Raw genomic sequence first — 288,358 nt, 5'->3', positions numbered from 1 at the left:
TGAGATTTGGGAAGAATTTGTCACAGTGGATAGTCTAACCTGAGTAATATGGAGGATATGAGAACAACTCCAAACTTCTTGTCTATGCTTTCCTCGCTTAGCTACCACTCAATGTGCTCAATGTTGCTTAATATTATCACTAATTACGTGCCAATTAATTTAAATAAAGATGAATTTGATCTGGATGTTGCTAGGAAATCTACTTATCAATTGTTTTCAGCATTCTTACAAGAAGAAATGTGAGTCTAAATTAAAAGTGTACAATGCTTTCCGTAGAGCTACAATATTCTTCCATTGTCTCATAAAACACTAACTTCTTGCTCATTTTTAATAATTTCTTCTCCCACATACTCCATATTCTCTGCTAATATATTTCTACTGGACAATTTCTTATCATAGAAAAGAACAATTTGGGCTTCAAAGGAGTCTGATTTAATGAAAAGCTGTGTTGGTAGTTAAAACCCATTTTATGAAATCATATCATAAAATACGTATTCCAATTAGAATTAATCCTCATCTAAATTCATCTGATGAAATGAATATATTTTCTACTTTCTATTACAAAACAAAATTACTTGCTAGCTGCTGGGCTGATTAGTTTTTACCAATATAAAATTTCTCCTTCTTTAAGTGTACAGAAAAAAATTTATCACAAGGGCTAGCAAAACTAGTACAATTTGTTTTGAAGTATTGTACTTTATTTTTACTAATTATATCCAGAACCCAAACATCAGAATAGCAAGGAGTTTCTGTTATTCTGAAGTAGCATATTTGTCTTACTGATTTTCATGGGTGAATGAAATGTTTCTCTTAATTCATCATAAAAGGAAGTGAACATTTTATATTACATTTCTCATTTTACAGATCAGAAAACAGATTCAGAGGGGGAAGGTAACTTTCCCAAAGATCGACAGCTAGTAAGGGGAGGAGCTATAATTTGACTCACGTGAGACTGGCTCTGATGGCCTCAGCTCTTATTGATTATGTCCATTAGCCAGGATTTCTCAGACATGAAAAATTACAGACTATTGAGGATGTTATCTGTGGATCACCACGGATGTATGGACCCTAGATTGGAAAACACTGCCATTAACTACTAAATGTAACTTCTTATCTTGGACTAGTAAAACCATAAACACAAACATGTTGAAACTGTAAGGCAGTTGCATGATTATAAAGGAATCCATCAGGTTGTCAAAAACATGTTTATACATACATGCATCTCTATCCAAGTATCCATCCATCTATTCATATGGTTATTGAAGAATCTGAATTGGTGGGTTACAAAAAGAGTTTAAGTTTTCTCCAATCTCTGATTTTCCAATACCCTTTGGTCAGTCTTCAGACTCAGGTATGGAAATCCCTATCATGCCAAACTTGAAAAGGAATAAAAGAGAAAGATAGCTTTAAGAATATCAATTTCCATATACTCAATTTCATGTATTTTTTTTCCTAAGACAGATTCATTAGAGAGTGAATCTGTGGAATAAAATTAAGATAGTTTTCCTTCTTCCACATTCCTCTTCCTTTCTCTTTTATCCTGCTTCACAAAACATCTCAAACACCTCAAAACATCTCCAGACATAAACCAAAGTTAATATGAAATATCAATCTAAGAAAAGAAATCACTTTTAATAGATAGCAAAGGAAATAAACTATCTTAGGAGTTGTGTTTTCCCTATCTGATACATATTTCTGTTAAAGGTGAAAGAAAAGCATTTAAAACAGATTGGCACTGATAATTAATATTTAAAGACCTCACTTCTCCATCTTCCTACAACTGTCAAAGAATGTGTTAATTTTGAGAGAATTCCAGCAGAGGAAAGCCAACAGCGTATTATTAAAATTTTGACTACTGAAAACAGCTTTTTCTGTGTGTTTAAATGTAAGCAGTTCTCTTCAGCTATTCTCAACACTCATCCTTGGGACGTGACATTAGCTGAAAAGGAAAGCTTTGAAGAGTTGAAGCAGTGTAGGTTAATGAAGTAGATTTTTAAAGTATAATTTGAACATTTTTTGAGATGACCAAAAACTATCCGTGGAAAAAGCCCATGGATGAAATTTTTATAAATTATTTCTGATTTTCTATGCATTATGCAACAAGGTAGTTAAAATCTATTTTGTCAAGTCATATCAGAAATACTTCTTCTAATTCACATGGTGAAAACTAAAGACTATATTGTGTAAGTCTTAGCTATTCAGTGAAACTAGGTATGAGTGAAAGAGTAATAGTTACAGACAATTGTCGTTTGATAAACCTTGGTAAAACCATTTCAGAATACTTTCTAGATATGGAAAAAATAAATGACTTTGACCGCTACGTAATAGATTCTTTTGGGAATCAGTGGTTTTCAAATTCTTTGCTTTTGACAAAATTGAAGGAGGATCTAATTTAGCTATCCATTAATATGATATTAACAATCATTAATATAAATAACTATGTTATTTTTTGCTTATAACCCGGGACTCAAATAATTAAGTGATACTTATATTAAAAATACTGTGATTAATATCAGCATATTTATGAAAGTATTTTTTTCACTTGTATAACTATAACAATAAAAAATAGAAAGAAATTAATACTGACTTTGTTGCATTCTCACATTAAGTAATATGCATCGCTGCATAGGTGAACTGATTCTTTTGGATATTTTGATCCCATTAAAAAGTTATTTCTAAAAAATATTATTTATATATTTCTAATACAATTTTACTTTTAAAGTTATTTTTATTAACATTTATAAAATATTTAAATTGTTTAGATAAATTGTGTTATCTTATTGAAATAACTAGGGAGGGGCACGGTGGCTCACACCTGTAAACTCAACACTTTGGGAGGCTAAGGTGGGTGGATCACCTGAGGTCAGGAGTTCAAGACCAGTCTGACCAACATGGCGAAATCCCGTCTCTATTAAAAACACAAACATTAGTCAGGCACGGCGATGCGCACCTGTAGCCCCAGCTGCTCAGGAGGCTGAGACAGGAGAATCGCTTGAACCCGGGAGGTGGAAGTTGTAGCGAGCCGAGATGGCGCCATTGCACTCCAACCTGAATGACGGAGAGAGACTCCATCTCAGAAAGGAAAGAGGGAAGGAAGGAAGGAAGAGAGGGAGGGAGGGAGGGAGAAAAACTAGGTTCAGAAAAAAAATATTAAGCCTATAATTTGGGGAAATGTTTAATGAATCCAATTTATTTTCATAATTTCTCTAATACTCTTACTTCTGCACAGATAGGCACAATCTCCACATTCACTGCGTGTGATACATTAAACTGTGCAATAAGATACCAGTGTTGGCTTCTATTTTCTGGGAATGTTACTTCTTGATGCCCTCTCCTGGATTTGGTAAGCATGACGTCCCCACTCTTAAAGCAAAGAGGGGGAAAGCCACATTGCTTTTCCATGGCCTAGTAATTCACAATTTGGAATTTCTCTCTTTATTACCTGGAGTTCTGCTTAAGTGGATTTGAGGGTGAGATGGAGACTAGGTTAATAATGGGGAATGGCTGAGATGTATGTGAACCCTGTAATCAGCTTCAAGGGGATCATATCCTCTCAGGCATTCTTTATAATGTAGGGAATTGATGTCTCTTTTTTTTAAGTCTTGAATTTTTAGTTGTTGAATTTAAAACTATTAACAAGAAAATTACTACCTCAGCACACACATACAGAATGAAGCACAGATTTTAAAATTTATATATCAAGCTATTGTAAAGCCATAGAAAACATCCTCAGATTCCGGAGACTGCAGACTCCAACTTAAGGTTCTATGAGAACAAACCTTTCCAGCTTTTAGACAGGTGCCCTCTAAATCCAAGCTAGCCTGTCAACTGGAGATTGCATCAGTATCACAAAATAAGTCTATGGTGCTCTTTATAAAACACATTTCACTGACATCCATTTAGGCTGAGGCAGGAGAATGGCGTAAACCCGGGAGGCGGAGCTTGCAGTGAGCTGAGATCCGGCCACTGCACTCTAGCCTGGGCGGCAGAGCGAGACTCCGTCTCAAAAAAAAAAAATAAATAAATAAAAAAAATAAAAATAAAAATCTTATAAAGATATACCTATTTCTTATCTGTCATTTTATTTCAAAATTTCAGGAAGAATAATGAAATAAAATTAAGATTATTACAATCAGAATTGTAGACTAAAATTAAAACATCTTTTAGGATTGATTCTTCAAAACTTTATGGCAAAAAATTCTAAAACTAAGAGAAAAAACACAAAAAGGGAAATATAATAATTGTCCCAATGTAATTATATTTTATTATTCAACAATCTAAATGAAAAAATTATTGCAAAAGTATCCAGATATTTTCCAAAAATGATTATCTAACATTACTTTTTTGTTTGTTTTTGATCATTGTCTAATTTATTACCAGCTTAATTAAATCATTGAGGCTGGAAATAATGACTCCAAGTATATGAACACAATGAATTTTAGAGATACATCCCAATCTCCCACAGTATAAATAAAATAGCATGTCTAGACATATATGTGTGTATACATATATATTCAGAGTATCAGTATATTCAGCCCAAGAAATATCAATAAGAACAAAATCATAGAGAACAGTTTGGTAATATATAAAGAAACCTGGAGACTTTCCGACAGAACACTCACAAATCTTGCAGTTTTATCATATGCAACATTATCCTCTCAGGGAACTATTGTTTAGACTTGATTCTATCCTCATATGTGGAAAGAGAAGAGATTTTAATTTTTATGTGTGACATTTTGTCTATATCTAACAATGAGTAAATATAGTAACCACTCAAGGCAACACATACAAGGTTGAGCATTCCTAATCTGAAAATCTGAAATCCAAAATACTCCAAAATACAAAACATTTAGAGTGCAGACATGACACCACAAGCAGAAAATTTTCTACTTGATCAAACCATGTGATGGACTGTAGTCAAAACTTAAGTGTAAACACACAACTTCTTTATTAATCCTAATGGAAAACTCCTTCTATCCCCCTTCAGCTGCCATGTATCTTTTACACACACCAAATCTTCTCCATGCCAAACACGTTTACAAAAGACAATAAAATGACATGTGTGCAGGACCGACATGGCACTCACAGGCTTCCCATCATGCCCCACATGGGGCTAAGAGCTACGTGCATTACTCGTTGTGGTTTTTGTTTGTTTCTTGCTTATTCTTTGCTCTGTGATGTAAAGATATTGTTGATAATGTCAAAAAAGCCTACAGATACCCTGCCAGTAATGATAAGAAAAAGAAGATGTATTTATCATTACCTATAGCACAGAAAGTAAAGCTGCTGGAGAAACTGGATGGTGCTGTTAAGTGTGAAATGTCTTACAGAAGAGTATGGTGTTGGACCCCCACATATGACCTGAAGAACCAGAAGGATAAACTGTTGAAGTTCTATCCTGAAAGTGATGAACAAAAGCCAATGAAAAATAGAAAAACATTGCATAAATTTAAAAATTAAGATCTTGATCACGTACTGAAAAAAATATATCTATCAACATCACAGTGAAAACATGCCACTTAATAGTATGCTGATCATAAAACAAGCAAAGATCTATCACAATGAACTGAAAGTTGAAGGGACTGGTAACTGTTCAATAGGATGGTTGCAGAATTTTTCAAAAATACATGGCATTAAATTTTTACAGATTTGTAGTGATAAATCATCTGCTGATCACAAAACACCAGAGAAGTTCATTCATCATTCTGCTGATGAAAATCTGATCAGGAACAAGTCTATAGTACTGACGAAATATAACTGCTTTGGCATTATTGTCTCAGAAGGACACAGACTACAGCTGATGAGACAGCCTCTACAGGAATTAAGGATGCCAAACACAGAATAACTGCGCTGGGATACGCTCATGCAGCAGGCACACATCAGTGTAAACTTGTGATCACCCAAAGCTTGCATTCTTGCTGTTTTCAAAGAGTGAATTCTTACCAGTCCATTATTATGCTGGCAAAAAGAGATGGATCACCAGGGACATGTTTTCTCATTAGTTTCACATATATTTTATACCAACAGCTCATACTCACTATCAGGAAGCTAGACTAGATAATGGCTGCAAAATTTTGTTATTTCTTGGCAATTGTTCTGATCATCCTCTAGCTAAAATTCTCATCAAAAATAATGTTTGTGCCACATACTTTCTCACAAATTTAATGTCATTAATTCAGTCATATAACCAGGACATTTTTAGGTCACTGAAAGTAAATACAAAAACACTATTTTTTTTTTTTTTTTTTTTTTGAGACAGTCTTGCTCTGTCACCCAGGCTGGAGTGCAGTGGCACTAACTCTGTTCACTGCAACCTCCGCCTCCCAGGTTCAAACGATTCTCCTGCCTCAGCCTCCTGAGTGTCTGGGATTACAGGCACCCACCACCACACCTGGTTACTTTTTAAAATATTTTTAGTACAGACGAGGTTTCGCCATGTTGGCATGGCGGGCTTTGAACTCCTGACCTCAAGTGATCCTACTGTCTCGGCCTCCCAAAATGCTGGAAATACAGGCGTGAACTGCCAAGCCCGACGAAAACCACTTTATTCAATAGCATGCTAGCAGCCATTAACAGAGACATGGGTATGGAAGGTTTTCATAAGGAGTTTAGCATGAAGAATACTATGCTGTATATATTGTTTCCACTGCTTGGAACACAGAGATTAAAGACACAATTGTGTGTGCCCGGCACTACCTCTGGCCTCTGACTATATTCAGTGATGATGATGAGCAAGGTGGTGACTTTGAAAGATCTGATATGTCAAATGAGAAAAAAGTCTGACCTCATTTCATATGCCAAAGAGATACCTTCAGCGTCATCAGTAAGTTGGAAGAAGTGGATATCAAAAAAGATTTTAACATCAATAATAAGACTCCAGCTGTTCATTCACAACCCAGCTATTCATCCATCAACCAATGATGAAATAGCTGAAATTGTTCCAAATCAAGGTGATCATAATAATATCAATGGTGAAAATGACCTTGTTAACACTGCAGAAGTGCCTAGAGACAATATGGTGAATACGTATGATGGGCTTATTGAAGGACTAAAACAGTGTGCATTCATAAGAGAACCAGAAATAATGTCAAGTTATAAAACCAAAAGAGACTTCTAAGACCAAAAATATTGTTAATAAGGCAGATAAATCTGGAGGAAACATTTTTAAAAGCCATCCAGCAGAATGCCACCTCAACCCTAGAGGACCCACTTCCTGATCCCACAACTGCTTCTGATGTTTATTCTCATCTATAAACAACAAAAAAAAATGTACAGTAAACTTTTAATCAAAACATGGCATTGTAGGTAGAAACTAAAAGGTTACCTTTGTTTGTTGTTACTGTTGTCTAACAGCTGATGTAGGTATCCTGGCAATGCTACTGTGCTACTAACTTATCCTGAGCACATTATTTTTTCACTGTATGAGTGGTATGCCATTATTATTATTTTTGCTGCTAAGTACTTATGTGTGAATAAGTGCAAGAAAATGATTGCTTATGGGTAGCATATAAATTCAGAGTCAGGAGTGATGGTGATGCCAAATAACCACAGATTGTTCACATGGGTGGCTGCGATAGTACCACCTTTGCTATCTGATGTACACAAACCTAGCTGCATGCACAAAATTATTTAAAACGTTGTTTAAAATTACCTTCAGACTATGTGATTAAGGCGTATATGACATAAATAAATTTTGTATTTAGACTTGGTCCCATCCCCAATATATCTCATTATGTATCTATAAATACTCCAAAATCTGCAAAACTGCACAATCCAAAACACTTATTTTCCCAAGCATTTCAGATGAGCGATATTCAACCTGTATTTGTTAACATATTAGTATTGCCCAAGGGCACAATGCATTATTTTCCACGTGTCATTTTCTCATTGATAATAAAATCTGATTCATTCAGTGGTGACTTCAACCTTTGGGAACTTGAACACCTGTAAGAAATCTGAGAACTTTATAAGAAGTGAAGAAAGTTCTGGCCCGACAAAATAATAAGTATTTCAAGATTTGAGCATCTCCTTTACTGGCTGGTCCTTTGATTCAACATTCAATATAATAAATACAGATTTTCGGCATCATACTTATTTTGCTAACTATGTCAAGTTAAAAGTAGAAGAATTGAAAGCTTCACTTGGGAATTCATATATTCATTCCATAAAATTTAAAAACTTCCCATGTGCTCAGCAATGAGCTGGCAAACTAAAATATTACATAACAACTAAATAACAGTAAGGGGGGGGGAAATAGAAAAACAATAATATTAATGCTAAGCCAAAAATCGATGGTCATGAAAAGGACTCTACATTGTTAACAGCGAAACTATGCTTGATATTTTTTGTTTATAAAAGCAAGTAGGTAACTGTTTATTTAAGTAAAATATTTATTTTATTCTCATTTTATTTTTGTTAATTGTAATGTTAATTTAAATATAGACCTCAGGTCTATAGCTGACTTTAAAATACATGTTGTTAAAAAATGTCATGTTTGATACTTAAAGAAACAACTTGCCACCTATGAAACTCACTTACTGAAAGCAATGCATTTCACAATAGCAGCTGTATGACAGTAACAACAAGCAGGACCTCATTGTTTCTTTAGAAACTTTAAGGATTTATTATCATAAAAAAAAAAATCCATAAAGACTAGTATAGCATTTTAATGAGCCCAAAATTAATTATGATAACATTATGTCTCAGAAAATGAACATTATGTAATAAGGTACAGTTAGACTCCCTGGGGAAACCATGGTAGTTATTTTCAATTGGCTATTTCTATTAGATACAGGAATAGCACTGAGAGGCTTTGAAAATTTAATAGTCTCTGTCCTCTCTAGAGGACTAAATCAGTAGATTGAAATGAAATGTTATGCTGGATTTCAAAATAGAATATTCTGAACTGTATACACAAATTAATATTAGTGGCCATTCAGAAAAGCAATCAAACATTGCACATGTTAAACCAGCCATGTAGAATGGTATGGGTTCATCAGTTCAAGGTCTTCATTAAATACTGCCAAGGGCAAATAAACATTTGAATCCAAACTGAAAATATAACCCTCAGGTCTATAGCTAAGTGTATTTTCCAGTCTGAGTTGCATATGCATTATCACATTTTGTAATCATGTAAAATGTGCAGGTTCCAAAAATAGACAGAAATGGTCACCTCTCAGTCAAGTTATTAACAACCCAGTGGAATTCAATTCGGCTAAAAAACAAAATTGGTAGCCTTGTGTCTGACCTCCTACAGATGTTCTTTTTTGTTTTTTGTTTGTTTGTTTGTTTGTTTTGAGACGGAGTTTCGCTCTATCGCCCAGGCTGGAGTGCACAAGCTCTGCCTCCCGGGTTCACGCCATTCTCCTGCCTCAGCCTCCCAAGTAGCTGGGACTACAGGCGCCCGCCACCTTGCCCGGCTAGTTTTTTTTTTGTACTTTTTAGTAGAGACGGGGTTTCACCATATTAGCCAGCATGGTCTCGATCTCCTGACCTCGTGATCCGCCCGTCTCGGCCTCCCAAAGTGCTGGGATTACAGGCTTGAGCCACCGCGCCCGGCCCAGATGTTCTTTTTTTCCCTGCACAACATATCCCATATTTTACCTATCAACATAACTCAATGATTATCATTACCAAACACATCTATACATGATCATTTATATATTTTGAAACATGAAGTTGACAAATTGTTTCTAAGCAAATGTTTCACATTTTACTTGCCACTTACTGATTTCTGGGCCTTCCCCGGGAAGAGCAGTTTGGAATCAGCAATCCTACATTGTCATCATTATGTGTCCATAAAAGGATTCTGGTAGGTGTTCTTAGCCCCCATTTTACTATAATGAGAATTATAAGTCCAATTTAAATTAAAATAAAAATCTTACTGGATGTTTGATTCACCCATTTGTAAAGCAATTGAATAAATGAAAACCCACTATTGGTTCCATATATTCAAAATCCACATGTTTGTAACATGGCCCTTTGTAGTTTTTGATAGCTATCATGATTTCTAGATGAAAAATATTAATGTTAATTTTTGAGGGCACTTCTCAAAATGCATTGGACTCAGCAACTTTATGGATTTATGATTCTTGATATGCATCAATTTTACTTTCCATTCCTTTGGTACTACAAATTTGTAGAGGTATTTTAAATAATGAAAATAGCTTTAGTGTTTAGATAATGAAAATTATCTAAAATTTTAGACTATTTTCTTAAATCCTAAAAAGAAACTACAGAAAAAAAACCTGTTTTCCTGGGCACAATTACTGAAATGTCAAAAAAAAAAAAAAAAAAAGATCTTTAGACATACTACAATTGGGAAAAATAGACCTTTATTTTCTGGTAATACTACATAAAATCACCAGATGGTATCTCCTAGTCCCTGTGGAAGGTTTCTGTTCTCTTGGTAGACAAAACATTTAAAACAACAAAAAAATTATGCTGTACCACAAAGGAGGTGTTTCCAACCACTAACTGCTTTTTTTGTTGTTGTTTTCTATTGTACTTTTTTTCACTTTAGTCTCTTGCTTCCATTTTTTACTAATTAAAAAAAAAAAAAAATTGAAGCCAGGTGTGATGACTCAAGCCTGGAATCCCAGCACTTTGGGAGGCCGAGACGGGCGGATCACAAGGTCAGGAGATAGAGACCATCCTGGCTAACATGGTGAAACCCCGTCTCTACTAAAAATACAAAAAAATTAGCCGGCGTGGTGGTGGGTGCCTGTAGTCCCAGCTACTTGGGAGGCTGAGGCAGGAGCATGACATGAACCCAGGAGAGGGAGTTTGCAGTGAGCGAAGATGGTGCCACTGTACTCCAGCCTGGGTGACAGAGCCAGACTCTGTCTCAAAAGAAAAAAAAATTGATAGCCTATGTAAGATTGTAAGGTTTACAGCTGGGGGGGGGAGCGGGGGGGAAAGCCTAGAAGCAACCATTAAAAAAAATTCTCTTCCCCAGACATAAAGCCCCGGCCTATGTCAAATGTCTGACTGATGCTCATAATACGATAATAGTACTTCTGAATCAAAACTCAACTTTCCTCCAAGAAACACAGCCCAAAAGGCAAAATTAAATATGTAATGTCTAAATGGAGCTCGCTGATCATTCTTGTTTTCCTCCAAGAACCTCAAGCTGTGGTTTATCGTTTTCCTGTGGAATGTGCTGTGAAATATCAAACTAACTTTAACTTATCTGTTACCTTGGGGCTTTCTTTACTATATAGAGCAGCAGCAGGATATAAAAACAAATTCTGGAAAAGTATACTACCTAGAATTGTTTCCCAAGCCCTCTATTGAAGAGAAATATTGTTATGTTCAAATATGTCGGAGAAATAACTGATTAAACAAAGATAAATGTTTTTGTTTATATGTTTGTTTGAAATGTCTCAGATTTTCTTATTATAATGTGTTTTGGTAAATCTGTCAGATAAAAATATGAATAATAGCTTAATTGAATCATTACACAATGTATGCATATATCAAAACATTACATTACATTGTACTCCATAAATATATATAATTATTATTTGTTGATTTCCAAAAAAGGTGCTACAAACAATTATTTTACCTCAGTATGCATATTTTGTTAGTTTCATATCATGATTTGTATTCAAATGAACTGACTTTGGGAAATTTTGATGTCATGGATGCTAATGTTAATCACCAATTTTAAAGAATCATTTATAGGAGACCTGCCTGCCTCTGTAGCCTCCACCTCTGGGGATAGGGCATAGCTAAACAAAAAGCAGCAGAAACCTCTGCAGATGTAAAAGTCCCTGTCTGACAGCTTTGAAGAGAGCAGTGGTTCTCCCAGCACGGAGGCTGAGATCTGAGAATGGACGGACTGTCTGTTCAAGTGGGTCCCTGACCCTTGAGTAGCCTAACTGGGAGACATCCCCCACTAAGTGCAGACCAACACCTCACACCTCACACGCTGGGTACACCCCTGAGACAAAGCTTCCAGAACAAGAATCAGACAGCAACACTCTCTGTTCAGCAATATTCTATTCTGCAGCCTCTGCTGCTGATACCCAGGCAAACAGGGTCTGGAATGGATCTCAAGCAAACTCCAACAGACCTGCAGCTGAGGGTCCTGACTGTTAGAAGGAAAACTAGCAAACAGAAAGGACAACCACACCAAAACCCCATCAGTACGTCACCATCATCAAAGACCAAAGGCAGATAAAACCACAACAATGGGGAAAAAGCAGTGCAGAAAAGCTGGAAATTCAAAAAATCAGAGCACCTCAACTGCTCCAAAGGAACACAGCTCATCACCAGCAATAGAACAAAACTGGACGGAGAATCACTTTGACGAGTTGAGAAAAGAAGTCTTCAGTCGATCAAACTTCTCAGAGCTAAAGGAGGAACTACGTGCCCAGCACAAAGAAACTAAAAGCCTTGAAAAAAGAATGGATGAATGGATAACTAGAATAATCAATGCAGAGAAGACCTTAAAAGAACTGATAGAGATGAAAACCATGACACGAGAACTACGTAACAAACGCACAATGTTGAGTAACCGACTCGATCAACTGGAAGAAAGAGTATCAGTGATTGTAGATCAAATGAATGAAATGAAGTAAGCAGAGAAGTGTAGAGAAAAAAGAGTAAAAAGAAATTAACAAAGCCTCTAAGAAATATGGGATTATGTGAAAATACCAAATCTACGTCTGATTGGTGTGCCTGAAAGTGACGGGGAAAATGGAGCCAAGTTAGAAAACACTCCACAGGACATCATCCAGGAGAACTTGCCCAACCTAGTAAGGCAGGCCAACATTCAAATTCGAGAAATACAGAGAATGCCACAAAGATACTCCTCAAGAAGAGCAACTCCAAGACACATAATTGTCAGATTCACCAAAGTTGAAATGAAGGAAAAAATGTTAAGGGCAGCCAGAGAGAAAGGTCAGGTTACACACAAAGGGAAGCCCACGAGACTAACAGCAAATATCTCAGCAGAAACTCTCCAAGCCAGAAGAGAGTGGGGGTCAATATTCAACATTCTTAAAGAAAAGAATTTTCAACCCAGAATTTCATATCCAGCCAAACTAAGTTTCATAAGTGAAGGAGAAATAAAATCCTTTACAGATAAGCAAATGCTTAGAGATTTTGTCACCACCAGGCCTGTCCTACGAGAAATCTTGAAGGAAGCACTAAACATGGAAAGGAACAATAGGTACCAGTCATTGCAAAAACATCCCAAAATGTAAAGTCCATCGATGCCAGAAAGAAATTGCATCAACTAATGAGCAAAATAACCAGCTAAGATCATAATGACAGGAGCAAGTTCACACATAACAATATTAACTTAAAATGTAATGGACTAAATGGTCCAGTTAAAAGACAAAGACTGGCAAATTGGATAGAGTCAAGACCCATCAGTTTGTTGTATTCAGGAGACCCATCTCACATGCAGAGACACACATAGGCACAATAAAGGGATGGAGGAAGATCTATCAAGCAAATGGAGAACAAAAAAAAGCAGGGGTTGCAATTCTAGTCTCTGATAAAACAGACTTTAAACCATCAAAGATCAAAAGAGACAAAGAAGGCCATTACATAATGGTAAAGGGATCAATTCATCAGCAAGAGCTAACTATCCTAAATATATATTCACTCAATACAGGAGCACCCAGATTTATAAAGCAAGTCCTTAGAGACTTACAAGGAGACTTAGACTCCCATACAATAATAATGGGAGATTTTAACACCCCACTGTCAACATTAGACAGATCAACGACACAGAAAGTTAACAAGGATATCCAGGAATTGAACTCAATTCTGCACCAAGCGGACCTAATAGACATCTACAGAACTCTCCATCCCAAATCAACAGAATATACATTCTTCTCAGCACCACATCGCACTTATTCCAAAATCGACCACATAGTTGGAAGTAAAGCACTCTTCAGCAAATGTACAAGAACAGAAATTATAACAAACTGTCTCTCAGACTACAATGCAATCAAACTAGAAATCAGGACTAAGAAACTCAATAAAAACCACTCAACTACATGGAAACTGAACAACCTGCTCCTGAATGACTACTGGGTACATAACAAAATGAAGGCAGAAATAAAGATGTTCTTTGATACCAATGAGAACAAAGATACAACATACCAGAATCTCTGAGACACATTTAAAGCAGTGTGTAGAGGGAAATTTATAGCACTAAATGCCCACAAGAGAAAGCAGGAAAGATCTAAAATTGACACCCTAACATCAAAATTAAAAGAACTAGAGAAGCAAGAGCAAACACATTCAAAAGCTAGCAGAAGGCAAGAAATAACTAAGATCAGAGCAGAACTGAAGGAGATAGAGACACAAAAATCCCCCCAAAAAATCAATGAATCTAGGAGCTGGTTTTTTGAAAAGATCAACAAAACTGATAGACCACTAGCAAGACTAATAAAGAAGAAAAGAGAGAAGAATCAAATAGATGCAATAAAAAATAATAAAGGGGATATCACCACTGACCCGACAGAAATACAAACTACCATCAGAGAATACTACAAACACCTCTACACAAATAAACTGGAAAACCTAGAAGAAATGAATAATTTCCTGAACACTTACACTCTCCCAAGACTAAACCAGGAAGAAGTTGAATCCCTGAATAGACTAATAGTAGGCTCTGAAATTGAGGCAATAATTAATAGCCTACCAACCAAAAAAAGTCCAGGAACAGATGGATTCATAGTCGAATTCTACCAGAGGTACAAGGAAGAGTTGGCATCATTCCTTCTGAAACTATTCCAATCAATAGAAAAAGAGGGAATCCTCCCTAATTCATTTTATGAGGCCAACATCATCCTGATACCAAAGCCTGACAGAGACACAACCAAAAAAAGAGAAACACACACAAAAAAGACAATTTTAGACCAATATTCCTGATGAACATCGATGCAAAAATTCTCAACAAAATACTGGCAAACCGAATCCAGCAGCACATCAAAAAGCTTATCCACCATGATCAAGTGGGCTTCATCCCTGGGATGCAAGGCTGGTTCAACATATGCAAATCAATAAATGTAATCCAGCATATAAACAGAACCAAAGACAAAAACCACATGATTATCTCAATAGATGCAGAAAAGGACTTTGACAAAATTCAACAGCCCTTCATGTTAAACTCTCAAAAAATTCGGTATTGATGTAACATATCTCAAAATAATAAGAGCTATTTATGACAAATCCACAGCCAATATCATACTGAATGGGCAAAAACTGGAAGCATTCCCTTTGAAAACTGGCACAAGACAGGGATGCCCTCTCTCACCACTCCTATTCAACATAGTGTTGGAAGTTCTGGCTAGGGCAATCAGGCAAGAGAAAGAAATCAAGGATATTCAGTTAGGAAAAGAAGAAGTCAAATTGTCTCTGCTTGCAGATGACATGGTTGTATATGTAGAAAACCCCATCATCTCAGCCCAAAATCTCCTTAAGCTGATAAGCAACTTCAGCAGAGTCTCAGGATACAAAATCAATGTGCAAAAATCACAAGCATTCCTATACACCAATAACAGACAAACAGAGAGCCAAATCATGAATGAACTTCCATTCACAATTGCTTCAAAGAGAATAAAATACCTAGGAATCCAACTTACAAGGGATGTAAAGGACCTCTTCAAGGAGAACTACAAACCACTGCTCAGTGAAATAAAAGAGGACACAAACAAATGGAAGAACATACCATGCTCATGGATAGGAAGAATCAATATTGTGAAAATGGCCATACTGCCCAAGGTAATTTATAGATTCAATGCCATCTCCATTAAGCTATCAATGACTTTCTTCACAGAATTCGAAAAAACTGCTTTAAAGTTCATATGGAACCAAAAAAGACCCCGAATTGCCAAAAGAACAAAGCTGGAGACATCATGCTACCTGACTTCAAACTATACTACAAGGCTACAATAACCAAAGCAGCATGGTACTGGTACCAAAACAGAGATATAGACCAATGGAACAGAACAGAGCCCTCAGAAATAATACCACACATCTACAGTCATCTGATCTTTGACAAACCTGACAAAAACAAGAAATGGGGAAAGGATTCCCTATTTCATATTTGGTGCTGGGAAAATTGGCTAGCCATAAGTAGAAAGCTGAAACTGGATCCTTTCCTTACTCCTTATACGAAAATTAATTCAAGATGGATTAGAGACTTAAATGTTAGACCTAAAACCCTAAAAACCCTAGAAGAAAACCTAGGGAATACCATTCAGGACATAGGCATGGGCAAGGACTTCATGTCAAAAACACCAAAAGCAACGGCAACAAAAGCCAAAATTGACAAACGGGATCTAATTAAACTAAAGAGCTTCTGCGCAGCAAAAAAAAAAACTACCATCAGAGTGAACAGGCAACCTATAGAATGGGAGAAAATTTTTGCAATCTACTCATCTGACAAAGGGCTAATATCCAGAACCTACAAATAACTCAATCAAATTTACAAGAAAAAAAAAAAAACCCATCAAAAAGTGGGCAAAGGATATGAACAGACACTTCTGAAAAGAAGGCATTCATACAGCCAACAGACACATGAAAAAATGCTCATCATCACTGGCCATCAGAGAAATGCAAATCAAAACCCAAATGAGATGCCATCTCACACCAGTTAGAACGGCAATCATTTAAAAATCGGGAAACAACAGGCACTGAAGAGGATGTGGAGAAATAGGAACGCTTTTACACTGTTGGTGGAACTGTAAACTAGTTCGACCATTGTGGAAAACAGTGTGGCGATTCCTCAAGGATCTAGAACTAGAAATACCATATGACCCAGCCATCCCATTACTGGGTATATACCCAAAGGATTATAAGTCATTCTGCTATAAAGACACATGCACACATATGTTTATTGCGGCACTATTCACAATAGCAAAGACTTGGAATCAACCCACACGTCCATCAGTGACAGACTGGATTAAGAAAATGTGGCACGTACACACCATGGAATACTATGCAGCCATAAAAAAGGATGAGTTAGGGTCCTTTGCAGGTACATGGATGCAGCTGGAAACCATCATTCTCAGCAAACTATCACAAGAACAGAAAACCAAACACGGCATGTTCTCACTCATAGGTGGGAATTGAACAATGAGATCGCTTGGACACAGGAAGGGTATCATCACACACCAGGTCTTATTGTGGGGAGGTGGTCAGGAGAGATAGCATTAGGAGATATACCTAAAGTAAATGACGAGTTAATGGGTGCAGCACACAAACATGGCACATGTATACATATGTAACAAACCTGCACTTTGTGCACATGTACCCTAGAACTTAAAGTATAATAAAAATAAATAAATAAATAAAAATTAGGAGAGGTCACATTAACGAAGAAAACAAAATTTCAGTATCCCTTGAAAATTTAAAGATACGGGAACACTGAGCCAACATACTCATGTGCTATTTATAGTTTTGAGCTGGGTACCTGTCATCCTCTGGAGAAGAGCAATGCTATGTATTTACTGAATCTTATTTATTTTTTTCTTTCTGAGCACGGAACTTGATTGCATTTCTCAATAAATGAGGTATGGATGTTTGATTGAGTTGTGTCAATCAAATATAGTTAAAAGTATGTATGTCACTTTGAGGAATGACCACCGAACAAATTGCCTGTAAGATGATCAATAATCATTTTCTTATCCTGTAAGCCAGACTCATACAAAGGATATAGTTGGAAGACTTCAACTATAGATGAATAGATATAATAGATTATGGGGGCAGTACATAGAAGGAGCCTGGACCCTTGAGCTATTTATTTACTTACTTATTTATTTTTGAGACGGAGTCTAGCTGTGTCGCCCAGGCTGGAGTGCAGTGGCACGATCTCAGCTGACTGCAAGCTTCACTTCCTGGGTTCATGCCATTCTCCTGTCTCTGCCTCCCGAGTAGCTGGGACTACAGGCACCCACCACCACACCTGGCTAATTTTTTGTAGTTTTAGTAGAGACGGAGTTTCACCGTGTTAGCCAGAATGGTCTCAATCTGCTGACCTCATGATCTGCCTGCCTCAACCTCCCAAAGTGCTGGGATTGCAGGCATGAGCCACCGCACCTGGCTCCCTTGAACTATTTATTACATGGAGCAGAGTTCCCATGCTAAACTTCATTGTAACATAAAAATAAATAAATGTTTATTCTGTTTTATCATTGGGATTTGGGGATTGTTTGTTACAGCAGTTAATCTGACTAATGTACTGTCTTTAAACCATGGTAGGCAGTCTAATTCACTATGATCTACACCAAGCCTGATTTATCTGGCTAATACCTGTAAGCAGTTGACTCTGACTCCTAAATTCTTCCTATAGAGTAGTCACAGAGTGAATTTTGAGGACCAAATTTACAAGGAATTTGACAAAATGAAGCACTTTAAAAGACAATTTATCAACACCAGGACTACTTGTCAAAAAAATTATTAAGAATTATGTATGTATAGCTTTGAAATGGAAGTTGTAGAAAATACTTTAAACAGTTTTCAAATATTTGAAAGGGTTTATACAATGAGGAATTGAATGTGCTCTGCATAGCCAAGATGGCATAATTAGAACCAACTGAGTAGAAATAAAAACGGAAACACCATCCTTCAGGGGTCTTGTAGAGACTATTCTTATATTGGGTTAACAGGTTGAACAAGAAGACACCTGATTTCCAGAAAAATACCCAGATTTCATTAAGTTGGTGTTATAAGAATTACTCATATTTGAGTGTGTATACTTATTACTGGTTCTGCTTTTCTTGAAATATTATAATTTTTTTTGGTTTGGTTTAGTTTTTGTTGTTATAGTGAGCTTAGAATGATTTGTTTATCCTAAGTGATCTTCAGCTACATTATAGATTCATTTGCTTAATATGAACATAAAATAAAATGGCCTTGGTAAAGTAACTAAAAATAAATGGGTCCTAATCACGCTGGTGTTTTTACTTTCATAGTCTCTAATATTGAAGATGGCTACGTGAGCTTTTATGTTTCTTTGTATGAAGGCTCTTAAATAGGTCCAATGACTATTCCATTTATAGCCATCTTTAAATTTTATACGATTTTTTATAGAATCACAGATAATGTTAATATCATTAAAATACAAAATATATTTAAATAACTTTCCTAAAATAATTTATTTACTTTAAATCACTGAGTATATCCATACATCTGTTCTTCTTTGAGCTTTTTCTCTTTTCTTTTTTGTTTAGAGATGAGGTCTCTCTGTGCAGGCTGGAGTGCAGTGGCTCGATCATAGCACACTGCAGACTCATGGGCTCAGTCACTGAGACTCCTGGACTCAAAGGATCCTCCCACCTGGGCTTCCCAAAGCACTGGGCGTGCTACTGTACCTGGCCTGAACTTTTTCAATCTATATGCCCTAGTTTGAAATAAAAATATAAAAGATACAGTGTAAGTTCCCTGGGTCCCCTTTCCCAATCCTATTCACCTCCTTCTTTTCCCAAAAATAATCAGGAACCTAATTTCAAATTGAGCATCATTCCCATAATACTTCTGAATTATTGCTATATAAGCAAATATCAATAAATTACATATTATTTATTTGACTGCTATGAAAATACATTTAATACATATTTAATGTATGAAATATGTGTTTATTCAATATATACAGATGATAAATATTTATATTAAAATATAAAAATTAAAATAATTATATACATTAGTATATATTTTAATAGCAGGGAAATCAATAATATGTAATTTATTGATATTTGCTTATATAACAATAAGAAAAAGCAAATTATATTATTCTTATATAATTGTATTATGTAACAATAACAAGAAAAGGCAAATTGTGTTCTATGTGGTGTATATACCCAATTGTATTCTATTTCTTGTTCAACATTGTTTTGTTTTTAAAAAGAAGTTCATTTCTGTTATATATTTTACTTATTTTTCCATTTAAGCATTTAAACAATCAACTAACTTGTGAAATAGCTAATCTATTTACATGGTTTCATAGTCAGTAAGCAAAAAATGTTACAGAGTTGAAAGTCCTCCTCCCACCTCTGTACTTTAGATACTCAGTTTCCACCCACCTCAGTCCCCCAAAATACGTGCCCATGGTTACTAGTTTCTTGTATATACTTCCAGAAATGTTTTAAATGCATAAACAAATGGTAGGGTGCTATACACACTGTTTTGTACATTGCTTTTATAACTTTATTATATGTGGATTATCTTTTCTTTTTTTTTTTTTTTTTTTTTTTGAGACGGAGTCTCGCTCTGTAGCCCGGGCTGGAGTGCAGTGGCCGGATCTCAGCTCACTGCAAGCTCCGCCTCCCGGGTTCCCGCCATTCTCCTGCCTCAGCCTCCCGAGTAGCTGGGACTACAGGCGCCGCCACCTCGCCCGGCTAAGTTTTTGTATTTTTAGTAGAGACGGGGTTTCACTGTGTTAGCCAGGATGGTCTCGATCTCCTGACCTCGTGATCCGCCCGTCTCGGCCTCCCAAAGTGCTGGGATTACAGGCTTGAGCCACCGCGCCCGGCGGATTATCTTTTCATATCAGTGCATAAAGAACATTCTTATTTTTTCTAAGTGTAGTATCATGTTTCATCTTATGAATGTACCCTAACATATTCAACAACTGTTCTACTGATAGATATTTACATTGTTTCTGTGTTTTAGCAATTGCAAATAATGCAGCAGTATATAAAAAATATATACATAATTTTATACATATGAATTAGCTATTGTAGTATAATGAATTCTGTGAGCCAAGAATCAGTCTTAGTTTAGGTACATTCTTCTGTATCAATAACTCTTACAGGGCTATTATTACAGGTTGACCAAGTCTGTGTTCTCATCTGAAGGTTTGACTGGGGGAAAATTTGCTTTCATGCTCACTCATGTGGTTGTTGGCAAAATTCACTTCCTTGGAGGTTAATGGACTGAGAGTCTTAGATCCTCCCTGTCTGTTGGGTGGTCTTACTTCTTACTTCTGTGTCAGATGAATCTTTCCATAGGACCGCTCACAACATGCCAGTTTGCTTCTTCCAGAGCAATAATTCTGCCAGAGGGAGGGGAGTGTGATAGACAGTTGGATGATAAACAGATTATAGATAAATTAGATAGATAGATAGATAGATAGTAGGTAGATAGATAGTGCCCAAGTCATACTCTTCGTAACCTAATCTTGGAAGCAACGTCTCATGGGTTTTGCCATATTTCAGTCATTAGAAGTCAGTCAGTAAGTCCAACACCCACTCAAAGGAATGAAAATTATACAAGGGTGTGAAAATCCCCAATGAGGCAGGATCACTGGGGCCCATATTAAGGGCTTCCTACGTGATTATATTTATAGGATAAATTCTTGGAAATAAGACTGCTAGTTCAACAGGTATATACATATGAAATTGTAACTGATATTGCTAAATTGCTCTGCATTCCCAACCGAAATATATGAGAATACCCATTTCCACATATATTAATATTTCTATTGTATTATTGAACTTTAATATTTTTGCCCATTTGAAGGGTGAAAAAACATCTATCTCTTTGTATTTTCATTTGAATTTCTCCTATCATAACCAAGCTTGAGTATTTTTCCATATATTTAAGAACCATTTGTATTTTCTATCAATTTTGCCCAATTTTTTATTGGGTTATTAGATTTTGACATATCAATGTTTAGGAAAACATTATGTCTTAAGATGATAAGCCCTTGGTCAATATTGTGAGCTACAAATATTTTTCTCACTTTCTTTATCATTTGCTTTTTGAGTTTTCTTATGACATTTTTTGTTATGGAGAATTTTTAAATTTTAATTTTAGTCAAACTCATCAATCTTTTCTATTGCAGTTTATTTTGAAATTCTACATATTTTCTTCAAAATTTTTATCTTTATATTTCATCTTTGATTTATTTGAAATTTATCATAATATAGTGTGTGAAGAATGGATCCAACATTGTTATTTTTTAGTTGTCCTGACACCATTTTCTAAATAATCTATATATTTTTTCATTGATTTGAGATGCCATCTAAAAATTACTAAATTCCCTTATGTATTTAATCGATTAAACCTAGCAATATTAACAACAGATATTTTATGTATGTATATTTATGTATGTATCTATGTGCACATGTCTATGTGTATGTATAGATATATAATGCTGCACCATGAAGATAATAAAATTGATTGCATACTATAACATAAATAAAAACTCAGTGAATATCTCCAAGTGGAAATACTGCACTCAACATTGTCTGATTACAATGCAATGAAAATAGTAATTAATAATAACACCAGAAAACCAAAAGCCTCTACCAACCAAATATTAAAGTTTAAAAGCATTTAAAGCTCTTGGACAAAGAAAAATTATAAACCAAATGTGCTGAATATCTGAAAGCCACAATAATAAAAACACTACATTTCAGAACCTATGGCATATACTTAAAACAATTTTCAGAAGAAAATTCATAGCCACAAATACATGTCAGTTAATAAGACTTAGAAAGTTGAATTAACATCTCTTTCCTCTAGTGTATTTGAATTAATATCTTTTTCCTGTATGCTTTTAATGGATTTCTTTTTTTTCCTTTTTTCTTTACAAATGTGGATGTCGCACTAATTGGTGTTTAGATATTTATAACAATAACAACTTCTGGGTGCCTAGATTGATGTACATTACTCGATCTTTTACCTATTAGCCCAAAGATGATTTCTTTATCACTGCAGTACAGTGAATTCGCTAGGACACTGGCATATTTCATTATTGCTTGTAGCTGGTTATTTTTTTCTGGCACAGAGTTTGCCCTTACAGAATGTAGATTTTAAATCTTCATTTCAGGAAAGTTTTCTTGAATTATACCTTTAAATACTTTTTTCTAGCCATTAATTTGGTTTTCTTTTTCAGAGATTCCTATCATGAATCATATCTTGGGCCCTCTATATCTATTATTCTGTTTCTTACTCTTTGTAGGTCTCTTCTTCTATTCTACAGTATTTATTTTTCTCATTTCTATTTTTCATGATTTTGATTTCCCTTTTTTTCCCATTTTTTTCTACATTCTTAAAATGAGTTCGCCCTTTTTCCCCACTTTGTTTTGAGCTCTGCTGTCTCATTTGACTTCTAATGCTTTTTGTCTTTTTAAAATATATGATGAACATAGAAGTTGTGTTTGCTTTGGGGCTTGTGACATAAGTTGAATAACAATTCAAAATAATTTTTTAGTTATTAACTGAAGTCATATATTCTAGATTGGCATAACTTGAAGATAAATATGTACATTTCATCTTATGTATTATAAAATATTTATCTTAGCTTCATTATTTTAATAGACTCATTTGTTTTCTGTGATATTTCAAAGAATACTTATTGAAAAAGCATTCCCATAGCTTCTTGTTACACTTTTTTCTACTTATTTGACTTTTAGTATTAAAATAGAAAACAATTCTAGACAAGGATTTATTTTTATAAAAAGACATTGGCATTTACAATTTAAAATATTTATATAATTGCATTGCGATAGTTTTATTGTTATAATAAATCTCAGAATAATACATTTTCAAATGTTATATGGTTTAGGAAGATCTATTTTGAAACTTGGAAATATAATTAATTGTTACTTGGGCAAGAGAACATTAGAAAACCTCACACTATAAACCCTCTATTTCTTTTTGACACGATTTGTTTATTTTTTAAGTTGACACATACAAATTCTTTATGTTTATCATGTACAACATGTTTTGAAATATATATATATATAGTAGAATGGCTAAATCAGGCAAATTAACATATGGATTATCTTATATTTATCATTGTGTGTGTGTGATGAGAGCACCTAAAATCTCTTCTATTAGCAATTTTTTAGAATACAATACATACATTCATTGGTAGATTTTTAATAATATTTTTTGTATATTCCTTGCAGAGGTCACTTCTTTATTATTTTTTAAATGTATGTTAAAATTTTAGGCCACAATTTTAACCTACATTGTAATTATACATTTTTCTGGCAAGCATTCTTCATTTGTTAAAATGTGTTGCCATTCTTTAGAGTTGCAGGCTATCCAGTTTCCACACACTAAAGATTGCCTCATTGCTGCTGCCACATAGACAAACTGCTTCCTGCAATTATGGCTTGTTTCTGTGATTCATTTTGAGGCTATGCCTCAACTTCTCTTTAGAATTAGATGAGAACTTGAGGGCATTTATTGACATCTATGGTGGGAAAAAAAGGATCTGACCGCCACAAGTTGGGAATAAATCTTACTTACAGGAATTTTTTTTCCCCTCTGAGATCTAGTGCCACTGGATCCACTCTGTTTCTTATTCGATTTATTCCATGAAGCTCCTGTCTGATCTCAATTGCTTTAGGAGGATTTACATAAAATTTTAAATCTGAGAGTTATTTTTATAGTATATATTTGCCAAAAATAGAGTATGCAGGTTTTGGTAGATTGGATTTTTTATCCCATTTATTCACCTGTCCCCACCTCCACCCTCTTGTCATAGGCATTATTGACCTGGGGTTTGCCTTTGTAACTTGGTTTTGACAATGATGTATGGGTAGAAGTGACACTCTTCCAGATCCAGGCCTAGATCTCTACAGTCTCCAAGTTCCCACTTTCATTTTTTAGCCTCTGACGTTACCATGTCCTGGTTAGCTTGCTGGTCCAGGGAGGATAAGAGACACATGAAGGATAACTACCTCAAGTAACAAAAAGACATGAATGGAGAAGTAGAGCTATCACAGTCACACAGCCTGAAGCAGAGTTGCACAGATGAGCCCAGCCCACCTCCAGATGTGGTAGCAATAATAAATGACTGTTGCTTTAAGCTGCTGAGTTTTATGTTTGTTATGCAGCTAATGAATGCATATATTGTTTAAAATTCCTTTTTGTTTTAAATTATTCTTAGAAGTGACAAGAAAGAGATGGGAAAGATATATATGATATACTCAGTCATATTGATATTTAAAGATCAGCATTTTAAAACAACTTCTTCATATTGATTTAGGTATATTTAGTTAGTTCATTTTAAAGACTATGGCAGTTTATTGTACATTACAATTTATCCACTTTCCTCTTCGCTGAATTTTTCCATTGTTAGTATTTTTAAAGGCTTCAGTGACAGTTTAGTTTTTGAATCTTCCCAAATCCTCACATAAAATCAGAAAAAGCATTTAGTTAACACAACCAAATCCATACGAAATTTTTATTAAAATACTAGGTGACAAGATATATTGAAAGACACATAAACACAGATGAGTGGGAGACAAACCAGCAGTAGCCACAAGATCTGTGCATGCCTCTGTGTAAGGGTGGGTGCCAAGAAAGGGGGACAGACAGCAAAGCACTGAGGGCACAGCTGGGTGTGAGAAGAGAAGAGCATTCAAACAGCCAACAAGTGTCCACTGGAAAGCACTGAGAGGCAAGAAAAAGCAGAACTGCAGCTACTACGGGAAACTATAGAAGAGGCAGCTCTGCGAAGTTAGAAAACTCATCTGAATCAAACTGCTTTTTAAAAGTCCAGGAACACGAATTCCACACAAAAATAAACAAGACAAAAATATTAAACCTGAATTCCATAGGTAAAAATAGAATAAGGAATGAAATACTCATGCAATGAAAGGACCCCAGAAAAGACATGCTTTAGATACATACATACACAGATAATATATATCTAAATACATAGACAAATAAATAAATACCAAAACTACACCTACTATTTTCAAATGAACTAAAAGATACCAAAAATGACTTAAGAAATAAATACATGAAAAATGTAACATGAAATTACATTTAGGAAAACTCAGAAATAAGGTGACAACTAAAAAGCTAATCAGATTTTATTTTTTTAATACTCATGAATATTTTGCATCTGTAACTTCAAGCATATGTGCTGGAGTTTTACTGAGGGACATACCTAGAAGTGCAATTAATTAAAGTGTGCACACATCTTAAAGTTGCTAAATATTGCCCAATTGCTATCTAAAACTGTTGTGCTAGTTTACATTCACATTAATATCTTAGGAGAATTAATAGTCTGCATATATTTACTCCACATTTTAATTGTCAGACTGTTTCAATTTTGCCGATTTATTGGATGTGAAATAGTATAGAAATGTTATTTAAATTTTTAACCCTGTGATTATTGAGGTTTAGCATTTTTTATTTTGAAATTTTTTATTTCATTTTTAATTGACAAATAATAGTTGTATATATAAGTAGAGTACAATGAGATATTTTGATACAGGTATGCATTATTATATGGTCAAATCAGGCTAACCAGCATATCCATCATCTCAAATATTTATCATTTGATGTAGTAAGAACATTTTAAAGATTTAACATTTTTAATGTATTTTTAAATCATTTTTGGTGAATTATCTGCTCATATGTTTTATATTTCTTATATATTAGAAAACAGTATCTTGTGCATTTTCTTGTTTTTCAGTTTAAGATTCATCTTTTAATTGATAGTGCCCCTTTCTGAAACAAAACTCGTAATTTAATGTGGTACATTTCCACAAGTTTTCATATATGTTTTGTGGTATTTGTTGCACTTTTTTTCTCTGCCCATTAAGAAAAATAAAGGTCCTATACATGTTTTAACATGTGGTAAAGCTTTGGTTTTTAAATTTGAATATTTAATCCACAAAGAAGAGATTTTATTTATTTTTGTCATGTCAGCATCCACATTGAACCCAGTTTTTCACAGGATTTCAGATGAGCACATGAATCTCTATGGCAGCCCCCAGAATGGAGATACTGAAGTGAAGAGTGTGCTTATTTTTGAATTTGCTAGCTATTGCCAAATTATCCTCCTAAGGAATTTTTCAAATTGACACTATCACCAACAAAGTATGAGTTCTACTTCCTTGTGAGTGTTATGAATCATTAATTTTTGCCAGAATAATGAGTGTTAATTGTTGCGCCAATTGTCACTTTACAAAATCTTTTTTTTTTTTTGGAATTTGTTTCCTTGTGATATCTTACACAATTACTCATTCAGAGTAGATGGTCCACTTTCTCAGTTTTCATGAATATGCGAATCCCTGCTTATTTCTTTCAGAGTAATATCTAAATATCCCCAAAGAATGTGTTAAATACTAACTCCTTCTCCCATGGTTACGTTGTATGTAAGACACTGTTTTAAAGGTGATTGACGAAAAGAAATTTACAATTATTTATTTGATTTTCCTTATCCTCATGCTTAAATATTTATATTAATGCTGTCTTACATCTGTATGAGCACTCAACAATTTTAAAGAGTTCTAACATGTATTTCAACAAGCATTTAAAACTCAGATTAGAGTTTCCCATAACTACATAATAAAGTAATACAATGTTCTTTTTCGTGCTTATGAGTCTCTTTCAGTTTCTTAGTTACCTATTATGTTATGTTTCATCAAAAACGCTTGCATATTTATATCAACATTCCATTTACCCCTTTGATTATTCATGCCTGAGTGGAGTGTCAGCTGCAGAAATAGGAGATTTAATGAGTTTCATGGGGATACCTCATTCCAAGAACAAAAACTGGAAAAGAAATAAAGCACAAATGCCTGCATACTAATATGGTCCCTTGTTAGAACTGATCTCGGGAGCACAGAGGATAGATAGTCCCTACCCAATATACATCTCCTTTAAGTGGGCCTTTACTTCCAATTTTGTGTTCTTTGTATAAGTCAATCTCTCACTGACACCATACTAAGGCTTAATATATAAGCCACAAATGCCCAAAGGAACAGGTTACCATTACTCTGCCCTGAATACTGTATTACTCTGCACCTGCTCAGCTTTTCTTTTAGGCTATTGCTTTGTTCTTCTGATCTTTTATTTCTCAACATCTTTGTTGTTTATAATAGAAACAGGACACCATAAAAATAAACATTTAACTTATTAGCATTCTACACATCCTTCGTTTTTGTTTAAAAGAGAACTACAATTTTTCTTGGTGAAGATAATGCATTATAAAGCACTTTTAAAAACATATTTAACATATACTATGTAGTCCTAGTCTATTATAATGGCAATAAAAGTTAATTTAAAAGAATGAAATTTAAGGTTGATTGAAGCACATGAAAAATGGAGAACTAAGCCAATTATTCATGCTTTTAAGATACAAATTACAATATATGTATAAATAAAAGATTTTGATTTTGTATAATTTAGATACATTATATTGTGTATGGTTTCTCTGTGTTTGTGTGTGTGTGTGTGTGTGTGTGTGTAAGCATGCACATGCAGCAAAATAACATGCAATTATAATCTTTGCATTCTGATGATTATGATAAGTTTGGTATTAAATTTTGCAGAAAAAGTAAACAAAGACTTCCAAAAGGCCCCGAATTTCTTAAGCCAGGTGAGGTTTTTGAAGGCATATTTTCCAATGGTATTTGGGAGAATTTTATTAATTTGTCTGAAACATAGGAGGAAATGTTGTTTGATTCAGTTTTAAACCTCACTTTGAACTATAGTCAGCACGTTCTGATGGGACATACTCTCAATTTCCCAATTTTCTCAGATTTCAAAGAGAGTAAGTTAAAAGGTGCTTATCCCTCCATATGTAACAGTCTGAAGTGTTGTCTAGTGACAATGAGAAGACAGGCAGGAGGGACAAACAGAAATGAACATCAAAGTAACTACTAATTTATGTAAGGCATTTTACAGATTATGTTATTATTGTGGTTGAAGTTATCTGTTGTCATTCCCTCTTTTACTCCACAGAATAAAAAAATTATTCTCTTTGCAAAAAATCATGCAAGAGAAGTAGCAACTTGCTAAATGTGTACGGTTAGTAAGAGTCAGAGTCAAGATTTAAACTTCATAAGTTTTTTGATTACAAAGTCAATATCCTTTCCCATAAACTATGCAACAAAATAAACATGGAATTTTGATTAAGGGTGATAAAATATGCAAATGTAGCCAATAAAACTATCAGTTGGCTCTTAGTGCTATTCTGTTGTTGAGAAGGCATAAATATATTACCAACATCATTTATCTAAAGAATACAAGTGCTTAAAGAATTTTTAAATATTGGGCACTCTAATAGACCCTATAATGTATATAATTTACAAAATTTTTTATGGTTTCATTTAGATATCATTTATTGAGTTATTTTTTGCCAGTCATGAATCTAGTATCACATTCCATCTGTTCAACAAGCAGGTAAGGAAAGTATGAAGTAATTTTTTATAGAATAAAATACTAAGAGGTTCATAGACCAATCAGTATCACAGAGCCCTTCAGGGACTTACCCGAATTCAACCAAAGATCTCCAAACTTCTAATCCCCTATACTCATACTCTTTCCACACCTCCTCAAGCAGACTGTCCAATGCATCGAATATAGAGAACACTCAGGAGCCCAACAATGATTCCAACTTAGATACATAGAACAATTACTATGATCATTCAGGCTTTCAAAATTCCTTTTTTAAACAGAGTAACCCAAGTATTTAGATTTCAAAACATCCAAATAATTATCTCAATCCTTTCTTTCACTTCACCCAAAGAAACTAAATTTTAAAAACTCACCATCAAAATGTTATCAACTAGATAAAGAAATAATAAGAAACCCTTCTTTAAAATTCCTAGAATATGCTGATAGTAAATTCTATGATGTGTCCATTATCATTAAGGAAGGCCATCTACTTTATCAGTTAAGCACCATGGCTCTGTAGTTCAGACTTACAGAATCCAAACCCTAGTTCTAGGACTTCTTTTCTTAGGCAATTATGTAACATTTCTGAATCTTGCTTTCTCCATGTGTGTAGTAGGGATCAGATATTTGGTTTTAAGTTTCACAAAATTCTACTCAAACCAGGTATAACCAAAATGTGTTGGCTCATGTAAGTACAGAGTTCAGAAATTTCAAGAATGCTTTCATCGTTGGCCTTGGCTTCATTTTTTTTAAGGTTTTGTTGCAGTGCTGGTTCACCAAGGGGAAGCCAAACAGCTGCAATAGTTGTGAGCCTCATATCTCACACTATTCCTTTTAGAGTAAAAGAGACATACTCTTCCCTCAACCCTCAAATACAAAGCCCCAGGTTTCATCCAGATTTACCTACCTATAGGCACATGCCTACCTTTAAAAACATGTCTATAGCTTACCCTGTAATCCACGTGCTTTGGGAGGCTAAGGCAAGAGGATTGCTTGAGGCCAAGAGTTAGAGATAAGCCCAGGCATCATAGTCAGACCCTGTCTCTACCAAAAAAAAATTAAATTAAATTAAAAAATAAAATTAGTTGATGTGGTGGTGCATCCCTGTAGTCCTAGCTACTCAGGAGGCTGAGGTGAAAGGATCACTTGAGCCCAGGAGCTCAAGGTTGCAGTAAGCTATGACCACATCACTGCACTCTAGCACGGGCAACAGAAAGAGACTCTGTCTCAATTTGAAAAAAAAAAAAAAAAGGTTCTATGGCAGAAAGAAAATAAGAACGGGAAGGAGTATTCTTATCTTGGTTTAGACCAAAGTGGTCTGGAGTAGGTTCAGTCTTAAACCACATAGTGACTTCTCAGTGGAGGAAGAGACAGAAATCATGGCTGGGGATGCCAAAATCAACATCCTCTGTAGGCCGCCTTGTAAGAGTGGCTGTAGAATTGAAAGAGGTAAATGTGTAATGCACCCAGCAGAGATTCTGACACAATAAAAGATGCATAAAAGTTAGATAATATTTTTCTTCTACTATTTTTGCTTTATTTTCATTTTATTTGATGATTTTATTAGTAGAAAATCTAAAATATAGAAGGCAAGATTATATGCTGTAACTTAGAAAAAAATTCTAGGATATTTGTTCTACATAACTGAATTAGAGCATTGTCATTTTGTGTCCTGAGTTTGCCTTGTACAGACAGCCAAATCATGTATCTTGGTTCAAACAATTCTTTGCTATTATCCTCCTTCGCTTTTCCCATGCAAAAATTTATAAACTAACTATTCAGCAACAGTTGATCTGGCAATGTAAACTACAGTCAAGCAATTTCACAAGCTACTTCAACAAATGAACTGAATAAACACTTCTACTTCGCAAGCTGCATGTGTTCCTGATACACTTTCCATGCAACAATTTTTGGCTCTATACTTAAAGGGATTAAAAGAAAGTGGGTATTTATTTTAAAAAAACACATTTCAGAAAATTGAAGGGATGAAATCTTCCTTTTTTGTAGTTACTCAGCTATCTATTAAGGTACTGAGCCACTGTACAGTTTTATTTTCTACTCTTCTGACACTCATGCACTGGCAAGACGAAATGCTCACATATTCTAATGAACGCATCATGTCTCTTTTTTCCTTGTCTTGTCATTTCCATTTCCCCTTATCTCTTTTTTTAAGAGGTTCTGTATTACTTCAACCAACTCAGCTTTCCATAATGATAATATTAGATAATATTTATTGAGTGTCTGTTATTTGTCAGAAACTTTTAAGCCTTTTATATGTATTAACTCTTTTAACCCTGAAAATGATGACATTACTTATAAGAAGGATTTTCACACTCCCACATGTAGCAGCACACCTTATTGGAACCCCTGAGTATGCCTACATTTTATAGCAATAAACGTTTAAAGAAGTTATTTTTATAGTTGGAATAAATCACTACAAGAATCAATATTTATATTATCCCCTAACACACACACACACACACACACACACACATACACACACACCCCTACTATGCTCTATGTCTAGAGCTCTTCAACTAGCATGAATTTCCACACACAGGAGCCTTATTGTTCCTGAATTTATAGCTTCAGATTGATTTACATACAAAGACTGCCTACCTGTCTCTGAATCACAATTTCAAGTTCCTGAAAAATAGAATCTAATGTACCAGCTGAAGTTAAATGTCTATGAATGATTCATCCAGCTATATCTAAGAGAAAGAATCTCATAGTTCAAAAAAGGATAAAATATATCATAGATGTATCACTTTTGCTATTAGTAATAAGAGCCCTTATAAAAGGAAGCAATACTGTATCAGAGCTTAGTGGGACTGGAGGGAAATGGAACATACAGAGATCGGCAGAGGTTGGACAAGGGAAGAAAAGACACTTTACAAACACAGTTCCCTATCTTTATGTCTAAGGACCTGAGCAAGTGCTTTAATAATGAACCTGGGAAATCAGTGAATTATTTATAGTTGGTTAGTTAATTATACTTAACTGCATAGCAAACTTTTTTTTCTGTAGTGCCAGTTGAATCGTTCTCATTCAATTTCTCATAATTTTAATCAAAGAACCCTTTCTAATGTTATTTTAGACTCCTATGAGGATAGGGAGTTTCATGGAAATTGTGATTAAGATTCTTATACTTTGAGAGGGCAGAACACACAAGTAGCAACCCTTATAGACTACTGCAGTAACAAGACATTGCCCTATGAAAGTAGTCTTCCATTATATTTATTCCTTTTATTAATGTCCTTTATATAAGCAAACAAGTGAGAAGAGAATGAAAACAAATAACAGCACTACTACCAACGAAAAAACTAAGAACTCTTACACAGAAGTGCAATAATCAGTTCCCAGGACACGGTATCTATAAAAATTTCTTCACATCTTTTCATAGAAAGCAACACATTATAAGTGAATTTTCTCATCAAAAGACATTCATGAGCTTTTTCTCCTAACATGTTTGATTCCTCTCTTCATTGTACTGAAGAGCACCATAGTTTCTGTTGTTAACTTGAGGAAACACAAATTTTCTTTCAATAGGCTAACTAGTTAATATCTGTAATGTCCAATGCATATATTAACATGTAGAAAAAGGAAAGAAAAGGACTTAATATTACCAACTCAAATTCAATCGCAAATCAAGAATCTGAATCATATTTTATACCCAAGTTCTTTTTAAGAGGCAAGTTGCAAAAAGATAGTACTTAGTATTGTCCTTGTTTTAATTTTAACAATTCTAGATTCTCTGCAATGATATCTCCTTACATCATTACACTTTTTATTTGCATTTCCCTGATGACTAATGATGCTGAGTATGTTTTCATGTTTTAATTTTTGGACACCTGAACCTCCTCTTTTTTTGTAATGTTTTTGTCTTTTTCCCATTTATAAAATTGAGATCTTTTTCCTATTGGTTGATTTTCTTAATCCTAATCGTGTTGACTGATTATTTATTGAATAGGATATATATTCTGTAAGTGAGTTATCTGACGTATGTATGTGAGGCAATTACCTTATTTTAGTCAATGGCTTATCTTTTCACTCTCATAATAATGTCCTTGGTGGAACATATGTCTTAATATCATAAAAAACAGTTTATCAATGTTTTCTCTTATGGTTTGTTTTTTGTGAACTGTTTCAAAAATGTTTGTACTCATCAGGCACATGAAAACTTTTTCCTGTTTTCATTGTGGGAGCTTTATTATCTTGTCATTTACATTTATATCTTTGATACATCTCAAATTATTTTTTATGTGTAAAGGTTAATGTTACTTCTGAATATCTGGTTGACCTAGTACCATTGATTGAAAAGACAATCATTGTCACAACAAATTTCAGTGATGTTCTGTTGCAAAACAGATGAACATATATGTGTGGGCCCATCTCTGGACTGTCTATTGTATTTCATTAATCTATACATCTATTCTTGCACCAGTACCACACATTCACAATTATTGTAGCTTTATGATGTGTCTTGATATTTGGTAGTATTAGTAATCCAGATTTACTCTTCTTTAAAATGTATTTGACTCACATAAATCCTGTGCATTTCCTTATAAATTTTAGAATTTTAATTTTAATTTTAAAAGTACTAGGATTTTGATTTGGATTGTGTTTTATCCACAGATCAATTTGGGTTAGGTTTTAAATCTTTAAATGGTGTTTTAATTTTCTATGGCTACAGAACAAATTACCACACATTTAGGAAACCAAAACAACACACTCACTTATTATCTCACAGTTTCCATAGTCAGAAATCCGGGCACAATTTATCTGGATTCTCTGTCCAAGGCTCACAAACTTTCAATCAAATTGTTGTCAGGGTCTGGGGTCTCAGTTGAAGCTCGTGGTCCTGTTGTCAGTATTTGCTTCTGGAACATGTAGAACTCATAGCAACTTGCTTCTCCAAGATCAGAAGAGTCTCTGACTTTCTTCTCTGTCATCAAGACCCTCTTTAAAAGATTCACCTGATGAGTCAGGTTCGCCTCAATCACCCTTTTGCTTAACTCAGCTTCAACTAGTTTGATATTAGTTAATTATATCTGCAAATTCCCTTCACCTTTGTCACTCAACAATCCATAATTATGTCTGTGATATCCCATCACCTTTTCCATATTCTATCAGTAAGAAGCAGGTTGAAGGACCTGCCCACAATCAAGAGTAGATTATGCAAGGTTGTAAATCATTAGGGCTCTTGCTTCTGGAACATGTAGATCTCATGGCAACTTGCTTCTCCAAGATCAGAAGAGTCTCTGACTTTCTTCTCTGTCATCAAGACCCTCTTTAAAAGATTCACCTGATGAGTCAGGTTCGCCTCAAACAATCACCCTTTTGCTTAACTCAGCTTCAACTAATTTGATATTAGTTAATTATACCTGCAAATTCCCTTCACCTTTGTCACTCAACAATCCATAATTATGTCTGTGATATCCCATCACCTTTTCCATATTCTATCAGTAAGAAGCAGGTTGAAGGACCTGCCCACAGTCAAGAGTAGATTATGCAAGGTTGTAAATCATTAGCGCTCATTCAAAAATTCTGCCTACTAGGCTGGGCACAGTGGCTCACACCTGTAATCCCAATGTTTTGGGAGGTCGAAGCGGGTGGATTGCTTGAGCTCAGGAGCAGGTGGATTGCTGGAGTTCACCAGCCTTGGCAAAATGGTGAAAGCCCATTTCTTAAAAAAAAAAAAAAAAAAAAAGAAAGAAAGGAAGAAAAGAAAAAAGAAAAGAAAAGAAAATTAACTGAGCATGGATGGTAGTGCACACCCGTAGTCCCAGCAACTCAGAGGGTTGACATGGGAGGATTGCTTAAGCCCAGGAGGTTGAGGCTGCAGTGAGCCATGATTGCACCACTACACTCCAGCCTAGGCAACAGAGCAAGACTCTGTCTCAAATAATAAATTAATAAATAAAGTTCTGCCTACTACAAGTAGTAAGCCTTCCAATTCAGGAACATGGTGTTCTCTCTGTTCATTTCTGTTATTTTAAACTTCTCTCAACCATATTTTGTAATTTGTATTGTTGAAGTCTAGCACATCAATTGGAAGAATTATGGTTAGGAGTTTGATATTTTTGTGCTGTTATAAATATTTTAGAGTTATCCTGTGTTTAGCATAGAGAGATACAATTTAGTTCTGTATATTAAATATGAGCTAGCCGTCTTGCTAGATTAATTTCTAATAATTTATTTGTAAATATTAATAGATTTTTATGTAACCACAATCATGTCTTCTGTTTCACCTCCCTACTATCAATTTTTTTGCTTTTTTCGGGATTTTTGCAATGTTGAATTGGAGTGGTTATAGTGGTATCTTTGTCTTGTTCCAACCTACGGGGAAAGTGTTGAATATTTTACTATTAAGTATGATGTTAACCATGAGGGGATTTTTTTTGTAAATATCTTTTACCCAATAACAAAGACTTCCTTTCATTGCTAATTTGTAGAAAATTTTTAATCCTTAATGAATGTTGAACATTGTCAAATAATTTGTATGCGTCTATGGAGATTATCATATTATTTTTATTCTTTATTATCTTAATGTGGTTAACTATATTGATAAATGTTCTAATATCAAACCGATGTTCCTTTCCTGAAAGAAAACATTCTTTGTCATGATAACACATTGTATATTTTACATATTACTTTGTTTGAATTGTTAAAATTGTTAGGGGATTTGCTTTCATGTCATGACAGATGACATGAAATTACAGACTGACTGTCATTTTTCTTTCTTATATTGTCTTTGTCAGCTTTTGGTATCAGATTTATTCTGGTCTCATAAAATGCACTGGTAAATATTTCCTCTTCTAATATGCCCTGGAAGTATACTTGATTTTTTTATTGATATTGTTTCTTCTTCATATGTTTAGAAGAATTTCTAAATGAAGGCTAGAGAGGTTTTTTCTTAAGATTTTTATTTATTTATTTATTTATTTTTAAAACAGCTTTTTTGAAGTATAATTAATACACAAGAAATTGCACATATTTAATATATGCAAATTGATGAGTTTGGACATATGCATATACCCATGAAACCATCCCATACTCAAGGTAATAGAATATCCATCTCTTCCAAAAGTTTTCTTGTGTTCCTTTGTGTATGTGTGTGTGTGCGTGTATGTATGTGTGTGTTTTCTCTTTTGTGGTAAGAACATTTAACTTGAGTTCTACCGTCTTAATATTGAAGATTTAAAATTATACATTCAATTTCTTCAATAGATATAGGACTGCTTAGACACTTTGTTTTTTATTATGTCAGTTTAGGTAAATTGTATTTCTTAAGAAATTTTTCCTGTTATTTATCGTTTTCCCTCAGTATTAGTTCTAGTCTCTAATCTCCTTCCCAGTAGTCTGATCTAATCTGATTAATAATTACCTGGAAAGAGATTAGTAACCTAGAGAGGAAGTAATCAACTTTCTCCAGACTCTCAGTATTCCTACACACTTCCCAACTACCAATGAGAAAGTAAGTTAATTATTAACATAAATTATTTTGAAGGTGTTGGATAAATTAACTATAAATGGTTGATATATTTGACAATTTTTCATTTCTTTCACATAAGCAATCAACCATAACCAACAGTCACATAATTAAAGACTTTTTGTTTGTACTTTGTGTTTTTAACTAACTTCTAAAAGATTTTGTTTCTGTAAGTTTTGCTAGTAAAATCTCAGTAAACTGAAGTTAGAGAGTTAGTAGAATGTTTGAAAGAATTAAAGATGCTTTTTCTCATGTTACTCCCTCCACTGAAATACCGTGACCAATTGGTCATCTCAATGTTGTTTCAATAAGTCATCATTGTGGCATGACTTGGATATATTTCAGAATAAAAATAAAATGAGTTTTTCCTTATAATTTCAAATATCCTAACACAACGTAAAACATTAAAATCCAAGTAGCCATCTGGATTTTGGTAGCTTGTACTCAAAATTTTCTTTCTTTTGATTATTTAATCCTTTATACAAATATATTTAAAGAAATTCTGAAAACACTTTAATATATGAGTGCTAAGATGTTAACAAATATATCTGAATTTTAGGAGAATATGCAATTTGTTACAGCATAGTTAAATAATGATAAGATTAGACTAAATAAGTTCCAAGATTCATACAGTTATGAATTTCTATGAGTACATAATTTACAGCTTTAGGATAGTATTTATGAAAATAAAAAACTATACCAATTGTAGAATGGGAAAATTTGAAAATGTAAAATTATATGTGATATTCAAACAACATATGAAATTATAAATTATTACTGACATAATGAAAAACGTTAATGAGGAGGACTAGGATTATTTTAAAAACTGTTTTTCAGTGGAACCAACAACATGATATAAAATTTTAATCATATGATCAGTGTGGAGGAGTAAGTGTATAGATATCTATTAATTTGTTAGGACTAAGGACATATGTAGAGTCATAGATGTATGTTAGGTACTTTGAACAAAGCAATGCTTAAAAAATAATGATGACCATTTTAACAGTAATCGTAAAACTATCAGTTCTTCAACAGTACATTCGATGATGTGTTAACCATGAAAATGCACCATTCTGGCTTCCTGTTGTTCTCAGCCAATTTCCGAGCATGGCAAGCTCATTTCAGCAAGATGATGGTTTTGGCTCTAGGACTCACCATTAACCTAATAAAAATTTTGTTAGAACTGTGCTGCAGTTTGAGGCTCTTTCAACACAATCCTTCGTTTCCTCTCTTTTGTAGGTGTCAGACCTGAATTTTGTGGACTGAAGACTCTCCTCACCTTCTTCCACTCCTTTGTCCAATAAATCTCTTTCAGGACTAATATCATATTGATTATCTACTTCTTAGGAGATGCTACAATGGGCCAGGCACTTTCAATAACCAGTCAATATAAGCCACACAAGAGCTGTATAGCACAAGTTAGGAGATTAGGGCATGATGAGGTTAAGCGAGTAATTGAAGGTCATTTCATCAGGAAGTGCCAAACTGATATTCAACCAAGGTTGGTCTGATACTAAGTCTGTGTTCTTGAGTATCACACTGTACTATTTTCTAGTGAGTTTAGTATATTTTTCTAATTTTGTGCCAAAATATGTTGAAGTAACCATTTTCATTACTAATAATTATGATGTTTTTTAAAACCGTATTATTCATCTCAACTCCCCTCACATGTTACTTTCTTAATTGGTTGCATGGTAGAATAGGTCAACAACATACAAATTAAAGGAAACAGTTTGCAATTATATAGTTTCTACACTGAACCCACAAACCATTCCATTACAAAACCATTGTTCTCAAGGTCTTCTGCAGATCCTGTTAAATATTTACATAAGCTCTATCACCCTAGGTGTTTTAAAAATCAAGTAAAAATATTCTTGGTTTGCATGATTTTTTCCTTCTTTTGTTTCAGTGTTAGAAGGATCAAAGTTCACTGGGTCAGAGGGGAAGACAATTAAGTCTGTGGTTTAATATTTTGATATTTGACATCCTAATGTTTCTGTAACACATTTTTTTAAATTACTAAAAATCTTGGTTAGCTCTTTCTGAATGACCCACCCACTCAACAGAAACCTGCTGGCATCTTTAATTGAAAAATTATTAAGAATAAGAATTTCACTTGACAAGACATGATCAAATTAGTAAAACTTCTTTAACATACTAGGTCCTTCATCTGCCTCTTTATTATATTCATTTACCTTAACATTTTCAGTTATTTGTCATTGCTGCAGTTGTTCTAGTACCAGATTTTAACTAACCAACAGTTTATTTCCTGTGGGCTTACTCAGATTTCATTCCTATCTTTTCTTTTTTCTCATTTTTTATCTTTTATATGCAAATACAGAGATAGATAGTATCAAATGAAACTACAATCTCTGGAAAGTATTTGTGTGGTGTGTGTGAGCAAGTGAGACAGAGACAGGTTAAATATTTGGAAATTTGGGCTTTTAATACTTCATTATGTACTAGATATCTTCTACATATTAACCAACATTTACAATTGTACTAAAATTTTTACTTACTTGAAACTGCCTCACAAATACTATATTCTCTAATCAACCAAAGAAATATTTTTTTAAGTATAAAAAATTGTTTTTTAACTTTATATCATTCTGTAAAGTGATGGACAAAACAGGCAAATAAAAGTAGTCTGCCTGATTTTGTTAGTTGGTCTACCGATGTTTTGCTTTTTAGCTTTGTTTTGGGTACTGTTGGAGGTTGCAGGAAGTTACTGGAGGGGTTAGTGAGGGAGTAAATGGAAAGAATGCATGCTCAGACAAGGACAGTCTTCCACAAGTATAGGTTGAATGTACTCAGCTATGTGTGACATCTTGATAAGCATCGCCAAAGTTTCACATACCAGATATAAAATATTTGCACTGCAGCTCAGCAGAAGGTTGCACCTCGTGAGCATTTTGATGCATTCCCCCTCTCTTTGCCTTGCTAGGTTCCTGTTGATCCTCAAGTTAGCACGATAGGTGGTTTTTCTTCTTACCCACAAATATCCCTTGAATGGCCTCTTTCTAGATATCAGTCACTGTTTACCCATAATTTAAAACTTGTAAACCATTAGTTTTCTTATATCAAAAGGAACTCTGGGAAGGTAGATTAGTTCAGTCATAATGAAAAACAGTATGAAGGTTCCTAAAGCGATTAAAAATAAAACCGTTGGCAGGGCTTGCTGGCTCATGTCTGCAATTTCAACACTTTGAGACGCCAAGACTAGATAGCTTGGGCTCAGGAGTTCAAGAACAGCCTGGGCAACACAGCAAGGCCTTGTCTCTACTAAAACTGAAAAAAAGAAATTATGTAGGCATAGTGGCATATGCCTGTAGTCCCAGCTACTCAGGAAGCTGAGGTGGGAGAATTGCGTGAGCCTGGGAGATCGAGGCTGTAGTAAGCCGTAATCATGTTACTACACTCTAGCCTGTGTGACAGAGATCCTGTCTCAAAAAACAAACAAACACAAAAACCCTGTCATAAGACCCAGCGATCTCTCTTCTTTATATATACTCAAAAGAGATGAAATTACCACTTTATATGTGTATTTACAGTTCATTGCAGCATTATTCATAATAGCCAACAATCTAAATGTTCATGGGTGGAGGAACAGATAAAGAAAATGTGATATATATATATATATAAAAAATATATCTATAATGAAATATTATTCATCCTAAAGAGATCCTGCCATTTGCTACAAACATGGATGGACCTGGAGCACATTATGTAAGTGAAATAAACCAGACACAGAAAGAAAAATACTGTATGATTAAACTTATATGTGAGATAGATATAGATAGACAGATAGATATTTTAAAATGTCAAATACACAGAGATAGAGAATGAAATAGTGGTTACTAGGAGCAGGTATGTGGGAAAAGGAAATAAGGAAATGCAGGTCAAAGAACACAAAGAAGCAGATATGTAGGTTGAACAAGTTTACAGATCAAATGTACATGAGGATAAAGTTAATAAAATTGTATAGTATTAATAATTTTTGTTAAATAAGTCAATTTTAGCTGCCCCTGTACTTATGTGAGATGAGAGATATTAATATATATAGTATACACTAGTAACTATTTTACTACCTATATATATTGTATAACATCATGTTGTCAATTCTAAATATACACAATAAAATTTATTTTAAAAAATAAATAGGTATTTTGCTTATTTTCACATTATATTCAGGTACAAAAATAACACTATCAGTATTAAAGGCATACCAATTAATATGAAAATATAATAATAATTCTCTCTTGGATAAGTGAAATTATCATGAATAACATACACATCATTTGTAATTTCCATTTCAAAAAATCATAAAACCAAGGCTTCAAGTGAGAAATATCAGCAAACAATCTATCTTTAGTGTTCAAATTTCTCGTATTTTAAAGCATGAAACTTTACTGCATATTATTCTTTTAAATTCACACTGTTTTTAATTTCATGCAGTGCTTTAAGTATCAAGTGTCCTGAAGCTCTGGTATTTTCCTGTTAAATGAAGTATTTCAAACTAAGAGCTGATTCCTTGAAATGTATGTAGTTAAACAGGTAACCTACAGAATGGGAGAAAATATTTGTAAACTATGCATGCGACAAAAATTGAATATCCAGAATCTATAAGGAACTTAAATTAACAAGCAAAAGACAATCCCATTAAAAAGTGAACAAAGGACCCAAAGATACTTCTCAAAAGAAAACAGACAAGCACCCAACAAACATATTTTTAAAATGGTCAACATCACTAATCATCAGAGAAAAGCAAATGAAATTCACAATGAGATACCATCTCACACCAGTCAGAATGGCTATTATTTTAAAAAGAACAGATGCTGGCAAGGTTGTGGAGAAAATGAAACACTTATATACTGTTGGTGGGAATGTAAATTACATCAGCCACTATGGAAAGAAGTTAGAGATTTCTCAAAGAACTAAGAGTTGAACTACCATTCAACCCAGTAATCCCATTACTGGGTTTATACCCAAAGGAAAATATTAATAAATCATTCTACCAAAAAGACACTCACTTGTATGTTCATCGCAGCACTATTCACAATAGCAAAGACATAGAATTAACTTATGTGCCCATAAACATGGACTTGGATAAAGAAAATGTGGTACATATACACCAAGGAATACTATGCAGCCATATAAAGAACAATATTGTGTCCTTTGCAGCAACACGAACACAGCCGCAGGTCATCACTCGAAGCAAATTAACATAGGAACAGACAACCAAATGCCACATATTGTCACTTATAAGTGGGATCTAAATGTTGGGTACACATAGACATAAAGATGGGAACAACAGACCCAGGGGACTACTGTAGTGGGGAAAGCAGGAGAGGGGTTAAGGGCTGAAAAACTACCTGTCAGGTACTATGCTCACTACCTGGGTGACAAGATCATTTGTACCGGAAACCTCAGCATGATGCAATACAGCTATGTGACAAACCTGCACATGTAGCCCCTGAATCTAAAATAAAAGTTGAAATTATAAACAAAATAAAAATAAAAATAAATTGCTTTAAGCAAGTTAATTAGCAATTGCTTTTTCTTCTTTATTGAACAGATGTTTATGTATTTTGCTTATTTTAAAATTCAGTGTTTGTTTCATTATTGATCAATAAAAGCTTGTTATTCATTAGATAAGTTCTTTTAAAAAATAGCTATTGCACTTTATAAATGAATTGTCTAACTAAATCAAGAAAATAAAATTTAATTTTGCTGACTTAATAGAGAGTATTTTAGCGCTATGCAATACAATACTGAAAAACTAGATTAGTCACCCGGACTTTTACAAGTTATACTAAGTAAAATTTTCCTGTGGGAAATATTATCACATAGAACACATACTAACATATTTGAAATTACTTTTAGGTCTGTAAAATCTAATTTGTAAGAATGTTTACTTCATTAGTTGGAGACACTTTGCCTTGAGCTGCTATTTTCTCCTTTTTATCCCTACAACTTCAGAGAGTTAGATACTGAAAAATAAAGTAAATGAAATGAAATAACTGTTTTGAAAAAGAAAGTGTATTTATTGGGGAATAAAGCATTGCAATGGAATACACATTATAAACTATGTGTGTATTCAGGGAGGTAGAGAAAGACCAAAGTTTTTAAAGGAAAAAAGGAAGAGGGTTACGTAATTGTTTTAAAATCATTATCCTTGGCTACAAAAATCAATAACAAAGGTGATGTCAGTCAGAGGTTGGACAGGCAGTTGCTGGGCTGATGTCCTTGCAGAAGTGTTTTTTGTGTAAGATGGCAACAGCCTTTGTGCAAGGTTATGAATTTTGCAGTCTTTTGTGATAGGTTCTGTTATCCAGCATGCAAACACGAGAACCCTTTCTCCACCGTCTTCCTTGAAAATAACTATTTAAAAAAATACCTGATGAGTATTTTTTCAGGTTAGCTGTTTTCTGGTCATTCTTTCCTATGCTCATTTAAAATTATGGAACCACATTTGGTGAAAATCACTGCTTTCAACCACTTGCCCTGCCTCTACGTTTTTCTTCAAATCTATTCTAATTGACTCCTTTTCTAAAGTCTTATTTGATCATCCTGGTTGAAAGATTTCTCTCTTCTAAACTCACATAGCATTCTGATACATGGAATATATTTTTCATTGTCTGTTATTTTGATCTGTATCAAATTGCCATTTGAATAGCCAAAAATGTTGGTAATTTCATATTATTTAAATTAATATATGCTAGGCCGGGCGTGGTGGCTCACACCTGTAATCCCAGCACTTTCGGAGGCCAAGGCAGGTGGATCACGAGGTCAGGAGATCGAGACCAACCTGGCTAACGCAGTGAAACCCTGTCCCGGGAGGCGGAGCTTGCAGTGAGCTGAGATCGTGCCAGGGCACTCCAGTGTGGGCAACAGGGCCAAACTCATCTCAAAAAAAAAAAATTAATAGATGCTAGTTTGTGTATGTTTTTAAATGTGTGATTCGTTCTATTCCCTCATGTATGCCTTGTATACTAGATTTTATTATGTATAATTAAACATATATCACTTTCTCATCTAGCATGTCAATTCCTGATGTAAAGGAATGCCACATTTTTGTTTTTAAAGAGGAAGAGGACAAAAACAATTTTGTTGAAAGAATAGATGAGCATATATGACCATCGCAGTAAAGAAAGAGTCAATTCAGTTATTACATTAACAAACAAAATTAAGGTAGTTCAACCATTTTCTATTTGTAACACCTCCTAGCCAGAGCTTTTGTTATAAAACATAGAAAAGAGAGAAGCAATATAAAATATTGCTATTTGATGTGTATTTTTTAATCCAGAAGCATAGTTATTCATTCATTTATTCATTCATTCATCCAACAGTATGTAGTTATCACCTATTATGTTTTAAAAATTATATGGGTGTGGGAGAGACAAAACTCATAATGTCAAATGTGTATTAAATATGAGATTTAATATACCAAGCACTATTCTAAATGCTTTTCACATTTTAACTCATTTTATCCTCATAAGATCCTACCAAATGTTACCCACAGTTAACAAGTGGTGAAAATGGAACACAGAGAATCTAAGTAAGTTGCTTAAGGATACATACCTCAAAAATAGTAGAGATGGGCTTTAAGCAATGCAATCTAATTCCAAAGTCCATTCCCATAACCTGTAACTACTAGCTAGTACTCCTTCTGAAGAAAAGATCTACTTACATGATCCACTAGACTGAAAACAGAAATTATTCTTTCCTTTTTTTTTTTTTTTTGGCGGTGGGGAGACAGGATCTGGCTCTGTTACCAAGGGAGGGGTGCTGTGTTCTGTGTTGCCATCATAGCTCACTGCAGCCTCTAACTCCAGCTCAAGCAATACTTCCACCTCAGCCTCCCTAGTAACTGGGACTGGAACTATAGGTGCGTGCAGACACATCCGGCTATTTTTTTTTTTTTTTTTTTGGAGAGATGGGGTCTACCTATGTTGATCAGGCTAGTCTTGAACACCTGGCCTCAAATTATACCTCACCCCTCCACCGCCTCAGCCTCACAATCACACCTTGAACTACAGGCATAAGCCACAGTGCCCAGCCAGAATTTGTTTCTATTGTTTTCATTCCTCCATTCTGAGAACCTAGACCAATGCCAGATACATTGTACACAGAATAGTTGTTGCTGAATAAATGAATTAATGTTCACCAAGAACTCCAGAACTAACAAGGTAAGTTAAAACCTGTAATAAAGATTTTTTTTTAAAGCATTATGAAAGATCTCAGGGTGTAAGATTTAATTTAATAGAATTAGGTGGAGTTTCATGAGGGAATACACTGAACAGTTTTTGAAAGACATTAGCTACAAGAGTATCTCCGGTGTAGAAAACAGCATTGCAAAAGCTCTGAGTCTTACAATGAGTTAGGTTCTGCTGCTGGGTGTTAGAATAGAAAAGGGATAAGAAATCTGTTTAAGTTTCCCTGGGGTGAGAACACAAAGGGTGATGTATCTTAGTCTCAGGAGAATGTGTTTAATCCTAGGGGCAATGGAACAGCTACAGGCTTTCTTTCTTCCCTTCTCTCTCAGTTTGAATGTACATTTTTAAAGTTCTTCAATTCATGAGAGGTTTTTTTTCTGCCTTATAGCCTGTCCCCACTATATTTCAGCTAGATTTAGCAAAAGATCAGTCATTGAAAGAATACGTTTCAGATATTAAAACAATATAACAAATTATTAAACAAAACCTCCACAAAATCAAGGAGAGTGACTAGTAATTTAACTGTTTGTTAGAACACAAAAACACTTTCAGAGGAAGATAACAAAATGCACAGTTTCTGCAACTTTGCTGCACAATTTCTAACATGCAATAAAAGGTGCTAGACTTCAAAGAAGCAACAAAATATGACCCATTGTCGATAAATTTTAAAATGCAATAGAAAATCACCAGAAATGGCCAATACATTGAAAATAGACTAAGTTTTTAAAGACACTATAATAAATATATTTCAATGAACTTAAAAGCAGACTGGAGGCAACAGATGGGGCAGTGAACTTGAACACAGATCAACTGAAATTATGCAATCTAAAGAAAGAGAAAAAGGTTGTAAGAAAAAAAAACTGAGCATAGCCTTATAAACTAAGTGGTCTGACATACATGTGAATGGAGTTCTACAAAGAGAGAAGAATAGGGCAGAGATAAATATTGGATAAATTTTTCAAAATTTTCACAAGTTTGGTGAAAAACAAGAAACTTAGCTAACTCTACACAAGATAAATACAAAAACAGTACATCTAGGAACATCATAATCAAATTGCCAATGAATATCAAAGATGAAGAGAGTATCTCAAATAGCAAGAGGGAAAATATATATATTACATTCAAGGGAACAGCAGTATGAATTGTATGGACTTGTTTCTCATCAGAACAAAAAAATGAAGAAAATGGAATTACATCTTTAATGTGCTAAAAGAAATCAAAATTCTATGTCTACCAAAAATATTCTTCAATGATAATGATAAAGTCATTTTTTCAGATAAGCCAAAACTGAGATAATTCATCCCAGAGATCCACACTATAAGAAATGCTTGAGACTTTAGATTATAAAATGTGATTGGACAGACTGTTATAATTCCTTGATGTATTTCTCCCATTTCACATCATAGTGACTTATACAAGGTAGGTACTCAAAAATTTTTTTCAAAAATCCATATTGTAATTAACAGTTTTGCACCAGTTTATCTGAACTATCAATACTTAATTTTCCAACTTTACTTTTGCAATTTTTGTTTTCTTAATCCAGTTCTATTTTTTCTGAAGTTTGAAGATTTTTATTTAATTGTACTCTCCAAAAATTTTACTAAAACTGGGTCAATATTTACTGAAGGAATGAGACTTGTGATATGTAAACAGGAATTCTGAATAACTAACAATTTTCTTGAAAGATTTGCAGTTTCATTTTATTACTGCCTTAAGTGCTTAAATAATTGCCTTTTGTTTAGCGACATTACACATTATCATGGTATAACACACTTAATATCCCTACCTTTATGTTCTAGACACAATACAATTTAAAGAGTATTAATGTGCATTTTTCTGGGATAAGCTTTAACCTATGGCCTGCAAGAAATAATTATGGGAAATATACTGCCACTATGTGTTTTTTTGTCAGGACAAAAAATTATTGCAGCCCTAAACATTCTATTATTTCACTATTTTAATTTCCAGAACTAGAATACAAACTCTTCATAGATAGAATGGAATTTAGATCTTCTTGGAATCCTTTGGTACAATGCTTTCTACCTTGTAGCTGCTCAGCTACTGGTGAATTAAAGAAAGAAATAACGAATTTTATAAATAACAGAATCACTAGTCTAGTGCACAGTCTTTTAAATTTGTTATTTGAAAGTAGATCCTAAAGAAATTGGATTGTTTGCCACACAATCTAATTATTTATGTTGTAGACCTCATAGTCTAACACCACCGGATTGTCTGTATTTATTGACTTCCTACTGCTCATTCTTTCTTTCCGCTGCTCCCAGTATTCCATGAAACTCCATTCATCAACATCACAGTGATTTCCATCTTACTGAATGAAGTGGTTTTTTAATAAATTTCTCATCATATTCCAACTCATAATACCAGTACCGAATCTGATGCTGAAATCCTTCTTTCTTGAGCTCTCTATGATATCACATTTGCCTAATTTTTATCCACATTCACCAATTATAGGTGTTAAATTTTATTTTATGCCTTTTTGGTTATTTGTTGAATTTGTTATATTATTCTTAATGCATTGATGATATAATCACTTTTTAAAAGATCAGTATATCCTTGAATTACTGTAAATAATATTGAATAACTCTATGTGATTATGGAAGGTTGTTTATTGATTTTTTAATCACTTTCATAGGCTCTTTTATGCTACATATTCATAAGCAGATTTGCATCAATGAGAAAGGGCATCTTTGTTTGAACTCAGAAGCATTTTAACACAAATATGATAGAAAACATTTTTCCATTTTTCTATTCTGTGGTAGTTTATACAACAGTTGATGTATCTACGATACAGTTTGTGAACTCTGCATCCCTCACCCCCATTTTCCTTGATGCTTTTTATGAGAGAGCAATGAGAAGATAAGTAACTAAGCCATTGCTATGTTTTGGGTCTTTTATTTTTGGAAACTGAGATTGTAAAATATTTATAGTGATTTAAATCTGCTATGGCAGAAAGGATATTTTCTCTCTGCTAAAGTCTCTCCTCATTGAAATATATTAATATACTTTCTATAGCATCTCCTCTCTACTAAAATTAATGTTAAATTAAACTTTTTTGTCAACTAATCTACTTTTAAGTTAATTAATGTTCAAGCATCCTATGTCTATTCATTGTGTAATTAAAATTTTAAAATTTAAATTGATTTATGTCTAGGGAATCACTAACAGTGATAACTGGATTACAAGACATTTTGTAGAATAATGAAAAAATAAAATGAATCCAAAGAAAAATTCAGCAAGCCATCTATTTTAATATCTTTAATATTTAGGAAAGTAAATCACTAAATTAGTCTCTCCCTTTTTTTAAACCAAAGACTCATTACTTATAAGCCTCCTGAACTACTCTGTGACTTATTTTACAAGTTTAATTCAATTAATTTGTATGGTATGATCAAATCAAAATTTGACTCTGATACTCCTTTAGCTTTCAAATATAAAATAAAAGCCTTCCAATTACAAAGAAAATGAGGAATAATACTAATATTTATTAGTGCAAGTTAAAAATATCTCAATAAAAAGTATTATCCAGTTCCCAATTTTCATGTTTTTAGTAATAGGCTTTAAATGATGATGAATACAGGAGACCCACTCTTTTTCAATCTGTGGCTTTCTACATGTGAGCTTCTTATTCATCATGGTTTTGTAGCATCTCCTCTAAGCCAGGTGCTGTAATCCCAACACTTTGGGAGGCCAAGGCAGGAGGATTGCTTGAGGCCAGGGGTTCAATTCCAGCCTGGACAACAAGCAAGACCCTACCTGTAAAAAATAATAATAATAACAAAAATTAGTCCTGTGTGGTGGTGCACACCTATTGTACCCACTACTTGGGAGGCTGAGGTGGGAAGATTGCTTGAGCCTAGATGTTTGAGGTTACAGCAAGCTATGACCATGCCACTACACCCCTGCTTGGGCAACAGAGTGACACCCTGTCTCTCTCTCTCTCTCTCTATATATATATATATAATGTATATACACACATATATACACACATACATATACACACAGACACACACACACATATATATACTGCATGCATATTTCAAACTATCATATATCATATATCATTGCTTTTAAAAGTTGCTACTTTCTGCTTCGTTAAGTTCCAACCCTATATTTTGGTTACGAGTTTGAACACACCGTATTTCACAGCTGTATTCTAACCTCTCATTGTTACTTGATTAATAGTTTACAGGTACTGTGTGGAATCTGCTTCTAAGAGTAAGCTAATTATTTCTGTCAAAATAACTACCCCAGAGATTATTGAATTAATAATTTCTATGATGCCTATATTAATGCATTTTTATGTAGTTCACCTGCAGCCACATAAACCCAGTCATCCATTTTCTTATTAATGACTTGACTGTGTATCTAAAAAGTTTGATCCTTTTCTCCTTTCAGGTCTTTGTTTAAATGTTACCTTTTTGGCAAGACCTTCCCTGGCCATCTTGTTTAACAGTATACCTCCAATATAACCTACCCACTAGCATGATTTGTTTTGGCCCATAGCACTTATCACCATCTCATGTTTTATATTTTATTTGTTTGTCTTCTGCATCAACCCACTTGGATGTAAGTTTCATATAAGTGATATTACATAACTTTGTTCATGCTCTAACCACTGATACTAGAATAATTTTTGGAATATAATAGGTTCTCAGAAAATATTTGTTGAATAATTTTTTTAAAAAAATCCTAAAATGATGTGGACATTATAGAAGAAAGTATATAGAAATTTTCAGGTAAACTTCAAGAGCACTTACACGATTTGCCAACAAAAGTAAGTTTATGAGAGTTTCCGGACTTCCTCATAATATGTATACAGCTGTGTAGGGCATACTATTTAGCAGAATCTTGAAATAGAAAATGCGAATGAAGTTCTTAGTACGCAGGATTCATGTTCACAGGGCAGATATTAAATTACCAGTGAAATGATGAGGTGAACATGTGCTGTAACGAGTGAAAATATGCTAGAAGCTAGAAAACAAAATCGGATGTGCTAGTAATAGGTTGTTTCTGTTTTCCCTGAGCTCTGGTGTCTCATTCAGTCATCCTCATTGTAACCTGCTTCTCACTGCCAAGAATACTCTGCAGGAGAAATATAAAGCAGTCTGACTCTATTGGTTTCCCCCCATATCTCTTGGCATGTATAATACTCTGGGAAATAAAGACCCTAAATATAGTTGGTTGCTCTACTATTTAAAGTGCTCCTCAGTGTCTAATGAAGCAAAGTGCTCTATAACTGAGTAGGTAGGGGCGTCATTGCCAGAGCAGCTGGAGTCATAGCTCATTTTGGCACTAGTGACTGATGCGGGGTGAAGAAAGTAGCAATATGCCAGGTGGAGATAAGTCACTTAGCTGGCTGATTACATCAAATTGCTTCCAATATAATCAGCCGGGACACATTTACAAAATTGGCATTTCAAATCATTATACGGAAGTTGAATTAATCATGTAGGTATATGGCTTCATATTAGGTGTTCAGTATGTGTTCATAATAGGCACTTAATACAAATGTTAATTATAATGTATGGAGGAGGAAAATAGAACAAATGAAATCATAGCTGATTTTTTGTAAAGTTAGGCTTACCTTTACATTATGACTAGAATATTGTCCTAATCAAAAACTCTGTTAGCTTTAATAAATGTTTTTGATTAGCCTAAAATCTGACTGTTCCAGGTTGCCATCTATTATTTCTGAGAAAACTCAGAAATAATAGATGGCAACCTGGAACAGTCAGCACCTGATTTTCTTTGTGTCAATCTCCATTTAGAGTCAATCAGAATTAGATTACAACTCATTTTTAAATTTACCTAGTTCTCCGTTGCTCTGTGTCTGCCAGCTCCTGGATCCAAATTCAACTGTGCTGTGTCCTGCATACATTCCTCTTGATTAAGAACCTCTATTGGTTGGTTGTGGCAAGGTTTTACACAGTGCCTTGATCCCACAGAGTTCATTTAAACTGTCTTGCCATTTTCACATTTCATTACATAGAGAAAATGGAATATGGGAAAGATTGCAGTATAGTATAAATCATTTTTTCTAACCTTTGAAATGATGACATGACAAATGGCAATAAAAAAATGTGTTTTAAATCCAAGTAGAGTGACATTGACATTGACATTAACCTAAATGTTAATTTACAGTTTAAGCAGTTCTAAGAACTGAATGATTCCTTTTCTTAGGAACTTTAAGACAGGCAACATCAATATTAGAGAGTCTCTGTACAACATTGTCCCTTTAGCTAACAATGTTGTGCACTTAAAAATTCGTTAAGATGCTAAATTTTATGTTAATTGTTCTTACCACAATAAAAAAAACAAAAATCATTTAATTTCAGTCACTGTCATTAGATTTGTAATATCATTATATTTTTATAGACTTTTCTAAGATAAATATAGTATCAATTTTAAAAAAAGAATAGACGGGAAATTTTTTTCCGTTTCAAAACAGTTCAGGTAGAGAAATTTCTAAAATATCACCCCTGGCACACATGTGTGCATACACACACACACACACACAAATGGGAAAAAAATCACATCAAACTGTTAACTCTTGTTATTTTAGGAAAGATTATGACTTTTAAAATTTCACTTATTAAACCAGAAATACTACTTTTTGAAATTTAAAATATTTAACAATATAATTTTAATCACAAAAAAGAATAAACTCTCTCTTTAAAGAAGTCAGTATGCCCCTAGTTTTTATTGAGCGCATTAAGGACACTATAAGTTATTTGTCTTAAACAAGGAAATGTACTTATTCTACTATATTTATTTCTTGAGTGATTTTGTAGCGGAGCATTGACTTCTTTTTCTATCTCATATCCTACCAGCCATCTTATTTGGGAAGAATTCCCCTGATTTAAGTAATGAGAAAATTCTACCTCTTACTACAGAAATGGAAGCATCTAGATATCTCCTCTCCAGGACTCCCTTACTGCCAGGTCATGATGCTTGACCAGTGAAGTGCTTCAGCTTCAACTTTGAATTTTGAGATGGTGATGCAAAGATTCAGGTCCAACCAACTCTAGCATAGCAATATTGAGAGAGTCTTGCAGAGGTGTCGATAATGGTATCCTGAGCACAACCTTGGTTGTGTTCATTGATGCCTAACCCTTCGGTGCATGCTTATGTTCTCAGACTGAATCTTTAGCTTTCCTGGAATTTTTGAACTAATCATGATTCATCCAGAAAACAATTTCTGCTTAACTTCTCCAGAGTTGGCATTGCTGCTTACTACAGAAGCTCTGTTGAAGAAATGGGTATTTGGGAATAGACTGTAGGCAGTAGATACTTAGAGAAATGAGGATTCTTGCCTAAAGAGAACTGAAGGGAAATAAAAATCCCCTGTAACTATCAACAGTTGGAAATCCAGCACCTAAGGTATGCAAGGCATAGGGAATTCAAGACTGTAAGACAGGTGGCTATTTATAGTTGTAACAGAAAGCTTAGAGAGAAAGAGAATGAAACCCACGCTGTCCTACTGCCTAGTCCCATATGGCTAAATATGCCAGGGATATTGAAGACTTAGTGCTTAAGAATAATAACATGTAAGTCTGTCATTAATAATTTTATATTGCTTATGTATTGAAATTATATTTTGGTTACATTTCATTAAATAAAATATAAAATATAATTTTATTTGTTTACTTTTACTTTGCGGCTACTAGAAAATTTAAAATTGCATGCAAGGCACATATTTGCAACTCATATTGTTTCTATTAACAGCACTTCCCTAAACCATTAATGTGAGGGCCAGTCTGAAACTCTGCTACTTTCTATTACTGTACTTTAAAAATTAAAACTTAAAAAAAAATTCCCTTACAGCATTGATAATGATCTAGCCAAATACCAAAATTTGATTGCCAAATTATAATATCGTTGAAATCATGGTCTTGCTAATTCTCTTACATGAAATATATGGCAATGACCGAGAAAGAGTGAGGACACGAAAGAGACGCGTCAAGGAGAGAGGTTCTGCAAGACTTGAAATACGTTTATTCCTCAATCCCACTAACCTATTGCCAGACAAAGAAACCCCTTCCCATTCGCTTAAAATTCTGCAACTCCCTTACATGAGTGTTATCTGGGAAATTAAGCCAGTATCTTTCATATGCAATGACGGCACATTTTTCATTGTTTCTATTCTTCTAGCTGAAGCCATTATCAACATGGTTTCAAAATTGCAGACTCACAGGCTCAAAGAATTTCAGAACTTTTGTTCTTATGTCTGCAAATGTGTGGAAATATTAATGAAAATAAATTCTGAAAATATTTAACAAAGGAGGAAGTAACATTATTTAAAATAGGGCTGAAGGTATCAATATAAACACACCTCCCAGAGATTCATGATTCAGTGTGTTACCTCAAATATTGGGTCTAATTATTTGTTCCCCTAGAATGACGTTACCAGTTACCCACATTACTGTGCCTTGGTGAAGGCTGTTAATGGAAACACAATGTGAGCTGCAAATATGTGCCTTGCATGCAATTTTAAATTTTCTAGTAGCTACAAAGTAAAAGTAAACAAATAAAATTACCTTTCATATTTTATTTGATGAAATGTACTAAACATTATAATTTCAAAATATAAGCAATATAAAATTATTAATGACAGATTTTACATCCTATTACAGGATGTAATAAGAGAAAGGGATTTGCTCACACCTTTAAAGGAACTGGTACATTGAGCCAATGTTAATTCTCATTTCCCACACTGCCATTGCAATCACCAGTAAGAATGGGAGTGTGTTGCAGTTAGAAAGTTGGTGGAGTTTTGACCCAAGTCTGCCACTTGGTTAAGTCAATTAAAGCCTAGTTGATAGGGATTATATTTCACAAGTTCCTAAAATGATTCTGCAAGTTGTGTTTCTGTTAAAAGAAACCACAGTCTATTTCTATTGCTTGCAACAGAGGGCATTCGCTGGCTGACGTAAATTTATAAAGCTTAGTAATTTATTCCATTTATTGAAAAGGGTACTGATGTTGATAATATGTCTACTTTTAATTTCAGCTTTTAAACTAACAACTGTATGACTTTTGGCACCTACCTTCTTCACCTGTAAAATTAAAATATTTGGCTATTATTTTAATTGCTTCCAAGCTTAAAATTTTTGATTCTTTACACCATGACAATCTAAATGTAGCAAATGTCTCCAAATTAAATTTGTTTCAACCCAATGGTTTAACAGCTCCCACACCATATAATCGTGTGTCAATAGAATTAGAATTATTGACAAAGCCTTCTCTAAACCTGAGCATATTTTTATATTTTTCTCCTCATACTTGTATTAACCGAAGTTCTAAAACATAAAGCTTCATTTATTGATTAGCCTCCTTTAAAAAGTGTTCCCTCCTCCTTTTTTTTGCATTTGTGACTTTGGCCTTTTGATTGTTAGTTTGCAATTTACAGCAAAGGAGTCAGTTTCTCTGATCACAGTATATTATAGTCTCTGGAGGCAGAGGGAGGAGACAGATGTAAAGATGGATGGTTTTGCAGATGTGTAACTGACAGGTGTGGTGAGAGTTTGTGGGCTTTGTGGGGCAGCATAGTAGAGGCGCCTGGCAAATAACTATAGAAAGAAACAACTTAGAGTTTTCAAATTAATACTAAAGATGGAATCTGGATCACACTAAGCCTAGTAGCTAACAGATAACAGGGCTGTTCTCCAGCTGATGTGTTTAATGCAGATCAAACTGAAGCACAGGGTAATGTGTAGTATGTCAATCTGCTGACATAAGAAGTTTTATTAATCCTCTTTTCCTCTTAGAGTTCTGGAGCCTGAAACCTCAAAGGGCTTAGGTCCAGGTTTTCTCCCCTCACCAGCTCCAATTAGGTGTTCGTATCTCTTGGGAAAGATAGTGATGAAAAAGCAAATAAATGCCTTCAGGTTACTTCAAACATCAAGCTATCTGCAAAACTCTGCCTTACATGTATGCAGCATCTCCTTCTCCTGGTAAGTTTTCATCTTCTGTTAAACTAAAAGAATAAAAGTTTTAAACTGCAGGAAATAAACCAGAGTTCTTCTCAAGCAGCATAGAGTCCTATAAAAATCCACTAGTCACAAAGCAGAAAGTAGATTTTCTTGTAGGCTACTGGCCTCGTTTCCTTTGACACTTTAGTTTAATTTAGGTCCTGGGCATGAGCTTGTTTTCACAAAGGTATTTATAGAGAGAAGAAAAGAGAGCGAAGCTTAAATTTGAATTTCATCAATGCCTTCTGAGATCAGGGCTTTTTCCAAGGAACATGAATGCATTTTCTTCAGACTGGCAGCTTCCTAAATGCAGTCACCTGGGTGAGTAAGTGACAGGCCTGCAGCAAGGAGGTGGGGTTATAATTTTATATTGTCTTCTGCATGGACAAATCACCTAATCACCTAAGCCTCAGCTTTCCAGTCTGTAAAATGTAGCCAAGAATGCAGTTATCATGAAGAATGGATGAAATACATATGTGAAGTGTTTAGTACAGTGCCTGATGAATATCTGCTCAATAAATGTTAGTTATTAACATACCATCATCACTATTTTTTAACAGACAGCCAAAACCAGAACGGTGGTGGAAATAAGAGTGCACAAAAAGATGAGAGACAAAAAGAAGCATATTCATGTCACACAGTAAGCCTCGGAAAACATTTTAATTTATATAAGACCTATGTTCATCTGCGTTATGCATTTTAATTACTTTTATTGATTGTGTATCTTTGAATTGATCTTTTAAAATTGTATCACAAAGCAGCACATTACAATATTTAAGAGTAAGGTTGGTGGAGTGAGAATGCCTGGATATGAAAGTAGTTTCCACCATTTTGAAGCTATATTAGTTCAGACAAGTTCCCCTTCTAAACCTTTGTTTTTATATCTTTAAAGTAGGAGTAATCGATATTAGCCCTTTGTCAGATGAGTAGATTGCAAAAATTTTCTCCCATTCTGTAGGTTACCTGTTCATTCTGATGGTAGTTTCTTTTGCTGTGCAGAAGCTCTTTAGTTTAATTAGATCCCATTTGTCAATTTTGGCTGTTGTTGCCGTTGTTTTGGTGTTTTAGACATGAAGTCCTTACCCATGCCTATGTCCTGAATGGTATTCCTTAGGTTTTCTTCTAGGGTTTTATAGTATTAAAGTCTAACATTTAAAATCCTATTCCATCTTTCCAGATTAATTTTCGTATAAGAGTGAGGAAAAGGATCAGTTTCAAGCTTTCTGCTTAACATGACAAAGTGCCTAATATCCAGGAACCTACAAATAACTCAAACCAAATTTACAGAAAAAAAAACAAACAACACATCAAAAAGTAGGCAAAGAGATATGAACAGATTATTTCTCAAAGAAGACTATTCATACAGCCAGCAGACACATGAAAAATGCTCATCATCACTGGTCACCAGAGATGCAAATCAAAACCACAATGAGATACCTTCTCTCACTTGATTTAGAATAGCGGTCATTGAGTCGGGAGGCGTGGATTAACTTGGAGGATGTGGAGTAGGGCGCTTACATATTGGGTGGGATTGTAAACCAGTTCAACCATTGTGGCGGAAGGCATGGCAGCGATTCCTCAGGATCTAGAACTAAAATACATATAGCCAACCATCACGATACGGATATATAACCAGGGAATTACATAAATGAAATGCTGCTTTCATAAGGCATGCTTATATTTATTTAGTAGCACTATTCACAATAGCAAAGAGATACTTAGAATCAACCCAAATGTCAATATTGTGGGCTGGATTAAGAAAATGTAGCACATATACATGAATACTATACAGCCATAAAAGGATGAGAGTTCACTTATCCTTTGGGGACATGGGTGCAGCCAGAGAGCCATCATTCTCAGCAAACTTTTGCACAGAACAGAAACCAAACTTTGGCATGTTTCTCATCAGGGTGGGAATTGGAACAATGAGAGATCCACTTGGACATGGAAGAAACATCACTGGGGCCTGTGCTTAGAGGGAGAGGGAGGATGGCGATTTAGGAGTTATAACTGAATTATAGGTATTGCATTGATGGGTGCTGACGAGTTGATGAGTGCAGCACACCAACATGGCACATGTATACATATGTAACAAACCTGCACGTTGTGCACTTGTACCCTAGAACTTAAAGTATAATTAAAAAATAAAATAAAATAAAATAAAGTAGGAGTAATCATAGTGCCTCCCTCACTGGTTTGTTGTCAGGATCAAATAAAATAATGCACATAAAGTTCTCAGAACAAAGCAGTCTAACACAAGCTAAGCACTCAGGAAATGTTATTTCAAAATACAGTGTGTCACTTAACAATGGGGATACATCGCATCATTAGGCATTGACTGTGCAAACATCATAGAGTGCAGTAGTTTCACAAACCTATATGATATGGTCTACTACACATTGAGGGTTATGGTATATAGCCTATGACTTCTAGGCTGCGAACCTGTACAGTATATGACTGTACTGAATACTGTAGACAATTGTAACACAATGATACATATTTGTATATTTAAACATAGAAAGGTAATAGGTTGTGGCACAACCTTAGGATGACTACGACGTGGTAGGCGATAGGAATTTGTCCATTCCATTATAATCTTAGGTAAGCACCATCATATATGCACTGTGTCATAGGTTTTACATCTTCCTTAATGACCAATCATGTTCTCTCATTTCCCATCCTGTGAAGCCTGTTTACGGGTTTAGCTCAGTGTGTTAAGAGTCGACCTATCAATTCTTTGAAAAAGGGCAGGCTAAATCAAATTGTGTTGCCAAATCTCAAATTTTCAGGATTCATTTGAGCAATATCATGGTATTAGTCAGGGTTCGATTAGAAAAAAAATTGTTTTTAACTCTCTGATATTTAAAGCAAGAATAAATTTAATACAGTGAACATAGTGATTTAAAAATGCGTAGAAAGGGCTGGAGGAGCAGCGATCATAAAGAACATTCGCTATTACTCAATCACAAAGAACACTCAGTTTCATCACCAGCCATGAGAGGATTAGGAAGTTTCAGGAATCACAGGAAGCCCTCCACCATGGATCTCAGCTCACCATAGCACCTGATGAACAATTTCCAGGGGATCCGCAGGAGCTGCAAAGCATCATATCTGTTGAAGCCCAAGACATCTCCCCATTGAATAAAGAATAATGGTTTCTGCTTTTCATTCACCTTTCAGACTTTGTAACCTCTGCTTGCTGAACTCTAACCAGGAAACCTGCTGGCAAAGGATTCTGGGACATGTATTTTCTAGGCTTCTAGTCACTGTGATTTGAGGACAGCCAGAAAAAGAAATAAGGGTGCATGCTGGCTGCTCCAAAAGAAATAATATGCAGCAGTCACTCCTCTGGCCATTTAGCATCTATATAAACCTTTCTAACTATGTTTAAACTTTTAAACACCAAAAAAAAAAAAAAAAAAAAAAAAATAGCAACGGTCTAAAATCTAACATATTGGAATTATTTCTTATTCAAAAGAAATTTACTCTCTCAATACAAAGAAAAGATCACAAATTCTACGAGTTATTTTACCCAAATTAGTAATATTACATATTCTTCCAGTTTGGTAGCAATCCTTTTTGATAAACTTTAACCTAAACACTAAATTATCAGGTTATCCACCACCAAAATACTTGATATAAAAAATTACATAGGTTAATATACACAAATATATTCATAGCAAATCAAGCAAGAAAGCATGCCTGAGTACTATAGAAATTTCTGTCTCTAGATATAAAGCAACAATTAATATTAACAACTTCCCTTTCTGGTAACTGTTCTATGTCCTCAGTTGGTACCTAAGGTGCTGTGGTTCTTTGCTTGGCGGGGTGCCCTAAACTTTAATGATCTTACCTGTATTCAGTTACTAGAGTTGTCCCTTAATTTCTCCCTCTGTAGATGGAAGCAGTACGAGTTTTCCATACTCCACCCCACTGTGTAGCAGTGACCTTCTTTTCCGTTAATAATCAGGATCATTTACCCCAAACTGTACAGTACACCCCGATTTGCCTGTTAGTTCATTTATACGACATATTAAGATGGCAATTTCAACTTCTATTTGCATAGACATTTGGTTTTATTCCATGGTAGAAGAATTCCTCCCTTAGGAACCGGAGCCCAAAGTTGTTGGGACAGGAATTGGGATATTAAGAGTGAGACCGGCCGGGCGCGGTGGGTCACGCCTGTAATCCCAGCGCTTTGGGAGGCCGAGGTGGGTGGACCACGACGTCAGGAGATTGAGAGCATCCTGGCTAACACGGTGAAACTCCGTCTCTACTTAAAAAAAAAAAAAGCCGGGCAATCCCAGCTACTTGGGAGGCTGAGGCAGGAGAATGGTGTGAACCCAGGAGGCGGAGCTTTCAGTGAGCCGAGATCGCGCCACTGCACTCCAGCCTGGGCGACAGAGCGAGACTCTGTCTCAAAAAAAACCAAAAAAACAAAAAAGAGTAAGACGAACCACGAACCACTCTTATTTCTTCCCTTGGTTCCACACCGATGTGTTCTCCTGTATCTGGAGGTGATAGGGTACCCTGTAAAACCAGTGACTCTCATAGTGTTAGTTTATCTTCTCATTAATCTCACAGCAAATGAGTTCCTTGGTCAGAAACAATAGTTGGGATCCTATGACAGTGATATGGTTTGACTCTGTGTCCCCACCCAAGTCTCATGTTATAATTCCCAATGTTGAGGGAGTGACCTAGCGGGAGGTGATTGGATCATGGGGGCAGATTTCTCCCTTCCTGTTCTCATAATAGTGAGTTCTCACAAGATCTTGTTTTTAAAAGCGTCGAGCATGGGCGGGCGCAGTGGCTCATGCCTGTAATCCCAGCACTTTGGGAGGACAAGGCAGGCAGATTGCTTGAGCCCAGGAGTTTGAAACCAGTCTGGGCAACATGGTGAAACTCCATCTCTACAAAAATTACCCAGATGTAGTGACACCTGCCTATAGTCCCAGTTACTGGGGAGGCGGAGGTGGGAGCACTACTTGAGCCCAGGAGGCAAGGCGGATGTTGCAGTGAGCTGAAATCGCGCCACTACACTTCAACCCGAGCAACAGAGCAAGATCCTGTCTCAAAAAAAAGTGTGTAGCATTTCCCTCTTTGCTCTCTCTCTCCTGCCCCACCATGGTAAGACATGATTGCTTCCCCTTCACCTTCCGCCATAACTGCAAGTTTCCTGAGGCCTCCCAGCCATGCTTCTGTACAGCCTACAGAACTGTGAGTCAAATAAACCTCTTTTTTTCATAAATTACCCAGTCTCAGGTAGTTATTTACAGCAGTATGAGAACGAACTAATACAGACTGGGAGTAAGGCATTCAGTGAATCCAAGCATCATGTTTCTGACAGAATATTATGGGACTGGGAAGGAAAATGCATACCCACAGTGTCTATTTCAGTGATTTCAAATTGTTAACCTTAGTATGATATAAAAATCCAGTGTAATCAGTTTGCCACCAGATGACTGGCTGGTCCTGGGGAATAGTATCATTAGAGACTCAGCTTTCATCTCAAGCTCTTAGCAAACTCATTATTTAGCAACTTTCCTGGCCAGATTAGCCTTGGAGAGGGTTACACTCATATGGTTTAACTCTTGGATAATTTCCACTGGAGCTGCATTGAACACTTTTTCTTGGATGTATTGAGCAAACACTAGGTGGTTGTTGAAAATGACTGACAGTGACCAGGCATGGTGACTCATGCCCATAATTCAATACTTTGGAAGGCTGAGATGGGAGGACTGCTTGAGGACAGGAGTTCAAGACCAGCCTGCACAACATGGCAAGATTCCATCTTTACAGAAAATCTTTAAAAAAAATAAAAAAGCCAGGCATGGTGGCACTTACCCCTGTAGTCCTAGCTACTCAGGAGGCTGAGGTAGCAGGATTGCTTGAGCCCAGGAGTTCGAGGCTGCACTGGGCTACAGTCATACCACTGCACTCCAGCCTGGGAAACAGAGCAAGACCCTGCCTCTGAAAACAAAAAAGCATTAAGACAGACTGACTTCCAACATCCACCAGGTCACCTTGTCTGTGTGATTATCAAGACTCCTCTGCAGTGTATGCCCTGTGCCAAGGCAGTGTATATGTGAGATACAAATATATTTGCACTAAGTAATGACCCAAGAGGTCTTTTGCTGATTTCCCATTTACTTCTTCCTCTGAATACCTTGTCACTGATCCTCAAGTCAGTTTCCTTTCATGTTTATTATTATTCAGGAAATCTATTGAGATCATTCATTGTTGGGCATGTATCCATATGTCTAGTCATCTCCACTACCATTGAAGTGCACTGCTCAAGTTTCTGCCCCTACTGTCTTCTAGGACCCCAGTGAGTGGAGTTATAACTATAAACTATGTTATAGTTGTATAGTTCTTACTTTGAAAATCCATTTTTAATGTGTAAACCAGCCTTACATTTTTTGCTTTCTCATACAGCTGGTTATAGAAAACTTCCCATGAGATCACAGGTACAGGCTTTAGGAATGGTGGGAAGGCATGTTGCCTGCAGACTCTAGAAGGGCTTTTCCTCAATGGCAGGGGCATGTAAGGTGTAGAAACTTAACTTCCACCTTGTAGAGAATGAGTGAATGTGGCATAGACCACTGACAACTTAGAAACTTCACCATGGTGGCAGGCGCTCAAATTTTCATGGGGAATACTTCCCACCATCTGGCACATTATGTGCCACACCAAGGCATCTAGGGTATTTGTTGATTCTTGCCACCAGATCCTAAAAAGATACCATCAGTGTAGTGAACCCAAAATCCTATGGGTTAGAGAGATGACCCAGGTTCCTGTAAAGAGGTAGAAAATTAAAATAATCCTGGTAAGTGAAAGAAAACTGCTACTAGTAATCTCTTCTAATTGGCTTAACTTCAAAGACAGGTTATAGTTTTTCATGTATGTGAACTGGTGCTTTAGAAAACATTTAACATTTGGTGAGAAAGAAAAATATTTTCATATCTAATAAGCAGATTTATGAAACAAAGCAGATGAATAAAATATATAATAGGAGTATTATGCTAAAAGACACATAAAATGACAAGAGGTAAGAAGATGAGATCATAGAATAGAGGAAATAAGATGAGTTCGTAGAAGTAAAAATGAATTTTAGAGAAATATAATGAAAACAAGGCATAAGTATAGCAAAAGAAAAAAAGAAATGATGATTATATAGAATACTATGGCAATCTATTCACAATTTACTTTATTATCACTTATTTTCTTTTTAAATTTAGCAAGTATGAAAGGGAAAATATCCACTGTACTTAAAAGTATTTATTACCGGTACATAATAAAAATAACGTTTTGCTACAGTGCTGATACCAAGAAAATCATAGATCTTATTTGAAATTTAAATGTGGCCAATATTCATCTTTATCTAGATACTTAAAACTCACATATGCCGATTCTTTATTTTTATGTTTTCTTCGTTTCATTGTTCTGAAAAAACTTGAAGTATTCCTGTTGAATAATTCAATATCATTATTTCCTAGTAAAGTTAGTTACCTTCATGCACTGTTATAAGTTAGAAAGATATCACTGGTTCTAAAATACCTTTCTTTGCTTTAGATGAAACCTAATGAATATAAAACATGTATTTTCTTCCAAATTTATTCTAATTTAGCATTATTTAATAATTCCTTTAGCATCTTGAATTTTGCATTTTACTATCTTTATTTTATGATATTACCTTACCTTTATTGCTTCACCTTTATTTTATTATAATGTACATGCAACAGAATTTTAAATTTTAGAATGCCTTTTGGAGACCTTGGTGGGACCTTTCAAAAAAATAGAATACATTTTCAGGTCTTTGGTTTTACTAAGGCTAAGTGCTAGCCATTACACATTCTTAAAATAACAATGCTAAAACTCAAAGAGAAGTATAATTCAAAGTATGTATTGGCCAGGTGTGGTGGCTCATGCCTGTAATCCCAACAGTTTGGGAGGCCAAGACAGGCAGATCAGTTGAGCCGAGGAGTTTGAAACCAGCCTGGGCAACATGGCAAAACCCCATGTCTACAAATAATACAAAAATTAGCTAAGCGTGATGGTGCATGCCTGTGATCCCAGCTAGTCAGGAGGCTGAGGTGGCAGAATCTCTGGAAGTCGAGGCTGCAGAAAAAGAAAGGAAGAAAGAAAGAAAGAGGAGAAAGAGAAAGAAAGAAAGAAAGAAAGAAAGAAAGAAAGAAAGAAAGAGAAAGAAAAGAAAGAAAGAAAGAAAGATCCAGGTTGGAGGTCAAAGAAAAGAAAGGAAAGAAAGAAAGAAAGAGAAAGAAAGAAAGAAAGAAAGAAAGAAAGAAAAGAAAGAAAGAAAGAAAGAAAGAAAGAAAGAAAGAAAGAAAGAAAGAAAAAGAAAGAAAGAAAGAAAGAGAAGGAAGGAAGGAAGGAAAGAAAGAAAGAAAGAAAGAAAGAAAGAAAGAAAGAAAGAAAGAAAGAAAGAAAGAAAGAAAGAAAGAAGAAAGAAAGGGAGAGAGAGAGACGGAGGGAGGGAAGGAGGAAGGAAGGAAGGAAAGAAAAAGTTTGGAGTAGGCATTCACGTTGTACTAGGACTATGTTGGTTACAGTGCAAAGCAACAATGATCATTGCCATGGGGTAATTTATCATTTAAATCATAAACCACTCTAAATTCCTTTTCATTTTATATACTTTTAAATTTAAAATAATTATCTCATATATTATTTTATAGTTTCTTTAATATTATTTTATAGCTTATAATACTTCTAAACATTTGTTAACATAAAATGTTAAATTGCTAGCATTCTTTTCTTAGGGTTTTCTTTTTTTCACATTTCAGCTCTGTTATTTTTTAAATTATAGCTTTTTATGAGATATAATTCACATACCATAAAATTAAACCATTTAAAGTGTACAATTCAGTAGTTTTTAACATGTTTACCACTATCTAATTTTAGAACAACCATTACCATCTAACTTCAGAATATTTTTGTCACACCCAAAAGAAACCCCACAGCATTCACTACCCCTTTCCCCTTTACCTCAGGGTCTAGAAACTACTGTTTATTTTCCTCTCTATCATTTTGTCTATTCTGGACTTGTCCCATAAATAGAATCATTCAATACATGGCGTTTTTGTCTAGTTTCATTCATTACAATGATGTTCGAGGTTCATTTGTGGTGTAATATGTATCACTACTTAGTTATTTTTATGAACAAATAATATTGCGTAGATATATGATGCTTTGTTTATCAATTCCTCAACTGATATTTGGGTTGTTTCCACATCTTGACTGTTATGAATAATACTGCCATAAACACTCATATGCAAGTTTTTGCATGGACGTATGCTTACAATTGTCTTCACTATATACTTAAGAGTGGAATTGCTACATCATATGGTAACTCTGTATTTAACATTTTGGGAAAATGCCCAACTTTACCAAAATGGTTGAACCATTTTATTATTTTTATTATTTATTTATTTATTTATTTATTTATTTTTTTGAGATGGAATTTTGCTCTTGTTGTCCAGGCTGGAGTGCAGTGGCGTGATCTCGGCTCACTGCAACCTCCACCTCCCGGGTTCAAGCGATTCTCCTGCCTCAGCCTCCTGAGTAGCTGGGATTACAGGCACCCACGACCACGCCTAGCAATTTTGTATTTTTAGTGGAGAGGGGATTTCACCACATTGGCCCGGTTGGTGTGAAATTCCTGATCTCAGGTGATCTGCCCCCTTGACCTCCCAAAGTGCTGGGATTACAGGCGTGAGCCACCGTGCCCTGCCGAACCATTTTATAATCCTGTCAGCAACGTATATGGATTCCAATTTCTCCACATCCTAAGCAACACTTCGAATAGATTGAGCATCCCTTATCTGCAATGCTTGGGACCAGAAGTATTTTAGATTTTGAATTTTTTCAGATTTTGAAATATTTGCATATACATCATGATAAAAGTTCAAGAGGAATCCCAAGTCGCATCACAAAAATTAATTTATATGTACACCTTACACACATAGCCTGAAGATAATTTATACAATATTTTAAAATAATTTTATGCATGAAACTAAGTTTGTGTACATTGTAACATCAGAAAGCAAAGGCGTCTATCTTAGTCACCCATGTGGATAAACTGCTTCTGTGGCAGCTCCATCATTTCTGAGTCTGAATTTATATGCTACATATAAGCAATCATTTTCTTACACTTAATCACACGTAAGTACTTCACAGTGAAAAACAAAATGACAGACCATTCACACAGTGAAAAAATAATGTATTCAGGGTAACTAAGCAGCACAGCAGCACCACCAGAACCTGTATCAGCTGTTAAAGAACAAAACAGCAAACAACAGCAGGCTTTCAGACTCCACCTATGGCGCTGTGTTTTGATTATAAGATTATTGTACATCTTATTTTTAGATAAGAACATCAGAAGCAGTTGAGGAACCGGCACATGAGGAGGCATTCTGCTGGATGGCTTTTATAAAATGTTTCCTCCAAAGTCATCTGCCCCATTAACAACAGTTTTTATCTTAGAAGTCTTTGATTTTACAAACTGAAATTATTTTTTGTTCTGTCGTGAATGCACACTGCTTTGGTTCAATAAGCCCATCATACATTTTCACCATGTTGTCTATAGGCACTTTTTTTGCAGTGTTAACATCATCCTCATCATCCCTATTATCACAGTTACCTTGATTCAGAACCATTTTGGCTATTTCACCATTGATCAATATGAACAACTGGAGCCTCATTATCAATGTTAAAAACTCTTCAATATACACCTCTTCCAGCTTACTGGTGGACTCTAAGGGTATACTCTTTGCATACGTAAGGAGGTCAGACATTTTTTCTCACTTGACATGCGGAATCTTTCAAAGTCACCACCATATTTATCATCATCACTGAACATAGTTGTAGACTAGAGACTGTGTCAGGTCTGCACAACTGTGTCCTTAGTCACTGTGTTCCAAGCCTTGGCAACAGCTTATCTGTCATCCTTCATAATAAACGCCTTATGAAAACCTTCCACACCTATACCTTAGTTCACTGTTGATAACAGACTGTTCAAGGAAGTGTTTTTATATTTAATCTTGATTGATCTAAGCATACCCTGGTCACAAGGCTGAATTAGGAAGTCACACTTCAAGGGAAGGACCTGGCACAATCTCATAAATTATTATTTATGAGAATTTCAGCTAGAAAATGAGCGGAAGAGTTGTTAGGAAATAACAAACTCTTGCAGGCATTATCCAGTCCAGCTTCCCCGCAATCAACACAAGCCTCTGGTACAAAATGTTTGTGAAACCAATAAGAAAAGATATTCCTGGTGATCCATGCCTTTTTGTTGGCAGAACAATGGACTGGTAAGATACTAACTCTTTGAAAACAGCACAAAATTTTGCCTATCACAGCAAGTTTACACTGATATGTGCCTGCTGTATGAGCACATCGCAGCGGGGTTATTCTGTCCTTGGAATCTTTAATTCTTGTACGGGGTGCCTCATCCGCTGTAGTCAGTTTCATTCTGGTATAAGGAGGCCAAAGTAGTGATGTTTATTCAGCATTATAGGCTTGTTCCTGAGTCAGATTTTTATCACTGATGACCTTGGCAAACTTGTCAATGAATTTCTCTGCTGCCTTGTGATCAGCAGATGCTTTATCATCAACAATCTTTTAAAAAGTAGTGCTGTGTCTTTTTTTTTTTTTTTTTTTTTTTTTGAGATGGTGTCTAGCTCTGTCACCAGGCTGGAGTGCAATGGCACAATCTCGGCTCACTGCAGCCTCTGCCTCCCAGGTTCAAGCGATTCTCCTGCCTCAGCCTCCCGAGTAGCTGGGACGACAGGCACGTGCCACCATGCCCAGCTAATTTTTGTATTTTTAGTAGTGATGGGGTTTCATCATGTATGCCAGGATTGTCTCGATCTCTTGACCTCGTGATCCACCAACCTCGGCCTCCCAAAGTGCTGGGATTACAGACGTGAGCCACTGTGCCCAGCCAACTATGTTTTTTCTTAAATTTCCACTATCATCCTGCTGAATATTCACAATTCTCTTCCACTTTCAGTTTATCACGGTAGATTTTTGCTTGTTTCATGATCAGTGTACCATTACATATGTGTTCACTACAACACTCGTGGATCGACACTTCCAATATTCAATCAAGGTCTTTATTTTTAGCTTTATGCAGTGTTTTTCTATTTTTCATTAATGTCTGTCCATCACTTGCAGTATGGAACTTCAACAGCTTATTCTTCTCTTTCTTTAGGTCTTACAGTGACATATGTCATTCCAGTACCATACTCATCTGTAAGATGTTTCATACTTACACTGCTGTTCAGTTTCTCAACCAGCTTGATGTTCTGTGCTATAGATAAACATAAATGCCCTCTCTTTCTCTTATCACTGTTATCTAGAGGGGTACCTTCAGGCCTTTTTGATATTTTCAACAACACCTTTACACCACAGAGGAGAGAATACACAAAAACCACTGTGAGTAATGCATATAGATCTTGGGCCCACTTGGGGCATCATGGGGAACCTGTCATTGGTTTGTCCAACCTGTACACATGCCATTTTATTATTTTGTGGACATGCTTGTTGAGGAAAACTGGGCAGGTGTGGAAAAAAATATACCACAGCTGAAGGCAGCTGCAAAGGTCATTTTTCCCTTGAGGATACTGAATAATCTATGTATTGTGCACCTGCATTTTGACTGTAACCAATCACGTGAGGTCAGGCATGAAATTTTTCACTTGTTGCATTATGTTGGTGCTCAAAAAAAATTGGATTTTGGAGAATTGGTGATTTCAGATTACAGATGCTCAAACTGTGTCTATCTTTTTTATTTTAGCCATCCCAGTATATGTGATTTGGTATCTCATTGTGGTTTTGATTCAATTTCCCTGATAACTAATTTGAATCTTTTTTCTTGTGTACATATTTTTATTTGTTTCTATATTGCAGATATGTCTATTTACATCTTTTGTTTGTGTTTTAGTTGGGACTTTTATCTTTTTGTTGTTGACTTATAAGTGTTCTTTACGTATTCTCGATTAAGTTCTTTATCATACCTATAATTTGCAAATATTTTCTCCTATTCTTTGAGTGGTCTTTTTACTTTATCAATGCTGTCTTTTGAAACCAAGTTTTTATTTTGATGAGGACGGATTCATTTACTTCTTTGTGCATTTGGTGTTCTATTTAAAAAAAGCATTACCTAATCCAAAAGTCTTGAATATTTATTCTTATGTTTCCTTCTGGTAATTTTTATAGTTTATGTATTACATTTATGTCTCTGATCCATGTTGAATAATATTTGTATATGATGTATGGTAGGGGTTTAACTTCATTCTTTTGCATGTAGAGATCCATTTGTTCCAGCACCATTTATTGAAAAGACTATTCTAGTTGATGTCTACATTTGTTTGCATATCATCTATGAAGTATGCATATGTTTAACATAATGTATAAAGAAATATGCTGAAAGTACACATATCATTATAAATTCCATTATCTTTTGGCAAACTAAAAAGTTCTAGGCTAAAATTTTAATGAATGTCTTATCGTCAGTGGAATAATATACCACCAAGGTTAGTAAAAAAGTTATTTTCCATCACTATCTATGACTCTTGGCAAGTTAGCTCTATTTAGAAATTCTTCTATTCTGTTTTTCCCTTGTCAACTGGATTGTGGCCTAGATTTACCAATGAGAGGCACTCATGTGAGAAACAGAGAGCTTAAGAGAGGCTAAAAATGTCTTATTGCTCTTGGGGCATCAGTGGGATATATGTGAGCTTCAGCAGATATGAAGTTTTGAAACGGCTTCTGGGAATTCTCCTAAAACTTATCTGCCTTTGGCTTAGAGGCAGCTACAAAGACACACAGTGAATTCCTGTTTACTGAAGTTGCCTGATTCTCAGAAAGCTTGCAGTGGACCTGAGAGTTATGGTGGCTTTTCTCAATCTCTGCTCTTTCAACATACTGAATGGTTTCCCAATCTTCTAGCTCCTTGTGTTAAATATTTTCCTTCTTGGATTACTTAGAGAGTTTCTGTTTTTTCTAATTAAAGCATACATTTTATTTATATATATATATGGGAGGATATGCCACATACATATTTTCAGTATTATAGAATCAAAATTACACATATAAGAGATTCTTTAAACATTAACTATTACAGGAAGTTATCAAAATTTATTTTCTTTTCTCATACTACCATGTCCCTTGCCTTGATATTGCTGTAGCTTCATCTGAGATGTTTACAACAGAGGGTAACTTTTTGACTCCTGCTGTTTCTGGAGGCCACCATCTTAGGGCCTGTGGCATATTAGCTCTACTTTCTACTTCCTGAAAAACCACAGCCCATAACATTTTCTTGCTTTCATCAGATGTCTGTCTCCCCATGTACAATATGTGGGACCTTCTCTGATTTCCTCTGGGAGAACTGGGTCTTTGTAAGAGGATATATAGACAGAAAGGTCTTGGTTCCTATTATGTATCTTGTAGAAAAAGTTCACAGAAGGTTATTTTCTGTTCTTTTTGCTTCATGTCAGTGGTCTAATTCGTTCTCTGTAATACATTCTGGTACTACAACTGAGGTATGTAGGTAAGTAGATTGATAAAGATGATGATATGGGTACAGACAAAGGCTACCAATTCCCAGGAACCAACTTTGTGCCAAATACTATAGGAAGCATTTTCATAATAATAATAGCTGATTATTTTTAGTGCATAGTATATTTAGGGCACTATGCTAAGGGGTTGATAATCATTATCATATTAAATCATTAAGCAATTCTAATAAGGTAAGTAATGTGATCATTTCTATTTTGCTGATAAAAAAACAGACTTTAAAAAAGTTAAAAAATATTCTAGCAGTCAGAGTGACTATGTATTAATAATACACCTAGGTTTCAAACCCAGGTCTGTGTGGCTCTATAATTCATATTTTTTTATACTAATTGATTCTGAGACTTACATTTGTGCAATATATTTAAAGAGTCTATAGTTCCCTTCCATATATATTTTTTTTTGAGACAGAGTCTTGCTCTGTCACCCAGGCTGGAGTGCAGTGGTGCAATCTCGGCTCACCCCAACCTCCACCTCCTGGGTTCAAGTGATTCTCCTGCCTCAGCCTCCCAAGTGGCTAGGACTACAGGTGCACGCAACCATGCCTGGATAATTTTTATATTTTTATCAGAGGTGGGGTTTCACTATGTTGGCCAGGTTAGTCTCAAACTCCTGACCTCAAATTATCCACCCACCTTAGCCTCCCGAAGGGTTGGGATTACAGGCGTGAGTACCACAGTTCCCTTCCATATTATTCCAACCCATCTTCCATTGCCACAGGGTGTTATTTTTTCATAAGCAAATAATACACAGCTACTTTTTTCTCCTAATTCTTCAGTAGTTCTCCATCACCTACACTGTGCAATCTATATACTCTTATGCTTGGCTCAAAAGGCACTTTGCAATTTAACCTTTTAAGCTATTGAGTCTTAGTTTCCTTTACTTCCTCTAAACTTCGTATTATTCTAACATGTTTTTCCCTCAGCCTAAAATGCTTATAGGACAGGAAACCTCCTAATGGTTCTCAAGTCCTGCCTTAAAATATCACATTCTCTGTAAAGGTTTTATTGATTTGATTTCTTCCAGAAGACTTAGACAGAACTTCGCCTCTACTCTCATTGCTTCTTGTGCATTTATTTGTGTTAGCTAAATATCATGATGAATATCAAAGAGTATAGTCCTGTCTTGAACTTTTGGTAAAGTTACTTAATTTCTCGGTTCTTCACTTGTCACTTTGGGGACAATAACAGAACATCTCTCACAGGTTTCTCTTGATGATTAAATAAGAATGCCTATGTAAATGACTCAACAGAATGCCTGGCACACAGGAAATGCTCATCAAAACATTAGTTATTACTTTTGTACTTTTATTACTAATATAAAATTAGCACATTGTAATTTTATTTATTTTGTGTTATAGCATTTCATTTTATATCATTCTACATTTTTTACAGTAAACTATTTAGATACAGCTTGTACTTACGATCAGAGAAAATCCTGTGAATATTTTAGGCATGGCTTATAGACGAAGATCCTGTTTAGATGGTCAACAAACCAAATTTGAAAAAGCTGTTAGACTCAAAAATGAAAGTTATTTGTTATGATGATGTACATTTGAGTTTGTATTTAAATAAGTGTGACTGAGAAGAAGTGAAGTGAAGCAGCTGAGCCTCTCTAGTGATGACAGAGAAGAACTATATTTTCAATAGTTCAGGTGCTTAAAAGGTAAAGGCACTGGCCTCCTTTTGAGAATGGCTTGGTGGAGCCACACATGCTCTTTGCCTGCTCTGTTGGCTACCATGATGTGTCAATGAATATACATCTCTTCACTGACGGGAAGAAAATGATACAATGGGGAGTTACAGACTGTTGAGGTAAATTTCTAATTCTTCCTCCTTCTATTAGATCAGTCCATACTTTGTACCCTGAGTGACAGCCAGCAATAAAGTGACCTCACGTTCTTAACCTGAAAATGAATGTATGCGAATGTGCCTTGTCATTATCACCCCAAAACCTAAAAGGACCTGAGACAATTGTGGAGCCAGGTCTGTGATCTGAGTAACATCATTAGGTTTTCAGAATACACTGTCGTTTAACCTCCAAGTTCTTAGCAGTATTCTTATCCCACGTGTGTAAACCCAAAAGTATCTGAGACAGGTCTCAATCAATTTAAAAAGTTAATTTTGCCAAGGCTAAGGACATACTCATGACATAGCATCAAGAGGTCCTGATGACATGTCCAAAGGTGATTGGGGTATGGTTTGTTTTTAGGGAGACATAATACATCAATCAATATATGTAAGATTTACATTAGTTCAATCTGGAAGGGCAGGACAACTTGAAGTGGGGGGGGTGATGAGGGTGAGGGCTTCCACATCATAGGTAGATTTAAAAATGTTCTGATGGCAATTGGTTGAAAGAGTTGTTATCAACCAGAAGGAATGTCTAAGTTATAATAAGGGGTTGTGGAGACAAAGGTTTTATCATGCAGATGAAGCCTCTAGGCTTCAGAGAGAATAGATTGTAAATGTTTCTAATCAGACTTACGGTCTATGTTGATGTTAATACTGGTTGGATTTTCTTGAATTCCAAAAGGGAGAAGGGCATAATGAGGCATCTCTGACCTCTCCTTCCCATCATGGTCTGATCTAGTTTTTTCAGGTTAATTTTGGAATGCCCTTGGCCAAGAGGTTGGGTCCATTCAGATGTTTGGTGCGGGGGGAACCTTAGAATTTTATTAGTGGTGTGCATGAGATACTGGATGAGAGAAAAAAGGAGAGAAAGAGGAGAAATCAAAAGCAGTTAAATGAAGGAAAAGGGAGGGAGATTTGGAGGTGACACTGCTCCCTTTTACTGACTGCACCATACCCATTTTTTTTTCTGCCAATATCTCTAGATTTTCTGCTAAAAGTCTTTTGTTCTCTTTTTGCATTATGACACCCTGCTGCACTCAGCTTCTATTGGAACACTTTTTTCATACCCAGAGCTGTTGTAGCAGACATAACTAAAGCTTTACTGGATGGACAAGAAGAAACTATATTCTATTAAAGTTAGGAATGCCTGTGTGACCTGCACAGGTCTATTAAATGTGAGGAGCAGGGATGAGAGTCTTTCTGTCTGTTTTGAAAGAAGCATTTCAGAGGGGAGAACAAATGTTCATGCTCTCCTTTCCTGCCAAGGCAAATGGGGAGGCATGATGTTGAAATAGCGACCTTATTGATAAACTAAGGAAATTACTTTCAATTTAGATCCTTGAGTAACCACGATGAGTGGAGCTCCCAGGTTAACCCTTGGTGACATACAAGTGAGAAGTAATCATTATCTTAAATGACTAACATTTTTGTGTTCACTACTGCAAATAACCTCATGTATAATACTGAATATGATGACTATGCTGAATAATACAAATACACTTTTTCTTTAGGCACATTGAACCTGAAATAGATATTAGGCCTCTCATTCCAATGAAAGACCCTATTATATCAACCTCTTTGTGATCAAACAGAGAAGAAGAATTTTCTAGACATGTATTACTCATCAGGCTGACTGCTTTGGCTATGCGGGTCATTGCTACAGTGAGTTTTAGTCTGATCACACATTATTGGTCAGCTTCTCTTTCAGTATACCGACAAAAATTCTTTACCAACAACTATGCATGTGAATTACAAGGAAGAGTTTTTAGGCTCCATATCCTATTTATAAGTAATAATCTGGAACCACAGTCTCCAACCTTTTTGGCACCAGGGACTGGTTTCAGACTGGCGGGGTTGTGGGGGTGGATAAAACTGTTCCACCTTAGATCATCAGGCATTAGTTAGATTCTCTTAAGGAGCACACATCCTATCTCCTTTACATGGCAGTTCACAATAGCATTTGTGCATCTGAGAATCTAGTGCCTGTGCTGATCTGACAGCAGGCAGAGCTTAGGCAATAATGCTAGCTGGCCTGCTGCTCACCTCCTCCTGGACAGTTGGGTTCCTACCAGGCGGTAGACTGATAGTGGTCCACAGCCTGGGGTTGGGGACCCCTGATCTAGGAGATTGTTGGTTTATGGTGGATGGCAACCAACAGTAGAATAGCCTTTATTTCTATTTGTTTCAACTCTTCTCCTGATGAAAAGTAGCTTCTAATGACGCAAAAACTTTATCCTTAGTTCAGCACCTTTCTAATAAATAATTGTATGTCCCCAAAATAATGCTATCAATTGCATTTTGTTTGGTTCATCATATTCCTAATATGACTCAATTATAGCCAAACTACTAATATCTGATACATTCCAGAGTTCCTTTGGCTTGAGATTGATGGAACTAAAGATTAACTGGAACTACTCATAGATTTTTAGGAGGCTAAGCCTGTTTTTCCTTGTATTTCAGGAAATTCAATGGTGTGACGGGGCAGAGCTGTTTCATTATTTTCCAGGGCCGTGTTTATGTTCATCCTGAAAAGGAAATCCTTTAAAACCTTAGCATTCTTTATTTATTTATTTATTTATTTATTTATTTATTTATTTATGCAACAAATCTTATACTATTTAATATCTTTAATAGTTCAGGCAGTTTTCTATGTGCTGAGGGCTCTGCCCTCATGGGGATACCAGGTAATAAACAGGAAACCAAATGAACTGAAAATGTCAGAAAGTGATAAAGGTAACAAGTGAAATATAATAGATAGATGGGCTATACAGTGCTTGGGGGGGTCCCCTTAGATTGAGTGTACAGGGGAGACTTCTTACCTTATTAGTTTGATTTAGAAATATTAGTGGCCTCCTTCAGGTGAGCTCATACCGGTATAGGTGCTGCGCAAAACAAAAACAAAAGTAGCAGAAGACAGAAAATTGCTCTCAAAGATGTCAGTGAATTTGTGAAGAACCAAATAGTTAACCAAATTGACTCCACACAGAGAACCTTATCAGCTGCCTCCAGTTTTCCACGTACCCCCACCTTCCATCTCCGATATTCAAGCCTGGTCCAAATCCAATCAAAATAGTTTGCATCAGAACAAGATGGGTTCAGGAATGTGACTAATCACAAGACCACCTGATTTTCTGCTTTCGGCTCTGAGTGATGCTCTAGTTATGGAGACATATAAAGCCTATTCACTTCAGATCTGAAAATGTCATTATCATTGTATTCACTAAACATCCTCATTTTATCACAGTGCTTTTATTGATAGCTATGAAAAGGAGAATTATTCTTATCAAAACTAAATTTTAAAAAGAGTCAATAACAAGAAGCTCAAGTGCCTTGTAGTACCAAAGACACTGCTCTGTGTTGACAGCAATTGAAACAACTCTTCAGAAAAACTAACAGTGTGCAGTTTAAGTGGTCAACAAGCCTAATATACAGTTGGTTTGAGCTTCTCATTTTTGTCGAGGGCAGCTAGTGAGCCTCAGTGCCCGGAAAGTTAGAAATTCTCCCTCTGTGCTTCTCACACATGCTAATACAGACCATAACACTTCCCAAGCTGGACAATAACTTGGCTGACATCTGTAATCTGAAAGAGGGAAGGAAAAGGTAACCAGGATTTATTCAGTGCTTTTGATGTGCTACTCAGGCAATCTGCTAGATACTTTACATGTATTTCCTCATTCCAGGTGCGCTTCAATTTCCAACAAGGCATCAAATTCTGCCTTTGATATACAACCTTCAGTTATGTTCAAGTAATTCTGCAACATTTACTGGGATATAGCGGTGGCTCCATGGCTGTAGATACAGTTTATCAGTACAGGAGTGGAAAGTGCATACCCACACAAGAGAAGTAAATACATGCTCCTAAAGGGAACTAGAGCAGCACATTTACAGAATTCTGTTCTAGAAACTATATTCAGGAGATGAAGAACCCTACATTTTTATGGTGTTCAAATTGTACATACAAAACCTCTTTATTTAAAACAATAGAGAAGGAAGAATGAGGAAAGAAAGCAAAAAAAAAAAAAAAAGGATTCTATCATCTTGCCACCTATTAAAAAAAAAAAAAACCCTTTTTTTATGTTAAGATTAGCAAAGAAAAGATAATGTCAATACTGGGAGAAGATGGAGGGAAAAGCTAAATACTGGAACATACGTGAAAGTCTCTCTGGCATACGCCCTCAGGCTAGGACATAAATTAAACCATTCCCGAGGGTTGCCTGCAAGAGCAGACAGTCTATTAAGGCAAGGTTTAGAGACTAATTTATTGTCTGTGTTTTTGTTGTCTCTTTTTGTAACTAAAACATATTGGACTTTTTCCCCCCATATTTTCATTTGAACCAAGGTTATAAAGATAATCTGAATTGTATATCAGCCATTTTACATCCTCATGAAATCTTTCAATATGACACAACTGGAAGTGAATGATTGTGTGAGGTATGTTTAGAATAGTAAAGCTGTACCAGGAAACGTGAATTGCATTTTTTTACGTTTATCCATAAATTAATTCCTCAAGTACTCATGTGTATGCAGAAATTGTTGAGTTTTCTTCACTGGTTAATTATTGACCAAAATTCTATTAATATTTACATACATCATTCAGGCATTATTTTCTGATGTGGATTATATCTCAAGAAATAAAATATGAGCCTCTAGGGTAATTGAAAAACCTCTACATTTTACAATTAACAGATAAAGCCTAAAGTGATAGATAATGCCTTTAAAACACCCGGGAAGCCATTATTTCTAAAAATAAATTGTAAACTAAGCATGATTTTATTTTGCAAGGTTTCAAAGCTATAAATCAATTTATGGTTGCCACTATTAATTTAACCTATTGTTCTTTCACATTCCCTATTTCTAAGGAGGTGATAATAATAACCCCTCTGTATCTCATAGGGACTCTTATGAAGATAAATGGGAAAATATATGTGAGCATTCTTTGAGCTACTTTAAGGAGAGTATGTGTGTAAATATATATATATATATATATATATATATATATAAATAGCCATCACTATTTTTGAGGAACTACAGAATGAACATTTAATACAATTTTTATTTTAAATACATATACAACTTCATATTTTCAATTAAAAAAATTAATTTACCACACCTCTGATATAGGTAAATCAGAATAAATACTGTTGGTTTTTTCCTCTTCACTGTCCTCTTCAGTTCATTATTTTTGAACACTCTAGTAAGACCTCATGGGCCAGGATTCACTGGTGTATTTTCTGAGCTGTGGAGCCCAAACCCAGAAACACACCCACACCCTTCTTTCCTGTATTACAATTATAGACAGTTAAGTCAATGACTTAAGTTAACGAATTGTATTCTTAGCATCAATTTCTAAAAGTCATTGTGTTATCATCCTTAATATTAATTGTGCTGTTTTCAATCCACCATTTTGCCCATAAATAGAGAGAAGCAATGAGGCATGTTGTAAGAAATAACAGGTAATTCATTGATCCCTCTATCAGAGTCAGCATTTTTATGCAATAGGGATAGTTGTGGGAATTCTAAAGATGTGGCTGCAAGTGGGTTGAATTTGTTTTTTTCTATGGCTTTAGAAGGCAGTCTCAGCTGGGTTCAGCCCCCAGTTGAATTGTGGTTTCATGGTTTCAAGGTCAATAGTCAGAAAGTGAATACAGATTAATATAGGGAACTGAATTTAATTCTTATTACCCTGGAGAAATAGCACTGGGAATTGATGCTATGCCTGCTTGACTAATAGATCCTTCTTCTGTTCTCCCAAGTCACCTTGTCTACATAAATATTTTCACTTGGACAGATAAATAATCTAGACAATGACATGCATCCTTTTAAAAGACCAAAAATAGGGATTGTATGCTTTTAAACCTAGCAACTAGAATGGTGGTGAAATGAACAAATGCAGTATAAAATATGCTTATATGAATAAATGAATTACTTGGAAAAATATTCATTAACCACTTTAGATATCAATTTCAAAAAATGTCCTTTGGGTATATGCCCAGTAAGGGAATTGCTGGTTCAGATGGTATTTCTGGTTCTGCATCTTTAAGGAATTGCCACATCCTCTCCCACAGTGGTTGAACTAATTTACATTCCCACCAACAGTGTAAAAGCATTCCTATTTCTTCACAACCGCACCAGCATCTTTTGTTTCTTGACTTTTTAATAATCACCATTCTGACTGGCATGAGATGGTATCTCATTGTGGTTTTGATTTGCATTTCTCTGATGATCAGTAATGTTGAGCTTTTTTTCATGTTTGTTGCCTGAATGAATGCCTTCTTTTGAGAAGTGTCTGTTCATGTCCTTTGCCCACTTTTTAAAGGGATTATTTGGGTTTTTTGTTTGTTTGTTTGTTTTATAAATTTGTTTATGTTTCTTTTAGATTCAAAGGAATATAAATCATTCTATTATAAAGATACATACACACATATGTTCATTGCAGCACTATTCACAATAGCAAAGACATGGAATCAACCCAAATGCCCAACAATGATAAACTAGATAAAGAAAATGTGGTACATATACCATGGAATATTATGCAGCCATAGAAAGGAATAAGATCACGTCCTTTTCAGGGATGTAGATGGAGCTAGAAGCCATTAACCTCAGCAAACTAACATGGGAACAGAAAACCAAACATCACGTGTTCTCACTTGTAAGTGAGAGCTGAACAATGAGCACACAGGGAGACAGGGAAGGGAACAACACACACTGGGGCCTGTCGTGGGGTGGAGTTGAGGGAAGGAGTGCATTAGAAAAAACAGCTAATGAATGTTGGGCTTAATACCCAGGTGATAGGTTGATGGGTGCAGCAAACCACCACAGCACACGTTTACTTATGTGACAAACCTGCATGTGCTGTACATGTACCCCAGAACTTAAAATAAAAATATTTTTTTAAGAAAGAAAAATGTCACTGCTCTTATAATCTGAGGTCAGATAAAATTAGAAAACAGAGACTTGGAAAGGAATTTCAGAGAAATGGTGGAATTTGAATTGATTGCTTTGTTGGGGAATAGGGAGCATCTTATTAGGCTATTTTGTTACACACAAATAAAGCAAGTGCTCTGCCTCCTGTTTCTGTTTTTGAAGAAAATTGGGACAATTACTTGGTCCATTTTAATCAGAGCTATAACAGCTCTATTTCTGAAGACTTGTTTTTTTCTTTGTCCAAAATATCTTTCTCTCTCTCCTCTCTCCCTCTCTCTCTCTCTCTCTCTCTCTCTCTCTCTCCCCTCTCTCTCTCTCTCACACACACACACACACACACACACAGAGAGAGAGAGAGAGAGAGAAAATTGGTTCAGCATGGTGATTTGCAGTAGCAAAGTATTTGTTTTTGTAAAGATCATGTATTCTTCTTTGGACAGTTACTCAGAAAATAAAAAGCAGAGCCTTAGACACTGAGGATCAGAATTATTTCAAGTTTTACCAGGCGTAAATGGTGGATGCAGCACTTAAGAGGGCTCTACATGTTACAAACACTAGTCAAGCCCCAAGAAGTGCTCCTTCACATCTCTTGTCAAAACAAAGACAACTGCTGTTAGTAGGTATAGAGGTTTATGAGTGATGCTGCTGTTGAAGTTGAGACAGTTGAGGAGATAAATTGAGTGGTGAAGAGTGGTGAACGGAAAGAGAAAAGATAAATTAACTAACTTGTGGAATTCCTTTTCTTAGGCATACAAGACCTTGCCTAACAAGATACTATTTCCCAGGCGTTCTGAGTGTCCATTTACTTGCCTCCCATTCCAATTTGCAGTCTCAGCAGTACTTTCAAAACGTGCAGTATTTGTGAGAGTCACCATTGAAGGCTGAAAAACATTTTATGATACCATTCATATTTCTCTTAAATTTGAATTTACATTGGTCTGTATTTATACTCTACAATGTGGTAGTTGCTAGCCAATGTGACCATTGAATACTTGAAGTGAGGCTGGCCCAAAATGCTGCAGATACAAAATAAACACTGAATTCTGAAGACTTACTGTAAGAAAAAAAAGAATGACATAGATCTTAATAAGGTTTTATATTGATTTTATATTGAAATGACATTGCTTTTAGATATGTTGACTAAAATATAATGCATCATTAAAATTTTACATCTTATTTTTACTTTTTTCATTTTTTCAAAATTACTTATGTGGCTCACATTATATTTCTACTGGACAGTGCTTGAAGTTTTAAAAATGGTTAATTTTTTCATTGTATTAAATTAGTTAAAAAATTGTCAAGGGGAAGCTCATGAAATAGTGCTAAATGCATCTCTTAAAAACAAATATGTACTTCCAGAATTGTAGACAAAAAGCTAGAATCATTCTTTGTGCTATATATGGGCTTATTTTGACCTCTTACAAAGAAATGTTTACACTTCAGCTATGCCAACAGTGTAAACATTTTTTGGATATATTTCATAAAATAAAAATACCAAATGCCACATTATAACCACTCTTAGACACACTATGAAAATATCAAGCATGTGCTGTTGAAACAATATACACTAGAGGAATTAGAGAAAACAACAGAAGGTTCTCAAATAATGAATGAATAGTGAAACCACCCTAAACTCAAGTGCTGAGAAGAGGGGATACTTAAAGCTCTCATTCTGTTTTGGGAGGAATTTGTGGAATTTCTATATTTCATATGTTATCCAACTATTACACCAAATCATGATCTTGTTAAATGAAGTTCATTAGTCCGTGCCTTGACCCAGAAAACTTAAATTCTAAAGGACCTACCTTAAGCACAGAATTCTTCCTTGACAAATTTCATGATACATCTGAGAATCTTATGCAATATGTATAAGTATGGGATTGTACCTTTGAAATAGTATAAAAATTGTATATTATTGTGGTGAAAATTTGAGGTTTCAATGTTTATTAGTATTTTTAATTTACCTGTAATGTTATACAGCTGGTGCTCAAAATTATTGTATATTTGCTGCATAAACTTTAATTGCAGAATATGTTTATGATGTATCAAAAATCCCCACTGGGCTTGTTATAAATAATTGGATAGGTATTAAACATATTAAAACAATCTTTTAAATGCCAAGAACAACAACAAAAAATAGTGAAGTGTGAAAGAAATCAAATCAACCTTGAGTCTGTACTATCTGCTGTTGCTTAGTATAAATTGTTGTTTGCCATTGATAATGTTGGTAATCAGTTAAAAAGGTAAGTAAATTTAAGATCGGCTACTTCAGTTTTTGACAGGATAGGGTACACTATGTAAAAATTTAGGGAAAATGTTGTTTCTAAACTTAAAAAATGCGTGAGAAAATGTCAACAAAACTGATTTCCTAATAAAATAGGAAGACATTAAATAAATGAAAAATATTTGCATGATGATGAAGAAAAAGATTCACATACAAATAAACAGAAACTAATTTCTATTAAAAAAAAAATGCTTCTAGGCTGGGCACAGTGACTCACACCTGTAATCCCAGCCCTTTTAGAGGCCAAGGCGGTCAGATCACGAGGTCAGGAGATGAAGACCATTCTGGCTAATCCCGCCTCTACTAAAAAACAAAAATTAGCCGGGTGTGGTGGTGGGCACCTGTAGTCCCAGCTACTCAGGAGGCTGAGGCAGGAGAATGTCGTGAACCTGGGAGGCCGAGCTTGCAGTGAGCCGAGATGGCACCACTGCACTCCAGCCTAGGTGACAGCCAAACTCTGTCAAAAACAAAAAACAAAAAACAAAAGCAGCTTTCTATTATAAATTTAAGTTATACTCCTAATGCAGGAAGATTTGAGTCATATAGTTCTATTTAAAATTTTCTTTATACTATTCTAGCATTGAAGAATTAGGAAGAAGTCAAGAAACATGTATCGTTTTAGATGATGCATTATGAGGGTAAAATCTTGATATAAGTAATATAAAATTATATAATTGAATTAAATATTTATGTGATAGTTTCTGTAAAGCATTAATTTTTCAAATGTTACCCTTATTACATTGTTTTAGCATATAATTTTATAGGGTAGTTCCAAATATAAATATTGCTTTATAGCTTTATTAATAATTTCATATACTTTTTCAAAATGAAGTTATTAAAATAAACCCTAAGCATTATGATGATTCAGAAAAGATTGTCTAATTTTGTCTTACTGTCAAAAGAATACAAATTATGTGAAAGCCATGATTATAACAATATATGAGTAACTTTGTTGATATGAATGCAATAAATCTAATATATAAAATAAAAACGACTGATAAATATATATACATATATATGTTTTGCTTATTAACCATACAAATACTTTACTCTTTTTAATGAAGCAGCCAAGAATGTGTTATAATAATTTAAATTTGGTCATTTAAAACATTTTTTGACCTTTAATAATAAAGAATTACTAAAGTTTAATACATATTTTTCAATGTGTTCATTATAAAGGGATGCTTGTTAAAAAAGAACAGTGTACTATTTTCATGTAGTAGTCTGAAATTCAGATTTCTAACTTGTACCTATTTAGTCATATTGTATGTGAATCTACATTTGTGATGTTCCAGGTCCCACAAGTGTCAGTTGTAAACCTGGTAGTGATATTAGATCTGAAGGAAGTGACCATTTCCATTTTTATTAATCATGTTGAAAAAAAGACTGTCAAAGTATAATTTTCTAAAAGAAAAAATGTAACTCAAAAAACACAAAGTGAGCTCACATTAAAAATCTTAAGGAGGAATTAAACCAAAGGATAAATTTGTTCAAAGTGGTATAGAAAAGACCAAAGTATGTATAGTTAAAGAAAGAGAAAAAATGCTGAAATTATGTTGCTAAATTAAATACAAAATGATTTAATGTGCTCCAGGACCAAAACAACTAAGCTTTATGGTTATTTTTTCTATAAGATAGAAATTATTTGCATCTCAACTAGATAAAAATCATTTGCAATTTAACAGCCTTCTGAAGGTTAATATCTTACTGCACAGAGTTTGGTACTTTATCAATAGTAAATAGTAAATCAAATGAAACTGTATAATCTTAGAGAATTAGATAAACCTGGGGCAGATCTGTTAGTGCTTGTTTAGGCCTCAAGAAGAAGATGCAGTCATCCTTTTACATCCTAGATTTTAAATACTTTTCTTAGCAAGGGAAAGGAAATAAAGTCTGGGAAATTCAGTCTTAAGTTGAAGTGAGCAAGGGAATCCTTCCTTAAATGAGACTTGGGGCAACCCCTCCCCTTATATGGGAGCTCTGTTTTCACTCTTTTTCACTCTAATAAATCTTGCAACTGCACTCTTCTGGTTCGTGTTTTGCCATCGCAGACCCACCGCTGACTTCCATCCCTCCGGATCCGGCAGGGTGTCCGCTGTGCTCCTGATCCAGCAAGGCGCCCATTACCATTCCCGACTGGGTTAAAGGCTTGCCATTGTTTCTGCACAGCTAAGTGTTCGGGTTCATCCTAATCGAGCTGAAGGCTAATCACTGGTTCCATGGTTCTCATCTGTGACCCACAGTGTCTAATAGAGCTATAACACTCACCACGTGGCCCAAGATTCCATTCTTTGGAATCTGTGAGGCCAAGAACCCCGGGTCAGAGAACACGAGACTTGCCACCATCTTGGAAGTGGCCCGCCGCCATTTTGGAAGCAGCCCACCACCATCTTGGGAACTCTGGGGGCAAGGACCCCCCGGTAACATTTTGGCGACCACGAAGGGACCTCCAAAGCGGTGAGTAATATTGGACCACTTTCGCTTGCTATTCTGTCCTATCCTTCCTTAGAATTGGAGGAAAATACCGGGCACCTGTCAGCCAGTTAAAAATGATTGTGTGGCCACCAGACTTAAGACTCAGGTGGGAGGCTATCTAGGAAAGGGCATTGGTCTGCCTGGAGCCAGCTTCCACCTTCAATTTTCTTGGGGAAGCCGAGGGACTAGAGGCATAAAGCTGTCATCCCGAACTCCCGGCATTAGCTGAGATCATGGCACAGCCAGACGCCTCTACTCAACAGTCACCCATGCGTGCGTCCCTACCTTTCCTTCTGACCTGTACCTCCTGGGTCCCAACCATGAAAATCTTGAAAGTGTAGCCCCAAAATTCTCCTTGCCTCTGAATCTTCCTCTGATCGCATTTCCTCTAGCAAGTTGTATCTCCAAGGGGATCTAAGGAAGCTCTAGGCTGTGTCCTTAGGCATCTAGATTATAAACCCAGGGAGTCTTATCCCTGGTGTCCCTCCTGATTTAGGTATACAGCTCTCAACATGGGCAGTTATGTAGGACCCATTCCCCACCACGCTTGCCAGGGCCACAAGTTTGTAATGGCTGAGAGAGAGAGACAGAGAGAGAGAGAGAGAGACAAAGAGGGAGTCAAAGAGAAAAAAAAAGAAAAAGATAGAAATAGTAAAAAAGTATGCCCTACTCCTTTAAAAGCCAGGGTAAATTTAAAACCTGTAATTAATTATTGAAGGTTTTCTCCGTGATCCTGTAACACTCCAATACTACCTTGTTGTCAGTGTAAACAAGGGCGTAGCCTGAGAACACTGAGGCCACTGACAACCTGGAGCTTTCCTATCAAAAATCCTTAACCCAGCAGATATCCTAACAAGGGATTTAAATCTTAATTACCATACAAAGGTCCGACCAGACCTAGGAGGAATTCCCTTCAGGACAGGATGATAGATGGTTCCTCCCAGGTGATTGAGAAAAAAACCAGTGGGTATTCAGTAATTGATACAGAGACTCTTGTGGAAGCAGTTAGAAAAATTGTCTAATAATTGGTGTCCTCAAACATGCGAGCTGTTTGCACTCAACCAAGCTTTAAAGTACTTACAGAATCAAAAGACTCGACTTATATTCTTCTGCAGTACCGCCTAGCCACGATTTCTTCTTCAAGGGGGAGAAACCTGGCCTCCTGAGGGAAGTATTATTTATAACACCATCTTACACTAGACCTCTTTTGTAGAAAAGAAGGCAAATGGAGTGAAATGTCATATGTACAAACTTTCTTTTCATTAAGAGACAACTCGCAATTATGTAAAAAGTGTGATTTATGCCCTACAGGAAGCCCTCAGAGTCTACCTCCCTACCCCAGAGCCCCCCTGACTTCTTCCCCAACTAATAAGGACCCCCTTCAACCCATTTGGTCCAAAAGGAGATAGACAAAGGGGTAATCAGTGAACCAAAGAGTGCCAATATTCCCCAATTATGCCCCCTCCAAGCAGTGGGAGGAGGAGAATTTAGTCCAGCCAGAGTGCATGTACTATTTTCTCTCTCAGACTTAAAGCAAATTAAAATAGACCTAGGTAAATTCTCAGATAACCCTGATGGCTATATTGATGTTTTACAAGGGTTAGGACAATCCTTTGAGCTGACATGGAGAGATATAATGTTACTGCTAGATCAGACACTAACCCCAAATCAGAGAAGTGTTGCCCTAACTGCAGCCCAAGAGTTTGCAGATCTCTGTTATCTCAGTCAGGTCAATGATAGGATGACAATAGAGGAAAGAGAATGATTCTCCACAGGCCGGCAGGCAGTTGCCAGTGTAGACCCTCATTGCGACACAGAATCAGAACATGGAGATTGGTGCCGCAGACATTTGCTAACCTGAGTACTAGAAGGACTAAGGAAAACTAGGAAAAAGCCTATGAATTATTCAATGATATCCACTATAACAGAGGGAAAGGAAGAAAATCCTCTTGTCTTTCTGGAGAGACTAAGGGAGGCATTGAGGAAGCATACCTCCCTGTCACCTGATTCTATCGAAGGCCAACTAATCTTAAAGGATAAGTTTATCACTCAGTCAGCTGCAGACATTAGGAAAAAACTTCAAAAGTCTGCCTTAGGCTCAGAGCAAAACTTAGAAACCCTATTGAACTTGGCAACCTCAGTTTTTTATAATAGAGATCAGGAGGAGCAGGCAGAGCAGGACAAATGAGATAAAGTAAAAGGCCACTGCTTTAGTCATGGCCCTCAGGCAAGCGGACTTTGGAGGCTCTGGAAAAGGGAAAAGCTGGGCAAATTGAATGCCTCGTAGGGCTTCCTTCCAGTGTGGTCTACAAGGACACTTTTAAAAAGACTGTCCAAGTAGAAGTAAGCTGCCCCCTCGTCCATGCCCCATATGTCAAGGGAATCACTAGAAAGCCCATTGCCCCAGGGCATGAAAGTCCTCTTAAGTCAGAAGCCACTAACCAGATGATCCAGCAGCAGGACTGAGGGTGCCCAGGGCAAGCGCCAGCCCATGCCATCACTCTCACAGAGCCCTGGGTATGCTTGACCATTGAGGGCCAGGAGGTTAACTGTCTCCTGGACACTGGTGCGGACTTTTCAGTCCTACTCTCCTGTCCCGGACAACTGTGCTCCAGATCTGTCACTATCCAAGGGGTGCTATGACAGCCAGTCACTAGGTACTTCTCCCAGCCATTAAGTTGTGACTGGGGAACTTTACACTTTTCACATGCTTTTCTAATTATGCCTAAAAGCCCCACTCCCTTGTTAGGGAGAGACATTCTAGCAAAAGCAGGGGCCATTATACACCTGAACAGAGGAGAAGTAACACCCATTTGTTGTCCCCTGCTTAAGGAAGGAATTAATCCTGAAGTCTGGGTAACAGAAGGACAATATGGACGATCAAAAAATGCCCATCCTGTTCATGTTAAACTAAAGGATTCCTCCTCCTTTCCCTACCAAAGGCAGTACCCCCTCAGACCTGAGGCCCAATAAGGACTCCAAAGGATTGTTAAGGACCTAAAAGCCCAAGGCCTAGTATAAACCATGTAATAGCCCCTGCAGTACTCCAATTTTAGGAGTACAGAAACCCAACGGACAGTGGAGGTTAGTGCAAGATCTCAGGATTGTCAATGAGGTGGTTGTTCCTCTATACCCAGCAGTACCTAGCCCTTATACTCTGCTTTCCCAAATACCAGAGGAAGCAGAGCGGTTTAAAGTCCTGGACCTTAAGGATGCCTTTTTCTGCATCCCTGTACATCCTGACTCTCAATTCTTGTTTGCTTTTGAAGATCCTTCAAACCCAACATCTCAACTCATCTAGACTGTTTTACCCCAAGGGTGCAGGGATAGCCCCCATCTGTTTGGCCAGGCATTAGCCCAAAACTTGAGCCAATTCTCATACTTGGACACTCTTGTCCTTTGGTACATGGATGATTTACTTTCACCCACCTGTTCAGAAACCTTGTGCCATCAAGCCACCCAAGCGGTTTTAAATTTCCTCGCGACCTGTGATTACAAGATTTCCAAACCAAAGGCTCAGCTCTGCTCACAGCAGGTTAAATACTTAGGGCTAAAATTATCCAAAGGCACCAGGGCCCTCAGTGAGGAACGCATCCAGCCTATACTGGCTTATCCTCATCCCCAAACCCTAAAGCAACAAAGAGGGTTCTTTGGCATAACAGGCTTCTGCCGAATATGGATTCCCAGGTACGGCAAAATAGCCAGACTATTATATACACTCATTAAGAAAACTCAGAAAGCCAATACCCATTTAGTAAGATGGACAGCTGAAGCAGGAGCAGCTTTCCAGGCCCTAAAGAAGGCCCTAAACCAAGTCCCAGTGTTAAGCTTGCCAACGGGGCAAGACTTTTCTTTACATGTCACAGAAAAAACAGGAATAGCTCTAGGAGTCCTTACACAGGTCCAAGGGATGAGCTTGCAACCTGTGGCATACCTGAGTAAGGAAATTGATGTAGTGGCAAAGGGGTGGCCTCATTGTTTATGGCCAGTGGTGGCAGTAGCAGTCTTAGTATCCGAAGCAGTTAAAATAATACAGGGAAGAGATCTTACTGCGTGGATATTTCATGATGTGAATGGCATACTCACTGCTAAGAGAGACTTGTGGCTGTCAGACAACTGTTTGCTTAAATATCAGGTTCTATTACTTGAAGGGCCAGTGCTGCGACTACGCACTTGTGCAATTCTTAACCCAGCCACATTTCTTCCAGACAATGAAGAAAAGACAGAACACAACTGTCGACGAGTAATTGCTCAAACCTACACCGCCCGAGGGGACCTTTTAGAGGTTCCCTTGACTGATATTGACCTCAACTTATACACTGATGGAAGTTGCTTTGGAGAAAAAGGACTTCAAAAAGCGGGGTATGCAGCAGTCAGTGATAATGGAATACTTGAAAGTAATCCCCTCACTCCAGGAACTAGTGCTCAGCTGGCAGAACTAATAGCCCTCACTCAGACGCTAGAATTAGGAGAAGGAAAAATGGTAAATATGTATACAGACTCTAAGTATGCTTATCTAGTCCTCCATGCCCACACAGCAATATGGAGAGAAAGGGAATTCCTAACTTCTGAAGGAATGCCTATGAAACATCAGGAAGACATTAGGAGATTATTATTGGCTGTACAGAAACCTAAAGAAGTGGCAGTCATACGCTGCCGGGGTCATCAGAAAGGAAAGGAAAGGGAAATAGAAGGGAACTGCCAAGTGGATATTGAAGCCAAAAAAGCCACAAGGCAGGACCCTCCATCAGAAATGCTTATAGAAGGACCCCTAATATGGGGTAATCCCCTCTGGGAAACCAGCCCCAATACTCAGCAGGAGAAATAGAATGGGGAACCTCACAAGGACATAGTTTTCTCCCCTCAGGATGGCTAGCCACCAAAGAAGGGAAAATACTTTTGCCTGTAGCTAACCAATGGAAATTACTTAAAACCCCTCACCAAACCTTTCACTTAGGCATTGATAGCACCCATCAGATGGCCAAATCATTATTTACTGGACCAGGCCTTTTCAAAACTATCAAGCAGATAGTCAGGGTCTGTAAGTGTGCCAAAGAAATAATCCCCTGCACTGCAGGCCATACATTTCAATCCCTGTATCTTTAACCTCCTTGTTAAGTTTGTCTCTTCCAGAATCGAAGCTGTAGAACTACAAATAGTTCTTCAAATGGAGCCCCAGATGCAGTCCATAACTAAGATCTACCACGGACCCCTGGACTGGGCTGCTAGCCCATGCTCTGATGTTAATGACATCAAAGGCACGCCTTCCAAGGAAATCTCAACTGCACAACCCCTACTATGCCCCAATTCAGCAGGATGCAGTTAGAGCGGTCGTCAGCCAACCTCCCCAACAGCACTTGGGTTTTCCTGTTGAGATGGGGGACTGAGAGACAGGACTAGCTGGATTTCCTAGGCCAACTAAGAATCCCTAAGCCTAGCTTGGAAGGTGACCGCATCCACCTTTAAACATGGGGCTTGCAACTTAGCCCACACCCAACCAATCAGAGAGCTCACTAAAATGCTAATTAGGCAAAAACAGGAGGTAAAGAAATAGCCAATCATCTATTGCCTGAGAGCACAGCGGGAGGGACAAGGATCAGGATATAAACCCAGGCATTCAAGCCGGCAACGGCAACCCCCTTTGGGTCCCTTCCCCTTATATGGGAGCTCTGTTTTCACTCTATTTCACTCTATTAAATCTTGCAACTGCAAAAGAAAAAAAAAATGAGACATGGATAGTAAGCCAGGGCTCTGAAAATAGACAGACTTGAAAACATTCTATGTAGTAAGAGTAACCTGGCCCCAGCCACATAGAGGCAAGACAGAAACCGGGCCAGGAGGTGCCCTGTGACTGGGACTCTTCAAGCATGGTCTGGGCTAGTACTCTCCCAAAGCAGCTTTATGTCATGATAATTGTAATTTATTCTGTGTTTTGATCACCTGTCTATATCTCCAGTCTTTAGTGGAATACTGCCCAGTCTTGTCTTTAGGTATGTTGTGGGAAATTAAAGCAAGGGTCCGTTCCATGTTTGGGTTAGGTATTCACTTATGGCATGGAGAGAAAGGGGTGAGACAGTGTTTGTCCTCATACTGAGGCCAGTATGATGGTAACAGCAGTCAGTGGCTTAAGGGAGAATGAGGGAAGGAAATCTATATGAAATTATGAATTAACATTGTTGGGTACATTAAAAAGAGTAGCCATATAGGTCCAGCTCGGCCAATGGCAGTGGCAAATGAAGAATAGGTCGTATGAAAAGCTAGTGAGGTGCTTACCAGAAATATTTAGAAGGGGACCCTGGAAAAGACTGGCTTTTCCTTTTGGATATATGAATGAGGGCCCAGAGCACCTATGCTTGTTGAATTGTAGTATAATTGAAGTAGGAGGTGAAGTATAGACACCAGACCAAATTGAGGACTAGCTAAAACAGGTCCTGGACAGAAGCATTTCCCCATAAGACATCCCCACCAGCCTGCCATGTCAGTTTACCACTGCCATGGCAACACCCAAAAGTTACCACCCCTTTCCATGGTAATGACCCCAAAACCTAGAACTTACCACCGTCTTCCTAGAAATTTCTGTATAAACGGCCCTTTAATTTGCATATAATTTAAGGTGGATATAAGTATGAGTGCAGAACTGCCTCTCGACTGCTACTCTGGGTTCCCTGGCTGTGGGGCAGTCCTGCTCTGCTGCTGCAGTACACTGGTGCTTCGGTAAAAGTTCCTGTTTAGTACTACCAGGCTTGCCTTTTAATTCTTCTCTGAGTGAAGCCAAGAACACTCCCCAGTTAAGCCCCACTTTTGCAGTTTGCCTCTCTTGCATCACAATGACTGCAGGTATGAACTCTAGAATCATATGACCTGGGTTCCAATGATAATTCCACCTCTTAATAGCTATGTCAATTTTGATCATATTACCTAGCTTCTTTATTCTTCAGTTTCTCCGTCAGTAAAAGAGGGATAAAGCCATATATACCACACAGGGTTATTATGAAAATTAAATGCGTATCTATCTACCATCTATCTTCAAATAGTGTCTGTTATACCGTCTGCTTTTTGATTATTTTTCTCTTGGCATAGGTGCCATTTCTGACCCCCTATGTTCACTTTTGAATTGTAAGAGTGACAGCCTGCAAACTATATTTCCGTTACTAGTTAAGAGACTGTAAAGTAGGAGGAAGAGAGATACCAGTTTCCTACCTTTGGAGATGGCCTCAGCAGAAATAGCAGCAGTGTCAGATGAGCTCCTCAGCAGCAGTGTGGCTCCCAGGTGCTCACTAAACTGCAATACCAGCAGGAGCAGAGCCACCAGCCAAGAAGTGGAAAGGCGAACTACAGATCAGGAGTCATAACAACTCCATACCCATGAATAACTACCTGTACTCTTTGGTTCACCCAGCCCTTCCAACCACTTTGTAACTAATTCCCTGCATTAAATCCCCCTGCAGTTGAAATATTTTCCTTACTGATGGACACAGCTATCGCTATTACTAACCAATTAGAGTAATCTTGCTATTACTATCCTCTGAAACATTACCCAAGGACCAATATTATCCTCTGAAACATTACCTAAGGACCCAAGTATGAATATAACCTTCGTACTCATTTTTCCACTCAACTATTCTAATACTTTTCCCCACAGACTTTGTCCTTGGCCCAGAAGTATTATATAATGAATGGTCAATAGTTATATGTACTGGTGTTTCATCTAAATACTCCACTGTAGGTTTAGCTCCTTCACTGATCAATAACCTAATGGGAGGAGAGATTTAGTTCATTTGAAGTCAGTCTAAGAAGTTCACTGGAGTTCTATTTTGGAGAATAGATGTAAGGAAGCAAACGTGCCTAGAAACATTGTGTGATTTACCTTTAATACTTTATTTTTTTCCAGCTATGTATTGAATACCCATGACTTATAACAGTTTGAAGGAGAAAATATATATCACACAGGTAACCTTGTTTCACAGCTGAAGCAAAGTTTATTTTCAGTAGCCGTTCTGCCTTGGTAAGTGAAACTTTGATCAATGAATTTAGTGTCCAGAACTATAAATTCACAGAAGAATTTGTGAATATGAGGACTTAAAACTGAAGAATAGTTCAAAAAATGATCCAGAAAAGACAGAACTAATATAAAGGGAAAGTGTGGCTCAGAAATTGACTTAAATTATGTAAGAGATTAGTATGATTCACATTGTTTCCTTAATTTTTCTTTGATTCTTATTCTCTTTCTCTAAGGATTTAGTTCTGTGTTTAAATTGTCATATCCATCTTTCCTCATTGTCCTCTTTTAGACTCTGGAGAAGACTATTGTTAAACTTGTCATCTCAGTATACTGGCTTTTGCTGGCAAGCAAAAGACTTCTCATTAAACAGTTATGCAGATTTGTAGCTGGTTACGAACAATGTTAGCTGAAAAATGTCTTTGAATGACTCTTTCAATTAGCATACTTCATCAAACAGCTTCCTTGGCTAGTTATATTAAATTATTTTTAAAAGCCAAGAAAGCTACTTTTATTAGTTTTTTTTTTGTTGTTGTTGTTGTTGTTTGTTTGTTTTTTGAGACAGAGTCTCCCTCTATTGCCCAGGCTGGAGTGCAGTGGCGCAATCTTGGCTCACTGTAATGTCTGCCTCCTGGGTTCAAGCGATTCTCCTGCCTCAGCCTCCCTAGTAACTGGGACTACAGGCATGCACCACCACATCCAATTAGTTTTTTTTGTATTTTTAGTAGAGACGGGTTTCACCATATTGGCCAGGCTGGTCTAGAACTCCTGACCTCGTGATCCACCCACCTCAACCTCACAAAGTGCTGAGATTACAGGCGTGAGCTACCGTGCCCAGCCTAACTTCTTTTTATTGATAACCTATAGTAAGTAACTGTACAATATGTGACCAAAAATAAATAAGATCAATACACAGGTATGACATGTAGAACCAGCATCACTATTACAGTTGTACCACTTACAGTATATGATTAGTCTTCATGAGATAGTCTACTACTTTCTGAGAGCTGGGAAAAAAATGCAGAGAACTGCTAGAATATAATTTGAAGAGCTGTTGACTGAAAGACAGCAGAACAGAATTAAAATAACACTGGTTTTATAATCATACCACTTAAAATTAATCCCCAACTTTTTCCTCTCTAAAGATTATTTCTCTCTCTCTCTCTATCGCTTTCCTCCTCTCTCACTCTCACCTTCATTCTCCCTCGCACTCTCTCCTTTACTTACATACTCACAAGCCACATATACACCCTTGAATCAGGTGCAGCAAATTATGGACTGTGGGACAAACTTGGCCTACTTTTGAAAATAGTTTTGATGAAACACAGCCATACCCATTTGTTTACATATTGTCTACAGCTCTTTTTTGCTTCAAAAGCAGTTTAGTAGTTGTAACAGTGACCATATATCTGCAAAGCCTAAGATATTTATGGTCTGACCCTTTACAGAAAATATTTGCTGGCCTCTGCTTAAGGTTATAGTAGAAGTTCAAGAAAGATCAGTCCCCTTCCTTTAGTTTGAAAAAATATGACAGAACACTTAGTACTGTGATCTCCAATAAAAGAAAACAGGGCTGCTTGGAAAAACAGCTGATTTTATGACTGGGACAGAAAATACACAAGACGAGCCTGGAACATTTTGTAGAGCCAGAAAGTAAAGAAGTGCTAAAAAACAAAAACAAAAACAAAAAACAGAGAAATGTCAACGAGATAAAGGAGACAAATGAAAGTGCTCCCAATGGCCAAAGCTAGAGCAATTCAAGTACAATAAATAAATAAAAATGGTATTGGATTATAACTTAAAGTTTAAATTAATGTCCATGAGTCTATGCTGATATAAATGACTCACTGAATAAAGAAATAAGAGGGTAACAAACAAATCTGTAGTGCAGAAGATTTCCAAGTAATTTATGTAGATGCTACCCTCAAAGAAGCGTAATGTTACTGTCCGCTCCTCAAGTGTGGGCTGTGCATGCTCACTTTCTTCCAAAGAGTACAGCACTGGAAAGAGGAAAAGGAGTAACTTTACAGTGGAGAAACCTGACAAACACTACCTCAGCCAGGCATCACAGTTAACATCAACAGTGGTAAGTCAGGTTGATAGTGAGAGGTGAAGCTGGCTGGGCTTCTGGGTACAGAGGAGACTTGAAGAACTTTTCTGTCTAGCTAAAGGTTTGTAAATGCACCAATCAGCACTCTGTCAAAACGGACCAATCACCACTCTGTGAAACGGACCAATCAGCACTCTGTAAAATGGACCAATCAGCAAGATGTGGGTGGGGCCAAATAAGGGAATAAAAGCAGATCACCCACGCCAACAGCAGCAATAGCGTGAGGCCCGGTTGCAATCTAGGGATGCCTTGTTCTTTCCCCCTTTGCAGTAAATCTTGCTGCGGCTTACTCTTTGGGTCTACGCTGCCTTTAAGAGTTGTAACACTCACCTGGAAGGTCTGCAGCTTCACTCTTGAAGTCAGTGAGACTGTGAACCCACCAGGAGGAAGAAACTCCAGACACATCTGAACATCAGAAGGAACAAACTCCCATCTTTAAGAACTGCAACACTCACCACGAGGGTCTGTAGCTTCATTCTTGAAGTCAGCGAGCCCAGGACCCCACCAATTCTGGACACAATAGTACGTACCCTTGATATTGTGTGATAAGACTGGTAGCTTGCCTTCATCCACAAAATATGTGATACAGGTCTGATCATGAGAAAACTGTCTAGTTTCAATGTCTCTCAAGTGAGAGACATTCTACAAAGTATTTGACCAGTACTCCTCAAAACTGTCAAGGTCATCAAAAACTAGGAATATTGGAGGAACTGTCATAGCCCAGAGGAGGCTAAGTAGCCATAACTACATAATGTGGCTTCCTGGATGGAATCCTGGACAGAAAAAGATTACAAGTAAAAACTAAAGAAATATGAAGAAATTAGGAATTTTAGTGAGTGATAATGTGCCAATATTGTTGTCATATTTATTGTAACAAAGTTATCATACTAATATAAGATGATAATCGGAGAAACTAGGTACGGGGTATATGTGAACTCTCTGTACTATTTTTGTGATTTTTCTGTAAACTTAAAAGTATCTTAAAGTATAATTTTTTTTTTTTTAATTTGGCAGAAAACACCTGAAAAGTTACTACATTTCATGACAATTTTCTTACACACTCAGATGTAGAAATTATTTCACCATGGATCTAACAAAGAAAATTAAACAAGTTCCAAATATGCTTATTATCTTACGGTAATAGTCTGTGCTTAAGTGTTTTATTTGAAAACTTTTGAAGTTTTTGCATTTACAACTAATGGGCTCCTATCCCAGAAATGCTGGAGAAATACAAAACTCTATTTCAAGTAGAAAAGACAAAAATAGCAAGAAATAACAGTCATGCTCTGAATATAATAAAGTCATTCAGAGGTTCTACATAATTGTAGTATAAAAAAGAAAGAAGGAAATAGTTAAAGGGTAAAATCTACTGGGAACATATTTAATTCGTGTATTGTATTTTGGAAACTACCCAAAAGCAGTAAGAGAGTTAGCACGATGTCTGGGAAATTATAGTGAGCAATACAATGGCATAGTAGTTGATTTGTATATTTAGAGGAAAAAAATCAGCATGAGAAAGAAATTTTTTTTCTACATTTGAAGAAAAAAATACTCTAAACTAAAAATATATTTCCTAGGGAATAGCTATCTCCAGGTAGCAAATGTGCAGCAAGGACAATTCTATGCCAAGAATAAATCTAAAATTGGCATACAGTTCATCCTAGACATGCTAAACTTTGAATTCTTTAAAAAGTTAAGCAAAGAAATCCAAAGCTGTCATCTGAAGCTTTTTAAATCCATGACAACATACTTAGTTTTAAAATGACAGTTCTAAGACAAATTAAGCCATGATGGCAACCTTTCTAAAAGGGAAACTGATATTACAAGAGGGCTGTGTCAGGTCATGTCATAATAGGGTGTCATTGGCACCCTTGGCCTCTGATGCTAAAAGCAAAGTGATAAACCCCCAATTCAATCTTCAAGAAATCTTTTTTAAATACATACAAATAGAAGAAAGCAAGTCAATCATTTAGATCAGTGGTCCCCAGCCTTTTTGGAACCAAGGACTGGTTTTATGGAAGGCAGTTATTCCATGGATTGGATTCTAGTTATGGGAGGATTTCTGGATAAAACTGTTCCACCTCAGACCACTCAGATCATCAGGCATTAGTGAGATTCTCATAAGGAGCATGCAACCTAGGTCCCTCACATGCACAGTTCACAAAGGTTTTGGGCTGCTATGAGAATCTAATGCTGCCACTGATGTGACAGTGGGTGGAGCTCAGGCAGTAATGCCTCTTCCCATCACTTACCTCCTGCTGTGCGTCCTGGTTCCTAACAGGCCACAGATCAGTACCAGTCTGTGGCCTGGGGGTTGGGGACCCCTAATTTAGATGACTGATGATATTTCCACTAAAAGACACGTTTTTATGTCTTAACTTAGAATACAGTTAACCACAGATCAATGTTATCAAAGACTTTCCCCAATATAGTAGAAAAATATTTAAAATCACCTTTCCTTTGCCTTGAAAACAATTTTGAAAAACGGATAGTTCCCAAACAGCTAAAGATAATCAAATGATTTCACCTATCTATTCCATAATGCTGGATCAGAAAATGTCTGTTACATAGAAAATATTTATTAGCTTATTAGTGCTATATATTAATACTTCAATATTGTGCAATTAGGAACTTAATTGTCAAAATAATTTTTAAAATGTGATTACACTGAGTAAATTGAGCGTATAGATTCTCCACGTTTGCTTTAGCCTGATATCAGTTTAATCTTTGAAAAAAGTAAAACAACTAATATTTCTATCAATGAAGAGTAAAATAGTGAAGGAGAAACAAACTTAGACCAATTCCTTTAACTGCTTCATAGTTATTCTGTTTAACTTCTTGGCTAAAAGGGAAGGAATTATTTTTTCTTGTCCCATTAGAGCCTTAGCACAGATCACTTATCAACATTCATTTGCTTAATAAATATTTCTTGATTACAAAATTTACATGAGTCATTATGGAATAGCTGTGGGAATACAACCGTAAGCAAAATCAGAAAGAGTCTCTATCTTTACAGAGCTTATAGTCTTATAGAAGAAAACAATATTAATTAAATAATCACATGAACAAACATGAAATTGCTCTTGGAATAACTGCTAGGAAAAACAGGTGAATGGTGCTTCCTGATTTAGGAGAATTAGAAAAATCTTCTTCTGGGGAGTCATACAAGATATAAATAAAGCATAAGTAGACTGGGCGCGGTGGCTCACGCCTGTAATCCCAGCACTTTGGGAGGCCGAGGCGGTGGATCACAAGGTCAGGATCGCAGACCATGGTGAAACCCCGCCTCATTAAAAATAGAAAAATTAGTCAAGAAAGTGGGGCTGTAGTCCCAGCTACCGGAGGCTGAGCCAGGAGAATGGCTGAACCCGAGCGCTTGCAGAGCCGAGACGCTTCACTGCACTCAGGCTCACGGCATAGAGCAAGACTCCGTCTCAAAAAAAAAAAAATAAAAAAAAAATAAAAAAATAAATAAATAAAGCATAAGTAAAACTAATCAAGGGCAAAGGGAAAATTTTCCAGGTAAAGGGAAAAATATATGCTAATATCTTACGGTGAAAAATAGTTTGGAACATACATGAACTTTAAAAATCATAGTAAGAAAGTTTATCTTTTTCCTTAAGAGGCTACAAAGGCGTTTAAGAGTTTTAGCCAAAAGTGACATGACCATCTTTTGCATTTTAAAAAATGTCTTGTAGTCTACAATGTGGATAAATGATTAAATGGGGCTGGCCTGGATGCAAGTAGATTAGTTAAAGGGTTATTATTGTTTCCTGGAGTCAGATAATAAGTAAACCATGATGTTTTCTACAGAGCCAAAACATGGATGAATGTGAGAGTTACTTAGGAAATAATATGCATTGCACTTGGTAATGGATTGAATATGGGATAGGGGAATAAAAGAGAGAAACAGAAACAGGTGCAAAAATTAGCCTCTAGGTTTCTGACTAATAAAGTCTCAGTATTTTGACTATTCATTGAGATAAGAAGATCATTAAAATGTGAGGAAAATGATGTGGAGTAGAATTTATCCATTTTGAGATATTAATAAAGCACTGAGACATTCAGGGGGAGTTTGTACTTCCAGAATGGCAGAGTAAAAAAGCCCTGAAAATAGGTCATAAAACAATGCTGCTCATAAAAGCAATGAGAAAACTGGCAATAATAGAGAAAATCAACTGTTTAAAAACTGAAAATTAACCAAAGACTTGCAACAATCACAGCTTTTATGAAAGAAAAATGGCTGAATCTCAGTAAGAACAATGAACTTTTTGACATTTTAACTTGCACTACTCCCATTACCCTCTTTCTTATTCCATAGCAGCATTGAAAACCAACAGGCTCATAACTATGTTAGTGATCAACCAGCAGTCTACCAGCCAATGGAGGGTTTGGAGCTTCCTAAAAGTGCCATCCCCAGAGAAATGTTAGTACTTGGCTTTTCTAGCAGGTTCTAGGTAAAGCTCCATTCTTAGAGCTTGCCTTTATTTGACCTAAATCAAGACTTCCTCTATGTAAGTGTTGTCTTCAGGAAAGTTGTAGAAAATAATGACAATTCTTTAACATTGCAGCTGGCTGAGGAAGTGATAGCAGTTGTAGCTAGCAAGAGGCAGGCTAAGAATTTTAGAAGGGAAAAAGGGAGTGAAATCCTCACTGGGGGATTTGAAAAGACCGAACATATTCTTAAAAATCTAGAAGGTCACATTCATATGAAGGGCTGTGCATATACCCAGGAATGACCTGAGAAAACTCTAGTCTGTCACATTTGACTGATGTTGATGCCCTTTCCAAGTGGGAAGTAGAGGCTAAGGCAGAGTTTTAAATATGTGATGGAACACTGAAGGTATACACCACAATACAAACAGTACAGCTTGACAAAGATTCAGAGACTTATTGGTTCCAGTCTCTAAGGAAATCTCTGTGTAATTATTAACTGGTCACTAAGTTAACTGAGAAGAAATTTCACTGGCTGCAACAACAAAGAACACGGATTTTACAAAATTGGTCCAAGAAAGTCATCAAACAAGCAATGCCCTTTGCTTTGCTCAGCATCAATGACAAAAATAATGACAACAAATGGCAACAGTAACAAACCCTGGGTAGTGAGGCGTTATTTGATTTCAGAATTATGACGTTATGTTATTTTACATGTCTAGTGTTTCAAATTAGAAAAATCATAAAACACACACACACAAACAGTAAAGCAAGGCCTGAACACATAAAAAAGCAGTCAGTTAAAAATTGGCCTTAATAAAGTCAGACATTGGACTCACTAGACAATGAATTTAAATCAACTATTATGATTATGTTCAAATAACTAAAAGAAGCCACATAGAATATGAAAGAAGAAATAGAAATTATTTAAAAGGCTGAAACAGAAATTCTGGAGTTGAAAAGTACAATAACGTCAATACTAAACTTTCAATAATGGATAGAACAACTAGTCAGAAGAACAAGAAAATAAAAGACTTGAAAAACACTATAAACAAACTTAATCTAACAGACATCTACAGAACACTGACCTAGTAAAAGCAGAATGCACACTTTTATCAAGTATAAATGGAACATTCTCCAGTATAGACTATCTGTTATGCCATAAAATAACTCTCAGTATATTTAAAAGGATTTAAACCATAAAAAGTTCGCTTTCCAACTATAACGAAATGGAATAACAGAAGGAAAGAAACAGAAGGAAATGTAAAATTCACAAATAAAAGGAACATAAACAGCATGCTCCTAAGTAACCAGTAACTTAAGAAATCCCAAGGAAAATTACTTTGAGATGAATGAGAACAAAAGCACAGCATATCAAAACTTACAGGATGCAGCTAACATAGTGGTTAGAGGTACATTTATATCTACAAGTGGTTGTATTTAAAAAGAAGAAAGGTCTCAGTTAAATAACCCATCTTTTCATTTCAAGAAACCAAAAAAAAAAAAAAAAAAAAAAAGGCAAGTTAAAGCAAGAAGAAGGAGGGAAATAAGAGATACTAGAATAGAAATTAGTGAAAGAGAGAATAGAAAAACAGTCATCAAAATCAGCAAACCCAGCTGGGCGTGGTAGTTCATGCCTGTAATCCCAGCACTTTGGGAGGCTGAGGAGGGTGGATCACGAGGTCAAGAAATAGAGACTATCCTGACCAACATGGTGAAACCCCATCTCTACTAAAAATACAAAAATTAATTGGGCGTGGTGATACGCTCCTGAAGTCCCAGCTACTCAGGAGGCTGAGGCAGGAGAATTGCTTGAACCTGGAAGGCGGAAGTTGCAGTGAGCGGAGGTCACATCACTGCACTCCAGCCTGGGAACACAGCAAGACTCAGTATCAAAAATAATAATAATAATAATAATAATAATAAGCAAACCCAAAAGTTGGTAATTTGAAAAAAATCAAAATTTGTAGAAATTTTAGCTGGATTGTCTGAGGAAAAATGGGAAAATATTCAAATTATTATTTAATAAATCAGGAATAACAACTAACTCACAGAAATAAAAAAGATTAATAAGAAATATTACAAAAAATGGAATGTTAACAAATTAGATAACATAGATGAGAAGGACAAATCCTAGAAATACAAAAAACTATCAATACTAATTCAAGAAAAAATCTGAATAAACCTATAACTAGTAAAAAGTTTTAATTAGCAACTAAAATATTTTCCACAAGGAAATTTCAGGCCCACATGACTTCACTTGGTAACTACAAATGAAAAGATATTGACCTTCAGGAATCGCAACACTTAATATTATCAAATGACAATAGTTTCCAAATTGATCTGTAGATTTAATACAATTACCATCAAAATCTCAGCTGCCTTATTTGCAGAAACTGGGGCTCAGAAAATAATACCGTGAAATGAAGGCCTCAGCAGCGACCTTAGAAGCAGACATTTTTCCTTGACCTTCTCCTGCCCTCATGAGTCTCAGTTCCGTTCTTCCCCAAGACTAGCCATAGAAACTAATTCTCTCTTCCCGCAAACAAGCCATAAAACTTAAAAATATTACTGTAATTTTCCTCTCCCTTTCCGTGCAGAAAGTGGATATGAAGAAATTATCTGTCTTACTCTGATTACACAACATAAGACCCCCATTCTAGGGAAGAATTCCCTATACTCAAAAGAAACGAATACATGCTCAGAGAGGCCAAGACTAATGTAGAGAGACAGGCCTTTCTGGGTTTCCCCACTCAGTCTGTAAAAATTAGATCAAACCCATTTTATCCAATCACATTTCTACATGACTGTCCATATTCTGTTGATTCTAAGCATAAAAATGGACAATTTCCCCTGTATTTTCAGTTCTTTATTCTGAAGGATCCCACATATACATGTTAAATAAATTTGTATGCCTTTTCTGCTATTAATCTGCCTTTCAAGAGTTGATTTTTCAGCAAAACTTAAGAGGTTTGCTGTCCCCTAGAATTCTAACATTCATATTGAAATACAAGGGACCAGAATAGATAAAACAGTCTTGAAAAAGAATAAAGTAGGAAAATGCACACTTTTTGATTTCAAAATTAACTACAAAGCTATAATAATCAAGAGAGTATAGTATTGGCATGAGCATAGAAATATAAATAAATGGAATAGAAGTGAAATTCTAGAAATAACTCTTTTTAAAAAAATTGTACTTTAAGTTCTAGGGTACATGTGCACAACGTGCAGGTTTGTTACATATGTATACATGTGCCATGTTGGTGAGGTGCACCCATTAACTCATCATTTACATTAGGTGTATCTCCTAATGTTATCCCTCCCCACCCGCCACCCCATAACAGTCCCCTGTGTGTGATGTTCCCCTTCCTGTGTCCAAGTGTTCTCATTGTTCAATTCCCACCTATGAGTGAGAACATGCGGTGGTTGTTTTTTTTTTTTTTTGTCCTTGCAATAGTTTGCTGAGAATGATGGCTTCCAGCTTCATCCATGTCCCTACAAAGGACATGAACTCATCCTTTTTTATGGCTGCATAGGATTCCATGGTGTATATGTGCCACATTTTCTTAATCCAGTCTATCACTAATGGACATTTGGATTGGTTCCAAGTCTTTGCTATTGTGAATAGTGCCACAATAAACATATGTGTGCATGTGTCTTTATAGCAGCGTGATTTATAATCCTTTGGATATATCCCCAGTAATGGGATGGCTGGGTCAAATGGTATCTCTAGTTCTAGATCCTTGAGGAATCGCCACACTGTCTTCCACAATGGTTGAACTACTTTACAGTCCCACTAACAGTGTAAAAGTGTGCCTATTTCTCCACATCCTCTCCAGCACCTGTTGTTTCTGACTTTTTAATGATCGCCATTCTAACTGGTGTGAGATGGTATCTCATTGTGGTTTTGATTTGCATTTCTCTGATGGCCGGTGATGATGGGCATTTTTTCATGTGTCTGTTGCCTGCATAAATGTCTTCTTTTGAAAAGTGTCTTTTCATATCCTTTGCCCACTTTTTGATGGGGTTGTTTGTTTTTTTTTCTTGTAAATTTGTTTGAGTTCTTTGTAGATTCTGGATATTAGCCCTTTGTCAGATGAGTAGATTGCAAAGATTTTCTACCATTCTGTAGGTTGCCTGTTCACTCTGATGGTAGTTTCTTTTGCTGTGCAGAAGCTCCTTAGTTTAATTAGATTCCATTTGTCAGTGTTGGCTTTTGTTGCCATTGCTTTTGGTGATTTAGACATGAAGTCCTTGCCCATGCCTATGTCCCGAATGGTATTGCCTAGGTTTTGTTCTAGGGTTTTTATGGTTTTAGGCCTAACATTTAAGTCTTTAATCCATCTTGAATTAATTTTCGTATAAGGTGTAAGGAAGGGATCCAGTTTCAGCTTTCTACATATGGCTAGCCAGTTTTCCCAGCACCATTTATTAAATAGGGAATCTTGTCCCTGTTTGCAGGTGACATGATTGTATATTTAGAAAACCCCATTGTCTCAGCCCCAAATCTCCTTAAGCTGATAAGCAACTTCAGCAAAGTCTCAGGATACAAAATCAATGTGCAAACGTCACAAGCATTCTTATATGCCAATAACAGGGAGCCAAATCATGAGTGCTCTCCCATTCACAGTTGCTTCAAAGAGAATAAAATACCTAGGAATCCAACTTCCAAGAGATGTGAACGACCTCTTCAAGGAGAACTACAAACAACTGCTCAATGAAATAAAAGAGGAAACAAACAAATGGAAGAACACTCCATGTTCATGGATAGGAAGAATCAATATTGTGAAAATAGCCATACTGCCCAAGGTAATTTATAGATTCAATGTCATCCCCATCAAGCTACCAATGACTTCCTTCACAGAATTGGAAAAAAAACTAAAATTCATATGGAACCAAAAAAGAGCCCGCATTGCCAAGTGAATCCTAACCCAAAAGAACAAAGCTGGAGGCATCACTCTACCTGCTTTCAAACTATACTACAAGGCTACAGTAACCAAAACAGCATAGTACTAGTACCAAAACAGAGATATAGACTGATGGAACAGAACAGAGCCCTCAGAAATAATACCACACATCTACAACCATCTGATCTTTGAAATAACTCTTTATACTTATGGTCAACTAATTTTCAACAAGGGTGCCAAGACAGTTCAATGGGAAAGAATAATTTTTCAACAAACAGAATTAGAAAAACTGGATATTCATTCTTTTGCATCTGTAATAGACAATGACAATAACAAGTATTGAATAGCATGTGCAGAAATTGAAATCTTCTTAAATTCCTGGTGAGATTATAAGTGATACAGCAACTTTGAACAAAAGTTTAGCAGTTCTTCAAAATAGTAAACATAGAGTTCACATAAAGAATGAAGATATGCCCCCTACCTCACACCATATACAAATATTATATGTGTATGGACACAGACCTAAATATAAGAGCTTACCCTTTAAATATTTTAGAAGACAATGTAAGGGTAAATCATTGTGACCTTGGATTAGGCTTTTTTAGATGTGAAAACAAAAGAATAAACAACAAAAGAAAAAAGAGATAAATTGAATTGCATCAAAATTTAAAATTTTTGTGTTTCAGTGAACATCACCAAGAAAGTAAAAAGAAAACAGAATAGAAAAAATATTTGCAAATAACATATCTAATCAGGGAATTCCACTATTGTAGAGTTGTTATTACAGAAATAACCCTTTATACTATGGTCAACTAATTTTCCACAAGGGTGCCAAGACAGTTCAATGGGAAAAAAATAATTGTTCAACAAATGGTATTAGAAAAACTGGATATTCATTCTTTTGCATCTGTTGTAGAGATTACAACTCTACAATAAAAGACAAATGTCTACTTTTAAAAAGGTAAAGTATTTGAATAGAAATTTATCTGAAGAAGATACATAAATGACCAAAAAACTGTATAAAAACATACTCAACCTCATTAGTTGTTAGGAAAATGCAAATTAAAACTATAGTGAGATACCACTTTACACCTACTTCTAGGGCTAAAATAAATAGACAATGACAAAAACAAGTATTGGCTGGGAGGCAAGAAACTGGAAGACTGGGCTGGGCATGGTGGCTCACAGCTATAATCCTAGCACTTTGGGAGGCTAAGGCAGGCGGTTCACTAGAGATCAGGAGTTTGAGATCAGCCTGGCCAACATAGTAAAACTCTGCCTCTCCTAAAAATACAAAAAACTTGTTGGGCATGGTGGCACATGCCTGTAGTCCCAACTACCGGGAGACTGAGGCACAAGAATTGCTTGAACCCAGGAGGTGGAGGTTGCAGCGAGCCAAGATTGTGACATTGCACTCCAGCCTGGATTACAGGGTTACAGAGCAACTCTGTCTCAAAAAAAAAAAAAAAAAAAAAAAGAAAGAAAGAAAATAGAAAGAAAACAAACTGGAACACTCATACATTGCTGGTGAGATTGTAAAGTGGTGCAGCTACAGTTGGAAAACAAGTTGTGCCATGCGATTCAGCAATTCCATTCTTAGATATTTGCCCAAGAGAAGGGAACACCTATGTTCATACAAAAACTCATACATGCTCCGAGTGTGGTGGCTCATGCCTGTAATCCCAGCATTTTGGGAGGCCGAGGTGGCAGTATCCCTTGAATCCATTAGTTCAAGACCAGCCTGGGAAACATAGTGAGACCTTTGTCTCTCCAGGCATGGTAGCCTGCACTCATAGTCCCAGCTACTTAGGAGGTTGAGGTAGGAGCATCACTTGAGCTCCAGACATTAAGGGTCTAGTGAGCCACAGTCGTGCCACTGCACGCCAGCCTGAGTGACAGAGTGAGACCCTGTCTCAAAACAAACAAGCAAACAAAATACATGAATATTCATAGCAGCATTACTTATAGTAGCAAAAAAAGTAGAGAAAACCCACATATCCTCCATCAGCTGAAAAATGGATTTTAAAATGTGGTTTTTAAAAATGCAAAGGAGGCAGGGCGTGGTGACTCATGCCTGTAATCCCAGCACTTTTAGAGGCCAAAGCAGGCAGATCACTTGAGGTCAGGATGAGAGTAGCCTGGTCAACATGGTGAAACCCCATCTTTACTAAACATACAAAATGATTAGCTGGGCATGGTGGTGGGCATCTCTAATCCCAGCTACTTGGGAGACTGAGACAGGATAATCACTTGAAACCAGGAGGCGAAGGCTTCAGTGAGCCAAGATCGTGCCATTGCACTCTAGCCCAGGTGACAGAATGAGACTCTGTTTCAAAATAAATAAATAAATAAAATATAATTTAAAAAATAAAAATTAAAAGTCAAAGGAATTTTGTTTGGTCACAAACAGGAATGAAGTACTGGTACATGCTACAACATGGATGAAACTTGAAAATGTCATGGTAAACAAAGTAAGATGTAAAAGATTTCATATTGTATGATTCCATTTATATAAATGCACAGAATAGGTAAATCTAGAGAGAAAATTAATGGTTTCTAGGGGTTAGGGGAAGTAGGAACAGGAAGTGACTGCTAAAGGTCACGGTATCTCTTTTTAGGATGATAAAAATATTACAAAATTAGATACCAGTGACAGTGGTGAAACTTTGTAAATATACTTAAAGCCACTCAGTTGCACACTTTAAATGGATAAATTTTATGGCATGTGCATTATATTTCAATAAAATTATTATTTAAAAGTGTTTAGGCCAGGCACAGTGGCTCACGCTTTTCATTCCAGCACTTTGGGAGGCTGAGGCAGTTGGATCACTTGAGTCCAGGAGTTTGAGACTAGCCTGGGCAATATGGTGAAACCCTGTCTCTGAAAAATACACAAAAATTAGTCAGGGCATGGTGGCAGGAACCTGTAGTCACACCTGAGGTGGTAAGATCACTTGAGCCCGGGAGGTCAAGGATACATTGAGCCATGATTGTGCCACTGCACTGCAGACTGGGCGACAGAGTGAGACTTTGCCTCAAAATTAATTAATTTAATTTAATTAAAAAATTAAAGGATGGAATAATAAATTTGAATGGTTTACAGGAAAGATAACTTTGGGTGCAAGTTAGCAAGCTTTCTCTTAATATGTTGATAGAATGTTTTATTAATGGCATTTCAAAGTAAAATCTCTCTTAAAGAATATGAAAAATAAAGTAGGGGGCCGGGCACGGTGGTTCACGCCTGTAATCCCAGTACTTTGGGAGGCCGAGGCGGGTGGATCACAAAGTCAGGAGATCGAGACCATCCTGGCTAACATAGTGAAACCCCCATCTCTACTAAAAATACAAAAAAATTAGCTGGGCGTGGTGGTGGGTGCCTGTAGTCCCAGCTACTCAGGAGGCTGAGGCAGGAGCATCACTGGAACAGGGGAGTCGGAGGTTGCAGTGAGCCAAGATTGTGCCACTGCACTTCAGCCTGGGGGACAGAGCAAGACTACGTCTCAAAAAAATAAATAAATAAAATAAAATAAAAAATAAAGTAGGGGAGATATGGAGCTCAGGGATTGTATGAAGAAATGGTTGCAGACATCTTAGAGGTATTACATAGATGTTCCTGGTTTACACTGGTTTAAAGCTATCATTTTAGAAAACAAAAATATGTTAAAAGTTACTTTGAAACAAGGCAAGAAATATTAAGATAAAAAGAGCCAGGTAGGATTAAAGCATATGGTCTTTTGCTATTTCTCAAACTTCTTAATGCCTTCTTTTCAAAGGCATTGGAATAACATAGCAAAGCATAAAGACAGTGAAAACTAAAGGGAGCCATTCACGGTAATTGCAATAGCCAAATGTAAAATGCAAATACGTTTTGAGATATTGGTTCTGCTTTGAGAATGCTTGAAGTTTTTTAAGAGAAGATAAAGATTGGCATAGTTCATATAGATAAAGAAAAGAGATTTCAATGAAAAAGAAGCAACATTCCTTTCCATATATGTGGTGCATTTAAACCACTAGGCAATTCTTATAGCCAATTATTTATGTCTGTGAGAAAAAAACTAAAGAAACTAAAAAACTAAAGAAACTATTTTGAGTGTGTTAGTTTTTAAAAGAAAAACATTGTAACATCAAATAAATCCATCTCTAGCCTCATTGTCTTAATTATGGTGTCTTTATCTGCTTTGTCCATATTAGAGTCTTACTCAGAGAAGTAGTCATATCAGTTCAAGTCCTGGTGATAAGGTAAACTGCTGGTATTTAAACAATTGCCAACCTTGAATACTAATATCAGAACTATAAACAAGGAATAGACTGGGATGGTGATAGGTGAGTTAGCCTTTGAACAGTGAATAAAAAGCTGCTATTGTCCCTGATGGGTTCCTTAATGTAGTTTTTTGAAAAAAAAGGTGGAGTTTGGAGTCTGGCTTATTGGAGAAAGCGGTCATGTTCCTTAGCCTCTCTGTGTACTAATTTCCTTACCTGCAAATAGAAAACAATACCTTCATAAAGGCACAGGAAAGATGAAATAATGTTAATATCCTGTGTGTACCTGGCATATATAGTAGGCCCTCAATCAATGTAGCTATCATTACTTCTGTAATTATCAAATCCTATTTTACATTATAATAATGAAAAGCATCAGAAAAAAAGCAACATTGTGGTGACATTATAAAATGTCCAAATATTTATAAATCATTATGATAAGCTTTGACCAACACACTTTGATGTCTTAGCAACTTGACTCATATTCAGATGAGGTTGAAAAAATAATTATCTCTATTTAAATATAGTACAAAGGTACAGTGTTTGTGAAACAGTGTTTCTCTCATTTTCCAGCTGAAAGTAAAAAGGAAAGATTCACTTCAAAAAGATGATATAGCAACTGGTAAAATGAGACAAATGAATGTAAAATATCAAACTCCTCCTGACCCGCTCTCCTTCACGGATGAAAAGTAAAACAGAGGAAAATGGTTATCAAATGACTGTACTTGTCACTCAAATTAAAATACACATGTACTTGAATGCACACAAATATTTCATATTTATGTAGGATATACTCTGTTCTGACCATCCTACAAAGAATAGTTAGCTACAGAGTTGTATCAGTCTCATATATTGCAGCAAATATTTATTAATATAATGTTCATTCTTCCCTGCTACATAATAGGTGTTATGAATTCAGTGTATGTTGCTCACCTATTAGTATATTAAGTGTACCACATAATCTTTGGTATGTTGCAATACTGAATAAAAATTGGTTAAATTAATGAGATACTTAGCTGGACATGCTAAGAATACATCTGCCACCACTGTTTCAGTAGGAAGAAATACAGCTTTCTCTTATTTAATCGGAGGCAAGGACTCTGAGATCATGGTAGCAAAGGGGTAAAAGTTTAAATAGCTGGTGGTACAAAAGGGGTGAGTGTGCGTGTGTGTCTGTGTGTGTGTGTGTGTGGAAGTGGACCAGAGGACCTGGGGGCCTCATGGCAAAGCACCTGGAAGAACCATTCCTTTGGTGATTCTAACCGGGATTGGATGTGCTATTGAGGTGTGGCCGGGAATTATGACAGGAAAGGCTTTTTGGCCAATGAGCCAAAAAGATTTATTCAGGAGGACTAAACTGGTAGATCTTAGTGATAAGGAGTTACATTACAGGTGTATTTAATTTTTGAGCTGGGCTTAGAATGTAACCCTCACTTAATCTGCATTTGATAGCTAAGAGCATAAGACTGATTCCTGTTCAGTAGGGCCTCCAAAGGTAGCGACAGACTGGAAAGATAGGACACAGGCAGCCAAGGTAATCTTTCTATCTTTTCCATGAATAGTGTGCACATGAATCTGCTCAATCAAGATTTAGATTAAAATCCAGTAAGCATTACCTACTGTGTGTCAGTGACATTTATCTCTTTACCTCTTCCCAGGAAACTATTTATTTATATTCATTAAGTTTACAGAGGCTGATTTGTGAAAACAGAATGGAGTAAATTCTGCAGACAGATAAAAACAGTTTATAATTCTCATCCATCATTTGTCCTTTGTTAGGAATTGTATAGTTATCATAAAGTCAGGAGGAATAGCAAACACACTTCACCACACGCTAGACCCTGTTTCAAACCATTTACACAGATTACTTCATTTGATTATCACAACAATCTATTCCATAGGTACAATTATAATCCAATTTTACAGATGTGGCAATGGAGCAAGAGATATTAAGTCATTTGGTCAAGGTCATACAGACAGCTGCTGAGCCATAGTTCTGGGATTCAGAGTCAGCACACTGATTTCAAAGCAGGGATTCTTAACCTCTAAACTATACTGTCACTGAGCACTATGGGTCACATGGGTCACTCACTCACTACCCAGAGTTTTGACTTTGTTTTGCCGTAGCTTAGCACAGTACTCCTCAAATTTTAATACATTTACAAATTACGATGTAAAAGTATAGATCTTCAAAATCAAGTTTTATGGGTAATATAAGGAATTTCAAGGGCAATTTTTGCCTTAGTAGATAACTTTAGAGTTTAACCCTTTAGAAGTAATCTCGCTGTAATTTGCAAAATTCCAGACAGCCTGTAAAGCAAAGGCAATGTTAAGTAGAAGCCAGCCATCCCTAACAGGGTGCTTGGATATGCTAATTAAAGATAACTTAGGAATTCGTTTGGGCTCGGACTTTTTTAGGCAACACTAGTCTGCTTGCTGTATTGCAGTTAATATACAAAATTTGAGATATAAGATAAACACTTAGAAATATACTTGTATTATTTATCCATTTGTCCCTTTCCTCTTTCCCTTAACTTCTTCCCATTTATTCATTTTTCATTCACCACTATGTCAGATTTGTGGACTAAACAAAACAAAACAAAAAACCCAAACATGGCCTTATCCATGTGCAGCTTATTCACTTTAAATGAGTAAGGAGCTTCCACATTTCTCAGCATTCATTTAGCTCATAGAAACATGCCAAGTATTAATCAATGGAACTGAATCTTTTGCTTAAAATTATATAAAAATTTAAGACAAATAGCAGTATGTTTTGATTTTTATATTTTAGAACTCAGATAAAATTCTAGTACAAGTTGAGGATTATGAGAATCTAGTTTGAAATTGATAAACGCACTTGTTGTCATTATGATATTGTCCTTTTATAGCTAGGTGGTAGAAATAATGTGTTTAGCTCTAAAAATTTCTATCTGTTATCAAGCTGAGGGATCAATTGCAGTTGTCTATATTCTATTTTTATACTCTCACATTTTAAATATTCTTAAAAAATATTCATGGATTTTTAACGTCTAAATGTTCCAGTGATTTGATAACCAATTGCTATTGTGTTCAAGTGAAAACTTCTACACCACGAGCAACACCAGAATATTACTAAATGAATTCTTTAGGAAGTGGGGATTTCAGACCAAGAGGATAAAGAAGCTCAACAGATATCTATCTCATTCTGAAAATAACACAATTATAATTCCCTCGATGCAATAAGGTAATGCCCACCTAAGAATATCTCATCTGATGGAGATAATGATGTTACCAAGTTGCAGGAAGATATATTAATATATTTTAATTTATTTTAAATTTTAAAGTGAATTTGAATTTGTAAATCTAGGAAAATAAATGAATGACTCATGGTTTCCATAGAGATAAAAGAAAAATTCCTCAAAATCACCAATAAGCCTATGAACAAACATAATTATATATGCTTGCCATATAAGGTGCTCAGACTTGATATCATACATGATATCAAAAGCTTACTAATTTAATTGGAATGTTTATTTCACTAAAATAGTCAATAAAATATGTAATATGATGGACTTTTTTTTCAGAGCTCTCTTCAGAAGGTGAAGACACAAAGCAAAAGTAGTTTTGTTTATTCCTCTTTAAAGAATGATTTTTTGCTTTAATAAACATGAAAATTTACAGTTCACAGAAGGATGTTTCATTTTTCTTTTTGCTATCATTTCCCTCAGGATTTGTGTAAATTCTTTCCAAATTTAGCAATGGAACGTCTTGGAAAGTAAAAATTTGGAAAGGCAATATGAATATTGATAGAAGAGATGAAAATAAAAGCAAACATAGATATGGAAAATTTGAAGGGAGCATAAGAAAAGAATAAGTAGGTGAGAAGTAAAATCAGACTAGTAGTAAAACGCAGATTTTCTTTAATTTGCATACATATTAATTTTCTGAATTAAGAAAGAAGTAAAAAAATAGTATAGTAATTTCAAGCCTCAAATTTAAAGACAATGTCAACCTGGAGTTGATGGAAGGTTACATAGTGGTACCCTTGACATATAATGATACTATAACTCAGCTCTAAATCACATTGCAAAGATGAAGATTCATAGAGAATCGGAAAGTCAAATTCTTGAAGCTGCACATTTGAAGTCTCAAGTTCTTTCATTACATGGAAGAAACATCTATAGTCATTGAGAGCAGTGAATCCCGAAGGACTAGAGAACTACTAAAAAAGAAAAGTGACCTGTCAGATGATAATTAAAATTACCTGCAGGTTTAGTATTGTTGGTGTACTACAACCCCAAGCATGCCACAGAGACAGCTGATAAAACACCTCTTTCCTTACAAAATCTATTTTTCCATCAGATTACTTGTAATATTTTCCATAGAACTATATTTTCAACTTTATATTGAAAATGAATCAATGGATGACATTGTCTTTATTTTTTTAAATGCCTTGAAACTCAATTTTATGAAATGTATTTCTTCAGTAAACCGAAGAGACAGGGGAACAAAAAAAATTCGGACATGGGATATAAATAATAATAAGGGAAGAAAACCTAACAAGTATGGAGATGAAGGAAAATTGAAAGGCAAAAACATAAATGCTGCAATTTTATCTGCACTTTTTCTCCTGATAGATGTTGAATATAACAATTAACTTGGCACTAACCTCCACCCACACTTCCCATTGACTCAGCGGGAGCTCTTCACAAAGTTACAATTATGAGCTGCACATAACACAAAATTGTTAACCTGCTCATTTTCCATCTCTCTTATTCCCTAAATATTTTATCTCATTTATTAATGCGAAAGTTCCACTGACATCAAATGTAGATACTCTGTTTCAAGAATTATATCACGTGTATACATCCCACATGATAATGGTACATAAATCCCATGTATATGTTTAACATTTGTCTTACACACATCTTTGTCTTACATGTCCAGTAGTCTGAATCAAAATGCCAGTCATTATGTACTAAAACATTATGATGCTAAAAATCTATGGGGCAATGTTATCCACATAAAGGCCTGATGTAAGGGGGAAAAACTTCTTCCCATGTGATAATATTCAGTCATTTCTATAGGCTCCATGATATTTCCATTTTCTTTAGGCTTTGTCTCTCATTGTAAAATTGGGATTAATGATAATTATAACAGAACTGACATAAATGACTCAGTATACACACCACCATTTAAATCTCCACAGCCATTCTCTCTCCTCATCTAGTTCATTGTTCTCAAAACATTTCAACTAAATGAATATATCATCATTATTTCAGAACTCATCTTGAAATAAATAGGAATCCTTAATAATTCCCCCAAAGCTTCCCGGAATGAACCTCTCATCACTGATGTAGTACCAATATTTTGTTTATATCCTATTAAGTCAAAATCTCTCTCACTTTTTTCCTTATTTCATTGTTGTTCTTTATTTACAAGTCTGTTAATACTTAAGCCATCTCGAGAATTATTACCATGTTTTTATACTACCTGGGATCAGATAAGCTACTATAATTAGAGGGTATTCACAAAAGAATACAGTTATTTGGGAGTATATAAAGGGACACTTAAGGAAAGGTATGGGATGTTAAGAAAATGTGGGTCTTCAGAATTTTACACTTAGGCCACTACATACTTTCCTTTGTATACCATTGATTTTTCTACAGTCAGACTTATAAACCTTCAAAAAAGTAGTATGTTTTTTCATTTCTGCCATAGCAAACACTGAAGGAAATGGTATGGAGGGCCATCAAGCCAATGAGTCAAGCTGTAGTTTGGTGTGAAGGCCTGTCTCTATGACCTGAGAATGAATCTCTTCTCTTCATACTAACATAGAATATCATTAGTTCATGTGGATAATTTTGACATTCTGTAATTATACCTCTTTAAAATTCATCATCATTTTTCTATAATAAGTTTTAACACACTGGCAAGAACTTCCTATCACCTTCCTGCTCAAAAAGCTTTAGACTGAATGAATCTTAAACTCCTTAAGGTAACTCTCAGAGCCCCCTATAGTATCTTTCTCTTCCCTTTTCTTTCTGCTTTTCACAGGTTTCCACTTTCCTTCATGTCTCCCATGTTCCAGACAAGTAGACTGTTTCAGTAATAAAACACATACCATCATTTCCTGACTGTACATTTAGACTTTCTGTTTAGTTCAACTGAAATGTTTTTCAATCCTACCTCCACCTAAAAACTCTTCTGTTTTAAAAGATCCAGCATAAATACCACCATGTTTGTGAAACTTTCCATGTTCCATGTAATACTTTGTTCCTATCTCTTATATAGGGTGGCACTTACCATGTCCTACCCTGTTTTGCAGAGAATTGTGATAAATGTAAGTTCCTGTAGGGCACGGGCCACATTTTTTAAAAAATTTTTTCTTGTAAATCTCCATAGAACATAGAAGATAAAACATGTTATACAAAGTGAGCAGTTAATAACTGTAATTGAACTAATTTTCCATTGTAAAATGTATTTTAAATGAAAATTATTTTCTAGACAGTATGGTTCTTTTACTGATTATTTTATTTATGTATTTATTTATTTTTTGAGACAGGATCTTGCTCTGTCGCCCAGACTGGAGTATAGTGGTGTGATCATGGCTCACTGCAGTCTTGACCTCCTGGGGTTCAAGCGATCCTTCTGCCTCATACCCCACCTGTAGGAGCTGGGACTACAGGCTGTACCACCATGCCGAGCTAATTTTTGTATTTTCTGTAAAGTTGGGGTTTCACCATGTTGTCCAGGCTAATCTTGAACTCCTGGGCTCAAATGATCTACCTGCTTTGGTCTCCCAAAGTGCTGGGATTACAGGCGTGAGTCACTGTGCTGGCCTTCTAATTCTTTTATTCACAAATATTTACTGGGCATCAGTTAAATGCCAAGCAATGAATATGCAGTGGCAACCAAAACATTGTCCCTCTACTTGTGAAATTTACAATCTAGTGTAACAGCACAGTGTAATATAAAGGGTACTGGACTGGTTGAAACTTGGGTTCCAGTTTGAGCCCTGTTCCTCACCAGCTAGGAATAGTGGGGCAGTTGATATAATATCTCTGGGTCTCATCTCATTTTCCACTGTTGGTTAAATTTGATACTCGTAATGAGTATCAAATTCCATTATGGCTCAAAAAATGTTTTCATATTTTATCTTGACTCTGGAGAAACATGTTCAGATGGATGCAACTCGTTCAATGATATATATGTCAATATCAGGGCTGTCATTTTTGGTTTTTTGTTTTTTTTTTTTTTTTTTTGAGACGGAGTCTCGCTCTGTAGCCCAGGCTAGAGTGCAGTGGCCGGATCTCAGCTCACTGCAAGCTCCGCCTCCCGGGTTCACGCCATTCTCCGGCCTCAGCCTCCCGAGTAGCTGGGACTACAGGCGCCCGCCACCTCGCCCGGCTAGTTTTTTTTTTTTTTTTTGTATTTCTTAGTAGAGACAGGGTTTCACCGTGTTAGCCAGGATGGTCTCGATCTCCTGACCTCGTGATCCACCCGTCTCGGCCTCCCAAAGTGCTGGGATTACAGGCTTGAGCCACCGCGCCCGGCCTTTTTTTTTTGAGTTACTTTTTCTCTGTGTGCACCAAAGACAGAATCAGCATATGTGGGTGCATAGTAAGTAACATCAAATAGAAATGAAGTAAAAATCAGCTTCAAATATTTTAGTAGGCCTAGAATCATGTACTAAACATTAATCATAAAAAAAAATAGGGCCGGGTGCGGTGGTTCACGCCTGTAATCCCAGCACTTTGGGAGGCCGAGGCAGGTGGATCAAGAGGTCAGGAGATCGACACCATCCAGGCTAACACGGTGAAACCCCGTCTCCACTAAAAATACAGAAAATTAGCTGGGCGTGGTGGTGGGGGCCTGCAATCTCAGCTACTTGGGAGGCTGAGGCAGGAGAATGGCATGAAGCTGGGAGGCAGACGTTGCAGTGAGCCGAGATTGCGCCACTGCACTCCAGCCTGGGCAACACAGCGAGACTCTATCTCAAAAAATAATAAATAAATAAATAAATAAATAAATAAAATAAATTTTTTTTTTGTGTGTGTGTGTGTGTATATATATGATTAGCAGTGTACTGTTTTAGAAAAATGACGGTCACGTTGGAAAATCCTGACCAGGAAGTTACCCAGAGCTATGAGGGTTTCCTCCATCCATGGTTATTCAGTCAGGCAGTCATGATGGGAAAGATCATCTGCTCCAAATCAGTTCAGTGCTCTATGGAGAAATTGAAGCCACTAAGCAATAGCCGAACTATAAAGTGTTATGCTTTACTTTGAGGAATATTAAAAGAAGTAATTCACAAAGCTACTCGTAGAGTTCATATTTTGGCATTTAAGAGGAGTGGCAGTGGAAGAACCTATATGGCCAAGGCAGTATCAATCAACTTAGGTGAAGCAGATCCTTCAAAAACTGATTAAACCTGGACCTCGATCCACTTTTTATTAACTCTATGCAATATATATATATATATACTTAAAAAAAGGAAAACAAAAAATACCTCTATGCAATATTTATTTCAATACTCTGTACTCTACTCAGACCTAGTTTGGTCTCAGTACATGGCTTTGCTTCTTATATCACTAAATCCAGGGGTCTTTGTTCAGGTTGGCTCTTATTCTCTCAGAAGCGCTTGTGACACATTGCCCATTTCTTTTGTATTCCCTTGCTGTATATGCTATTAATCTCTCTTAGTTTTCCTTCTACCTCTTGTTTCTCCCTTCCTGGATCCTTTTCCTTTATATGAACTTTAAATGTAGGCTTTCCTAAGGGTTTAGTGTGAGACACTCCCCATTCAGTAGTCTTTCGTTGTGTGGTTTCCTCACATCTCAAAGGTGTCAAACTTTGGTGTCAAACTTCATAAGTTGAAAACTAACTTTTCTTCCCAATTTTTCCTTCAATATTTCTTACCACCCTTTATCCACTCATTCATGTCAGAAGTCCAGGAGGCACTTTTCAAATATCTTGTCTCCTTTACCACTTGCATACAATCTTACCGAAGGCCATGGGTGTTATCCTTCAAACATTTCTGGGATCCATCCACTTCATTGAGTTTCGATTCCATCTTTGTAGTCCAAACCACTGTACTTTCTTACCTGGATTGCTGAATAGCCTCTTTAATGGTCACTGCTAATTTATACCTACTCCCCGCACCCTGATCACTCTTCACATTGCATTCAGATATTAAAGAAAATACAAATCTCTTTATTTCACTTATTCTGTTATTTAAGACTATTCCCATGACTTCCCATTTCTCTTGGGATGAAATCCAAAATCCCTCATGTGGCTTTCAAGACCTGTTTTTTTACCTTAGCTTGACAGATTCTTTGGTTCTGTTTTCTTAAGCCACATTGACCTTTCTTTCTGCTTTTTGAAAGGGCCAAGTGCTTTCATGCCTAAGGTACCCCATAGGGTACCTGATCTTGGAATGCTCTCTACAACTTTCACCTTTGGTTGGTTAACATCTAATACTCATTCTTCACATTATGCCATAAATGTTACTGCTCCGGAGATATCCTTTCTGAATCCCTAGATTGGTTTATGTACCAGTTAAAGGCTTTCTCATTGCACGATGTACTTTCCTCAATCACATTTATATTATTGAGGAATAATTCCTACAAATACCAATAATTCCAGTCAGGTATTCGTGGTTTTGAAAACTGCTCAATGTTTAGTGCTTAGCACAGTATGTGGCACTAAGCATCAACTAGACATGAAATTATAGAATAAATGGAGAATGTCTCTCTCTCTCTTTCTCCTGAAGCAAATGTCTTTCATAACCATTCCAAAATGTTTTCCTAAGCTTTAAAAAAGCACCAGTAAGATTTTTGGAATCTTTAGAAGATGGTGCAGGAAGTAAGGAGTGTTGGAGGAAAGACAGGAAGGAGCTCATGATGGTGGTCACTGTCCACCGTGATTTCCTAAATATACACCCCCACTCATTCTGCTCCTGGGAGGCCCCCACTTGTTTTCTCCAAAGACAATAAAAGCAAGCATTGTAGCTGCTACTGATTTATGTAAGGCATAATGTTTTCAGTTCGGTTATTGTTCTACATCCATCTTTTTTTTATTTTCTCTTTATTACATGATTATTTGTGATGATGTATGCCAGCAACTTATTTGCAGAATTCACAACTGACTTCAGTGTAGAAGTTCAAGAATGAATATTTATGCGTGCACATACATATACACACACATCCCTAAAGGAGAAAACAAAAAGAAATTAAAATTAAAATACTATCAGTCTTTGGAGACAGAAGTTTATTATGATGGTTCCTATATAACTACAAATTCTACAGTGATTGTAGTTGTAATAAAGATAACGCCAGTAGAGAGCACTATATGCACTAGCTTTTAAAATAGTCTTTGCATTACTAACTACTAATAAAATTTAACGGAAGAATAGTATTTATTGTTTTAAGTTGTACTTAGCTTTTTAATTCAGTTGATGAATCAACATGTCATTTTATTTGAAAATGAAAGTACTTAAACATCTCTTTGTGTTTTCATTGTGTTCCTATACAATTTCACTTAATGGAAATAAAATGTTCAATAAAACGAATATCTAAAAGTGGCTCTATTGTACAGCATAATGACCACAGTTAGTAATCTATGTATTCTTGACATAAGAGAGTGGATGTAAAGTGTTCTCATCGCTATAATAATAATATGGTGAGTTAATACATATGTTAATTAGCTAGACATAAATCATTCCATGATGCATATACTTAAAAGCATCATATTGTATGTGATAAATACATACAATTTTTTAATTATTTATTTATTTTTTAGACGGTCTCACTCTGTCACCAGGCTGGAGTGCAGTGGTGCGATCTCGGCTCGCTGCAACCTCCAACTCTCCTGTTCAAGTGATTCTCCTGCCTTGGCCTCCTGAGTAGCTGAGATTACAGGTGTGCACCACCAGGCCCAGCTAATTTTAAAATTTTTAGTAGAGACAGGGTTTCACCATGTTGGCCAGGATGGTCTGTATCTCCTACCTCATGATCCACCCGCCTCAGCCTCCCAAAATACTGGGATTACAGGCGTGAGCCACTGCAAAAAGTGGTACCTTTAGGCTTTTAATTTTTATCTTCCTTTGACATATATACCATTTGTTTCTTAGTAGAAAATCATTGTCATCATCTTTTGACTTACTGAATAGTCATCTGGATAGTGTACGATACCACATATTTCAAATGGAAAAATAGTCATCAGTCTATGGTGACTAGTTTTTTGCTTTTAATAATTTTAGGTTTTATGAATTCAATTACATATGACATTTTTATAGATAAGTGGTAACAAATGGCATATGATAGAATGCACACAATGAAGCAGGAATAAATGCATCGCAGGTATTATAATCTGGAAGCGCAAAATTGAAAATGGCCACATTAGCACTGGATTATTCAAAACGACATGGACATAACTGAGTGGAATTCATGTTTATAAAGATGCTATAAACAAGACTGATTTTCTTTCATAGCCTGTTTGAGATAGCAAACACCTAGAAACAACCTGAGAGTACACCTATGAGAGACTATTTTGATGAAATTTTATGAAGTAGTTAAGAATTTTGCAGATCTATATGTATTGATATGAAAATATCACTAAAATAAAATAAAGATGCAAAATATAGTGTATAGTAGAATTGTACTTAGAATTTTAAAAAGACATGTGCACATATAACATACATTATATACATTTCATATTATATATATGGTATTAAATATACCAAAAAAAAAATCCTTCTTAACATTGATGACTTGTGATTGAGTGGGTTTCAACAATACCTTTTGAACTGTTTGACACGTGCATTGTCTTACGTTAAAAATTCCAAAACAAAAACTCTTGTTAGAGAAAGAATATATAAGATTTCTAAAAGACTTAATAGTTTGTTTGCTTATCTTACCTTGATAAAGATGGCAGAGATTTGCTTGCTGTCTCCACTTTTTGGGGATTTCTTTGATTTGGAGTCTAGATAAAAATATTTATTCAGGTTGGTTTACCACAATTAATCTATGCAATATTCTGGGTGACAGGAGCCTTGAGATATTAATATAGAGTTAAAACCATCTTCAATTGCTTCGTTTTCCCCCATTCTAGTTAAATCCTTAAGAGACTACAATAAAGTCACAACTGGATTTATTATGTGGGTATATGCTTTAAGCAAGAAGTAAAATTAAGAAACCTTTAAAAGAGGAAACTTCTCAGAGATACTGCATTTCAGGAAGTGCATCTGCCTTGTGTAATGGCATAGACTCAGGAATAGCATAAGGAGATTACAGGGTCAGAAAGGCCCACCTGAGGGGCAAGAGTGTAAGAGTTCCTCCAGGACCAGACAGGCCAGGGAAGCACAGAAGCGGAGAGTAAGGAACTGTTTTAGAGGAGCATCATTTGATCCTCCTAATTAGTTTTGAGAAAAGGGCATTTTATGTTTTAGGCTGGGCCCAGAAAGATGATATTTAAATATAAACTAACTACAATTATAGCAATTTTTGCTTCAAATTAGAGCATTGGAGGATAAAAACTAGAGGGAGTTTGGAATTCTCTACTGAATGTGCTGTCCATGCTAATGGTGGGTTTAGCTCTTAAACTTGCTAATTACTGACATGTATGTTTCCCAGCACACTTAGAGTAACTAGCCCCAATTACTGTACGGTGTAAGAATGTGAAGAATTTGAAGACGGCCTGTTCATCTGTTTCTTCCTCATATCTTTAATTAATTCCATACTACCAAAATTAGAGATAAATTTTGCTGGTGGGAGGAAGAAGTCAAGCTATATTTAAAGGGATAGAAGTCAGATATTGAGGTGCTCCTCAAGAAAAAAAACATTTTAACCAGGTTTTAAATAAAGTTAGAGTCCCAAACAAATAAGTCCTAGCTATCATTAATGTCCTTTCCAAGTATCAGGTGACAGTGTTGTCCCTTCACCATGGTAAGACTCCCCAGCCACATTGAGACTCTATTATGCCCCTCCTCTTTCTTTAGTTTTCTATGAAATTCCTTAGATTCCTTTTATTTTATAAAAATAAAAATAATAAGAAAATAAAACAAATACAGAAATGAAAAAAAAAAAAAGTTCCTGGTCTACTTAGTAATCCTCTGATTCAAAGTTGCAAAGAGTAACTCTGCTCAAAGGTAAAACATTCTCCTATCTACATGCAAGAAAGTAAATATTTCTAAGTTTCTTCTGGAAGTCAACATAAATTGCCTCCAGAAAGTCATCACAACACACACTTGCCTTTTTTATTTCTGTATCACTTTAACACATATAAATTTATAGTATCATTTATTATTGATATATAATTTTGTAATTAATTTTATGCTTTTTTCCCCAATTATTTTGTAAACTCCATAAAAATATGAATGTCTCCTACTTCTAACTCCATCCCTGGTCCTGTGTCCTAGTCAGTACACACACATCAAGTGGAGTGCAGATTTGATATTTTAAAAAATGTTCTATTAAGTACAATGTGACTTTTTCCCTGACCACTCCAAAGTAGCCTCTTTCCCTGTTGTATATTTCATCACAGCATCCTCTTTTATTTTCATCATATACTTTGTGGTATGCTGGTAAATGTTTAACAAGTGGCTTTCCAGAGGGACAAAAAAAAAAAAGTTGGTACAGAGTGTTTACCAATCCCAATGGTTTAAATATTGCCACCATGGTCAATCAAAAGATACCAATGTGACATAACTGAAAGTGATGTTGAGACAAAATGCACATTATTAGGTCTCACATACAGTGTGAATAGGCTTTAACACATCAATGTTCGTGATAATCAATACCTAAGATTATCTGATTGATTGGCTAATTTGTATTTTATCTGTCTCTCTTCATCAAAACCAAGTTCCAGGCACAGAATAGTGCCTAGCATATTACAGGTGCTTAATTTGTTAGACAAAAGCCTAACTTTTTACTCAATGTTAAATACATTTAAAATGTTTAGATGACAATGGTAATAAAGATGTTTTTAAAATTGTTAAAGTTTGTGAGTTCTAATAGTTTAGAAATATCTCCTGAGCAAATGTGAGAAGAGACTGTTTTACTTTTAAAAATTAGTTTGTCTAATATTTCTTGTATTTCTAGACATTCCTGAGAGATGTAAATATGAGTTTGGGATGCATAAAGAAAAAGAAAAAGCTAAGCTTTGAATTTAAATTTCATTATTAAAAGATCAGTCATAACTTCTAAATGTGAAAACAGAGAAGTGTTATTTCTTTTGGAGAAAATAAAAAATAATAATAATTAGAATTTACTTTTTTTTTTTTTTGAGACAGTTTTTGCTTTTTTTGCCGAGACTGGAGTGCAATGGCATGATCTCAGATCACTTCAACACCTGCCTGTTGGGTTCAAGCAATTCTGCCTCAGCCTCCCAAGTAGCTGGGATTACAGGCATGCGCCATCATGCCTGGCTAATTTTGTATTTTTAGTAGAGACGGGGTGTCTCCATGTTGGCCAGGTTCCTCTCGAACTCCTGACCTCAGGTGATCCTGCCACTTTGGCCTCCCAAAGTGCTGGGGCTACAGGCGTGAGCCACCACGCCCGCCCTTAGAATTTACTTTTAATATTTTAATTTCATCCTAAATTTTTTTAACATCCAACTCTGAATTAGTAACTGTTCATTCTGATGTTAGCAATTTTTAATGCAGATGCTATGATGCAAATATTTTTCTTAGCATAGATTGCATTCGTACATTTTATTGTATGATTGGCACAAAGAAATTAATGAAAGGTTCATTGTATTTCTGTTCATTAATTATATTACCTTCCACCACCTAACTCTCAATAGCTCTCTTTAGCCTTTTTTTTTTATTATTATTATATTCCAAAATGAACTGCCGATTTTACCCAAATACACACTATGCCTGCTCCCTCATCCCTGGCTTTTCTCTCCTGCTCCCTATAAGGCCCTTCTCCCTATCCCTGTCTTTTGTAATTCTGACATTATTCTAGATCTAGTTTAGTCATCAATTTATTCATTCTTTGCACAATACTTAGTCAGTAATTGTTCTCTTTCTTGTTTGTTTATTGACTTTCTCTTCCTTATAGAATATAAAACAAGTGAGAACAAGAATTTTTTCTTGTTCACTGTAATACCCCAATGCCTAGTATAGTGCTTGGCATATAATCAGTATATTAAGTCTTTGTTGAATGAGCAGACAAATAAGTAGTTATCAAAACAAATATAAAGATAAAATAAAGATAAAATAAATGTAAGATACTCTATGATGGTTTTCAAAAATAAACATTTAAATTTCAAAGTATTGGTTGGCACTTCGTCTTAATCTAGTGCTATTTTGACAAAGCTGTGTGAATTAAGAAAGATAACATGTTATCTTAAATCAGTCAAAAACAATTTCTAATACCCAGGCTGAAATAACTCTAGTTTGAATGTGCTATTTTCTCATATGAAACTGTGCTCATTATACTTCATTTGTAATCTAACTAAACACATTTCCTTGGTATGCTAATGCTCTATGCAAACCGTCTTTTGATTTTGTCATATAATTTAAAAAAATTCAATTAAGTGAAACCAACCTTAACATAGCTTTGAATGATTTTGCTAAGAACAGATTTTATATATCAAATAGGCAGTTGCTTGAATATTAACCTATATGTATACAGAATGGAACCAGTATCATAGTTCTGTTGTTCTTTGACCTAACTTCCCTTCATCCATTCCTCCCTTTGAGTATGTCTCAAGTCAACACACACACAAAATAAGAGAGAGAAAAGATGTGTGTGTGTATATATAATATATCATATATGTATTAAATATATTTTACATGTATTATATTTATTAATATATTAAGATATATTTATAATATTATATATTTATATCTCTTAAAAGATACATATCTTGTCTTTGGTTCTGTTTGTATGACAGATTACATTTATTGATTTGCGTATGTTAAACCACATGATTATCTCAATAGATGCAGAAAAGGCCTTTGACAAAATTCAACAGCACTTCATGCTAAAAACTCTCAATAAACTAGGTATTGATGGGACATATCTCAAAATAATAAGAGCTATTTATGACAAACCCACAGCCAATATCATACTGAATGGGCAAAAACTGGAAGCATTCCCTTTGAAAACTGGCACAAGACAGGGATGCCCTCTCTCACCATTGCTATTCAACATAGTGTTGGAAGTTCTGGCCAGGGAAATCAGGCAGGAGAAAGAAATAAAGGGTATTTGATTAGGTAAAGAGGAAGTCAAATTGTCCCTGTTTGCAGATGACATGATTGTATATTTAGAAAACCCCACTGTCTCAGCCCAAAATCTCCTGAAGCTGATAAGCAACTTCAGCAAAGTCTCAGGATACAAAATCAATGAGGAAAGCATCACAAGCATTTCTACACACCAATAACAGACAGAGAGCCAAATCATGAGTGAACTCCCATTCACAATTGCTTCAAAGAGAATAAAATACCTAGGAATCCAACTTACAAGGGATGTGAAGGACCTCTTCAAGGAGAACTACAAACCACTGCTCAGCAAAATAAAAGAGGACACAAACAAATGGAAGAACATTCCATGTTCATGGATAGGAAGAATCAATATTGTGGAAATGGCCATACTGCCCAAGGTAATTTATAGATTCAATGCCATCCCCATCAAGCTACCAATGACTTTCTTCACAGAATTGGAAAAAGCTACTTTAAAGTTCATATGGAACCAAAAAAGAGCCTGCATTGGCAAGACAATCCTAAACCAAAAGAACAAAGCTAGAGACATCATGCTACCTGACTTCAAACTATACTACAAGGCTACAGTAACCAGAACAGCATGGTACTGGTACCAAAACAGAGATATAGACCAATAAAACAGAATAGAGGCCTCGGAAATAATACCACACATGTACAACCAACTGATCTTTGACAAATCTGACAAAAACAAGAAATAGGGAAAGGATTCCCTATTTAATAAATGGTGCTGGGAAAACTGGCTAGCCATATGTAGAAAGATGAAACTGGATCCCTTCTTTACACCTTATACAAAAATTAATACAAGATGGATTAAAGACTTAAATGTTAGACCATTAAAACCATAAAAATCCTAGAAGAAAACCTAGGCAATACCATTCAGGCCATAGGCATGGGCAAGGACTTCTTGACTAAAACACCAAAAGCAATGGCAACAAAAGCCAAAATTGACAAATGGGATCTAATTAAACTAAGGAGCTTCTGCACAGCAAAAGAAACTACCATCAGAGTGAAAAGGCAACCTACAGAATGGCAGAAAATCTTTGCAATCTACTCATCTGACAAAGGGCTAATATCCAGAATCTACAAAGAACTTAAACAAATTTACAAGAAAAAATCAAACAACCCCATCAAAAAGTGGGCAATGGATATGAACAGACACTTCTCGAAAGAAGACATTTATGCAGCCAACAGACACAGGAAAAAAATGCTCATTATCACCGGCCATCAGAGAAATGCAAATCAAAACCACAATGAGATACCATCTCACACCAGTTAGAATGGCGATCATTAAAAAGTCGGAAACAACAGGTGCTGGAGAGGATGTGGAGAAATAGGAACACTTTTATACTGTTGGTGGGACTGTAAACTGGTTCAATCATTGTGGCAGACAGTGTGGCAATTCCTCAAGGATCTAGAACTAGAGATACCATTTGACCCAGCCTATGCATTACTGGACATATACCCAAAGGATTATAAATCATACTGCTATAAAGACACATGCACACATATGTTTATTGTGGAAGTATTCATGATAGCAAAGACTTGGAACCAACCCAAATGTCCATCAGTGATAGACTAGATTGAATAAATGTGGCACATATACACCAGGGAATACTATGCAGTCATACAAAAGGACGAGTTCATGTTCTTTATAGGGACATGGATGAAGCTAGAAACCATTATTCTGAGCAAACTATCGCAAGGATGAAAAACCAAACACTGCATGTTCTCACTCAGGTGGAAACTGAACAATCAGAACACTTGGACACAGGGTGGGGAACATCACACACAGGGGACTGTTATGGGGTGGGGGGAGGTGGGAGGGATAGCATTAGGAGAAATACCTAATGTAAATGACAAGTTAATGGGTGAAGCACACCAACATGGCACATGTATACATATGTAACAAACCTGCACGTTGTGCACATGCACCCTAGAACTTAAAGTATAATAATAAAAAAGATATATATCTTAATAGATATATATTTATATATCTCTTAAAAGATTTTATATACATATATATACTTATCTGGAACTCTGAAATAAAAGGCTGAAATAACTAAATCTTCAACAACATAGAATAAAGTGTGATGAGGCCGGGAGTGGTGGCTCAGGCCTGTAATCCCAGCACTTTGGGAGGCTGAGGCATAGGGATCACTTGGGGTCAGGAGTTTGAGACCATCCTGACCAATATGGTGAAACCCCGGCTCCACAAAAATTAGCCAGGCGTGGTGGTGGCCGCCTGTAGGCCCAACTATTCGTGAGGCTGAGTCAGGAGAATTGCTTGAACCCCAGGAGTGGAGATTACAGTGAGCAGAGATCATGCCACAGCCTGTGCGACAGAGTGAGACTCCATCTCAAAAAAAACAAAAAAAACCAAAAAAAACAGAGTGTGTTGTTTCTTAGTGGAAATCACAGGAGATCGTGAAGGTGCAGCCAGGTGCTACTATTCTTAAGCAAGTTTTGTAAACTCTGTGAGCTTCAGTTTACCTATCTCCAAAATGGCATAAACATACCTACTTTTCTGGGCTGGAAAGAAAGGGAAAGAGACACCAACCTAGCACCAAGTCTGGCACATATACGTGCTCACTAAGTATTTATTGAACTAGTTAACGCCATGAAAATATAGTTACTACTGAACTAAATTTCTACGTATCATTTAATGAAAGAGTGTAGTGATTTTGTAGTCAAATAGCTAAGATAAAAGCATAATTAACAAATATTTTAACAATTCTCAGGTTAATACACAAAGCAAAGCAAATGGCATTTGACTAAGTCAAGTATATCCCTGCATGTCTCAAAAAGAAATTCACAAATATTATTGGAGAGATATTATTTCTTGATAAAAACAAATCTAATGGATAATGAATTATTATTAAATTTTCCATACCTGTGCAGACATAAGCTAAAGGGAATGCACTTTCCACTACTAAAAATAACAGATGAATTTATGGTGATTTATGTTTCCTCTTAATTTCTCTTTTAATCTTGATTTAAAAACAGCAACAACAACCCTACAGAGTCAACACAGAGAAAGAATGACAGAGCAAATTTTCAAATAGGAAGCTCAAGGCATAAGTCCAGAAATACGCTATGAAATGTTTGGTCCTGAGGATGCATCAGGAAACAAAAAGACAAAAAAACTCTACCTTCATTGACACCACAATCAGGGATTTGTGTTGGAACAGGTACAATTTATGACTTTTGGGCTGATGAATCAAGCTGCTTAAATACATATTCCCTAATAAAGGATGTTGTAAAATAACTATATTAGAAGTCAAGGGATCTGTATGTTCTTTTATCCTCAGTTACTGAGTGAGGTTTAATAATTTTATGCAAAAGCTTAGAACACACTCTGGTATCATTGAGCTCATCTCAACTTCTTTCTGTTGCTTAATTCAGGAAATGTGAATAATGGTAACAAACCAAAGTTGCTTTTTCAACCTCTGGCCTCCAAGAGCACCTCCTTTCAATAATGCTTAGAGTACTTACCGCACAGAAGTTTATGGTTTGCTCACCGTCTCTCAAGCAAGACTGGGCAGAGAGTGGGCCGACTCAATCTTTGCATGGTTAGCACCTAGCACAGAGCTTACCACATGGCTCCAGGGGATGTATGCTTGTACGAATAAATTTGTATATTCTTTACTGTTTTCAAAGCACAATCACATGTATGAGTCCATTAGTCCCTCACAAATCTCAGTGAGATTGCAAGGTAGAATTTGTTTCCTCATATGACAGAATCTCTTTGAGGTTGAATGATATTTTCACCGTATGACAGAGGAGGAAATAGGATCAGTGAGAAATTGTGTGACTTCTGAAGAGCACATAACTAAGACTCAAATGTCAAGACCAGCATTCTTCCTTAAATACTAAATAAAAATAAGCATATCGAACTACTATTTTAGGTTTGTTTTTAGGGTCTGTTAAGTCTATATATGGCCAATCATCTTTGGCTTTCCCACATTGGTGAAATGTTGCTTTTTAAAACTCAATTGTAGACTATAAAATGAAAAAGACCTTCAGAAATCATATCTGTAATCAGAAGAAAATGGCATCAATTATATGCAAATATTTTGCTATAAAACTGTATCTGCCTTTTAGAGTTTATTGCTAGCCCAAACAATTCAGCTCTGTCACAGGGAACAAGATGGAGGCAGCTTTGTCATTTCCAATCCTGCACCCACAGTCACCCCTATTCAGCTTATAGAAGGTTTCTTTATGTCAGGAAATGAATCCCTACTATGACAAGATAGTGAAAGTAGCCTTTTTATTGGGGCGAAGAGGTCACAGTCAGTATTTGAAGGCTCTTGTAATTTAATCCTGATCAACTGACTCTAAAGTCAAGCTTTTAATAACACCATCTCCCACTAGATTACAGGCTACAGGAAGTCAGAGACTAAATTGAACTCCTAAATCAAGGCGTGGCACAAGGCAATGTAACTCTTCTATCTCAATTCCTGGCATATTTGTTAATCAATCAATAAGTGGCATCTCTGACCCACTGGTTAGAAATCAACATGAAAAGTGCTAGGCACATATTTTTCAAACTAAGTGATAGACAACCAAAATCAGTTTGGACATTAAGAGCAAAGTTTTTGTTGTTGAGTGGCTGGGCGGGAGTGGGACATGTTTACAAGACGTGGTATGTAAAAAATTCGGAGAAAATCTGAACACTCTACTTGTTTCTGAGCTACATTTACTGAATTGGTAATGTATTAACAGTGGCTTGAAAAAGAAAAGAAAACTTAGGGATAGAAACTTACCCACATGCTTTTTATTTTGAAGCACTTTTAAGAGGTTTGCTATTTTTTTTTTCCAGGCAATATACTCAGATCCTAAATGAACATCTACTGATGGAACTCTGGCCTTTAGTCAGTTATCTTTATATGCCGTTATAGGTCAACATTCCGAAAAACTTCAACAGAAATTAACTGCAAATGTAATTACATCCCAAACATTTCTGACACTGAAGCATTTTCTCTCTAAAGGAGATGGGATTATTGGATTGGCAATTTCTCTTAATCTGAGAAAACTCATCTCCCACTCCCTCCCCCATATCCCCTTTCTATCCTCTCTCTTCCCCTGACACACACGCACACGCATGCACACACGTATATTCTGACCATTTTATTAGAGTGGAAAGTTGAAAGAAAGCAGTCCGCCAGCTACACCCACCCAGTGCTCCTGGGGGTGGAATAGCAAAGTTCCAGGGCAGAGCCTTCCCTCCCAGAGCCCGGCGATGCAGTCGCTCTCGGATACCTGCTCAGCTCCGCACCGCAACTGAAAGATCTGCCGCCGCGGAACAGTTGCGTCTCCATCTGGCTACCAACCCACCCAAGCTTTCTTCTCCACCACCACCACCTTCTTTCTTCCCCCTCCTCCCCCTCCTTTCCGTCTTCCCTCTCCACCCCCGCCCCCAATCTCCTCCTTTTTTTCTCACTACGAGCGGTTGCTGATGCTGAAGCCGAGCGTCACTTCGGCTCCCACGGCAGACATGGCGACATTGACAGTGGTCCAGCCGCTCACCCTGGACAGAGGTAAGGGAGCGGCTCGCTAGCCAGGCCACCGCGTCCCCTCTCCCCTCCGCCCTCCCCCGCCTGCCAATTCCCACCGGGACACGGGACGCGCTCGGGCCGGGGGAGAAGGGGAGCGAGGACGAGCCAGGAAGACGTTCGCGCCTAGAGCAGGACACTTTCTTCCCTTCTCTCTCCCCGCTACATCCCCGCTGCCCCTTCCCACTGTACTCGCCCCGCCGAGGGGACGCCTCCTTCTGGCTCTAGGGTCCCCGCTGCCACTCCCAGTCCCTCGCCGGGTCGTCTCCGGGCCTCTGGCTTTGTTGGAGCGGCTGCTTGGGGACGGCTAGGCGCCAGGGGCTCGGGGTTGGAGAGGGGCAGAGAGCAAGCTCGCCCGGCCGGAGCCCAGAGGAGACCGGCGAGGGAGCCGCCTGTCAGCCTGCTCGGCGCGGGGGCCCGGGAGGAAGGAAGTTTGTCCAGGCGCCGGAGGGCGAGGGTCGGTCCAACTGCTGGAGTCCAGGCGGCCGCTCGGGGGGCGGGCTGGGCGCACCCCGGGGCGGCCGGGCGCACAGTGGCGGGGCTGCAGCAGGCAGGGAGCTGCCCTCCGCCGAAAGGGCAAGGCAGAGCGCGGGGAGCCGAGCCCCAGCAGCCGAGCTCAGCTCTCCCCGGCTTCGCGTTCGAAAGCGGCGAGGGTCGCGTCTGCTCCCGCCGCCGGCAGCTCCCAGTCGGTAGCAACTCTTGGCTTCTCCCGCGCCAGCCTCTCTCGTCCTCTCCCAGCTCGGTGCCACCGCGGCGCCCGGGCTGCGGAAGGCGCGGGGACAAAGCGCAGGTCGGGTTAAAATTCAACCTCTGACCTGCGACCCAGTCAGTCCTGCTCTCTGACCCGAATGGGGAAAGTGTTCTCTTCCTCCCCAGGACGCCCCCACCAAGCTCAGGGATGGAGACCTCTGCTGCGATCGGGGCCTCGCTGGTGCACCCGCGCGGGGTTATACCTGTCCCTGAGTGTATGGGTTTCCTTCTTGGCTTCCAACGTCCAGTGATGAAGGCGCTCGAGTCCCACGGCTCTGCAGAGGAGGACACCCGCTAGTCCCTCTCCGCAGCCGCCGGATTTAGGACCCTGGGCGGCCATTTGGAAATGGTGTGCTCAGAAGAAAAATGATTTAGTCCGATGTACCTCTAAAAATTTTCTTTCTAGAGGATTAAACTGAACGGTGGGGCAAGGCAAAAGAGCATCCTGCTGGGAGTACAGTGACAAAACCAGTGAACTCAGTTTGAGGTTTTTAATTTGAAGAGACTGTGGGTGACTTTAACGCAATCTGTTGGCGCCAGAGCAGATGTTATGTGGTGCCCATAGCAACCTTTCTTAGGATAAGAGTTGAAAAATAAAATGTAATTGATTTTATATTAGAAAATGTTGATTTGCAAGCTGGCAAAATTAATAACAGTAGTTAAAGACCTCAGAAATCCATTGTATAATCCATGATTTTACCCACAATATCATCATCTGCACTAAGCAGGATAAATCCATTGCCGGTAAGAACCAAACAGATGGCAAGCTATCAGAAACTATGGGCTTCCCAAGTATTTATGTTTTAATGTGATGTGCTCTTACATTGTCCCATTACAAAATCACAGTCATTAAACATCCCAAACCAAGTGACTACATTAGGAGCAAAAACTCCAAGAAGATTGCATACTTGAGTCATTTTATATACTACCACTACTACTACTAATAAAAATATTTCAATGTTTGGTTTTTACCCTAGCCCTTAGATGCCTCAGTCAGTTGTTGAGAGGAGGTGCTAATCGGACTAAGATTTATTCTTAAAGTTTGTTCTTGTTCACAACCAAACTCTACTTGTCCTTCTGAGTGTGATTACGCCCATGGAGTAGCTCAGGAGGCAAACAGGGTTACCCTGTGGATAGGTCTGAAAAAATTCACCAGCAGCTCATGAAAATCTATAACCAAGAGATGATGGGTTATTGGCATCACCACTGAGCATAAAGTCAATATAAATAAATAATTGTTCTCTGTACCTTATTAAAATATGATTAATTGATTACTTTCATTATTAAACTGATGAAAGAAAAGGTTCTAAAAATTTCCCTGCAAAAAAAGGTGCATTTTAAAAGAGGCAGCCCAGTATTACATATCTGGGTCCCAGTTGTAACTCTGATACTCACTCTGCATACATGAGCCTCTTTGGACATCAGATTCTCTCTGTGCCACATCAGGAGTTTGAATTAGATGATTCTAACACTGTGCAGCTTTAGCAGTCTATAATTCAATTAATTAGAGTTAGGACTCAGTTTTTGGTCACCTACTGGGAGATTTTCCAGATCACCTCTCTCCCAGGCTGTTTTGGTACCCTTTGATATGCTTTAAATTGACTTGCTGCTTTGGCCCCATTAAAGCATTTATCACACTCTGTTGCATTTGTCTCCCTATTGGATGGAACTCCTTGAGGGAAGAGACCATTTCTAAATTCATCTTTGAATTCTCAGTGTCTGCCATAGTCCCTGACTCACAGTACAATAAAAAATTAATGTTTAGTTGGTGTAAGTAAACTCAGGATAGCAGTAACTTAAGCAATGTTAAAATATAGTGATTTGCTAGTAAACTGAGGTGCATTTCATAGATTCACAGTATTTTGGACATGGAAAGGATGATAGTGATAACATAGGCCAGAGATTCTCAACCTAGCCTTCCCCTTATACACTTGATGGATTCCCATCAGCAACAGTAGCACACCAAAACTGTGACATTTAACCAAGAGAAATTGTGGCAGGTGGGCAAAGGAGAAGAAGGGAAGAAGGTGATTGACAAAGCCTCCCAAGGGCATCCCAGCAAATCTGAATATATAATCTATAATTTTAGAGCTGTTAGTTCTTTTTTGGTATCTTCATTTTACAAATGAAAAAGCATGAAAAAGTGAAGATAAGAGATGTTTTCAAGGTTGCTCTATTTAGTGGAAATTTTATGTTAAAATTGAATTACTTTTTGTTTGCTACCCTTTGACATCATACATGGATATAGTCTTCAGGGCAAACGTTTTAAGCAAACAAATCAAAGCTAGGGATCAAAATCAAGATTTACTGCTTTCCAAATTTGAAAGATATATCTGAAAGTAAGAAACTCAGAAGTCTCCACCTAGCTTCTTGGGTCTGCTCTGGGAAGTAAGCTTTTTCAAGGTCCAGGCTGGGCCCCAAAAGGATGAACAAGGTGATTTCAGACTTCCACGGCTCTGTGCCTATCCAAAACTCTTTTTGATCTGCCATTAAGACCTGAGATCAACCCTGTAAAGCCCTCTGGGTGGCTATGGTTATTGTAAGTTCTTGTTGACTTTGGTCCCAGTCCTTGATATCCTTCACTTAATGAGTACCTATCATAAGCCAGAACCTATTATGGAATTGGTACACACTGGTGTGATAAAAAGATATAATTCTACTTTTCACTGTAATTAGAACCTACTAGGAGAGGGAGATTAAAATACACACAGAGGCAAATATTAATTCATTCAACATTCATTTTTCACCTACTAAATGCAAGATGCGTGAGGAATACCAGAAACAAAAGTTCCTGCTTTTGTGGTCCTTACGAGTCTAATGCAAGAGACGGATGATAAGTAAGGGCTTAATTAATTAATTTAACAAATAAGTATTGTGCACCAGACTTACGCCAAACATTGCTTTATACACTGTGCCAGTGCTAATGAACAAAATAAATAAAATCTAATGGCATTTGCATGCTAATGAGAGTCACACAATGAACACATACATATACAACGACAAGTGCCAAGGAGAAGAAATAAAACTGGGTAAATGAGAGTGCTGTAAATGGGGGCTGCTGTTTTAGAAGTAAAGGAACACTCTCCTGAGTCAGTGACATTTGAGAAGAGCCCTGTAGAAAGTGAGGAGACAAAGTTGCAGATACCTGGGGAAATGTCCTCAGCAGGGGGAACTCCTGTGCATACTGGGAACATCCAGGAAGGTCAATGTGAAAAAGTGAGAGAGGGAAGAATATGAAAAATGGGATGCGTGAAGTTGGTAGCCAGGGCTCAGTTGATGTAACTCATAACTAGAATTCCAGATTATTTGAAAATTTGAAGTGCTCTGAAGAAAATAAACATGTGGTTGGAATAGAGAATAATGGAGAAGGGCCTGTTTGGTTAGCATTGGTCGAGGAAGGCTCACTGAGAAAGCAAAATTTAAACTGTGTTTTGGTATATTAGATTAGTAAGATCCTTAAGATTCTGGAGAGAGTGAAGAGTATACATAAAAGCAGATCCACAGTCACAACTTGTCTGTCATTCAGTTTATACATTTATAACCAAGAAAATGATTAAAAACTGAAATTACCAAGAAATAATAACACATTAATTATGCATCCTGGGGTAGAAATTTAATTATATATGCCAAGAAAATCTATAGATCAGCTTTTTGCTTCTTTGTATTGCAAGACTAAAACATCATATATTATAATTAGATTTTCAGAAATATACTGAGCACTGTAATTTACATGTCACTATGCATAAATCTACATGTTGAATCCAAGTGGTCATAATAGGAGATATATTCATTTTCAGTCCAATATTTTATGTTAGACAGTGGTATAGAAAGTAGTACATGCCATTTACCCTTGTAACAAAGAGAAGATACTGTTAAGGAGATTAGGGTGGAATTCTTCTCTTCCAGACTTTAAAATGTTCGTAGCAACTCTTCTCTACATCAGAGGTTAGTTTGCTCAGATTTTAATCTCTAAAACCAGGAATGACCTTCAGCTCAACTCAAGGGAACAAAGCAGAATGCAATCCTTGATACTTAACACGTGGATATTAAAGAACATAGAAATGCTTCAGGAATTAAAGACCGCATGGATTTAGGGACTTTCTAAAGTATGGTAGCTCCAATTCTCCTTCACATTTCATCTCGAGGTCAGAGAAGATAATACAAAATAACTCTTCAAATTTTACTTTTGCTTACTCTGTTCCCCTAATTTTAAGCCAAATGGCTCTTGAATACTCATGGCTTATGAAGGAATAATACAAAACCAACTCTTGGAGAAAAATGAGTAATTAAAACATTTCTAATACTTTCCTTATGACATGATTAGTAGCTTCCAATCTGCATTTAAATACTTACATAAGATACAAGGTTGGTACTACTATCATCTAACTTTTCTGTGAGTTAAATTCATTTCAGACAAGTTGCAAAAATGTAAATGGAAATCTTTATTTCTTGGCTTCTAAAATAAGTCGTAATTTAAAATATTGATTAAACAAATCCTAGTGTGCTTTTCATTTAAAACAAATCAAACTTTTGTCCTTTAAAAAATCTGCTATAAAACCAAGAGCTTTTATTCTGTGGATTTCAACCTTATGGAAAACAAATATAAGAACAAAAATTGAATGCAAATAACTATCCCATGGGTGCCACACTTGTCATAGAATTTGTGATACGTTACAATTTTTCTCTTTTCCCTTTTCGCTTTTCAAGGCGGGCAGAGCTTATTACTTCATGTATCTTCTTCCAATTCAAGCCCTGGGCAGCCTATAGCTTTTCTAATCGGTTTTATTCACCGGTTTTTATAAAATCCGTATTTGGCAGAAAAGTGCTTTTCCTTACATTCCAGAGGGATTTGCCCCTTCTCTTACTCCTAGTTTATTTGTTTGTTTGTTTTTAATTTGACATGGAGAAAGACTAAGGAAGAAGGAAAATAAAAATTAGGTTAGTCTTTATGTCGTCTTCAAGATGTATGCCCTGGTGTTTCGATCAGGGGTGGAAAAGAGGAGAGCTGACTATATTTTATGTATTTTGTCCTAAATCCTTCCCATAGCAGCAGCCACATGTGTTTTCCTGTACGAAAAAGTAAGTGCTTGCTTGCTCTCTCGTGTTTTCTCTGGGCTTCAGCAAATATTTAAAAAAAAATTTTTGAACTGAACTTTTTAATTTCTTTGTAAATCAGTGAGTGTTTCCTTTCACACTATATAGTTACAAAACACCCCTGGAGTTTTGCCTTTTTTTTTTTTTTTGAAACAGAGCCTTGCTCTGTTGCCCAGGCTGGAGTGTGGTGGTGTGATCTCGGCTCACTGCAACCTCTGCCTTTTGGGTTTAAGCGAGTCTCTGACCTCAGCCTCCTGAGTAGCTGAGACCACAGGCACACACCACCAGGCCCAGCTGATGTTTTTGTATTTTTCAACAGAGATGGGTTTTCACCATGTTGGCCAGGCTGGTCTCGAACTCCTGACCTCAGGTGATCCACCTGCCTCAGCCTCCCAAAGTGTTGAAATTACAGGCAAGAGCCACTGCACCCAACCAGTTTTTTATTTGATAATTAAAAGTTACAAAGAGAATGACCCAAATCTCTAAAGCGTTTTGGTTACAAAAATAAAAAGAAATTTGGTGAATCTCTTCTAGTTTGGTGTGTCAGCCACGCGAGCCCTGAGATATATTTGTTGTGCTCCTGTTAGTTATGAAATTAATGCTCTTGCTTATGAGTGTTAGTTTTCAGGGATCACAACTAAGGCCTAGCTATTAAGTAGAGGAAAGAAAACATCTAGGGAGTACCATCAAATAGGAAGGTGTCCTGGGTATTAGAGATGGTGTTATATGCACAATGCCAGTATCTCTTAGAGTTCTTTTCTTAAAGTCGTGACATTTGCCTGTGAGGATATACTTTCCGTCAGGTCAGAGACCATGTTGGGTTTGTTTATGTAGAACCCAGCACATTGTGTGGCACATAGTTGGCACTCTCTTTGTATTTGTTGTTTGAATGAGTGAATGAATGAATAAAATTGGCCTAGCAAGACTTACTGTCATGGATTATTCTTAATGCAACAAAACAAAACAAAACAAAAGCCATCTAACCTAACGTAATGCAAAAGTAGTGGCTACTTTAGGATGTCACTTTGCCTCTCTGTGTGTATGTAGCTGGCTCCTACAAGTGTAGTGCTCTCCAGGGTCAAGAAAGAATGTGAGGTGTTGGTTTTGATAGTCATAGCCCTGATTCGATTGTCTGCATTCACCTTGCTGTTTTAACCTGTGAATTGAATCGTACAAGCTATCGTCAGAATACAACTGAAAAGGTTTTTTAAATGGGTGGAGTTGCTATAGAATTGCCCCCCTCCACACACATACCTATAAGCTATGTTTTTAAATTTTTTAACCATAAATACATGAATGACAGAAGTATGTCCTAATCAACAAATTAAAATGGATTTAACTTGAACTCACTCTGCACTACCAAATGTGCACTTAACCTTAAAAATTATATTAATTTCATCCATACCTTACTTCTGGTTTATTCAGTTGAAATCTTTTTTTTTTTTTTAAAAAAAAGATTGAATTTTGCTAAGTAATGTACTAACTGAATTCAAACACTTGTCCAATAAAAATAAATATGCCCAAAGACCACTTGAAAAAAATCATGAGGGATTGAAACTTATTTTGTAGTTATATTCAAGTATCTACCTGTCTTGGACAGAAAACTAGGGGATCTAATTTCCATTGATGGTAATTTTCCTTAGAAACAATATAACTAGTCCAAGTCTAACTATTTGTGCAACTTTTGTTTACTTCCCCAGTGTGGCGATAGTTATATTTCAATATAACATCTTTCGTTTTCAAATTAACCAAAGGATTACCTTTAATAAAAAACGATAGAATAATGGCAGTCACAACATGGCTATAAGATTTAAACCCATAAAATAGATGTAGAAAAATAGCATGAAATTACAGCTGGGTCTATTTAACAATAATGAAGAAAAAATGGGGAATATAATTGAGGGACTGCTGAAAGTGATTTTTGAGGAAAATTGGAGAAGAGCAGTAATTACTGATGGACCAATAACCTGGCTTCCAAAAAAATGACAAAGGTGTTTTGGGAAACTATAGGGCAATCTATTTGTTGTTGCCTCCTGGCCCATATATGTATTTTAAAATATATATAAAATATGTATATACATATTTTTTAAAAAGAATGAGATATTGGCACTTAGAAAAGAAAGTGGTGATCCCAGAGGCTACATGGAAAATGACTAAGAGTAGACCTTGCCAAAGTTCAGACATATGCCATAGTCTGATTATATATTCATGACCACACAACTCTCAGATGCCTTGTGGAAAATGTGGAAATACATAAAGTGGATGATTGCACTGTTGGATTTCTAATAGAAACACTTCTCCAAGGAAGTTTGGTTCATGGTCTTGTTCAGCACTGTTACCAATATTTTGAATGAGCACCACAGATTATATTTTAATAAACTTTACAGGTGACTAAGCTAGGAGAAATAACAAATAATTTGGCCAACCATACCAATATTCTAAAATTATTCCTAGCTTGAATGGCAGGTTACAATAAAAGAGATAAAATTTAGAGGAAATGAATGTAGCCCTCGTTTATTAGATTGAATCAAATTAGAATGTTGATTGCATATTGATTGTACTGGTGTATGACTAGAATAATCTGGTTTAAGAGTAGTTTATTTGGAAAAGATTGAGGACTTTATTTATTAGGTTGGTGCAAAAGTAATTGAGGTTTTTGCCATTGAAGGTAATATCAAAGACTGCAATTACTTTTGCACCAACATAGTAATGCACCATGAGCAGTTTGATTAAATTATCAAAATATTATAAAAACTCTCTTGAAAATTAAATACAAAACTATTTAATATCAATAATGTAGAAAAACACTAATACAGCATACCCTACCAGGGATTATTTTAAAAATATTAGAATAACTGTATTGGTATATTAATCATGTTAATAATGTTTTAAAACATGATGAAAATTAAACTCAATACAATACAAAAATTAACTCAAGATGGATTAAAGATTTAAATGTAAGACCTAAAATCATAAAAAGAAAACCTAGGCAATACCATTCAGAACATAGGCATGGGGAAAGACTTCATGACTAAAACACCAAAAGCAAATAGCAACAAAAGCCAAAATAGACAAATGAAATCTAATTAAACTAAAGAGCTTCTGCACAGCAAAAGAAACTACCATCAGAGTGAACAGGCAACCTAGAGAATGGGAGAAAATTTTGGCAATCTACTCATCTGACAAAAGACTAATATCCAGAATCTACAAAGAAACAAATTTACAGGAAAAAAACAAACAACCACATCAAAAAATGGGCAAAGGATATGAACAGACATTCCTCAAAAGAAGACATTCATGCAGCCAACAGACACATGAAAAAATGCTCATCATCACTGGCCATCAGAGAAATGCAAATCAAAACCACAATGAGATACCATCTCACTCCAGTTAGAATGGCCATGGTTAAAAAGTCAGGAAACAACAGATGCTGCAGAGGATGTGGAGAAATAGGAACGCTTTTACACTGTTGGTGGGAGTGTAAACTAGCTCAACCATTGTGGAAGACAGTGTGGTGATCACAAGGATCTAGAACTAGAAATGCCATTTGACCCAGCGATTCCATTACTGGGTATATACCCAAAGGATTATAAATCATGCTACTATAAAGACATATGCACATGTATGTTTATTGCGGCTCTATTCACAATAGCAAAGACTTGGAAGCAACCCAAATGTCCATCAATGATAGACTGGATTCAGAAAATGTGGCACAGGCCGGGCGGGGTGGCTCAAGCCTGTAATCCCAGCACTTTGAGAGGCCGAGACGGGTAGATCATGAGGTCAGGAGATCCAGACCATCCTGGCTAACATGGTGAAACCCTGTCTCTACTAAAAAATACAAAAAACTAGCCAGGCGAGGTGGCGGGCGCTTGTAGTCCCAGCTACTCGGGAGGCTGAGGCAGGAGAATGGCGTAAACCGGGGGGGCGGAGCTTGCAGTGAGCCAAGATCGCGCCACAGCGCCACTGCACTCCAGCCTGGGTGACAGAGCGAGACTCCGTCTCAAAAAAATAAATTAATTAATTAAAATTAAAAAAGAAAAAAGAAAAAAGAAAATGTGGCACATATACACTGTGGAATACTACGCAGCCATAAAAAAGGATGGAGTTTATGTCCTTTGCAGGGACGTGGGTGAAGCTGGAAAACGTCATTCTCAGCAAATTTATCACAAGGACAGGAAACCAAACAGCGCACACTCTCACTCATAGATGGGAATTGAACAATGAGAACATATAGACACAGGGTGGGGAACATCGCACACCGGGGCCTGTCGGGGGGTGGGGGCTGGAGGCTCGGGGAGGGATAGCATTAGGAGAAATACCTAATGTAAATGACTAGTTGATGGGTGCAGCAAACCAGCATGGCACATTGTATACCTATGTAACAAACCTGCACATTGTGCACATTTATCCTAGAACTTAAAGTATAATTAAAAAAAAAAAATGATGAAAAACAAGTTAACAGTTAGCAGTGTCTCTCAACTGAGACACCATTGGTAGGTAAGGCGCTAAGTTTATTTGTCATATAAGAGGTTTAGTATCCCTAGTTCCCAGGAGCTAAATGCCAGCTTGAATCACACTGTGTTAACTGAAAATACCCAGTGAATTTCCACATTCCCTTTTTAAAGGCAGTTCTATCTCTTGTAGCTGAGAACCATCAGTGTCCAAAAAAGTAGAATAGTTCAACATTAGAAAACAGTTTACTGTGGCCAGGCGTGTTGGCTCACGCCTGTAATGTCAGCACTTTGGGAGGTCGAGACAGGGGGATTACGAGGTCAGAAGATCGAGACCACGGTGAAACCCCGTCTCTACTAAAAATACAAAAAATTGGCCGTGCGCGGTGGCCGGCGCCTCTAGTCCCAGCTACTCGGGAGGTTGAGGTAGGAGAATGGCGTGAACCCGGGAGGCGGAGCTTGCGTGAGCGGAGATCGCGCCACTGCACTCCCGCCTGGGCAACACAGCGAGACTCTGTCTCAAAAAAAAAAAAAAAAAAAGAAAGAAAAGAAAATCGTTTACCTAACTCTTTACCAGATTAAAGGAGAAAAAAACATATCATTTTAGTATATATTGATAAAGGCATGTGATGAAAACATTAATATCTGATTTAAAAACAACTTTTAGTAATCTCTAAATAGAAGGCTTCCTTAACTTGATAAAAACTAGGCATCAGTTGCCTCCAATGTCAATTTTTTCTTTTTCTTTTTTTTTGAGATGGAGTCTCGCTCTGTCGCCCAGGCTGGAGTGCAGTGGCCGGATCTCAGCTTACTGCAAGCTCCGCCTCCTGGTTTCACCCATTCTACTGCCTCAGCCTCCCGAGTAGCTGGGACTACAGGCGCCGGTCACCACGCCCGGCGAATTTTTTTTGTATTTTTTTAGTAGAGACGGGGTTTCACCATGTTTGCCAGAATGCTCTCGATCTCCTGGCCTTGTGATCCACCCGCCTCGGCCTCCCAAAGTGCTGGGATTCTCAAATATTATATTTAGAGGCGAAAGAGTGAACATTTCTGTTCATATCAGACACAGCACAAAAATGATTTAACCAATGTTATAAAACAATAAATAACAAAATGTTAAATAGAAACTGTCAAAATAATCATTTCCAGATTGACTATCAACTACAAAGCTATTAGATGATATTAGCGAATTTGCTAAGGTTATACAACCTTTCATATGCCCAAATCAATGATCCTATTTCTAAAGAGTGTCCAAAAAAACAATCAATCCCTTATATTCAAATAATAAGTTAAAAAATTGATGGAAAACTAACTTATAATAAAGAAGGAATTTTAAAAATAGGAATGAAAATAGGAGCAAAACAGCTAAAATTATATTTTTGAATGCCTTCTGTATGTCATGTTTACTCTATATTTAAGGAGAGTGATACAGAAATAAACAAGATAGATTCTCTGTTAGTGATGGTGCTTATGTTCTAGTTAAATCAACAGATAAAATATTTAAATAAGTAAACAAATAGTATGATTCCAGAGAGCAAAGTGCAGAGAAGAAAAGTAAACAGTGGAATAGGACTGAAAGCTACACCATGAGATTCTGGAAGGGCTCTCCAAGGAGGTGACGTTACAGGAGAAACAACCATGCAACGAACGATCTGGAAGAAGAACACTTTGAGAAGAGGAAAGAGCTAGTGCAAAGATGATCATCTTGCAGGGTACAAGCAATAGCAAGCAGTAACTAGAAGACAGAAAATAAAGAGGAGAACGGAGCAGATGGATACAGGGTGGTAGTCAGGTGGTAATGCTTATTTTACAAGATTTTCATGAGGATTACATGAGATAATGGAAAGCAAAATACTGTGCAAACTGTAAAGTGACATTTTAATACATTTTCTTCAAGTTTCTATTGCACTCGAAGTCATTTCTCGAGTATTATATTGTTTGGGAAGTCACATCGTTCTGTATTTAAAAACATACACTCCAGAACTCATCCTGCCTGGGTTTGAATTACAGCTTTTCTGCTTAATAGCTCTCCAATGTCCCTCAAAGTTACTTGAATAAGTCTTAGTTTTCTTATCTGTAAAATGGAAAATAGTAATAACAGCACTGACCCCATAGAGTTGTTGGTTTTAAATGAGTTAATATGTATAAAGCACATAGAACAGGTCTGACATATTGTAACTACCCAACAATGATTATTATTTATTTGCTGAGTCCTGGATATCATATACTTCCACCCTCCTGCCAAGAGGCAAGGACAGAGAATGTTTGCTGCCTTCAGGCTATATGAAGAGGCAAGGGCTCAGTTTATTTTGGTATCTCCAGAAGCAGGAAGCACTTGGAGATGCCTGGAGGTCCAAATAAAAATTGTCCTGTATACTCACCTAATTTGTCATCCTGCTCTTTCCCCAAATCACACACTTCTTGATGCTTCAATTAACACTTTTTAAATAATTCTATTAGAACACTTACCACATGAGGTTGAAATTTTCTTCTATATGGCTGTCACCCTAAAAATATGTGTTTTAATATATATCTTTCTGTACTCATTGCCTATCACAGTGATTGAAAGATACGTGCTCAAACATTTGCTGGGTAAATTAGTGGTTTGTCTTCAAATATTGCATAGTTTTAGAGGGTAAAACTAGGTAAATGAGTGAAGGATATAAACTGACATTTTTTATTCAAGAAAAAATTTCCTACATTTATTCTCTTTAAAATTAGACTCAGGCAGTGCCTTCTGGGAATTAATGAGCATCATATTAGTGGAAATGGACAGGCAAAATTGAATGACAACTTGTAAAAGTTGTTACAGATGACCTTTGAGATTCAGTGATAGTTTAGGACACGAATTAGAGTTTATGTAGATGTTCAGCTGTCTTATTTTATTTTTCTAATATAAGCTAATCACATACAGAAATCAAATGTGTACTAAATAATTGAATGGGGTAAATATAACCAAGAGTGACTTTTAACTTTTTTTTAGTTCTGTTTAATTGCAATGCATCACATGATGCTGAGAGAGGCAAAAGTGGCTTTAGGGGTGTGAGCTTTGGATCCAGATGGCTGAGTCCCAGTCCTGTCTATCCCTGCTTCATCCTAGCCATATAACCTTGACCTGTTACTGTCCTTTCTGTACTTTAGTTTTCCTCTGTAAAACTGAAAATAATTATAGTCTCTGCCATATAAGGTTGCTGTAAATATCAAATGAGAAAACACATGCAAGTGCTTAGAACACAACCAGGTCCATAGTAAGTGCTCAATAATTATTTTATTCTCCACCTCTTCTCCCCAGGGGTGGATTTTCCCTAATGCAATAAATGAAAAAATGCATGGGCTTCAGATGTAGACACATAAGGATTTGAATTGTAGTTCTGCCACTTACCCTCTATGAAAGCTTTGAATATTGCTACTCTCTCCACGCTGTACTTCTTTCATCCTTACTATAGGAAACATGACACCAAGTTTGCATGGTGACACATTCCTTTGATTATTCTTTCCTTTGCTTAGTCATTCAGTGTAAAGTAAATGATAGCCTAATGAGTGCCCAGTACCAAGGCAAGGCTAGGGAAAGAGCTAATATTCTAGGGAAGAAGACAGTTATTATGCAGATAATTTAGGATAACATATTTTGAGTAGGATAACAACAGCTCACATACACTGAATATTTACTACATGCCAGACATAGTGCTTAGCACTTTTCATGTTTCATTTTAATTAATCTTCACAACAAACTTATAAGGCAACAAGCCTCACAGCAAACTTTCAATTAATCTTCACAACAAACAAAATGCAAAACAGCATTTGTATTTTGAAGAATTGAGGCATAAAGAGGCTAAATAAAGAGGAATGGAACTCAGCCTGGTTGATTCTTGAGAACTTAAGCTTAACCACTAGACTATACTATCAATAACAAGTGCATAGATCAGTAATAGCATCTGTAGCAAGCTCTGAGGAACATGAACTTGTAAGGAACAATTGAGACACAGGTGCTTGCAAAGACTTCAAAGAACAGACAGGTAGAAGGCACACCAGGAGAGTACGTTGTATGATAAAAAAAGGACGGAACTTTGTCCAATGCTTACAAAAGGAACTTACATACCAATTTGGTAAAGCAATTTAAGTAATATATTTTTAAGGTCCAGCACAATTATTGAAAAATAGCAGATGTTAAATAAATGATTGTGCTTATTAATAGTGGTTATTAATTTCTTAGTACAAAAGGCAAAAATACCCATAGACAGTGTATTAGGCAGGGTTTTTCAGAGACACAGAGCCAGCAAGATATACAGCTATAAAGTTATGAGAAGAGGATTTATTAGAGGAATTGGCTTACACAATTATGGAGGCTGAGAAGACCCACATGCCCCTCAGAACCAGGAAAGCCAGCGGTGTAACTCAGTTTGAGACAGAAAGCCTGAGAACCCCAAGGGTTGCTGGTGTAAATCCCAGAGTCCAGAAACCAGAGAAACTGCAGTTCTGATGTCCAAGGACAAAAGAAGAAAGGTTTTCCAGCTCTAGTAGAAAGTGTGCAAGTTCGCCTTTCTTTTGCCTTTTTGTTTTATCTGGGCTAGGGTGCCCGCCCACATTAGGTGAGGGTGGATCTCCTTTACTCAGTTCAGACTCAAATTCCAATCTCTTCCAGAAACACCCCCACAGACATAACAAGAAATAGTGATTTACTGACTACAATAGTGCCCTCCCTTATGCAAGGGGGTATGTGCCAAGACCCCCAGGGGCTGCCTGAAGCCAAGGTTAGTAGTGAACCCTCTGTATACTATGTTTTTCTTATACAGAAATGGGCAGGTAGTGTATACAGGACAAAGGGATGATTCATATCCCAGACAGAGACAGAAGGCAAGGGGTTTCATCGTGCTACTCAGAGCAAATCACAATTTAAAGTAGATGAATCGCTCATTTCTAGAATTTTCCATTTAATATTTTTGAACAGAGATTGACTTCAGGTAACCTAAACCACAGAAATCGAAACTGGGGATAAAGGTGGATTACTGTACCTGGGTATCTTTTAATTCAGTCAAATTGACACTTAAAATTAACTATCTCAGATTACATTATAAGAAAGTACCAGAAATATTCTGATCCTTCTTCCCAAGCTGTGCTAGTGAACCAACAGATTATGACTGTGACATTCAGGTTACCTTTCAGTGGCCTATAATGCATAGGCAAAATTTCTTTATATGGACCTGCAATTTTGACAGGCTCACAAAAAGGAGTGAAAAGTGGTAATAGTACCCCAAGTCTTCTTTCCTCATAGTCTTTTGCCTCCAAGTGAGAGGAGAGAAAAGCATTTGCGAATGTAGCAGGCCCTGAATTTCAGTCATGAAGACAGAATCGTGACATCTTTTTCCCTTTAATATTAGTTGTGAATGTCCTGAAAGACATAAACAGACTGCTCTTATCCATCATAATTAAAATACATGCCTTGAGGTTTTAATATGGATTTTAGTGGCCCAAATAATGCCATATTTTTCTAGCACTCAATCTGGAAGAGATGTTCTACCTAAGTAAACTTACAGATAACAGATGCTTACTCCTGTAGGCCAAAACTTTTATTTTTAACCATTTTTAACCTAAACATAGGATTTATTTCCTTTTCTGTTTCATTACAGTGTATGTTTTCCAGCAAATGGGCTTTTTTGTAAAGAGTAGAAGATAAAACAAATAAGGCAGTTGAATTTAATGCACATTACTGAAGGAATGCTGAGATACTTATTTCGTGAACTCAAGGGGAAAATTTGCATCCTTCCAGCTTCTCAGACCTATTTTACTTAGCTGGGTTTGACAGACACATGCCTCTGGATGAATGAGATACTCTGTGACCAGGCAGACATTAATTTCTTCTGATGTCACACATTTTTCAAATATTGCCAGTTTGGCATCCACATGGTAACTACCAATAGGAAAATGTTAAGATGGGTGTACGTTATAGGCCGAATGTTTCTGTTCCCCGAAAATGCATATGTTGAAGCCCTAACCTGTAATGTGATGGTATTTGAGGTGGGCTTTTAGGAGGTAATTAGGTTTCCATGAAGTCAAAAGGGTGGGGCCCCCATGATGGGATTGTCAGCCTTCTAAGAAGAGAAAGAGACCAGAGCATGCTCCCTCCCGCCCTCCCCGACGCCTTCGTGCTCACTTGCTCTCCCTCTGGCTCCTGACTTGTGAAGACAGATCCAGAAGGCTGCTGTTTGTAACCAGAAGAAGGCCCTCATCAGGCAGAATCTGCTGGCACTCTGATCTTGGAAGTGCCAGCCTCCAAAACTATGAGAAATAAACATCAGTTGCTTAAGCCACTCAGTGTGTGGCATTTTGTTACAGCAGTCTGCCTTAGTCTATCTGGGCTGCTATAACAAAATACCATAGACCAGGTCACTTATAAACAACAGACGTATATTTCTTATGGTTCTGGAGTCTGGGAATTCCAAAATCAACGTACCAGCATATTTTATGTCTGTTTAGGGGCTGTTTTTCCTGGTTCTTAGAGGACACCTTCTTGCTGTGTCCTCACATGGCAGAAGGGGCAAGGCAGCTCTCTGAGGCGTTATCGCCAGAGCCCTCTTGACCTAATCATATCTCAAAGTCCTTACCTTCTAATACCATCACACTGGTGATTAGGTTTCAGCATAGGAATTTTGGAGGGACACATTCAGACCATACCACAGCTGGAGCTAAGAAAGTGTAGCAATCATTACATGATCTTGGCCTCAGCAATCCTCTGTCCTAAGTAGCTGAACAGATTAGCCACAGGCCAGATAGATGTACATGGATATTAGAACTGGATATTATTATATTATTATATTACATATTACATATGGATATTATTATATATTACAACTTAATATTATCCATATTAAGGTGTTCCTGTTTTTTGCTTAGTTATATTTATTTTTTCTTCTCTGCATTTAGAAATCTCCATCTTTCATGTACTGACAAGTTTTCAAAACTTCTTCTCTTGGATCACTCCCCATTATTTTCAGAGCTTTAAAGAATATAATTTAATTATGTATATTTTTAAAATTTCTCCTAAATATGTTTCAAGATGAGATTTTCTCATCTTTGTAAACTGTAAATTTTCCAAATGTGACGGAGTTCTAATCAATTGTCTTATATTCAAATAATACTTTAACGATCTAATGTTGATGTGAGCCTTTGCCTATTTTGCTCTGTCTTTATTTTATTGTTTATAATGCTGGCCCTGGGGTTTAGAGTATATATCCTTAATTTAACACAGTCTTCCTTAAAATAATATCACTTATAACTGAAAATATACTTCTCAGTGCTCCCTCCCATCTTTGGTGCTATTGTTGTATCTATAATCCCATAATTATTGCTACAAATTTTGCCTTAACCCAGAGGTCACAAACTATAGCCCTGATACCAAATCTATCTTGAGACTTAAAATTGGCTTTTACATATTTAAATAGTTGAAAAACATGAAAGAAAAATATTTTGTGACACGTGGAAATCATATTAAATTCAAATTTCAGCATCCATAAGTGAAGCTGATTGGAGCACAGCCATGCTCATTTACTCACAAATTGTCTACGGGCTGCTTTCCTGCTACAGCTGCAGAGTTGAGTAGTTGGGACAGAGACTGGTCTGTAAACTATTTACTATATGGGCCTAATACTTTTCAACCTCTGTTTATAAAGCACTGAAGAAAAATAAAAGAAGAAGTTGTATTTTATATTGACTTTCGACTTAACCATTTGAGGTGCTCCACTCTCAGCCTTAGGTCTTCAGTGTGCACCTGTGTCACAGGGGGATTCTGTCTCTTTGCTCTCTACCTTTTCCCCGGGGTAGACTGCAGTTGCTTGTGACTTGATACTGAACAAGCTTAGTGGTGGAGATGAAGGTGTTTCTCTGTTGTCCTGGTCCAGCCTCAGTCTTAGGAAGTCCCTGTGTGTCTGGGTCTCAAGCATAGGGCTTTTTCAGGATCCTGCCTTTCCTTGGTCTGCCAGACTAAATTCAGCCTTCTGTCTATGGAGAGTCTTGTGTGGGAGAGTTCCCTGCCCCTTTCCAGTGGTAGGAAATCTATAATAATATACCGATACTATCATAGGATTTCAGGACTAGGACTGTTTCCTGCCCTCTCCTTCCCACCCCATTCCTGGGGTAGAAGGTTTTTTGCTTTTATCCTTCTCCCAGTTGTAATGGGTCTTCACGTCTTGTTTTCCACCCTGATCTGCTCTTTCTAGAAGCACCTAGTAGAAATTTGTGGAAATCTGTGAGTCCTTGCCACTCTCAAAGGTTATATACTCATGCTTGCTCACAGTTGGCCCTTCACAAATTTGTTAAACATTTTAGCTGAATTTCTCTTACTTATTTGAAATAGCACTCAGTGTCTGTTCTTCCCATGCTCTGCCACAGGTCAGGGAGCCTGTGTTCACTTTCCAACTCCTCTTAGAGGGGTTTTCACCCTTTTACTACTACTGTTTTGCAACGTTAACTCATACAATATGAACTATAAGTTATTCTCACCTAGCAGAGTAAGAAACTGTGTTCCCAGATGGGAAGACAGACTTAGAAACCACTTTTGCAGCGTGGTTAATTTTGGGTGCTTATTTGTACATCTCAGCAACAACCAGCATGCATTCCTTGACGATGGAAATACATTCTGAGAGGAGAGAAGCATTAGGTGACTTTATTGTGGGAATGTCGTATGTAGAGTGTACTTGTAAAAACCTAGATAGTATAGCCTACTACACACCTAAGCTGTATGGTATAGCCTATGCTCCTGGGCTACAAACCCATACAGGCTGTGACTGCACTGAATACTGTAGGCAGTTGTAACACAATGATAAGTGTTTGTGTATCTGAATATAGAAAAGGTACAGTGAAAATACAGCATCATAATCTTATGGGATCATTATCATATATGCAGCTCCTCCTTGACTGAAATGTTTTTATGTAGTCCCTGACTGTATTTGGTTATGCAAACTCTTTTTCTGTTGTTGCTCATATTTCAAATTAAAATCCAACTTAGAGATGAATTTAAGTGAGTCTGTGATATGGTAGACTGAGCCAACACAGAAACAGAAGATTACAAATATCAAGACATGCCAGATAAAATTTAACAATTAAAAAACAGTAGCTTAGATTGCAAATGAAGGAGTATAATCTCTAAGTGTCAGAAATTGAAGGGAAAGTGAAAGCTGGAATGGGAGAGGTGGGAGCTGACAGTTTAGTAGAAGTAGAGGGAGGGAGATGAAAAGGGAGCAAGGGGTCCCAGACAGCCCCATGCCTGGGGGCAATACAGAACTGGAGGTGAGACATTAGAGTTGTAATATGCCCATAAGCCAAACTGCATTACCTAGTTTGCGATCTGAATATATGCCACCTGCTTGGTTCAGGAAACCACCTTTCAAGGAATGTACATAGGCCAGGCATGGTGGCTCACACCTGTAATCCCAGTACTTTGGGAGGCCAACATGGGTAGGATTGCTTGAGCTCAGGAGTTTGAGACCAGCCTCATCTCTACAAAAATAAATAAACAAACAAATAAATAAATAAATAAATAAATCAGCCAGGCCTGGTGGTACATGCCTGTAGTCCCAGCTACTATGGAGGCTGAGGTGGGAGGATCACTTGAGTCTGGGAGATCAAGGCCGCTGTGAACTGTGATTGTGCCACTGCACTTTGGCCTGAATGACACAGGGAAATGATGTCTCAGAAAAAGAAGAAAAAGAAAAGAAAAAAATAAAAGAAAAAAATGTACATAAAATGAATTGTAGGCCAAGGCATACTGGAGATGGTAAAATGAAAGATAGCACTCTTAAACATTTATTTACACTGGTTTCTCATAGAAGAAACAGCCCCTGCCAAAAGTGTGCTCACAATTAAACATTAAAAACATGTGAGGAGGAGCCAGAATATGGGATGAATCAGTGCACACAACAAACCAACACGTTAATGAGGCCTGTGTTTCAGGCAGAGGGAACAGAAATCTCAAGGGAAAAGGTTATGTTTGAAGAGTGGAGCGATCTTGATACAAAAGTCAGAAACTATAAAATAAACATATTTATAATTATTAAAAATACGTATTGTAAAAGAATAGAAACTATAAAGAACATAGCACTGAAATAATAATAGGTAAATTTGAAAAAAAGATTATTTTAAAATATAAGAATACTGAAGAAAGATATTTTTAAAAATAAAATGGCATCAAATTTTATATTAAAGTTATAAAACAAACATTTTAAAACTATAATACCATTTTTATGTATTCACAAAAAAAAATAGCACCATTTTCCTTTAAACTGATGCTATAGCCTTTTGTCTGAAATGACTTTTGAACTTAAAAGGAAGCTATTGTGAGTTAGGTATTAAAACAGCCAGTTTATGTTTGCCTTTTATTTCCTGAGCCACTGATCTGGTCATCCTTTGCATTCAAATCTTCAGTGGCTTCTCATTGTCTAATATTCTTAATATGGCTGGCCTGCTGGGTTTTGTGGAACTGGGTCCATGGTTTCTTTGCCAGTTTGCCCTCTCACCACTTTGTAAGTATTTTTCAATTTTTCCCGTTTATAAGCATATCTTTCTCCTCTTGAATTTGCTGTTGCCTTGCCCAGAAATGCTTTTTCCTCAGATAATAACTTACCCTGAGCTTCATTCAATCTCTTGTTGCTCATATTTCACCTCCCCAGAAGTATTATCCGCCATATCTAAATTGTCTTTTCCCTACTCCCATCATTCTTTATTCTCTATCCCAGCTTAATTTGTTTTTATAACATTTTTATTAACTGACCATATGCCAATATTTATTTGTGTATAGCTTTTCTCCTCTACTTATGATGTCCCAAATGCTAGAACACAGTCTGGTACATTGTAGATTTTTATCAAATATATGTTGAATAAATAAGAATAACCTCAGAGTCGTGTTGTGTTGCTCTCTGCGGGAAAGCTCTTCCCTTCCTCTTCTTCTCTTTACCTGGCAAATGCCTACTTGTCTTTTTGGCACTCAGTTTCCAAATCCTCATGAAGTATTTTCCTATTCCTGCAACCTACGTTATTTCCTTCTGCTTTTACTTCCAAAGCACCTGTATACCCATTTGTAAATGCATTCACTTATCACAACAAATTCTTATTGAGGGCCCAGTATATTTCAGCCTCTGTTCTAGGTTTTGGGGCTGCAGCAGTGAATACAACAGACACAATCTCAACTCTCAGGAAGCTTCTGTTCTAGTGAGGTGGGGACAAGTGGCAAACAAGCAGGATAATTGGAGAAGCATGGCCCAGTCAGAGGAAACAGCAAGTGTAAATTCCCTGAGGCAGTAATGATCTAAAGTGTTGGAGGAACAGCAGTGAGCCCAGTAGAGCTGAAGCAGAGGAAACAAGGGAAAGGACAGCAAGAAATGAAGTCAAACACAGAGAGAGAGAGAGAGAACGAGAGAAAGAAAGAAAAAGAGAGAAAGCAGGGGGTGCATGAGGCTCAGGGTTACTATTTTAAAGACTTTGGTTTTTACTCTAAAATACTAAGCCACAGGAGGAATTTTGTGGATTACTGACATGATCCAACTTATGTTTGAATAAACTCACTCAGCTATGTTGATCATAGAAAATAAAGACTAGACAGATTAGTAAGAAAGTTATTGAAAGAATTCAGGTCAGAGGTGGTGGTGGTTGGGATCAGGTTAGCAGCAGAAAAGATAATGACAAGTGGTCAAATTCTGGATACCTTTGGAAGTCTTAGTAAACAGGTTTTCTTCCCCCTCAAGTTTTATTTTAGAATCAGGGAGAACATGTGCAGGTTTGTTAGAAAGGTATATCACATGATGCTGAGATTTGGAATATGAATTAATCCATCACCCAGGCAGTGAGCACAGTACCCAATAGGTAGTCTTTCAATTGTTGCCCCTCTCTCTCCCTCCCCTCTCTTGTATTCCTCATTGTCTGTTGTTCCCGTCTTTGTGTCCATATGTACTCAATGTTTAGCTCTCACTTATAAGTGAGAACATGTGATATTTGGTTTTCTGTTTCTGCATTAGTTTGCTTAGGATAATAGCTTTTAGCTGTATCCATCCAGTTGCTGCAAAGCACATGATTTTGTTCTTTTTTATGGCCGCATAGTGCCCCGTAGTGTCTATGTATACTATATTTTCTTTATCCAATCCACCATGGGTGGGCAACTAGGTTGATTCCATGTATCTGCTATTGTGAATAGTGCTGTGATGAACATAAGAGTTCATGTGTCTTTTTGGTAGAACGAATTATTTTCTCTTGGATATATACCCAGTAATGGGATTTCTGTGTTGAGTAGTAACTCAACTCTTAGTTCTTTGAGAAATCTCCAAACTATCTCCAGAATGGCTGGACTATTTTACATTTCCACCAACAGTGTATAAATGTTCCCTTTTCTCTGTAGCCTTGCCTTGCCAATATTGGTTTTTTGTGGGGTTTTTTTTTGACTTTTTAACAAAAACCATTCTGATTGGTGTGAGATGGTATCTCATTGTGGTTTTGATTTGCATTTCTCTGATGATTAGTGATGATGAGCAGTTTTTCATGTTCATTAGTCGCTTGTGTGTCTTATTTTGAGAAGTGTCTGTTCATGTCCTTTACCCAGCTTTTAATGGGGTTATTCGTTTTTTTGCTTGTTGATTTAAGTTCCTTGTAGATTCTGGATATTAGATCTTTCCCAGATATATAGTTTGTGAATATTTTCTCCCATTCTGTCAGTTGTCTATTTCCTTGATGGTTTCTCTTGCTGTGCAGAAGCTCTTGAGTTTAATTAGGTTCCACTTGTCAATTTTTGTTTTTGTTGCAATGGGCTCAAGTGATCCTCCCACTTTAAGCCTCCTGACTAGCTAGGACCACAATCACTCACCACCACACCCAGTGAATTTTTTAAATATTTATTTTTTGTAGAGTCAGAGTCTCACTATGTTGCCTAGGCTGGTCTTAAGCTTCTGAGCTCAAGAGATCCTCATACCTCAGCCTCCCAATATGCTGAGATTACAGGCATGAGTCACTGCGCCTGACCATTAGAAACTATTAATAGAGGTTGCCCACCGTTCTGTGTGAAAAGTTAATTCACTGCCAAGTGATGGTACATATTTATTTTATATGAGTGTAGGCAGTTTTAGTACAATGGATGCTAAGCTTACCATCTGGGCAGCTACCAATATGAAGAAAGTCATGAAAGATAACATGAAACATGTAGGTTGCAGATTAATAAGCTTCCTTGGAAGGGAGTGATTGATTGAGAATGTTTGAAAATTCTGAGGAAGGAAGTGAACTAATCTGAGTGGTATATTTTTTAACTAATGTGAAAATTGGTTGCAGGATTGAATGTATGGGGAAGATTCATGCTTTATAAACATTACTCTGAGAGATTTGAACAAAAGTTTCATGGTAAAATAAATTAGAAAATAATGGGTTTCCCAAACACTGGGTTAAACATACCTGAAGGTGTTTCTTTACTGTAGGTTACAATATGCTTTGTGAATCTCCAAGTGGTATGTAATATGCAGACTATGAAACTCTGTTCATGGAACCCGATCATTCTTTGGAAGAGTTTGAGGATATTGGATTCTATTATTATAGTAATCTGGATGATCTGACCTTAACTTGAAGAGGAGTAATGGGAATGAAAGGAAGAAAGAGATCTTGATGGCATGCTTTATTGACTAATATGAGGTGAAAATGAGGAAAAGGAAAAAGTCAAAGAGGAAACATGTTGGTCCATGAAGTTGATGAGTTTAGCTCAGCACTTAATGAGCTTTAAGATGAGGGGGAAACAACCAAGGATAAATTGGGACTCTGATATATGAAAAGTATTCTAAGTTAGAGGCAAGTTTCAGAAGCACAGATGCCAAATAATATATAATGATAGAGAATAATCTCAAAGGAGGTAGAGCATGAATTAGCAACATTACAGAAATAATAGCTATAGATTGTTTTCAGAAAAAAAAATGCAGGATAGAACAAAAGACTACTTGAAGAAAAGCTATGGCAACAAATAGTTGAAAGTAAGGATGTTTTGTTTGACTAGCATCATTGTCAGTGTTCAGACTGAGACATGAAAACCTAATAAACTCAGCATATTTATTCGCTATGGCAGTAAAGTGTGATGCTTCCTTCTGAAATCCTGGCATACTCAGGCTACTTGAGCAGTCGGTGATTTTTGACAAGCCAGGAATTCCTCACTGTTTTAGCTTTCTCTTTTCTCAGGCGGGTATTGCCTCATAATTCATTGTGAACACATCAAGATCACAATCCCAGGATCCCATTTCCTCTTCTCCACATTCTCAGACATCTAACTTTTTTCTACACCTTGTAAACCACCCTCCTGGAAGCAGCATTTGTTTCTTAGAACTGTGCTTGTCTGCACTTGCAGGCGTATCATGCAAAGTGTAGGAATTTATAGAATGGCTAAAAGGCTGAAAAGCGTCATCACTAGAAACAAAACCTTAAGAAAAAAAAAAGGAAACTGAGATTACATAAAAGGCAACACAATATGTCCTTTGTTGTATTATATCCTTTGCATAATTAGATCTATTTAATACCTGTATTTATGGTTAGAAGGAAATGCATGTAGCAAAATATGTAGATGCATTTTCAAGGTCAGAATATGGAGTCTGGAAGAGAAATAAGGAACAGACGGTAAGCTCATAGGAAAATTAAGTCAGCCAGCTTTCCCCAGATGGTCACCTTTATACTGTTTTTTGTAGCTTGTGAATTAGGCACCTGTGTTTTCTTCAATTCACTCTCTGCCATGTGAATTCTTGCATTTGACATTTTAATGGCAAATAAAAACAATAAATCCTGAACATTTTTAATAAGAAACATGAGTGTTTTATTCTTATTTTTAATTTGAATGAAATTAATGTTTTAGAATTTCTAAAATGCATATGCAGGTATAGTGGTGAGCTCACATACAGGATTTCTTTTTGCATTTTTCTGGAGACTGGCGTGGGTAACCTTTAAGATCTTTTCCATTTTAACATATGTATAACATATATGTTCTATAAAATGTTTTCTTTTTCTTTTCTTTTTTTTTTTTTTTCAGATAAGTCTCACTCTGTCAGTTAGGCTGGAGTGCAGTGATGCGATCTCGGGTCACTGCAACCTCTGCCTCTGGGATACAAGGGATTCTCCTGCCTCAGCCTCCTGAGTAGCTGTGATTACAGGTGTGAGCCAACACACCCAGATAATTTTTGTATTTTTTGTAGAGACAGGGTTTCACCATGTTGGCCAGGCTGGTCTCAAACACCCTACCTCAGGTGATCCGTCCGCCTCAGCCTCCCAAAGTGTTGGGATTACAGACATGAGCCACCATGCCCAGCCTAGAGTGTACTTTTAAAAGGAGATCTATGATTAATGATAAGAATAGCCACAATGATTTTATATCTAATTCAGTTACAAATGTTTCTTGAATGTGATCATTAAATTAGGTATTATATATCCCCCCCACCAACTCCCATACATGAGAAGAACATAATGCCTTTTATATAACCAATGATTTTCAAGTAAACAATGTGTTTTTCTCAGTTACTGCTTTCAAACTTCTTTGGCATTTGAATTTGCATTCCATTATGGAAATGTCAGATAAAGATAGTAAGGCTGCCCTGAATCGGTGCTTGATAAACCAGCATAATAATTTCCTGTTTCATTTGCATTGTGTATATGCATTAGTAAGTGTTGACACTGAGATGCACATAGAAGAGAAGGAATTCCTAAGACTTATTAATTTTTTTCTTATCTGTTAATAAATGTAACAGAAAAATAAATACGTTTAAAGCATTAATAAAATGTGATGAAGTACTTACACCTGAGTTAAGGTATTCAATGTATGTATTATTAAAGATAAGATAAAAATACTCACTAAATTATGACAGGAATAGTTCATGTTAATACCACTTGAAAAACAGTGCCTTCCAAATAAACTGGTTTATGTATGAGTAATTTGTCTTGCATTTAAAAAAATGTGAATTAAGTACCGGGATCTTACTTATCTTGTTCAAAAGATAAAACAAAGCTAAGCTTACTTAATCTTCTCTCAAATGGAACAAAACCAAGCTATTTACTATAAATTCAAAACTTTGTTGAGCAAGCCATTTCAAATTTATTGCATTTGCCTGTTTATTTTGAGTCAATTAGATCCTAATGACTCACCAACTAGAAAAGGTACAAGGATAATTTTCAGGAAATCTAGTGGTCTGCGATTAAATTTGTTTTCATTTGGCAAGGAAACATTATGTTATTTGATGAAATATTAAGGTGCTATATCTCTTTCCATATAATTAAATGTCTTGTTTATAAATTTTAAAATTAATCCCTTATGCTTAGAGTCTACAACCCAACCTCCAAGCTTGCATTTCCAAGCTAGGCCCAGTGGCGTGTACCTGTAGTCCCAGCTACCAAAAGCCTGAAGTGGAAGGATCTCTTTAGCCTGGGAGCTCATGTCCAGCGTGGGCAACATAGTGAGACCTCATCTTCTCCCTACCAAAAAAAAAAAAAAAAAAATAGACAAACTTCTATCTTGTTGAACCTCCTTAAAATCACATTTGAAATTTTTCTGACACATTTTCATGTATGTAAAGATTGAATTTTGATTATAGAGTCAGTGAACATGTGTACTGAATAGCATTGAGCAAGGCAAACTTTCCCCCAAATATTTCCTCCATCTTCTGGACAGGTGTTTTAACTCAACAAAGGAATAAATAGAATCTGCTTTTAAAAATTAATTTGTACTTAAAAATATTTTCACAGAGAATAATTCCTGCTTTGATGGTTTCATTGGTGAATTCTGCCAAGCATATAAGAAAGAAATACTATCAGTTCAACACAAACTTTTCCAGAAAATACTAGAAAGGGGTCACTTTTCTCATTTAGTTATACAAAATTACCCTAACAAATACCCAAACCAGACAAACACAATATAGGAAAATAAATCTATGATAAATATTTCTCATGGATATGAATGTACAAGTGGCTAACACAATTTTAACATCTCAAATTCAGCAGAAGATACACAAAAAGGATACACATACAAAAGATAATGTATTCTGATCAAGTGGAGTTTATTCCCAGAAGGTAAGTATGGTTTAACATATTTTAAAATCAATCCAAATAATTTACCATAACAAAAATCATATCATCATCTCAATAGGTGTAGAAAAGGCATTTGAATAATTCCATATCTATTCATGATTTTAAAACACCTAGCAAAGTAAAAATGAAAATTCTCTCAACAAAGGGTTTCTGCAAGAAACCTATAGTAGATGTCATACTTAATGGTAAAAGGCTGAATTCTTTACTCTTAAGATTGAGAACAAGGCAAAGATGTATGCCCTCATCACTTCTACTTAGCATTTTATGAGATGTCCTAGTCAGTACAATAAAGTAAACAAAAGAAATACGTAATGTAGATTTGAATGGAAGGAGTAAACTGTCTTTATTCACCGACAATATGATTGTCTATGGAGAAAATCCTGTAGGATCTGCCAATAAAGTTACTAAAATTAATAGGTGACTTCAGTAATGGAAGAAAATATAAGGTTATCTTAAAAATATCAGTTGTATTTCTGTATAATAGCAATAAACAATTAGAGACTAAATTTAAAAGGTAATATTTATAATATCATCAAAACAGGAAAGTACTGAGTCAGATTTAACACAATATGTGCAAAAATTGTTTACTAAAAGTACAAAAAATTGTTGAGAGAAATTAAAGACTTGAACAAATGAAATAATATACCATTGTTCAAGGGATTGGAAAACTGAATATTGTAGAGATGTCAATTTTTCCCAAATTATTATTAAGAGTAATGGCAAAAACTGCTATTACTTTCATAGTAACCTAATACATAGATGTAAGACAGTCTTAATTAAAATGCCAACAGGTGCTTTTTTGTTTTTTATTTTGTTTTTTTTTTTGATAAAAATTGACATTAGGTGTAAAATTTACAAAAATGCAGATGACACAGAATAACAGAATTGAAAAGCAAGAACAAAGTTGGAAGGTGTTATGATAAAAATATTCGTGTTCACTCAAAATTCGTATGTTAAAATAATAACCTCCAAGGCCATAGTATTAGGAGGTGGGGCCTTTGGGGATGTGATTAAGTTATGAGGGTGGGGCCCTCAGGAATGGGATTAATGCCCTTATAAAAAAGGTCCCAGGTAGCTTCATTGCCCCTTCTGCCATGCAAGGACACAGTAAAAGGTGCCATCTGTGAGAAAGTGGACTCTCACCAGACACTGAATCTCCTGGCACCTTAATCTTTGACATCCCAGCCTCCAGAACTGAGAGAAATAATTTTACGATTTACAAATTACCCAGTCTATGGTATTTTTAATAGCAGCCTCAATAGACTAAGACAGAGGAGGTTCATACTACTTCTTCATTTCAAAAATTACTATTGAGATACAGTAATTAAGATATAGTGTGACTTTTGGTATAAGTATTGATATATAGGATCAATAAAATAGAATATAGTCCAGAAACAGGCCCACAAATATGTGCTTAATTGATATTCGACAACTGTACCAGGGAAACTCACTGGGGAAAGGCTAATTTTCTTCAAAAATGGTACTATCGAAATTGGGTAACCAAATGCAAAAAAAAAAAAGGAACCTCAATCCTTTCCACTATAATCAAAAATTAACTCGAAATGGGCCAATGTAAATGTAAGACCTACACCAATATTATTTTAAAATAGAGAGTATAAGAGAGAATCTTGGCCTTGAGTTAGTCCAAAACTCCCTAGGTTAAATATAAAAAGCATGTATCATAATAGAAAAGAATGATAAATTAAAAAGTATTAGTCTTCAAAAGATAACATTAAGAAAGTTAAAAGACAAGGAGAAGATTAGGAGAAAATATTTGCAAAACATTTCTGATAAAGGATTTGTATTCAAAATATATAAATAACTCTTAAAACTCAACAATAAAATAAAATAACCTATTTTTTTAAAAAAAGAATGAAAGATTTGTATAGATACTTCACTAAGGAAGATACACAGGTGGCAAATAAGCATATGAAAAGATAGTCAACATCATTAGTATTTAGAGAAAAAAAGCAAATTGAAACCACAGAGATAATTCTATTAGAATGTTGTTTTTAAAAATATCACCTTTTGTGTATGAGCTTTAAAAAGGTAAACTTTTTTCTCTATCATTATTGTCTCAAGTACAGAAAAGTATAGAAATAGATCTTCTTGCCTCAGTAAGCTCTCTTATTAGTCTAAATACCTTAAGTCACCTCTCTCCAATAATTATTTTTTACTTGATAATAAGCTTTCATAGATGTGTATAGATATTTAACTCTGATAAAACATACTTCCCATATCATTAGATATGTTAAAATATAGCATTTATTTAGGTCATTTTCATGACTCTTTCCCCTGGGTCAAATTTTATTACAACTGTTATTACTTATACATATGAATTTCATAGCCATTTAACATCGATATAGTAGATATGTGAGTATTGATTTAGAAAATGTTGGAATCATCCTTATGGTTGGTACACGTTTGTGTATATAGCAATCTATTTTTAATACTAAATCTAAATCTATATTTCTTAAATCTTAACTAAACTTAAATCTATATTTAAGACTAATTGACAAAAGCAAGTCTGGAAATTTTTAATTAAATATTGAGTAGTACAGTGGGAAAAGATCTGTCCTGGGATTCAGAGTATCTTTGTCCTGGTTTTAACTTCATCACTGATATCTCAGGCTAAGTACTTAGAAATGCTCAACTTTTGGATCATGGGCAATTACTTTATCTTACTTGATTTTGGTTTGCTCACCTATAAATTTATGAGTACTGATTTGATTATCACTGGAGTAGCTTCAATTTGAATTGTCTATTCTATACAGATTGATTAATTTCAGGCACATAGAAGCATTAAAATTTGGCTGTATGTCTAGGACACTTTTAAAGAATTTTTCTTTTACCTTCTTATATTGATTACTAGTTTACCTTGAAACAGGGATCCTCTTTATTTCTTCCTACTCTTTAAGCATTTTCATTTTCCATTCTCCTCTAAAAAGCCAGGTTGGTGTAATACTATATTGAATCCATTCTCCCTAGAACCCACATTGCCCTCTATCACTTTTTTTCATAGCCTTTTTTGTTGTTGTTCTATTAATTTAATAGCACTCTTGATAAACAAACCATCCTTTTAGGCAGAGCATTTATTCTTTAGAGCCAGAAAAGATAAACTCGTCCAAATACTCATTTTATAGATAAAGATGCTGAAGCTGAGATAAATTAAGCAAATTTCAAAAATGTCAGTTACAGTTTTAGGACTAGAAACAAGGACTGTTGACTTACAAGTCCATTGTTCTTTCCATAATGTTATAATGCATTTTCCAAGTAAGTGAATGACAATGAAAGGAGGATTTGAATCAAGATAGTGGGTTAAGCACATATGTCCCTATTGCCTCCCATTCCAAACATCATAGCTGCCAAAAAGATATAAAGCAAATAGTAAATGTTAAAAGGCGCTGGAGATAAAAAGGATTTTACTGAACACAAAACATTTTGAAGAATTTCTGAAAGATAGCACACAATAAAATCAGACTGATGAGTGAAAATAATGGTAATAATCACCCACAGTAAAATTTATTAAGCATTTACTGTGTGCCAGGCACAATGCTAAGTATTTTCATGGGTTCTCTTATTTAATCCTCAATACACACACAGCACACACTCTGAGGTATGTTCTATTATGATCATTGTTTCACTGAAAATAAAACTTAGGTTGGTTGAATTGTCTGAAAAGACACAATTTGCAAATACTGAATTGAGATTGGAGCCAGGAAGTCTGAGCTTTGAGACGCCTTCCTGATTATCTGTCCTGAAAACTTAGCTTCCCCACCTTTCTAGTTCCTAGCTCCTTTCTTTTTTGTTTTGTTTTGTTTTTTCCAATTTTCATTTCAGGTTCAAGGGATGCATACATACGTTTGTTACATGGCTACATTGTGTGTCGTTGGGGTTTCGTTTACAGATAATTTTGTCACCCATGTAATCAGCATAGTACCCTATAGGTGGTTTTCCAATCGTCACCTCCTCCCACCCTGCACCCTCAGGAAGGCCTTGGTGTCTACTGTTCCCTTCTCTGTGTCTGGTTCTTAGAAAAAGGAACCCAAAAGCATGAACCTGAGAAAGCAAGTGCAAGGCAACCCCCTCCAACCCCTCATGAAAGCAAGAAAAACCATAAACTCAAAGACAACAGGTGAAAGAGAGTCCTAGATCAAACACTTGATAACTGAATTGGAATCACTAGGTGGATCCACTCTGTCTTCTCTCACTTCTCTACACTGAGAAACAGCAGCACTTGTTGCTAGTTACAGCCCCAGCTTTTTCTCTGAAGTATGACATGCAAATAGTAGAGTGAGAGCTGAGATAGGAAAAGAGGCATAGCAATATCCTCAGACACTTTTCAAAGGCCCAGAGTGACTGGGCTACCACACCCAGTGACAAACCATCTCTTCATTTTTCCTTGCAGAACACTCCATTCTTTAGCCACCTGCACACCTAGTCCTAGAAACAGGCTCTTATTATTAGAAACTGTGTATACTGACAAGAGTGAAAATACCAATTTTATTATGGAGGTATACAATTTAATCTAAATCTTTAAGTACAAATATTAAATAAAAAATACTAGCTCTTCCGGACTTCCATCTTTATGAAAGAACTTATCTAAAATAAATTATCCCCAAGAATGTAAAATGAATGGAATGATTTGATCATATGCTTTAGAAAATAAATACCAGAGACAACCAAGAAAATAATAAGCTGCTATGAAAAAGAGACAATCATAAAAAGAAAGTTTGAAAATAAAGAAATAGAAAATGAAATACTAGGAAAAAGTTAACACAAAAATACAGCAATATAATATTAAAATATCAGTCAAAATATAATTCAAGCCAAAATTAAATGTGAAAGAGTGATATTTAACTTAGAGAAATGTTACCAAGATGCCATTAGCATCCTAAACCTAGAGCCAACTATGTACCTATCCCCATAGCTTTGAAATACATGTGTATGAGGCAAAACTGTTAGTGGGAAAAATTAGCAATTCAACCAACTTCTCAAAGATTGCCAGCTCAAGGAGATGAAATAAAATAAGGCTATTTGAGACTTCAATAAATCATTTAACAAGCTTTAGCATACATATTATATATGTTTGTGTCTGTATTATCTATTATTTTTAAACATCTGTGGATGATTTACCATATGTAACTCCAAAAATGCTATTAAAATCCAAAATGAGAAATAACACTGGTAATTTTCTCTGACCAATATATAACAACATTAAAATACAAAGTGCAAAAGTATAATCTTCTTAAAACCATATCCTTTGGGAGGCTGAGACAGGAGAGTTGTTTGAACGCAGGAGGCAGAGGTTGCCTGAGCTGAGATTCAGCCACTGCATTCCAGCCTGGGTGACAGAGCCACATTCCATCTCAAAAAAAAAAAAAAAAAAAAAAAATCCTTGGAAATTTTAAAATTATAAATAACATTTACTTTAAAGAAGATATCAAAATTAAATGGTAGAAAGAAATGATCTCCTCTATATGAAAAGAAGCAATATGTCACTAGATTGGAATACTGAAGAAATGTAGGATCATTAAAACACACACACACTCATACACACACACTCTCTCAGCTAGTCAAACTATAAAGAAAAAATACAGATAAAAGCAAGTAATAATAAGTAAATGATCATGAAGTAAAAGATGTTTCAAAAAAACTAATTGCTGAATCTTTGAAAAAAAAAGTGAATAAAAATTTCCACACCTGATCTCATGTACACAAGCTTTGTTTTATGCACAAAATTATTTAAAGTGTTGCATAAAATTACCTTCAGCTACATATATAGGTATATATAAAGTATAAAAAGTTTCATGATTCAAATTGGGTCCCACCCCTAAGACATCTCATTATGTATATGTAAATATTCCAAAATCAAAAATATCCAAAATCTGAAACACTACCTCTAGTCACAAGAATTTTGGATTAGGGATATTCAACCTGTATTCAATTGTGTGTGTATACCACATTTTCATGTATTAGTCAGTCTTGAAAAATAAGGAAATCCTGTCACCTGCAACAACATGATGGATCTGAAAGACATGATGTTAAGGGAAATAAGCCAGACACAGGAAAACAAATACTGCATGATCTCACTTATGTGTAGAATAAAACAAATTCATCTCATAGTAACAGGGACTATCATGATAGTTACTAGGAGGTGGGGGCTAGAGAGATTTTGGTCAAAGGATACAAAATTTCAGATAGAAAAAATAAGTTTAAGAAATTTATCGTTAAACATGGTGACTTTAATTAGTAACATTGTATTGTGTTCTTGAAAATCACTAGGAGAGTAGATTTTAAGTGTTCTCACCACAAAAACATGACTAGTATGTGAGGTGATACATATGTTGATTGGCTTAGTTTGGCCATTCCATAGTACGTGTATGTTTCATAACATCACGTTGTATGCAATGTTTGTGCAATTTTTATTTGTTGATTAAAAATAAGTAAATTTTACAAATATATACTTACCCTTATTTAAGCTAAAATTATTAATTTAGTTATATTATTTTCAGTTATTTTCATAAGTTTTCATTTTAATTTTAAAATAAAAAGCTTAGTGATGGTCTTGTCCACATAGGAAAAAGTGTAAAAGATTATTATAAACATAGAAAAATATCTAAAGTCTAGGACTAGGATTTATACTTACTCTATAAAATCCCAAAACGCTCAAAATCACTAATTGTCAGATAAATACATATTAAAGCCACAGTAAGATATATCATACATCAGTCAGAATGGCTATTATTAAAAAGTCAATAAGCATAGCAGGTGTTGAGGCTGCAGAGAAAACAATTTATACACTGTCGATGAGACTGTAACTTATTACAGCTTCTATGGAAAACAGTATAGCGATTCCTCAAACAACCGAAAATAGAACTACTATTTGGTCCAGCAATCCCACTACTGGTTATCGACAAAAAGGAAAAAAAAAACTTTATAAAAAGAAGATACCTGCAATTGTATGTTGATCACACAATAGCAAAGATCAATCTAAGTGGCAATCAGTGACTAATTGGGTAAATATAATGGGGTGTATATACACCGTGCAATACTATTCAGTCATAAAAAATAATGAAATCATGTCTTTTGCAGCAACATGGATGGAACTGGAGGCCATTAAGTGAAACAACTAAGAAATGAAGTCAATACCACATGTTCTCACTTATAAGTGGGAGTTAAAATAATGTGTACCCATGGACATAGAGTGTGGAATAATAGACATTGGAGACTTGAAAGGATAGGAGGGTGGGTGATGAAAAATTACTTAATGGGTACAACATACATTAATCAGACAATAATAGCTACACTAAAACCCCAGATATCACCACTATTCAATATATCCATGTAATAAAATTGCACTTGTACCCCTTACATTTAATTTTTTATCTCTCAGTTGTTATTTTATTATTATAAAGTACTCCACTCGGTTTTTAATATTTTAATGTTTTGATAATGTTTAAATATTAAAGCAGAACGTTTCCTTGATGCCTAGTCTGTTTGTCATAGATAACTTTTGTTATTTTGAGGTATGTTTCGTCAACATCTAGTCAACAAACATTGAAGAAACAAACGTACCTCAGAATAATAAAAGCTATTTATGACAAACCCACAAATAACATCATACTGAATGGGTAAGAGGTCAAACCATTCTTGAGAACTGGAACAAGATAAAAACACCCACTCTCACTCCTCCTCCTCAACACAGTACTGGAAGTAGCCAGAGCAATCAGGGAAAAGAAAGAAATAAAAGGGATCCCATAGCAAAAGAAGAAGTCAGACTATATATCTTCACTGACAATATGATTCTATACCTAGAAAATCCTAAAGAGTCTGCCAAAAGTCTCCTAGAACTCATAAATGACTTAAGTAAAGTTTCAGGGTACAAAATCAGTGTACAAAAACCAGTAGCCTTTCTATACACCAACAACGTCCAGATCAAGAGTGAAATCAAAAACACAATCTCACTTACTATAGCCACACACACACAAATGAAATACCTAGGAATACAGCTAACCAAGGAAGCAAAAGATCTCAATAAGGAGAACTACAAACCACTGCTGAAAGAAATCAGAGATGACACTAATAAATGGAAAAACATTCCATACTTGTAGATTGGAAGAATCAATATCATAAAAATAGCCATAGTGTCCAAAGCAATTAACACATTCATTTCTATTTGTCTGAAATTACTAATGACATTCTTCACAGAATTAGAAAAAAAAACTATTCTAAACTTCAAATGAAACAAAAAAAGAGCCCAAATAGCCAAAGCAATCCTAAGCAAAAAGAACAAAGCTGGAGGCATCACACTACCTGACTTTGAACTATACCATAAAGCCACATTAACCAAAACATTTTGGTTCTGGTACAAAAAAAAAAAAAAAAGAAAAAAAAAAAAAAAAGAATGACACATAGAACAATGGAGCAGAATAGAAAACTCAGAAGTAAAGCCACACACCTACAATCATCTGATCTTCAAAAAGCCTGACAAAAACAAGCATTGGGAGAAAGACACTCTCTTCAATAAATGTTCTTGGGTATAACTGGGTAGCCATATGCAGAAGATTGAAGCTAGACCCCTGCCTTTCACTATATACAAAAATTAACTATAAATAATCTCTTATACTGCCCTGTAGTAATAATGTTCTCGACAAAATAGATGTACTATTCACCATAACAACTTCTGCAAACATCAAACTTTACTTTGCCCTCTAATTACCCCTTAAAGATGTAGATAGCACCACACTGACCTCATCATACAACTCTCAAAGTAATGAAGAAAATGGATGACAGTATGATATAGCAGTGATAAGATAAAAGAGGAAACATTATTAAGGAGCTTTACAGCAGAATTATATATCAAAGTGTCAGTTTAGATAAAAATATTCATCCATTTGCTAGTATAGGATGTATTTGAGGACAGGAAAAGTTAAATTTGTAGTTTCTTTATAACAAACGCTCCGAAAACACCCAGAAAACTTGATGGGGTGTCTTTTCAGCAATTTCCTGATAGGTTTTCTCTTCCAATTCCCTGAATGCTATAAAAGGGAACTGGGATTTACTGATAATAATTATAGGGAAAAATCTCTCAATTTTTACAATGCGCACAGATGGAACACTGCCAATATAAAAGGTAGTTTGTTTTTTATGTACTAAGCTAGGGAAATGTTACAACTGGTATATTTTTGTGCCTTGCATTTTAACATGCCAGCAATAATTATTTAACTCTTACTGAGAGATCATTAGACAGATAAGAAATTATGGAAGTAAATATACTTCAAATTAAGTTAAACTTGAAGCTCTGTGAAAGGTGTTCTGTTTTTTCACCTAGCTGCATCTGAAATCAATTGAGGTCATAGATGGAATGTAAATAAGGAACAGTGTGGATGGACAGGATGGGAAGCCAGTAGTGCACTGTTGAGTTTTATCATGTTGCTAATCTGTTACATAGCGGTTTTATTTTATTCCTACAGCTGCACTTCTACTGTACTTAATTAGGTAGTGCATAAGTGCTCATCATATTCATTTTCTAAAAAAAGTTGTCTGCATGTAAACTGTTGTAGTTTGGATAAGGTACTTTAAAATATCTTCCCCAGAGAGCTTAAAAAATGACTTCCCTAAAAATTTTCATGAGTGCTAATAAAATGAATTCCAACCTATTTTCAAGTCATACCCTTCTGTTCTTTTCTGCTTCACTTATACAACTATATTTAATCATTATAAAAAGATGGAGTCCAGTTCCTTAAATCCTCATCTTCTTAGAATTCATATTTGTAAGGATTCTGAATGTTGTCAAATAGAGTTTGACATGGCATCATTGTTAACTAGTGAATACAAATACTTATATAAATAGAATATGAAAATTTGATTTAATACAATCAATTCTATTCAACAAACAGTCTTGCCTGACATAACACATACTCTAAAATCAACTACATAATCGGCCATAAAAGAATCTTCAGCAAATTCAAAAAAACCAACATCATATCAACCACACTCTCAGACCACAGAACAATAAAAATAGAAATCAATATTAAGAAAATTGTTCAAAACCATACAATTACATGGAAATTAACCTACTCCTGAATGACTTTTGGACAAACAATGAAATTAAGGCAGAAATCAAGAAATTATTTGAAACTGATGAGAACAAAGATATAACATACCAGAATCTCTAGGACACAGCTAAAGCAGTGTTAAGGGGGAATTTTATACTGCTAAATGCCCACATCAAAAAGTTAGAAAGATCTCAAATTAACAGCCTAACATCACACCTAGAGTAACTAGAGAAACCAGAACAAACCAACCCCAAAGCTAGCAGAAGACAAAGTAACCAAAATCAGAGATGAACTGAAGGAAATTCAGACATGAAAAACCAGACAAAAGATCAACAAATTCAGGAGCTTGTTTTTTGAAAGAATGAGATAGATAGCGTGCTACCTAGACCAATAAATAAAAAAAGAAGATCCAAGTAAGCACAATTAGAAATGACAAAGGGGATGTTACCACCATCTCCACAGGCATACAAAAACCCCTCAGAGAGTACTATGAACACCTCTATGCACAAAAACTAGAAAACCTAGGGGAAATGGATAAGTTCCTAGAAATATACAACCTCCCAAGATTAAGCCTGGAAGAAATTGAATCCTGAACAGGCCAATAGGAAGTTCTGAAATTGAATCAGTAATACACAGCATACCAACCAGAAAAAGCCCAAGATCAGACGGACTCATGACCAAATTTGCCCAGATATATAAAGAACTGGTACCGTTCCTACTGAAACTATTCCAAAAAAATTGAAAAGGAGGGACTCCTCCCTAACTCATTCTATGACGCCAGCATCATCTGATACCAAAACCTGGCAGAAAGATAACAACAAAAAAGAAAACTTCAAGCCAACACCCTTGATACACATAGATGCAAAAATCCTCAACAAAATGTAAACAAACTAAGTCCAGCATCACATCAAAAAGCTAATCCATCACAATCAAAAAGGCTTTATCCCGGGGATGCAACATTGGCTCAAATGTACACAAATCAATAATTGTGATTCACCACATAAACAGAACTAAAAACAAAAACCATATGATAATCTCAATAGATGTAGACAAGGCTTTTTATAAAATTAAACATCACTTCATGTTAGAAAAAAACCTCTAACAAACTGGGCATTGAGGAAACATACTTCAAAATAATAAGAACCATCTATGAAAAACCCACATCCAACATCATACTGAATGGGCAAAAGCTGGAAGCACTCCCCTTGAAAATGAGAAAAAGACAAGGATGCCTTATCACCACTCCTACTCAACATAGTACTGGATTAGCCAGAGAAATGAGGAAAGAGAAAGAAAGAAAAGGCATCCAAATTAGGAAGAGAGGAAGTCAAACTACCCCTGTTTACAGACTATATAGTTCCATACCTAGAAAACGCCATAGTCTGTGTGCAAAAGCTCTTTGATCTGATAAACAACTTCAGCGAAGTTTCAGGATACAAAATCAATGCACAAAAATCAGTGGCATTTCCACACACCAAAAACATTCAAGTTGAGAGCCAAATCAAGAATGCAATCTCATTCACAACTGCCACAAAAAGAATAAAATACCTAGGAATACAGCTAACTAGGGAGGCAAAAAGATCTTAACAATCAGGATAACAAAACACTTCTCAAAGAAATCAGAGATGACACAAACAAATGGAAAAACATTCTCTGCTCATGGATAGGAAAAATTAATATTATTAAAATGGACATACTGCCCAAAGCCATTTACAGATTCAGTACTATTCTTATCAAACTACAATTCTTGAAATAATTACAAAGAAAAACTATTTTAAAATTCACATGGAACCACAAAAGAGCCCAAATAGCCACGGCAATACTAAGCAAAGCAAAAAACAAAAAAGCCACAAAGCTGGAGGCATCACAGTACCTAACTTCAAACTACACTATAAGGCTATAGAAACCAAAACAGCGTGATACTGGTACAAAGACAGACGCAGAGACCAATGGAACAGAACAGAGAGCCCAGAAATAATGTTGCACACCAACAACCATCCGATCTTCAACAAAGTTGACAAAAACAAGCAATGGAGAAAGGGCTTTCTATTCAATAAATGGTGCTGTTATAACTGGCTAGCCATAATGCAGAAGATTGCAACTGGACCCCTTCCTTACACCACATACAAAAATCAACTCAAGATGGACTAAAGACTTAGATACAAAACTTAAAATTAAAAAAAAAAACAACCCTGAAAGATAATCTAGGAAATAAAAATGAAAGCTGAAACAGAAAGGAAGGTAAAAGACATAGATTTAGCAAAGACTTCATAATAAAGATATCAAAAGCAATTGCAACAAAACCAAAACCTAACAAATGGGACCTAATTAACTGAAAAAAACTTCAGCACAGCCAAAGAAACTACCAACACAGTAAACAAACAACTTACAGAATCAGAGAAAATATTTGCAATATTTTGGTTTTGCAAATAATAAATCAGTATTTAATATTTGATTTAATGCAATCAATTCTATTCAATAAACAATTTTATTTATTTATTTATTTATTTTATTTTTTTGAGACAGTCTTACTCGGTTGCCCAGGCTGGAGTGCAGTGGCACGATCTTGGCTCACTGCAACCTCCGCCTCCCAGGTTCAGGCGATTCTTCCTCCTCAGTCTCCCAAGTAGCTGGAATTACAGGCGCCTACCACCACGCCGGCTATTTTTTGTATTTTTAGTAGAGATGGGGTTTTGTCATGTTGGCCAGGCTGGTCTCAAACTCCTGGGCTCAAGTGATCCACCCACCTCAGCCTCTCAAAGTGCTGGGATTACAGGATTACGCATCCAGCCCCAACAAACAATTTTTAGGTGTCTACCATGATCACGATTCTATACTGGACACCAAAATTGGTAGGAAACAGGTGTTCTAGGATTTCGCATAACGAGGGCAGGCAGTAGATTGTTCAACTTCCTTCAGACATGCAAAAACAGATTACATTTTTGGAAACAAGAAAATATGAAATGGCTAATTTAATGGCTGTAAGGATATAAAAAATATGTACAAAATTAAATACGAAAGTGAGGTAAAAATACAGAAAAAAGGAAAGACATCAAATATAATAAAGAGGAAAAAAATGAAAGCTGAAACAGAAAGGAAGGTAAAACTTTTGACTTCATGATGTCTCGGGTAGTGGTAGGCAAATCAAACTTCAGTTTTAGCTGCTTAGGAAAGAAAATAAGAATTTAAAAAAAAATAAAAAAGGAAAGAAGAAAAAGAACAAAATGCTAAATATAGTTCCTAGGAAAACTGGGAATGCATTATTGACTTTAACCACATAACAGCAATTGTTTAACAAAGAAGGCTGTATCTTAAGCTTTGTGTATCTAAAGATATGTTTATTGCGTAGGTAATCAATTTCAAATGAAGTAAGTACCTCCAGAGAATCTCTTAAGAACTATAGTTTTTCATTTTGTATCATATATTGTTCCCTTCATTGCAGTAGGTCTGAGAAACACTTTGAGCAGTCAATACCAGGATTTTGTCATTATATAAATTCATGACTCTAGTATTGTCAGACATTTTTTGTGATCCACTTCAGTGTTGTCCCAAATCCCATGATCATTTAGTTTTTGATAACAAATATAAAGTTGGGTATTTTCAACAAAATCCTGAGTCAGTTTTTAAAATTTAAACATATTTAACTTGAACCAGTTCTTCCTTGGCTTTGCCAATTAGTCTTCATTTGAGGAACATGGCAAGTTGTTGGCAGATTAAAGTAGAGATGAGGCTCAGATGAGTAGGACGCATCGATTGTCATGTCTCATTAGTAACTTCTAAATTGACAGTTTCCTTTCATATCACAGTGACAGAAGTACAAAGCATTATTTACCATTTATTTTGTGTTGGTACACATGCACTGTTGTTGTATTAGATTTTTCAACTGAGCATTATTTGGTAAAATGTTTAGGCACCTCAAAAAGCTAGTAATAAGTCAGTATTTCATGAGTGTTTTCAAAAATACACTCTTAATGGGGACTTCTGCAATACCGTGCAGGAAATACTGACCTATGGCTAGATATAGTTGTTTATAGCTATTCTACCTAAACTTTCGTTCCTCAAGTATACATTTTTAAAAGGAGGACATGTAGGCCAGGTGCGGTGGCTCAAGCCTGTAATCCCAGCACTTTGGGAGGCCGAGAAGGGCAGATCACGAGGTCAGGAGATCGAGACCATCCTGGCTAACATGGTGAAACCCTGTCTCTACTAAAAAATGCCCCCCCAAAAAAAAAACTAGCCGGGCGTGGTGGCGGGCGCCTGTAGTCCCAGCTACTCCGGAGGCTGAGGCAGGAGAATGGCGTGAACCCGGGAGGCGGAGCTTGCAGTGAGCTGAGATCTGACCACTGCACTCCAGCCTGGGTGACAGAGCAAGATCCGTCTCAAAAAAAAAAAAAAAAAAAAAAAAAAGGACATGTAGTACCTTATGAAAGGAAATTTGAGTTGCAAAATTTATTTCCTGAAATTTTACATTTCTTCTTCTAACATTGCCACTAACAGAACAGGAAGTGAGGACTCACAGGAGTGAAGGTTTAGGAAAAGACACAGATCTCATAAATGTGTCATATGGGAGGCACAATATATCAAAATCTCATACTTATATTTTCATTTAGACCTCATAGTAACTGTATAAAGCTGATATTACCACCTTTTATAGTTTCCATGTCTCTCCAACTTTCAGGTCTTTACTTACATTCTCCACCCACTTGGTGCAGTGATGAAACATTTTACATAATCCCTTATTGACCCAAATTTAGGAATCACATACAGAAAGGAAGAGAATAATGGGAGAAAATGCCACCGTCTTATTGTTTTCTTTAAAAATAATTTTGTCTTCAGGATTCTTCTACCTCGTTATTCTGGGTACCTATTAAATTTATTGACACTGTTTGCTTATAGATACGGCAATAGCCACAACTAATTATGAAGCACTGCTAAGACACATGACTCTATTCACTAATACATCATTTTTCTGCCTAACATTCATTCTGTGGACACCGTCGTCATATAGCTGTGCACGACATTACACTACCGATTCTTCTTCCACCCAACTGTGCTTTAAAACAGTCCATGTGTCATCATTCCCACTGCCACCATTCTAGTGTAAGCTTCCACCATCTTTTGCCAAGGCCACTATAATAGCCTATTTTCTAACTAGTTTCCTATGTACACAATTGGTCCATGATAATTAGTATTCCAAACAATGTTCATAGGGATGCTTATAAAATGTGAATCACTCACATCATTCTTCTGCTGAATACTTTCCAATGGCTTTGTCTGGCAATTCTACAGAAATCTAATCCTCTAATAAAGTCTTTGTCCAAAATCTGACTCCCATTTACTTGTCAAACTTTGTCTCCTCTCCCACAGTGTGCTGGCGTTGCTGTTTTCTGGCTTGTGAGAGCTGAATATTCAAGAGTTTTTCAAGCCACTGATATCATATTGGTAACTGGAAACTGTCTGTGGTAGGAATATGTACACCACAGATATCAGTAACTGCTGCAAATCAGGACCCTTTTTTGGTTTTTGTTGATTCATTTTGGAGAGCTAGTGTTATTTATTTACCAGCACATCACTGTTACTATTGCTTGTTGCCTTGATTACAGTGTTCCGCTGACACTGGTTTTGTCTGACCTTCCACAATCAGGCTTACTCCCTCACTTTAGCATCTCTGTCCTTTCTGTTCTCCTGTCTGGATGCTCCTCCCTTGGATCTTTACATGGCTGACATTTCCAGTCTCAATCCAAAGGTCATTTCCCAGAGTGGCTTCCATGACGATCTTAATCAAAAGACTGCTGTAGGTTACTCCAGTGTCTCTATAGCATCAATCTTATCCCTGAAACCTAGTAAAGCACCTTTAAAGTCACCTGCTTCCCTGGCAGCTAGATTGTATTTGGTTGAAAACCAAACAGTGAAGCATATATTTTTTCTCACAGACAAGAATCATGGGGTTGGACAGTTCAGGGCTAGTACAACAGCTCAGTGAGGACATTAGGCCTGTGTCCTTTCCTTCTTCCTACTCCACCATCCTTAGCACTTGGCAGTTATCTTCGTGATCACACAATGGGAGTTTTACCTCCAAGGCACTTCAAGGCATTATAACTATAAAAAGAAAGGGGAAAGAGGAAGGTCGCAAAGACGGAAATGTTGAAGGCTTGTGCCAGCAGTTTGTCCATTTCAAAGGCCTTCCTGGAAGCCATACCCAGTGACTTTACACTTAAAACAACTTGGCAAAATTGCAGTAGAGTCTGGAAAAAGAAGTGCATTCTGTTTGCAGTTTCTGTAGTTAAAGATGGCAAGGGATTCGAGGGTTGTGGATAGCTTTGGGATAGATACTTCATATTGTTAGCTTGAGTGCTCGACACATTTTGTGGAATTAGTGAACAGTAACTTTAAATGACCCAGCTGCATCATTATCCACGTTCCAGCTTTGGATGCTTCATAAGTCAAATTCCACAGTCTAAATGTCAATGGGGTTAATGAAAACTCATCACTAAAGAATGAAAAGATAATTGAACTCCTCTAGATCATTGTAAGCTCATCCCTTTTAAATTCTAATATTTTTAAGTTCCAATATTTTGTTCTTGTTTTTGTTTTGTTTATAATGTTCCAGCTATTTTGAAGGAAGTCTTTTGACAATGTGGAACTTTACTATCAGGCAATTGATGATGATGTGATCATCTTTCAATGATCCACTGTTATCACTATAAACACATTGGTAATACTGTAATGTAATATGAGGCTTTTAGCAGTGTTATAACTGTTTACCCAAGCTCACAATGGTCCGTGTTGCTGTATCTAAAAAATAAACTTGCCATATCTTTATTGTTTTATTTTGAATCCCTTTTCTGTGGTAGGGTAGAGGAATAAACAAGAGCGCAGGCACTGGAGTCAAACACAGCTGGTTTTGGATTCTGGCCTCTCCATTGTTAGCTATATAGCTTTGGGCCAGACGATTCATCTTTCTGAGCCTTAGTTGTTTTTATCTTTCTTTAACTGTGCAGTATAAATAAGAATAATCTCTTTATATAATAGTAAGGATTTTACATGGTGATCTAAGTAAGACAAGTAAGCACTGAATAAATGATGGCCATTAACTCACTTTGTTCTGGACCATGTATTAAACTCAGTGACTGTAGAGTGCAGTTGTGAACCACTTCTTGTGTCAGAATCATCTGAGATGAGTACTAAAAGAACAGATTTTAAGGCCCCATTTCTGCCTCTCTTTTTTTACGTCTCAGTTTTTAATATTCGTTTATATGTAGTTTTGCTTTCTGTGGTTTCACTTTCCAAAATTTCAGTTACCCTCAGTCAATTGCAATCCAAAATTATTAAATTGAAAATTCTAGAAATAAGCAATGCATAAATTTTAAATTGTGCACCATTCTAATCTGGCACCATCACAGTCCATTCTGCCTAAATCTTCCCTTTGTCCAGGATATCTGTACACTACCTACCTGTTAGTCACTTAGAAGCCATCTCAGTTATCAGCTCAACTGTCACAGTATCACAGTGCTTATGTTCAAGCAACTCTTATTTTACTAATCATGGCCACAAAGTGCAAGAACAGTGATGCCGACAATTTGGATATGGCAAAGAGAACCCATAAAGTGCTTCCTTTAAGTACAAAGGTGAAACAGATCGACTTAATAGGGAAAGAAAAAAAAAGTCAGATGCTGAGATCACTAAGATCTGCTGTAATAATGAATCTTCTATCCATGAAATTGTGAAGAAGGAAAAATAAATTAATGCTGGTGAAGCACCTTAAACTGCAAGTTATGGCCACAGTGCATGATAAGTGCTTAATTACAATGGAAAAGTCATTAAATTTGTCAGTAGAAGACATGAACGCAATCGTGTTTTGATAGACGACATTTGAGTTTAGTACTAGCTGTGCTTCTAGGAATCCATTGGGGATCTTGGAATGTACTCCCTGAGAATAAGGGAAAACGCCTCTAAATGGTCCACGGGTAAATTTGTATGTTAACTAAAATTTAAGAACCTCAAGCAAGGACTTGTTGATCATATTAGCTTAGAGAAGGAGAAGTTCCTGGAATGATTTTAAGTGTTTGGATTCCTAAGCCACATCTCAAACGGAGCCCAGATTCTAGAGCCGTATTGCCTAGACTCAAATCCTAGTTCTACTTCTTACGAGTTATTTCCTTGGAGAAGCAATTTTAACTCTATGGATCTGAGTTTCCCCCTTTACAAAACAGGGATAATAACAGTACCTACCTCCAAAGGCTGTTAAGAGAAGTAAAATGTTTAGAACAAGGACATAATCAACACTACATGTGACAGTAATGAGTATTAGAAGTAACATTGTTATTAGGATTCCCAGTGTGTATCTCAGGCCATCAGTGATTCACAACATGACTATAGATTATAATCACTGGTGCCTGAAAATCCTGATTCCCAGGCCATGCCCCAGACTGAGGAAGTCAGAAATACAGGTATATATGAGGAGGTAGTATCCAGACATCTATGTTTTTAGGGCTCCCAGGTAATTCCACTGGACAGTGAAGGCTAGCACGTAAAACTCTCCAGGTGACTCTGATGATCATTGAGTACTACTTGTCAGAGGTATACTGATAGATAGAATAAAGGTGAATCTTTATTGAGGAGAGAAAGATTAAGAACTCAGCCTCTGACCAAGAAAGCCTACAGAGTACAGAGCTATGATAAAACTACTGAATGTCAAAGAAGAAGCTTCTAAAAGTAAAGCCATGATTGAAAAAAAAAATAATAATAGGCACAGGGTTTAGAATCACTCAGATCTAGATTTGAAACCCAGATTTCCTACTTGTTAGTGAATTACTTAAACTCTCAATATTTTCCTTGGCATTATAGGGATTGTTATAAGGATAAAAATGGGTTAAAAATTCAAAGCTCTTAGCATACAATGACCTCCATATCATAGATGTTCAGTAAAAGTTTACTACGGTTATTATTGCTTTTAGGAGTAAGGATTAATGGAATAGGAAGTGTGAGGGAGAGCAAAGGGGCAAGTGTAATATGCAAGTATTTGCCTTATGCATTGAGAGAGTGGTATTCATCAGAGGTGGTAGACAATAGGAGTAGGTTCTAGGAAAATAATCCTTCTTGCTTTCGTTGTGCTTACCTGGCAGCCTCTCCAGTTCTTATGTATTATTCCTCTTGATCTGAGTTATACTAGTAAACCCAAACTTCTCTGTTACTAATCAAATGTGATAGAAGAGTTTCATAAAACAAGCATCAGGAGGTTCTGAACAAGAACCTAAGGGAACTGTTATAAATAAACCACACACACTTTATTCCAATAGATTTAGGAATAAAAGTATGTTGCTGACTTGAAGCCTTCTTTTGCTTCCTTCTGGAACCTGGCCTTGCAGGTTTCTGATATTCTTACAGAACTTAAGGGAATCAGAATGCTGTTTAACACTCCAGCCTCATATCCGTTTATCACTCCCACCTATTTGTTTCCAAAATGGCTAGGCCTGGCTGGAGGAACTTGATCTCTCCCACTTCAGGTTTTCAGACTTCCTTTGGCTTTTACCACCTGCTGTGTATCCCTGACATTATACTGCAAGACTCCTTTGGAGGGGCACCCACTAGATGGCTTACGGGGTACCCCAAGATGGTATAGGCTCCAATGGGCACTGCTTTTCAGCTGTCTCCCTCTGCTCAGACAGAGAGGGCAAGCGGGTCACCAAGTTCATTGCCTGTGCCACCAGGAAAGAGATGCTAGTCTCCCTTCTTTCAGGCACACCCAGTAGCTACAATTGTTTCTGTCAGAGCCTTCCTTACTTAGTTATTGGAAGAGAAGCAAAAGACCCAGTACTGTGTCAAATTAATGATTTAACAATGACCTCTTATGAGGACTGGGAAAGGCCTGTGGTTAATAGAAAAGAGTTGGCTCAGCTTTCATGAGTCTTAATGGAGACATGTCTGGTTTCCTTGATGGCTCTTTTTTGAACAATATTTTTCTCAGCTTTCAATGGTCTTATAAATTATCTGGAAACTGAAAAACAAAAATTAAAAAACCAACAACTTGTTTAGTAGATTCCACTCCTAGAGATTTTGGTTTAATTGGTCTGTGGTAGTAGGTCAGGTAAAAAAAAAAACTTCACAGGTGATTCCAATCAGCAGCCTTTGCTAACGACCGCCTTAACACTAATTGCTGTCACCTGTGGGCTTCTAGGACTAATTCTGACACTCGTCAAAGAATCCCATTCAGTACCATGTTACAGACTGTATTAAAGAATACTAGAGAGTACAACGGTTTCTGGAATTCTGGAATGAAAGAAACCTAAAAAAAATCATTTTGTTCACTTTTCTCTCTCTGGGATCTGTAAACTAACAACTACAGAATCACTTTGAGCATGTACTTAAAAGGCATATTCTGGGGACTTATCCTTACACCTTCTGAATCAACATTTCTCAAATGCGGTGAGGATTAGGCATCTGCATTTCAATGAGCTCTTCTGGGTGATTCTTAAACACATTCGTGTTGAGAACCAATAATCCGTAGCAGAGGTTCTCAACCCTGGCTGCACTTTAGCATCACCTGAAGGGCTTTAAAAAGCCCCATGACCAGCCACCCACTCTGTGCCAATCACATCAGAAACTATCCAGGTGGGACCAACCTAGGTATTTGTGTTTGTTAAAGCCTCTCTGGTTGATTTTAATATGCAGTTAAGGCTGAAAACCACTGTTGTGGAGATTCTGGTTTAATTTGTTTGGCATAGGTTTAAGACATTAGTAACTTCTAAATGCACCCTAGATAATTTCAATGCACAGCCCAGGTTGAGAACTACTAAAAATATTCAGGTTAGTATCATTTTCAATTTTGTTGGACTTCACCCAGTGTAGTCTCTAATACTCTTCAGCCTGCACATTTAGGCTTGCCTTTCTCTTCTAGTCCAGATCCAAGCAAGGCTTGAAGCAAGGCTGATAATAATCTGGAGTTGTAGATTCACGAGAAGTTACAGGTTCATGCAGACACAGACCTCTAACACCTGCCTTCCTGAGCCAGTCTCATCAATTAATCCATCATTCATTCAACAAATGTGCATTAGACACTTGATATTTGTTAGGTACATCCTAAAATGTATGGTACATACTTGATGTTAGGTACATCCTAGGATGATATGTGGTAAGACACAGAGATGTGGAATTCTGTGGATGCAATGAATAAGATATTTTGTTTCTGACATCTGAAGAAGTGTATACATTCACAGAGATAAAGGAGGGAGATGTACCTGCAAACAGAGGGTAGTAATTATTATAACAGATGAGTGAACAAAGAGCTGTAGAAATGCAGACATGATAGCAACTGAAGCTGCTTCAGAGAGTCAGGGAAGACGTTGTTGAGGAGATGGTTTTTAAGCCAAGTCTGCCCTTACGTGGCCTTAAACACTCACCATGATGTGATTTCTGTCTACCTCATCTCTCGCCACTCATCCCTTGCTACTCTCATCCTGTTTTCAGCTTTAGCTATAATAAACACCTTTTATTTCTTTGAATATCCCACACTCTCTTAACAAGCCTTTGATCTGCATTTATTCCCTTTGTCTTGAACATTCTTTCCTCTTTCTCCACTTACACCTCCTACCTAGGACTCTGCTTAGCAGTTATTTCCACAAATAGATCCTCCCTGACTTTTTGATGATGATAAATGTCTTTGTTATACATCCATGGACAAGCCTGTAGTGCTTCATTTATAGAACACACCCACTTTATTGCATGTCTATGACTCCTCCCCTTCAACCCTGTGAGTTCTATGAAAGCAAGAGAAAGGAGCTGTCTCCTTCACTGCTGTCTCCTGTGCACAGCCCAGGGCTAGCACTACTGCATGAATGAATGAATTGAATTTCAGGAACAGGGAATGCTATGTGCAAGGCATAGGCGTGGAATTCTGTGGCACGTCCTAGCAACAGCAAAAAATTGGGATGGCCCCACTGTAGGATGGACAGGAGGAGGTGTTCTGAGATGAGCAAGAAGTCGGCTGTTAATAGCCTTATATGTAACCCTAAGTGTTCTGAACTTTACTCTGTAGGGAGTAGGAAGCCAGGGAAGGTTTTATGTGCAGGAGAATAATAATTAGGTTTACCATTCAGGATAATTACTATGGAAGCAATGTTGCAGATGGACTGAGAAAAGAAGAGTAATTTAAAGGAGATCAGTTAGGAGACATTCCAGTACTGCAAGTGAGAAATGATGAAGACTGCCCTGAGAGTGATGGGGCTCTTTACAAAAGGCAATTCCGAGATAGAATCTATCACACTTGCCGACTATCTGCATGCAAAGGGAGGGTGAAAGACACCATAGTTTTGCTTGAGAAGATGACTTGTTTGGGGGAAGAAATTTTTGGAAATATGAAACAAAAGAAAAGAAGAGCAAGTTTTAGGGGGAAAAAAAATGAGGTCAGAGAGTTCCATGCATCCATGGGCATCTAGGTAGAATTTTTGTTACTGTTGTTTTAGAGATAGGGTCTCACGCTGTCTCCTAGGCTGGAGTCCAGTGGTACAGTCATGGCTTACTGCAGCCTAGGTAATTTTTTGCAGTTAGAAATGCATAAAATCTCATCTTGGTACCTTATTGATTATGGAAGTATCTGGTTTTGTCAAATTGACTATGTAGACTTCCCATTTGTGTACTAAAAGGTAGACTTTAGAAACTGGCAGTGTCACATTGATTCAATGATTTGTGCTACTTTGGCCCACGATTGGCAATCAGAATGACTACTTCAAAGAGAATCTCCATCAAAGTCACTTTTTGTTATTTTATTCAGTTAGATACATACACCTATGCTAACTCCACCCAGATTCTGAGGTGCTAACAATTTTATTGTAGGTGGCTGTGCTATTATATTTCTTTCTCACTAGATTGTGAGCTTTGAGAAGGGGTATTATATTCTTGTTAAGCTGGCACCAAGCATTAATAACAGAAACTCAAATTACTGGATGCATGGGTGAATGGATAAATTTATAAGCTGATGGCAGGGATGTAGGATGCTTTCTGGAGCTAGGCACTTAGGAATCGAAAACCTCATATCCTATAACATAAATGCCTCAGTGGTTTTTCAGTGAGTTATTTACTGCAGCCACAAGGATAGAAGAGCGCACCCGTAAGTATTTTTAAATGACCCTTTATTGAATTATTTTCTCTTGGCAATATGAAACAATCCAGGGAATTTTAAAGTTTATGGCTATGAAAGACTACATGTTTTTTGATACATGAACCTTTGATATTGTTAAATGAAAGAGAAGCATTTAAAATAACTGTTATTGAAAACTCTTGCTTAGTACTGTTCTAAAGGCTGGTAGATGGGCACATGATCAGACTTTTGTTTTAGGAAAATAACTTTGTGGACCATTTGAAGAGGTTGTAGGAGAAGAAATAATTCCAATTGGACAGAGGAGAGATGACGAGGGTCTGGAATAATCCAATGGCAGTGAAATGGGAAAAGTACATTAATTTTATTCACTATGATGTACTATACCCTGAGGATACAATGGTAACCAAACCAGACAAGTTCCCACCCTCAAGAAGTTTATAGACAAACTGCAGAGATGCACAGCAATCCATTCATTATAGTAATACATGTAACGTTGTAGCTATGACAAACTGAAATAAGAAACGAAAAGTTGAACTGAAAGGAAGCATCTCAGAGGTAAAACTGACAGAATTAGTTTTGTTATTGCAGTATCAGAATAAATAATAGACATGTGTCCAGCTCTTCTTTACTGACATAATATTCAAACTCATTTGTATGACACAAATTACATGAAATCCCATCAAAGAAAATGTATGAAGTGACAAATGTGTGCAACAAGTTAAAATGACCTTTAACCAAACGATGAGACCAATAAGCTATGAATATAAATTCTGATTATGCAATTTAATTCCACTTGCTTTTCAATGTCATCATCCAATTGGAATAATAGTACTATGAGCTGATGAGATACAATTTATTCTAGGTTTCTCTATTTTGGTTTTTTTTTTTTCATTCAGATGTTGCAAGAGCAATTGAATTACTGGAAAAACTACAGGAATCTGGAGAAGTACCAGTGCACAAGCTACAATCCCTCAAAAAAGTGCTTCAGAGTGAGTTTTGTACAGCTATTCGAGAGGTATGGCACTAAGATTTTAGTAACTAAATTCAACCATATGTCTTCTTCATAGAAAACATGTCTTTTCTACACAAACAGTTGAAATTGTTAAGATTGGAACTACATTTTAATTTTTTGTTTTTAGCTCCTTGGACAGATGATAAAATATAGTTTAGCCTGCTAAATTAGATCCAGCCAGGATTTATACATTCATACAAAACCAAATGTTGATCTTCTGGTACCAATGAAGGGACTGCCTAGCAGGTGACTGTTGCATGTAGTCTATGCTATTTAGTGGTCACATGAAGCCACCTAGAAATTCAGGTAGAACTAGTTATCATTAATAGGGGCTGAGGTTGTCTAAAAAGAACATACAATTAATTCTTTCCCAGGTAAATCTGAAGTAGTAACCTCCTACTGACTAAGCGTTACTGTCTAAGGCAATGATGGAAAATATACAGTTAGGCTGGTATGTCTTTCTAACAAATCTACATTGTAATCCTTTCTTGACTAATGGTTTCAAGAAGACTAAGGTGAAACAAGTATATTGAAATGACTATTTGAATTTTGTATTGACTTTGAGTGGGATTGACCATTCAACTAATGAATTTAATTGGTTACAAGATAAGTCACTTGAGATCTATAAACTATATTGTTTGACTTGGTAACCCATTACTCCTTCCCCAACAAGAACCAAGTAATAATTCATTAGTTAGAACCCAAAGTCCATAAATCCATTTGCCCTGCCAAAAGTCCTCAGTGTTGAATTACCTACTGTTATTCTCTCCAAAGTCTGTTGAAACCGATGACTACCTAGAGAGTTTATTGTAGCATAGGGCAGGCACCTCTCATGAATGCTTGTGTCACTCCACCTTTCTCTTTACAACTCTTCTTGTGGCTAATGTATATTCTTTTACCTCAACAATACCAGTTTAGTCACTAGGCAGGAAAGATCAAGGTAAAGACATACAAAACTTCTCACTACAGATTTAAACTGGTGCCTATGCAATGCATGTAAAATTTGACCTTTGTTGGAATTTGTTGACTTATGCTGTGCTTGTGCTAAATATTTATCAGGTGAAGTGTTCACTATTTAATTTTTGTTAATATTGAACACAGCTTAAGTACATAACCATAATAACATCTCTAAGTTTTAACCTATGAATTTGATTGAAGGCTGTAAGGAAATTTCTCAGCATACGGATTCTTTGCCATTAGCTTCCCCTCAGTGGGAAAGGTATAAAATATCTCAAAACTGCATGAGTGTCCTCTTGATTACAGGTGTCACTCCTGTGCTCACTCTGTAGACCAAGGCCAAATTTCCTATACTCTGTTTTCTTCCTTCACAGAGTGCCATTCCCCCAAAATTTGATGACCATTTTTTTTTTCATTTTAGAGATTCTACCATCTCTTTTATGTCTTAGCATTCTGCTTTCCATAGAAGTAACCAAAGGATAGGATACATCAAATATATACCTCTGCTCATTGAGTACGTGGGTTATGATGAATTCAGAGTCTCTACCACAATGGAACTCACAGTCTAATGGGAGAAGACTATGATAAATAAATGTACAATGCAATATCAGAGTAACAAGACTGGAGAGAAATAAAGCAGGATTAGAGGGGTCTGGTTGAAGCTCTATTATTTAATGTGGTCAGGAACGAAAGCAAATAAATGAAAAAAAGAAAGCAAAAAAGTAATGGAACAGTCACACAAATATCAGGGCTCATAGTGTTCCAGGCAGAAGAAATCACAAGTGCAAAAACCAAAAGCTAATATGTATGCAGTAGAGTTAGCAAGGTAGGCTTCCTAGAGGTAGCTGGAGAGGAGAACACATAGGTCCGGCAGGCCATATAGTAAGAACATTGTATTTCTTTCTAAGTATGATAGGAAGCCCCTGGAGAGTTCTGACCTGATTTTATTTGCTTTTTGAAAATGTGTGTCTGGATGCTGTGATGAGACTACAAGTGTGAGTACAAAAGTAGAAACAAAGAGAGACTAGTGATTAAGTAGTGAGTAGATTGTGTGAGAGATGAGATGATAGCAAACTTGGACAAAGGTGGCAGCACTGCAAAATGGGAAGTTGTCTGATTCCAGATATATTTTTTTAGAGCAAAGTCAACAGAAATTATTAATGAACTGGATGGCGATATGGAATGTGAAAGAAAGAAAACCCTATTGAATCTTAGGTTTGGGCTTGAACAATTGAATGAATGATGTTATAATAAGGTGGACTAGTTTTGCAGAAGGCTATCCAGGAACTCCATTATGGACTTAGTAAGTTGATGATGCTTTTGAGATATCCAAGTAGAGATGTCTAACAGGCATCTAAATCTGAAGGTTGGGGGAGAAGTTGGGTCTGGAAATATAAATGTGGTATGGATATCTGTTCAAATAAACACACCAGCCTTTTTTTCTTTGTTTCTTTTTTGTAGAGTTTGCTAAGGAAAATGAGATTGAAATTAAAATGGAAAGTAAATATGGAGGCTTTGTTTAGGCATTATAAATCCATCTAACAAACTCTTCCCATGGTAAAGTGTGTGCGTCATTGGTAGTCCATAGAAGTCCATAACTGATCTATACACAGTTTGGCATTTTCACAGGGAAAGCAGATGATGTAATTTATCTACCTTACCTTTTTTAAATTTGAACTAGTAAGATTAATTTTATATTCACAGTAAACTCCTTAGTAATAATATTGTTCTTAAAGGCAATGCACGTTATAGAGGAATTGTAAAAGATTACTTCATCTTGGCTAACATTTTATGGCCATTCATATGATATTGTTTATATTTGCTAAATTTGGAATTTTCTTTATTATTCTTATTGTGTTTATTTACATTTGCTGTGGGAAATAATAATAGTAGCAATATATAAACAACGATTCTGAATAATATTATGAATCTTTCTAGTGAAAAGTTATTCAATTAAAATATAAAATATGAATGCATGTTGCCAGGTAGGTGAAACCAAATGCCAGTAAAGAAAAGTGCAGTTATAAAGTTTGATAATAAATGTCTCAAAGTTACATTTAGTGAGCCTAGAATACTTCCTCTCTTGGTGTCTTGGGTACTGATTGTAATACTGGCAAAAAAAAAAAAAAAACTTCGAAGTTTTGGTTTTTTATTCAAATAAAGCTCAGAATCTTTGTGGTTATCTGAGTTTTTCAGAAATATTTGCTAGTTAATACTTTTCCTTTTGAAAGTTATTAATGTTGTCATGCAAAACAGAGAAAAGAACAAAAATGACAGTGGCATCATTCTTAGTTGCACTCAGCAAAGCAAAAAGAGTTGCAGGTCACACTTTTGCCAACAAGATTGTAAAACACAAATTATGCTCAAAAAAGAAAGCAGGACAAGCCAAAAATATTTTTATTGCCTTACATAACAGTAGTTAGTATTATATGTTGAAATAATTCCATATTTTGCTTTACTTTTGGATGAAACCACTGAATCAGCTCCTGGCATATGTGCAGCACCTATATGAAAAGAATAGTTTGGTAAAATTTTAATTTTTTAACTAGAAATAGATGGCCTTAAAAGAGATTTGAAGCTCCCTTAACTATATTTTTCTATAACCTGTAAGAAAGCATGAAAGTATATGCTGAGATCAGTACTGAAGGAAGACCATCTACATGTACAACTAAGAAAGGCATTCCTCTGTCAAGAAGTAACTTACACTTGAATAAAGTAACTCACATATCTTTATTCATAGAATACAGACAGTGGTAAGCAATGCTTTTCTTAGTCATGTTTTATTGCTGAAGGATCTCTAAAGAGCCCTGATCAATATTTAAATTGCATCTAATCTGTGCAAGTGATTTTAAAGAACATGGCAGAGAAATGGGCTGACACATGATACTACTTTTCTATAATGAGACGTGCTGGCTGATAAGAGCACATTTACACAAGTTTTTGAATGAGAGATGAAATAAATATTTTATGGTACCAATATTCTCAGTAAAGATCATTTCTGTGATTTCAAGTGACTTCAAGCTTTAGCTTCACACTGTATTAATTAATTGAATTAGCCTAAACATATAAATAGGGTTGAAATATTATGATTATGAAATATTGATTTTTGAATAAAAGAATTCCCTAAGAGAACTGAATTGCAGTGCAAATAGCTCAATTGTCAAGAGTTAGACTTTGCCCCAAAACTTCATGTTCTTTGTGCCTCAGAGAAAGAAATCAATAAATGTATAAGAGATCATATTTTAAGAAGACATCTAATACAAAGAATACAAAGAATACAGAATACAAAGAAATTATTGTGGCAACCAAAGTAATAAAAAAAAAAAATCTGTGTACTATCATCATCTTCTAAGTTGCAAAATGAATTATTCATGCTCCTGCTTTTCAGGATGATGTGCTCATTGACCTGGAGGGTGACGTACTGCTAACAGTGGTCTGTTGCAAGGACTTACTCGCACATTTATAACTGCTGTATGCAGGTTTGAAGCAAAAATGCAGAACAAAATGTCATAATCACCAAAAACTGCCTTCTTTGGCCAATCACCAAACTGAATGTTAGTATTTTCTAAAGTAGTAGAACTATAGAATAAGAAAATAAATCAACCCTATAGGGAATGACTGTCATTTTGTGATAGTAGGATTTCAAAACTGGCCTGGTTCTCTACTTCTTTGTGCACACTACAGTTGAATTTCTCCATCCTCTCTAAAGCTATCTATGGTTATGATAACTGCTTTAGCTAATCACATGTGAGTGGAAGAAGCTATATGTTTCACTTCTTCATAGGAGCCTATGAGTAAGTTAATGGTTTGCCATGAGTAAATCTCTCTTCCCTTTGCTAGGCAATGAGTAAGTTTTATATGATAAATTATCAATCAGTCTGGGTTTAAGAATGAGAAAATAAAAAATACAGACTCTAGCCAACCTTTTATGAACATATAATCTGAGCAAGAAATAAACCTTTGTTACTCTAAATCTCCAAGGTTTAGAGATTATTGTACCTCAGCATTACCCAGGCTGTCCTGACTGATGATACACAATGATCAAACCAGATTTATTTTGGCAAAAGGTTATAAGCAGCATCAGTCCTTTAATTGCTATAAAACAAAATCAATGTTTTAAAACTATGTTGTATAACCTGATACATCTTTGAAAACTTATATGAAATTTATAACCAATATAAGTACCTATGGCCATTAGGTGGGTCACAATTGTTAAAATTTGAAGAAAGTTGGTTCCCAAATTTTATTTGCTTCTTGTCTCTCATTTTCTCCTACTTTCATTATTATTTTTATAAAGGGATTTTTTTTTTGTCTTATGAAATTAAAGATATAATCAAGATAGGAGAAATATTTGGAGTTTATCCATCTACTGTTCAAGTGCTCCTGGTCCCCAGTGAGAATTAGTTTTTGAAGGGAATGGGAATTTTCACCACAATGCCTCCCAAGAAGGCTACGTGGGAAAGGTCACCGTGAGACATTCTGTCAGATCAGAGACAGAAGCAAAGTCCTTAGAGTAGTGTTGTGGTCAAATTGACCAAAGTTTGAATCCCAACTTGGCTACCTATTTTTGCCTTCTCTAAAATTGTACTTTTTAGTTTAAAATAATGGACTAATACCACCAGTCTTGCACTGATCCTGCTAATTAAATATCATGTATGTACAGCTACCTAATACAGTGTGTGGTAGCCAATAATTACACAGTCAATGGATTTTATCATTATTAAAGAGTAGGATCCCACATTATCTCTAAGTATGGTGTTTTGGTAAGTTACGGAATGAATAACAGATAGAAAGAGACATGGTAGTTTCCATAAGCTGAATCTAAGAAAACACACAAGACTAGTATATTTATATTCATTACCCCACCATCAATAATTAAAATAAATTGAGCTATTGCACCCTAATTCCACAACCATGTGAGAAGTAGCATTACGACACAAGCTTTTGTTCTTGATGCTCTTCAAATTAATGTCTATTAATGTCTTAATCTACTGTGTGGATGAAAACACAGAAGGAAAACTTAATCAGCTTTATAAGACAGCCAATGCTTAGTTGGGTGATACAACCTAGATTCAGAATTACCCTAAGAAAATACATACTTGGCTAATTAGTGACAGTATGAGATAAAATAAAGATAATAGGAGAAAGAGGAATTGGAGGAAGAAAGAATGGGAGAGAGTGAAGGATGAGAAGGAGAGAGGGAGGGAAGAAAAAGGGAAGAAGGAAAAAGAAGGGAAAAACAGGGAGAGAGGGAGAGAGAGAAGAAAGAAGGAATGAAGGAAGGAGGGAGGGAGGGAAGTAAAGCTGACACTGAATCATAACTTATTGTAATGTAATGGAAAAGTGCAGAAAGAATATTGGCAATGGATTGTGACAAATCTGGATTCACATCCTTGCTTGACCACATCATTTTGTAATCTAGTGCCAAGTTACTTAATTTCTGTGATCTTGGTTTTGCTTATTCTCTTTTTTAAGGTAAAATACGACAATAATAACTTCATAGAATTGTCAGAAAGATTAAATAAAATGAGATAGCACATTATATACCTTGACTAATACAATGCCTGCCTTAAAGAGTTGACAATTAAGAAATGGTAGCTATTGTGGTAAAAATCTTGATGGATTTAGTGATAAAAAGCTAACATTAGAAATATTAGTTAAGAATCGCCATTGTCATTCACTATTTTTCTGAAGGGCCTAGCCACTAAAATAAGTCAAGTAAAACATAAAATAGGTGTAAATATTAGAATAAAAGAAAAATGATAATAATGTTATTATTCACAGATGATATGATCATATATGTATAAAATCCAAAAGAACCTATAGAAAAACGATTAGCATTGCATTTCTTTACATAATTTCACTCCTAGATACTCAATAAAATATGTACATATGTATGCCAAAAAAGAAATATTAGTTAAGAATGAGAAGAACAATGGTACTGTAGTTCTTGATCATTCAAAAAATGCAAAATTTTTAAATAGATGGCTCCAAACTTTCAGATAGATATTAACACATTGTAGTGGTTGTAGAAAAAGGAAACCAGCATGAAAAGAGATCTGGATACCTTGTTAGATGACAAGAAGTTACGAACTTGGTGATATTTAGCTACATAAAGAGAAAGGTAATGTGTAACATAAGGTTTACCACCCAATAGTGGGCTCATTTGTAATATAGAAAACTTCCTATATAACAACAGCAGAGATTAGACGGTACATTTCAGATCACTTTAGAAAAGGGGTATTTTAGTTAAAGATCATATACAGACTTTATGTTGTAGGTTAAGTAACAGCAAATATATATAAAACTTAGCTTTATTATTTTTGCTTTTTGTGCAAAAAATTGTTTATGGTAAAATATGTTTTTTGTTTTTTAATATATTTAATCTTTTAATATTTTTATTGTTCTAAAATATTTTGATCTTTTCCTTTAAACATGGACAGAGTAGCATGTACTTTTTCACATAAAGTTACTATCCTTGTACAATGACATCTGGAATGGCATTGCTTTCATCAGAATTAATGAAAATGCATCTGACATTATGTTTGTGCATATCTCTTTCTGTTCACATTAAACTTAGCTTAAGTTGGCAAATGTCAGAGAAAAGAAAGCTGATGGCTCCTACATTTCCTTTGATTTTATTTGCATTGCTAAATGTGATGGGACACAAAAGCCAGACTGTTTCTTGTGTGATAAGTTTCCTGCCAATGATAGGATGAAGTCAAGAAAGCTTATTTCTGAGCATCCTGAAAATAAATCACACAATATAGATTTTTTTTTTCCCCTAGAGAAGAAGTTCAATTTTAAAAGGATGGAAATTTACCAAAACTTATATTTGCCCTAACATGAAACTTTGGACATGTTTCCAATCAAAAGAAACCATAAATAACTGGAGAAAGCTTTATCATTTCAAGTCCTCTAGAAATGCTTGAGCTGGTGGGTTGCTTAGAATAAAAAAAATTAATGACACCTCTGTTCACTTGCTAGAACCTACTCTTGAACTCTGGTATTTTGCCAATATTTCAAAGCCAGTTATGGTGAAAATAACAGCTGTGTCATTCCCATTTGGCATGCAGCTGGGTGAAAACTATGATTGTTTCAGTAAAACTCTGATTTTTATCTCTCACCTGAATGTTGGGGTGTGTGTGTGTGTGTGTGTGTGTGTGTGTGTGTGTGTGTGTGTGTTACTTCCTCCCAACAGAGTTTCTTATCAAGCAAAACTCCTAATGGAACAAAAATCTTGATACTGCAAGTACATATGGCGTACATATGGAGTTTCTTGATGCAAGATCCAGAGTAATTAATCTGGTGAACACAGAGGTTCCACTTTTCACAGAGACATGTTGCCCTCACCATCAGCATGCATTCGTGTGAAAGACACTGATAATTATCCTAAAAAGATGCTTTGCCTGCTCTGTTAAAAGCAACCTAATAATTTCACAGCCATAGCCAGAAATCTAGAGTTTCAAAAGTTTTTATTTAGAAATGAAGCAAAATGTATTCTTTTTACTGTCAGAAGTTTTTTGGCTTTCCATTGGATAAGTGTTAATGCGCTTGGCTGAACTTGGGTCAGAAATTTAATTTTATTTATTTTTTAAGTAAAGGAGAGCTGAATCTTAAAACAATTTGACAAGAGAGGTTTATCTACATCTACAAGGAAGATGTTAGGCCAAAAAAAAAAAAAAAAAAAAAATGAGGCTAGTCTTTCTATTTCAGATTTTCTGGTCTAGTAGGGTGACTCTGGAAAGAACTGTTATTTTGGAGGAAGAAATTAGAGGTAAAATCTTGTGACCTTTCCATTGACATAAAAGTGCTGAAAGAAAGACTTTAGTGAGGGCAAGGGAGTTGAAAATGAGAAGGACATGTAAGTTTGTCCACGGAGAAGATCTACAAACATCTGTAAAGACTACAAAATTCTTTTAAAAGTTATTTCTGCTTAGACTACATAAAACTGAAAGAATTCAAACATCTTCCCTTACTGACAAAGGCTGCATTGTTGACACTAAGCTTTCCAAAAATAATTACATTTGACTTGAGGACAAAGGGTTTCACAGAACCTGAATTCACCTTGAAGTATCTTGGAGAAAGCTCAGGTGTCTTGACAAAAGTCTACTCTGCTCTGACTGATAGGGAATTTAATTCTGTTTGATACTGAAAGCTATGTGAGCTGCAACTTTGAGCACATACTGCTATTAAAACAGATGAAAAATTGTTTGGATACTAAAAATAACACCAATATTTTCTTTCTTTTTTTTTTTTTTTGAGACGGAGTCTCGCTCTGTCGCCCAGGCTGGAGTGCAGTGGCCGGATCTCAGCTCACTGCAAGCTCCACCTCCCGGGTTTACGCCATTCTCCTGCCTCAGCCTCCCGAGTAGCTGGGACTACAGGCGCCCACCACCTCGCCCGGCTAGTTTTTCTTTTTTTGTATTTTTTAGTAGAGACGGGGTTTCACCGTGTTAGCCAGGATGGTCTCGATCTCCTGACCTCGTGATCCGCCCGTCTCGGCCTCCCAAAGTGCTGGGATTACAGGCTTGAGCCACCGCGCCCGGCCTACACCAATATTTTCATATAAAGGAAGGATCACTCTAAATTTTAACTTACTCCTTTTTTTTTTGTTTTTTTGGCTGCTCCATAGACACAGCAGAGCTATCCCAAAGGCAAAGTGTCCCAGAGTAGCCTAAATTTTAACTTCTTATTAAGCCAAATAAAACAGCCTTCTCATTGAAAACTATTTTAAGCAGAAACTATGTTTTCTTTTTTATATATGATTTGGTTAGTAATTTGCATTTATTATTGTTTTATTTAGAAAGAGGTCATCAATTTTTACAAGAAAAATGAGTCACATAATTTTTTTAATATGTGAAATAACTCAATGTCAAATGCAAACAAATAAATCAATGACATGAACATTTACACACATGAGTGGATTTTTCTTGGGATAACTTCACAGACTTCATTAGATTTTCTAAAGTGTCCATGATATCTCCTCTCTCTCCCACCCCTCCCCTACTCCCCAATAAAGACTAATTAACAAGGGACTATAATATCAGTTGAAAAACACTGCTCCACTAGGTAGTCGATCCCCTGTGGTCCTTCCAGTTCTGTGAATCTATAGTTACATAGCAAGCAATCTGTGCTTTTCTTCACATAGATTACATCTACATGAAAAGGTGAGCATGTATGGATACTTGGAATATGTAACTATGCAAGACTGTGTGAATGGGGTAAGAAAGACAGGTACTATGAAGATTTTTTAACTGATAAAAATAATACTACAGAATAAATGTACTTGTGAGAGGTGAAGCCAGCTGGACTTCTGGGTCGGGTGGTGACTTGGAGAACTTTTCTGTCTTACAAGAGGATTGTAAAATGCACCAATCAGCGCTCTGCAGCTAGGATTGTAAAACACACCAATCAGCACTAGGTGGCTAGCTAGAGGTTTGTAAAATGCATCAATCAGCACTCTGTAAAAACGCACCAATCAGCTGTCTGTGGCTGGCTAGAGGTTTATAAAATGGAGCAATCAATGCTCTGTAAAATGGACCAATCAACACTCTGTAAAATGGACCAATCAGCAGGACATGGGCGGGGACAAATAAGGAAATAAAATCTGGCCACCCTAGCCAGCAGCAGCAATCTGCTTGGGTCACCTTCCACGCTGTGGAAGCTTTGTTCTTTCCCTCTTCACAATAAATTTTGCTGCTGCTCACCCTTGGGGTCCGTGCCACCTTTAAGAGCTGTAACACTCACCGCAAAGGTCCATGGGTTCATTATTGAAGTCAGCGAGACCACAAACCCACCAGAAGGAACAAACTCTGGACACATTCGTTTTATTCAATTTTCTGAGAATATAATTTATCATTTTATCAGAGGCATTACAAAAAGAGAATGACTACATCACCCATTGGGAACAGAATTTTAAAGTATAGTTATAGTTCTATTTCTGCAGCTTCCTCTGAGTAAAGACACATTTTTAATGATGTGTAGAGAGTGCAACATCAACATGTCACTTTCTGGCAGCAAGTACAGGAGCCATCTTAGACTATAATTGCACTAATGGGTCATTGATCTTAAGGATATCTAAACAGACCCTTACAAATCATCTATAATGACTCTGAAGGCTGTTAGTGTCATTGTTGGGTAAATACTCAGCCCAAGCCTTTCTATTTGCTATTACAAATGATAAAATAAACAGTGCATATTTCCAGAAGCTTATAATTACATGTACTTACACAGTAGTTCAAAATAATAGAGTCCTTGGAGAAGTTGTATTTTATATCAGTCAGATAGAGTGAACATTCTGTCTTCTGTTGAGATCACAGGACTGGAAATCAGAACTTCTATTTTTGGCATCACGGATGACAACTGTTTTTTTTGTTTTGTTTTGTTTTTCCCTCCCAGTGAACAAGTCATTTAACCTTTTCTTGCTTCAGTGTTGCCAACATAAATGGAGAGAAAGAAGTTCATTTGTATAAGCCATCTAAAATGAATGTTAAGTTACAAATGGACATTTTTAAGCCAGTTTACTGTTATCCCTGGGGGTAATTTGCATGTAAAAAGAAATGAACTTAGTATCATTCATAATTCAAATATATGCAAGGCGATTACTAGCTTACTCCTTTCCTTTCTTCTTCCCTCTCTTCCTTCCTTTCTTCCTTTTTTTTCTCTCATAGGGAAATACAGATTTAGGGCTGAAAACTGATCCCAGCTTTTTTCATTATTTCCTTGCTTTTCTTTGTATATAGTCTGATTGCAGTATTTTTTCCTAAAATATATTTAAATTTTATTTATTTAAAATATTATAAAGAGATAACCATACTGTTGAAATATTCGGGAAATGTTCTCTTTCACTTACTATAATACTGCTAAGATTCCATAATTTTGGCGTTGTTGCGGTTCATTCGCTTTGGCTGCTGTGTGATATTTCATTGTGTGAGGATATCACAGTTTATAAAATCACTGTCTCTTATTGATGGACATTTGAGTTATTTCCAGGTTTTAACTATTGTGATTGACACTACTATTAACATACATGTGTCTCTGGTTAGATGACCAAGGCTTCTCTGGGGTGTTTGTGTGCATGTGGAATTTCTGGGTCATAAAGTATAAGAATATTCAATTTTTCTTTCTTTTTTTTTTTTTTTTTTTTTGAGACTGAGTCTCTCTCTGTCAGCCAGGCTGGAGTGCAGTGACAGGATCTTGGCTCACTGCAACCTCTGCCTCCCGGGCTCAAGCAGTTCTCCTGCCTTAGCCTCCCAAGTAGCTGGGATTACAGGCATGTGCCCGCATGCCCAGCTAGTTTTTGTATTTTTAGTAGAGACGGGGTTTCACCATGTTGGCCAGGGTGGTCTCAAACTCCTGACCTCAGGAAATCCTCCCGCCTCAGCCTCCCAAAGTGCTGGGATTACAGGTGTTAGACACCGTGCCCGGCCAAGAATATTCAACTTTAAGAGACAATGCCAAACAGTTTTCAAACTTGATTACTCCAATTTATACACTGACAAACAATGTATAATTGTTTATCCATATTACCTCCAACAGTTGTATATGAGACATTTAAATTTTCATCAGTGGGACGTACAATGCAATGGGGTCTCATTGCAGTTATTATTGGTGTTTACTTGATCAGTCAATTGTTGAATATATCCTCTTAGCCATATGTGTTTATTTTTCTGTGAAACATCCGTTCATGTATTTTTCTACTAACTTGGGCTTTTACATATTCTTATATATTCTTCTTATATATTCTTCTTAGTAGCATTTTTGGGGGTGGTTTATATAGTGAATATATTCTCTTCCTTTGTAACTTGCCTTCAAGGTATCTTTCATGAATAAAGTTCTCAATTTTAAGTGCTCACATTGCTCTTGTTTAGAATATGCTTTTTGCGTATCTCACTTCGGAAATCTTTCCCCACCCCAGTGTCTAAAAGATATTTAGAGTTTTCCTAGTCTGTCACCTTACGATCCATCATTGTCTTCACGTAGGAATCTGTTTCTGGGTTCTCATCCCTTCGTAACTATTTAACTTATGGAGAGCCAAGGGAATGAGTTTGGGGAAAAGGGGTGCCACATAGTTTTGATCCTAGCTACTTGTGATCCCAGCTTTTGTCTCAGTGGGAGATTTCAATTTGTATCTGTCTCTCTCTGCCTCGTTTTCTCTCTCTCTCTCTCTCTCTCTCTCTCTCTGTGTGTGTGTGTGTGTGTGTGTGTGTGTGTATAAAAGTAAATTAATAAAACCAAGGCACTCATGAATCAATGTAGAATGATGAGTGTGTGCCATAAACTAAAGGTCATGGTGATTCCAATTCTGTTCTTTACACCTGAGATCCAAAGGGGGCAAAAAAGTAATAGAATACAGTCGACTGCTCTCAAAAAAAGTTAGAACAGTTTCAAATCCATAATTTGTGGATCTCCATCTATTTTTCTTATTAAAGTTAGTTAAAGTTTTAAGTAATAGTCATCTACCTTATTAGACTGAAGGTAGAAAATGTCTATTTTAATCAAACAGAAAATTAGTACCTAGCATGATATCAGCCAAATAATAAGCATTTCATAAATATTTGTTGGGTGCATGGAAGAATTCCTTAAGATGACTCATTTTTATTAGTAGACAAACATATCTTTGATTTTCATAAATCTTGAATTATCAAATGGGACTCTGAGCTCATAGAAATCGCAGACAAAACATGCTAACATTTCTAGTTCAGAATAACATCTTACATTAAAATGGCTTCCACCCTTGAAAAGTGATCTGTCATTAGAGCCAAATTTTCAGGGTTCTTTATGTATTTGCATAAATATGTATGTTCTTATGAATGTGCAAATATGTAACACATGAGTTTTCATGTAGTAAATGTATAAAAGTTGGTAATGTATACAAGGTTAAAAGGAACCATAGAAAGCACCCAGTGCTGTGCTTTCTTTGCCTTTGGGAAATCATAAACTTATTTGTGAATCAGGTAAAATTATGGGCTTTTTTTCCTAGAAAAAAATGTACATGTGCAAATATTTTTATTAAAAATTCAGGGGGTTGGTAAATCTGAGACTGATCCACTTGGCACCTTGTCCTACTGTAAATGTAATTTTATGGATGAGAAAATAAGATACAGAAAGTTTAAGTGGTCTTTCAACCTAGTGAGTGCCTAAGTTAGCACCAGAACCAAAGTATCGCAGGTCCCAGTCTAGTTCTAGTTATACTTGTTATGGATAATAGCTAAAACAGAACATTCTGGAATGTGGGAATAATGAAACATTATTTTAAAGCTTGTCAGTAATGAGTTAAAATAGGAAAATTGCACCATGATTCCCATTTCCACAATCCCTATTCATAAATGTTCCATTTGTACCAACAACAATTTTTAAAATTTATGCCGTTTTGTTCTTTGCCTCAGTTAACACAAGACAATATATTGTCTTTTGGTATTCTATTTTCTCATATGTTTGTTATTCAAGTTTTCAAGAAACAATGTAAAAAATTTAGTTACTAGTCATTGTATAATTGGCATTATTTAATCAAACCAGTTATGACATTTTGAGAAAATTTAAGCCCTTTCTGGAATAATTTAGTATTTTAAGACCAAACTTTAGCAAATGTATTTCTGGATCTACCACAAATATGCATGTCTATTTAAATGTGCCCGTAGTTCTTTTCTTAGTAGGTTAGCACTAAAGGCAGAAAAATCATTTTCAACCAATAGCCACAGAGTTAGGAAGAAAGCCTGTTTTCTTAAATAGAAAAGAAATGTGTGACATGTAATCTTGTTATCCCAAACTACCTTGTTTTTCCCATGTCAACCTGTTCACCATATAATAAGCGATTCCCAGGCTTGATTAAGCCTGATACTTGGAAACTTTGGAACTACATTTTCTATTTCCCATAGATCAACATGTCAGACGTATCCTACTGCCTAAAGTCCAGTCCAAGAGTACTTTGCTGTCTATTCCCTATTTGCTAGCACCTAGAAATGCAGCTACAGAACCCAGCCCTACCAGTTGTTGGGCAAAATAGCAGAAAAAAAAAAAAAATCAGATAAACAAGTAACCAACCAAACAACAAAAAAAATATAAGAAACCATTTACCTTAGAATAGTCCAGGTGAGGGATTAGAGACTCCCAGTAACATACCTCTTCCTCTTTTCAATCTTGCTTCTGGAAAGATGGGCCAGTGACCAGTGACATTAATGTCAGATAAATCATTGAGGTCTAGATAGCCAACAAAAGCATAACCTTGTTGACAATGCACAGGTATACATTTTCCGTGTTAAATGCAAAGATATTCCTCTCTTATTTCAAATCAGAATGTTTTATTTTCACTTTCATTTTTTTTAGAGACAGGGTCTCACTCTATTGCCCAGGCTGGAGTGCAGTGGTGTGATCATAAGTCACTGTAGCCTCGAGCTCCTGGGCTCAAGCCATCCTCCTACCTCAGCCTCCTGAGTAGCTAGAACTACAGGCTTGTGCCACCATGCCCTGCCTAATTTTTAAAAATTGTTTCTGGAGACAAGGTCTCGCTATGTTGCCCAGGCTGGTCTTGAACTCCTGGGCTCAAGTGACCCACCCGCCTCTACCTCCCAAAGTACTGGGACTGCAGGTGTGAGCCACTGTGCTTGATCTGTTCCTCTGTTTTAAAGTCAGGAAAGGAGAGGGGGGATTAGCCTTTCTGGAACACCAAATAGATTAGGTTATTTCCCTTTCACTGATTTCCCTAAACACATCTTCCTACACAATTTTCAGGTCTTACCAACCTGGGGCTATCAACAGGCACAACAGCCATAAAAAGAGAACACCACCACACACATCTTTCTAAGAATACTCCTGCTCTGAGGAATGTAAACCCACATGGAGACAATATGGAGAAGTTTACTGACAGTCAACAAAATTAAAGAATTCTACCTTACAGTGCATCTGATCAAAAGGATATTCTGTTAATTTTCCTCTATGATCACCTGCTTAGCTGTCAGTTATTGTTGATTCCCTATTTTAGAAAGTGAATTGCAACTGGATTCTATAAAAATTTCTTTGAAAATCATTTGATCTCTTCATGTATGGGACGGTAACTATTTTGTCTCCAGGATAGAGCCAACTACTGCCACATGTTGAGAGAATTGAGAATGCTAGACATTGACTGAGTAAATCAGACTTTCCTAAACAAGCTATAAAATATGTCCTCCGGTCTGCGTGCGGTGTCTCACGCCTGTAATCCCAGCACTTTGGGAGGCCAAGGCAGGTGGATCACGAGGTCAGGAGATCGAGACCATCCTGGCTAACACGGTGAAACCCAGTCTCTACTAAAAATTCAAAAAATTAGCCGGGCGTGGTGGCGGGCGCCTGTAGTCCCAGCTACTCAGGAGGCTGAGGCAGGAGAATGGCGTAAACCCGGGAGGCAGAGCTTGCAGTGAGCCGAGATTGCGCCACTGCACTCCAGCCTGGGCGACAGAAAAAACAAAAAACAAAAAACAAAAAAACAGTCCTTCCTCCAAATGTGACAAAGATTTTTGTCAAGTATATTTCAATGAAAACTAAAAATTAAATAGCCAAATGACAGGGTTGGAAGAAATTTAAGGTCTTAGAAAATTACAAATACATTATAATAGCTCAACAGAACTTCTCAATAATAAATGTTTTAAATTTTGAAGACAGTCCCATGAGAGGGCAGTAATTTATTAATTACTATGGTTGAGGAGTTTGTAATTATGAGCGTGATTCAAATCACATTGTTGATATTTCATGAAAAATATCTTGTCAAGCATAAGCAATTATTCAAACAATAGTTAACAGGAAGAGATTCATTTAGAATATTCATTTGCCTTAATTAATTTTGGCTCATCATTATAGCTGAGGGAGGAATTTTTCAAGATCTCCATGACTTAAGGACTGCAAATAATAGAATCGATGAATTATGCTTTGTATTCAAATTTTCATCTTAGAAATGATAAACTTGGGTAATAAAGAGTTGACTTGAAATGTTGATTTAATCACAATGGCATTAAAATAAATGAAATTGATTGTTGTTCCAATTATGGCTTTATAATACTTTCATGGCCAGGTACAAAGAAAAAAATTGAAGTGTCCAGTATTTGAACATACAACTATACAAACATATTTTCTTCAACTTGAATTTATATATAATGAAAATTGGACTCTGTTAAGCTACAGCTTTAAATAATTGTCAAAACAGTTATGCCATATTTAGTTAGCTAAATAGGCATAATGATCTAACAGTGAGAAAAATACTTTAAATATCAACTAATATTCTTATATTTTATAAAATATTTCTATTTTGTAGAAGTTTAAAAAATGTGTTCCTCATTGAATTCCTAGTGATAAAAAGGTTTACATTTGTCTATTACAAGATTCTAGAAATATTTTTACCATCAATACCTATGTTTAGTTGTGAAAGTTGCTTTACAATAAATTCCCAATTCAAAACGACTTTACAAACAAAATATTTATAAATTAGTCTCTATCTGACTGTTTTGTTTATTCAATACCCAATGTTCTGATGCTTAAAAGTATTGGTTTTCTTTTTATAAAGCAATATTTATAATGGTTAGAAAAACATGCTTATTGAAGTATATTTCAGTGTGTTTGGGATTGATATACATAATAACAACTAAAAAAAATTAAGATGAGTAGGTTTCCTCAATGCAATAGCTAATTTGAATATATAAAACTATTTAATTGGGTTTAAAAGCAGTTGCAATACAATTAAGCTTGTTGACTTGCTTTCCTAATAGAGAAATACCTTTTACAGATACTGTTTCAGACACTGCAATTCAATATACATAATTTTATTTTAATGTAACAAGTTATTTAGGAAATACACTCATTATATATTGTGTGTTAACTGCAAGGGACATTTCCTATTACCCATTCTTTTCCATTACCTCCCCTTTGACTTGGTCTTTTAAAACAAAATAACCGCTGATATATTCTCTTTCCCACTTCTCATCCCATTCTTTATCCTCTAATGTGGCAGGAAGAGGGAAAAAAGCTGAATTAGATGAGTATATTTCCCGCACTATTTTCAGCCTGAGATGTCTTAATTTTGTCTAATACTGGCTCCTTCAAAAATGTAGCAGTTACTACTTTTATGACCTTGGGGCTTAGATCATTTATATTTGAATGCTTTTTACATTTACAGCAGAATTTTGCATTGACCTTTCCCTGAGGTATACAAATAATTCCTTAGCATCTTTAATGTTAAAATAATATGAACATATTACATTTAAAGTTTTCACATACAAAGGTAAATTTGGCCCAAAATTTGTGGATGTGAATGTACTTACCAGAGTACAACAAAATATCTTTCCCTATGCAAAGAAATATTAACTTTCAACTTGCAGCTAGCACCTGAAGGAGCACTCTGATGTTCTTGACTCTACTATACATAGTCTGCCCATAGTCTTGGCTCAACAGTTTTTTCCTGTTCATAATTTCTGGTTACAAAAGACTTTGTCTACCCCTTTGTGGTCTCCCAGTAATCTATAGATGAGGGTACCAACCATATAGTAGGTATTTGTGATGGCAGTTACGATTTAGTGTATCTTTGGAACGTTTCTTCAGTCCTCCATATTGTTATAAGAAGAACAGAGGTGATGAGACCTCTATGCTCCCCACTTCTGTTCATCTTACAATTTCTTGTTCTCCATGCTTTGCCCAGGACCTGCCCAGTGTTTGTATATCCATCAGTTCTAATCATGTGGACTGACACAATTCACCTTTCTTCTTATTGAAAGAGTATACTTACATTAGTAATAACTCTGAAAATTCTCAAGGATACCAAGAAATATTATTTAATGCACACTTTATGGGGGTCATTCATTTTGTATTCATCCAAGATTTAAATATTTATTATTCAATTCCCTGGCAAATGGCAGTGTTTTAAGGAAGGACCACCTTTTTATAATATGCATGGATGCACTAATTGTGATAATTATGGAACAAGATTTCCCCTAACATATTCTTTGTCATGTTGTGCCTTTATCACAGGGAGGGCATACCATGTGCATTGAGATCCTAGGAGAGGCCCCAGCACTATTAGGAATTAGGGAAGTTTCCAGAGCCTTGCAACCAGCAAGTTTTTTCTCCTTAAGTTAAATATCCCATATCTTTCTTTCAACTTTCCTCATATGTCATGGTTTCCAATCCTTTAAAACATCTGGCTAGCTTTCTCTCCATGATCTCCAAAATTCATGAGAAATTCTTCTTGGAAGTATCTAACTCTATAATTTCATATTTTGTATGATAGGTTTCCATGCAACACTGTTAGGATAAGTCATGTTCAGTTACCCAATTGTTGAGCCAGAGTTGACAGCATTCAAGTGTTGCCTTCTCTTACACTAAAAAGAAGACTATTTGCAAAAAAAGAAAAAAAAAAAAAAACCCAGAGGCATAATGTGGTTGAGTTATGCTCTTAGTAGTTATATAGATATTTAAATATCTGACAATACCTATACTATTTTTGGCCATCTATTTCTTAGAATCCTCAAAAATACAAGTTATTCCATGAAATGATTCCCAACAGTTTTTAAATTAAGTATATGTCTATTCTGAGGTCTCCTGAGGTGTGATAAAAAGAAGTCAGAGGGTGCCAATGGATGTGGTTTTCTGCCCACACCTCTTCAGATCTTTGCCAAGCCTCTCCTGTGGTGCTCAGATGGAGTGCAATGCCTTCTGCCTGAAGATGAATCCACCCCCAGCCAACCAAGCGATCCAACTAGGCAGTTTGAGTTAGTTAGAACTGTGATAGAACATGTTCATAGGTCCACAGAACTCCCCCCACTGCAGGATCTTCTCATGTCAGATCAAAATGCTGTATTTTTGTGTGACCAGGAAACATATGCATCTTAAACTATCAACATGAGTTCCCACAAATCGTTCACTTGAGCTGCCTAGAATTCTGCTCATTTGTCTCATGAACTACACCACACAACCTTTAAAAATGTATATATAGAGAGAGTAGATTAGATACTTTGGTTTAAAGTGCTACATGCCAATGCCTTTTCTCCACTTAGCCAAAACTTAGGCCACTTTAGCTTCACCTTCTACTTCACTTTGCAACTTCTTGCTGGCAATCGTGTCATGGTTTAGATTAAATATCGCCTTCTTATCCATCTTTCTTAAGTGTCAAGTATAGAGCAGTTGAGATGCAGTGGGTCTAGCTTTTAACACTGGAAAAGTCTCGGCTCTAGGATTTCTGTGAGGGTGATCCTGTTTTGCAACCTGAGAGTAGGCATATCTGATAGGGGCCCCTCCTGAAACCAGCCCAGAGGCAAGTACTGGTTTTTAGTGATATTATCTGCTATGTAGTTTATCTTCAGTTAATTAAAGCTCAGCAATGGGCTCTGCTGAGCAACTGGGCAGGTAACATTCCTGGTTTCTGAATTAATTACTTCCTGAAAACTTTGACCTGAATTACATCAAAAGACACATAACACATGGCTATGAAGAAAAGAGTTAAGTCCTGCAGTTTCTTTCCTGTTTTTGTTGTTGTTGTTGTTGTTTGTTGTTTGTTGTTTGTTTGTTTGATTTTTTGAGACAGAGTTTTGCTCTTGTTGCCCAGGCTGGAGTGCAATGGCATGATCTCGGCTCACGGCAACCTCCACTTCCCAGGTTCAAACAATTCTCCCTGCTCAGCTTCCCGAGTAGCTGGGACCACAGACATGTGCCATCACACCTGGCTAATTTTATATTTTTAGTAGAGATGGGGTTTCTCCATGTTGGTCAGGCTGGTCTCGAACTCCCCACCTCAGGTGATCCGCCCTCCTCGGCCTCCCAAAGTGCTGGGATTACAGGTGTGAGCCACCGTTTCCAGCCAGTTTATTTCCTCTTTTACCAGCAGAACAGATGTCTCTTTATCCTTGGGTATGCAAACACTGACATGCTAAGATGTCTCCTTATCCTTGGGTATGCAAACACTGACATGCTGGAAGAACTTTGTGAGTGATTACCTTGGTACTAGGCAGATGGCCTCTCATAATGATTATTACACTCTTGTGGGAGGCAACTTAAACATCATCAGAGAAAAGAAGTGGTACCAAGGTGCAGTCAAGTTGCTAATCATCCATTTTTTCACTATAGGAAGCTGAAATAGCTGCTTCCAGCTTTCACTTTGCTTTGCTGTCAATGTAGTAACATTTCAGGGATAAGTATTTTTATGTGGACTCTAAACCTTAACTATACTCAAATGAAAATTGAAATACTACTGTGTTAAACTGACAAGATATAATAAATGCAGCAGATTTTTTTTTACACATTTCTGTGTATTAAGGTGATGGGTTGAAGTACTACTAGCAAGGCACAAATGGAAAATACTCGATGTTTAGTGATATTGGGCTCTTACCCCAATAAATTTTTTTAAGAGGGAAAAACATTTTTTAAAGTAAACAATTGAAATTTACTATAAGACATTACATCCTGCTCTAGGAATGGGGTAATTTATGGTTGGTATTTCTCTGAACCCTGTCATCTTCATAGTGTCTCATTATTATGGAACATAATGTTCATACAGAAAGCGTGTCAAAAGAAAACTCATAGAAGTCTTGTGTAAGAGAAAACTTGTCCAAGAAGATTGAAAGCTATCTGTTAGAACATGGCCAAAAAGGAATACAGCAGATACTCCAGAGCTGCTACAACAGTCTCCTTCACTTCTCTCTAATTGGCAGAATGATTTTGTTCAGGTTTATACCCCCACCTCTTAGCGCCTGTCTGACTCAGGGAAGGGGTGACTCTGTCCTCGGCTAGTTGGGTCAATCTGACTGGTTTAATCTAAGGCAGGAGTCATGGTCTAATTTCCCTTGTCAGGAGGAGGAAGGATGTGATGCTGATCCAGTCAATGGGGCATGAGGGGAAGTCCAAGGGTGAGTTTCTGACAAAGATATGATGGCTATTAAAAGAGACGTGGGACTAGGCACCGTGGCTCTCGTCTATAATCCCAACAGTTTGGGAGGCTGAGGTGGCAGGATCGCTTGAGGCCAGGAGTTCAAGACTGGTCAACATGGCAAGACCCTGTCTCTACAAAAAATGTAACACTTAGCTGGGCACAGTGGTACATGCCTGTGACCCCAGCTACTTGGGGGGCTGAGGCAAGAGGATGCCTTGAGCCCAGGATTTGGAAGCTGCAGTGAGCTATGACAGCATCACTGCACTCCAGCCTGGGTGACAGAACGAGACCCTGTCTCTAAAATAAAATTTTTTTAAAAAAGAGACAGGGCAACCAGTAATGCCCTCTTTTCCACTGGGTGTTGCCTTGTCTGCATGTGATTTTTGGAACTGCGGCAGCCTTTGGAGGATGGTGAGGAGAACAAACCTCCAAAGACACAGTTGGCATTCTAAGAATTCCAGAGGTGTAAAAACCTGGATGTCCTTGATGAAAAAATGGTCTCTGAACTAATTCCTTAGATTTTCTTTACCTTGAACTTTCATGTTATTAGTTTTTCTCGGTGTTTGAACCAGTGGTTCCCAAACTGTGCTGCACTTGGGAATCACGTGGAGTGCTTTTGAAAGTCTCAGTGCCCAGCTCTCAGCCCATTGCAATTTGATCAGAATGTTGGGGTGGGAGCCAGACATCACTATGTTTTCAGAATCCCCAGGTTATTCCATTGGGCAGCAACATTTGGAAACCATATGGTTTGAGCAATTTTGAATTATATCTTTCATTTCTATCTGAGTTTTTCATAACTGAAACAACAAAACCTAAAGTAAAAAAGAAAATCCAGACTGAAAATATTATTTGTGCATTTAAGTACACTGGATAATAAGACAGAAAAAAAAATTAAGAAGAGTATAATAGAGTCAACAACATGCTTTCATAGTTTTCAAAAGGAACTCCAAGTCAATTACTTAGCAATCAGTTTGAACCATATTCAAATGTAATCAAGTACCTACTACTTTTGATAGAGTAGTCTCACTGATTATTTTCTTTGATAAAGCTTTATATCCATTAAATAACCTGTAGTATAATTTATGTAAAATAATTAAAGGTGAGAGACTCCTTTCATCTTTATTAAATTTAGTCTTTGAAGACTATGTCTACATAACAGAAACAAATATTGGATTCTATTACATTTAATTTCAAGAGAGGAAGACTAGTTATCTTTGTCACTTGTTACAAATCCCCGCGCCCACACATAACACATGCACATCCTTTTTAAAACATCACTGCTGAATCCTTGATTAAGGCCCTTTATAATACCTTACCTCTTCTCTGACCCATGAATTATAATTTAGGAAACTATCTAAGAAATGGCCCATAGTGATTTAAACTCCACATGGGAGACATAGGCCACAAACCTGACAGCTTATTGTGAATCCTGGCAACAATTCTTTGACTTAGCCAATTTACAGAAGAAACATTTTCCATCCTCTGAAAGGCCGTATGGGCACTTACTTTGAGGAGGGGAACTTACCATCATCTACCTCTCCAGATCACACAGCCATGTCTTAAATCCTTTCCCTTCTCTGAGATACAGAGGGAAGCTGTCCGTCCTTTCTCACATAAAACCCTATGCACTGGATCCAGCATCTTGCAGGGAATCTGTGTCACCTTTCAGCCCTAAAGTGGACATTTCGGCACTGTCACTCCTGATCATGTTTGTGATCACACCACATTGTGATCTAATATGACAGCTGCTAAACTACCAGTTTCAAGGAAAACCTCCTGGATTTCTCACAGCTATTGTTAATCTCATCCTTCTCCATTGCTCAGTTCTTAGACTTAGGCTTCGATTTCTTGCTTCACCTTTAAGTAAGATTGCAAAAACTGGACAGATAGTAAATAAGTAGGCATCCTTATTCTTATCCAAGAGCAGGATAGGCCACTCAGTTTAAAAAACAAACCTGTTTTTTAAAATGACAGATGAATGGGCTTTGCATTTCATAGGTCGTATCAGTGTAGAATTTCTTTAATTTTGTAATACACAGAGATAACTTGCTTAACAGATGAGAAATATGTCTACACAATCTTATTCTTTAAGTGAGAGAGTTTTTAAAATATGCATTTAGATAGGCAGCAAGAACATAAAGAAGACACCATAAACTTTGAAACAGGCATGGAATCAGAAGGTTGTTTTTCTTTAATGCTGAGCTATGCTGACAATTATCTCCAATAAAAATGAATGAGCAATGTGAGAGAAATAATCAGTGTCTGAGAGATTCTTTGCATTTACATGAATTGATAGCATTTACCAGATTGAGGGTAAGTACTAATGAAGCACTTCAACCTAATTAAAACTTTCTGAGCTTTCTTTTTCCCCCTTTAACAAAGTTAGATTTTTATAGGATTTAATTTGAAGGTGATGGAAATACAAAGGCAGATTTTTGTCATCCCCAAAGACAGGTTAATAATGCATTCAAATTCGCATCTTTTTTCACTTTGATAAAACTGACCTACTTTCCCTTTTAGAGAGAAAATGTCTTATGAAATATTTTTCACATAAAAAAAATGTTGCATTTTGATGCCTTTCTTTTTCCATACTATAATTGAACCTGGCATATCACTTCGAAAAGTTAAATGAAGTTTAGTTCATTTTCAGGTCTGGGCTTTTTAATGAGTTAGCATCTCTGTTACTTGAGACAAGCCGCATTCAGTGCTTTGCATGCCTGGGAATTTTTCTGACAGTAGTGATAATGATGCAGATGTTTCGCTTTGCAGGGATTTTCCAACAATGTTCCTAATGAAAACACATGTCTACTTCCTGGCAAATAAAAAAAAATCATTTTTCAAAACAAAAAATTCAAGTGCTTTCATCCTAAAATGGCAAATGTAAACAGCCATTATTTTCTCCACATCATTTTTGCTGGTTTTTTTTTCAGCAATAAAGTGATTATTATTTTTTTCTCATCTTGATATGGAAACAATTTCAACAAAATCTTATGCAGATCCCAAGTGAAGTGGAGATGGTTAGAGCGGTGGAGTCAAGCCTTGCGAATTGAGTCTTGGAATTGATTTGCCATGTCATCTTAAGCCTCATGTCTGGGTCAGCTGATTTCGTTTCAACACAGAAATAATCACAGTTGCTACAAGTATTATGCCCTTAACCTTATGAGTGTAACTTTGTCTTTTGAGTCTTCTATAGATATAAATAATGAAAAAATATCTATATAAATCATGTTTTAACAAATCTCTTTATTTTAAAAAATACATGAAATTTCACTCAATTCAGCGAGGTTTCTGCAAAAACAAAATTCCAGATACATTTTGAGGGTTGAGTGAATATTTGCTGCTGCCTTTTCTTTTAAATGTTCATTAAAAGGAACATTTTAATGTTGAAAAAAAAAGCCTTTCATCATTCATCAGTTAGCTGTTAAAAAGGAGTTTCCAGCTTACATGCAAAAGAAATGTCCTTACCCTATTGTTAAGCATCGTAACCCATACCACCAGATGGGGTATAGGACAGGGCAAGGACCAGAGATGTCTGTTTTATCTATAACTTGGTCATTAAAAAATGCTTTAAAGTTATTTTTCTATGTTAAGAGGACTATGTCAAAATGCCACATCATAAAGACTACATCAAGATTTTTTTCACATGTTACTATCAATGAGGCCATTACGAGTCTTCTTTCCCTCCTTGGGTGAGGGTGCCATCATGGTCATTAGGACATATAATTAAACACTCATCAGAATAGAAGGTCAAAGGGCCTGGGAAATCTGGATAACTCAAGCCAAATAAAATCAATGGTTAATTGCATCTTGGCTAAGTTTATCTGCACCTTTGGATAGATGATTATATGCTCTCTTTCTCCTTTCTTTAAGCTGACACACTGACTGCCTTTTTGTAGATCAAACCTTAGAACTTGATTTAGACTCTGCCTCTATAAACAAAGTGTGTTTAATTATGCATATTTTCTGCCTCTATATCAATTACCTGGTTTAATCTACAAGAAAGCGGAGAACTAAATCATTATTTGTGAGAGTCTATTTAGTCCTTGAAATAATGAACTTGAAATAGAACTCTAATAGAAGTCAGCCTTACGTCAGCATCCTTAAAATCTTCTTCCTTTCCTTCCTCTTTCTTTCTATCAAAGCTCTACATGCGTAAGAGCTAGAGCCCATCTTAGGCTACAAATCAGAACCTAGTGATTGTTTTATAGTCTCGACATCCATCTTGTGAAAGTAATTATACAGAGCCAAGCATGGTGCATTGACCATAACTTGAATGTAACAGAACATCTGAGAAAAGACGTAATGGAAAACTCCTCTCTGTGAAGAGTATAGTCTGGCATTTTGGTAACAGTGAGTCAGGATGGTGTTAGTAAAGGTAAGCCCAATCTGGAATCTTTAATTTTGTACCTTCTTTTTCTGTAGAAAAATTTGAGTCATCTAATGCATGCACTCAAGTTCCCCAGCTGAGGATGAACAAGGCAATACTCTGTCTTCTTGTTACAACAACTTGTAATGAATTGGGCTTTTTGCCATCTGTTTAGTGCCCTATTCATCACATTGTTGTGCCTTTTCTTGGTGATTTTGCTATTTAAAATAGACCCTCATCATAGTGCTGAGGTGCTGTCTACTGTTTGTCAGTACACGAATTTGGTGATGTGCCTTAGAGAGAAAATATGTGTTAGATAAGCTTCGTTCAGACATGCATTACAGTGCTATTGGCCTTGAGTTCAATGTTAATGAATCAACACTATGTATTAAATAAGATGTCTTTAAACAAAAAACATTCACAAAAGAGTTATGAATTGACTGTTGCTGAAAATGTGATCAGAGATTCAGAGAAACCTAACCACGTATTTTCTCTAGAAATAGTGGTTCAGAATTTGCTAATTTAGTCTTTGCAGGGACTTTATACAACATTACTGCAAATAAGAAGAATCAATGGTAGTCCTTATTTTCAGTATAATCAATTCAAGAAAAGAGGTCAGGCCTAGGTATACAGTCAAATCACATGAAAGGTTAAGATCCATAATTTTAAAGGATTCCTGGAAATTGTGAAATATGATGAAACTCTTTTTGCAGCCTTTACAGATTACCAAATTGTGCCTCACTCTCCGTCGTGTTAGTATAAGCTGAAGGACATGGTGACAGTTGAGACAGTTATAAACTCAACCAACTGGTAACTTCTTTGGAAAATAACCAAATCATCTATTTCTCTATTTTGAGATCTATTTTGAATGTCACACAACTATTATCTTAAAAGTCTTTAAATGATTCTGATACCATCACATTGATGATGGCTTCTTTAAAATAATGTAAAAGAATATGTAATTAGTGGGGAAAGTGTTCACAATATTTTAAGTGAAAAATCAGGTTATATATAATCTGGTACAAGACTGACTTCAGAAACAACTCTCAAAGACCTGCCTCACAGAGCTGCCTGCTCCAGGAACTAGAGTCATCTTTAAGTCATGTCTGTTTTCTGACCAAGATAATTCCTTAGATTGGTTTTATATCCTCTGGACGGCCAAGGGCAGCTAGTTGCCCAGTTAATGTGAGATTGTCTGCAGGTTATGAGCAGAGCTCCTCCCGGCACCTCGCTCTGCAACCAAGAATCAGTGGTCCCGTGGGACATCAATGCTGACTAATTAAGAAAAAGAGACAGTCAGGACAGTAAAGACAGTGGTATCTCAGGGTGTATCTGCTTCTCACTGCAGAGTATCTGCAGAACTAAACCTTCCTGAAGAAAACTCACTTTAGTCCACACCTTCATTCATGGCCCAGTGGCAGTTGTAGCAGCCCTGGACTCCAGGCAGAAGCCAACTGCCCTATCTGTCGGGATTACATGAGTGATACCATCACCATCAAATGTGGACAAAACTTCTGTCACTCCTCCATCCAGCAGCGCTGGGTGAATTTACAGGACAGCTTCCCTTGCCTGTCCGGTGTCACCAGTGCCAAGAAGAGCACTGCAGGAGCAACACACTGCTGGGAAGGACGACTGAAACTGCCAGGATACTCCACATCACCGGGAACAAAACAAAGAGGCAGGTACCAACATGTTGTGCAAGAAGCACTATCGGATCCTGACTCTTTTCTGTGAGGAAGACCTAGAGGTGTGACGTCTCCTGTGTACTCAGCCCCCTGACCACCAGGGTCAGTCACCACTTGAGGCCCAGAGAGAAAGCTGCCTCTCATCACCAGAAGAGGCTCAGCAGTTACATTAAGTCTCTGGAAAGGAAAGTTGTAGACATTCCAAAATTAGTAGCCACTCAAGATAGAAAACCTTTACAATTGAGAAATAGGGTGAAAAACCAGATACAGACATCCTTCTCTAAATGTGAGCACTTGAACCTATTTGTGGATGATGAGCAAGAGGCAGTTCTCTCAAGGTTAGCTGACAAAGAGAACATTCAAAAGAAACTTAATGCAAGCATAGCATTTTCAGACTACGTTTCCACAATCAAAGATCTACTAAAGGAGGTGGCAGAAAAGAGTGTGATGTCAGAAATGAAAGTGCTGCTGGGCATCAAGAGTATCTGCAACAGACATGAAAGCCTGAAAACTTCAGCTCTCTATTCACTCCTATACACTTTATCCCGTTGCTCTGGCTTCCAGAATGATGTGCAGTTTATCCAGTTGTTCTGGGTTCTGAAGGCTTTGATTCCTGCCAGCATTACTGAGAGGCTGAAGTGGTCCATTCACCATCCTGAATTAATCGTCGGGGCTGTAAAGACTCCCTCTTCAGGAAAGGAAAGTGATCTCTATCAGAACAGACAGATGCTGGACAACGGAGCTACAGAATGGTAACTCTGTTGCTTGAGGCACTATTTTAGTCATCCTTCTGCTAAAGGAAAAGGCCAGAGTAGTTGGCATCTATCTGGGCTATGAGTTTGGCAATATTTTGTGTTGCAATTTGAATGACTTGTCTCACATCCATTCTTTCATTGGTGTTAATTTTTCTGAAATACTAAGCTTTATTTCAGTATTGAACATGATTCTAAACCTCTTGCAATCTGTGTGGTAACAGATTATGAAGGATGAATTTGACATTGCTTTATTTTCTGCCTGTAATTTGTGGACAGTAGGTAGAATATTGTACAACTCTCCGTGAACCTAGCACTAAAATTTTTAAAAATCTTCCTATGACTTAAACACACATATAAAATTGTATAATGTAGGCTCTTTCTTGTCTGGTTTAACTCAAAAGAATTATTTTGAGATTATCTATGTTGTTGCATGAGTCAATAGATAATTTGTTTTTATTGCTGAGTAGTAGTCCATTATATAAATATACCACCGTTTGCTTATTCATTCACCCACTAATGGGCATTTGGGCCACATATTGTCTCTCCACAGGGGATGTAGATTGCTTCTTCGCTCATCTCTTGCCCTTATTATTGGCACACACTGGGCTGCCAAAACTCTACCAAAGGGGCACTATACCAATATCTATCAACATTGGAAATGCATATACTTTTGACTCAGTAATTTACTTCAGTGAATTTATCGTAAAGATATGTTCTCACACTTATAAAACACAGATATTCAAGGTTATTTCTTGCAGTACAGCTTGTAAGAAATAAAAGCACCTCATTAGAGGTGATTTTTTCAATTAGATTTTTCTCAAAATCATTAGAGAATTGATTAAATGAATTATGATGCATCCAAATTGGAGTAATATGAGGCTTTAAGTAGAATGAGCATTAATATGTACTCAAATGTCATAATTTCCAAATAGTGTAAAAAATAAAGAAAACAAAACAAAATATTAGATTATAAAAAGTATGTAATGATTGGCTTGATTTAAAAAACTAACAAAAAGATTAAAATTAAGTATAATAGATTGTTAATAGTCATGTCCTTCGGCATGGAATTATAAATCATTTTAATTTCTTGCTTATATATATCTATATTGTACATATTTTCTATAGTGTATAGGAATTACTTTTACTTTAAAATCACCTCTTAAAAATTTGGGGTTTTATTGTGTTTATTTTCCCCTAAATATAATCCATTTAAAAAGGAGTACATGTGAGTTATTTAATTTTTTTTAAAAGATGCTTTGGCTCAATAGGTTCAATATGACTAAGGCTGGGCTTATAAATTACATAAATAGATGTTGGAGCCCCTCAAAAGTCTCTCATTTTCTCATTCTCAATTTCTCCTAGAGGGTAAAGTATACACAAAGGCTTCTTCTGACAAAGAAATAACTCACAAATTATATTTTATAGCCTACATTTTCCCTCTGAGCTTTAGACCTGCATATTCAGCTGTCTACTGAACATCTCCTCCTAGAGATCACAAGATGATTCACACAACATTGTCTGAAATCAAGCTTCTTAACCCACATCTTTTACCATGCCATCAAACTGGACCTCTTCCTATCTTTTGTAACCTAAGCCTACCATCATCAAATTACATTGTTTGCTCCCTAATTATACTCACTGTTGTTAACATCTCTCACCTCCCAAACTATAAGTCTTGTTTTTAACCTTAATTCATTTATGATGCAGTATTAGTTGTGTGTCAAATATTATATGGAACACACTTAAGCTAGAAATTTATTCATTGTTTATCTGAAATTCTAATTTAATTGGGCGTCCTGTATTTTTATTGCTACATCTGGCAACCTTATTATTAGCTATAAAAATTTTAATTCAATCAACTGAATAATCAGGTTGGCTTATTTACTGAGTTAAATTTTTTCCTCAGCATTCATTTGATTAGCTGATATGACTCCTGTGACAATGACAATGTATCCCTAATTGTTCCTAGATAATATATTCACCTGATAAAGACTTATATTAAAAAGTAAACCTTATTTTACAACCCTTGCAAACTTTTAAGTACACTAGTAAATTTCAAGTCTGCTGAGCCAATATCTAAGCACTTCGCAATCCTTCATAAAGTTTCACATCAACATAATCCAAACAATAAAAATTAAGGCATATTTGAATCCCCAAATCTTGTTTGAATTTTACCCAAAATAAGCAAATAAAGATCATTTAATCACTTTGAATGGTGTTATGCTAATTGAAAATGACATCTTTCCAAAATTTTGCTCAGGCATTTCCTGTCACAGGGGATTCTGGCTGTGTAACAAGGACAAGACAGGGAACAGCTGCCTTAAGGGAATTCTTATTTGAACAACTAAAAAAAAAAAAAAGAAAGAAATTTCTTCTTGGTGGCTTGGCCACCTGCCATCTAGAGTAGAAACACCCTGTTATTTGTGATCTCATTTTTTTCCTTGAAGTTATTAAATGATTTGTACAAGTTATTTAATGTGAACTACTTTATTAAAGTTATATACATTAAGAGCCACCAGGAATTATAAACCAATTATAAAAATAAGTAGGGAAATTAAAAGTTAATAGCATAGCTTTAAAATTATAGTCATTCTTCAGTGTCATAGTTTCACAATTATTCTGCTTTTATATAATAGAATAATTAGTTCTGAAACTATAAATTTGAGCAAAGTATATTCTATTTACTTTGGAAAATTAAGTGTGTGGCATAGTCATTTTAATTCACCTAAAACAAGTGATATAAATAGCTTCTGGACATTTGAAAATTGGTAGAGACTTTTGAGGACTGTGCTATATTATGTACCTGTAGTCCTGATGCCTCCCTACTGAGCTCCCACAAAACCAGAATCAAATAAAAGGATGTGCTATTTACTGTCAGGAACAAGGAGACATTTAATCCTCTCTGTTAAGTGTTTCTAGAATACCATCCTAGAGGGTCTCCCCATCCTTTACTCATCATTTAAGAGGTAGACTGTTGGAGACGTTTCTCATGTGTCCTTCTCATTAAACTTAATCTATAAACATCATTTCAGAAAAAGGCCCAGTTTCTTTGTAACTTGACTAGGCAGATGGTTAGATATTTAAGGCCATCACTGTGTCCAGAATCCTTCTCATCTCCATCTAATCTGAGCATTGGAGATGACTTGCAACTTGAGACTACATTTTTCTTCAATCTGGTAATACCATTTTCACAGAAATTGGTTTTAAGACATGAGATTGATCATAAATTATGAATAATTTCAATTTGACTTTTCTATATCTGCAGTCTAGTTAATGTCCTTTAAAGCAAATCATAAATGGCATGTATCACATTGAAGCAAAATGTCTGAGTCATGTAGCTGAGCTCAGAAATATGCTTGTGGGCTGTAAGAAGTAGACATGAGGTTTCAGTGCTATTAAGATGGTATTCTATCCAGGCGCCCAGTAGTGCTCAAATCCTCTTTTGCATTCCGTCCTTCCTTCTCAGGGATTACTGCCAAAGGAAGCCAGGTACAAGGGCCATAACCAAATGGGAAACAAAGTACCACTTTGTTATCAGCATGGAAAGCACCCAGATCTTCTCTAGTGAAGCTTTTTCTGATAAAATGTGGATTGGAGAATGAAGACTGGGCCCAGATGCCTAAGTAAACCATATGTTTTACTCCACTTTGAATCTAAGATACCTGGCTTGGCCTAGAAGGTGGAATATAAAATGAGAAGACTTAACTATATCGGCTCCAAGCGGGTACCCCCACCTAAGTTCTTGTGACATGGATACAGAAAGAGAAGAAGGTGTATCTCACAGCAGCCAACCTTTGAGAGACACTATCAATACCACTAGTAAAGCCATGACCTTGTACAGTTCCTGCGTGCTGATCAGTCACATGGGCAGATCTTCCTTCCATAAGGATATTGGGGCAACTAATAAGCAGATGTGCAGAGGCTAAAATGTGTGCCAGTGGGCAAGAAATGTTTAATCCCAAAGTATCACATTTGCATCACATTTGTTTTCAATCGTCAGATTCAGTGGAGTTTTTGTTTTGTTTTGTTTTAGTTATAAGTAATGCCATCCTATTAATAACTTGGCTGTCAGATACATCTTGTCAGGATACAGATATATCTTGACTGAAGTAGTAGGTTCTAGAGGTAGTAGTAGGCTCTAGAGTAGGCTCTAGAGGTAGGCTGATTTTGTTTCTTGAAGACAATAGTGATATATTAATGAGTGTTAACTGAAGTTTCTTCTTCGGTGCCAAAAGGAAGCACTTTGTAGCCAAAGGCACTTAACATTGCAACAGCATGGTTTAAAATACCAATGAAAGTAATGGAGCTAACAGCCTAAACGAAAGTATTGTATGTCCTTTGTATGTCCTTTGTGACTAAAAACTGGAGAGTTCATTTGTTTTTCTTCCTTGTTTGAGGACTTACGGAGTATTTCACATGGCACAGTTACCACTGAACCTAGGAGGAATGCTTCCTCTCCAAGACCTTGACCTATTTCTAGAGTTTGTCAACTGGTAAAACCAGTTTGCCACATTTATTTGACCAGTAATACTATCAAATGTCTGCTTTAGTGGTGGAGCCCTCTTTTATAACTCATTTCGGCCTAATAAAGATGTTGTCCTTTGCTTCTTTATACCTGTCAGTATTTTTTCTTGTCTGAGGAGTGGTATGTTTTCATCAAAGTTGACGGCTGCAGAGAAATGTAGAAAGATAGTATTCTGAAAATTCTGTCCTTGGATTTTCACTGGATCGATTTGAGCCATCATGATCTTACTGTAGTAGATATGACTTGTAAACAGTCTGTACCATTGCCATTTCTTTTTTCTTTTTTCTTTGTTTTGCAAAAAATGGCTGGCCCCAGGCAGTGAATTCCATAGCCTAAATTTTTTAGTTTATAGGAATTCTAACACTACAGTTTTTAACAATATTTTCCACAGTTACAAAAGCATATAGAAAAGATACATAAAAGCTATATAGACAGCTATAGCTTTAAATGTATAAAACTTATATGTGACTGCCAGGTTTTCAAAATGAAAGGAGAAAAGACAATAAATAGATATTTTTAAAACATATCTTCCTTAGTAGATGAATCAGTTATTTTCACAAAACTTCCTAAAATAAGCAGACCAAGTTGTTGGTGACTTAAACTCTATTTCTATTTTATTCTAGTCATATCAAGTACAGTATGCACATTTACATCAGGGCACTTAATTTTGCAGGCATGGACTCCATTCTACTGAATGCAATTAATCAAATGATCCACAAATTCATTTTAGATACCTCCCTTGGCCTACAATCTGCTTTCAAGAAGCCTGCAGTATTATTATATTATGATAAATACATTATGGCTTAATATTATGAATGTTGTCCAACTACCCAGGTAGCCTATAATTGTAAAAGAATGTGGGGAGCTAAATTTTTATTTTTAATGTAATGAAGATTTTAAAATATTTTAAAGTCAGATACTATACCAAATAATTTTTCTTTATTCAACTCATCTGAGATTCTCAATCAGAAAAATCAAGAAATTCATAAAAAAACTATAGTTATAGATATTAATCTTAATTTTTACATTTTTTTCTTATTAAAAAAACATTCTTACTTGCTTTTTAAGAAAAGCCATACACTTAACAAGGCTTAATGCACACTCCAATGTGCTAAGATTTAGACCTCATCATTTTCCCATGTGGCCTTTCATTTGCTCTGATAATACCTATTAGATGTCTTTTCACTTTTTTCCCTCTTGAGATAACTTAGTCTAATGTCATTTTGTTGTTGAAGCATTTACTTTTTTTTCCCCAGTCACTGATAGAGAGGGGTTTATATGATGCTAATTGTAATTCTAGACATTTTAGTATCCAACCCATCTATAACGAGGCACTACAAAATCTCTGGAGCATCCTATGTTTTAAAGAGATGTTCTTATCCATTAAATATATCCACTGTTTTCCACGCTTATAAACTTTGTGGAATGAGGATGAATGTCATGTTTTTATTATATGAAATACATCCTTAGATATATATGTCTTTATGTTTCAAACCCCTACTTTTAGCTTCTGAAATCATGATTAAGTTTCTGAATATTTTCATCTCTTTAAAATATTTCCTGCTTTCGGGCCAGGCGCGGTGGCTCACGCCTGTAATCCCAGCACTTTGGGAGGCCGAGGCGGGCGGATTATGAGGTCAGGAGGTCGAGACCATCCTGGCTAACATGGTGAAACCCCGTCTCTACTAAAAATGCAAAAAAATTAGCCGGGCGTGGCAGCGGGCGCCTCTAGTCCCAGCTACTGGGGAGGCTAAGGCAGGAGAATGGTGTGAACCCGGGAGGCGGAGCTTGCAGTGAGCCGAGATCGTGCCACTGCATGCAGCCTCCAGCCTGGGCGACAGAGCAAGACTCCATCTCAAAAAAAAAAAAAAAAAAAATTCCTGCTTTCCTATGTCTTAAAAAATATTTTTTGCTTTTTCAAAAGTCAGTCTTTCAAAGTATAATTTATAGACAGCAATAGTTGTACTTTTGTGTGTTGTTCTAAGAGCTGTAATAATCACATACAATCATGTGATCATTACATGATCATGAATATATAGAACAGTTCCAACATTCCCAAAAATGTCATCATACTTGGTAATCTGTTGGTCCTCACCTTTAACCTCTGGCAGCCTTTGATCTGCTTTCTGTCCCTATTGTTTTGTCTTTTTCACAGTGTCACATAAGATCATTATAATATCTGGCTTTTTTTTTTTTTTGCTTAGCAACATGCATTTGAGATTCATCTACACTGCTGTATATATGAGTAGTTGTTCCTTTTTAAATAAATTTTGTAGAGATGGGGTCTCACTATGCTGCCAAGGCTTGTCTAGAACACCTGGGCTCAAGTGATCCTCCTGCCTCAGGCTCCCAAGATGCTAAGATTACAGGTGTGAGCCACTGTGCCCAGCCAGTTGTTCCTTTTTAATGCCAAGTAGTCCACTGTATGGCTATACCACCAGTTAATTATTGATTCACACCTGAAGGTTATTTGGGTTGTTTTCAGTTTGTGCCAGTTATGAGTAAAGTTGCTATAAGTATTTCCATATTTGTTTTGTATTGTTTTGTATGCAAGATAAATAACTTTTTATTTATCTTGGATAAATAGCTAGAAGCAGATGAGTGGATCTTACAGTAAATATGGGTTAAATCTAGCAGGAAACTGTTACTCTGTTTTCTCAAATGACTGTACCATTTTGTATTTCCACTGGCAATGTTCAAGAGTTCTAGTTCTTCAGCAGGGCACAGTGGCTCATGCCTGTAATCCCAGAACTTTGGGAAGCCAAGGCAGTCGCATCACTTGAGGTCAGGAGTTCGAGACGAGCCTGAACAATATGTTGAAACCCCATCTCTATTTAAAATACAAAAAAAAAAAAAAATAGCTGGGTGTGGTGGTGGACAGCTGTAAGCTACTCAGGAGGCTGAGGCAGCAGAATTGCTTGAATCTGGGAGGCAGAAATTGCAGTGAGTTGAGATAGTCCCACTGCACTCCAGCCTGGGTGACAAAGTGAGACTCCATCTCAAAAAAAGAAACAAAATTCTAGTTCTTCAACATTCTCACCTACACTAGATATTGCCAGTATGTTTTTTTAACCTACACATTCTAATAAGTGTGTAAGTGTGTCTAAGTATGGCAATTTGAATTTTCCCAAGTGATTAATGATGTTGAGTATCTTTTCATATTTGCTACCCATATATCTTCCATGATAATGTACCTGTTCAAATATTTGACCCATTTTTAATTGTGTTGTTTACTTTTTGGCTTTTGACAGTTCTTTATAGATTCTGGATATGAGGCCTTTTATCAGATATATGTTTTGCAAACATTTTCTGCCAGTTGGCTTGTCTTTTCATTTTTTAACGGTGTTTTTTAAAGTTTCTTTTTCTTTTTTTTTTTACTATGATTTTAGGCTATCTTCTTGGTTTGTAGGCCCTCATATTAACCAATTTGTACTAATTTCTGATTGGCAAAATTATAAGTTTCAGAATTGGAAGGAACAGAAGAAAAGAGACCCTAAAGATAGCATAGTTCTATGTAACATTTACTTGAGGAATATAGCAATCAGGAACTTTTTTGGCAGAAAGTCCAACTGTAGTGGCTTAAACAAGAATGCTTTTCTTCGTTATAAGAAATTCAGAGATAGGCAGGTGTTTGCATGCATTTAGAAGTTCCATGTAATCAGAACTGACATCCCTACACTTCCTTGGTCCTTCTCTCTGAAGTTGAAGGTTACCACTACAGCTGATAATATCCACACACAAGACAAGAAGTAGAAGACAAAGAAAAGACAGCACTTTCACCATGAGAGCAACACTTTCCTAGCAGCTTCTCACCTGCTTCCAATTGAATTGTCATTGGACAGAAGTGTGTCATATGATCAGACAATACTGGGAGAAGGGGATTGAAACTGGGGATTGTGTGAGATGAGTCCATCCAGTGTCTGCCTCAGCAGAAAGTTTTAAATAACATCAAAATACAAAAGGCAATAAACCTCTACTATAAAAGTAGAAGAAAGAACAATCAAAATCTAGCTTTAAATTCAAGGTTTTTAAAAACTTGCTGCTGGCTAAGCAACTAAATTCTAATGGCACTTTTCCAATTGCATCTTGTGTATGTATATAATAGTAATAATAGAAATAATAGCAGCTATTAGAATGAAAGCATAATAAGAATAATGGGTTGTGGTTTATGAAGTCACATACTTTATCTTCTTTGATTGCCTCTTTGAATATAGTCTTTTACATAATAGACAACTAAGGTACACAGATAGTAGGTTACTTAAAGTCACGTAGAAAAGAGATCCAGAATGAGAAACTCACAATAAAGGCTGTCATCCCTAACCTACCTTTCTGTACCAATTAGGGTTTTCAAGATCAAGAAGAACGATACAATGTAAAGTTTATATTGTGGTAATGTTTGCATGACCTGTGTATGCAAACTTGGTAAATAAATTAAAGTGAAGCTTGGACTTCATTTATACTTGTTATTCTCTCAGGGATAAAGTTTCCATCCAGAAAAAATATTCTGTTTTCATTTAAATAAAAAGAAAAATAAAATGGAAATTTTTCACTTAAAAAACTGAAAACAGCCCTTCTATAGTGAAAATTAATATTGTTTCAAACATTAATTAAAAACAACCATTACTTTTTACTTTCATAATTTAGCCCAGGTGCCTAACACATTGACTAGAATTGCTCCTAAATGAATGTTAGCTGAACAAATGAATAAATGAACTTTCTGAACCAACTCACTATAATTTTATTGCTTTTTTTAAGTTAATATATCTTGTTCAATTTTCAGTAGCTTGGAATAAGTTCTAAACATGCAAAATGCTATTGAATCTATGTGATTTATTCAAGGTTAGGAAATTACTAATGCTAAAATATAAAGTAAAACCCTTATGAGTTTCTATCAGTTATTTGGCTTACACTAGGAACTAAACCCATTTTACCAATGAAATGTGCTTACAAATGCTGTAGCTGAAATTTATCATACATTCTGGGACCCAAAGGATTCAGGAGTCTATAAGTCCCACTAATAAGCCCCTCATTAAAGGACATATAACTATTTTCTCTTTTCCCTTTAAGAACTCTCTCAGGGTATCTGGTAAAATACTCCGGCTTTCCATGACAACTTTCTTCAAAATTTTACAAATACTTTAAAAATTGTCTTTGAAAAGTAAGACAGGCGTGGATATATTTTGTGCCTTAGGAAATGAGAGGCTAAGGAAGTTCATAAGGTGACACAGCTAATGGAAATAGAATTAAGATCTCCAGGATTTGATCTGACTGTACAACCAGATCATGTCCTCTTCAGCTCACTTTTGAAAACCAGCTAATCAGAATCTATTGTGTTTTGTAGGAAAAAAAAAAAAAAAAAAAAGACTGGCAATTATATCGAATTCATTCCATTAAATCTTCATATATTATCATCATAAAGGAAGATTAAAATGATATATCACCCTGGACTAATGAATTTATTGGTTTCAGAATTGTTGCATCGTATATTTGCAGCCATCACTTGTTTAATTGTATCCACTATATAAAACCTAGATTCCTTTATTCAAAATACAAAGAAATGCTTGTAACACCTGTAAGTTTTTGTTCACACTGATGCTGCCAAAATAGTAGCGATCTGACGCTGTTTTAATATAAGGAAGTCTGACATGGTTGAAAGAGGAAAGATTTTGAAGGGAGATAGAGATGAGGTGCTGTACCAAATCTGCAACAAATTAGCTGTGTGGTCTTCGGTATGTTCCTCCCTCTGTGATTCAGTGTCTTTGTGTGTAGAGGGCCCAAATCATAAGTTAAGAGAATTAACTGAGCTCATAGATATAAAATGCTTAGTATTACATTTGGTCCATGGTGATTTCTCATGAAATACGTACTAGAATTATAGTAATTTACTCCAATAAATATTTATTGAATGTTTTACAATTGCCTTTACTCGGTGCTATCCAAGTGTGTTTTTACAGCTTACTAATCATTACATATAAGAAGAAAAGGTATAGCTTAATTCCTTAGATCAGAATTTATCAATCTCAGCACTATTGATATTTTGGCAGATAATTCTTTGTTGTGTGAGGCTTCACTGTGCACTGTAGTAATTTAGCAGCATCCCTGGACACCACATGCTAGATGCAGTAGCATCCCACCCCTACCCATTTATGATAACCAAAAATGCCTCCAGATGCTGCCAAATGTCTCCTGGAGGGCAACATTGTCCTCAGTTGAGAACTACAGCCCTTGATCAATTATATGTAAAGAGTGTTCACGAACTGCTCGTCCTAGGAGATTTTCCCCAAAAGATCCATGGTCAAATAAGATGAGAAACATGAAATGCCAACAACAGCATAACAATGATAGCTAATTTTTGGAAACACACTACACATGGCAAACTGTTCTTATTTATTCCTCATAACAGACCTAGAAGTTACTTAATATTTTAAGGCACATTTTTAAAATGAGTAAATTGAGGATCAGAGAAAGTAAGTAACTGACAAACATCATACAATTTAATTGCACAGCTAGGGTTTGCTTCCAAGCCATCTCCAGAGTCTGTGAAATTATCTACTATACAGTATTGATCCTTGAATATCCCACTTTTTAATTCAAAATCAATTTGGGATCTTAAGGCTAATTATTCTTAATTTGTGATATTTATTAGGTTACAGGTATTTACTTTATCTCCAGCACTTACAAAATTACCTTTTGTTTTAATCAATTGATGACAGTAGTCCAATTATTTGCTGAACGATTGTCTTCATAAACATCCTTGGGTGCAGGCAAAGTCACTTTCCCTGGCAATGTTAACCAAAATAACCTCAAACAAATTCAGATGGCCAGGAACTATGGAAGGAGAGACTCACTCTGCTTGAGGGAGGCAGAAAACATTTAATAGAGGAGACAATATTTGAATTTGACCTTTTATCATCATATTAAATTTGGATGAATAAGAGTCTGCCAGGTGGAAGGGCATTCCTAGCAGAGTAAACGGCATTTGCAGAGACCTGGGTAACTTAGAGAGTTCGGTATGTCTGAGGAATGGTGGGGGTGGAGAAAAGAAAACAGGAAAATAGAACTAGAGAGAAGACTGAGTTCTGCATTATTATCTGTGGCTTGACTCCTGTAGGTATTTGCCCTAATCACCTTTGCAGTAAGGGCAGCAGACAGCCAAGAGCACAGTAGGGACATGGTCAGGTAGGTACTTGATGATCACCAAAGTGTGTATTGTTTGATGGCAGGGAGACCCAATTAAGACACTAATGCAATGCTTTCAGCGAGAGGTAATGAGCTAGGGTGGAATGAAGGGTCAGATTTGAGAGAGTTTGTTACAAGAGAAGCAGGGCAGGGAAAATCCTCCTCTGAAATGGGCTATTAGAGCAAATAAGTGGAATTTATTTTTGGAAAGGCTGTCTCTATGAAATAAAATAATGCATTTCCAAGGAAATAACCTGCAAGTATGTTTAGCAGCTGTTCAGGTAACCTGGAGAATTTACAGTAACATATCTCAGATTCCACAAATGATCTTCTGGAAACTTGTTCCTGTCCCCATTCAGATTTCCCATAGAAATTGAATGCCTCATAATTGTTAGGTGGAGATTCAGAGCTAAAAGTTAGATTCTGAATTGCGCTGTTCCCTTTTTAGTACAGACTACTTTGTCAATTTCCTTCTAACCATGTCACCTGGGAAAGATGAGTCAGCCTTAGTGGCGCTTCAACCAAATGTATCTGAGAAATTATGAGCCAGTCAAAAATGTAGGGAAGAGATTAGTCCCAGACCCTCAATAAATAGTTGTTGAATGGGTGAATTAATCAAATGTTGAATTCACTTATTTCATTTTTGACTTAAGCATGTAAAATAAGATTAATAGAAAGGAAGAAAAAAAAAACCTTTAAACTTTCAATTGCAGTTTTTCCCTTTTCTTTTTTACTGAAATAGCTAATGGATCACTCCCCAAAAATACTCTAGCCTAGTGCCAAATGGACTTTTATTGCTATGCATTATGGAATAAATTTGTGTGTTTACTATTTAAATCCAAAATGAACATATAGTCCAACACATTTAACCTTGTTACTTTTTTCCAAACATTTTCCTCAAGGTATCCTTTAAGGTTTTTTTCTGTACTTTGTTTACGATTAAGCAATTTATTTTTACCATGGATACAAAGATTTTATAATCCCATCCCTGGCAGTTTACAAGAAACAATTTTTTTCTACTACATTTTAATGATTTCTGTAATTGTATCTAAAATCACAATGAGTAATAATATCTTCTGTTTAAAGAGTGCTATTAGGTACATTCCTAATCATCAGACCTATTTTATTTTGTGATAGAGAAGTTTTTTCCTACAATGAAAATGTAATTTTCTTTCTGCAATAAAAGAATTATTATTCTTAATGTTCTTACACATTCTTCTTTTTATGTGAACATTTTAGGTGTATCAATATATGCATGAAACGATAACTGTTAATGGCTGTCCTGAATTCCGTGCGAGGGCAACAGCAAAGGTAAGGCTTGAGTAACTTTAAAAATATACTTGACTCCAGTTATCTAGTAATTGATTGTGCGCGTGTGTGTTTCAGGTATTCTCGTGTGTACACTGTAAGAGAATTTAGACATCAGTGGCAGCCCAGAGTCTAGAACCAGTACTACTTCTCAGGTAAAAATCCTAATGGAAAATTGAACGTTTCTGCTGCTTCTGTAGCTTAAGAAAGGAGAATGATTTCATTAAACTCACTTAATGTCCATTTGGCACAAGCAAATCTACTGGTTCATTGTGGGAAATACTATATGATTTTCTGACACATTCTTCTGATCCGAAAGAACCTGTATTGTATTCAGTGCATGAAGATTTATTTGCACCGGTCTAAAGATTTGATTTCAATTAGGAAAAGAATTCACCTGACACCCACTGATCTAGGATACTTCTACGTATTCAGCTGAGCAGTGGGTAACTTGCTGAAAGGGTGTGGCATTGACCTATAGAAGAGGCCTGTCACCTTTTGTGGTAGTGACCACATCTGCCCTTTAAAAACTCAAATCCAGAGATTGTAGAGACCCTACTAATGGAAATGTTATATCAAGAGGATGGTGAAATTATCAGGAAAATAGGCCATTAGGAAATACCAATTTTAAACTAAAATCACTGATGCAGCTCTTCTTTTACAAACACACAAATGTTATAATAGAAACATGACTTGCTTTTAAAAATACTTTATTTTTCTAATAATGTATAAGAAATAACCATTGAAAATGATTAGAATTTTCCATTTAATTCCTTTGTGTTACATCAACGCTTGTTTAGTTTCTCTCTTGAGTTTTTAGTTTTTACTCTGTAACTGAACACTGTAGATTTGTAAGGTTTTTTTGTTTTGTTTGTTTTGTTTTGTTTAAACTCGGGGAAAAAAAGGGTGTTATTATCATTATGTCATGCTTTGCTTGTACTGAAGTGGAACACACACAGAAAAATGATCCCTACGTGGTTTAATTAAGGGGAAAGTGAATTGTGTAGTGTTTTACCATTCTCATTTCTTATTCATGTAGAACAGCAGGATAGCAGCATAATGTTGCAATAGCACAATATTTTCTGGTTGTTTCTGGGCTGTCTGCATTGCATCCATGTCAGCCATTAAAATCTATGCATGACAATGAGGTTTGCATGAGCAAATGCATGTAGCTAAAAAGAAGCCATTGTTTTCATGTCATTCACTACGTTTCACTAAATGCAGACAGTAGCGTAATGCTAAATTGATGTGATAATGCTGTGTGTGGAAACGAATGTACAGTTGTTGGGAATAAATATTTTCACAGTCTTGAGTAAGTCACTTTATAGTAGGCATCTAATCAACTGTGGTCAAGGTGAATTAATAAAAGTGAAAAATAAGCAGGCAGGGAATCATTTCTTGATAGAAACTACCTAAATGCTGTTATTTTATTTCTATGGGGTTAGAGGGAACTAATGGTAAGTTGTTTTCCTGAACTCATTTAATGAAATCAGTACATGAATTTTAAAACATATTATGTCCATATTAAATGGTGTTTTGTATATAGGCCTAAAACCATTGACTATTCATATTGTCTATTTTGTTATAATAATTGAAATATTAATGTATAATATAGGAAGCAAAATCCTGTTCCTGATAAGATTTCTCAGTATGGAATAATAGTAAGGAATATTGGTATAAACTAACAATAATCTGTTTGAATCTATTATTTTATTTTAGTTTTCATTCTCTTTAAGGCATCCTTAATTTTTAAAAAAAGTTAAATTTGCTAAGCTTTTGGGTTGGCAATAGCAAGATTACATATGTATTCAAAAGTATGTATACATATAAGTGCTCTTCAATTTATTAAAAAAAAAAACTGATGAACTTTTATGTACAAGCACCAGATTAGACTGTGTGTCATACAAAAGAGTGCAAGACACCATCTCTGCTCTTAAGGTGCTCATAGTCAACATATGTATAAAACAATTATAATATAGATAATACATATAACAAAGTTATTTGGACTCCAGGAATAGGAAGAATTGCATGTAACCAAGGTAACTGGAAAAGATTTTTAAGAAAACAGGAAAATTTTGTCATACCAGATAAGCCTTAGGAAGCTGGAAATAGATGAGTGGGACTTTACCAAAGAAAGAAATCCTAGATGGCATCTAAATGAAGAAAGGCCTCTGCTTTTTGTGTTCTTTCTTTCACAGGAGAATACTATAAAAATATGAGAAGTTGCCTGAGCTACCCACTGCAAAGCATATGATTAGCCTTATTTCCCTCATTTTATTACCAAAAGACTGTCTTTTTTTTTTTTTTTCAGGCAACAGTTGCAGCTTTTGCAGCTAGCGAAGGCCACTCCCACCCTCGAGTAGTTGAACTGCCAAAGACTGATGAAGGCCTTGGTTTTAACGTCATGGGAGGAAAAGAGCAAAATTCCCCCATTTATATCTCTCGCATCATTCCTGGAGGGGTCGCTGAAAGACACGGAGGCCTCAAAAGAGGAGACCAGCTGCTATCAGTGAACGGCGTGGTATGTTTATAAAATAACCAGAGATTTTCTCCTTAAGCACATTCCTTTTTTTTTTTTCCTCTGCTATTACTGAAGTCAATGTTGAAATCCTAGAACAAATATTAATTTTATGTCTAACCAGCTTTCTAAACATTGATGGATATTAAACCTATAAAAGCTGTAATATAATTTTTATGTCTCATTTCATTATGTTCAGTTATGATAAATATCAACTGGAAATTAATCCAACTAGCAGACTTTCTTCCCATGATACTCCAAGTAACATTTACAAGAACAGAGTAATTTCGAGATACTTTTTATCCTAAGTTACTATAAGCATATACATACGTTTTAAGAATAAAGACACAACTCCTTACTTTGTAATGTGTGTGGGTTTTTCATTTTAATTACAGAGGAAGGGTAATTTTAATGTTTATATAATAATAACACATATGAAAAAGGCTAACGCACTCAAAATTCTTTTTTTTTTTTTTCTTTTTTTTTGAGATGGAGTCTCGCTCTGTCACCCAGGCTGGAGAGCAGTGGCACCATGTCAGCTCACTGCAAGCTCCGCCTCCCGGGTTCACACCATTCTTCTGCCTCAGTCTCCCAAGTAGCTGGGACTACAGGTGCCCGCCACCATGCCCAGCTAATACTTGTATTTTTAGTAGAGATGGAGTTTCACCATGTTAGCCAGGATGGTCTCAATCTCCTGATCTCGTGATCCGCCCGCCTCGGCCTCCCAAAGTACTGGGATTACTGGCGTGAGCAACCATGCCTGGCCCCAAAATTATTAAAGCCAGATCTACAGCTATAGTATAATAAAAACATATTAGCCTTTCTCCAAAAAAGAGTTTGATTAAATTACCTATTCATAATATATGCTTTCGTTTTTAAATGAAATTAGAGTAAATTAAAATATCTAACATTTTAAAGTAAAAGTATGATTATACATTTTCTCATAACTTATATTCTCTGGATGCCACCACTTCCACTTATAATAAGGGGTTGCTAAAGAAATCGCTTCCTATGAAACGAACAATTTTTTCCCTATAACTTCCACTTATATTAAACATAAATTACCTAAAAGCATACATTTCAGAAATATAAACAGAAACTTATCAATGTTACCTTTTATTAACCTAAGATCTTTTTTCTAAGAACTTAAAGATTTTAATATATAAACTAGATTTCAGTTATTTGTGACCAGATTGATTTATGCTTGGAACACAATATCCAAAATCAAATGCAATTGGAACATGATATTTTATTGGTAACTGTGTAATTAAATTCTTCTGTATTCATATATTGAATTTTATTCATTTGTTTTCTATTTTTAGACTGACTAGTAGTTTCATGGAACCCAAAACTATTCCTTCAACTCTGCTGTCCTCTAATGTATATAAAAAATCTCAACCCATGAATATTTTATATCACTTCAGCATTCCAATAACTATTTAGTTTTTTCTATGTAATAATGTTTTGAGATAAGCTTTTTATTGACCTTTAGATAACTTTGACTTTTTCAAATCATGTTTCAAGTGATAATTTCAGAGTCTAACTTTCTGGTAGAGGACTCCAGAACTAGGTCACACAATTGTGTCACACAGAGGCTTATGCCCCAGAGTATGAACTTGCAATTTCTCTGAATAGATTATATAAATCAAATAAGGTATAGATTTAAAAACAATATAAAAAGTTTAAAAACTCAAAATATATTAACAGTAATTATAATTGTGTAAAGTAACAATAAATATATATATACAATAAATTTAATACATGGTTGACTTTGAACTATAAGGGAGCTAAACAGACTGTGTTTAACATAAACATTTGCAGGGAACACTCTGTAGGCATGTCATAATTACCCATTCCTTGCAATGATGTTTTGATATACCTGAGAGGTGGCAGTTACCTTATCTGGAATCAAACACATAAGGTTCTACAACTCAATAGTCATATTATTATGGATTAGTATCCCCTAAACTTGAATTCCCTTATATGAAAAAAGGGAATAGTAACTAATTTGAAAGGGCTGTGATGAAGAATAAAATGAGGCAAAATGTCTGTTAAGAGCTATCCTGTGTTAATTTGCTCATACAAACCTTTGACAGGTAAATGTGGCTACTGGTGAAGGTTGAGGTTGGTGAGGATTAACAACCTCCCAGTGATACTGCTTTGGCTAGTTAGGTTAAAAGTAAGTCTTACGGCAAATTCTGCTACATATATAGGTATATGTTAGCAAACATTTATTAGCAAGAAGGCAGTGTTCGACTCACAACCCTTTCCATAAATTTGATAAATCCCCAGGTCTCTGTCCATTTAGGTGTTCTAATCGTAACCTTAGAAATGAGACAACTTTGTTACCCTTATATTCAACATCAGACAATCAGAAATCCTATTAGACTGACAGCTGAAAATAGGGTAGTTTAGTGATCAAACTTTGGTCATTAATCCTATGGTATAGGCCATGGGCCTCCATAAGATTTTTATATCCTCTTCATGCAAAGGTAAGGAATGTCTCCAAGATTGTAATATCCCACATATATTTAAATCTCTCATTTTACCAGTTAAGTTCCATTTATAACATTTACCTTGCTTAGTTAATGGGCCACTAAGTTCACCAAAGAAAATATATTTCTGACATATTCTTGCTAATAAGTAAAGCATCATTTTTTCACTGAAGTAGGTGCAATAGCTGCTCGTATAGTGGCCACCTCTAGAGTATTACTTTTCCAATATAATGCTGGCTAACTACCCTAGACTGGTTTATTAAGCTCCTAAATTTGAAGGTTAAAGTATTACACATTCATATAGTCAAACTATATATTATAAACTAACTGTTTTATACTGTTTAAAAGTAAGTTATATGCTCTTTAACAATGCCTAATATTGACCAGGTGTTCATCAAAAAGCAATTTTCTGTAAATTGACTTCATGACCCAGTGACTTGTTCATAGTCACACAAATAATAGTTAATCCAATTCTAGAACTCTGGGCTTCTAACAGACACTGAGCCCAGAGGTTTTATCAGTGTAAATAATTCTAGGCAGGTAACAATATTTAATGAAAAAGAAATACTCTGTAATGGAAAGGCCAAAAAAAAGAAAAGATTAGCAAATGATCGAATGATTTGTATTTCTGCCTTTAAATAAGGTGCCATTTCAGGAGATTAAATATGGAAGATTTTCAGAACATGCCATTCTAAACTGAGAAATGTTGAAAGGAAGTGCTTTGGAGGGCTAAAGCAAACCTTAACTACTTTAGTATAAGTTCCCTGAAAAAAATTTCTGCCCTATTTAAAAAGTAAAGAAATTATTCCATGGACATTTAAACATCTGAAAAGACATCTGATGTGATGTCCTGCTTATCTTTGATTGTTTGTCTAATTTTATATTTTGCCTGCATTTAGAAAAAGGATATGTCATGGGTCTGCTTAAATATATATATATAATTATATACATATATATGTATATAATTTTATATATATACACACACACACAGAGAACTATTAACATGGAATGTTAGGTTATGAAGTGTGATGGAAAGGTGGGAAAATCAATAAATAAAAATAAAGACAAAATACAGCAATTGAACAATTGATTTTTTCCTCCGAGCTTCTTAGAAGTCAAAACAGATGGAAACTCATGTCAGCTCAGCAATCACTGGGAGAGAAAATTTTTTCTATCGCTAGGCACCAAGAGAAATTTCCCATGGGAATGTTACAAATGAGACATTGAATCACCTAATACAATTGCACAGAAAACACAGAGGCCTTTGGTGTATGGCTACTTCTTATGTCAGTCCTCAGTGAAACCTTACAGCTGAATGCTGAATTAAAATTTAACATTAACAGGAGGTCAAAATGTTACAGTAAGAATTTATACCTTTCTAATGATCTCCTTTTCACCCTTTTATGCTCAGGAGACTTCATGACCTTGAGCATAAATAAGAGACTTCATGACCCAGCGACTTGTTCATAGTCAACACAAATAATAGTCAATCCAATTCTAGAACTCTGGGCTTTTCTCTGCAATTTTGAGAGAGGACTCAAGGACTGTTTATAAGGGTTGCAGCTAACAACCCTTGGAGCCAGTGGCAACAGTAAATATATTTAGTGATAGAGTCAGGATATAAAAGTCTCAATAGAATGGTACAATAGGCCTATTTTAATAAGAATCTTCATGAAGTCCTGTTCCTGTGCCCCAAAAAACTAGCTACATATATGCAGAAACAGGGAGGAATAGCTAAATATCAAAGCCTGGGGAAAAAATATTAGGGAATTTCAATGTTGATTTCAAGAGGAATATAAAGCAAGTTGAGGGAGGGGGGCAAAAAATAATGTGATTATAGGGGCTATGATATAAATATCTTATGTAGAACACAGAAAGCGATTGGTCCAGCTCTTGAGAGTGCTGTTCGTTCGTTCGTTCGTTTCTTTCTTTTCTTTCTTTTTCTCTTTCTTTCTTTCTTTCTTTTTCTTTCTTCCTTTCTTCCTTTCTTCCTTCCTTTCTTCCTTCCTTTCCCTTCCTTCCTTTCCCTTCCCTCCTTTCCCTTCCCTCTCCTCTCCTCTCCTCTCCTCTCCTCTCCTCTCTTCTTTTCTTTTCTTTTCTTTTCTTCTCATGGTCTCACTCTGTAGCCTAGGCTGGAGTGTGGTGGTATGATCTCAGCTCACTGCAACCTCTACCTCCTGGGCTTAAGCTCACACCCTATTGTGCTCTGATCCTCATTCCATCCTTGCAAAGAAAAATAAGCTCATCCAGAGATGAGCAACCTTGTATATGAGGAACATGTTAAAGAAAGACTTGAGTTTTTTAGGGTGGAGAAGAGAATATTTAGGGGAATGATGACTGTCTCCAGCTGTCATCCATTGTGTGGGGTACCAGATGGCAGAACCAAGACCAGTGTTTAAAGTCATGGGGAAGTCATCTTATTATAATAAAGAGCTTTTAAACACTTAGAGCTCTCTAAATGGAGAAAGACTGAATCATAAGGCAGAATGTGCCCATCATTTGAAGTTTTAATCAGAGATTAGGAGACCACCTGATGAGAGTATTTCAAAATATGAGTACTGTGTAGAGAGTTGGAACGATTGGCCCCAAAGTCCCTTCTAAGTCTGTGACTATGTGATTCTATGTCTTCCAATAGGATTTTGCTGAGAGTACCATATAACCCTCCCCTGAACACACACGCGCTACCTTACACTCTGAGGTAGATGAATAGGCTCTACCTATGCTCTGTGTACTCTATTCATAAGACATTTTTTCTGAATGGAAAGATGAGAAATCTAACACAATATATGTTTTATTTAGTACTTTATAGTTTTTAATGATATTTACATTAGGTTCTCTCATTTGTTCCTCAGAAACACAGTCACATGAAAGAGTAGGGCCAGGAGTGTTTCGTCCCTCTCTTTCTCTGTCCCTCTGTCACACACACAACCCAGTGGATACACACAAAAGCACACATGAACTCAGATCCAAATACACACACACACACACACGCACATGCACACACGAGAAAGTGGATTTCAACCTTTACTGCAATCCATAACTGATGCTTACCAAACATAATAACTGGTTATGTTAAAAACAAATCCCATTGAAATCTGAGTAAGCTCTCTGAGTTGTACCAATTCCAATTTGTTGGTTTAATATGGTTTTGTATGATGTGAATATTGGGGAAAGCTGGGCAAAGGATGCATGTGATGTCCCTGTACATTATTTTTCAACTTCCCTTAAATCTATAATTATTTAATTTTTTTTATAAAGCAAGAAAGTCCAAAAGATGATATTCTACTGGTACTGATAGGAGCGAGGCAGGTGAGGAACAGGAAAGAAAAGGACAGAAAGATAAAATATAAGCATGAGGACTTAAAAAAATATGTCATACTGAAAAGAAGCCCTCATTTGCTTCTGAAATGCAAACACTATCTTAGAGCACCAATGGTGGGAAAATTGCGGCTGAATTTACCTAGCTCTACAGTTAAAACTAAATAAAATTGTCTTTACAGTATATATAGATTGCTAATTGATTTTAAAGCATAACAGATGAGTGAATAAAAGTTTAGGGATAGGACAGAATAAATTGTTTTCCTGCCATCTGGCTTTTTTTCCATTTTATAAATACCTATGCCAAGTTGAAGGTAAGTACTCACAGCCCAAATTACTTATGCAGAATGGCTGTCAGGTGTGGGATGAAGGTGAAATAAAAATTAGAACTGTAGATTCGAGCTCTGTGAAGCTACAGCATCCCAGAGGGAAAATCTGTATTAAGATCTTATTTATCTGTTGTCGGAACAAAGAGAAAACATAAACGAAAAGTTTTTTTTAATTGCTATGAACTACACTGCAAGATTTAAGTTCCACTATAAAATGCACGTTCCGATGATGGCAGTAATTTGTATTCATTGCCTTATCCCCATTCTTAGAACAGTTCATGTATATAGTCAAAGCTCTAGAAATATTTGTTAAATGCCAGCGACTGCTGTAAGCACTTTACATAATGAATTCATTATTTACCCATAATGATCCTCAGTGGTGGTTGTCATTATTATCAGTCCCATTTTACAAATGAAGAAACTGAGGAAGAGAGAGATCAGGCAACTTGCCCAAGCTCCTACAGCTACTAAATGGCAGAACTGGAGATTCCAACTCAGGCAGTCTGCCCTTATTAATCATAATATAAAGGTAAATATCTTAGCCATTAATACATTAGTACTTTCATGTACAATGTAGCAAAGATCAAGGTGTCTTGGCCTTTATGGGTTTGCATAAGTAAATTTTTGGTGGAGAGAGACCAGTTGTTTGTCCTAACTACTCATAAGAGACTTTGACCTTTAAAAAGTTAAAAACCACTTCTAAAGATAGTAACGTTTTGAAAAGGAATTTACTGTGATTCAAATGGCTCAGTACTCTAATTCACCACTGCACATGTGTGAAGAGTTAGGTTTGAATGTGTTTGAATTGCTCCATACCTGCATCATTCCAGTTTGCACCAGGCAGTTTGCATTCGCGGCTAACTGAACAGCCCTGGTCCACAAGCACTCTCTAAAGCCACTTGGCCCTTAGAGGCGAGCAGATGCTTGCATGAAGAGGGGAAAGACAGAACCTCAGTCTTCAGTTCCCCTATAGGCCTGGCGCACAGATCCCCAGCTTAATTCCAGCTAAGAGGACTCAAGTAAAGCTATTCTCACAATCTCTCTCTTCCTAGAAGTCATTAGCAGATGCTTTACCTTTCTCAGAAGCTGAGTAGGGGACTATTTGGGTTATAATTAAATATGAGTGCAAGCTGAAATTTCAGTTAAGTGCTGAAAATGTTTATTCTCAGCATGACATCTTGTGACACTGCATTCACATTTGTGAAGAAGCCAAGAGCAGTACAGTTATGTTGTTTTAGCCCAGTCACTTTCAGAAGAGCACAAACAGTGCAGCATGATCTGGCATATTTTGCAACACTCAGCAGGCAGTATTCTACTCCCGTTCATTCTGAGTTGGCTCACAGTAAGAGATCTTTTAATTTAAAAAGCAGAACAGGGAAATACCGTGCTATCCCAATGGCACAGGTAACTATAATTCACAGGTTAGAACAGCCACATTCCCACCTGGTGATTTCAGCCTGCAAGAATGGGCACAGGTCTCTCATTCCTTCATAGACCAACTTGAGCTTTGAGCATACATGAGATTGTGCTAATATTGTATCGGGTGCCAGAACACACTCAGTTAGTCGGTGCAAAAGAACAAGTCTCTAAGTGAGGGAAGCATTCCCACACATGGGATCAGACTGACCTAAATCCCTATTTAGATTGCTGGTAATGGGTATTTGACTATTCAGTTTAGTTACTGGTGTAGTCTTTCTCATAGTTATTTTTACCATTTGTTGTTTGTGTTTTCCTTCTGTTTGTGCTGTTATTTTAGCAATGCTTTTCTTTCATTCAATAATTATTTGTAGAGCAATTATTATGTGCCAGTTACTGAGCTAAGTCCTGGATATGGAGTAGTAAACAAAACAGAAAGGGTTATAATCTGGTAGAGAGTAAGAACATGATGATGATGATGATGATGATGATGACGATGATAAATACATACATATAAATGTAACATATTCACCAGTTATCCCAGCCTAAGGGAAATGCTCCCAGTCATTTTGTTCAGGATCACACTGGTAACAGTAACAGGATTTTTAACTCCAGTATGTGCGTATTAGTTTCCTATGGCCGCTATAACAAATTACCACACACGGTGGTTTTTAAACAACAGAAATGTATTATCTCACAGCCCTGGGAGCCAAAAATCCCAAATCAGTTTCACTGGCTCCAAACCAAGGCATCAACAGGGCTGTGCTCCCTCTAGAGGTGCTATTGGGGAATCTGTTCCTTACTCCCTCCAGCTTCTGGTGACTGCAGCATTCTTTGATTTGTGGCCACCTCATTCCAATCTCTATCTCCATGGTAACGTTATTACCTTCTTCTTTGCGCCAAATCTCCCAGCTCCCTCTATAAGGATACTTGTGAGTTCTTAGGGTCCACTGAGATAATGCAGGGTAATCGCCTCATCTCAAGATCCTTAACCTAATTGTAACTGAAAAGACCCTTTTTCTATAAAAGGTAACATTTACAGGTTCTGGGGAATAGGACTTGATATTAATATCTTTGGGAAATTATCCAGCCCTCTACAGTGTGTAAATATCATAAATCTAGAGTGCTTACAAGTGTACAGGGCTATGGAATGGGACCTGTTGTCCACAGACCATGGGCACGTTGGTTTTCTAGTCTCAAAACAGCACACACTGAATATTTTTCACTCTACTCCTGGTTCTGACAATGCAAGTTCTTTCTTCCCTTTATACTTTCAGACTTTTCTCCTACTTCTGCCTATCCAGTCAATAAAGCCATTCAGACTCCTCTTCCTTCTTTCCCCACCCCCTATCTTGCCTGGTCTTTGATGAGGAAAAAAAAAAAAAGTACGTGAAAACATGCAGCCAAAACATTCTCCTGCATAGCAAAGACCTTCAGATATTTTTTAGTCCTTTTTTGCTCCTAAGGTGTGCGCTGAAGGAAGCAGAATGGGAGGGGAAATACACAAAGAACATGAATTAATACTTCAGAATAAAACACTGCCTCATAATTAAACACTGTGACAAGTGTTACAGAGGGGAAAGAAGAAAACAAAGAGCCATGTAATGGAATAAGAGAAGCTACTTTTAAAATATTGATTGATTGATTGATTGAGACAGGGTCTCATTCTGTGGCCCAGGCTGGAGTGCAGTGGCGTGATCTTGGCTCACTGCAACCTCTGCCTCCCAGACTCAAGCGATCCTCCCACCTCAACCTCCAGAGTGGCTGGGACCACAGGCACATGCCACCATGCCCACTAGTTGTTGTATTTTTGATAGAAACAGGCTTTCACTATGTTGCCTAAACTGGTCTCAAACTCCTGAGCTCGAGCAATCCACCAGTCTTGGCCTTGCAAACTGCTGGGATTACAGACATTGAGCCACCATGCCAGGAGCTACTTTTAATAGTGGTAGAAATGGCCTCTTTGAAGGGTGACATTTAAACTGAGATTAAGGAGAAGAGTCTGTTACCATAAGAAAGAGCTTGTGTGAAGGTCTTGAGATAAGGAAGTCCATGACTTGCCATGTAGGAGTGGCTGAAAGAACAAAGTGACTAAATTATAAACAGTAGGATAAGATGAGGCTGAAGAACTGATTGGGAGCCAACCAATGGAGTTTTAAGGTTGGTACCCAAAAGTTTTCATTTTACTCTAAGTGCATTAGGAATCTGAAATCAGTTCTGAAATCTGATGATATGCCAAGAGTTTCTAATACATCCTGAGGCTGTTCCCTATGAAATGAAATGTATTCTACTTTTTTCCTGTTAACTTATTATTTTTTATATTGAAATTTTCTTTCTATACCTTTGAATCACTTGACTAGGATATTGCATATGAAAACAACTTCAGAGCAATTTTCCTTTTCTTCTTTCATCATATTTAATGAAAATTACAAACTTTTACTTTATTGTCAATTGATATTTTCAACATTTCAAAAGGGACTCATTCAATCTCAAGTTCTTACGGTTTCTCAGGAGTTAAGGTTATTCTAACCATAATATGTTTATTTACTCTTTGAGATTCTATTTTGTCATATGTAAAGCAAAAATAGCAATATCTTTCTCACAGGTTTAATCCAAAGATTAAATAAGAGAAAGTATGTAACATTGTCTGCCATTATGCTGGATACCTTTTAAATACCCAATAACTATAAATTTTTTCCTTTAAATCAGATAATAGTCTTTTCTTTCTTATAATTTCATCTCCCTATAGAGTTAGACTCTCTGCCCAGTTTAAGTCATTCCCTCTGCTTTTTGTTTATCTTCAAGAGACAATAAAATCCTCCATTAAATACTCTAATTTCAGAGGCAATTGGATCCTTGTCATTGGTGGGTTGATTATGGACAAGTCACTGGAATTTTTGGTGTCTTTATATCTGCAGGACTGATGTAACAACACCTGTCCTGTCTATCTTTCCTAATAGTAATTAGGATAAAAAAAAGAGAAATGATAAATACAGCATTAAAAGATAAGACTTAGGCTTCCACAATTACACAACATTGTTGCTGTATATTATTATTAAACAGCCTTTCACCAAACTTCCAGATGCATCTCTCCATGTTTCCTTTTGCAACATTTTGCCTTAATATACAAAAGCAGAATATGTAAACCAAGCAATGATCCGTCTTCTGTTCTAGCTGAGAAATGTGTGGTTTTTCTCAAATGAATAGAGTGTTTGTCTTGAAATCCTGTGCTGGTCCAAAAAAGCATCATTTATGTTTTGTGGCACTCACCAAGCCCAATTACCAGTTATTGCTTTAAACATTAGTTAAAAGGCAATGATTCAATTTAAGCCTAACTTGGGAGGAACATTCTTCTAACTTATTTATGCTGGTCTGCAGACTGTTGGCACTAGCCTAAAGCAAGGTGGGAATGTTAATATGCCACAGCTACATGAGTATACCTAGGGAAATGCAAGCCAAGTGCAAGTCTAAAGGGTTTATACAATTTTCCATAATGGATTTTTATCTTGTTCTGTTTTTAATTATATTCTCAAAAAAAGAAGACACTGATACAGATGGCAATCAGATGACATGTCATAAGCCACATGTGATTACTGACAGGTTCATGTGAGATAACCAAACTTTAACTCAAATGTTGGTTGCTGAGTCTCAGATATGGGAAATGAGTCTCGGCAATTGTGGTATTAGAACCACATCTTTCTAAGTTCAGCCAGGAGGCATGGGCTGTTTCAATAAATTTGCAGATGCATCACATTTGATCACAGGCCTTTCCTCCTTGGGTTTCTTTCTCTACTCTCATAGATACAAAATCATTAGTTACTAATTTTGTCACAGCCAACCTTACTCTGAAATGTAAATTATTGACCTTGCCCTTCAGTGACACCAAATCACTTCTCAAGAGAAGTCATGCTTTCTATTTATAGAGGTGCCTATTATCAACAACAACCATGTAAATACATAGCATATCTTAAGCTTTAAGAATATAAATTTGAATAAGAACCAAAGCATGAGACTTGAGATCCTGAAGTCAAAATCTGTACATGTAGTGCACAAGATTTGATCTAGCATCAGCCTGAACCTATCTTAACACCCAGCACTACTATTTCAACATAGTTTTTTTTCATTCTGAACTAATCACTGCATATGTGGTAGTCCTTACATATCAAAAATTGAATTAATTGTGACATCAGAAAAGTTGAGGATTCTGGGCAGTCTCTGAGCTTCTACCTCTGAAAGTCAAGGGAACATGACACTGTACTAAATTTGGTTTACAAATCTCAAAACTCTCTTACAAATTTACAAAGACTTTCCAGGAAGTAGGAGTGGTTAAATTTGACCATTTTAGGGTCCGGGAGGAGATTAAATAAGTGAGCAGACATAATCAAGAGGGAATATGGCAATCTAGAGGAGAAATGCCCCATTACAATTCTAGCCGGTTATTGCCATTTGGTACTGTGGACAGTGTAGCGATAATTCAGAATTTAAAAATAAGCAAACACCTTCTGCCTTTGTAGAGGAAATGGTATATAAGAAGAAGCATTTTAAGGGATAAATAGTAGTTATCTATGAAATGTTAGAATGAATAGGTTGATGGAGGGCATTCTAGGCAGAGGGACAACATCTACAGAAACATATAAGAAACAAGTTTATAGCCGAAGAGTAGGGTCGAAGGGATGGGCTGGAGTCATGTCGTGGAAGACACCATAAGCCATCACAAGGAGCCTGGACTTAACATTTGAAGGTGGTAGGAAATTGCCAAAATGACATGAATTTATATAGGTTATTCTGGCAGTTGCCAACACGTTGGCATAGGGTGTGTGAAGGCATGGAGGAAAAGCTGGAAGTGGAAGATCAACCAGGACACTCTTAGGAGTTCTGGAGGGACATGGTGGAGGTCTTAACTGGAAGAGGGGCAATTTGGAGAGAAAGGAAAAGATTTGAAGATGACTTTGGATGTAACAGGACTATAAACAAGAACTGGTGATTGATTGGATATGCAAGGTGAAGAATAGGGAGTTACCAAGAACTCTCAGGTTTCTGACAAGGATCTTGCCTCTTGTTGACACAGCAGGAAAGATGGTTCAGGTGAGAGGGTGAGCAGCGGAGTACTCGGCAGGTTGTGTTGTCTGTGGCTCAGCCATGTGAATGTATACAAGGACATAGGTTTTAATTTAGTTTTACCTTTGCAAGATGTAAATTTAAAGTTAATTAACTGAGTTCTATCAAACTGACAGCATTTCAAAGTAGAACACTTAAAAATTATATTATGTAAACTTTTCACTCAATTACATTTGTCAACCAGGATTTCTCACCCTTGGAATTGCTGATATTTTGAATGGGATAATTCTTTCTTGGGGAGGCCATTCTGTGCATTGTAGAATGTTTATCCTGGCCAGTTAACACCCTCCCCATCCAGTCATGACGATAAAAGATGTCCCCAGTCCTTGCCAACTGTCCCCTAACAAGCAAAATCATCCTTGGTTGAGAATCACTATCTTAAACTAAATTAGTTCATTTTCATGAAAACAGTTCCAAACCATATAGTAGCTACAATATTAAAATCTGAAAAATGCACACATTGTGCACTGTACCATAAATATGAATAGAATGGACTTCTACCAAATCGTAGTATCAACATGTTTGTAGCTAAAGAGTAGAGTTGAAGGGATGGACTGGAGCCATGTCACAGAAGCTACCATAAGCCATCATAAGGAGCCTGGACTTACCATATGAAGGTGGTAGGAAATGGGAAGTCTAGGCTCCTTCTGATTCAATAAATGAGGAACATTCTGGAAAAGTGATTTCATCCAAGGCTTGATCTCAATTGAATGTTCTGTGTGAAAGAGCACCAGAGTTGATCCTAATTGCCATGGATGACAAAGGCAAAGCAATTGACAGCTTGCCATTATTAAATTTGCTATTGAATCTGTCTCTACAGGCAAACATTATTGTAAGAATATCACTTTAAAGTCTTCAGTCAGACTGCCAATAAGGTTTATTAATCATGGTACCATGCCTGGCACGGGGAAAGGAACAGTTTAAAGAAAACATGGATCATACCCTAAGGGAGCTTACTTTGATCTAATTATCCAGAAACACCAAGTTAAGTTTTTCATAAGTAGAAATGGATGCACTACTCATAATTGCCTTAGCTTTAGCTTTGAATGATTTGTAGAAATACTGTGCCAATATGTCATGAACAGACATATGCCAAAGCCTCACCACTCTTCTTTTTCACCTAAATCTAGAAGGCACAGTATCTATTTGACCCTTCAGTAAAGCCTGTAACCAAAACCTGCAGGGTAACTGAATGCTGTCTATCTCTCAGTTTTACAATGAATCTAAAATAAGGCTGGCCACCAGGCTAGAGTGCACAGCCACTCATCCTGAAATTCCCCTTATTTTTGTGTCCATGATCTGTTTACATTTTGAAAATCTAAATTACATGATAATTATTATTTTGCTATGCACTCTTAGGCAATGTAAGAGCAACTTCAAATATCATTGCCCATGTTATAGCAATTTAGACACAGCTAATTACCACAGGAAACCAGGGCACACACCATTTCACATGAGTCCTGTTTTATTAGATGAAATTGTCAGGAGGGATAATGCAAAGTTGTATGATGTTGGTTATCAGACCACACACCATGTTATGGGACAGGATTTGTAATCGCTTAAAATATATTCTTCTTCAGTTGTATTGGACATAATTTTGCACATATTGGCAGTGTTTCACAAAGAAGCCCAATCACTTTCAGTCTGCTTGGTCTCTAATAAATTTGTTTACTTTTCTAGAAAAGGATTGATAATTATTTGCAACTTTTAGAATGTCCATTTTGTAAATAAAACAAATCAAATATATTCATTAAAATTCCCCTGATGCACTCTCAGTTATTTATAGGAACGTGAGACCTTGGTTCAGACTTTTAACTTTAGCTGTCTTTGTTGTGTTACTCTGCCTAGATCCAAGCATATTCATCTGTTTTCAGTAATAGATTAACTGCTCAGTTACTCCACCAAAGCCTTAGTTTGAGAGATGTTAGATAGGGCAATAAATTGACAAAATATACATGAACTTGTATCTAAAGCACCTGTGTAGCCAAACAAGGCTATATAACATTGCTTGGCCAGTCTTAAAAGTCATTTGCTCAGTCACTCAGTAAGCATTTTATTGAGATCTACACTGTACAATTTGAAGCAGTCAGGATTCTTCAATGAAAAAAAAGAGAGAGAGAAGTCCTTACCTTTGTGAAGTTCACATTCTAGTATGGCGGATAAGCAATAAGCAAAATAAATACGGAAACCCACATAGTGTTAGAAATGGCAAGTGCTAAGAAAATTAATCAGTACAGTGTAAGGAGGCTAGAGGATGCCATGGCAGGGAGAGTGTGGTGCCGGTCAGAGTAGCCTCAGTTACGGGGTGATATTCAAGGTGGAGATCAAAGGAGATAAGGGAGTGAGCCACACTTAGGGAATAACATTCAGGTCATTCTCCTGTGACCATCACAGGAAAGCGTCAACACCAAGTCTTTAAGATTTGAAGGGCACTGGCATTCAAGAGAAGCAACAAAAAGCCAGTGAAACTGGAGTGGGTTGGAGTAGAGGGGAGGAGGAGATGAGTTCAGTGTTAGTAGTTCATTTTCCTTTTAAATTTGTAATTTTTTTCTAATTAAAAAAATCAACTTTTTAAAAATATATCTTCTACTCAATTATATGTGCCATTGTGTTAAAATGGTAATTTTTAAATTCCCAGAAATTAAGTTTAGAAATAAAGCAAGTACCCCCAAGTGTAGTAACAACATTGGTAACAAAAGTAACTGAAAAGACTTCCTTCCAGGGCTTCTAAGCCAGGCATTTGCAGAGCACTCTAAGTGCATTGGGCCCTTAGTTCTCAGTAAATTCCTATATGGCACAAACTCAATGTAAGTGGTGGAGTTTGCTGAATAATTTGCTAACTTACCTGAACCTTAGTTTTCTCATTGCTAAAAGATGATAATATAAGAAGCTACTTAGTTTTTCTATTTTAGTGTTTAAATGGCATAACACGGTTCTTGAACATGTAGTAAGTACTAAATAAATGTTAGTACTTATAATCATTGCTAGTTTATGATCAAGGCAGCAAGCCATTGATTTAAGCAAGCAAGTGAACGGAGGCAGTGAGGAAGGTGAAAGGGCCATCTCAAGGAAGGGCCCAGACACAAGAGAAAATTGCATGTTCTCCTGTTTGGACCTTCACGGATTAGCAAATGAGGGTGAAAATATACGCAGGGGCCAGATCATAAAGGGTGAAGTACACTAGGCTGAAGACTTTGGCCTGTATCTGCAATTTAAATATAAAATTATGAGTTTTTTATGAAATGTGGCAACATATTTAAGTTAAAAAAATTGATTGATGAACATTAAACATCAAAAAGCTTAAGTATTTAATCATTAATTCATTTGGCAAAATGTTATTGGGCTAACATTGTCTTACTCACTGGCAAAATAAAAAATAAATACAATATCTTCTATTTCACATATAGGGATGGGGAAAAAATAAGGAGGGAAGCAGAGCATCTTTGTGGTACAGGTTATTTTCTAAATAATGATAAGTATGGGGCTCCATGGGATACCACAGAGGTAGCATCTTACCCAAACAGGGGGATGGAGAGGGGTTGAGCAGAGACAGTTCTCCCATAGGCAAGTAGGTATTGGGCAGGTGAACGGAGGCAGTGAGGAAGGTGAAAGAGTCATCACAAGGAAGGGCCCAGACACAAGAGAAAATTGTGTATTCTCCTGTTTGGACCTTCGTGGATTAGCAAATGAGGGTGAAAATATATGCAGGGGCCAGTTCACAAAGGGTGAGGTACACCAGGCTGAAAGACTTCGGCCTGTATCTGCAATACGGGGACATGTAATTATTTTAAGCACAAGAGTTATACGACAAAATTTGCGTTTTGGAATGATTACCATGATTGCAATGTGAAGAGTAGTTTAGAAGTGGCCAGATGCAACCAGATGTGGATGTAAGTTAATATTTAGTGAGAGAAACACAGATCTCATTGTGATCTATCTAATTATGATCTATTATGTAGAGAATATTGATGTGTCTTTGTTATGACACGTTATTATTTGAGGAGGGGGGAGAAGATCAACAATAATTGTACCAAAGAAGAAAGACAAAGCCAACTCATTTCATTTTCAGAAAAATTCCTAGGTCAACTGATTACTCTCTGTGGAATCTCACATCTATCAAGATTGAGATCACTGCAAGTTTCTTTGTTTTTAATCTCAGGAGCCATTAGATAAAAAAGCAAAATTTTAAACACGAAGTATTTCATAATCCTTCCTCATGATTTTTCCATTGAACATTATTCCTTGAAAACATGGATTTATAGCCTATATATTGAACCATGAATGATCTGCCAGGCCGTATAACTGATATGCTGGTCCCGACAAATAAACAACTGAGAGGAAATATAGGAAAGGAAAACTTAGGTTTCAGCAAATTAACAACGTCGGGAGAAAAACCATTCAGTCATGATTGTTCAAACAGAATCTCATTGGCATTACATTGTGATTGAGGTTTTGAAGCTCCCACAGACTATACTTCCTCAACTGTAATTTTTTAGGTAATTTTGCTAAAATCCCTTCATTTCACCTGAATTACCCAGGCAATTATAGAATTACAGTTGTAGGGATTTTTCTTTTGTTTGGGGGGACTTATTTTGCCCAAATTACTTGAAAGCTCTGCCTGAAGGTACTATTTAAACAAAATTATCCTTTGTCCCACCTTCTTCGGTTTGTTCTAGAATGACCTTTCCTCTCGTGTTCCTCGTGGGATGATACTTGGCTGTTGTATTTAAAAATATACAAAAAATATGTAAATGCATTCTTAGCAAATTTTTAAATAATTTAGTGTGGAAAGACTAAAGTCAGATTTTTTTAAAGAGTCCCCTTAACTGTTTTCCTCAATCTGTTCCAGCCCCTTTCTCTCCCGACGTGTAGAAACACCACCGTAGTGAGCATACATTTAAACGTTTCTCTTTGTATTCAAGCACACACATACATCACACACACACACACACCATATTTATTTATTTATTTTTAAATACAAACATATGAGACCATGAAGGGCTGTGACTAAGACGTCAGCCTCCAGACAATGATTTGTTACCCATTAATGGTGTGGCCATGGGAACTTACTTAACCTTTCTGTGTTTCAGTTTCCTCATTTATGAAATTGGGATGATGACATTATGTAACTTGCAGTGTTGTTATGAAAAGTCACTATTTTGCTACATTTAAAGCCCTTGAGACAGTACCTGATAGTACTCAATGAATATAAGCTACTATTATTATTATTATTGTGATTTTCTTAAATGCACTGTTATTTTTACATATACTTATTATCTGTGACTTGCTTCCTTGTTTAAAAATGTCTTGGAGATTTTGCCTCATCAGTACATAGACCTTTTTTAATCTCCTGTATAATATTCTATATATGGTTCATTTAACCATTCCCCTATTGATGGACATTTAGTTTGTTAATCAAATGGTTTTTTGTTTAATTTTGTTTTGCTATTTTGAGCACTGCTTGAATGAAAATCTTTATGTGTATGAGTAACTATTTTTCTCAGGTAGATACTAATATGTGCAAGCCAGGATAGGAAGATATAGATATACTTTATTTTAATAGATATTGCCACACTGACTTTCAAGAAGCCTATATCAATTTATACTTCTATGTTTTATGAGGATATAAATTTCACCAAATCCTTGGCGATACCTTCTTTTTTTAAACACGTGAATGATTTTGATCTCATTTTAGATTTAATCTGCATCTCCCTAACTGATAGTAGACTTGAGCATCTTGTAGCTGAGACCTTTATGGGAAGAAGCTAGTCATACATAATTCTGGCAGGAATGAACTAGGTGTAAGCAAGAACAAAAAAACACCCAGAATGATTTGAATATGAATGATGGGGACAGTATTAGACATAAGGTTATTGAGGCCAGCTGGGAGTGAAAAGTGAAGGTCCTTGTAAGCCATTGTAAAGTATTTGCTATTAATTTTGAGCAAGAAAGTGACATAATAGAGAATAAGTACTGCTTGGGATGGGCTTTGAATGCTTGATGTGGGTTTATTCAAATAGAGTGGAGGAAGGACATTCTACACTGAGGGAATAAAACTGAGAGAAAACATGCTGAAATCAAAAGCATAGTGTTGCTTCTATGTTAAAGATTAATATTAGGAAATAGCATTGGACCTACCTGCCTGTACGTGGGAAGTGCTTTGCATGATACAGGATGTTTTCATTTTCATTGCTAGAAAATTGAAAAATATGTATGGGGTAATGCATTTATTGGGTACATTCTGAGCCAGGTTTAGTACTTCTCACTTTACACGGGTAGTCCATATAAACCTAAATGACTTCTATGAAGGAGATGTTTTGTTGGTTTGTTTGTTTGTCTCACTTTGTCGCCCAGGGTGGAGCACAGTGGCAGGATCTCAGCTCAACACAAGCTCCACCTCCCGGGTTCACACCATTCTTCTGCCTCGGCCTCCCGAGTAGTTGGGACTACAGGCACCCACCACCATGCCCAGCTAATTTTTTGTATTTTTGGTAGAGACAGGGTTTCACCGTGTTAGCCCAGATGGTCTTGATCTCCTGACCTCGTGATCTGCCCGCCTTGGCCTCTCAAAGTGCTGGGATTACAGGTGTGAGCCACCGTGCCCGGCCCTGAAGGAGATGTTATTAATGCCATTTTGCATATATGGGAACTGAGGCTCAGGGAAATGAAATAACCTTCTTACAGCAGTAACCTTTGACCTAAGCTTTAAAGTCAGCCCTCTTAAGATGAGCTAAACAAACATTGGATGAGTTCTATGCACTGTGTTAGGTATCAGGGATAAACCATCGATGTAGCAAGGTCCTTGCCCTCAAGGACAGTGTCTATCATAGCTGTGCTCTTTCTACTCATCAATACATTTTAAGCAAGGGCATGCAAATACCAAGCAACTCAGCCAGGGGTGGTGGCTCACACTGCAATCCCAGCACTTTGGGAGACTGAGACAGGAGGATCACCTGAGGTCAGGAGTTCGAGACTAGCCAGACCAACATGGTGAAACACCGTCTCTACTAAAAATACAAAAATTAGCCAGGCATCATGGCACATGCCTGACATCCCAGCTACTCGGGAGGCTGAGGCAGGAGAATAGCTTGAACTCAGGAGGGGGAGGCTGCAGTGAGCCAAGACCATGCCACCACACTCCAGCCTGAGCAACAGAGCAAGACTCCATTAAAAAAAAAAAAAAAAGCAAAGCAACTCTGGCTGGAATAGGTAGAAGCATTTAGACAAGAGAGAAGCTGGAGGAAATCCAGGCAAGAAATCATAAGAAATAAGAGGGAGGAGAGGATGAGATGCAATTGTGGTAATTGACGCATTAATATCAACCAGTATTGGTGGTTAATTGGATGTAGGTTGAGGGAAGATGTCCCCAGGAGGACCCAACTTGGGTGGCTGCATGACTAGTGATAGCAGGAAGTAGAAAAGAGGGTTGAAAATAATCTTTGGAGGTTAGAGCCAGTTAGAGCGTTTAAAATAAGCAAAAAATCTTAGTATAAATCAATGGTGACAAAAGCAAAGAATATTCTGTGGGTGTACATTTAATTGGAAAAGACATTTATATGCACAGCTACAGAGATATTGGACAGTAAACCTGAAATAGGCTTTAAATTTTGACTTCTCCTGCAAGAAAGCATCTGCAATGTTGAATCTCTGCAATTAAATTAAATGTTATAGCTATTATTAATGTTTTATTATTCATGGTACACATCAACATAAATGTCCATGCCATTTTACACTTTACAGGAAACACATTTGACAGTGCCAGGCTCAGACAACTTCTGCCCAGATTTGCTGTATTTCCCTCTGACGTTTTATATTAAATTGCCTGGACTTCTAGGATTATAAAACAGGCTAGATATTTGAAGTATATCTTTTGAAGGGTTTGGTTGAATAATTTCAGCAATCTATTGTTGTCTTATGACACCACTTGAAAAACTGTGATATCTGTGAGCTCGCTAAAGTAAGATACTTACAGAAAAAAAAAAAAAAAAAACTATTCTGATTGACTGGAATTCTAGGAGATGTCATTGCCCATAATACTTGCTGTCATCTTGGAAGAGGAGATAGGATGATGTACTCCTTGCTTAGGGGAGTAAGATTTCTCAAAAACTTCCTATAGGCTAAGCCTTTTTCTAGGTTGCAGAATCTTTTATAGAACCCCCTAACTTCAGCCCTGTTTCCATCACTGTAACAGCCTACCTGTCATAAAAGTCAGGGAAAGTGATTTGAAGGGTGGGCCTTGTTATTTATTCTGAGGGATCTCAGTCAGTATCCCAGTACATAACACTGCTTCATAAACATTTTAAAGTCCTCATCTGATTCTGTCAACTCTTTCTAAGCTAGTTTCACATTTAAAACCAGGTTGAATCATCCCTGGGATTCTGCAGTGGCAGAAGGAGATAATGCCCCATGGCACGAGGTCTGCCCTTAGGGTCTTGGCAGAATTGCAGAGTGGGCAAAAATGACTTAACTACCCTCAAACCTAACTGTTTCAAACCTTTCTTATCACTCAGATCTCTCCTTCCTTTCCCCTTCTTCATGCTGGCAGTGATGCATTCTCTGATAAAACCCCTTCCCTTCCTGGCTATTGATTTTTTTGAAAAAATTATTAAATAACATTTAGGGTTTATAGGTATACAATCATATTATCAGCAAATAGTGGCAGTTCAAGTTCCTCTTGACTGATTTGGATGGCCTTTCTTTCTTGTTTGATTGCTGTGGTGAGGACTTCCAGTACCATGTTGAATAGAAGTGGTGAAAGTGGGCATACTTGTCTTGTTCCAGTTCTCAGAGGAAATGCTTTCTACTTGTTCCCATTCAGTATAATGTTGGCTGGTGGTTTGTTGTAGATGGCTTTTATTACCTTGAGGTATGTCCCTTCTATGCCAATTTTGCTGAGGGTTTTAATCATAAAGTGATGCTGGATTTTGTCAAAAGCTTTTTCTGCATCTATTGAGATGATCATGTGATTTTCATTTTTGATTCTGTTTCTGTGGTGTAGCACATTTATTGACTTATGTATGTTAAACCATCCCTGCATCCCTGATAAGAAACCCACTTGATCATGGTGGATTATCTTTTTGTTATTGGATTTGGATTTGGATATGTTGTTGGATTTGGGTAGTATTTTGTTAAGGATTTCTGCATCTATATTCATCAAGGATACTGGTCTGTAGTTTTATTTTTTTGTTATATCCTTTCCTGGTTTTGGTATTAAGGTGATACTGGCTTAGTAGAATGATTTAGGGAGGATTCCCTCTTTCTCTATATTGTGGAACAGTGTTAATAAGATTGGTACCAATTCTTCTTTGAATGTCTGATAGAATTCAGCTGTGAATCCATCTGGTCCTGGACTTTTTTTTTTGTTGGCAATGTTTTTTATTACCATTTCTGCCTCATTGCTTATTATTGGTCTGTTCAGAGATTCTATATCTTCCTGGTTTAATCTAGGAAAGTTGTACATTTCCAGGAATTTATCCATCTCCTCTGGGTTTTCTAGTCTGTGTGTGTAAAGGTGTTCATAGTAGCCTTGCATAATCTTTTGTATTTCTGTGGTATCAGCTGTAATATCTCCTGTTTCATTTCTAATTAAGCTTATTTGGATCTTCTCTCTTTTTGGTTAATCTCACTAATTGACTATCAATTTTATTTGTCTTTTCAAAGAACCAGATTCATGTTTCATTTATCTTTTGTATTTTTGTTTCATTTCATTTAGTTCTGCCTGATCTTAGTTATTTATTTTCTTCTGCTGGATTTGTGTTTGGACTGTCCTTGTTTCTACAGTTCTGTGAGGTCTGACCTTAGATTGTCTATTTGTGCTCTTTCAGACTTTTTGATGTAGGCATTTAATGGTATGAACTTTCTTCTTAGCATCACTTTTGCTGTATCCCAGAGGTTTTGATAGATTGTGTCACTATTATTATTCAGTTCAAAGATATGTAAATTTCCATCTTGATTTCATTGTTGACCCAACGATCATTCAGGAGAGATTATTTAATTTCCATGTGTCACAGAATCCTTGGGGTGTCACTTTTCTGGCTAGAAACCTCTATGTCCAGTGATGCCTTTGCCCAAATATTGCTTGGGCCCGCTGGGCTCATTTCACACATTCAGCCTGGCAAGTTGTGCTCAGCTTGTGCTATTTGCCTGGATCCCATGCCTACCAGGGGCAAGCCAGGTGCAGAGTGGTGAGGAGTGTGTGAGCAAGCAAGCATGGAGTCCAGCCACTGCACAGAGCCAGGCATGCTGGCTGCAGCAGGGTGGGCAGCTCTAGGCACTGGCACAGGGGCCGGCTCCCTAGAAGGCTGTGGCTGGACCAGGTATACCACAAACAGTTTCCGTGCCTGGCACCAGGGACTGCAATGGTGCCTGGAAGCTTGGAGTAGCCAGGAACTGCAAAACCCCAAAGAGGGTGTCATAACCCCAGCTCAGGGAGCTCTTAGGTCTGGGATCCCCAAAGGGCCATAGCTCTTCTCTCCTTCTCTCTTCTCTCCTTCTCATCACCCACAATGTTATGAGCAAGGGGCATATTTGAGCCCTTGTTGTGTTACAGCTCTTTCAGCCCTGCCATTTGGCAGGTTCCAAGTTCTTGTCCTATCTCCAGGAAGAATGAGGTATGTAGACAAGTGGAGAGTGAGCAAGGTGAAGAGGTACTTTATGAGCAACAGAACAGCTCAGAAGAGACCCACGGTGGGTAGCTTCTCTCTGCAGGCAGGTTGTCCCATCGTTTGCTCAGCTCTCAGCAGAGAAGAGACTCACAGTGGGTAGCTCCTCTCTGCAGATAGGTCGACTCATCATCTGTGTGAGTCTGGCTGAGTCTGGGGTTTTTATGGGCTTCAGAGGGGAGTAAGTGCGTGCTGATTGGTCCATAGGCAGGCCAAGAGAAAGCACTGTAAGTTCTCACTCCAGTCTGCCAAACAGGCAGCCCAGCCCCTGGGCTTCAGGCTGTCCCCGGCTTGAAAGTGGGGCTTCACCAGGAATCCACCCCTTTCCACCCAGGAGTCTGCCTGCCTCCTGCCACCATTAACCTGCCATCCTTGATGCCCATGATGCCCTAGCTCTTTGTGCTGAGAGACACCTGCAGCCCTGTGCTGAGCCACCCTTAGGCCCCCTCGACTTTCCCTCCTGATGTGGTTTGGCTGTGTCCCCACCCAAATCTCATCTTGAATTGTAGCTCCCATAATGCCCATGTGTTGTGGGAGGGACCCAGTGGGAGATAATTAAATCATTGGGGCAGTTACCCCTTTTATTTTTATTGTGTGTGTGTGTGTGTGTGTGTGAGATAGAGTTTCACTCTTTCGCCCAGGCTGGAGTGAAGTGGCACAATCTTGGCTCACTGCAAGCTCCACCCCCTGGGTTCAAGCAATTCTCCTGCCTCAGCCTCCTAAGTAGCTGGGATTCCAGGTGCCTGCCACCACACCCAGCTAATTTTTGTATTTTTAGTAGAAACAGGGTTTCACCATGTTGGCCAGTCTGATCTCAAACTCCTGACCTCAGGTGATCCACCCACCACAGCCTCCCAAAGTGCTAGGGTTACAGACATGAGCCACTGCACACAGCGCCCCCATATTGTTCTTGTGGTAGTAAATAAGTCTCACAAGATCTGATGGTTTTATAAGCGGTTTCCCATTTCAGTTGGCTCTCATTCTGTCTTTGCCTGCTGCCATGTAGCTTTGTACTTCCTTGCTTTCTGCCATGATTATGAGGCCTCCCCAGCCATGTGGAACTGTGAGCTAATTAAACCTCTTTCCTTTAGGAACTACCCAGTCTCAAGCATCTCTTTATTGGCAGTGTGAAAACGAACTAATACTTTGGGCTCATCAGTGCCCAAAGTCCACGGGGGGCTGAGGTGTCAGGGGGTTGGCTTGGCAGTGCTCCGCTGAGTGCACACACGCCCGGCCTGATTGCAATAGTGCCTGCACTTGGCATCAACTTTGCTCTGAAATATGAGCAGGCACAGGGAGCTGGGAGAGGCCAGGCAACAGGAGCAGGAACTTCTGAGCCTGCAAGGGGAGAGTGGCTTCCTGGGTCCCTGAGAATGCAGAGATGCCTGGGTCTGCACTTGCAGCTGGGCAACTACAACTGAGCCCAAGAGGGTAGGGCTCTCTCCAATTTGGAAGGAGTGGGGCTTCCGCATGTTGCTGACTCCCACTGGCTCCCTAAAGCCCACAGCCCTGCAGCATCTCCCCCACTATAGCTGGTGTCTTCGCAGTGTCCACTCCAGACTGGCTGCAGCTGCCATCACATGTATTTGCATTGCTGTCCTATTTTAAGAAATTGCCACAGCCACCCCAATCTTTAGCAACCACTGCTGTGATCAGTCAGCAGTCATCCACATAAAGACAAAACCCTCTATCAGCAAAAAGATTATGATTTACTGAAGGCTCAGATGATCGTTAGCATTTTTAACAATAAAGTATTTTTAATTAAAAAAGAAAATTTACCAGGCACTACTATGCACTGTGCGCATGTGCAACATCTTATGTCTTGGGTGACTTATTATCTTGGTTTGCCCAGGTCTGATGCATTTCCGGGGACTTTCAGTGCTAAAACCGGAACAGTCTCTATCTGAGAGGGGAGAGGTCATTTCCAGAGGTCACACTGTTAATAAGCAACTTGTCTAAGATTCAAATCCAGATCCTCCTGACCCCAATCCCTGGCCTTTCTGCCCTGGCACTCTGGCTCTGCTAAGGCTTTGGTGGTTTAAGAAGTCACAGTAAATTTTAGTGACTAAGATGTATTTACATTTTGTAAGTGGAGCTGTAATGGGGTGAGTGTGGGGTAGGTAGTTCTTTGTGGATATGTAGGGGAAGGTGATGATCACCACTTCCACAACCCCTCCCCCATCCTAATGCAGACCTGAAGGCAAATAATGAGAACTGGCAGTCACAACACTCTGCTTAGGAATATTTACATTTCTAAGCCTTTGCTCATTGTGGGTGTAGTGTCACAGCGTGTTAGGGGTTGGGAGAGCATGGGGGTGCACAGCCTGCATCTCAGAGACAAACCAGTGTGAATCACAGTTGGGAAGGGTTCTCTATTATCCCTGCTTCCTGGGTGAAACCCACCACTCAAGAATTAGCAGACTGATTTAAAGGTATCATTTTCGAGGAATATTTTCCCAGGCAGCTTTGTTCAGGTTTTCAGACCGCTAAAGCTCACGTTTGTACTCCTAAAGGGGTGTGTGTGTGGGTGTGTGTGTGTGTGTGTGTGTGTGTGTTTAATCTTCATTCCAACAACCATCAGGACTTTTCCCCCCTTTTGGTGCAGACGTCAAGGATCGAGCAGTTATTATAAAGCATTACCACCAGGATGTAGTAGCTGCGTTTGTTTCCAATTTTAGTCTCCAGATCTGAAAGGTGGGCTGAGATCAACCGAATGTTAGGTTTGTGAATATCTGATTGCTAGAAGGCACTGATCTTTTTCTAAAGCTTTTTTGCTGGTTTTCAGTTTTCTGCCCCCAGGCTTACTGATAATGCTCTGCATTCTCCACTTTCATGATTCAAAAATTCTTCTACTTCTAACTGCTCTCACAGGATAAGAATATGTATAATTATATACACTTTTTTTCCATTAACCTCCTTGCTCTTTTGTGGTGTTTAGTCATTTGATGATTTTTCCCCTCTCAAGTTCCCTCACATTATGCATGCTCCTATCAGGTAAATCTCCTGCATGTTCCTTCTTTACCTAACAGAGCATGACACTGTTGAGGGACTGAGAGGAACAGTTTTCATGAATAACTAATGATCATTTGTAATTAGCATATCAACTGTATGAATGGAAATGATGCCACTAAATTACTTGAGGATGATTAACGGCAGTGGATTCACCTAAGTAGTTTTAAACATTCTTCCAACAAACCCCATACACTATTAATTTACTTGGTAAACTTTTGCTTCCCAAATAATATAAAGAAAACTTCTACCTACACCAAAGGTAAAATCATATTTTGTTGCTGTTGTTACCTGTGAACATCTGAAGCCCTAAGCAACACTAACACCAAGAAAATAGTTCAACAAAGAACTGACATTTGTTGGACGTTTTGTAAATTCCAGGCACTGTTCCAAGTGCTTAGTGTATGTTAAATGTAATACTCATAATAATCCTATAAACTAACTACACTATGATGCACAATTTACAGGCAAGGAAAGGGAAGCTTTGAAATATTAAGCAGCTTGTCTGTGTTCACAGAGCTGGTAAGGGAAGCTCAGACTTAAACCTAGGCAATACTGGTTCCTTAGCCTATGAGACTTTATATTTTATATTGATGTTATATTCATTGACTAAGTATTTATTGAGTTCATAATAAATGCTGGACATAGAGATAAATAAATTAGACTCATCCTCCTCTTGGACAGTCTAGTGGCAACAGAATGATGGTGAACTGATAAATTATAGTGCAGTTGTGATAGATATTAGCATAAAGCAAGAACAAAGTACTATGGGAGGTCATTAGCACATTTTTCCAAGAGATAAATGTGATACTTTTAATACTTTTTCCACTTTTCTTAATCAATAAAGACTATATTTAGAACAGGAAAATTAACATACTTGAAACAAGGGAAAGATAAAACATCATAAAATTCTTTTCTGAATAATGTATACTATATTTTTTCCTTTACTGTACATACATATTTAGGATGGTTTAATTTATAAATGAGGCACAGTAAGAGATTAATAACAACAATACTAGAACAAGTATAACAATGTACTACAATCAAAGTTATGTGAATGTGATGTCTCATTCTCTCTCTCAAAATATCCCATTGTGCTGTACTCACCTATTTTTGGACGTTGATTGACCATGGGTAACTGAAACTGTGCATAAGAAGGCATTACTGTATATCATGTAGCTAATTCAAAGATATTTCTTTCTTAATTAAATGCCCAATCAACATTGCTTTTATTTAATGATCAAGAATGCCAACTGTAGAGCTACATCAAGGCAAAATCATAAGATTTCCCTCATCTAACCAACATCTTTTTTCTGTAGTAAGGTTGTAGAGAAACCCTTAAGATGACATTTACTATTTTGGTTAGTTCTATTTGGGTTCACAGTAGTATGTCCAAACACAAATCTACATGTCAGAGACTGGATGGTTGAATCAGAGTTTTGTATGTATATATTCCTAGGTCATATTGCTACAGATCTTAATATGGCAAGGCTGGGAACAGCTTAGGTCTCTATATTTAAAAACTTCTTCAGTTGACTTCTATGTACATCAAAGGTTTAAGAGTGACTGGCCTAAACATCTCTATGAGTAAGGAAAACTGCCAATATGATACTTACTTTTTTTGTTATTTTATTTAAGATTAAGGATTGGTAGGTAAGAGCCTAGACTCTAGAAACAGATAAAGCTCCTTGCAGGTTGATCTGTTCCACTTACTACCTGGTGACCTAGGACACATTTCTTAATCTTTTCATTACCTTTCTAACAGATATGTTGCAAGGATTAGATAGAATGCACAGAAAACAGCCTTTTACTTAATAAATGGTCAATAAAAACTACAGTATACATATACACACATGCATGTTTACACACATTTATATGTATGAGTACACACACACTTAAAATAAAATGACAGTAAAAGACCTTCATGGAACAAAAGTAAAACTATCATAAGAAAAAAATAATCACTGTTATATTTGTGGGAAAGGAATAGGTCTTTGCTTGCTTATGCTGGGCCTTTTCAAAGTTGAGAATCAGGCCCGGCTCAGTGGCTCCCCCCTGTAATCCCAGCACTTTGGGAGGCCAAGGCGGGCAGATCACGAGGTCAGGAAATCGAGACCATCCTGGCTAACACGGTGAAACCCCGTCTCTACTAAAAATACAAAAAATTAGCCTGGCGTGGTGACGGGCGCCTGGCGTCCGAGCTACTCGAGAGGCTGAGGCAGGAGAATGGCTTGAACCCGGGAGGCGGAGCTTGAAGTGAGCCGAGATTGCGCCACTGCACTCCAGCCTGGGCAACAGAGTAAGACTCCGACTCAAAAAAAAAAAAAAAAAAAAGACAAAGTTGAGAATCATAACCCCCTAATCCTAATAGTAGTGAGCCCTTCAGGTAGCCCCATGCCACTCCTTCACTCCAGCTCACACCTTTCAGCTAGGAGTAGACAGATGTTTTCCTTGCCATTAGTTCCTATCCTTTGACATCACACAAAAATGACACTCCATGTATTTCATTTCTGGATTAGTTAAGCTAGAAAATTAGCATGGGGTTGTTGAAAGAGCAGTCATCAAGAAAAATGAGTTCTAATCCAGACCTACATCTAACAGACTTATAAAATGGAGTAAGTTATAGCCAGTCTTGGGGTCTGTTTCCTTATGTATTAAGATATAAGGACATAAATGGGATTGTTTCTAAAGGTCTTTTTAGGTAAAATGTTCTGTGTTTCTGAGCTATCTAATTCACTAAGGTATAATTACCTAATACCCTTGATGTCCTTTACTCCAGATGATGATAACATCATTTGGCCTTTAATCTAAAGGAATGACTGATGTTATTTAGGAGTCTATGCATAAACCTGGCTGTAAATATTCCTTGAATAACCACAAGGTCTAGTCAACTCTTGTTGTCCAACAAAGTATTTAAGTAACTTACCCATCAGAAAACTGGATCAGGATGATGTCTATGTAATTCCCACAGAGAAAAACCTGCCTAAAAACTTGGCCAGTTGATGACTGATGGTACACAGATAGCATGATTGCTTCCCTGGGCAGGCATTGCTTCCATCTGAGATCTAGCCAGGGTCAAAATTTAACCCTCTATGGAAGTGGGAGAGAGAGAGCACATGTCATGAGCAAATTCATGTATGTAGTGCAATTCAAATTCTCCCTTATAAGGGATGATCCTTAATCAACCAGGAAATTGAGCATACCAGAAATAAGCTGCCATTTTGATATCTCACAGTGTATACGAATAGAAAAACTGTTGAATGATCAGAATGCAGCCATGTTTAAAAGTTGGTTGAGTCTGGGCGCAGTGGCTCATTCCTGTAAACCCAGTGCTTTGCAAGTCTGAGGCAGGCGGATCACTGGAGCCCAGGAGCTCGAGATCAGCCTGGTCATTGTGGCAAACCCTGTCTTTACTAAAAATACAAAAAGTAGCTGGGTATGGTGGTGGGCACCTGCAGTTCCAGCTACTCGGGAGGCTGAGGCACAAGAATTGCTTGAACCTGGGAGATGGAGGTTGCAGTAAGTCAAGATTGTGCCATTGCACTCCAGCCTGGGTGACAGAGCAAGACTTCATCTCAAAACAAAACAAAGAAAATAAAACCTTGGTTCATTTACCAGACATTGATTTGCTAAACTTCAATCAAATTAACTAACTTGAAAGCTGCCTAGAGCTTACTGCTGTATGAGATTGCTGATGAAACATGTATGCCTTTGGTTATTTACTGAGCTATTTTTTCCCCAGCTTCCTAAATGAAAATATATTTCTTTGTATATCAATATTATAGCAAATCCAGTTCGTATGGTTTTTCTATCAGTTTAGTATTTTATTAGTTTGTATTTATCGTAATACAACTATTTGAGGCTCTCTCTCTCTCTCTATATATATATATATATATATGGGAAGGAGCCTTCAAATAGTTGTATATGATAGTATACAACTATTATATATAACTAATGTATATAATTGTGTGTGTGTGTGTATATATATATACTTTTTTTGTTTGTTTGTTTTTGAGACAGAGTCTTGCTCTGTGTTGCCCAGGCTAGAGTGCAGTGACACAAACATGGCTTCCTGCAGCCCCGACCTCCTGGGTTCAAGCCACTCTCTTGGTTCAGCATCCCAAGTAGTTGGGACCACAGGCACATGTTACTCTCCTCAGCTATTAAAAAAAAAACTTCGTTTTTTTAGAGATGGGGTCTTGCCATGTTGCTCAGGTTGGTCTTGAACTCCTGGGCTCAGACAATCCTCCTGCCTCAACCTCCCAAATGGCTGGGATTACAGGCATGAGCCACTGTGCCTGACCTCATATTAATTTTTATGTTTATTGTTAAAAGACTTATCAGCTAAGGATAGAAGCATTTTCAGGATGGGAATGTTCAGTCTTCGTAGTGCATTTTAATTCATTTCATGTATGCTCATGGCTAGCCTAGGCACAACTGTGGGGTAGGTAACGTTTCTTTTTAGGGGTTTTTCTGTTTTAGGCTATACTTTTCTTTGGTCAAAATATTTCCTGGGAACCTACTATACCCTCAGGCTATTCTCATCACTCCTCACCTTCTTAATAAAATCCAATTTTACCAGATGTCCATTGCAAGACCTTGTTAAATTAATTTATGCTAATGCAATAGGTACAACAAAACTCTTAAAGCAAGGGAATAAAACTTAAAAATATAGAATTTCAGGTTTTAAATGGAAGAGGGGGTTTCACTTTAAAATAAGTAGTATTTTTAGAGCTCTTAAGTCATATAAGAACCACCTTCTCAGCCTATGTAGAAAGCTGGTGCTACAAGTTTTCAGTGATTGCTCAAACTTACACTGGTTGTTATAAAAGACACCTCCGAATCAGGAGTGCTTGTATATAGAGCTTTGATAAAAACAGCTTAACTGTTTATAAATAATCTATCACATTTCAAAATATGTCTTAAATATTTAGCTAGAAATGATGCATACTTTCATTAAGAGTGAGACATACACTAAGTCAAAAGCAAGAATAGATGCTAAACCTTCAGGGCTCAAGGAATACCTGTGAAGGGCTTGCACATCAACATTTATACACTAGCTGAGTAGATCTTTTGGCTTCTTTTTATTCATGCAACAAGACTTCTGTAACAAGATGGTTTGATTTCTTGTTTTTACCTTAAAAGGGAAAGAAGGAAGAAGAGAAAATTGCCTTATCCTTCTTACAAAGTTATACCGACAGACTGAAAGCACTCCAGAGATAAATAATAAGTTAAGAAGACAAGCATGTGCACTCAAAAGTATTTACAAAGTAGGCAAAGCTAGTGGGGGAAAAAAGGCCACAAAAATAATCCTTAAGACAAGAATTAAGATATCCTTCTGAAAACAACTAAAAAGCAAAGTTGAGGAGTGTTTGAAATAAAATTTTTTCAAGCATGCTTATATTTCTTAATCTCTTTCCAAAATTCACTTCTTAGCTGCTTAATGATATAATTTGTGGGATGTTAGTAAAGCATTTCAATAGTACAAGTAAGGAACTGTGACACTGCCCAGATCTCTCACAGTGACTCAGTGTCCTGGTGGGAAAGACAGTAGAGCCAAACCAAGAGACTTGTTGACTCTGCTGAGCCTTAAAGAGAATCTGAGTCCTTGTCTAAACTGAAGATAAAGCATGAAGGCAAAATTAAATTTCTGGAATTGACAACTGTGGGGTCCACTTTTGATACATTGTTAACTGTGTGAGAGAGGGCAGAGCAGGGACTGGAAAAGGATAACCTTGATGGTTTTGCAGGGCCTGGTATGTGGTGCACCAGCCAGCCATGTTTCTCTCAACTCCTCACCACCGCAGTGAGAGCCTAATGGCCCACACACATTAGTACCACAGCTCTCCTGTGGCAACTGAATTGCAGACACAGTGCCAAAACAGAGATAATGGGCCTCTAAAGGTCTGGCCTAGAATCTCAACCCTATTAAATAAAAGCAAATAGAACAAAAGCCACAAAGAAGTCTACAGATTGATGATCTGGCCTAGAAAATGGGTGAACCATTATTATTAAAACATAAAAACATGTAAGTTTTAATATTACAAAAGAAATTAGAGAAGGGTAGATAGACGACCAAATCACCAAGTTCTCCTTTCAAAGGAAAATTCTATGCATTAACAAATCATCATGGGACCAGTTATAAAGAAATTATAAACATACGGAAAATAGGGTTTATATTGCACGATGCTGTCAAAGTTTACCTTTCTTTCATGTTTTCTCAAGAAATGTAGTAGACTATAATTGATAGAATAAATGCTTAATAAACATATTAGTTGAATGACTAAGCCAATGATCAAATGATCCCTTAAGTCTCCCAATCTGCAGTAGAAATTACGAATCTGGAGGTATAAGTCAAGGGTGCTTAAGATTTCACTTCCTTTATTTTTCCGTAACTCAATTTAGTGTCCATTTTGAGTTTCCCTTCTGCTTGGATTGTGAAAATGTAATGTCAAGCAATTGAGGGTGGCCCTCTCTGCCTCTTCAGTGTGACTCTTAGGTGTTCTGACACTCTTTAAGCTTATCTCAGTCTCCATCCATCACACTGCACTGTGATTTTTTTTTTCTCTGTACTTAACCCAAGAAGCAAGGCAAAAAGGCCTTGGCAGTTCAATCCTGTAAATTAAGGGTTCTGTCATTTGCCCTGGTGATCAGCTCAGAGGCGCAGGAGCCAGGGTCTCCTTATTTAGGGTCCTATAAAGTCTAATTATGACTTTCTTCTTTTTGCTTCTCCATCTTCCCAACCTGGAGACTCTTCAGAAGACTGGGAAAAAAGCAGCTTTGTGTTTACTTAGAGGAATCATAGTTTCTCCAAGTATTGTCTATGCCATGAGGTTCAAAAGACTGTTTTGAAATTCAAAAGCCAAGAATTGATTTTGTTTTTTGTTTTCTATCATATCTATCTTACAAGTATGTGTGCATATTTGATTATATCCTGAATAGATTTTTCTGAATATAAAATTATTCACTTATAATAAGGGGTTATTCAATGCATAACAATAGTGCCCTCCAGAAAAATTTCACCAGTTTTTTGTTATTAGCAGTCTGAGTCCAATTTTCCTACATCCTTGTCTGTATACCAAATTTAAAAATACATATTTATTATTTTTAAGTCAAAAATGAAATATTGGCCAGGCGCAGTGACTCACGCCTGTAATCCCAGCACTTTGGGAGTCTGAGGCAGGCGGATCACAAGGTCAGGAGATCGAGACCATCCTGACTGACACGGTGAAACCCCGTCTCTACTAAAAATGGAAAAAATTAGATGCACATGGTGGCACGCACCTGTAGTTCCAGCTATTTGGGAAGTTGAGGCAGGAGAATGGCGTGAAACCAGGAGGTGGAGCTTGCAGTGAGCCAAGATCGTGCCACTGCACTCCAGCCTAGGTGACAGAGCGAGGCTCCATCTCAAAAAAAAAAAAAAAAAAAAAAAAAAAAAAAAAGAAGTATTTTGTGTTGGTCTATACTTCTTTGATTACTAGGGAGTCTGAACATCTTTTCTGAGGTCTATCGGCCATTTTTATTTTTTATTTTTTGTCCATGCATATCAACTGCTCATTCTGCTTAGATCTTTATTGATTTATTAGAAGAATGAAGGGCAGGCTAGGCACGGTGGCTCATGCCTGTCTCCCAGAAGCTTGAGAGGCTGAGGGAGGTGGATCGCTTGAGGTCAGGAGTTCAAGACCAGCCTGGCCAACATGGTGAAACTCCATCTCTACTAAAAATGTAAAATTAGCCGGGCGTGGTGTTGCACACCTTTAATCCCAGCTACTTGGGAGGCTGAGGCAGGAGAATCGCTTGAACCCAGGAGGCGGAGGTGGCCGTGAGCCCAGATCGGGCCATTGCACTCCAGCCTGGCCAACAAGAGTGAAACTCTGTCTCAAAAAAATAAAAAACGGGCAAATAAACCAGAAAAAATCTCTTTTGCACTAAGTATATGACAGTCATATACTGAAAGTGTTTTTCTGGTTTATTTGCCCTGTTGTTTTTTTTTTTTTTTTTACAGTGTTTGAGACAGAAACTTACACTGTGTACATCTGATTTTGTGGTTATGTTTCCCTGGGTATTTTAAATTAAGAATTCCCTTTCTATTGAAAAATGATTAGTGTTCACCTTTATTTTAATTATTTTATGTTTTTATTTTACATTTAAATTTTAATTAATCTGTTATATTTAGCATAGTGTATGAAATTGGGTCTCTTTTTTTTTTTTTTTTTGAGATGGCTGTAAACCTTACAATCTTACATAGGCTATCAATTTTTTTTTTTTTTTTTTTTGAGATGGAGTCTTGCTCTGTTGCCCGGGCTGGAGCGCCATGGCACTATCTCGGCTGCAAGCTCCGCCTCCTGGGTTCATGCCATTTTCCTGCCTCAGCCTCCTGAGTAGCTGGGACTACAGGCACCCACCACCACACCTGGCTAATTTTTTGTATTTTTAGTAGAGACGAGGTTTCACCATGTTAGCCAGGATGGTTTCGATCTCTTGACCTTGTGATCCACCCACCTCGGCCTCCCAAAATGCTGGGATTACAGGTGTGAGTCACCACGCCCGGCCGGGTCTCCATTATTTTGTATTATTTAATTTAGTTAATAGCCCTTTTCTCCTTTGGTCTAAAGTCCACATTTATAATAAATAATACTTTCCATGTGATGACTCTCCTTTTGGACTCTGTGCTATGTTCTACTATCTCTTTTATACACACAATAAGATACCACTTTAATCATTGTAGATTCTTAATAAACTTTAATACCTGATAGAGAAATTTCCTCTTTGTTACTATGTTTTAATTTTTTTCAAAATTTTGTTGACTAGTGCATTTACTCTTCCAGATGCAATTTGGAAATTTCATTCCTAATGTTAGCATTATAACTTAGGTCTTCATTGCTTTTCACCCGCATAACTTGAATCCCCACACAGTCCATTCTGTGACCCCGTGCAGCCTAACCTGCTTATAGTTTAATCAGAGTGTAATACATAATAACGATGATGGTAAGATAACTCATTTGCCATGCTTTCTTAAAAATTTAAATTTTGGGTTCTTTATATGATACTAATTTCAGATTTGTCTCTCAGGGAAAAGAACATTGAACCTCCTCCCTTTAAGAAGTGTCATTGTCTTTTCAGAGTGTGGAAGGAGAACACCATGAGAAAGCTGTGGAACTACTCAAGGCTGCTAAAGACAGCGTCAAGCTGGTGGTGCGATACACCCCAAAAGTTCTGGAAGAAATGGAGGCTCGCTTTGAAAAGCTACGAACAGCCAGGCGTCGGCAGCAGCAGCAATTGCTAATTCAGCAGCAGCAACAGCAGCAGCAGCAACAAACACAACAAAATCACATGTCATAGGTGAGAAGTGACTTATTTGATACAAGGAGTATATATATATATATATATTAAATATTCTAAAATATATTTTCTTTAGCTGAAACAAAACCATTAGATTTAAATAATCCAAACAAAATCAATCAAACAAAAGACAGTGATCTAAAAATATATAAACAAGATAGTTTATGTGCCATTCAGCTATATGCTCCACAAATGCAAGATAATTTGGAAAATGATGTACTTTGAAAGGGACAAGTATGGGCTGTAGGATGCTTTTAGACAAATTAACAAAATGCAGCCTCGTGCAAACCCGGATCCTAAGGAGAAGAGTGTGAGCTGGATTCCAGGCCTCACTCATCCTGTTGGCCAGTTACCTTTACACAGTGTATTAACTGCACAACCTTATAGTGCTGACCATGGAAAGATCTCCTTTAGAATACTGAGATACAATTTATTGGAAAAGTGCCCCCACTGAAAAGAATGAAGCTGAGACCTGCCACTGTCCATGCTCTAAGAGATTCTAAAGTTCTCATGCTCCTTTAAAGTGTGTCTAACATACAAATGGCCAACAGCTATATGAAAAAATGCTCAACATCTCTAATCATCAGGGAAAAGCAAATTAAAACCACAAAGAGATATCACCTCATACCTTTTAAATTGGCTATCATCAAAATGATGAAAGATAGCAAGTGCTAGCAAGGATGTGGAGAAGAGAGAACCTTTGCACACTGTTGGTAGGAATATAAATTGCTACAGCCAATTTGACAGACAATACAGATTTTCCTCAAAAAAGTGCAAATAGAATTCCATATGATCCAGCAATTCTGTTTCTGGGGAGATATTCAAAGGAATTGAAATCAATATGTCAAAGAGATGTTTGCACTCCCATGTTCAATACAGCATTATTACAACAGCCAAGATATGAAAACAACTGAAGTGCTATCAATGAATACGTTTCTTTAAAAGTGATAAGTATGTGATAGATATCTATATCTACCTACACACACACACACATACATGAATACCATTTAATATTTAGCCTTTAATTAGCAGTAAATGTTGTCATTTTTGTCAGCGTGGATAGGCCTAGAGAACATCATAGTAAGTGAAATAGGCCAGGCATGGGCAGACAAATACCACATGATCTCACCTATGTGTGGAATCTGAAAAACTTTAATTCATAGAAGTAGAGAGTTGAATGTGGTTTCCAGAGACTGGGAGGTTGGGAGAGGAGGGGAGAGAGAGAAAAGGGAAAAGGTCTTAGCCAAAGGGTACAAGTTTCAGTTAGGTAGAAGGGGAATAAGTTAAGATGATCTATTATACAATTTGGTACCTATGGTTAATAATATTGTATTGCATATTTCAAAATAGCTAAGAGAATGGACTGTAAATATTCTCACCACAAAGAAACAATAAGTATTTGTGGTGACAACTTTGGTAGCCTGATTTGATCATTCCACACTGTATACACGTATTGAAACATCACATTATAATCCATAAATACATAAAATTATTACTTGTCAATTAAAAATAAAACTTTAAGAGTTTTGAAAAAGTTGTAAAGTAGAAATAAAATGTGTCTAAGATTCTCCTGCCTTTTTCTAAATTCCACTTTGTAACAAAGAATACTAAATCAGGTTTTGCTATATATTATCAAGAAAATTGAAGAAAAAATGTTAAGAGACCCCATCTTTGAAGTCCCTACTATGCCCTATGCCCTTGTCACATTTTGTCCCTAATCCTCAGAAAAAAATCCCTTCAAGGCAAGTATCAATAAAAAGTTTTTTAGATGAAAATATGAAGCTAAAATAACTTCAGTGGATCTCCCATGACTACATTTACAAGAAACATAGAATTCTTTTCCTTTTTACTCTACCAGGTTTTCATCTGCCAACATCAGATATTCCGGAGTTATATAAATTTTCCTTGCTATCCTTTAGAGAAGACAGTTCATATTGTTAGATACCTTTACACTATGGTGTCTGCGAATGTGTATTTGAAGTGAGCTTCAAATATTCTTAGAAAAATGATTGTGGGTAATAGTGGTTTTAGGTCATTCAACATCAGATTACTATTTGCACAAAGAGAAACACTGGATATAACATGAGGCTTTCAGTTGTTTGTGACACTTGTGAAAAGAAGAAGCTACATAGAAAAGGGGGTAAAAGGTATGGGATTTGTTCTCCAGCAATTCTGGGAATTCAACAATCTATCTTTCTTAGGCTGCTATGTTTTATTATATATACCATGTTTCAGTATCTTTATCTCAAATTGCATTCTATCCTAAAAATACATTTATTGAACATTAAGTATTTATTTGACACTGTTATAAGTGAGGCACTGTTTAATGAGCTGCAAAAATGGCGTGAATAATGCAAAGTTTTTGCCCTCATCCCTACATTCTGGTTGCAGGAGATAGTTAATAAACAAATAAACAAGTAAATAAAAATATCCTATTGGGACCAGTAGTTTGCAGAGTAAAAAAGGGGGTTTAAATAGAGAACTGCTCGGTGGTAACTTGACTGTGTGATCAGGGAAGATCTCTCAAAGGAGGTAACATTTCGATGGGACTGAATCACAAGAAGCCAGGAAAAAAGACTAAAAAGAGAAAGAAATAGCCAATGCAGTAGCTCTGTGACAGGCATATTTGAGGAACAGAAAGAAAGCCTGAGTAGTTAGAGAATAGTGAGTCAGAAGAACAGTGGTGGTGGCTATGGGGTCAATGGGATAGCTGGGGACCAGGTCACAGAGAGCTTTGTGAGCCACTGAGGGAAGTTAGATTTTATTGCACTGGAAGCCACTAAAGGTTTTTAAGCACAGGAGTGACATGGTCTGATTTATTTAAAAGATTACTCTGGCTGCTGTGTGAATAGATTATTGAAGACTGAGAGTGGAAGCAGAGACCAATTAGGAGGCTAATGTATAGTAGTCCAGGCAGGAAATATGGTGACTTGGTCTAGGATGATGTAGTTGAGACAGAGGTCTATAGACAGACAAGGACAAGTCATTTTGTCCACATCGTTCTCTGTTATCCATTCCAAATATAAAGCCACTTTACATTTGTACTTTTAGAGCTCTTAAAGATCTCTTTTGTGGTAATGACAATGCATTATTCCTTAGTTCAACATTTACACTCTTTTTACTAACTCATTTTTCTCTCATCCTTGATAATATAGATGTATACCAATTCTCCTAATTGATTTACCACATTGGTCCATAGTAAAATTGTGCTAGTATTTTGAAACAAATATGTTCCCATTCAGACTTCTAAGGTCTTACTAAAGGCTTCCAATATTATGCTCATTCAATCATCTTTAAAAGTATACAACTTGGCCAGAATTATTTGCTGGGCCATATTACTCAATTCCATTTCTCCGTTCCATCCATCTTCATTAAATTTCCTATGGTTTCACCACCACAGACTAGTTAGTATTTTTAGTAAAAAGCCTTTATTATGCAAACTGTGTTTTTTCTGGCATGAGATATAATAGAGTTCTATTTAAGTGAACATGAAATTTTTGTTTGTGCACTTGCAATACACATAAGCATGGTCCCTTGAGATAAAACTGTAGTGACCATTTCAGGTACAAATAAAATATAACCAAGTCATGTCATTCATGGATTTTTATGGTGACTTTAGTCAAAGAGACCTACATTAGCTCCTAATTACATTTTAATTAATTTGATTTCTAAGGACTAAATGGGATTTGTCACACTTGTTAATTCTTACTACGGTTGCTTCTGAAAAAAGTTTGAAGCTAATTTGAACTATTAGACTTTAAGCATCTCAGATTTTTTAAAAATTTAACCAGTCAAGCAAAAACCAATTAAAATCAAAATACTTGTCTGATATTATCTTATTGTTTATCAAATGAAATATAATTTCTAATCTGAAATTAGAAATAATGTGTTTTTTTATCTGAGATGGTAAAAGTTATAAAGCATCTAGCAATGATAAATAGTGAATACAAACGGAAAACAGATTTAATGCAAGTACTGTGCAGGGAATTTGTGTCTTATGCTTATTTTTAATTGTAAACTCTCTTAAAGTAAAAATCAATTGTCTTTTCCCCTAACTTCTGTATTTGACAATATTGAACGATATAGATTACATTTTCTAAAATGTAAAAAGTATTATTGTTGTACAATAATATGCTAGAAATGTAAACAGAGAATATGAATAAGGGTTTTATTAGCGCCATACCCACTTTTTTTGAGAAACAGTTGCATTAGTTCATTTTCACACTGTTCATAAAGACATACCCGAAACCAGGAACAAAAAGAGGCTTAATTGGACTTACAGTTTCACATGGCTGGGGAGGCCTCAGAATCATGACTGGAGCGGAAACGCACTTTTTTTTTTTTTCCTTTTAATGCGGATTCTCGCTCTGTCACCCGGGTTACAGTGCAGTGGCGCGATCTCGGCTCACTGCAACCTCCGCCTCCTGGGTTCAAGCGATTCTCCCACCTCAGCCTCCCAAGTAGCTGGAATTACAGGTGCCTGCCACCACGGCCGGCTAATTTTTGTATTTTTAGTAGAGACGGAGTTTCACCATATTGGTCAGGCTGGTGTCGAACTCCTGACCTCAAGTGATCCACCCACCTCGGCCTCCCAAAGTGCTGGGATTACAGACATAAGCCACCATGCCCAGCCCGAAAGCCACGTCTTACATGGTCATGGCAAGAGAAAAATGAGGGAGAAACACAAGCAGAATCCCCTGACAAACCCATCAGATCTCGCAAGACTTATTCACTATCACAAGAACAGCACGGAAAAGACCAGCCACCATGATTCAGTCACCTCCCGCTGGGTCCCTTCCACAACGTGGGAATTCTGGGAGATACAATTCAAGTTCAGATTTGGGTAGGGCCACAGTCAAACCATATCAGACTGTTATATTTTACTCAGCTTTAAGCACCTCAGCTTTTTATTTTGACTCCATGTATATCATATTTCACCCACATTCTCAAAAAATAAAAGTAAGAAGAAAGAGGAATATCTCTGGAGATATCAACATTCTGAGGATGTCAAGACCAAAATCTTGTCCCTGACCTCCATGACTGGATCTAGGGTGGAGAATTCATTCCAGTCAAAACCAGCCTGTATCTTATTAAATTTACAAAGTTGCTAGCATTTGCCGGTAGCCTCCCCAAATCTCTTTTTCCCCTACTCGGAAGACCCCCATTTTCTTTATTTTGCCTACCTTTAAAAGCCTTCTCTACCTTCTTCTAGCATTACCACATACATGATCCTGATGATCTAATCCAGGGAATTACTACCAAAACTATCGGCCCAGTCACTGAGAAAACCAAGTTCCAGAGGATGACTCCAATAAAATTGAATGCAAGGAACCCAGAGTTTCCAAGCAGAACACTGGACAGAAATAATCATAAAGCTAACACTTATTAAACAATTAGTGTGTGCCAAGAACTCTTTTAAGTGCTTCATATATATTAAATTACTTAATCTTTTCAATAGCCTTATGAAGATTAGGTACTATGTTTAATCTTGTTTTAAAGTAGCAAACTAATTAGTACAACCACTATGGAGAACAGTTTGGAGGTTCTCACTGCAGATATGTGCACTCCCATGTTTGCTGCAGCTCTGTTCACATTAGCCAAGATTTAGAAGCAACCTAAGTGTCCATCAACAGATGAATGGATAAAGAAAATGTGGTACTTATACACAATGGAGCACTATTCAGCCATAAAAGAGAATGAGATTTATGCCAGGCATGGTGGCTCACACCTGTAATCACAATACTTTGGAAGGCCAAAGCGGCCAGATCACTTGAGGCTGGGAGTTTGAGACCAGCCTGGCCAACATGGCAAAAACCCATCTCTAGTAAAAATACAAAAAAAAAAAAAAAAAAAGTTAGCCGGAGCTGGTGACACACACCTATAATCCCAGCTACTTCGGAGGCTGAGGCACAAGAATAGTCTGAACACAGGAGGTGGAGGTTGCAGTGAGCCAAGTTCATGCCACTGCATTCCAGCCTGGGTGGCAGATCAAGACTCTGTCTCAAAAAAAAAAAAAATCAGTAATTTGCAACAGCATGGAGATCATTACGTTAAGTGAAATAAGCCAAGCACAGAAAGACAAACATTACATATTCTCACTTATTTGTGGGAACTAAAAATCAAAGCTATTGAGCCCATGGAGCTAGAGGGTAAAAGGATGGTTACCAGAGGCTGGGAAGGATAGTGGAGGAGTGGGGAGGGAGGTGGGGATGATTAACGGGTACAGAAACACAATGAATGCATAAGGCCTAGTATTTGACAGCACAACAGGGTGACTATAGTCAATAACAATTTAGCTGTACACTTAAAAATAACTAAATGAGTATAACTGGATTGTTTGTAACGCAAAGGAAAAATACTTAAGAAAATGCACACCCCAGTTTCCATGATGTGATGATTACACATTGCATGCCTGTATCAAAACATCTCATGTACCCCATAAATATATACATCATGGACCCACAAAAATTAAAAATTAAAAAAATTAAAAATAAAGTAGGAAACTGAAGCATATAGGAGTTTTTTAAATGTGCGTTAACATTTCACATCTATTGTAACAAGTAATAGGGCCATGATTCAAACCCAGGAACATGGGCTTTAAAGCCTCTTGCTCTTACTCATATTGCCACACTGCCTCTTTGTTCGGTGGGACTTGCCCTTACTTTTCCTGACCCCACTTCACAGACATATTTGTGAACTGTCTGGGGATTCAGTCTCATGCAGTTATCCAAATCACCCTTATCAATTACCTTTAAAATAGTACCCCATACTTCAAAGTACTTCATCCTCAGAGATGCATTAGCTTTCCATGGCTACCATAAAAACTACCGCAAATATAGTACCTTAAAATAACACAAATTTATTGTCTCCTGTAATGCTGTAGAATTCAATGCTCTTACTATCAAAATTCCAACGTCATTTTTCACAGAAGTAGTAAAAAAAATCCCAAAATTTGTATGGAACCACAGAAGACATCAAATAGCCAAATCAACTTTGAGCATAAAGAACCAGACTGAAGCCTTCACACTACCTGACCTTGGGGTCTATTACAAAGCTATGGTAATCAAAACAGCATGCCACTGACATAAAGAGAGACACATAGACCAATGGAATAAGCTAGAGAACCCAGAAATAAATCCACATATTTACCGTCAATTGATTTTTGACAGAGGTACCAAAAACATGTAATGGATAAAGGACAATCTCTTCAAGCAGTGGTGTTGGGAAAACTGGATATCCAAAGCAGAAGAGTGAAATTGGACCCTTATCTCACCCCATAACAAAACCAACTTAAAAGGATTGGAAGCTTAACTGTAAGACTTGAAACTATGAAACTACTAGACGAAAATAGAAGAAATGCTCCACAACATTGATATGGGCAAAGATTTCTTGGATACATTCCCAAAATCACAGGCAACAAAAGTAAAAATAGACGAACAGGATTCTGCCCAACTAAATAGCTTCTTCACAGCAAAGGAAACAATTAACAGACTGAAGAAATAACCCATGGATTAGAAGAAAATATTTGCAAACCATACATCCGATAAAGGACTAATATCCAAAATATGTATGAAACTTAAAAAACTCAATAGCAAGAAAACAACCCAATCAAAAATGGGGAAATGACTTAATAGACATTTCTCAAAAGAAGCCCAAGGAATAGCCAACAGATGCATGAAAAATGCTCATTGTCACTAATAATCAGGGAAATGCAATTTAAACCACAGTGAGATCTCACCTCATACCTCTTAGAATGGCTATTATCAAAAAAAAGACAAAGCCAGATGTGGTAGCAAGCACCTGTAGTCCCAGCTACATAGGAGGAGGAGGTGAGGCAGGAGGATTGTTTGAGTCCAGGAATTTGAGTCCACCCTGGGCAACACAGTGAGACCCCCATCTCTTAAAAAAAAAAAAAAAGTACAATTTTAAATTTTAAAAAAGAAAAAAATATATAACAAGTGTTTGCAAAGGTGTGGAGTAAGAGGAATCCTTATGCAACAGTGGTGGGAATGTAAATTAATACAGACATTTTGGGAAAAAATATAGAGGAGGGTCTTCAAAAACTAAAATTAGAACCACCATATGATCCAACAATCTCACTTCTGGGGATATATCCAAATGAATCGAAATTAGCTTGTTAAAAGGATACCTGCAGTACATGTAGATTGCAGCATTGTTCACACTAGCTAAGATAAAAGAGCTACATAGGTGTCCAGCATCAGTTAAATGGATATACATAACAGAATACTATTCAGCCTCAAAAGGGAGGGAAATCCTGTCATTTGCAACAACATGGATGAACCTGGAAGACATTGTGCTAAGTGAAATAAGCCAGGCACAGAAGAACAAATACCACATTTCTCACCTATAAGTGGAATCTAAAAAAGTTAGACTTCTTCGGGTGCGGTGGCTCACACCTGTAATCCCAGCACTTTGGGAGGCCGAAGCTGATGGATCACGAGGTCAGGAGTTTGAGACCAGCCTGGCCAATATGGTGAAACCCTGTCTCTACTAAAAATACAAAAATTAGCCAGGCGTGGTGGTGCACCTGTAATCCCAGCTACTCAGGAGGCTGAGGCAGAAGAATCGCTTGAACCCGGGAGGTGGAGGTTGCAGTGAGCCGAGATCGCACCACTGCATTCCAGCTTGGGCAACGGAGGGAGACTCTGTCTCAAAAAAAAAAAAAGTTAGACTCATAGAAGTAGAGAGGAGAATGGTGATTATCAGAGGTTTCAGGAGAAGGCTGAACAGGAAAAGAAAGGGGAGAAGTTGACCAAAGGGTATAAAGTTTCAGTTAGACAGGAGGAATAAGCTTTAGTGATCTATTGCACAGAATGATGAGTTAAATAATAATGTCTATTTCAAAATTGTTAAAAGGATAGATTTTAAATATTTCCACCACAAAAAATAAGTGTGTGTGGTGATAAAATGTGTTAATTATTTTATCTGGTTTAATCATTTCACATTATAAACATATCAAAACATCAATTCAATATATTTGTACATTACAAATGTATTTGTACATCAGAAATTTGTACATCACAAACATATACAATTATTATTTGCCAATTGAATATCAAATTTTAAAAATATATCTTGTAATTCTGTAGGATAGAAGTCCAACACAGTTTTACTGGGCTTTAGGGGGCTCTGGGGGAAAAATTCATTGCTTCCTGAGCCCTTCCTCCATCTTCAAAACCAGTAGCAGTGGTGGAGTCCTTCTCACATTGCATTTCTCTGACCTCTGCCTTCATTACAATGCTCTTTTCTGTCCCCCTCTTTCATTTGTGTTGTTGTCTTGGTGCTTGTAAAACTGTTTAATTTATTTCTACTGATTTACATTTGATGTTTATTGTATATGAAAGTGACACTTTTTCATTGCAAAATTTTTAGACAGTAGAGAAGTATAAAGAATAAATTAACCTTTCAGCTATGATCTCACTTCATTTTAGTACATGATGTTTTTTCTCCAGACATGTAATTTCTATATATGTATGTTTATATGTATGTGTTTATATATATATATGCTTATTTTCACTCATATTTTACATACTAAATTATAGCCTGATTTTTAAAAATTAAACAATATGGTTAACATTAGTAGACTTAGGTCTATAGTTTAAATATCTGTGTAAAGTCTTACTGTCTAGGTATACAATAATCAATCTCTTATGAATGGACATTAAGGTCATTAACATTTTTATATCTTGTTGGATTTGATTTGCTAACTTTTGTTGAGGATTTTTAAATTTATTTTCATGAGAGATATTGGTGTGTAGTTAGGTTTTTTTTCCTTCTAGTGTCTTCGTCTGGCTTTGGTATTAATGTAATGCTGGCCATATAGAATGAGTTAGGAAGTATTCCCTCTGCTTCTGTCTGATATGCTGAAAGCAATTATAGACAATTGGTATAACTTATTTCTTAAATTTTGGTAGAATTCTCCAGTGAACCTATCAGGGTATGGTGCTTCCTGCTTTGGAATGTTACTAATTATTGATTCAATTTCTTTTATAAATATAGACTTATTCAAATTGTCCATTTCTTCTTATGTGAGTTTTGGCAGATTGTGTCTTTCAAGGAATTGGTCCATTTTATCTCGGTTATCAAAATGGTGGATATAAAGTTATTCATAGTATTTTGTTTAATATCCTTTTAATGTCCATGGTATTTGTAGTGATGTGACTGCTTTCATTTCTAATATTGGTAATAATTTGTGTCCTCTCTTCCTTTTTGTTAGCACGGCTAGAAGTTTATTGATTTTATCAGTCTTTTTATTTTATTTTTTTTGAGATAGGGGGTCTTGCTATGTTGCCTAGGCTGAACTTAAATTCCTGGACTCACACAATCCTTCCATCTCAGTCTCCTGAGTAGCTGGGACTACATGCATGCACCACAGTGCTTGGTTTTTATTGATCATTTTAAAGAATCAGCTTTTGATTTCATTGATTTTCTCTATTAATTTCCTATTTTCAATTTCATTGATTTCTTCCACATTAATTTTTATTAATGAAAAATTAATCTGCATTAATTTTTATTATTTGTTTTCTTCTGCTTACTTTAGATTTAATTTGCCCTTTTTCTAGTTTCCTAGGGAAGAGGTATAGATGATTCATTTTTTTGTTCCCACAACTTATCAAAACATTTTTATTTTTTATTTTTACTTGGTTCAAAATATTCTTTAAATTTCTCTTGTGATTTTTTTCCTTTGACACATCCCTCTTCCACTTTTAATTGCATTGGGTTGAACTAAATAATCCAAGATAATTTTCCTATTTTAACATAGGCTGATTAGCAACCTTAATTTCATTTACAACCTTAATTTCCCTTTGTCATGTAATCTAACATATTTATAGGTTCTGGAGATTAGGATGTGGACTTAACATTTAGTGGATGAGGAGGCACTATTCTTCTACCACAATGGCTCTTTTAAGAGTTAGTAAGGCAATTTGATCAACCAGATTCACACTAATATGGAAAAGAAGCTTTTGTTAAAAATAAATTGTTAATCAGTTAAATTATAAATCATGACTGAGGGCAATATTAACATTTGTTGCAGCTGGTTCTTCCCAACAGGTATGTCAGTGGCCTACATGTTGAATGCCCAGTGCTTTCTCTCAGGCTGACTCCTGCCCTGGATAGGTGAAAAGATCCAAGACTTACCCAAACTCACCTGTTCTGAGTCCCATTCCTTCAGGACATGTAGTTATATTATCATATCATTCATTAAGAACTCAGCCTCTAGGCCAGGCACGGTGGCTCACACCTGTAATCCCAGCACTTTGGGAGGCCAAGGTGGACAGATCACCTGAAGTCAGGAGTTTGAGACCAGACTGGCTCACATGGGGAAACCCCATCTCTACTACAAATACAAAAATTAGCTGGGGTTGGTGGCACACGCCTATAGTCCCAGCTACTCAGGAGGCTGAGGCAGGAGAATCGCTTGAGCCCGGGAAGCAAAGATTTACTTCATCTCAAAAAAAAAAAAGAACTCAGTCTAGATCTCTGGTCACTGTATAGCTAAATGACCTTTAGGAAGTTATTCAATCTAAGATTTCAGTAAAATGGTCTGTTGTGGAGATTAAATATGAAAAAAAAGTGAAACTCTTAACAAAATGTGTGACACTTAGTGAGCACTCCATAAATTTTCATTAGTCATAGGAGTAGTAGTCGGAGTGGTGATGTTGTAATAGTTAAAATGTTAACGCTCATGTGTTGTTATATAATATCTCAGTGTCTCCTGAGGAAACACAATGGCTTTATGCACGGTGTTCAAACCACTCAGTAGACCCCAGGGGAGGTTGGGCACATCTCTCTAAAGCACGGCAGCTGGAGAGTGTTGACGTAAAGTAAACAGAACAATTTTGTTAAAATCTGTTTTCAATATGGTGCTTGGCATTCACTGAAATAAAAATATCTGCAGCTTAGAGAACAAAGATGTAAAAATCACTGTTCTTTCTGAAAGAAATGACCCCCTAATCGTGGAAGAGTGGCAGGTATGGGGGGAAGTGTCTGGCAAGACTGCTCCCCAAAATCTGACCATAGAGGCAATTGCCTATTCTGTTCCACGTGGTGTCAGGCTGACCTTATGAAGAAAGACAGATTTAATGTCTGCGTCAGAGAAGGAATATTGGTGCTTCCAGCCCAGCAGAGGGAGGTTTTGCTGGCTTCCACCTCAACAAAAGCACTACAAAAAGCCCTAAGAGTCATAACATAAATGTTGGTTATTCTTTGCCTTCATGAGGAAAAATAGAATCATCTGGAAATGGAAGAGAGAAATGTTTTACATTTGAAATGTTTCCAAACTGGTGTTCTTTATTTCATTTTAGGGAACAACTGTGGCTTTTCCATCTTCATTTGATAATTACTTCCTCTGCAAACATCAAACGAATTTTTTCATATGTGGAAGATGGTGCATGAATGATAGCACCCAAAATAATCCTTGCTGTTCTCACATACCATATGCTCTTTTGATATTTTTAGCATATTGTAGTTGACAAATGAATACTAATCACTGATTTCTCTTCACTCTTTTTCCCTTTCAGGCCCTTGAGGGAAAGCTACTTGATCAAACATCCGATAGTCACAAATTTGAAATCGTGCTTCAGAATCCCAGCACATAGTAAAAGACAACACAGATAATTATACCTGTCAAGAAGCTGTGAACACATGGTGTATAAATTCTTTACCAAGGCAACTCGACACCTTCTTTCTCTGGGCTTGAACCGCCACTGCTCACGTGGGCTTTACATACATTGACCTTCCATTCACGGCAGTGGAAATTTTCAGTGTGCAGAGGGAGAGGTTTTCTAGTCTGCAAACTGAAACAGTGTAAGAAGAATAAAGTCTGTGACTTTTAAATAAATCACCAGGGCCAAGATTGAGTGAATCTTGGGTCCATAGCTTTTCCAGATATTAGCAAACCCCTCATTAGGCTATAATTCAAACTGCATCAGTTCAAAGGGTGTTGCCACATAACAGAAACCTACACATTGCCCCTTACCCTGACCTGCTCCACAATCCATAGTGCTGAATTGTCTGAATTGGAATTCCAGTTAATTGCAAGTTCAACCTCTGTTTTCCTCTTGAAAATCGCAAGGTATCATAGTATATTTATATTTTCTTCAGGTTCTAGAAGCAGTCGGATTTTTATTTTGTTTCCACGAATTTTATTATGCATTAATAGAATGGACCAATTTTAGCTCAACTTTCAGTTTGTTAGAAGCAAGGGTAGGAACTCTAGCACTGTAGTTTTTGATCTAATTATTGCTTGTATCTATTATTATTAATTCCAACAGAATATAATGTATATTTATTCTACAAAATATATATTATCAGAGTGCATTCGTTACAACTTAGGTTCTTTTCTTACCAAGTGTTAAGAATCTAGTAAGAGAATACTAGCAAAGGACCTAGCCCCGTGAACAGATTCTCATATGTTATATACATAACCCCACTCTCAATATTTTTTGTTGAGTTTTATACTTTTTGATTGATAAACATTGAAGAAATCTAAACTCTACTGACACTGATGTGCTGTCATGGAAGCCTGTTTCGTGTTTTAAAACTTAGCAAAACTAAATTATATGTGCGTATATATTCAAATATTTATGTCACACAAAGTTTAGGTCAATTTCCCCAAATATAAACTGGATATTTTTGGCACTCTAACATAAACAAATATTATTTCTCTTATAATTGGGCAGATGGAAACCAGTGATATCAATATTGTGAATGGCAGATGCTGCTTCCTCTATAGAGAAAAAAAAAATAAAACCACCTACTTTGTTAATATATTCCCATAGGTAGATAGACAGTGAGATACCATCTTTCAGAAAATATCATTCACTAGAAAATAATCTGTTAGAACTACCTTTACAGGTCATAATTTTTGGTTTCTGGTAAATCTAGGCACCTAAGTCTGATCTTTATGAAATAAATAGGAAGCAATAATTATTTGGGCATTTGAATACCTTAAGCACAGAAATGTATCTGAGAAAAGGATAATTGCTTAGTTGAAGTATTCAAAATAGATCAGGAAACCAGAGGCAAGTATTTGAATATTCCTTATTCTCAAATACAGAAATTGATTCCCCAAGATACAATACAACTGGACACTTCAGATAATCCCCCAAAATAGAAATGTATGAAGCTCAGTTTAGACTGTCTTCTTGCAAATAAAACAAAACCAATCAAAACTACCCAGCACATTTTATTATGCCCTGTTGGGTGATAGTATTGTCAATACCAGGTTTTCCCTGCTCTTCACAATGCATCCCTCACCAGAGGAAAAACAGCAAGGAATCTAGGACGTTTGCTAATTTCGACAATGCCCCGCTGTGGTAACAGATTCCCATCCTTGAATACATATCATTTTTTACTAGAGACAACGGGGGTGGTGGGGTGGGGTCAGTGAGGACCCTGAATGTTATGTAAAATAGATTTACAAAATAGACAAGCATGATAAAAGGGAATGAATGGAGACGATGTATTATTCAGTTTGAAAGAGATAGTTCACATTTTTATAAGAAAAATTTAATAAAACATATATTTTAGTTATCATTTAACAAAGATATATTAAAGCTATTCAGGCAATGCCACAGGATTCTCATAAAGGGAAATCATTGAACCCTTGCCATGAGAAAATGGTCATTTCAACACATTTCAATACATTGTATAAATTTGGAGCTTAAGGTGAGTGAGTATGTTTTCACTTAGTCATAAGTGTTTGTTCAATATTAAAGTTATCATATGGTTTCACATCAATACAAATATTGTCACAGTGTTACAGAAACAACTATCAAGTGGTAAGATAGCTTACATTTGTGTTTTCTAGAAGCCTTTGTATTTACGCTTCATTTGCTTAATGCTAAGTGTTGATAAAGGTATGCCAGATTGTTTGTCAAAGTAAAGAGGCAATCCATCACACCTAGGACTTCTAAGGACGGATTATACTTCAGAGTGGTCTCATATACAAATGACCATTTTCCTTCAGTAAAATCTTATTGGTTGAAATGTAAACCTTTTCCTAAAGCTTTAATCAGAAGTAGCGATCACTAAGACTTAAGCCACTTGTGGTTCTCCTAAGTTTCACTGAAACCAGAAGAAGAGGGAAAAAATTACCACAACTTGTGTTATACTAATTATCTTCATTATTAATGATCATATTAGAGCCACTGACATGTCCCAGATTATATTAAACTAAAAACCTGCATTGCTCTGACATGAAGCTCAATTCAATGTAATAAACAAATTAGGTATTAAAAGTCAAAAATAAAAAAAAAACTGCTACGATATCACCAGAAATCCTGGTGAAATTTAATTTTTTCCCTTTTTTAGGTCAGTGGTCCGTGGGATAGATTTTTCTAAACTTTTTCCTGCTATGATTTTGAAGACAAATACATGGAGTATAGTTCAGTAAAAGAGAGCTTTCAAGCCTTTTCACTGGAGCATTTGCATTTTGATTCTGTTGTCATTTGAAACAGAACATCTGCAGGGAGATAATGAGCTTAAGTTACAATTGACTTTGGAAAGAATAACAGACTTGTGTTTCCTCAATCATGTAGTCAATAGGGAATTCTCCAGTTATGTGAACAATCACAATCTTTTAAGACAATACGTAGATCTAAATGCAAAATCTAGCATGCATAGGCTTTTTAAGGATTTTAGGCTGTCTCCAAAGAACTTGGCTCGAGATGGATTACACAATTTACAAATGCAGTTTTCAACTGTGACATCAAACTGATCTTATCTCATTTCCTGTTACTCAACTGTGCCTGTAGGACTCCAAGAGGTGAAATATTTTGTCTACATTATTTTAAACATCTATAGATATGTGTGGATGTGTGAATAATGCCAGAATTTCTCATCTTTTAGCTAGTTTGTTTTTATCATACAGACACAGCCTGTTCATAAGACCAGCTTTAGACAACATAGAACTCAATGCTCTGAAGATTCAGGGAGGCCAACACGGAAAAGATCTTCCAAAATACGGGGTGACCTGACCCATCTCATCCCTCTCTAGCTGGAAACCTCTATAGAGAAAAGGCTGTGACTGCCTTGACCTCTGTCTGGCACAACGTAGGTACTCAGTATTTGTTGGATGAATAAATGACTGAATTAATGAATAGACAAAAAAAATGGATTTTACCTTCTGAAAATCTCACAGATTTTACCAGCTTATATTATACTGATTGTCACTATGATTTCTAAATTTCATGGTTGGAACCATAACTGAGTCTTTATAAAAACTTTTTAGATGTATGAATTTGGAATTTCATTAATTAAAGACTTCAAAGATTTGAGGACATTTGAACAGTGGATAAGGAATAATGTTTGGGGATACAGAGTTTTTACAATGAGTTGAACCCAACCTTTCTAGTTCTTTATATAAGCTTTCTGAATTTTCTGGCAGGAATGATTCAAACATAAAGCCCCATTTTTAAATTTTATAAAAGATGTTGTCATTTTTATATAAAAAGATCATTACGCATATTATCCCTTTGATATTTATTAACAACCGTTCTCTAAGAAATTCATAATAATTGGAGACACCATCCCTAAATCTCTTCCTACTTTCAAAAGATCACTTATCCTTTCATATTTGATTCCTAGAATATACTAAGCTGAAGTTTAATCACACACTTATTCAGATGTTTCCATGTGTTTATTCATTTAACAAATATGTATTGTGTACCTAGTGCATGCTAGGTTCTGGAAATGCAACAGCAAACAAAACAGACACAATCCCTTGTGGAGTTTACTGTGAGAAACTCTCCCACATTTACCCTAGCAATAACTAGAGAGTTTACTGTCCACTGGGTCCTCTTCACACCTGATAGAGAAAATAAAATTCCTCATCCCATGGAAATCATGAAATACTCCCTGCACGGATTTATGTGAGCTTGCTTTTATAAAAACACTGCTCAAAAATGCTGCTTAGTTTATCTATAAACCACAGTTATACCCCAGTGAGGTAGGTAAGTAATTTATTCATAACTAACATTTATGCAGCTCTATTTTCTAGCTACTGTGCTGAGTGCTTTTATGGACTATCTCATTAAATCCCTTCAACAACTCTATTCAGTAGGTTCCATTTTATAGATAAAAAAACTGAAGCACAGATATATTATGTGACTTGTCCAAGGCCACACAGCTAGCAGGTGGAACCGGGATTTGAACCCATGCAGTCTGACACAAGAGCTCATGTGTCTAATCATTATCTGTGGTTTGGGGGGACACCATTACACTGAAATGAATGAGTCACTAAGTGAGTCACTGTATATAAAATACTTGGAAATTGTAAAGTAATATACAAAAGATATTAACAAAGTATTATTCATGGTAAACAAATCACATCAGTAGCAAATAACAGGGTGAGAACTCAATCTTATGTTATAGTTCTTAAGAAGAATATGTGAAGCCAGGAACATGGTTAAAGGTACAGATCAGAAAATTTCTGACATGTGATAAATATTTCAGTGACTTTTCAGATTTATTTCTTGTTAGCCACTGTGTCTATTTGGTGCTACAAAAACTGAAAGAAACAAAATCCCTGATATAAGGGCTTATAACAAATACACAGTTTGGAGATGAACTAAGGATATTTTACATTTATGGGGAAGGATTGGACAATAGTATCATTTTCTCACCACTTGCATGTACATCATGTCTTTCCAATTGTTTTCATTATTTTTCTGAAAAAGCTGCAAAATTGTGCAGTGGTTCAACCTGACCAAAGTGGTATTATGCTGCTGGGAAGTAAAAGTATTAGACACCAAACTGGAAGTATTGTTTTCATTATCAAATGACTTTAAGTTCTTTTAAAGCATGGATGTAAAAGAATTTTTACATACTGAAGACACCTGAATATTGGGATGCTAAATTTTCTTGGGTTTCTCCATTCCTGACCACACAGTGGTATCATTCTATTGAGGGCTTAGATTCTGTAAAGGAAAAGACAATTTTTTTTTTCTTTTTCTTTTTTTTTTTTTTTTTTTTTTAGTCTCAAACTCAATATAGAACACTTCTGTGACCAAATGTAAAGGTTTCCCCACCCACCCCCGCCCCAACAATTTTCCAAGCAGGTACCAACTGGATATCCTATAATTCAATTCAATTCTGAAACTATTTACTTGAAGATGGTGAAGATTCCACAGATTGAGGGCTCAGTCTCACAACACTTAGCTTACTTAAGATGCCAATTGCAAGTAGTAGGTTGTCACCTGTCCTTTGACTGGCTGGAGACTGAGGTTCCCACAAGCCCTTCCTTGGGTTCAGCTGGGACAGCTCAGAAAACTGAGGAAAACACCTACTTAGTTTATTGGCTTATTATAAAAGATATCATAAAGGGAATTTTTACCCCATTCAAATGATATGGTCATATAGTTACCAGGAACCTATATTCAGGAATGCTTATTAGTGTCCTTTCCATCCTTTAATGAACCTCCTTGAAGAAGCAAGATTCTAGGATTTTGCTTGCTTGTGAAGTTTTCAGAAACTGCATCAGAATTAAGCAATTAACTGTGGAAATGACTTAAGATAGGCATAAGGACAAAATCCACAAGGAAATTTGGTTATTTCTGTAGTCTACAATAATTTAACATATTAACCGTAGTTATGAGTGATAGTCTATACCCAGACATATCAGAATTTTAAGAATGCCATACAATTTTGGAACATATATTAATAACATATTTATGAAATACAACTCAAAGAAGGTTAAACATCATTTCTTATTTGATAAGGCTTCCCATGTAATTTAACACATCAAATAATTCTATTTCTCTCGCCTTTGGATGCTGCAGGGACCTTCTCTAGCATCCTAACTTTAGGGGTCAAAAAAAAAAAGACTTAATTATGAAGATGAAATTTGATTTTAGGAAACCTGTCAAATATGTGTTTTAAAACACTTAACCAAAATAGAATCACAGGTCACTGTAAAATAATGATCATTCATGTAGCCGAAATAGTAATTTAAAGATTTTCAAAAAAGCAAAAACTTTTATACTTTGAAAGAAGACCCAGTTTTCCAGACAATCAAAATACCTGAGAGATACAGCATGAGATGGAATATGTCTCTCTCTCTCATCACTGTTTCTTATTTTTTGCTTTTTACTCAAAAGGGGAACAAAAACATTTTACTGACATGTTAACACTACATTAAATTTTTGTTCAAAATAGAAAACTAAATTTTACTTTTGGATTAGTATATTATCAACACTAAAGCTAATTGTAATAAAACCTTTTAAATCTATCAGATCTGTCATCTTTTAGCCACACAAGATTTTCATACACCCTTTTTGTTTTACATTTTCTTGCTCTTCCAAACTCCCTATATTCATTTAGTTTTACCTATTTTGTATTCAATTTGAAATTTTTAAGAAACTTCTACACTAGACAAAATTATTTTTATGTCAACATACATTTTTATGCCTTTACAACTTTCCTCACCAAAAGCATATCTTGCTTTTGTTTATACATTCTGTATAAATAATTGTTTTTTTCATATCTAGTAGTTTTAATTACATATATTAACTACAATTTTAACTCTCAGTAACCTAATTTCTAGTGAAAATATTAGGAAGAGAGGGGCAGTTCCAACATGGCCGAATAGGAACAGCTCCAGTCTACAGCTCCCAGCATGAGCAATGCAGAAGACGGGTGATTTCTGCATTTCCAACTGAGGCACCAGGTTCATCTCACTGGGACCTGTCAGAGAGTGGGTGCAGGACAGTGGGTGCAGCCCACCGAGTGTGAGCCAAAGCTGGGTGAGGCATCACCTCACCATGGAAGCCTAAGGGGTCAGGGAATTCCCTTTCCTAGCCAAGGGAAGCCGTGACAGACGGCACATGGAAAATCAGGTCACTCCCACCCTAATACTGTGCTTTTCCAACAGTCTTAGCAAACGACACACCAGGAGATTATATCCCGTGCCTGGCTTGGAGGGTCCCACGCCCACAGAGCCTCGCTCACTGCTAGCACAACAGTCTTGAGAACTGCAAGGTGGCAGCGAGGCTGGAGGAGGGACACCCGCCATTGCTGAGGCTTGAGTAGTTGAACAAAGGGGCCGGGAAGCTTGAACTGGGTGGAACCCACCACAGCTCAAGGAGGCCTGCCTGCTTCTGTAGACTCCACTTCTGGCGGGGAGGGCATAGCTGAATAAAAGGCAGCAGAAACCTCTGCAGACTTAAATGTCCCTGTCTGACAGCTTTGAAGAGAGTAGTGGTTCTCTCAGCATGGAATTTGAGATCTGAGAATGGACAGACTGCCTCCTCAAGTGGGTCCCTGACCCCCAAGTAGCCTAACTGGGAGGCACCCCCCAGTAGGGGCAGACTGACACCTCACATGGCCAGGTACCCCTCTGAGACAAAGCTTCCAGAGGAATGATCAGGCAGCAACACTTGCTGTTCAGCAATATTCACTGTTCTGCAGCCTCCGCTGCTGATACCCAGGCAAACAGTGTCTGGAGTGGACCTCCAGCAAAGTCCAACAGACCTGCAGCTGAGGGTCCTGACTGTTAGAAGGAAAACTAACAAACAGAAAGGACATCCACACCAAAACCCCATCTGTACATCACCATCATTAAAGACCAAAGGCAGATAAAACCACAAAGATGGTGAAAAAACAGAGCAGAAAAGCTGAAAATTCTAAAAATCAGAGTGCCTCTCCCCCTTCAAAGGAACACAGCTCCTCACCAGCAATGGAACAAAGCTGGAAGGAGAATGACTTTGACAAGTTGAGAGAAGAAGGCTTCAGATGATCAAACATCTCTGAGCTAATGGAGGAAGTTTGAACCCATCGCAAAGAAGCTAAAAACCTTGAAAAAAGATTAGATGAATGGCTAACTAGAATAACCAGTGTAGAGAAGTCCTTAAATGACCTGATGGAACTGAAAACCATGGCACGAGAACTACGTGATGAATGCACAGGCTTCAGTAGCCGATTCAATCAACTGGAAGAAAAGCTATCAGTGATTGAAGATCGAATGAATGAAATGAAGTGAGAAGAGAAGTTTAGAGAAAAAAGAGTAAAAAGAAACAAAAATATTAGGAAGAAATTTTGAACTGATTTATATCAGTATTTATAGATAAAAACAAGTTTATAATTTTTAGACAGACATTTTCCTAAATTATTGTTAACAGATCTAAGTATATTTAGCTTTTCTATACCACATAAAAATAATATGTCAAGGTATATGGACTTAAACTCATGCCTGATAACTAATATTTCAGGATTTTACCTTGTTTAAAAATGACTCAGGCATTTTATGACTATTAATTTAACAAAAGTCAACTTTAAAATTTCAAATTCCTGAAAATAATTTTGAAACTATGGCATAAATACCCTACCTAATGTCTTTCCCAGTCACCCTGGGTTCCAAATAGACATGTGGCACCCAAGAGGACTATGAAAAGCAGGGCCTGAGTCCTGTATTTATATACCAGGTATTGAGGTCAGGGTAAAAGACACAGGGAGAAAATGCTTGGAGGATGGAACCCCTCACAGAATAGCCAGGAGGCAAAGCTGAGACAAGGAAGAAGGGTCCATATTGGGCCTGCCTCTGTCTTGTAGCTGCTGGTCTAGGTACTGAGAACATGTTGCCATGCCTCACCGTGGCCACCTACCCAGACTCTCAAATCCAGAGGTTCAACCAAAAACAAACTTACAGTCAAATCAAGCAAGTATTGAATTATATTTAACTGATAATTTTGAAGCCATTCCTATTTTACCAACAATTTTTAAAACTAGCTTTTTTTCCCAAAATATTATCACATACACATAATGTATATGGACATACAAACACAGACAGAAGCAGATCTTACAGATTTTATAAAGGATTCTCATTTGCCAAACTCTAAGTGGATTTCCCCCCTTCAGCCTATCAATCTTCCAATTACCTGTTTCATTGTTCTAAGCAATTGTTAAGTAGGCAACAAATTGGTATGTCTAAAGGCACACTTCTTACGTGAAACAAGATTTGTATTTCAAAAGCACAGAGCTAAAACTTTAGGCCTACATATTGTATCATTTGCTCAAACCAAGGAAAAACTGGTGTAAGTAAAAGTTCAGTTAAGTCAAGATGTGAGAAAAGCACCTTAAACAAAGGTGTGACTTGTCATACCTAAAACAATGTTTAAGAGTTTCTAATGTACATAGACAGAGCTCTTACAAATGGAGATTTCCTTTATAGATGTAAATTGCTTTTACAAACATCTTTCAAGACAGCTGGTTAAGTGCCAGGTAGGTGTATTTTAGTTTGATAGATGGTCTTTTTAATTTAGCTACTCTTTCTTAGCTAAAATTACGGAGTTCAGGGTGGAGTACATTAAGGAATAGGACAAAGAAAGCATTCTCTATACCTGAACTCAGTATGGATAGATCTGAAAAAGAAGCAAACCTACTTTACTGAGTATCTTCCTTTTGTAAAGACTTTATCTAGGATAGCTTTCTTTTCACCTTTGGGATGGAATAGTAACTGCATTAGTCAGGGTTCTCCAGAGGGACAGAACTCATAGAATACGTGTGTGTGTGTGTGTGTGTGTCTGTGTGTATGAGTGTGTATGAGAGTTTATTAAGTATTAATTCACATGATTACAAGGCCCACAATAGGCCACCTGAGGAGCAAGGAAAGCCAGTTTGAGTCCCCAAAACTGAAGAACTTGTAGTCCAATGTTCAAGGGCAGGAAGGGTCCAGCATGGGAGAAAGATGTAGGCTGGGAGGCTAGGCCAGTCTAGTCTTTTCACTTTTTTTTGTTTGTTTGTTTGTTTGTTGTTTTTTTGTTTCTGCCTGCATTATATTCTAGTCATTCTGGCAGCTGATTAAATGGTGCCCACCCAGATTAAGGGTGGGTCTGCCTTTCCCAGCTCACTAACTCAAATGTTAATTTTCTTTGGCAACACCCTCACAGACATACCCAGGATCAATCCAATCAAGTATTAACCATCTCAGTATTAACCATCACAGTAACTAAGCCAAAATGTTAGCAGTTTCCATTTTTCTTATCAATTAGTTGTTTTAGCTTTTTATTTGCCTTTAAGCAAAAGTCTTTTTTTGTTTTTTTTTTTTTTTTTTTTTTTTTTAAATCCTCCATGGATGAGACTAATTAGGGGGCCCTCACTTTCAAATGCACTTCTTAAAGTGCAATGTTGTTCACTTGGAATGTTCCACTCTAATTTTAAACTCTCTTTAGTAAGATTTTGACATTTCTATAACCATTTGCTGCTTCTGGGGCCTAATACTTTTCACGTGTAAATGTAGGCATAGCTAGAAGGTAGACTATTCAGATCTTAAGAAATTAAGGATCCCATTTTTACTCTGAATCTTGGCTTTGACTCTCAGATCTCCTTGATCAATTTAACCAATAATTTTTCCATACCCAAATGCCCAGGAAAAATAAACAAAATCTCTGTCAATTTATGAAAGCTGAAGTTTGCATCACCTGTAGTATAACCATTTAATCCTAGTTTCTCTCTGACCCAGTCAGACACCTAAGGCCTCTAACTAGATCCAATTCAATTAATTAAAAGAGCTAATCTGATTCTGGGCCCAGCCCAATTTATATTGCAACTTCCAACCCAGTTTGGATCAGAAATTTACTCAAACTCAGAAAGCCTCAAAACACAAATCTGTGGGGCTTCAGAATTCAAGGGAGAACTAACCAATAATCCCCAGTTTCTACAAGAAAACAGTGGACACAATGGCCCCAGCAGGTACCTTGCTTGGTCACTCAGTGCTCCTGGGGGTCACTGGAAGCTTTTCTTTGGATCCCACTTCTGACACCATCTGTAAAAAGAAAAAATCCTTAGACAAATCAAATTTGATAGAGTTTAATTGAACAAAGACTGTTTCAGGAATTGAGCAGCCTCCCAAGCAAAAGTAGGCTTAGAGAGACTCCAGCACAACTGTGTGATAGAAGGAGATTTAGGGGCAGAACAAGGAAAAGACATGCAGAAAATGGAAGTGAGGTGCAGGAACAGCCAGATTGTATACAGCTCAGCATTTACCCTATTTGAACATGGTTTTAATAGATGGAACTTGATGATTGCCGTAAGAGTAGGTTACAGTGTGTTTACATGTCGATTTAGGTTAGGTTACAGTTCACTGTGTATGCAGAAATCTTTAGGCTGAATTTTAAATATATAAGGAGGCAGCTTTAGGCTACACTTAACAACTAGCACAGCTCTGTGGTACAAGATATCTACCATGACTACATCAGATTATGACCCACCAATTTCAAAGTATTTGCTTAGAATGTGGGGTGTGTGTGTGTGTGTGTGTGTGTGTGTGTGTATGATGAGGGGATGAGGGACTGGGCAAAGTTCAGTGATAAGCTAACATGCTAACTAACATTAGGGAGTAGTATGGTTTGAAATGTGTTATTTCTCTACTAAATGGCACTGCTTTTTTAGCCTTATTAATCTTGCAGTCCAAATTGACCACTATCTATTCCTGGAAACTGTCCTAAACTTTCTTTCTTCTTAGATTTTGATTATTCCTGAAACAGCTCTTTGATTCCTCAGAAAAAAATCCCCAACATAAAAGGCCCATTTCAAATAGCTTCTCTTCTAAGAAGATTTTTCTAATTTTTTTCAAACCTGACGTTATCTATTCCATCATCAAACCCCACTTGTGATATTTGTTATTTGTAACCCCTCTTTAGCATTTTTCTTAGCTTGTCTTGTAGTGGACACATTTGTGTCTTTGTCAGTCATTTTAATTTCTTCCGTAGTAATTACCTACCAAGTGGGTGCTTAATGTTACTTAAAAGGAATTTTCTTTCACCTATCAACTTTATAGAATGGCTGCTGGATTATTTTGGGTCTATCTCAGTTCTCTATAGCTCACTTACAAAGTTCATCTGGGTTGAGAACTCAATACCACACACTTTTAAAAAAGAAAAGAGCCTTAATTATTATTATTATTATTATTTTACAAAGAGGAGATAAAGAATGTAAAGATAAAAGTGGTCATCCTTATCTCTTATTCCCTGGTTGTTCTGATCTTATTCTTATCCTCAGGATGAATGTAGAGGTTAATGTAAATATTAACCATATTAATATTAAATACTCAATCCCCCCACCAAATGACTTTACTATAGATACATATTTGGTTGCTTATTCCATGGGAGAATTCCATGGTGTAAAGTGAGTTTTAAATTAGCAAGGTGGGCACAATAATACTACTTCCATATGCCTAAGTCTGTATTAATGGTCCTGCCTATTGCCACTGCCCATCACAACACAAGCCCCACTTACACTACATTAGTTCTCCTCTGTCCCTAAGTCATCATATTAGGGACAGGAGATTGTGAGACTAATTACTGTTGTCTCAGCTACAGCCTATCAAGGAAGATAAAAAGTGATCATCGAAATCAAAACATTTCTTCAGCTTTAGCCCACATTGCGTTCATCTATGTTGCTAACACAAAGTTTTATCTGAGTTTTAACCTTTATATACCATACATATTCAACAACTAACTTAAACATTATATTAATTTGCTCCTTCTCCTACCTCCCCCACACCAAGGATAGAAAACATAATATCTTGAAGGAAAATTCTCATACATGAGAACTAATATCTAATTTTTTCATCCTTTAAGTTATAGTGATTACAATCACAAATTCAAGAACTATCCCACACAAACAACATAATTCCGAAGAGTTTAATTGCTACCTGTCCCAGAAATCTTTTCTTCCTGTGAGTTTTTGTTTATTAGCTGTATTTTTGTACATAATAGGGTTGTAAGAGTGAGAGGCTGACTGGCTACTACAGAGAAGGGGACCCATAGAAGGTCTAGACCTGGATTTTTGTAACACAACAATACAGCGTCTAGTTCTCAGCTTTGCAGATCCAGCTTTTCTGATTTTTTTTTTTTTTTTCTGGGAAACCCAAAGAGACAGTCTCATTTAGCACTAGGTTTTTCAGAATAATTATTACTAGCACCCCTTTTGCTCTCAGAAGTGTCCCAATATAGACAACACATTATGTGGTCAACATATCTATAGGTGATCTAGCACTGGAGAATCGTTCATATTAGCCTGCCTCAGTTCATAAGATGCTTAGGATTCTTTTCTTTTTGCAGTTAACCAAAACACAACTCACTTGAGCTTGACAAGAAAAAAAAAAAAAAAGAAGAGAGAATCAATTACTTCCAAAGCAGGACAGATCCAGGTCTCAGTATCTCAGTGTTGACAGAATTCTCACCTCTTCCTACCCCTCTGTCTTCCTCGGTGCTGCTTGTCTCTCCTCTTTTTGATCGTAGCTCTTGTTCTCTCCCACTGCAGTCATTTTCTCTCCTTTGGATGTTCCTCTCCTAGTCTCTATTCCATTTTTACAGTTCTTCATCTAAAAGAAAAACCAGGCCGGGCGTGGTGGCTCAAGTCTGTAATCCCAGCACTTTGGGAGGCCGAGACGGGCGGATCACGAGGTCAGGAGATCGAGACCATCCTGGCTAACACGGTGAAACCCCGTCTCTACTAAAAAATACAAAAAACTAGCCGGGCGAGGTGGCGGGCGCCTGTAGTCCCAGCTACTCGGGAGGCTGAGGCAGGAGAATGGCGTAAACCCGGGAGGCGGAGCTTGCAGTGAGCTGAGATCCGGCCACTGCACTCCAGCCCGGGCAACAGAGCGAGACTCCGTCTCAAAAAAAAAAAAAAAAAACCAGACTCTTTCCCTCAGACTATCTTACAGGTAGTCTCTGAATGACTTGGGTCTGGTGCTCACTTCTTAAGGAGATTATTACAGGAAACGGTAGCATGACTGGCCAGGTCTGGGATATATCCTTGTACCTCCTGGATGTCCACTTACTAGCTGTAGGAAAAGCAAGATGAGTAGGACACTAACACCTCTAATAGAAAACAAGTTAAGAAAAAAACTAAAAAGGGACACAAATATCAAAATGGGGTTCAATTATAGGGGAGATAACGCATCACTTGAGGAAATTAGAAAAATCTTGGAGATGCCAATTGAAATAGATGCTAAAAGTTGAGTGAGATTTGACAGTAGGAAAGGAGTCTGAAATAGCACTGAGATAGACATTGGCAAGAGGAAGATTGCTCTCCAAAAGTTTGGCTTAAAATAAGAATCATTTATTTTGTTATTCATCCTGAAAGTCACAAAATTAGGCTGAGATCAGCTGGGCTGTTCTGGGCTTGACTGGCTGGGCTTCCCCATGTGATTGTAATCAATTACCCATCAGCTGAGCAGCTCTGTTTCTGGGGTTGGCTGACTTCCAATTGAAGTGACTCAGCTTTCTTCCCCATGGTCTATTACCCTCAGTAGGCTAGTTTGGGCTTGTTCTCATAATAGAGGAAAAAATCTCAAGAGAGACCGAAAGTCCGCAAGACCTTCTGAGAGTTAAGCTCAGACTGGTAAAATATCATTTCTATCACATTTTATTGGCTAAACCAAGTCACAAGTCCAGCCCAGAGTCAGCAATTGGGGGGGAAGTCTCTACCTCTTGATCATTGTAAAAGGTATTTATACACAGAAGAACAGGAAATTGGGCCACTTTTGCAATCTACAGCAGTATTTTACTGAAATAAGATAATTAGAAAAGTATTTTAGGTAGACAAAGCTATACTTAACAGCTAACATTTATCGAGTTGTTGTATTTTTTTTCTCTAATTTTATTTTTATCCTGACCTTTATCTTTTGTCAGAATACTTCTTTATTTTGTCTTACAGCTTAATGCTAAAGTGTCTGACCCATGACCAGGTGTTCTTCTCACAGGAAACTTGTTTATACTGGCAGATGCCCTTGTGACTCTCAGACCTGTGAATAGTTTATTCCTAGCAAGATAGCCACTCTGTAGGAGAGCCCTGACTGGAAAAAAAGTTAGGTTCGGGTGTTTTGGCCATGTGAGATGCAGAAGAGGCACCACAACAAAACACATGGTATATTAGTCCGTTTTCACACTGCTAATAAAGACATACCCGAGACTGGGTAATTTATACAGGATAGATGTTTAATGGACTCACAGTTCCACATGGATGGGAGCCCTCACAATCATGGAGGAAGGCAAGGAGGAACAAGTCATACCTTACATGGATGGCAGCAGGCAAAGAGAGAGCTTGTGCAGGGAAACTCCCCTTTTTAAAAACCATCAGATCTCATAAGACTTACTCACTATCATGAGAACAGCACAGGAAAGATCCACCCCCAAGATTCAATTACCTCCCACTGGGTCCCTCCCACCACATGTGGGAATTGTAGGAGCTACAAGTCAAGATGAAATTTGAATAGGGACAGAGCCAAACCATATCACATGGAATAATAGAAGCAGTTTTGTTACTTACATATACCCTAGAGAGAAGAAAGCAGCACACTTTTCAGGACCAACAGGAAGGAGAGAGTCCAGGACATACACACTCAACTGTCAAGTGGGGAGCGAGAGAGAGAGAGAGTGAGAGACCTGAGAGTCAAAGCCTTTATTGGGGTCCAGGTCATTTCCCAGGTGGATTTCTGGTGGGGAGTTATAACTAGTGGGTTTAAGAGCAAGTGGGCAAGAGTTTGATGCAGACCTCCAGTG

At 36.5% G+C, this 288,358-nt stretch overlaps 1 protein-coding gene and 1 non-coding gene across 2 annotated transcripts; one reads left to right on the top strand and one right to left on the bottom strand.

The window, feature by feature from the left end:
- Positions 1–115,120: 115,120 nt before the first annotated feature.
- On the bottom strand, positions 115,121–127,632 carry LOC103875884. The gene is made up of 3 exons (XR_004176290.1): positions 125,766–127,632; positions 118,565–118,629; positions 115,121–116,855 (listed from the first exon to the last, which is right to left on the bottom strand). It is a non-coding gene; the product is annotated as an uncharacterized LOC103875884 (transcript).
- A 218-nt stretch (positions 127,633–127,850) lies between these two features.
- Positions 127,851–277,607, top strand: LIN7A (lin-7 homolog A, crumbs cell polarity complex component). The gene is made up of 6 exons (XM_009181272.4): positions 127,851–128,412; positions 179,849–179,967; positions 221,555–221,626; positions 223,935–224,144; positions 259,611–259,829; positions 272,372–277,607. Exons 1-5 carry the CDS (start codon positions 128,331–128,333, stop codon positions 259,827–259,829), a joined length of 702 nt encoding a protein of 233 aa, XP_009179536.2. The 5' UTR covers positions 127,851–128,330; the 3' UTR covers positions 272,372–277,607.
- Positions 277,608–288,358: the final 10,751 nt, after the last annotated feature.

This window comes from Papio anubis, chromosome 9 (assembly GCF_008728515.1).
Source record: "Papio anubis isolate 15944 chromosome 9, Panubis1.0, whole genome shotgun sequence".
Taxonomy (NCBI): domain Eukaryota; kingdom Metazoa; phylum Chordata; class Mammalia; order Primates; family Cercopithecidae; genus Papio; species Papio anubis.
This window is presented reverse-complemented; position numbering and strand designations above follow the sequence as displayed.

What these genes read in the sequence shown, in the direction of transcription:
- LIN7A (XM_009181272.4), top strand. Translation starts at nt 128,331, where the DNA reads ATGCTGAAGCCGAGCGTCACTTCGGCTCCCACGGCAGACATGGCGACA. An exon ending in TTTGTACAGCTATTCGAGAG is followed by an intron (nt 179,968 to 221,554) that starts GTATGGCACTAA and finishes TGAACATTTTAG; the next exon opens with GTGTATCAATATATGCATGA. An exon ending in GTGCGAGGGCAACAGCAAAG is followed by an intron (nt 221,627 to 223,934) that starts GTAAGGCTTGAG and finishes TTTTTTTTTCAG; the next exon opens with GCAACAGTTGCAGCTTTTGC.